The sequence below is a fragment of the Telopea speciosissima genome, chromosome 2, assembly GCF_018873765.1.
Source record: "Telopea speciosissima isolate NSW1024214 ecotype Mountain lineage chromosome 2, Tspe_v1, whole genome shotgun sequence".
Lineage (NCBI taxonomy): Eukaryota > Viridiplantae > Streptophyta > Magnoliopsida > Proteales > Proteaceae > Telopea > Telopea speciosissima.
Window position 1 is genome coordinate 57,599,786 of NC_057917.1, and position 288,358 is coordinate 57,888,143.

The following is a 288,358-nucleotide window of genomic DNA, read 5'->3' on the forward strand; positions in this document are numbered from 1 at the left end:
TATGGATTATGCTTCAATAACATCTTCTTGTTGCAATCCTACTATTGTTTTGCTTATGATAGATAATCAAGGCTAGCTAGGATGGTGTTATATGTATGTATATAGCACTGCTATCCATTGGCATCCTAGAGGATACCCTCTGGTAGGGGTGTCAACCGATCGAACGCATTTGGTTTTAGTTAGATTAATTAGTCCCCACCAATTTAAAGTCTTGCACCATTACTACATCATTTAGTTAATCGGGTCTCATAGGCAAAACATGGACATGTTTATATTCGATCAGCCGGTTATCTACTCATTATCGGGCTATAAATGGGTTTTGTCTATTACCGGGCAAATTGGGTTAATCAACTATAAACGGCCTAATCAAGCCATGAATGGATTGTTCAAGATATAAATATGATCGGTTATCGATCCCAAGCGAGCTATTGCCAAGAGCAAATTCCAATTAAATATTAAATCGTGTTGTTTACTAATTGGTTTGCTCGGTTTCGGGCTTTAATCAATGTATTTCGATCAGAATTACCAATGTGGACCAGCTTTTGACAACCCTACACTCGGGCCTCTTTACCTACTAGGAATGTTACTCTAGCACCCTCTATCTCAATCTCTCTCCTTCTCACATGAAAGGATGATCTTGCTATCCTCCTATTTGCGCACGAGACCATTCCATCGCATCTCATTGATACACTCCTCTATGCCTCTTGCTGAGAAAACCCTCTCCCTTTGATTACTTGTACTTGCCTTTATCCAGTTAAACAGTAGCAGAGTGCTATGCCTAATCTTGAAAACCATTCTATAATTACGCATAGTAAACCGGAAATATTCTATTAAATTCCCAAAAGTTCTGGTATGATTCTAGTCTTACATTACACGCCAAGAATCCAAGGCTACAGTTTAATGTAAAGATATATATATATATATATAAATCACCCAAACGTACAGATAGGTCACACATTCCTTTTGGGAACTGGTACCATTAAAATACATTTGTCTATTAACAGGATGTTTAGATATCAAAAACCATAAAAATTAAGTTCCCTTTTTCAAGCATTTTGGATCCATTAATGCCTGATGACTTGTACATAGGGATGTAAATGAATAGTCAAAATTCATTTTTGTATCCATGTTCGTATCCATTTAGCATTATTCGAATATATCCAAAAGATAAACGGATACGGATTCGGATAGACTATAGCTATCCGAAAGCTATATGTACATGTAAACGGATAAAATATTCGATCCATATCCGTATCCGTATCCGTTTAACATTATCCGAATCCGTCCAAAAGCTAATTGGATGCGGATGCAGATATAACACTATTCGAATTGAATCCGATCCGTTTACATCCCTACTTGTTTAGGGGAATAATCTCACATCGATTAACTCTCAAATCCACTAATTTTGGAATTTTAGATGACTTCATATATCAATTAAGCCTTTTCATTCAACAATCTAAGATTTTAGATTGAACACTTCAAAAAGAGAGAGGTAGAGAGAGAGAGTTGAAACATTTTCGCATTTCCTTGTCACTTTTACGCATGCGTAGAACTTCTTTACTCTTTTTGTTTCCAGGGTAGAGAAATCCATTACAAAAATGCAAATATTGATACCAAGAGGGAATGATTCATAAAAGTAACAAACAGAAGTACTTTTTTGCTCTTACCAAAAAAATAAAAATAAAAAGTACTTTTTGGCCTTTTGTAAGCATTATAGAAAGGAAGCCCATCTTTCTTTGTCTTGCATTCTAAGTTTAGTTAACTTTCGTACAGATCAAGGCATGTTTTTCATCTTGTATTCCTGATCATTACTTCTCCAACTTGTTTTCCATATTTAAGTTCACATTACCTCACACTTTTTTTTGCTAAAGGTCAGCAAAGATATATTGAAAGAAAGATGACTACACATTACCTCACATCGCACCATTTGATTAAAAAATAAAAAAAAGGAAACTATATTTTTAAAGCCCAGCGGAGCAGATATTTAAATTAAGGTATTGGTAAAGGTATCAGTCTCGACCAATATCAATATTGATACAGATCGATCAACTGTTATGAACCGGATCAGAACATTCGAACTTTGGATAAAAATCGATTACCATGGTATTAGGAGGGCAGCAGCTGATTCCATCCCTCTAAATATTACATCTTCGACATAATTGATAACATCATTCCAGACATCCTTGACGATAAGAGATCGGGCTCTAGTTTTATTCCAATCCCATTTAATAACAACATAGAGTGGTTAGGATTTTTTTTTTTCTCGGAAGAGGTAAGGGAAGGGGAAAAATTCTTTGTAGGGCACTGTATCGCCCACACCTAGACATAGGGGGCCAAAATGACCACATTGCCTCCCATGATGCCAACGCATGCTCTCTCATTGGCCCTTGCACGTGCACAGAGATCACTCCCCCATAGAGAATGTCAATCCATAAAAAATTTAAAAACAAGAATTAAATTTTTTTTACATTCCTTATTCAATGGTAGATTACAACTAGATTACAAGTAGGCTTAACGGAATTCCCTATTAAAGGTTTAGCATTTCAAAAACCAAATTTCAGGGTTTCAAATGGGTGGGGGTAGGTAGCTTCGTGACTGTCTATTGACTCACCAATCTCCGGCCTATGGTGGAAGGGCTCCTAACTCCTTCAAAATTATAATTTCTTTCATTTTCCAGCCAATGGTGGGACAACTCCACTCCCAACTCGTTATTCTTAAGTCAACCTAAAATTCTACCCAAAAAAACATTCTTAAATCAACGTAACGTATGTAGCAATTAATATAATTTTGAAATTATTATGGGTTAATCTATATGTCACCATGGTAAGGCAAGGAATATAATGAAATGACAGAAATACCATTTGAAATATCAATTTATAATATAATCACAAGATTTTAATAAAAACAAATGAAATGTCTAATTTGTTTCACATAATTGATCATTATTTATTGGTCTTTTCACCATTTTGTTATATTTATAAATGTAACCCAATCCTTGTTACATGAATAACAATCTTTAAAAAAAATTTTAAAAAAAAACTTACTGAAATCTATTAGGACAAACTTATGTTTACTAGTTGCTAATCTTAAAATGCAATTTTCTGGTTTAATTAACGCAAGAATACACAAACCAGGACTTAAAATAACAAAATGGACTTTTTACATTTTGCTAGATGGTCAGAATATTTTAACTGATGCACGTAGCCTATCATCACAGGACACAATGGAAGCTGAGCTTTTTGGACTAATCCAAGGATGGAAATATGAAATGAAGTCAAATATTAGAATCAAGCAAATTTGGTTTTGTAACAAAAACTTCTGTGACTTTTTGCACCCAACAAACTTTACTCTACTCCCTTGGAATCTTATAAAAAGTTATCTAGAACTAGCATTGATAATTTTACTAATATAGACTTTAAATGGTGTAACTTTGAGAATAATAATCCTCCTATATCCTTGTATCCTTCTTTTGCTTAGTTTTATTTAATTTCCATTGAAAAAAAACAAGAACTTTTGTTTCGATCCAAATATGTATTTCGGTTGGTCTAATTGATCGATCGGATTAGGATAAGGAATTTGTTCAATTTTGATTTAATCCAATTGGTTTCGAACGGTTCAACTGCTTACCTCATTTTTGACACCCCTACATGAGAGGTAGCTTCAGACTCATATCGAAACTGAAAACTACTCTTGCAAACAGTTATTGAATTTTTTTTTTTCCGCCATCTAGCTAACTAAGCTCTATTAAGGGTGTCAATTGGCATAAAAACTAGAATTGAATCGGAACTGGCCTGCAAAAAATCGAAACTGACCCATTGAATAGCTTATTGAGCCGATTTTTTGATCTACTGATAAGTTATTGGTCCAATTCTGAATCTACCGATTAAATTATTGGTCTCCCAACTGTCCCAGAACCGATAGAACAACTAAGAATCATTAAAAGCAAAACTAGTAAAACAAACAAATTCAATCCTAACCCTATATATTATATAATTCTTAAGACGTAGATCATGAGAGTTAAGGTCAAACCTTTTATTTTATTAACTTTTATTATACTATCTAACTAACCAAGCTCTATATATATATATATTTAAAAGACGCCTTAGTTGCTACGACTTCCAAGCTCTATATATATTTAAAGGGCGCATGCCTTTAATGCTATGACTTCCCGGAAAATTATCACCTCCAGTTGGCTGACCGGCCCAGTTCCCCAGTTCCTCTAATAAGGGGATGGTGGACCCCACCCGGGCAGAGTGTTTGGGCATGGGTAGAGAGGTCATTTCAGCCCCCCTTTGTTAGAGGAACTGGGGAACTGAGCCGGACAGCCAACTGGAGGTGATAAAGATCGATGACTTCCCCCGCCCCCAGCCCCCACTCTACCCCATCCCAACCCAATGCTTCCCTCCCTGTTGCTACCTCCTCAACTTCTGTATCTTCTTCAACTTTTATTTCTTCAAGATTACCTCTTTTTTCTTTTCACGTTTTCTCTTATTTAAGAAATCAATAATAAGAGAAAATGTGAAAAGAGAAAAGAAGGTATCTCGTTGATCGAAGCTTTTGGGTATCCGATGATACGGAGGCTTTTAAAAAATCGGTGAATCGGATCAGAGTTGGTATCGGAATTTAAAACCCTGTTGTTAGATTCGTATTTTACCTTCTCTAATCTTCTTCTTCCATTGATTTTCATATAAATCTAAGTGTGGTAATCGGTTCTTTTACTCACACTTTGTTTGCGTTGTCTTTTTTCCTTTCTATATTTTCCTGATTAATGATTAGCTTATTCGTTCTCTTTTTTTTATGTAACTTCTTCATAATGTTAATTAATAGTGAGACTTTATTTAGTTTATAATGGTGTGCTTTGGTTCAATTCCAACATAAGACTTCCAATGTAAAAAAAAAATAAAATAAAAATAAAAAAAAAGGAGAAAACAAAAGACTTTCCATCAACAATAAAAAAAAAATATATGTATATTATTTCTCACAATGCCAATGTGGGAGAGAGGAATATGTATATGCCATACCAATGACGGTGCAGAGAATGATATCATCCACATCAGAACAGCATGATTAGAAGACTCAGAACAATAGAGGGAAAATGATAAAGATTTACATGTGAAAATGAAATAGTACTCTGACGTCAAGTAAATTCTTTTCCCTAAAAAAAAACGAAGAAGAAATGGGCTTTGTGTTACTCTTATCATGGTGCTTAGGAGTACTCTTTTTTTGATGATCTCTTATCCATTGTGAATTTTTACATAACGTGGCTCAATAAATTTCCTCTTCAACTAAGAGTGTCAATCAGTTTGGTTTTGATTTGATTAAAGGATACAATGTTTACAAATTGAAAACCGAATCAATTCAGTTCATATTTGGTTCCATCTTGTTCGTACACGGTCTCAGTAGTTCTGTTTAGGCGGAAATAATATGCTAAAACAAATAAAGTTCGGAAAAAAATTACAACCTCATGAAAGATGTTCCATCAATTTCATATTTGCTACCTTCCAATCCTTTTTACACATCTAAACAAAGAAACTCATGGTAGTTAATTTCTTACGACTCAACAAAGACACTTGATTGTAGAAAGGTATGTCATAGGTTGGTTCGGTTTATACAGTTTGCCCTGACTAAGAGTTAGGCCCATAAATTAGAGACCAAAAATTGGAGTGTACAGACACCCAACCCCTTGTAAGTCCACTTTTTTATGATGTTTATTATGCATTGCATCTCAAGTATGGTCCCAAAGAGGTCCACTTTTTCTTCTCACAATGTCAATCCATCAAATAATATTTCTCAAATCTATAACTCAACTATCCGATCTCAAAAGCCCTAGAATCGATCCTTCAAATGTCACATTTAAAACCCAACGATCTAAGTCTCAAAAACCTTACAGTCAGCCCTACTTTGATGGCTGAAATTGGAATTGGTTGCCACTGAATCTGATTCAAATTGGTTGATTTCAATTGATTTGATTCTCATTTTAATGCATTTGACGTAAACCTAAAAATCTCAATAATCTAAAATTCTTCTTATTATTCCACGGTCAAATTGAAGGGTTAAATCAACATTTCAGTCAATACAAAATTGTCAAATTAATTATTCAGTTACAACTCATATAATGACTACTTGATTACAAAAATGACTTTTTATATTTTTTTTAAAAGAAAAAGACGAAATTGTTCCTTAGTAATAAGTTGAAAGGTGACGATCAGAAAATAAATAAATAATAATAATAATAGGATAGAGCTTCCCTCCACCCATGGTGAATGCCCATTCACCAAGAAGTAAGGCGGGGTGGGAATGAATATCAGAAAGGTATTTTGTAATATACAAAATCTTAAGAGAGGTTTGTGAACCTTAGGATGATTAATGAATCGTCTTCTATGAATGAATGAAAACTTTATCCATAAAATAAAATCAGAAAAACCTTAAAACCTTCACCAAACATCAACAAATAGTAACCCAAAATATCTATCATATCACATTGGGAGGAAAAGACTTTGAACATTTTTCTCTAGTTAGTTATAGAGGATTTATGGTAGATACATCTTTAACTAATGCAAACCCCCCCACTCCAAAGGATCCTTGTCAGCGAAGTCATTACTTTGACTGGACAGATAAATAGAAATTGGGTTGTTGTCCTTCTATTCTACGTAGGTGTAGAATTCAAACCATAGAAGAAAAAAAAAAAAGGTAGGTGTAAAATGGGGAGTGAACCCTCCTGTTTCATGGATGATGGAAAATTTTCCTTATAATAAGTATGGGCAGAGGTTGGGCACGTTGTCCGCTTCAGGTATATGGGTGAATGGACAGTCTTGACCAACGGGTAGGATGAGATGGAAGGGATAGAGTGGTCCTTTCTATGGGGTAGAAGAGAGATAGACATAGGGTGGGTACCCATGCGGTGTGTCCACCCTTTTTTTAATAGGTATATGCATTATCCATTAAAAGGAAGCTTTTGAGGTAAAGGTATCTTTGTAGTACTTCTTTTATTATTTGGCAAAAAATTGTGGACCAAATAATCCATAGACAAAATTGATGGATGATCACAGTTATTTGGTCATATAGAAGAGTACTGATGCGACAATGACGATTGGATATATCAAAAATTGTCTAAACATGTCACATATAAAATTTCAACCTCAATTGAATTATGAGAGAGGGTTCTTTGAACAAGTTGCTTAGAGGAGTCGTGCATATGAGGGTAGTGAATCATTCATGAGAGAGAGAGAGAGAGCGAGAGAGAGAGAGAGAGAGAGAGTGTGTGTGTGTGTGCTTGTGTAGCCTACCCTGGTGGCCCAAAGAACCTTTTCCCTTCAATTATTTATCCTCCGATAGATATACTCCCATGTTTGTCCATGCATACCCCCTCACAACCTGTGCACCCTCTTGGTAGTCATAGATTGATTATCTCATAGTTCATTTTGCTGCATGTTTAATTCTTATTGATCTAAAACTTAACAAGTTAACAGGTGACCTCGGGATCTACCTGTCCTTAAAATTTTAGCCTGACATGATAAGCCACAATCACTCAACCATGGGTTTTACCCATAGACTATCGTCAACCAACACCTCTCTTTATTTATTTTATGAGAAAATATTCTTTGAGCTGCCAAGGCACGATACACTAGCACCTTTGTGTGTGTCTATCTCTTCTTCACATGGAATGATCACACTACCCTCCTATATAGAATATCATTTTATTGTACCTCATTGGTGCGTTCCATTATATCACTTTTTAAAAAAATTTAAAATATTGTATTTGTGAAAGATAGAAAAAACAACCGCATAATTAATGTGGAGAAAAAATAAAGGAGAGAAACTCTGAGAGGTTTCATTCTTATTTTATTCCAATTTTGTGGGATTAAGTTCCAAGAGTGGTATGATTCTAGTCTTACGCTACACTCCAATTATCACAAAGATTTCAATATTTTATTAGAATATTTTTTCAGTTAAGCACTAGGCATCCTAATTCCGAAGCATGTCACATATGAATTTTTTTTTGTATGCGGTTCCTTGATCGGTGCGGTTCCCTAGTGCCTCTCACAAGGGGAGGGTGGACTCCATCTGGGCAGAGTGTTCGGTCAAGTGCCCCGGGTGGGTCTCACCCCCTCTTGTGAGAGGCACTAGGGAACCGCACCGATCAGGAAACCGTAGACGATAACGATTCTGTCACGTATTCATTTGCTCAGGGTTGTCAGTTGGGATCCGGCTCCTCTCCACTCGTCCATGGTACTTTTAAAGCTAAAAATGACTAGTAAATTACATTTTTTTTTGTTGGTTATCGAACCCATTAGGGTTCTATTTTGGAATTATCTATTCAAAAGAGGAATACTTAGGGTTGATTTGGTATGATTTTTATTTTAATTTTATGGGATCATAAATTGAATTGTTGTTCTTTAATTAGTATGTAAGCCAAATTTGGTATGATTTCTATTTCTATTTTGGATTGATTTCATGAAATAGTCAACAAATAGATTTTTGGTCAAGAAATTGTAGTTGTTTTGATTGCATCAAATCGTAAAAGAATAAGACATCTATTTGCTAGTTCAATTTCTTATAATAGATTTTCTATATTTCTTTGGGAGAGGGTTAGGGTGGTGCTGGCGGGGGCTGAGGTGGGGGTGGGATCGGGAGCCAGGAGCCGGGAAGGGGGTGGGGATGGTGGTGGTGGCGGGAGCTAGAGCTAGGGTGGGATGGGACCAAGACCAGGAAGGGGATGGTGACAGTAACGGTGGTGGTGGTGCGGAAAGAGAGGAATCTTGTTGGGAGTGAATATGCAACCACGAGGAAGAAACCAAACAAACAATTATATATCATAAGGAATTTAATGTAGCACCGCAACCTAAGAGAAGTAGAGATTTTCCACTAAACTTGAGAAACTCTTTACACTACTTTCCACCTTACAAAGTGATTTTCTCTTTGCTTGTGTTTAGGTTTTTCTCACAAAGAAGTTATATAAAGAATCCAAAAACCCTAATCCTCACGCAATTACAATTTTACCTCGTACATATAATATACCCCAAATCTGACCAATTACAATACAAACCCAATAATAATTATGTAGACCCGCAAAATATAAAACATATCCAACTCAAACAAACTTTTTTTTCTTTTTAATTAGAAAGAAACACAAGTTGTTAGATTGGGCTTTCTTTGGTATAGATAATTTCCACTTCTATTGGTCATAGAAATTATACTTGAAAGGTAGCACAATAAAGTTGTTTGTTTGTCAATTATTTCCAATCAGGGTTTTTTTTTTAATATTTACCATTTTTTAACACCAAAAAAAATCAGGGTTTTAGTAATACCAATCTGGAATGGTTTGTATCAGTCTGGATCAGTCATATTTTCTTCAAAAAACTTGATTTTTTTTTACCCTTGTACATACTGATCCATTGATACGAGATCGAGGAATTGGTATAGTTCTCCAACGATCTTGATACGAATCAGCCGATCCAATACCGATTCCTCAAACCATGTTTTCAACTCTTCAAGTAAATGTGCAAATCGGTTTAGTTTTGGATTATCAGTTTGATTCTTCCAATCCTAAGGTATCATATCAAAATTGGCTCATTTATCTAATTGGTTTCAAATTTTAGATTCAAAACTATTTATTAATGGATGAGACGCTTCTAATTCCTAATCAATTCCAAACACTATTTGTTTGCTCCTGAAAACCGTCGGTCCAGGTCAGGCTGGGCCAAGGGATCAGGATGGACGGCCAGGCTGCAAGCTGTAGGCGGATGGGTCACTTAAGACACGATCTCATCCCATCGCCCAAAGACTGAGCCACGTGGCAGAGACGCAGAGGGCGCTAACCGAGAGCAACGTTGCTCAAGGAATGTGAGAGCACAGGGCGAAGGTGGACCCCACCATGGTCACAGGCAGTTAGGAGCAATGTAAGCTTGGTGGGACATGTGGCGAATACTGGCTAGGACTGGGAAGTAAGGACCGAGAAAGATGGATTTGGTGGGGAGCAACGGCACGGACTGATAGGCAAAAGGGTTTATCCTATATAAGGAGGTCGGCTGATCCAGAAAAGGACACACAAGCGCACTTGACAAGATCATCAGCCTTATTTTTACTTTATTTTGCATTTTATTTGTCTTTCCTTTATCATTTGTTGGTTTCTGTAGTTTTCTTGGATTGAGAGGATGTACGGTCATGTTCTTGGAGTGACGCGGGTGTACTTGCAAATTCCACGCTCATATCTGGTATGATCGAAATATACATTCATTGTTCAATCTTATTTATCTTTGTTTGTGTTCATTGGTGCAGTTCTCTCTTTTGGCAATCTGTTAGTTCATTCAGTTTGCGACCTACGGTGTCGACTTAACCCAAAAGATCTTAGAGCTACTCAGGCAAGAGGGAGACCGACTTGCCTGGTTCGGAGTCAGATTAGGCTATTTTTCGGCCTCGTTTGAGCCTGCGCAAAGGTTCTGGCACGCTTGCGCTATTTGAACCATGTGCACCTTCCCCTGTGTGTGAGTTGTTATGATTTTTCTCGCCAACACTATTACAATGTCTAAAATTTAAAAAATCTTACTTAAGCATTCAAATAATCAAATATCCATTCCTAAGTATATAAATAATTAAATATTCACATATATAGCATACAAAAAAATATATATATATATATATATATATAAATTAAAATACTTTAAATATCCATTACTAAACATACCAATAAATCCAAAATTTCAAATTCCAATTCATGAACGCCAATTATATGAATGGGGAAAAATGACTCTATCCAGTAGCATGCCACTTACACCTAAGCACAGGGGCAAAATAACCAGATCCAGTTCATGTTTTTTATCCTAAGTTGACAGTTGACACCTTTGTTTGTTCTAGAGAACTTTAAAAAAAAACACACAATTATTTGCATAATTATGTTTAATTTATATTATATATGTGACTAATGGGAGAATGGAAGGCAATAAATCATGGAAGAGATTATACATAAAAAGGAAAAAGGTTTTATGAGCTTCTTTTTTTTTTTTGGTAAATGATGAATTTATTCAATTGAAAAGGATGACAAAGCCAAGGTCTCCAGATTACAAGTCTCTTGAAGCCAAGGAGAGGATAAAGGCCAAGCTGTCCGACATCCCACGGACAGGGCCCTCTGAGCTAAGTTGTCTGCAGCAGAGTTAGACAACCTAGATATGAAAGAGAAAGAACACTCCTCAAAACTATCGGCAAAGTAGAGGATATCCTCGATGATAGGAGATATCGCCACTAGAACTGGGCTGCCTGGGTTAGAGAGTACATTGATGAGCTCTAGGTAGTCTGATTCCACCTGAACTTTGTTGAAACACTCTCCAATGTAGATGAGCAGGCCAGCCCTGATCGCCATTGCTTCCCCTACAAGAACCGAACCAAAAGTGTCTGGCTCGGAGAAAGCAGCAACATACATGCCATGATGATCTCGCACAACCTAACCCAAGCCTCCAACCTTAGAGTCCTTAGCAAGAGAAGCATCGGAGTTAAGCTTCAGCCACCTTACTGCCGGAGGAGACCAAGCTAAACTCTTTGGGGTGTTTGGATTGGACTTCTGAGATCCAGGAGAACCTGTAACCGTGAGGAATTCTCTGTAAGCATCATGAGCAGCTTGAATCACTTCAGCAGGGGGTCAGCATCTACGATTAAACACCAGGTCATTCCTTGCCTTCCACTGACCCCAACATATAAATGATGCCAAGCCACACACACTTCCTTATTCTCCCTTTTAGAACCTGATCGAATGGCCTCCCAGCTTTGAATCCATCTATGGACCTTACCCTCAACGTCCTGCGGGGTGATGTAGGACAGAGCACACCCAAACCAAACGGCCCTCGCAAAATTACACTAGGGAAAAATGTGATCAGAGCTCTCAATTGGATTTCCACACCTCTGGCATGATTGGTCGACAAGGATGTTGCGACAATGGAGCACCTCCCCCGAAGCCAGCCCTTTGCGCAGGCACGCCAAAGCAGATTCCTGACCTTGGGCTGTGTATGGCAACCCCAGATCTTCTTCCACACTCCATCTGGGATCTGATCACGACGATCTTGCTCAAAGATGGGAAGGTCGATCTCTGCTAAATGAGCTTGAATGTTGCACAGGTTATGATATGCCGACTTAACAGAAAAGACCCCGTTCCTCGTTGCACCCCAGATCATGGAATCCTCACCTGGGAAGAAACTCAGCGCAATCTTCTTTATAGCACGAGCATCAGATGGAAGAAAAAAGGTAGAAAGCATATCCTCCTTCCAGGTTTTGGTCTCACTATCAATAAGCTCGTCAACAGTAGTTAGAGAACTCCCGTTTGGCGTTTGGGAATGAGGTTTAAAGCCAGCCAGGGACGGGATCCAATTATCTTCCGAAATTCGAACAGAGCAACCATCTCCAATTTTCCATAACAACCCAGCCATTAAGGCCTTCCTTCCTTCCAACAAACTCCTCCAAGCCCACGAAGGTTGATTGCCAAGAGTGGCTTCCAAGAAAGAGCAATGTGGAAAGTAAATGCCCTTAATAAACCTTGCCCAAAGCAAATTTGGTTGGTCCCAGAGTCTCCAAGCCACTTTCGCAAGAAGAGCCAAGTTATGAGTGGTAGTGTCCCTAAAGCCTAGACCGCCCTTCTCCTTAGATTTACACAACCTTTTCCAAGCCACCCAGTGAATTTTAGACACTCCTTCCGATCTACCCCAATTGAAGTCCGCAACAATTTTTCTCAATGCATTGTGCGTAGCCTTTGGAATTTTGAAGTGAGAAAAAACATAATTAGGCATTGCAAAAGCCACCGACTTAAGAAGCACTTCCCGACCCCCATGAGAGAGTAATTGATGCTTCTAACTCTCAACACGGGTAGCCACTTTTTCACTAACATCTCTGAACACCTGCGCCTTAGAAACACCGAACTCTGTTAGCAAACCCAAGTATTTGGATGGGCCAGCTCCATAGGGAATCTTCAAAATTCTAGAGAACCATCACTGAAATTTGGAGGGGGTATTTGGACTGAAAGTGATGCTCGATTTCTTCAAGTTTCAAACATCTCTGAACACCTGCGCATTAGAAACACCAAACTCTGTTGGCAAACCCAAGTATTTGGATGGGCCAGTTCCATAGGGAATCTTCAAAATTTTAGAGAACCATCGCTGAAATTTGGAGGGGCTATTTGGACTGAAAGTGATCTTCGATTTCTTCAAGTTGATTGATTGACTTGAGGCACGATAATACAGCTCGAGACATGCTTTAAGATTACAAAGCTCTGTTAGCTTGACCACAGAGAACAATAAGCAATCATCCGCAAACATTAGGTGGGAAATTGAAGGAGCACGGCCACGGGCTTGAATCCCTTTGATCAGATTACCCTCTTCAGCTTTAGAAATAATAGATGATAAGGCTTGGGCACACAAAATGAAGAGAGGCGGGGAGAGGGGATCACCTTGACGAATGCCTCTAGATGGGGTAATATTGCCTTGAATAGTCCCATTGATTAGGAGACTATAATTTGCCGATTTGACGCAAGCCATGACCAAAGAAATCCAATGCGCATCAAAGCCCAACTTCTGCAACATGGCCTCAATGAAAGCCCATTCTAAACGATCATACGCTTTCTTCATGTCCAATTTTAGAGCCAAAAAATGCTTCTTCCCCTTCGTGCGCTTCTTGATGTAATGAAAAATTTTATGAGCCACCAAGATATTATCAGAGATAGACCACTCAGGAATATAAGCTGATTGAGTGGGAGACACAACATTGCCTAGGATTTGTTGCAGCCGAGTAGCAATGATCTTGGTGATCGCTTTGAACACCACTCCACATAAGCTAATGGGACGGAATTGCTCAACCATTTCAGGAGATTGGGACTTAGGAAGGAGACAAATCAATGACTTGCTCAATTTCAGAGGAATAATACCTGTGACAAAGAAATCAAGCACAAAAGATACAAGGTCATCACAGACCAAATCCCAGTAGTTCTGAAAGAATGTAGGGGGCAGCCCATCAGGCCCAGGGGATTTGAGGGGGCCCATTGAGAAGATGATAGCTTTAATTTCCTCCATGGTAGGCAGTCTGCAGAACATAGAATTCATATCACTTGTAACCACTGATTGAACCGAATCGAGCACTAAGCCAAGGGCCTCCATATCTATCTCCTCCGAAGTAAAAGTAGTAGCGTAATGCTCCTGAATAAGATTGTGCACTTGGTCTTGAGAAGTAGTCCAAACGCTTGCTCCATTCTTCAACTTTAAGATCCTATTTGCGCCCTACGCTGGAGGGTAGATGAATGAAAAAAGGCCGTATTCGAATCCCCTTCCTTTAGCCATGCATTCCGAGACTTTTGTTTCCACAACAGCTCCTCCCTAGCCAGCTCCTCCGCCAATAGATTACTAACCATGTTAATCCTAGCTTGAGAGTACTCAGATTGCTCTATGCTTTGGAGATACTCCAACTCCTGCTGCAACTTCCTAATCATGGACTGGATGTGATCGAAAACCTCAACATTCCACTTCTTAAAAACCTCCTTACAATTCCCCATTTTCTTTTGTATCTGAAGAGCCACCGATCCCATAGTCGGGACACACCAAGCCTTACTAGCAACGTCCCTACACTGCGGGTGTCTAAGCCAAGCTGCCTCAAATTTGAAGGGACGATTTCCCCAGATTGTGCCCCCATCTGAATCAATGAAAATTGGATTATGGTCTGAACCCACCGTCAGCTTCACAAAAACAGCCTTATCGACGAAGCGGTTTGTCCAAGAAGGATTAGCAAGAGCACGGTCTAGTCTAATGCAGATGCTGGAACTACCATGACGGCGATTACTCCAAGTGAAACGCGGTCCCTTAGCCCCCAGATCCATCAAGACACACCTGTTGATCATTTCCAGAAACTGTTTCGCATCGTGTCCTTTCATAAGAGAACCCCCAGCTTTCTCATGCCACCCCAAGTATGAATTGAAATCTCCTACACATATCCAGTCCTCCCTTCTGTGATCACCAATAGTAATTAACTTGTCCCACACTAATTGTCGTTTCGAACGGACCGGGTCACCATAAACGTACGTTCAGAAGAAGGGGGAATCCTTATTCACTGTGACTGAGCAATCAATTAAATGTTTATCCAAGAACAGAACATCCACAGTAACATGAGCCCGCCAAAGTATGGTCAAGCCCCCTGCAGTACCCACTGGTTCAATAATAAAACAAGAAGGAAAGTTCAAGGCCTTACAAATTTTCCTAATTTTATCAGCGTCGCACTTGGTCACCATGATAAAAACTACATCTGGCTTTTCTCGAGAGGAGAGATACCATAACGAGAAAACTGTCAAGGGCCTCCCCAACCCCTGACAGTTCCAGCTCAATATCCTCATGATCGCCCTTGGGGCTGTTCTCCCCCAGCCACCAGGGGGCCAAAATGTAAAAAATGATCATCGTTCGTTGCTGTAGCCGACATGTCTTGATCAGGTGGAAACACAATGATGAGCACATTTATGTGTGAAATTTTAGAACATAAATTATACATTTTACCACATTGGACAGAGTTACTCGGTGCTTTCTTGTGCTTTTCAGGGTTTAGGTGAATTCTTGTGAAAATGAAGGAGATGATGCTAAGGAGATATTTTAAAGCTTTTTAGAAGTGTAAATGGATGCATAGCCCATCGAGTCAGCTTCGCAATGGTTCAAACGGCACTTAATTCCGAGTTGAAACGAAGAAGTTATGGCCGTTTCCGTAACGACGCGTGAAAATGGTCTGCAGGGGTTTATTTATAATTATTGACAGTCGGATGGGGACAAAGTGAAACGGAAGTTCGGATTTTAGGGGCTTTAATGAAATTATCAGAAGTTACTTTATTGTACCCGAAAGATTCCATTTGGAAGGCTCTGGACAGTCCAACTTCAACTTGAGATATCTTGGGCTCCCCAACTCCGAATTGGATGAAATTTGGGTCTATTTTGTGTGATTTTTCACAAGGAACACAATGGTGAGACCTATATAAGCACCCCATGCTCCACGTTTTCTGAAGGATAGAATGGGTATTTTATTTATTCTTGAAGGAATCCTAGTCATCACCCTTACTCTCTCTCTCTCCTCCAACTTCTCAAGGGCACTTCTGAAATTCTACTTGGGATAGATTTATATTTTCTTATCTATGGAAGGTTGAAAAATCAAAGATGCTTTGATTTTATTGCTTGGAGAAGATATCTACAAAGAAAAGGAAGACTTGTTAAAATTGGAAGTTTATTTTTCTGTAAATAGAAGCTCTATGTAAACAATCTTCTCTTCTTCTTCTTTCTATTTTTTTCTTTTTCTTAGGATTCAAGGCATTGTAAAAGAGGAAAGAGAAGAGAATATTCTCTTTTCTTAGGGAATATTTCTCCTACACTTCCATCTTCTCTCTTCTCCTCTCTTCCACCTATAAATACCCCCTACCTCTCTTGTAAAAATTGGCTCATTCATTTAGTGAAATTTCTTCTCTTCTTCTCCTTCTAATTTGTGATTTTTGGCTTTTCTAAGTTCTAGTTTGCTTTTATAATTTTTAGTTAATGCTTATGATAGGTTTAGTTTATGCTTTAATTTCAATTTAAGTCTTCAATTGGGTTGTAATTTCTTAATTCTAGTTTAGGTTTTAAACCTTCTAGTCTAAGTTCTTAAGTTGATGACAAGACTTGAAGATTTAGAAGAGGAGGCCATGGTAAGTTTATGCAAGTATTCAAGCTTTTCATTTACATTCATGGAAGCACATCCAGGTTTTACTATCTAAACTCTCAATCTCATTCTCCATCTCCTCTATCTCTCTCTATCTTCTTCTTCTTCCCCCTCTATTTTTTTTATTTTAATTTTATATGGTTGTGGTTTATGGATGCATTTTTATTCCCTTATTTCTTTTTATGTGGTTAGTATGTGTGGCTGTATTTTTATTCCTTTCAATTCGCTTTAGTTTGATAGGTTAGATGCTCATGTGTTAGGACGCCGATTTGATCCCTTAATTTTGTTAGATGCTTATGAGTTAGGATGAATTGATTTTCGTTAGTTTAATTAGTTTAATTTAACACTTTAATTTGGTTCATTTTGCATTACTTTTAAGTTAGTTAAATAGAGTGGCATATATCTCCTCGTGTTCGACCTGTAGCTACGATTGACCCGTACGCTTGTGGTTTTATTTTAACTCAAACATGTTTTTGACGCCGTTGTCGGGGAGATTATTGTCCATTTTATTTATCTGATTTTTAAGTAGTTCGAAGTGTTTTAGTTTATTATTTTCTCTTCTTTTTTTTTGAAAAAAAAAAAAAAATCAGTTTTTGAAAACCTCTTCTTGTTTCTCTTCTGTTTTAAATAGTGTGCGCCCAATCTAAAGTCCTTCATATGCTTCAACCCTCCATCTTTTGGTGTCCCTCATAGGATTAAGTTACCTATGACGCTACATCTTGACTTGGTTGGGTGGATTGACATGTGACTTATCTTTGGAGGTGACCACTCTTGATAACAGGAAAGCGACATAGTGAGAGTGTTGGAAACATAAACGTATAGTAGACCTCCATTCTACATTAGAATCCATATTGGAGTCGCACGTAGGTGGCTATAGAAGACTATACGGGTTCCCTTGCTGTCAACCTATATGGCATCCTTACAGCTTTTGAACCATTGGTTCGATTTTTGAGGGATAGAGATGCACTATCTACCTTGGGGTCCCTCTTGTTTCTAGTTTTTTTTTTTTTTTTTAAGTGTTTTATTTTTCTTTAATTTTTCTAAAGGAGACCTCATATCTATTTAGGTGGCTAAGGTGTGGACTTGTGATTCAAGTAATCGTCTTCTTAGAAGACCACCTTCTCTACCACCTTTGACCATGGGTGACCAACAACCCAAGACTCTTAAGGATAGGTTTTACCCCCACCAGGGCTGCACAGCCCTCATACATTAGTCTGCCTGATGTTACAGGGAATAACTATGAACTCAAGACCAACTTCATCAGCATGCTACCCCATTTCCATGGGATGGCTAATGAGGATGCATATCTCTTCCTTAGGGAATTTGAGGAGGTCTGTGTTCTAATTAAGGTCCAGAATTTGACTGATGATGCAGTTAGGCTTAGATTTATACCCTTTGCCCTAAAAGACCAGACCAAGAAGTGGTTCTATGGACTACCAACAAACTCCATTAATACATGGGATGAGTTCACCATTGTCTTTTTGAGAAAATTCTTCCCTCTTCACAAGACCAATAAGCTTAAAAGTGACATCCTCCAGTTCAGGCAGAAACCACATGAGTCCTTTTCTAAATTCATGGAAAGATTCAAGGACCTCCTCTTAGAATGCCCTCACCATGGTTTTGACTTGTGGCAGCTATGCCAAATTATTTATGAGGGTATTGATTATCGACCAAGCAACTTGTAGAGTCTATGTGTCCAGTAGGCTTTACTTCTTTTTCTCGAGGAGAATGATGCATGGACATTCTTAACCAACTTGGCGATAAGACTAGGGAATGGGAATCTTCCCAAGAGGCTTAAAGGACCACTAAGGGGTATCTCATTGAGGGTATGCCAGCCAAGGAGGCCAAACTTGATAGCCTCATAAAACGGTTGGAGTCCATAGTTCTTAAAGAGTCTATACCGATTAATCCGGTCAATCAGTCAACCATGTGTCGGTATGCGTTGGTGCCAAACCCCTGGACACCTTTCCGAGGAATGCCCCAACACCTTGGTGGGCAATTTAAGACGAGAATGTAAGTGCTCTCTACCAAAATAACCCATATAGCAATACTTACAATCCAGGATGGAGAAATCACCCCAATTTCTCATGGAATCAAGGGAACCAAGCAGGCCCATCCAACTTTAACCATCAAGGCCAGGTTGGTGCCCAAAGGACCAACTATGCACCACAAAGCCAAGGAATGTCTCCTAACCCCTTTCCCCCTCGTCCTCATCCAGGACCTTCTATTAATTCTGCTAGGCCTCCTCTCCTTGCACCTTATCGCAACCCCAAGGTTTACCAATATAGAGAGGCAACAAGACCGAATGAGATGGACAACAAGATAGCTCTTCTCATGACAAGCCACAATAACATGGAAAAACAACTCACCCACTTGTCACAATCCCGCATGAGAGGGAAACAGGAAGTTACCTAGCCACTGAGCCAAATCCTAGGCATCAGGTTCATATTCAAAAGGTACCCAAGCTCCTCCAACCAATGTTGCACAAGGCCAAAGCACCAAGGGCCCTCTAGACAGGTAAATGTTGTTTATGCTTTAAGGAGTGGCCGTGAGTATCAACAAGCTAGTGCACCTCAGTCTTTATCATCTCATACTCTGTTGACTCTCCCCTTCGAAGAGACCATTGAAGTGCCTATAGTTTCGTGTTCGTCGATGAACCTAAAGATATACCTGATGATTTGGTTGAGGAAACCAAAGAGGATTCTATTGAGGAAGTTAAAAAGACCAACCACGAAAGAATTTATACCCCACCGCCCCTTTCCCAAATAGGTTGGTTAGCAAGAAGTCTCCTTCTATGGAGAAGATATTGGATGTGTTCAAACAGTTCAGGTGAATATCCCTTGTTGGATGCTATTGCCCGGATCCCCGCTTATGCTAAAGTCCTCAAAGACTTATGCACCCAAAAGCGAACCACCAATGTGCCCAAAAGGCATTCTTGGCTGCTAACATTAGTTCTCTAATTTCACACCCAGATGCGTGCCAAGCATAAGGATCCAGGAAGCCCCACCATCTCTTGCACTACAGTCATACTACTATTGATCATGCCTTATTGGACCTTGGTGCAAGTGTGAACCTCTTACCCTTTCATGTCTACCAACAATCGGGATTGGGAGAACTGAAACCGACCAAAATTACTCTTCAACTTGCAGATCGGTCGGTTAAAGTTCCTAAGGGAATGATTGAGGATGTCCTATTGAAGGTTGGGGAATTTATTTTTCCTGTAGATTTTATTGTTTTAGATACCCAACCCTCGCCAACTTCAAGGACCAAATCCCAATCATATTGGGTAGACCATTCCTAGCTACCAGTAATGCTTTAATCAATTGCAGGAATGGTCTCATGAAATTATCTTTTGGCAATACTTCGTTGACTTCAATGTGTTTAGGTTGGGCAAGCGACGACATGGATGAAGAGGTTCATATGCTTCAAGGATTTTTCGATGATATTGATACGTTCTTTGAGATTGATTTTGATTCGGGATTTCAAGAATGTATGCAAGAATTGGAGGGTGTTGATGATACTCCTTATCCGAGGTCCTGGAGCATCCAACCACCTTTGGAGCCCCTTGGACCCCTATCCACTTCCATTCCCAAATCCTCTATTATTGAGCCCCCCACATTAGAGTTGGAGGCATTCAAGTATGTCTTCTTAGGACATGATCATACTCTTCCTTTTATTATTGCTTCTGATTTGACTTCTATTCAGGAAGAAGAGTTGATTAAGCTTCTAAAGGACAATAAGGAAGCCATAGGTTGGACCATGTCTGACATCAAAGGTATTAGCCCCTCCATTGTTCAACATCATATACATTTGATGGAGAGTTCCACACCTTCTAGGAAACCCCAAAGGAGGGCTAATCCTGTGATAAAAGAGGCAATCAAGAAAGAGATCCTAAAATGCTTGGATCATGACATCATTTATCCTATTTCTGATAGCCAATGGGTGAGTCCTGTGCAGGTTGTGCCTAAGAAAGGAGGAGTCACTGTAGTTGAGAATGCTAATAATGAGTTGATTCCAACCCGTATCCAAACAGGATAGAGAGTGTGCATTGACTATAGGAAATTGAATGCGGCAACTTAGAAGGACTACTTCCCCTTACCTTTTATTGATCAGATGTTAGAGAGACTAGCTGGCCATAAATATTATTGTTTTCTTGATGGTTATGCAGGCTATAACCAAATTCCTATTGCTCTAGAGGACCAACACAAGACCACTTTCACATGCCCTTATGGAACCTTTGCTTACCGGCGTATGCCTTTTGGGCTTTGCAATGCCCCTTCTACATTCCAAAGGTGCATGATGAGTATCTTTTTCGATATGATAGAGCACTTCCTAAAGATGTTTATGAATGATTTTTCTATTCACGGCTCTACTTTTTCTAATTGCTTGCATCATCTCTCTTTGGTTCTTAAAAGATGCATAGAAAAGAACTTGGTCCTGAATTGGGAGAAGTGTCACTTCATGGTAAAGCAAGGTATAGTTCTTGGTCACATTGTGTCCAAAGAAGGGATCAAGGTTGATAGATCTAAGGTGGACCTTATAGCCAATTTACCACCACCCAAGAGCGTGAAAGATATTCGATCTTTTCTTGGCCATGCAGTTTTTATAGAAGATTCATCAAGGACTTTAGCCGATAGCTAGACCTCTCACCTCTCTTTTTGGCAAAGGACTGCCCATTTGATTTCTCTTCGAGTGTCATGATAGTTTTGAGCAATTGAAAAGAGCGTTGACTTCAGCCCCATTATTCAAGCTCCAATTTGGACTTTCATTTGAACTTATGTGTGATGCCTCCGATTTTGCTATAGGGGCTGTTCTTGGGCAAAGAATCAATAAATTACCCCATGTGATTTATTATGCAAGTAGGACTCTTAATGATGCACACTTAATTATACCACCACCGAGAAAGAATTTTTATTGTTGTGTTTGCTTTAGAGAAGTTTAGGCCCTACTTGGTTGGATCACATGTGATTGTTTATACCGACCATGCACTATCAAATATCTTGTGCAGAAGAAAGATGCCAAGGCTCACCTCATTAGGTGGGTCCTTTTGTTACAAGAATTTGATCTTGAAATTAAGGATAAGAAAGGGTGTGAAAATTTGGTTGCGACCATCTATCCGCTGCCTAATTCCTTGATCGTTGATTCTCCAATCAATGAGAATTTTCCCGATGAGTATCTCGATGGCGAGTGTCTAGTGAACCTTGGTTTCTCGACATTGTTAATTATCCGTTACTGGTGTAACACCCGCACATTGGTCCACCCAAGATAAGAATCGTTTCTTTTTACAAGTTAAGTATTTCTTTTGGGATGATCCTTATCTTTTTAAGACCAGGATCAAGTAATCCAGGAGATGTGTCCCGATCATGAGCAACAATCTGTCTTATCTTTTTGCCATGATCAGGCTTGTGGAGGCCATTTTGGGCCTAATAAGATGCGCCAAAGTTTTACAGGTGTGGATTTTATTGGCCTAGTCTGTTTAAAGACGCTTTACTTATTGCAGGCATGTTCTTCATGCCAATCCTTAGGGCGTCTTACTAAGAGAAATATGATGCCCCTCAACCCACTCGGTGGTTGAGGTGTTTGATGTATGGGGTATTGATTTCATGGGGCCTTCCCTAACTCTTTTGGTAACTGTACATATTACTTCTATCGTGGACTATGTGTCCAAATGGATTGAGGCGAGTTGCTTGTAAGACCAATGACCACAAGGTGGTTGTGAAATTCCGAATGAGAACATCTTCTCCCGTTTTGGTACTCCCGGGCTCTCATTAGTGATCGGGGCAAGCATTTTTGTAATCGGCCTTTTGAGGCCCTCATGAAAAAGTATGGTGTCGTCCATAAGTTGGCCACACTCTACCATCCCGCACTGGTGGCCAGGTTGAGGTTTCAAATAGGCGGATCAAGCAAATTCTTGAGAAAACCATCAACCCGAACCACAAGGATTGGTCTAACCGATTGGTAGATCGTTGTGGGCCCATAGGACAGCCTTCAAGACCGATCTTGGTCAATCTCCGCACTGCCGTCGGTGTATGGAAAGGTATGTCACTTACCGTAGAGATTGAGCACAAGGCCTTTGGGCTATCAAGAAGCTTAACTTTGACCCACGCACTACAGTGCCCATAGGAAACTCCAACTATCCGAGTTGGAAGAGCTTAGGAATGAGGCATATGAGAATGCCCGAATTTACAAGGAAAAAACCAAGGCTTTCCATGATAGGCACATTTTGAGAAAATCTTTTGAGGTAGGCCGAATGTTTTGTTGTACAATTCTCGTTTGCATATCTTTCCGTAAGTGCATTCTAGATGGGATGGGCCCTATATTGTTCAAAAAGTTTATCCTCATGGGGTCGTTGAAGTCCTCAATCCAAGTACAGGAGCTACTTTCAAGGTTAATGGCCAAAGATTGAAGCCGTACATAGAGATGCCTACTCAGTTGACGAAGAGGTCATGAATCTCCATGAGCCTCTTTACCTTGACCCTCGATATCCTGGTATGTATCCCCTCCCTTGTCCTTATTCTTTCTTTTCGCATGCATTGAGGACACTTCGCATGAATTAAGTGTGGGGGTGTTGGACTTTAATTGTGAATTTTGTGAATTTTGAATTTTGTGAATTTTGATTGTGGTGATAGTTTTTGGGTATGTGCATAAGTCTCTTCGATTTGCAAAGCGAGAGTGAGAGGGAATTAGGTGCCCTCCTAGCATGCGAAATAATAAAAAATCCCTTTTCAAGGATGGTAGTTGGTTTGTATCCGGTGATGGGGATTGAGTTTGAAAATATGAGTGCTACGTCATGTGATGGTTAGATTCCTCTATGTGTTTATGGACCCCTTTGATCTTTTGGCTAGTAGTTGAGACCAATTTGTTTGTGGCAAGGCAAGGCATGAAAGTGGAAATGAATGAAAAAAAAAAGAAAAAGAAAAAAACAAGGAACGAAAAGAAAGTGGAATTCCTTAGGACTAGACAGACACGTGCCTCATGAAGCGGGTGGCTTGATCGAAATTCCTTGGAAGGAAACTCAAAAAAAAAAACTCTTGCATCAATGTCTCAATGTCTTATGGATATATGCAAAAGCGAAGCTACCAAGTATTTGGGTGTCGGTGTATGCTCCACCATGTCATTCGAGAAACGATAGTAGAGTAGAAATAGAGTTTGTGGTTGAGAAAGAAAAAAACTTTTGCCTTAATGCAAAAAAAAAAAAAAGTATGGTCAACAATACTCAATGCCTAAGTCTTTGGTTCCATCGATGCTATGGGGGTTTACTTGAAGATGAGTAGTGTTGAAAATATGAGGAGATCCCTTGAACTTGATGCATGCTTGTTACATGAATTGATGTGGGGTGATAAAATTCAAGTGTGGGAGAACCTTTGGCTCCTTGATCATTAGTTGAACACTTTTTGGGATTATGTGCCTTGCCCTACTTATGCCATGATTAAAATTTGCAGCATTTATTTATAATTGAATTTTGGGTGTATATTCATCGCAAACACCCACGAGACACAACTCGTCCACTAGGGGTAACCTAGGGGTTTAAAGGCTTGTTGCACATGCTAAGTGCAACCGTGATTCCTACGAAAGTGAGTTAGGATTTTTGCATTCTAGGTTAGTTTTTGTTTTTGCTTTACTTGAGGACAAGTAACGTTCAAGTGTGGGGAATCGATGAGCACATTTATGTGTGAAATTTTAGGGCATAAATTATACATTTTACCACATTGGGAGTTACTCGGTGCTTTCTTGTGCTTTTCAGGGTTTAGGTGAATTCTTGTGAAAATGAAGGAGATGATGCTAAGGAGATGTTTTAAAGCTTTTAGAAGTGTAAATGGATGCATAGCCTATCGAGTCGCTTCGCAATGGTTCAAACAAAGCACTTAATTCCAAGTTGAAACGAAGAAGTTATGGCCGTTTCCGTAACGACGCGTGAAAATGGTCCGTAGGGGTTTATTTATAATTATTGACAGTCGGATGGGGACAAAGTGAAACGGAAGTTCGGATTTTAGGGGCCTTAATGAAATTATCAGAAGTTACTTTACTGTACCCGAAAGATTCCATTTGGAAGGCTCGGACAGTCCAACTTCAACTTGAGATATCTTGGGCTCCCCAACTCCGAATTGGATGAAATTTGGGTCTATTTTGTGTGATTTTTCGCAGGAACACAATGGTGAGACCTATATAAGCACCCCATGCTCCACGTTTTTTGAAGGACAGAATGGGTATTTTATTTATTCTTGAAGGAATCCTAGTCATCACCCTTACTCTCTCTCTCCTCCAACTTCTCAAGGGCACTTCGAAATTCTACTTGGGATAGATTTATATTTTCTCATCTATGGAAGGTTGAAAAATCAAAGATGCTTTGATTTTATTGCTTGGAGAAGATATCTACAAAGAAAAGGAAGACTTGTTAAAATTGGAAGTTTATTTTTCTGTAAATAAGGTCCATGTAAACAATCTTCTCTTCTCCTTCTTTCTATTTTTTTCTTTTTCTTAGGATTGAGGCATTGTAAAGAGGAAAGAGAAGAGAATATTCTCTTTCTTAGGAATATTTCTCCTACACTTCCATCTTCTCTCTTCTCCTCTCTTCCACCTATAAATACCCCCTACCTCTCTTGTAAAAATGGCTCATTCACTTAGTGAAATTTCTTCTCTTCTTCTCCTTCTAATTTGTGATTTTTGGCTTTTCTAAGTTCTAGTTTGCTTTTATAATTTTTAGTTAATGCTTATGATAGGTTTAGTTTATGCTTTAATTTCAATTTAAGTCTTCAATTGGGTTGTAATTTCTTAATTCTAGTTTAGGTTTTAAACCTTCTAGTTCTAAGTTCTTAAGTTGATGACAAGACTTGAAGATTTAGAAGAGGAGGCCAGTAAGTTTATGCAAGTATTCAAGCTTTTCATTTACATTCACAAGCACATCCAGGGTTTTATTATCTAAACTCTCAATCTCATTCTCCATCTCCTCTATATCTCTCTATCTTCTTCTTCTTCTTCCCCTCTATTTCTTTTATTTTAATTTTATATGGTTGTGGTTTATGGATGCATTTTTATTCCCTTATTTCTTTTTATGTGGTTAGTATGTGTGATCGCATTTTTATTCCTTTCAATTCGCTTTAGTTTGATAGGTTGATGCTCATGTGTTAGGGACGCCGATTTAATCCCTTAATTTTGTTAGATGGTTATGAGTTAGGATGCATTGATTTTCGTTAGTTTAATTAGTTTAATTTAACACTTTAATTTGGTTCATTTTGCATTACTTTTAAATTTAGTTAAATAGAGTGGCGTATATCTCCTCGTGTTCAACCCGTAGCTACGATTGACCCGTACGCTTGCGGTTTTATTTTAACTCAAACACACAACTTTTGTTTTCCTAGGTCGCTTCGCCTTCCCCCTGGCTTTCGATGGCTCTGGAGGTGGGAGGTAATTGCTAGCATTTAGGGTGAGTTGGGCATCCATGGCTACGTCTGTGTTGCTGATGTGTATCGAACTGGGAGACGCACCTCTGTTCCTCATGGCCTATGATACCACAGAAAAAACAAAACACCGGCAAACGCTCATATTTAACACTGATAGTGCTCTGTGAACCATCTCTTTTCTTGAGTGTTATGGATCTCTTTAGAGGCTTGAGGATGTCAATGCTCACTCGAACTCTAAGAAAACATATTTGCGCTCCTGCCTGAACTCCTTCGATCAACATCGCTTTGATTGGCTTCCCAATCTTTGCACCAAGGCTCATAGCCCATTTGACATCCTGGACCGCCAGTGGCACCTCGTAAAGCTGCACCCAAAAATCCACCCTATTGAAACTCCAATCCCTGGCAGCTCTCCAACCTTCTAACACCAGTAGATTGCCAACCACCGACCATGGCCCTTTTGCCATGACGTTCACCATATCGAGTTCGTGCTCAAAGTGAAAAAGATAAGTCCCTTCTGTATAAGGATTGACCTCAACCTTGCTCTTAGTATTCCAGGCATTGAGAAGAGCCTCTGTGACCATCTGTGAGTGGTACTTTTTACCTGCTAGGACTTTACCAATCAGTGTACAAGTCCAGGACTAAGTAAGCCTATCTTCTGTTTCATCATTCAGCGTAAACAGATCGTCATCAGAGTCGTAGCTAGGAGGTATCTCACTAGACGAGGATGCTTGGTGTAGGGCTAGGAGAGGAGAGTGATTCAGGTTCATTGCACAGAGGGAGAGAAAGTAGGATAAAGACTGAACGAAACACAGGAAAGGAAGGCTCAAGGGGAGAGGAGCCTGGGGAAGATGAGAGAAACGGACTGAAGCTAAAAGTGGAAGTTCTAGGGAATGATACCCAAAGTTGGGGCAGTAACGACGTAGAAACATATAAGGAAAAGCACTATGTTAGGAAAACCAAGCAGGGGTAAGCAAAAGGGAGGGTAGTAGGTAGATGGTGGGCCAGTAGAGGGACAGCAAAGAAGAGCATAAACTCATCTATGAACATGTCCATTGTGCAACACCAGGAGGAAAGCAAGGATTGGCGAGGTTAGAAAGGGGTGGTGAGGGAGGTTTCACGCCTAGTTATGGCGGAGAGAAGCACGGCAGCACCATCGGAGCATATTTCTCGGACCCAGTGTAATGGTGATGTCAAGCACCACGAGAATACTTTTTTCCTCAAGAATACAAAGAAAAACGATCACAAGTGGTACTTCATTCAGTGCTAGGCAGTTGCTGTTGCAAGTTGGTGTTAGAAAAATTTCTGTTTAAAGAAGGAAATTTCAAACTGCTTTGAACGCGATCTCGCTATCTTAAAGGAGATATTTGTCCCACACGATAAATTCACCTTCAGGAATCAACAAAGCAATAAAAATAAAACACAAAATTTCTTTTAGAGATATTGAATTGCAAGAGAGAGAGATATGGCTAGCAACTTTGCATCTATCTTTATTTCTCATATGAAATGATCTTGCTATCTTTTAAAATAAGATATCATTTTAGCCCATTTCATTGGCGTGTTCTTCTATGCCTCTTGCTTAGAGAACCCCTATCTAACAAAAAAAAAATTAAACAAAAGACAGAAGCAAAGGTTGGGCACGTTACTCGCTCCAAGTATACAAACGACCTTGACCAATGGGGGTAGTAGAAAGAAAAAAAAAAGACAGAAATTAAGATAATATGACACTGTCAAATTATAATTGATGCAATGACAGCATTACACGTATCTACAGAGACGTTTAGGCTGTTACGTGCTTTCACCGTCAAATAAAGCAAATAATCCCAACTGACGATGAACGAGAGAGGTATCCATCAGATTCTTTTAACTCCAGTTACAGATTTCATGCCACGTGTATTCTTTTAAGACCCCTAAAATTTTGGTTAAACTGTCAAATCCTTATCGACGTTCCATGATGTGACGTAAATGTCCTTGACACTAATGCTGACATAGTGACATGGTGGATAGCACCTGACCACGTATACTTATTAAGTCGTTGTCCTCACATTGAAATATAGAATCTAGAAACCATCGATCAGTCGATTCAGTGCCGTTGTTTGTTGGACAGGCAAATTTATTATATAACCAAATTTGAATTTGGAATTTTATTTTAAGGCATATCTGATATTCTGATCACGGTTTTAGGTATTATTTATCGGAATGTCTGTACCGGTCAGATACCGATATCTGATTGATCCTGAATCCTGATAGGTTGATATTGATACAGACATCCATTTTCTGTTAAAAAAAAATAATGTTTTGATACTGTATCGATCCAATATGGTTTAATATAATCGATGTGTATGCATCAATATTGGTATTTTTGAAAAATCTATACCAATGTTGTTACCGTGAACTAAATCCTTGTATTTGATCAGTCTAACTAAATAAATAAAGGAAAAGATTCTCTGAGCAAACGATATGTATAGAGAACACATCAATGCGATGGAACGATTCATACACCAGAGAAAGTGATCAAGTTAGGATTAAGGATTCAGTATCATATTTCTATATCAGTAGTAGTTGACACCTATACCAATACCCAGTATACCAGGTTAGTGACATGATACTAACAAAGGATAAAATAGTCAAAATACCAATCGACAAGTTTTAGTACTAGTTTCAATTTTGATTTTAGAACTGACGAATAATTGATCCAATTTCATGCACCTTAACTAAGTTGATAGCATACCTTCTCCCATGGCTCAGCAAACCTTTTACCAAACTAATTTAGTTGGCCAAAACCCAATTTGTGGATTGCAGTTGAATCTATAGTTTAGAATTTGTAGAATTTACTCATAGACTTGGACTATTATTGGACATGTTGAGCTCCTTAGTTAGCAAGGAGCAGTTCACATTGTGCTAGCAATGGTCATATGGGATTCAAAATACGGAATCGAGATTCAGATCAGTTTGAACAATTTTGATCCAATCATCAAATCGAAATCGACATGAATTGGTGAAGTAACTCAAAAAATAAATTTAAAAATATAGATAAATTTTATTACCAATAATAAAGAACTCAAGAGACAAAAAAGGGTTTGGAAAAATGTTCTGTGGGATTCGCAGGTCATGCCGACACTGGAGGATAAAATAATCACCCCGATCCCACGAAAGACAGAAATTTCATTGCCGAGATGTCAGCGTGTATTCTGATTGACTGTCATGTGCGCTTGGCTCTCCGCTCCCCCATAAGGAACGCTCCCCCAAAGGTCTTTTTACAAAAGAAAAAGACAAAAGGGTCAATTCATCTCAGGAATCGCCTGGGGGCTAACTCACGTCACTTACGACTTTGATGTTTATGATTGTTACAATAGGAGAAATCTCCTCTTCAATTTTGGAGTTTGAGCGATAATGGGTCCCGCAAGTCAAATGCCACGTGTAGCCGCCCGAGGAGAAATATCGTTTTTACGATGATGACTCCTCGTAACACGGACGTAGGGTTATATTGTATTCCCTTACACCGTATACACGTGGAACACTTTTGGATGCTCGTTTTCCTTTACAAGGCAAAGCGACTAGACTAGTACCTTACGCTGCCGTTTCATCTTTCCATCTCATTCCACTTACCCACCCACCCCCTTGCCTATTGAGTTATAACTAAATCCCAAATCTCTATACCCAGAACTCCAGAAGCATCTCCAACATTTGTAAAATGACCGAAATATCCATATCAATTTAGACAAACCGCCCCTCAGCTTTACGCCTATGTTGGACTCCTCTTTTGTTTTGTAGTGTTCTTTGTCTTTCTTGGTTAAAGGATATTTTGGAATTTGTCTTGTTTATCATATTATAAAAAAAAAAGAGAGGTTTTGTGCATGGTTGTGGGATCATGCACACAAGATGGGGTGAGACTGTGAGAGGTGTATCGTAGGTTTTTATTTCTCAGTCAATGGTTGTTTGCATAACTATATATCACTCACATTATGCACAAAACCTTTTGCCTAAAAAAAAGTATGGGAAAAAGGAATTTATTCGGGAGCATGGTTCCTTTGCTTAGACAAATGGTAAAATAACTGTTCCACTCTCATGAAATACAAAAATCTCACCCCTGTTGATACTTCAATACATGTTTCCATTAATCTTTGGACTGACGTAGGGGTGTGCTCCTGAATAGAAAACTCTTCCCTGACCTAAAACAAATAATAATTCAAATAAAGAGCCCCAATCTGCTCATGTATATCAGCCAAATCAAATGCTTGAATCCTGTAACCATTTTGCCGGTTCGGCACAAAGATGGACCGACATCAAATGGGATGGGATGCTCTTTGAAAAGAATGACAAATGAAGTTTTGAAAACTAACTAGGTTCATGTTCGAACCCTACCAAATGGCAATGTTGGGCTAAGATGAAACCCGAAGGATGAGGGAGAGTAGAATCTCCGAGCCAAAGAGCCAAGTGATAGTGATGTATTTTTGAAAATAACAAAGATGAAGTTTTAAAAATGACCGACTAGGTTCATGTTTAAACTCTGTCAAAACTAACATTGGACTTATTAGCAACCCATTGACCGAAGGAGATTAAAATCTCAAAATTGAAAATCAACTCAAAGCCCGACCCACTTCCTATAACTTCTTTGACTAATCGTTTCCCCACTCCCCCCCCCCCCCCCTTCCTTATATTTGTTAGTAAAATAGTAGAAAATGAATGAAACTTACTTCTTATAACTAGATGTACAAGATTTTGAATAAAAAAATTAAAGATCTATGGAGCTGTTTCCTTCTCCTTTATGACTTTATTTTCTAGAGTTTCAACGAATTTCAATCAGATTTGAATCAAAATTGATGGGGATTAATCTTGTGTCCGTTTTTGGATTTATTACCATGCTTAGAATTCAACTTATGGAAAATTTAAGAAGATCTTTTTCATTTGGAAACTTTACCATTGAAAGCACCATAATCTCCAAAAGCTTTAGGGGGTGGGGATCTTCCTAAGACCGGATAAAAATCCTCTGCAGTGCATTGATTTGTCGGTGCACTGCGGTGTAGTTTTGCGAGCTCAACACGTGTACGCGATGACATCCAACGGTGTCAAGCTCGAGAAGAAAAAAAATGAAGTACAATCAAGTTCGCATGATATTACTTCATTGTGATATCAACCATCAAAAAATTATTTCTTAAAAAAAAACAACATAAAATTATACACATAAACAAAAGAAGAAAGTAATTAAGGACAACTTTTAAGCATTTTAAAAGATTCAAAAAGTTATAACAAGTCCAAAAGACACAAGGAAAATATTAAACTCATAGATTCTATGACCCTCATGAGCCATGGAAGGATAGGAGATAGTTAGCCTGATTAAATCACAATAGTTTTGAAGGAAGGGTAGATGGAAACAAGAAGAATAAATAAAAATAAAAGAAACTTCATAAAGAAAGCATTAAACATACCTCTCCATCCATTCAACAACCCATTATAAACAAACAGCTCCATTTGTTTGTATGTAAAGATTCTTTAATAAGAAAATTAATTAATTGTCAATTACTACTTTATGCACCTTATATCATATTGAAATAAAGAATCTTATGGGAAAAATACCCGTCATTAAAATTTTATTTTTCTATCAAAACTTTTTTTTTTTTAAATTAAACACGTGTTAAAACTACATGCAATTTTCTATTAAAAAAGAACAAAAAGATTTTCTATTAAAAAAGAACAAAAAGATTGGAAGTGAGAATCTTGATATATCCAACGAACCTTTAGAAAAACAGTGACGTATCAGTGCAGGAGGCTCCCACCACTGCAAGATTTGGGTAGGAATATGATTAGTTAGTAAGTTCGGGAACGGCAATAATACGGGAATAGATATGTACGGCAGTCAAACGGATTATATAGTAATAATATTTTTTTTAAAAATCCTACAGAATAATACGGTACGATAATAATGCGATACATGTTTAATAAGTGTATAATACAATTGCTATGTAAAAATTCGGGAACAAAAATACGGGCATATGTTCACTATGCAATAGACATGTACACCTAATAAACACAATAATAGCATTTACTGATGTGCCTAAATATATAGTTTGATTGGTTAACAAGCCTTGGAGATCATTGTAGTCAATTGTTAAACCAAAGCAAGAAAGGGACTGCAGGGTTGTGTTTTTCTTAAGGACATGCTTAGAGATATAGAAGCAAGGTTCCAGGTTTCCATAGTTATAGGGAAGGGAAACCTCTTCTGTGTAAACTTAAAGGAGATTCAACATTGTACCAATATATAAAAAGAGAAGCTATAAACAACAAATCTATGCTACTTCACTTAATATTTACGACAGAAAGGAAATATAACAACAGAAACCCTAATACAAACTAATAAAGAGTCTTTTTAGCTTTTATGTACCAAACAAGAAGTAAGGTAACATGGCTTCTCTTCATTCATTGGATTGTGTAGCCTGACCATACGGTTCCATGCTTGATGGTGAAAGTACAAGATTATTAAACTTGGAATCTGAATCAGGATCACGTTCGGTCCGGTTGATTCTGATCCAATTTCATTCCAAATCAATTGAAATCGATTGGGAATTAGTTGGAATCGATTAAATTCTGCCTGAACCCTAGAAATGGAGGATGAGTCAAGGGTTCCAAAATGAGAGAAATCGGGATTAACTTTAACCAATTTTGCCGATCCAATTCCATTTTTTGAAACGTTGGTAAGGATTGAGGAGGTAGATAGGCCATGTCACAGACAAACGCATGGGTTTTCAATCAATCCCATGTACGAAAAGTCATTAGAGAAACCATAGAAAGTGTTCACAAAGAAAGAGTTGAGAACACACGGAGATGGAGAAGAATGGAGGGGAAAAGGTTTCAAAATACCTTAAGGAATTGTCGCTTCAAGTGCACCGCTGCAATCGCCGGCTTGACTAACACAAGAAGCACCACTGCAATCGCCGACAAAACGCAAGAAGAGGAAGAAAAGACAGAGAGAAATGGAGAAGGGGAACCAACTGCTAGAAGCTTGGTTTTCCACTGGAGAAGAATGAGAGTTTGGTAGATTTTAGTTTTTTTTTTTAATTTAATAGTTAGTATTAGAATTGGTTTAACGGTTGAGATAGATTTTAGTTTTTTTTTTTAATATATATATATGTAAAAGTATTATACGCATCTTATTCGAGTATCATACAACGACTCTTAAAATGCGCGTATTTATCCGACTCTAAAGTATTATATGCAATATGGCATTTTTTCCATCCAAACGTTTGGATACGTATATAATACGCATATTTATTAACTATGGGAATATCCAACGTACCTTTACTTCTAAAAAAATCCAATTATATATATCTTCTAATTACTTTATCTATTTGTTTTCTCTTTGTGTGGGCTTAATATTTGCCAAATATTGATAGTTCAAGAAGGGCCAAATTTCGTATGTAAGTAGGACTTGTTACCCCTTGCTTACATGTAAACTCACTCCCGGCCCTAATAGAGTTAGAAGCCAACCTTATTCTTTGCATCAATTTTTACTTCGTTCTATTATCAAAAAAAAAAGAAAAAAAAAAAAAAATGTCTTCATTCCAATCAAATATCCGATTCCATTGCCATTTTCTTCATTTTACTATTTTGTGCATCATTTGGAGGGAAGTAGACTATTACACATCCATTTCACTTCCAATGAGACATGCTCTTGACATGTTTTTTCTTCCTCCAATAACATGATCTATGGATTTAGTTTTTATTCACCGTAAGTGAAGAGATGATCTATTCACCAAATGGTGATTTTTGACTCTAAGATTGGACTCTGGAAAGAGTGAATGTCAATCACTAACTCTTGTCTCTATTGTTTAAGGTCTAAAATATCCTTCTTTTTAAATCCAATCAGAGGGTCAGATCCAATGGATGAAGAAATTTTCTCTCCACCCTAGGTTGTTTAGAGAAATTGAATCCATAATATATAAATAAAAAAGATTCTATACATGACACCATAGAGATTTGTAAAGAATCCCCACGTTGGATGCATGTCGAATATGGCCTACCACATGTTAAACTTTTCCCTTTCATTTTTAAGGTTAAAATTTGGAAAAGTTAATTTAAACATTTCAATTGTTACTCTTCTCCTTAGTAATCTGAACCATAGGATAGATCTAGTGTATCAAATCTTTCTTCATTTGTCAAAATATTGATTAAAATTGACAAATTGATTATGTCATGAGATATAATTTTTTCTTTTCGTGAGAAGAAGCAAAAAAAATTCACTAACAAAAAAATATAGACGTTACCCAAGCAACAATTGGTGAGCATATACATGAAGGAAATTACATTCCCTAGTGGGGTTTTTTTTACAGAAAGTTGCTAGATCCCTAAGGAGGTTATTTGAACGAAATTGATTCCATTGGGATTCACTTGTACACGTGCCAACCAATTGGCCACTTCCCTCTCAACTTGTATATCATGAAGCGGGCCTTGGAAAGTTGTACATAAGCGGAAGGGATTCGTAGATCCTCTAGACATAAGCATGTAGGGTTTTGTATCCAAATACATTATCCACAATCGAAGTAAACATGTTACTAACAGAACCTTCTTCAAAAGGTCATAGTTGCATTTTCTGTGAATCTGTGATGTTTTTAGCCCGCTAAAATGCAAGTCACAACATGAATGGAAAAAAAACTATGAACAATTGCTTGCTCAACTGATCGGTGGCTTGTAAATAAAATGCATACCCCCAAAAGGTCAAGGGACCAACTCTACTGTTTCACATTTGTAGCATAAGGGCAGATGGAATCAAAACAAAATAAAGAAAAGTCAAAGGAAATATATAAAGCAAGCATTGAACACACCTCTCCTTCCATTCAACAACCGAATATATATACAAACAGCTCCATTTGTTTGTATGTAAAGGTTGTTTAAAGAAATTAATTGTTAATGACTACTTTATGTACCTTATATTACTTTTGTTGATAACATAAGAAAAAGAATCTTAATTAAGGGAAGATCCGGTTATTAAAAGTTTTTTTCTAAATTAAAACGTGTTAGAATTGCGTGTGATTTAATATTAAAAATGAAACAAATATATTGTAAGTGAGAATCTTGGTACATCCGACCGTACTTTCAAAAAAATCCCATTATAGATTGTGTGTCAAATCTTTTCTCAATTGTCAAATATTGAATATTGATTAAAACTGAACTATGGATTCCATCATGCGCCCTCTTACAGAATAAGTAGTGGGGTTTATACTGACACTCTCTCTTCTATTTTGATCATATGGGTCTCATGTGGATTGGTCAACTCTAGTATGGATTTGGCCAACCTATGAAATTTTAGTTGTTACGTCAATAGCAGCATTAGATCAGCTATAAGTTGGTATAGAAGAATTGGTACGTCGCAGAAAATCCTTCTCTATACAAGTTCTTGTACGAGGTTTTCGAACTGAACTTTGATAGATGAAATGTGTAGGCTTTCAACTTTCACTTTCCAGTGGTCATTCTTGCTTTTCTTTAGTTGTCATCCCTTATTTGACTTGCTCATGAACATTAGCTTACCATTCTCTGCAATGCCATTGGTATGGCATGCAGATTGCTTCCCATTTTGTCATCGTGAGAAACAACTTCCCATATCTTTTATATGACATATATGAACAACATTATGATTTTTTAAGGGTAAAAAAAGTATCACCCTTTCGCATGATTTTTTTATTATTTTCTCTTTCCTACTCTGATCATATTGGTCCATATAAATTAATATTGTTCTCTATACTGTCATTGGTGTGACATAAGAGATTCCTCTCCCCCCTCCCCCACATTAGCAGTGTGGGAAATCCTTCCCATTTTTTAAATATAACCAAAAAAAAAAAAAAAAACCTATGAACTACCTCACTTTCCACAGCACCAATCCAAGGTGTATGACCTCACTCGTAGCTAGATATGGGGGTCTTGAAAATTTTTTTTTTTTTTTTTTTTTTTTTTGGGAATTAGAGAGTTTTAATAGGGGGAATAGGGGATGGGATCAGGATTGTCTCCAGGAAACCCAGCACCTAGGCTGTTGCCCGGGGCATTCAGCGATTGAGCTGTGTCGCACACATCTCGATGCACGTCTAGAAATGTGTGTGGCACAGTCCAACGGCTGGCAGCACCCTAGGCATGCTGGGCTCCCTAAAGACGAGCTAAATTCTAGGGGATGGGGTCTTGAACTCCAGATTAGCCATGTCATTTCTTCAAGTGTGAAAATGTAGAGAATTGGATCTGGGAAATCTTTCCCTTCTAAGGATGCCCTATGGCCTACGCCTAGTAAACATTATTTTTTCTTTTCTTCTTTGGGATTATGGTTTAAATAAGAATCTCCTTTGTATTGTGAACCTGAATTAAAAGAGTGGCCATGGTTAATTTGGCTCCTAAAAAGAATAATAAATAAATAAAAGAGTGTCGGCGCAGATGAGAAAATCAAAAGGTCAGAAAATACTCTTAGATGTAGCTGTAAAAGTAAGCTTTCCATTGCTTTGGATAGATCTTCTATTACACACCACCGTACCTGATTGGCAAATTGCCTAAACTTATGTTTGCTTAGCAAGAATAGAAAAAAAAAAAATTAATAATTTTTTTTCCCATTCCGTATAGAAGAAATTTGAGTTGGAAAAATCATTTTTACCATTTTCCGACTCAGACAACGACCGCCCACCTTAAGAGATGGAGATATTTATGAGGGAAGCCGTTAAAATGTCCTGCCTAATTTCTTACCCATGTCTTCAAAGTGTACGCTTCGTTTGTTTCAATGTAAAAAGGTGGAAATTAGATTTTTATTGTTTATTTTGATAAAAACTATAAAAGGGAAAAAGAACGCTATCTAGTGTTGTTCTTGGGTGTCTATCTGAACCCAAATACAGTCCAGTACGAAAAGATCGATGCTGCCTTTGATCCTTTCCACCTTTTCAGGGGGCAGTGATGGTGTTTTCCCATTGGATTGTGTCTGAGCACAAGCACGCCCAGGTACAACATCGATTAACGTTCTTTTTCCCAAAATATAAAATACAAACATAACTGTTATTTGATAGAAAAATTTAAAAACAAAACAAACATGATCATAGGAAAAGATTTTTCCAATGTAGAAAAATCATGTAGCAGCAACCAAGAAGGTAAGACTAGAAGAACAATTTATCCATGGGTGAAACAACGCCACCTGGTTGCGCCATACATGCCGCCATATCGTCGTATGATTTGATCATCGCACTTCTGAACCCCAAAAATAATTAGAGATGCGATGATCATTTTATACACCCCTGTGTCAGTGTGTAGATGCAGCGTGCATGGCGCAACCGGGTGGTCTTCTTTATCCTTTTATTAATTGATTCTTAGATATTCTATTTCTTTAGTTAGGTAATAGCCATGAAGTCTAGAAGAAAAATCACGTAGCAGCCAAGAAAGGAAGATTATTGGTTTTTTTTTGTTTTTTTTGGGTGTAGAGCATTTTCCCTATACAAATAATTAGGTAACGGATGACGTGACTATAATGCTCTTAACCAAACGCCACAGTATCCGGCGGAAGAGAGAGTGAGAAAAGGGTCTAATCAATGGCAATTCATGTCGTATTCCTCATTTCTGTAAACAAAAACAGTGGAGAGGTTCTGTAGTCTGTAGAAACCTACAGAACCGAAGTAACTCTCTCTTCTTTTTTGGTAGAACCGTTGAGAAGGCGAGTTTTCGACTGTTGCTTGAAGCCACAGTCTCTCTCTCGATTCTCCCTTTATTTATTTATTTTAATGGATTTTAAAACCCACTTAGTTTTTTGATTTCTCTCGGGAACCCATCTCTCTCGTTGTCTCCCTCTTGTGGCTGTAAAGAAGAAGAAGGAGGGAGGCGATGGAGACAGGGAGTGAGTTTCCCGGTAATGATTCCGGTGTAAATTCCACCAGAGTTCCTTCTATTGTAAAGCAGATTTTAGAGTTTATTCAATCAGATGAGCCAAATTTAAAAATTCAAGCTGCAAGAGAAATCAGACGGCTCACGAAGACGTCTCATAAGCACCGTCGTCACTTCTCCGGCGCAATTGAGTGTCTTGTTGCTATGCTCAGATCTGACTCCCCGGACTGTTACGAAGCTGCCCTTCTCGCGCTCCTTAATCTTGCCGTCAAGGATGAGACGTGAGTTCCTCATGTTGTTTACTCTTCCAATTCGTTTCCGTTTGTTTTATTTGAATTGTTTTTGTTTGCTGATTAATACTCGCTGCATTTGTGAATAAAATTTTATTAGTGTTGTGTTTTTTTGGGTTTTCTCTAATGATGAAAATCGATGTTTTATTGGTTTTGGGTTTTGAGATTTGGAGGTTATTGTTCTTTACTTCAGTTGTTACTCTTCTTTTTCTCCCTTTTTTTTTTTTCAGCCCTTTTGCTTTTTTGCCCTTTTACTTTCTTCTTTTTCTGTGTATTTATCTGGTCTAACTGAATTCTACAGTAGGGGAATTATATTCTAATCTTCCTTTTTTTTTTTTTCTTATCTAATAATCAGTGGCTCATCCTGTTCCATCGAACCATCGGAATGGAAGAATTTTGAATTCATATTTCTCTTGAATTGGGTTATTCACCTATTCTAGTCACTTGTGTTTATCCGAAATATTTCGGATTACAAGAGGGAATAGGAAAGATTTGGCTCTTTGGAACTCAAAGAAAGTAGGCAAGATGAACTGTTATGTAAATTGAGTTACATATGACGATAGTGATCCTTCTCCTTATTTAGATTTCTGGGTAAGCCTTCCCCCAGGGTTGGGAAGGGGGGGACAATGAAAAGAACAGTTGTTATTGCCCTGTTTCTCGTCGAATTGTTGAAGCAACTAATAATTGAATAGCCATAACCAGCTTACTTCATAGGCCATATCTGAATCCAGGTGCATAGGCCTTATCTGAATCCAGGTGCCTGGATCTGTGAATTAATCACTTTCCTTACTTAGATAATGACCTTTTCTTTTTCATTCTTATATAAAGAATGGAGGTTTATTGCAATTGTCTAATATCAAGATTCTGGGGCCAATTTAACTTACTAAAACTAGTACCTTTGTGTTTATTTATCTTGAACCAGTTGATAAATCATATTAAATTTGTGCCAGCTTTTCCTCTTTCAGATGAGTAAGTAATAATTACGTTTCATTGTAGATTTTCTGACCAACACATCAGAATTGAGATGTATTTTTTCATTTCAAATTGAGTGATTAGGCAGTTGATCTTTTCACTCTATATTGGCAAGTTGGTGTATTTTGTAATCGAGTAGAAATTAAGCCGCATCAATGTGTTTGGATGACCTCCACAGGTGATCATCTGCTAAGGAAGTGATTCTGTAGTACAGAGTACATTTCTCACAGAAACAAATGCTGATCCAAACTGCTTTTTTGTGATTGCCATGTAAAATCATCAACTCAAACTGGATTTAGAGTGTTCTAGGTTCTGTACCATCCTTTGCCATATATTAGTTTGGGCTATCACAACTCATGAAAACAGACAACCTTCCAATCCAGTTATTTCATGCATATGCTCATCCTTCTAGTCCTTTTTCTCACGGTGTCTTGCTTAGGTATACATTCAGATGATTAAGATAGTTAATAACGAGGACTTTCATTTTTTTTATGGTGTGTAGGTGAGTTCGGAGTTGGTCCTAACCTTTGGCATTTCTACGCAAAGTGGCCACCCGCAAGACATGTACCCGGGCATTTGCCCTGGTGGCCCGAACCTTTAACTTGTATAACAAAAATGTACACACAAGTGTTTCTATGTGTGAATTCTTGGGAGGGAATTTGACACGAATTTAACAAATAATTGTTTGACTTGGAATGGATTTATTTTTTCAGTTTTTAATTCAAACCAACTTTAAGAACTTAGTAGTCCTGGAATGCACTTCAGCAATTATATGTGTCCTTAGATCTTTGTTGCATTACTTATGATAGCCATTCAGATTAGTAACTATTAGAAACTTATGTTGGGGTATGTTGTTCTCATTACTAATTAATCAGAAATCCATATTGTACTAAAATATGGAGCTTCTGTTATTATTGGCTATATACAATTGCAGTAACATGCTTTAATGGTTTAACATCAATTCCTGTACAGTCTTCACACATTTGAAATGAAAATGCAGCTTGACACGGTGAAACACATGTTCTAACTGAATTAGTTTATAATGTTTGGAATATTTTTCTGATACTAGAAAACCTTTAAACAAGAAACCTGCATCATGGATACATCTTCCATCAGGCCGATGACTTGAGTAATAATAAACCATAGGATGTTTCCATGTAGGAGTGCTGTTCATTCTTCAGTGTTCAGCTTGGTTGTGCTTGTGAAGTTGCTAAAAACTGGTCCCATGTTAACAGCTTGCCATGTGAAAAATTGCTGTGAGGATGTTTTATTCTTAAAATGCATAATTCAAGTTCATGGTTGGAATGTAACATGTTTCTTCTTTCTCTCTTACATTAATTTATACACAGCATTTTTTTGTTTTCATGTCCAAATGATTTTTGTTTAGTTTGAGTTGCTGCTGTTTAGGGCTTTCGTTCCCCTTTTCACCGTGTTAGCTGATTCTCATTGCAGTGAGATGGTAGACTTGATCTCCATTTATATATAAACCTAGCTCTTCAGTTTATCCTTAAAAAAATTGATTTTCTCGTATTTTCAGGAATAAGATTGCAATTGTGGATGCTGGAGCCCTTCAACCTCTCATCTGTTTCCTAAAATCAAACGATTTAAATTTGCGGGAGTATGCCACAGCCGCTATACTAACCCTCTCTGCTTCTGCCATCAACAAGCCAAAAATCAGTGCGTCTGGTGCCATCCCTCTCCTTGTTGAAATCCTTAGAGATGGAAGCCCGCAAGCAAAGGTTGAAGCATTGATGGCACTATACAATCTCTCCACCCAGCCAGAGAATCTCAACATAATTCTTGCTGCAAAAGCCATCTCTCCCCTTGTTAACTTGCTCAAGAGTTGCAAGAAATCTTCAAAAACAGTCGAGAAGTGTAGTGCACTCATAGAATCCTTGTTAAGTTATGATGAGGGGAGAACTGCATTGACATCTGAAGAAGGTGGAGTGCTTGCAGTGGTTGAAGTACTAGAGAGTGGCTCACTACAAAGCCGAGAGCATGCAGTTGGTGCACTTCTGACAATGTGTAAGAGTGATCGATGTAGGTATAGAGAACCAATTCTTAGGGAAGGTGTCATTCCCGGTCTTCTTGAGCTTACAGTCCAGGGGACACCAAAATCTCGGTCAAAAGCACAGACCTTATTGGAGTTACTGAGGGATTCTCCCCACCGTAGAGCTGAATTTGAAGCCGACACACTGGAGAACATTGTCTGCAATATTGTCTCTCAGATTGATGGTGAAGACCGAGGTGGAAAAGCACAGAAGATGCTAGCTGAGATGGTGCAAGTAAGCATGGAACAGAGCTTGAGACATTTGGAGGAGAGGGCTTTAGTGTTTACCTCCAAAGTTTCTTCAAAATGATTGCTTTGGTTGTTGCCTTTGTGCTTTCTCATTGTGTGGGAAATCAAGTTTTCAATAGTGAAGAAATAAGATAAGTGGGGGTGGGGGGGAAGGGAAAGAAAAAAAAAAAGCCAGTCCAGGCCAGGATGGTATCTGGTGACTGGTAATTGTCAATACTTAAAGTGTAAGCATGGTTGTCTTTCCTGATTTGTAGAAAAAGAAATGTTATATTAACTGTTTTTCCAGCAGTTAAATTGTCTTCTTTTTTTCCCCTTTTCTGGTTCCCCAGCCGCCATACCCTGTTCAATTAAACTGGTAAGTCTGAGAGATGGGATTAGGAATGTCAGAAGGAAGACAAAAGAGATGATGTTATCTAGTAACTAAATTAGATGCATAAACCGTCAAAACAAAGATTAGAATTGAAAGAAATTAAAGAGGTCTTTTATGGGAAGTTTAGCTGAATATGTCTGAACCATTCTATAAAGCCAGTTGGTTGTTCCTTTGGTCTCCCTCCCTGTCTTCATTTCTGTTGTAAGTCAGTGGATGAGACAGACTTGTTCAACGTCAAGAAGGGAATTTGAACTCGTTTAGGAAATTGGTACTATTGACCTGCCTAACAAAGCCGAGGTGGTTGTGGTGTCCATTCTATGGGGTTAATCTTCCCCCACCCCACCCAACCACCATGAGAAAGAGGAGTTGTGGGTAGGGAACTGGGCCAAGGTCAATTGAAATTTTGGAACCCACTAGATATGTTGACAAGATAAAACGATGTATTGAAGAATTATATGGTCATGGTTCACAATAATCACAGCCCACAGTTCCTGGGCTATGAATCAGTAGCCTACTAGCCAGCGGAGCATAAGCATACATCTGACACAGGTGTGAGGGCGACATAGACGTCAATCATTCGTCATTGAAAACCGGGGAACGGACTTGCATCAATCACGTCCTAAATACGTCCAATCTCCACGAACCGGGTCACGTTATAATACGGAGGTCTTTAATACGGGTATTTACAGGTCGGTCCAGGCGTCCAGCATCCACCGAAAGGCTCTATCAATACCTAAATCCATGTGATGAACCAAATTGTTATCCACCAATAAGACAGAGATACGTGGCAGAACCAGATCATCCCAAGCCCATCGCCCGATATGATGGTCAAACCGACCACTATAGAAGGACCATCAGATACGACCCAACCCCAAAGGTGAGGCTAGACAGATCAAGATCGGCAAGGAACAATGAAGACTAATCCGACCTTAAGAGTCAGTCACTTGATAAACTTTAGAACTCACCAAGAACGAATCGTAAGGTCGGCCTCTAGGATCATGCTTGACACGGAGAACAAGACAACAGGTCACCTCATAAGGTATACTTCAGAATGTTTAGGCCAACCCTTACAGATCGGTACTGAAACCAATCGGGCCAACCTGATCATCAACTTAACCACCGCTTAATCATACAATGAAGTATCTGAATTGCTAGCTTAGCAAGCCCAATCGCTTGCTCGACAAGTTGGCAGTCAGTGCCGTGTTCTAACTAAGGAAGGTCTCTTCCCAAAGAGAAAACTTTCTCTTAAAAGGAATCCACAGCGGATCTCCTACCATAATCAAAATACCTACTAAACTGGGACTCTCCATGACTACCTCAACCTCGGCTCCAAGTTATCAATTATGCGGCACACCCCAAGTAAAGAGATCCGATTCATTCATTCTCAAGTAACTTATCTATTGTAGTAAAATCTTTAATTAGTCATCAGAGAGTCCCCGTCGATCGAAGCCAGCTCTCCCTTGAAATCAAAAGAGAATTGCCACTGAAGCTTCCACATTTCAAGCTTCAGGTCATATTCGGAAGGACCAAACGACGATTTCAACCTACAACACCATTAATACGAGGGATAAAAATGAATATAGGCAGTTTATGGCTCTATATCCCTCCAAGCAATATATAGTTCCATTGAAATCAAGAGAGAATTGCCACTGAAGCATTCACATGGATAAAGAAACAGAAAGAGATTTTCGTCCACCAATTATTCATATCAACAATGGCTAAAAGGAATCAATTGGGTGATTACATAAAAAAAATGAAATTCAATTCGGGCCAACCCCCAATTTTGTCGTCTAGGTTATGTTTCCAACCGAGTGAGATCTCTCTCTCTCTCTCTCTCTCTCTCTCTCTCCATGGATTCAAAATATGGAATCGAGATCTGAATTGGTCTTGAGCAATTCTATGTGGGTGGCCATAACTTTAAAATAAAAATTTTCAATCCAAAGTGATGGATCAAACCTCACGTAGAATAAGATATTCGAATCAAACAGCGCAATAGGGTTTAGGTTTACCTGCAAAGGACCTCCAACGGTTCACAACACTTGAACACTATTACGACCAATCCACCTAGAGCACCTAATGGTGTGGCAAGTGACATGGAAGGTGGAGTGCCACGTCGTTCATCCAGGGATAAGAGACGACCCACCTTTCTGAATGATTACAGTTGAGGGACCCAGGAATATTCAAGGAGGTATTCTGTTAGAGACAGGTATAGGTGTCAATATATGATTAGATGGATATCATGTGTGAATTGTCAGGGAATCATTCCTTTATAATTTTGCCTATAAGATGTAATGTAATAGAGGGGAATAGTAAGAAGAATTATCATTAACCATCTCTGTCTTTGCTCTCTTCCCTCTTCGTCTCTTTCATCTTCCCCCATTCTTCTCATCTTTTATCTCCTTTCCTCTGTTCTTACTGTGTAACGTAACATCTTGGTTCGACCTGCCGGATCAATGGCTGAAGGAACTCGTCTACGACAGATTGATGAGCTAATTAAGCAGCTAGGAACAACGTCGATGGAACAACACGAGCGCTTGAACGCCCTTCAGGAATCAGTTGCTGAACAGAAGCGAGATATGTCAGAGATGGTTGTTCGTCTTACCACAATGGACGGTAGACTCGAGCAAGCCCTGCGGTTGGGATCACCCTCTGCTGAGGTACGTTCTGGAACCAGTGGGTACGCCGGAGCTTTAACCTCGCATCAGAACAATCTGATCCAGACTAGAACGATTCGCTTGGATTTTCCTCGCTTCGATGGCGTCAATCCCGTCGGTTGGGTATTCAAGGCAGAACGTTTCTTCGATTATCACGAAACTCCGGTTGAACAACGGTTGCTGGTGTCATCGTTCCACATGGATGGCCCAGCCCTCCAGTGGTTCCAGTGGATGCATCGGTCGGCACAGTTCACTACTTGGGCGACCTTCACCCAGACTTTGGTGATCAAATTTGGTCCATCCGAGTTTGACAACCCTCAAGTGTCACTGGCGAAGCTTTCTCAGACCTCGACTGTGGAAGATTACCAATCACGATTCAAATCGTTGGCGAATCGTATTGATAATCTCCCAACAACATTCTTGGTAAGCTACTTTATTTCTAGTTTACGTACTAACATAAAAAATGAGGTCATGGCATTCAGACCTGCGACAATGGCAGACGCGGTTGGGTTGGCTCGACTGCAAGAAACTAAAATCTCTGAAACTCGCCGATCATACCACAAGCCTTTCCATCCATCACCAAAACCACCCCTGCTTCCAAACCCCTATCACTCACCACTACCACTTTCACAGTACCCCCTACTTCCAAGGCACCCTTGCTTCCCTTACCTTCATCATCTTCCATTCCCATTAAGAAACTGATGGCGGCGGAGATGTAGTACCGCTGGGAACATGGCCTCTGCTACAACTGTGATGAGAGATTTGTTCCTGGCCATAGGTGTAAAACACGGCAACTATTTTTACTGGAGTACGATGAAGATGAAGGCATTGTTGAGGCTCCACCGAGTGATTTGACACCACCAGAAACTGATGTTGCTGCTTAGGAAACTCCAATGGTAACTACTAAGCTATCCTACCATTCTATGACCGGTATGATCTCTCCTACTACTCTTTGATTTATTGGTTATATCGCTGGCAAACCGGTTCAAATTTTGGTAGATGGGGGTAGCACCCATAATTTTATACAAAGTCGGGTTGCTCTCCACTTAGGACTGGAGATTGAAGCAGTACCTAACATTACAGTGTTGGTGGGCAGTGGTAACCGTATGGTATGTGAGGGGCTCATGTGACAACTTCCATTGAAGTTAAGGCATTATGACGTATCAGTCGATGCCTACGTATTACCCCTTTTTGGGGCAGATTTAATACTTGGGGTACAATGGTTGGCCCAACTGGGTCCAGTAGTGTTTGATTATAGTAAACTAACCATTGAATTTTAGGATGGAGAACATAAAGTCACACTGATAGGGGATTCCAACCAAGCCCCAGACCAGCTTTAGTATCATGGGCTTCGTAGGGTATTAGAGGCCCAATCCTATGCTGTCTTATTCCGATTAAAATTACAATCTAATGATCCAGTACCCAATTGTGAAGAAGCAGAACTATAGTCCCTCTTAGACACATATGCTGGCCTATTTGATGAGCCCACACAACTTCCACCAAGGTGAGCCCAAGATCATGCTATACACTTGCAAGAAGGAGCGCAGCCGATAAATGTTCAGCCATACCGATACCCACATTTCCAAAAGGGGGAAATAGAGAAACAAGTTGCTGCAATGCTTGCTGTTGGGCTTATATGCCCTAGTACCAGACCATTTTCTTCCCCGGTCCTTCTAGTTAAAAAGAAGGATGGCACATGGCGGTTTTGCGTTGACTACTGCGCGCTCAACACCATCACCGTGAGCGATAGGTTTCCAATACCTACCATTGATGAGTTATTTGATGAGCTTCATGGAGCATGCTACTTCTCTAAGTTGGATTTACGATCCGGATATCACCAAATACGTGTTAGGAATGAGGACATTTCTAAAATGGCATTCCGGACTCATGAAGGGCACTATAAATTCTTGGTGATGCCTTTTGGGCTCACTAATGCCCCATCGACGTTCCAAGCTATGATGAACTCCATTTTTCGACCATTTTTTAGGAAGTTCGTGTTGGTATTCTTTGATGACTTGCTGATTTATAGCCCAACTTGGTCAACCCATTTGCAACACCTTCAATTGGTGCTCCAAACATTGCAGGCCCACAAACTCTATGCCAAACATTCAAAGTGTGCGTTTAGGCAATGGACTATAGATTACTTGGGCCATGTGGTCTCAGCCCATGGATTGGCGGTAGATATAGGAAAAATCTCAGCCATTATGTCATGGCCTAGGCCACAAAACATTAAAGAATTGAGAGGCTTCCTTGGGCTCACAGGGTATTATCGCAGGTTTATAAAAGGCTATGCCCAAAGAGCAGCACCTTTGACGGATTTGCTAAGAAAGGGTGCTTATCAGTGGACAACTAAAGCTACTAAAGCTTTTGTAGAGCTTCAAGATGCATTGGCTGCTACCCCGGTACTTAAATTGCCCAATTTCAACTTACCATTCACTATAGAGACCGATGCCTCGGGGTTGGGCATAGGAGCAATTCTCTCTCAAGAAGGCCACCCAATAGCATATTTTAGCAAGAAAATATCTCCTCAGCTACAGGCCTCTTCCACATACATCAGGGAGATGTTTGCCATCACCCAATCTGTTGCCTGTTGGAGACAATACTTGTTGGGGAGGAAGTTCTACATTAAAACCGACCACAAGAGTTTGAAGGAACTCACAGAACAAATAATTCAGACCCCGGAACAGCAGCAATGGCTATGTAAATTATTGGGGTATGAGTTTGAGATCTCTTACAAATCAGGGCAAGAAAACAAGGCGGCAGATGCTCTCTCACGCATTCTAGAATTAGCTCTTTCATTGCATCTAGTAACAGTAACCACTTTTACATTTTTAAATGAATTAAAATTTGTTGTTGCAACCTCTATCGAACTGCAAAAAATTTGTAAGGGGTTACTAGACACTCCGCAGCAGTTCATTGGGTATGAACTTCGTGAAGGGTTGCTGTTTTGTAATGACAGGTTGGTGATACCATCAAACTCTGAATTATGTGGGAAGTTTCTTTCAGAGTATCACTCTTCTCCTCAAGGTGGTCACTCGGGCTATTTGCGAACTTATAAAAGAATTGCCCATAATCTGTATTGGAAGGGCATGAGGACTGATGTAAAAAATTTTGTAGTTGAATGCTCTGTTTGTCAGCAAGTAAAGTCACTATAATCATCTCCAGCCGGACTCCTGCAACCTTTACCCATCCCTGAGCAAGTATGGGAGGACATATCGATGGATTTTATCACCGGTTTACCAACATCAGCAAGGAAGACTGCCATCATGGTTGTGATTGATCGCCTAACCAAATATGCTCATTTTTGCCCTCTACCGCGCAACTTTACAAGCTATAAAGTCGCTGAAGTGTTTGTAGCAGAGATTGTTAAACTTCACGGTCTTCCACACTCAATTGTGAGTGATAGAGACCCATTATTTCTTAGCTCTTTTTGGAGAGATCTATTCAAGTTGCAAGGCACAACGCTTTCCATGAGCACCTCCTATCACCCACAAACAGATGGCCAAACTGAGGTTCTTAATCGGTGTTTAGAGATGTACTTGAGGAGCTTTGTATTTGATGCACCACTCCAGTGGGTAAAGTACCTTCCCTGGTAGAGTTTTGGTATAATACGGCTCATCACTCAGCTATCAACACCACCCCATTTCAGGCTTTATATGGCCGCCCACCGCCAACATTGCTGCGTTATATACCAGATAGTTCATCCAATTTAGCGATGGATCAATAATTGCAGGCTCGAGATCAGGTTCTCAGAGATCTCAAGCTTAGTTTGGTATACGCCCAAGCGCGAATGAAAGCTCAATCTGATAAATGACGAACGGATCGGGAGTATAATGTTGGGGAGTGGGTCTTTGTTAAATTACACCCTTATCGACAGATTTTTGTTGCCTTGCTCTCCAATCACAAGCTTTCCAAATGCTTCTTCGGACCCTTTCATATCCAAGAACGAGTGGGTAAGGTGGCATATAGGCTAGATCTTCCCTCAACAGCTCAAATCCATCCGGTCTTCCATGTTTCTGTTCTCAAGCCGTGTATTGGAGATCCTAGAAAGCAATACCAAGCCATCCCTCCCATTACAACCACTGAACCACCTACACCCATTCCAATGGCTATTTGCAGTTCCGGCGACTTCAACGACAAGGATCCACTGTGCAACAGTCCAATGGCAAGGATTACCATTAGAGGAGGCTTCTTGGATTGACATCACTACTCTCCAGTAAATGTTTCCAGACTTCAACCTTGAGGACAAGGTTTCTTCTCAAGGGGAGGGTAATGTTACGACCAATCCACCTGGAGCACCTAATGGTGTGGCAAGTGACATGGAAGGTGGAGTGCCAAGTCGTTCATCCAGGGATAAGAGACGACCCACCTTTCTGAATGATTACAGTTGAGGGACCCAGGAATATTCAAGGAGGTATTCTGTTAGAGACAAGTATAGGTATCAATATATGATTAGATGGATATCATGCGTGAATTGTCAAGGAATCATTCCGTTATAATGTAGCCTATAAGATGTAATGCAATAGAGGGGAATAGTAAGAAGAATTATCATTAACCATCTCTGTCTTTGCTCTTCCCTCTTTATCTCTTTCATCTTCCCCCATTCTTCTCATCTCTTATCTCCTTTCCTCTGTTCTTATTGTGTCACGTAACAAACACTGAATCATAGAAGTAAGAATTGTTCTCCACTCAACGCTTTAATGGACTAAGAACGTAGCACAATCATTCCTCGAACGATGATAACCCAACACTTGGAGAGAGAAAGAGAGAGTATGCAATTTTAGGAGAGCTCTCAATCTCTAAAAATCATGAGCTATTATGAGCAATCTCTCTTTCTCTTCTCTTAAGGCAATTAAATAGCCAAATAATATTTCTTTTCTTCTATGGATTATGTGCCAAGTGGAGACCAATGCAACTTAATTAGAATCTCACTATAAAAAACTAATTAAACTTAATTATCTATAAAGACACCTTAGTATAGTAATAACCATAAAATCCTTATTAATAGAAAACATTACGTGTAAATCCCTTAACTTTACAATAGACCTCAGGGCATAGAATTAATTAGAGAAAATTACAAGATTAGGCACAACTAGGTTTGACATTACAAAATTATACACTTACTATTTCAGTTGACAAGTTTACCCAAAATTGAGTTTGAGTTTACAAAACAAACCAAAACAGTGTTCCTTCCTCAGCTAAGTAATTTTTTTTTACTATTTTATCTTCATCCTCCCCTTCCCTGATCACACAACCCCTCCCGCCCCTGCAACCACATCCCGTTCTTGCTACCCTCCTTGCCCCATCCCCTGTTTGCCCGCACAAGCACACCCCACTCCACCCCTTGCTTAACTGCCCTCTTGCCCCTTACAATCCCCCTCACGCTTGTAATAACAGAGACATGTACTCCACTGCAAGGCTGTAACCCCTTTCGCCCCCATGCAAGAACCCCTCCCTTTGAAGATGAAGTACTCATCTCTGCGACCTCTGAATGATCTCCCAGCTTCAGATGCTTCATTGCTGCAGTAACTCCAATCGATGCCCATCGCACTGCAGCATCACCGCAACCCATTGCCAACACCAACCAATTCTTCTTCTTCTTCCTACAATCCACCTCAGTTGCCCCTAACCCTTGCTGAAACCGAACCCAACCCAGGAACTCCACCCGCCCCTTCCTTTGTTTCTTCTTCTTCTTCCTGCAACCCCATCTTTGTTCCTTCCTACTTCCCTATTGAACCACCCACCCCCACCTCCGTATTAGCTCCCTGTGACTTCCTGACTGGTTGGGATAAGTGCATTCCTTTGAGTATACATGCTTTCTCACTAAATGGGGGAACCCCGACCAAGAAAGACTTTTCCATTTTATAAATAGGCCTATAAGCCTTTTTGTCCCTTCTAGTTCGGTAGCAGAAGCGTTGTTAGCTCCCAAAGAAGATGAAGTTACCAAGTTATGAACAAGGAGCTGCTCTTACGAAAAGCCTCGCCAACAAGTTGTATTCACCAAAAATTGGATTAGGTCGTCTCACAACAAGTTTAACTATTACAAGTCTCTTCTCCGTCTCTTCGACACCGTTCTCTTGATCATTGTTAGAAAATTTTGATAAAAAATCAGTTGGATTTTGTTGGATAATTGTATTACAATTTCTTACAAACAATTGAAATAATACAAATTGCAATACAATAGCTTAAGCAGTAGAAACTAGGCTGTTGTTATTTAACATTTGACTGAAATGAGAAGAACAAATCTTGAATTCGATGTTGAGTCACACCCTCAACAACTTGGACAAATTACGAACAGAATTGAGGTTGAGTCACACTTATGGTGCTGCCTTTAAGGTAACTGATGCCCCCTACTACCAATGATTATTCTGCACCACTACCTCCACGACAAAACAACCTTCAATTAGAAGACAATGCAGTTCTTCTAGTCCCTTGAAGGAGCCAAAAGCTTCAGCACAACAAACCTCTAACCTTACACAAACTTACAAAGAAAGAGGGGAAAGGAAAAGAATAAACCTTATATGATTGCAGTGTGTAGGCATAGATGTATATCAAAGGTGTATTTTGCAATGTATTTGGCTGAGTTTATATAGACCCAAAACCAACCCTTACACACCCTTGGAATCCTCAAGAGTAATCACCAACTAATGGCCAATTTAATTGGAGAACAAAACTTATGGACATGAATTGGAAATTAATTCCTAATTCATGGCCATTCCCCACTAAAGACCGTGAAAGGCCTTAGAACCCATAAAGGGAGTAACATAACCTATGACCATGAATTGAAATTAATTTCATAAATGGAATTAATCACAATCGATATTCTTGACCCACCTTGCCATTCATAATAGTGACCATGAATGGACTTTAAGTTACCTATAGGATGTTATAAACCCTTTGGAATTCAACCATTACTTTGATCAAATATTACCTTGATCCCGTGGGTCCCACACCATAACAAAGCAATTAAAACCTTTTTGAAACTTAAAAAATAGAGAACCTTTTAAATCTAACAGATTTCCTGAATCGAATTAGTATTAACCAAACCCCTTTCGACTTCTACCCAATTTGGTGAGGGAAAAAACGAAGAAAAAAAAATCAATGGAGACTAACCCAGTGCCTAAGCGATTGATTCCGTTGAGTACAGACTAATTCCAATCAATGGAGAGTCGGGTATTTTGTCTAGATCAAGTTTGTGTTAGTCGTGGTCAGCCGAATCGAGAGGTTGGAGTGGGGTACGGGAAGGAAGAAGAAGAAGAAGGGATGGGTAGCCTTAAGGCGAGAGGAAGAAGGCAGCCGCCCCTTCACTGACCTTAAGGGTAAAATAGTCCCAAAAAAAAAAAGAAACAACACTGTTGTCTAGTTTTGTAAAACCAAACTTAGTTTCGTATAATTTTTTTAAACCAAACAATACGTGGATAGTTTGGTAAAGAGAAATCCAAAAATATCTAATCTTATAATTTTCCCATTAAATTATTGTCGTCACCCTAGTCTATTGAACAATTAGCGCAGAATATCATGACAACTGATTGGATAACAAGTCTTAAATACTCACTTTTCATTGGTTCTCTCTCTCTCTCCCTTCAGTCTTCATCCAGCCGAGAATTAAGTGTGGGTGAACGTACATCTAAGAGGCAACCACATAGGATTGAGCTCCTCTTCAAGGAGCCCAACGTCCAGAGAGCATCCAGCCGTTGGACTGTGCCACACACACCCTTAGGCGTGCACTGAGATGTGTACGGCACAACCCAACCCTTGGATGTTCCCTGGGCACTCCCTGGGTGCTGAGCTCCGAGGAGAGGAACCGAATCCAACCATATATCCCTTTTGTTTCCATAAATAATCCCCTCCCCTGATAAATGGAGAAAGTGGGGACATGTGGTTGCCTACTTGCCTCTCACATGTACGTGCACCTGTAGAGGATCTGAACTCCATCCAGCCACCCGTCTCTCTCCACAGTTGATCTCCCATATTTGATATTTCCATATCATCTCAATCTCTTTATATCACCTACGTCTGTCTGTCTCTCTACCCTTTATGGTTTATATAGTTGAATTCATCTTTTTGCGTAATAAATACCAACCTTTCTTAATATAGAGATGAGATTAGAGGTCTTTCTTTGCATCCCATGTTCTATTTATTCCTTCTTTTCAATTGGAATTCCCCATATGACCCCTTTAATAATGAAAAGTTACTAAACAACTTTCCCTAAACTACACATACACTCATCCAGCCTTCCCCTTGGTATCTTTTAAGGGAATAACAAAAGCTATCTATTTTCACGTGGCTCATGTGCAAGAGACAGGAGAGCATGAATGGGACTTGGCTCCTGTCCTGCAGTGGTGGGAGCTGGAGCGTCCAACACCTCCCTGCGATCACTCCACGTGGCCCTCTTTGAATCCGACGGCATAATATTGTTTGAACCATTATTTTAATCCAGATCTCCCAGTAACCTCTCACCCGCCCAGATTCCATTAAACCTGACCCGATGTATTTCACTTTTTGAAAACCAAAATCGAGGAGTGGGTCTTTCTCTTCCCTTCTTTTCTTTTGTTCGTTTTGCTTAAACAACGACAAACCCTAGGGAGCTCTCACCTCCATCTCTACTGGTTGAACGGCAAATGGTGAAAAGCGACGAAGGCGAACGGCGACCGACGACGATAGTTCGTGTGACTCTCCTCTCTTCTTCTCTCTCCTTTTCCGAACGCCACATAATTCAGACGACGGTGGCACTGAATCAGCTTTGGATCAGAAAAGCAATTGGAAAAAGAGGCTTGGTTTTGAGGTTTTGCTAGTTTCCGATTTCTTTGAAAAAACAGAAGAAAATAAACCCCAGCGAAAACTTTCATCGAAGCTTCATTTAAATGGGTCCTTCTTCCTCTGTCTACTTCTCTTAGTCAAGAAAGCGGCAAAAAGGTAGAAATTGCTGAAAGTGGCGGTCCTCTTCTTCAATTCTTCGAGTTTTAATCTCTGATTCAGAGTCACATGGGTCCCTCTTCTCTGAGTTTAATCTCTGATTCACATTCTTATGTGACTTCAAAGCTTACACGGTAATCTCCAACAATAATAAATGGAAAAAGCGTGTGTGATATATCGGGTCGAGTTGAATGGGATCTGGGCGGGTGAGAGAGGTTAATGGGAGGTCTGAATTAAAATAATGGTTCAAACAATATTATGTTGTTGGATTCAAAGAGGGCCACGTGGATTGATCGCAGGGGGGTGCTGGATGCTCCAGCTCCCGCCACTGCAAGACAGGAGCCAAGTCCGCATGAATGTACCGCCTTACCCTTTTTGAAATCAAAATCATATCTATGTTGATGCTCTTTCATGCACTCTCATTGGCTGATACCACCAATTTTACCAATAAGTCTGTGTTGATTTGGCATTGATCGTTGATCATGAGTGCGAGAGGAGCATGCACCCGAGCTTGAAGTATCGAGCTCTTGCACAAGGCATGAGTTCGAAAAAAAATAAAAATTTACTGCTACACTTAGAGCAGGACGGTTCTTGCTAACCTCATTGGCAACCAAGGAAATAGAATAATTCACTTCTCATTTGAGTTCATAAATGTGATCGGATCATGTTCTTGTACAAGTACCAACCAAGGCCCTCCTCCCAAAGGGAGAAAGATTCCATGTGAGTGGGCCTGAAAGGTCTTGAATGATGCTTGTACAAGGATATGATCCGCATTCTTCATAAATACCCTCCTAGATTTTGGTATTTTCTAAAATACCCTTTAAGATCCTATTTTCTTTGGTGCCAGCAGGGTAGCAGATCGAAAGTGGAGGGAGTTCATGCCACATTGCCACCTCGCCCAAGCGTAGATATATCCATTAAGCATCAATATGTATACCGGCCATTCCTCGCTGACCTGTTTTAGATTTATGGTTACACACACTCTCCGGATATTCACCTCTCCATCTCTGTATTGCTAATAAAAGAAAGCTTTTTCAAGTCGTGGGTTACGTTCCCAGTTCATCAAATTCTTACGCCGCATTAAACGTTAAACTGCTACGGCCATCCAATTTTTATCCCTAAAAAAAGTTCCAATATCCATGATCCACCACTATAAATATATAGAACCTCATTTATTTCATTTCTTACATTTCTCCACCCCAATCTTTCACACACACAGAAACAGAGTGAAAGAGAGGGTGTGAGAGTGCAAGAGATATATTTCACTGGCTCTCTCTCTATCTATTCAATTTTGAAACAAATCTCATATCAAGGATGGCGGATTACGTTGAGGAATGTGATGTTGAAGGAGGAAATCTATCTAATTGCAATTCCGGGTCATCTTCAACTTCAGCAACTGTAGTTCTTATACAGAAGGTATACGTCTCTATCATTAATCCCTTATATATATAGCTTTATTATCTAAATTAAATATTACAACTGAATCGATCTCTTATTAACATTTGTGTGATCTACGACTCTCAGTTTATTGCAGAAGTGCTCGGAACTTACTTTGTCATTTTCGCCGGATGTGGATCGGTGGCGGTTAATAAGATATACGGGTTAGTGACGTTCCCTGGGATCTGTGTGACATGGGGACTCATAGTCATGGTCATGGTTTACTCCGTCGGTCACATCTCCGGCGCACATTTCAATCCCGCCGTCACCCTAACTTTTGCCATTTTCCGTCACTTTCCTTGGGCTCAGGTCGCTTCTTCTTCCTTTTTCCGATTACACGTTTTGAATCTCCGGTTTGGTCAGATATTATATATGGTATTCACCATCTGCACGACTACAAGTGGTGGAAGAATCAAGATTTGTGGCCTCCTTCGTTTAGTCAAGCCAACCCAATAGGCCTGATCGAAACTGAACCAAAAAAAACCGAAATCAGACCAAATGTTATTTTTTATAGTTCTATTTTTTTTTTGGGGTAAACGGGGATTTTACTGAGGGGGCAACTGTGTACAACCAGTGGTTTTATTTATATAGAGATCATGAAACCATCAAATGGAATACAGTCAAAATGTCACACACATAAGAGACATAGCCTTTCTAGTCAGAACATTTGAAATAGAATTAAGAAATAGAGGCAAAAGAGTGTGGAAGCCTCTGTACATTAGAAACCAGATCCACAACAACTGTTGGAGGGGTTTTGTGACCATCAGTAATAAAATGGGGAAGAGTTCTCTTTGGGAGAGTGTGGGGCCAATGGGAGCGCACGAACGCATCAACAGGGTAAGCATTTTCGTATTTCATGGGGGAGGCAAGGTAGTCATTTTGCCTACTTTTGTGTCTAAGCATAGCCGTTATGCTCTTTCCCCCATGAAAGACAGAAATGCCCACCCTATTAATGCTTCTACGCGAGGTCCCATTAGGGGGGGGGGGGGGTGCACATAAGGCCACACTTCCCCACAAAGAACTCTCAACCTTATAAAAAAAACTTCCACACGCTATTCGGACTACCCTTTCACATGAGTTTCTTTTGTTATTTTTTTTCTCATATTTTTAATATATGGACTCCATGTGTATGATATCTTTTATAAGATAACTATTGGTGGACCATGTAGATTCCTTTTCACATTGACAATGTGGGAAAATCCTTTCACATTTATTGGAAGAAAGTTCTCTATGGGGGAGTGTATTGGGTCTACCGATTACATCTAAAGACAAAGGGGGCAAAATGATTGTCCCACCCCTCATGATGCTAATTAGCACTCTCATTGACCTCCGTGCACACGGGAGCCATACTCTCCCGGAGAGAACACCGATACTTATTTATTTATTTATTCATTGTGGTTGAAGTGTTACATCATCATTAAAAGGAATTTGAGGGGATTTTTTTTTTTTCTTGCAATCTTAATATTTAAAGCTATTATTTATACTTTTCAGGTGCCTATGTATGTAATTGCACAAGTATTGGGATCGGTGTTGGCCAGCGGTACCCTGGCTCTAACTTTCAACGTCAAACTGGAGCATTTCTTTGGTACAACTCCTGCTGGTTCTGATGTTCAGTCTCTAGTCCTTGAGATTATAATCTCCTTCCTTTTAATGTTCGTCATATCCGGGGTTTCTACAGATACCAGAGCGGTTAGCAACTCCTCAACCCTAATCCTACTGTTTTTTTTCTTCTTTTTTTTTTTTAAAAAAATATTTGGTTCGTTCTCTTTTAAGTAGTTAACTCTGAAACATCATTTTGCAGATTGGAGAACTTGCTGGAATTGCAGTTGGAATGACAATAATGCTAAATGTATTCGTTGCTGGGTAATTCTTTCTTCTGTCTTCTTTCTTCTTTCTTCTTCTTCTTCTTCTCTATCTCTTGATCTCTAAATGCCATGTGGCCGGGCATGGAAATTTGCAGGCCGGTGTCTGGAGCGTCTATGAACCCAGCAAGAACTCTTGGTCCTGCAATTGTGATGCACAACTACAAAGGGATTTGGGTTTACATAGTGGGACCAGTCATCGGCACCATTTTTGGAGCTCTATGCTATAACCTAATAAGGTTCACGGACAAACCATTACGGGAGATAACCTCCAGTAAATCATTTCTCAAGAGCATCTCAAGAAAATAATTTATGATCAACCATTAGATAGAAGAGTTACTCCGTAGAGCCAAAATGTTTAAAGTCTGTCAGTGACCAATAATGTTTGTACATCTTTATCTCAACCTTTGTTCAATGTACAACTGAAATCTAAAAAGCTTTGGACTAAAAATCTACGTAGAGCCAAAAATGTTTAAAGTCAGTGAGTGACCAATTATGTTTGTACATCGTTATCTCATCCTTTGTTCAATGTACAAATGAAATTCAGGTGGAACCCACCTGTGAAATGACTATCTTATCCCTATTTTTGTTGTCGTTTAACAGTGCTGCACCTGTGCAGCTCCCACCATGGCTACACAAGATCTTTTTCCGTTTAGGTATGCTTGATTATTAAGAGTGTTACTGATTTTACCACGTGTATGTTAGTTAGATCTCAAAATCTATGGCCAGGTTGTCAATGTTGTGTTACATGCATGGGTTGGTGAATGAAGGTTTCAGTTGGGGTTCTATGAGGTGTTTGGTTTAGTCATCTAATAAGCGATCCTACATGGGTAGGAGTTATACTAAGTAAGGGTGTCAAAACCAAACCGAAAATCGAATCCGAAACTAACCCGAATTAATCAAATCGAATCGAATAAATTTGGTTTGGTTTCGGTTATGATAAATGAGCATTTAATTTGATTTTGTTACAGGTTTAATTAAAAAAACCATTGGTTTGAACCAAAAACGAACCGAATACCACTTAAATCCAAAACCCTATATCAGTTATTCTTTTTATGGCATTGCCTTTCCTTTTGGAACTATAATTTTGATGTGTTTATTTGACTTTATTGATGGGTAAACTGAAAGATAAGATTTGAAAGTGGAGAACTCACTTGGGATTCTTATTTATTTATTAATATTTCTGGTTTCTTTAAGATTTTCTGAGCATTTTATTTATACAAATGGAGTTTATTGAGAACACAGCAATGCAACAACAATTGACAGCTTAGCAGAATGGAACCATATTGGAGAACTGAATTAGACCCGTATTGGAAAACCAAATTAGAATCGTAACCGAACCGAACAGAGCAGGTTCGGATTCGGTTTCCACTTTTCGACTCAATTCTCGGTTCGATTTTGAATCACAACATCAAGGCATGGAACCGAATCGATTGACACCCTTACTAACTATGTATGTTTGGTTATTGTATGTGTGGAGGAGACATGGTAGGAGTAGTAGAAGATAAGAGAACTATAAGCAGTTGTAACGGTTGCCATGCAACCCTATTTACTAGTTACATTTTAATGAGAAAGGCAGCGAGATTATCACCCTACAATTTCTCTAATAAGATAAAGGATTGGTGACCTCCAAATTATGCCAAGACGCACTTGCTTCGTCAGTACACATATGAGTCTATGACGTTGCATTTTAATTGAACCCCAAATTAATTACATTATGTGTAACAATATATGGATCAATCTTGGTAAAGATTTGGTCGGTCAAGGAAAATATTCAATATATTGTGGGCAATATATATGGTCATCTAATCTATCCAACTAGTAGATTAGTCACATTAGCCATGATCAATTGATTGGATAAACTCGTATTTTTACTCCCGGACTTTACAGAGCAACCATATTAAAACACGTATTAAACATATATATTGTATCATTGTTGTATGCATTTTATAACGCTGAATTTTTGAATGCGTATTATTGTCGTACGTATTTGTTCCCATATTATTGTCGTACCCGAACTTACTAACTATGGTCAAGGCTACTATAGTGTCCCGTACAAGGGTACCAACATGTGTTGTAAGAATATTTGTAAGGGTTATCGACAAGTACATTGTGTGCGGTGTGTGTTGCATTTTAAATAAATCCATTTATTAAAATGTGTTATATAAAACATATTATGTATCTAGCCTCTTTCTTTGAGAACTGTAGGTTCTCTCATATTCCAAGAGTTTGCAACGGTGTTGCCGATACTCTTGCCTGGAAAGTCACGTCTGTGATGAGCACGACAGTGTGACTATTGTCCTCTCCTGGGCTTTTAGAGCTTTGTAACTCTGAAGCCTTGGCTTCTTCTCGTCTTTCTCAATAAAAGTTATATAAAATATATTATATATATTCAATACGTGTTCGTCACAGGTTGGAGTTTGGAAATAGCCTCTCTACAAAAGTAGGGGTATGAAAGACTACGTAGATTATGACCCTCCCCAGACCCGCAGCGGGGGAGGATAAGCCTTGTGCACTGGATACGTCTGACTAAAAAACATTTAATATATATAATAATATGAGTATTTTTTCATATCTTTGAAAAGATACAGAAAAGTCGTATCGAAAAATTAAACGATAACCAAACTTGAGTTGTAGTGTAAAAATTCAAAAGCAAACCCTAGTGGATCAAGGAACGGCTAAGCTAGGCGTATACAGCGAGTCCATTTCCCTTACGTACGTAGTTACTTAGAAATCGAAATTAGAAACCTGATAAAAATTAAGTAATAGATTATTGGGTTCTGTTTTATAACGGCAGCCGCATAAAAAAACTCTAACCCTTCCTATCTTATTATGTCAATGTCTCTATTAATCTATCTTAAGGTAGACTGAGAAAGAAAGAGAGAATATTTAAGATAACGCAGAAGCTAAAGCTACCATAAACAATGTCGTCAAGAACTGATGATATCGAAGAAGGAAATCCAGAAGGCAACAAGCGTTCTGGGTTCTGTTCATCTGATAATGTAGGACCCTTGGTACAGAAGGTAGGTAGATTTTGACTGACTTTTAGATGATTTGAGAGAACAAGTACTTTCTGTTTCTTACTTTGTGATGGATCGGTTGTATTTAGTTTATGGCAGAGCTCATTGGAACTTACTTTGTGATATTCGCGGGATGCGGGGCTGTGGCAGTGAACAAGATATATGGGTCAGTCTCATTCCCTGGGGTTTCTGTAACTTGGGGTCTTGCAGTTATGGTGCCCACTTTAATCCGGCAGTCACCATCACTTTTGCTCTCTTCCATCAATTCCCTCGGGCACAGGTCAAGCTTTTTCTTTCTATTTAACTTCTCTTCTGTTTTTTTTTTTTTTTTTGCTTTCATGTGCAAAATATTTTCAGTAACCCTATAATTTTAACAAAAATTAACTAAAAAAACTTTTTTATGGTTCTTACTAAAAATGGTTATGCTTTTTGTATATTGCTAATTAGAAATCCACTGTATATATATGTTGAATATTAGTGAAACCTGGTCTCAGCTTAATCTAGGAAGTAATGATGATTCTTCCCCAATATTGGCGGTGTGATTCTTTCCCGATACGGTGTTAAGAAAACAATTCCCAAAAATGAGAATTGCAGAAGAAAACGAAAATAGAAGAGAAGAATCAAATGCACAAAACACACAACATTGTAGGCTACATCCACGGTTGGCGATAGAACAAGGTTTCACTCCTCTCTCAATGTGATAAGAAGACTTTATAAAGAAGTCCTAACCTAGAAAAGTACAGAAATGCCCCCAGTAATCGAAAACATACCACCGGTCAAGGTTGGACAAGAACTGGACATATGTTGAAATACATATCATTTCGAAGGTCTTGACGAGTTCTACACGACTCATCACCTTTGGCAGTGATGTATCCACTTTTTAGCCCATCGGATGCATTCCCTCCGAAGATTTTCCACCGTACTTTCTAGACTGAGATCAGGCTTCACCAATAACATACGGTCCTGCTGGATTTTTATCCTCTCAAGTGCGGTGAACTCTCCATTAATGCACCACACTTGAGAATATAACCGTCCACCCAACACTGCTCAATCCAACCGTAGAAACATGGGTAGTGTTGGGTGGACGGTTGGATTCTCAAGTGTGGTGCACTGGGGAGTGCACTGCACTTGAGAGGATAAAAATCCAGTCCCGCTTGCCACTGAGTGGGTCGGGGTTGGGGATGGGAGCCCTCCGAGTCAAATTTTTTGGGATTGTTTATACTTGGCAATTTTGTACTTTTGGGGATTAAGGTTTCTCTATATTGTACTGCACAAGATGATGCTTATATAGGGGTTATCTTATAAGGAGGTGTGTATGTGTGAGGGTTTTATAATTTCTTCATCAGAATAGTGAAAGCTTTGGTTATCAATCGGCTGTGGATGTATCCTTCTTGAGTGAATCACGTAAATCTTTGTGTTATTTGTGTGTGTGATTCTCTTTCATTTTACTTGTGCAAATCGTTGTTCTGCATTGTTAATTCTTAATTCTTAACATGTAGTATAAAAGCATTTGTATTGAAATAAGTAGATACATGAATATTATTGTTATGTGACACTGGCTTATTAAATTACTGAAGCTATTGTACATGCAGGTGCCTTTCTACATTGTGGCTCAACTACTAGGGTCAATTTTTGCTAGTGGTACCTTGTGCTTAATGCTTGAAGTCAAAGCTGAGGATTTCTTTGGGACTGTTCCAGTGGGTTCTGATCGTCAATCTCTAGCCATCGAGATTGTTATCTCTTTCCTTTTAATGTTCGTCATTTCTGGTGCTTCCAGAGATAATAGAGCGGTTTGCAATTCTGTCTCTCAAATCCACTAGTTTCTTACCTACTTCAATTGTCAAATTAGTGCTTCATCCATGCAAAGATGGAAATTTTCGATCTGAAACTTCTTTTTTGCAGATTGGAGAACTTGGTGGAATCGCTACTGGAATGACAATACTGTTAAATGTGTTGGTTGCTGGGTAAATTAACTTACATACGTAATACACACTACTTTAAATATGTTTGACTTTTTAAGTGTTTGTTGGCTCATTCTTAATTATTTACATAAAATTGTTGATTTGCAGGCCAGTGTCTGGAGCTTCCATGAACCCTGCTAGGAGTATTGGCCCTGCTGTTACAATGCACATTTATAGAGGAATCTGGGTTTACATACTGGGGCCAATCTTTGGCACCGTACTTGGAGCTTTGGCTTATTATCTTATTAGCTTCACTGACAAACCACACAGGAGATAACTAAGAGCAGCAGTTCATTCCTCAAGAATTTTTTAACAAAACAATGAATTCTTAGGTTCAATCAATTCTTCTCTTTCTCTTAGACCAGTGATCAAGTCCACAACTAATCTGGGAACTAAAACTATAAGCAATTAGTTATTGCTACTTGAAGTTGATGTACTTTTTATTTTCCTTCTTTATTGGATGAGTCTTTTAAATTCTCAGTCAAGAGAAATAGTATCTAAGCTTGCCACTCGACCAAGAGAATGACTTTACTGGGTGACCCAGGGTATCAAACCATTTACTGATATTTAAAACTATGGAGCTATTGACAAGGCATATTAATCTATAGTTAATTTGAGTTCTAAATGGTATCAAATGTATACCAAAAAAAATATGATATCCCATATTAGCTATATCCACGGTGAGTGGGAATACATTCACCTTGAGGCTTCAGATGCCCCAGCCCAACCCTAGGAGTCTTAAAGTTGGTCCAAGCCCAGCCTGACCTTAACAGGGCCTAACAAACCCTTAACCTTTGACCCAGGACCAGCCCTGTCAGGGTTTACCCTAGCTCGGCTTGGCCCTAATTGACCGTAATTGGGCCGGGCCAGATTGGATTGTCCCTGATTGACCCTGAATTGCATGTCGTAGCAATAACTAATATGGAATAATCCCCTTCCCCTTTGGATGCACAAATATCCCCTTAATTTTAAGTATTTTTCAAAATAATATTCTCTGGTATTTCAAGTCGGCACCTATGATTGGGGCACAAAAAGAACATGGTTGTAAGCGGGTAGCAACCAAAATTTTGCCCCTTTTTTGGTGATGGCCTTAGGGGTGTCAATTCCAAGACCGATCGAGAAAACCCGAGACCGGCCCTGCCCGTTTGTTAAACATGTCGAGCTCAAGCCCAATCTAAGTGTTAATCAATCGTTCCCGTTGCAAAGGTCTAGACTGACAATCTCCCGGCCGTCCCGACTGTTTTACAAGCCCGACTCAGCCCAACCTTTCAACAACTATATATTCATATTTTTGCCAATTATTGAATGTACCTAAGTGTAGGTTCTTTCCACAATTATTGATGATTTTTTATATACATTAAACTTCTTGAAGGCAAAAAATTGATTCGGCCATGGTGCTTGATAATATCTAGAATGGGAATTTTTCTCGGTCAAGTAGGGTAGATAGATTGGTGTGTGCACCGGCAAGTGATGGCAAGCTCTCTGTCAAAGCCTTATGAAACGAAATTTGGTCAACTTCACCAGAAAGACCATTTGCGAAATGGATTTGGAATCGGATGTTGCCATCTAAAATTGGTTTTTTTACCTAGCAAGTGCTTTGTGGCTCAATTCCAATGGATGATGTAATTATGGCTATGGGCATTCCCTTTCTTTCCAAATGCTTATGTTGTGGTTCTCCTGTGTGGGAGACGACAACACATTGTTTGGTAGCGGGAGGAACAGCTAGCAAGGTATGGGATTTTTTCTCAAGGCTGGTTGACATAGAATTGGTTCCTACTCAAGATGTGAGATGTAGAATTGTATTCTGGCACGGACATGCTCATGGAAGGTGTCTAGGTGGTATGATCAATGGTTTACTTCCCTCTTTTAATGTTTAGGAGTTGTGGAAAGAGAGGAACAATCGTAGGCATGGGGAAGAGCTTGTTCGGCCAGTCACATTGTGAAGGTGATCTGTAATTGGGTGAGAGAAATTCCTTTTCTTCCTAGTTTTCGTAAGCACCAGAATTTTTGGGACTCTATGGTTCTCTAATTTTTTGGGATTACTCAAAAATTGGTTGTCCGTCGTCCTCCAACCCCCGTGTTCTGGTGCCCTCCTTTCACTGCGGTGAAGCTTAATATTGATGGTGCTTGCAAAGGAAACCCAGGGGAGAGCGTTGGTGGGGGCATAATTAGAGACAAGTATGGTTCTGTCATTGCTGTTTTTGCTAATTACTATGGTGCTTGCACAAACAACATTGCTGAATTGAGAGCTTTGAGGGATGGTTTGAGACTTTGTGTGAACTTGGGGTTAGTGGGGGCCTCTTGTTAACTCGGACTCGGAGGTGGCTCTCAGATGTGTGTCAAAACGAAGGTATAACCTCTGGAAAGGTTGGTATTGGTTCCAGGAGATCATGGACCTCATCGAGTCTACTAGGCCTTTGCTCTCCTTCACCTTTAGAGAGGGGAACAAGACAGCAGACTAGTTGGCCAAGTTAGCTTGTGAAGCGGCTACTGATATTGATTTTAGTGGGGAGATGAATCTCCCTCTGGATTTTCGACGGATTACTAGGGAGGATGCTCTTGGTTTTCCTGTGTTAAGGAATTAGAATATCTTTAACTTGGGGTTGCTTGTAAGGGCTATGAGCTGTCTTTCTAGAGAGTTGAGGGTTTAATATCTTTTCTGCAGGGGTAAGGCGGGTATGTCCCCCCCTTGTATTCTTTCTTATTATTTTTCTGATCTTGAATAAAATCATAGGGGCTGGTCCGGGTCCCAGATAATATTCGGGTTAAAAAAAAAAAAAACTTCTTGAAGTGAGGGTGCACCTTGGTGCAACAGTAAGGTTGCTCCATTGTGATCAAGTGGTCACGGGTTCAAGTCTCTAGAAATAGCCTCTTCGTGAAGCGGGGGGAAGGCTGCGTACATTATGACCCTCCCCAGACCCTGCAGTGGCAGGAGCCTTATGCACTCGGTATGCCCTTATTAAGTCTAAGACAGATTTCGAGTAAAAATTAAGGATCAAGATAAAAAGTAGAAGCTAAAAGGTTCAATAGCCCGTTTAAGTCGATTATTGGAAGCCTGATTGAAGCCCAAAAACCGACCGACCTTTTCACATGAGATATGCTTCATTTTTTTTTTTTCTCAAATCACAGAGTTAGTTTATATTACCTATTGTTTTGTATTAATTAATAAGTAGGAACACCACCAGCCTCATAAGTTAGGATTATGTAAGAAATGTTCTTAAGTTAGCATTCCCAAATGAACTTTTTAAATTTATAGTCTAATATATAAGACAAGTGATACCAGCCAAAATTGAAAGACTAAAAAAATAAAAGGTTTGAACTTAGCTATCGTGACCTTGAATCTTAAGAATTATATATTATATAGGGTTAGGATGTGAATTTGTTCTAGTTCTATCGGTTTCAACGGTTCTTAAATGATAGATCCAAAATCGGACCAATAACTTAGTAGATATGAAACCAACCAATAAGCTAATGGGTGGGTCGGTTCCGGTTCCGGGGCGGTTGACATTCCTAGATGGCCCTGCTGCTATATATGTAATGGGTTTTATCATTTATGCGGCCAAAACCACCAACGAATGCCAGAACAGTGACGGGGACATTTCTGTAAATTTGATCCAACAACGACATAACAGAAGAGGAAATTCGACGGATTTTCCAGCCATGAACAAAGGAATTGACTGAGAATACTTTCTCATAATCAAATTGATCAAAGCATCGACCTTCCCAGTAAAACTTCTGGCATTGTGCTTGCTCCGGCAACTTCAAGTCGGCCTTGTATCAGATTTCCGTCGTTTGGTCGGAAATATTGGTGCACGTGAGTCGATGAACCTCGTCAAGCTTATCCTTTTTCTCTGAAGATCTATCTGTTCGCTGTGACGACGCTATTCGTGATAGAACTCCATATAAACCCTAAATCTTGAATCTGGATTATTATTCAATTCGCTCACTTACAGACCTGTTTGTTGTGAACTCACTATAACTCCGTTAACGAGCTGCAGCAGCATCTCTGACACAGTACTGGTGGTAGAAAACTAGAAATGGGTGACAATTTGGAGAGATTGGGTTCTGAGGTAGCGTCAGGAATGGAATTGTCCATGAAGGAGGATTTGTGTATGGAGATCGATCCGCCTTTCAAAGAGGATGAAGCGACTGCGGAGGATTGGAGGAAGGCCCTGAATAAAGTCGTTCCGGCTGTGGTCGTGCTCAGAACGACTGGTTGTCGAGCATTTGACACCGAAGCTGCTGGTGCGAGCTATGCTACGGGGTTTGTAGTGGACAAGCGTCGGGGAATTATCCTTACAAATCGTCATGTTGTCAAGCCAGGTACTTTATTCGGTTTCTTATACAGAAATTTCAGTATTTCTTTATCATATACATTTTGTTAAGTGATCAAGGGGAGTTCGCCTTATTTATTTGCCATCATTCCTCCAATGCTTCGCAGGGCCTGTTGTTGCAGAAGCTATGTTTGTAAATCGTGAAGAAATCCCGGTGCATCCCATATATAGAGATCCTGTGAGTGTAGTTCGCTCTATGCTCTGTTTTATTGTTTCTTCCCTCTTCCTCCACTTTGTTAGTGTTCTTAGTGATGGAATTTTGTGCCATTGTGAGTCCTTATCATTCTATGTTATCACATAACCATGCTGTTGAGATTTGAGAATTTAGAAGCCATTTCGGCGAAATCACAAGCACCTGAATTATGCATCTAAATGATGTAGAAGAATTATTGGCTGTGACTTCATGAAAGAATATGCCCACTCTTATGACATGGGGACGGTTACCAAAATTAAACCAAAATTAAATGCATACCGTTTCATTGTTTTGCTATGGTATTTTATTTCTATGCTTGTATTTGAAATTCAGAATTTATCGTTAGCTAAACAAGTCTTCCTGGGGCCTGATTAATTTTTTTTGGGCAATTAACTTTGATATGGAAAAAAAAAAGAGATAACTAGGTCAAAAAGATTCAATCTGCAACAGTAATACAACCTTGGGAATTTTCTTCTGTGAACTTTGACATGTGATTGTGGTAGCTAATCCCATTGGTATTCATGAGCAAAATATATCTTGGGTTCTACTTGTTGAGGCATTGTGCATCTTGAAGCAATTCAAGTCCATCAATTTATACTTTGCATTACATGTGTATTACATGGTACAGTATATATGTGTTTTCCTTTTTCTAATAAGCAGTAGTGTAAGATAAACATATTATTAGATCTGAAGGAAAGCTCCTGAAAGCAGGGAAAGAAGGAAAAGGGAAAAGCAAGGGAAAAATAGAAGAAGAGAAAAGGGATGCACTATAAACCACTACGAACAGAAACCAGATAAAGCCATTCTCCTCCTTACAGCCTACAAAACTGAAGTAACCACTAATGCCCTACAACAAAAAGCCCGAAACGGCACCAGCCCCACCATCTCTATAACCCTATCCAAGGACTCAACTTAAAATGTTCTCCCCCTATGTCTAGTTGAAAGGCATCTCTCCTTTTCAAACAATTTAGTGCTTGAGATTCAATGTCTATTTGAGTTGAACAAAGTCTTACTCATACTGACAGTAAATTCACAGATAATTAAATTGATCTGCACTCTGATATTTCTTTGTATCGGCTTGGGTTCTAGCTGTACCTTGAACTCTTAGGCATAGTTGTCAAGGTGTTGCTTAGGCATCTAGGTTCTTTCTTGGGTCTTAGGCAACAGCACACCTTATCGACGCTTAACGAGTTTACGTTGTTTTGTTTTTAGATAAATATGCTTATATTATATCCTATGATTTGTTTATTATATGTTGGTTTTTTCATATTAGGTCATTACTCATTACTAGCGTAATCATATCGTATTGCATTTATATGACTTCTATGTTGCATATAAGCATAATTATATAAAATTATCATTGCTATATTACATATAGTCATATATTGCATATGTAGGGCACCTAGGTGCTCCTCCAACGCCTTGGGTCGCCTAGTCGCCGTGCTGTGACAACTATGCTCTTAGGGTATATCAGAGCATATTTGAAGCATAATGGCCAGATGCTTGATAATGTTAAGATAATTTTGCTTATTGCCTCTCCTTGAAAGGAGCCCTATCATTTGCAATCCAAGCCTAACTCACTTTACCCAACCAACTATGGTTGGGTGATGCAGGCATGAGCAGCAATGCTGCTTACCTTGGGTGGCCTACAACCTACTTGTCTCTGTATACGAGTCTAGTCCCTTTTCTCATTTCGGGAGAGGATGCCATGTTTGATCAGCAATTGCTTTAATTTGGACCATTTCACTTTTGTTTTGTTTGTTTTTTTTTTTTTTTTTTTTAATATTTTATATGGAACTTCTCTTTAAGTGTTAGGGGTAATTGGGTAATATGCTTAATGCATTTGAACCAGCAAGAGTTGTTTCCTTTGTGGTTCCACTGGGACCATCTATGGGTCAACAAATATTTTGAAGCTGAAGGGCAGGTCCAGTTGTTGGGACTGGTGGCTTTACTGTGTTTATTCATTTATTGGTTTTGGTTTTCCTTTTTTGTGTGGATAAATGATGATTTTATTTAGAAAAAGGGAGATACAAAGCAAGTAGGCTAGCTCCACAATTCTTTGTTTTGTTTGATTTTGTCCTCTTTCGTTTTTGCTAGTAGGGGTATTTGGGTAATTTAGGTGAGTTGAGAATTGGGTTTTTTTGTTTAGTTCTTGTTCTATTTTGTGCTTAAGTTCACTTTTGAGTTTCTTTGGGTTACTCTGGGTTCAGCTGTAGCACAAGTTTCATTGCCTATGGCCCATCATTGGTTAAGAGTTTGGAGAGTAGATAATGGGGGACCAGAAAGGAGAAGGGAGAAGTTGGGAAGAAATCAGAATTGCAGGGGGGAAAAAGAGAAGAAGCCGTGAGAAGAAGAAGAAGAATAAGATGGGGGAGGGGTCCACACGCACAAAATCATAAATTCAATTTATTCTTCAATATCCATTATTTGAAAGATGGGGGATTACATCATATATAAAGAAAAATAAAACTCCTAAAAAGAAAACTCACCCTATAATCCTTCTTAAGTGACTGTAACTGCTATAATAAAGAGAATAAAAAAAACTAAAACACATTATTTCTCCAAATAAGATAAATTCCTAAGATGCTACTAGATCCAAGAATTCAAATTGGACCCGGTTCAACTGGGTTTGGGTCGGTCCAAGGTAGTGCACCAATTTGGTCGGCCCGGTCCAAGATTCTCCTGCATCAGATTGTTATCTGATTACCCAGTTCAATCTGGTGACGCTAGGGGAAAAATTTCTCTTTGGTTGCTGTTGCTGTTGCTGTGGGTTCATAAATTTTGATTGATTTTGGTGAATCTAGGTGAATTTGCATGATTGTTGGCTTTTATGTGCATTCGATGTACAATTTAATGCAAACTCGACCTTGAACCAGGGAAGAACCAGTGGGAGATCGATTGCAGCAGGATCAATAAAATAGGGAGAACAAAATTGAATAACTGAATATTTTATTTCTCTTTTCTAATTACATATGAAAGAACATAAAAGGTATGGAAGAAGAAGAAGGGGATATGGAAGGGGGATAGGGGACTCTCTCAGTCCAGGGTCTCTCACCCACGGCCTCTCATCGTTTCTGCATCCCACAGCCACAGCCTCTCACAGCTTCAAGCCATAGCTCTTTATTTTCTTCAATCTTCAACCGTTGGATGCCTCTAAGGGCATTACATTATATAGACTTAAAGGGTTGAGCCCAAAATAGAAAGTGTTTGCTACCAAGTAGCTTACAACCAAAATAGATACTTCCTATATATCTAGCTGCCATAGATGACAACTCCTAAAAACAAAAATAGTAACAAATTGAAATTAGAAGTTTCCTAAATGAAATAAAATATACTTTCTAAAACTGAAAATAGAAACTAAACTATTGTAGCATTAGGATAGAGTCTTTCTCCACTTGATGGGCCCACAAGATCTTCTAAAAGCATCCCCACACAAGGCAAATATGGGCTGTGACACTGTTCATGTCATGTGAACAGTGTTTTTTTTTTCCTTCGTATTTCGATCTACATCTTACTCATATCTAAGTACATACTTTGTTGTTTGTCTATGTAGTATGCTTATCTAGAATATTGTTTGTTTGAATTGTTAATTTATATCAAGTTGTCTATGCATGTGGCTAACAGTGTGACGTACTTTCTTCTAGGTCCACGATTTTGGCTTCTTTCGTTATGATCCTGGTGCAATACAATTTTTGAGCTACGAGGAGATTCCTCTTGCTCCTGAGGCTGCTTGTGTTGGACTAGAAATCAGGGTTGTTGGTAATGATAGTGGAGAAAAGGTATCTAGATTACATTATTGATATCCACTTTGTTATTTGCAGCCTATAGCATTACTTTTGCTGATGTGGTTGACTCTTTTTCATTCTGGTAAACTGTGCCGTATGAAGGGGTTAAAAAAGAATTTGTCTTGTTTGAGTTAAGAGGGAATAAACATAAGCAGTGCGTCTTTAGATATTCTCTTCCCCCCCCTCTCTTTAAATGGGTCTCTGAAATATTTCCTTTTTCTTTGGATAAACAATTAAGTGATTGTTGTATATAAATAAAGTTACATGCTTACATCTATACACCCATAGAGGATGAGGGATCCCTAGAAAGCCCAAAAAATCATAAAATCTTTACAAGATAAGTCGGAAGTCCATTTGTGAATTAAACTTTGGCAGTTGGTATGTGCTGAGTTTTTGCAGGAAATTAATTCCACAAACAGTGATCCTATAGCTGCAGATATCCTTGGAAGTGCCAAAATTTTTCATCTTTTCACCATTTCTGCAAAATTTTCTTTTCGGTAGTTATTCTCTAAATGGCATACTTTTCTAATTACATGCTTTTATTTCCTCTTTTTTTTTTTTTTTTTTTTTTCTGGTGATCAAGCACAGAACGTTAAATGAAAGTTAATGCTTCTTTACTCAATTAGCATTATGAATTTGCAGGTTTCAATTTTGGCTGGCACTCTTGCCCGATTGGATAGAGATGCTCCTCATTATAAGAAGTATGTGGCATCTTCAGTCTTCACTACTTTTATTTATTTATTTTGGGGTGGGGGGAGTTACAGTATTTCACTACTAACCTGTATATTGATTCCTGGCTCTTGTTTATAAAAGTAATACACAAGTTGTAATACATTCCTGTGAAGTGTCACAGGTCGGTAGGTCCTGGGTAGAGGAGATTTAGAGTGGGTCTGCAGCACCCATTTTATGCCTCGTGCTTCATGCCAAGGTGATCAGGTCCCATCAGTTGTCATATCTACCTCAAATATTGCTTCAGCCAGGAACTAGTCAGTTCATACAATAGCTTAAGACAAATGAGAGCACATGCCTCAAAAGGATGGTCCAGGCTACGGTTCCTGTCTCACAGGACCCAATATTTTTGTCTTCTGTAAATGTCTTTTGGTGTCTAATAAGTGTCCAAACTGCACTTTAAGATTATTATCTTACTAGGGTCTGTAAATAATAAAGGAAAAGAAGAAGAAGAGAGGAGAACAGAGAAGAGAGAGAGAGAGAGAGAGAGAGAGAGAGAGCTGTTTTGTGTTGAGACTGCCACTTCATTCAATATTTAATAGGACATAACCATATTAAGGGCATAAAAGTAAATACATCATAAATAATAAAATTACTGTTCATGTGAACAGTGACTGTGAATACTGTTCACGACACTGTTCACATGAACAATGCTGTGAACCCCTTAATCAATAACTTCTAACATTCCCCCTCAAGCTGAATCAAAGATGTTAATCATGCCCAGCTTGTTACAAATATACTCAATTCTACCATTCCCAAGAGACTTAGTAAAAACATCTGCAAGTTGTTCTCTTGTGCGAACATGACTTGTAGAGATAACTCCTTGCTGTTGCTTTTCCCGAACAAAGTGGTAATCGACCTCAATATGTTTCGTTCTCTAATGGAACACTGGATTCGATGCAATATGAATAGCAGCTTGGTTATCACACCATAATTGTATTGGGGACACACTTTCAAACCCACGTTCAGTTTGCAACTGCTTCACCCACATCAATTCACAGGTGACATGTGCCATGGCTCGATACTCAGCCTATGCACTAGATCTAGCCACAACAGTTTGTTTCTTGCTCTTCCAAGACACAAGGTTCCCTCCGACAAAAGTATAGTAACCAGTCATATGGAAGGAAGAGAATATACCTTAGATGAAGATTTATGGAAGGAAGAGAATATACTTGAGACACTAGTCATATGTTCCGAAGCCCCTGAATCAATGATCCAGGGACGAGAAGTAGCAGTCGCAAGACATGCAGTGGCATTACCTATTTGAACAAACGTGGCAGTTGGAGGCTGGGATGACTGAGAAATCTGAAAATATGTAAAGCGAGCATACTCCTCATTAGACATCTTCACGGTCTTACCCTCAGACTGTGGAGATGTAGTAATAACATCCTCAGTAGTGGTAGCAGAATTGGTAAACTGTTACTGTGATGGTTTGCCATGAAGTTTTCAACAAAATCGTTGGATATGTCCTGGGAGACCGCAATGGTGACAAGTCTACACCGAACTAGAATTATCAGAAGCAGCGTTAGCCCCTGAAGTAGGTGGTTTACCAGAACCAGCCCCACGACCATGACCACGGCCACCATTACCATCTCCACTATTAGGCCCACGGTTAGATGGAAAAGAAGCCAAAGCAGACGTATCAACTGAAACAAAATTCTCACGAGAAACACGCAGTACTCAGGAAAAAGTTTCTAAAAGTGTGGCTACCTTGTCACAACTTAAAATTTGAGAATAGACCAAATTAAACTCTTTCCCAAGTCCTCCCAAAAAACGGACCAAATCAAACTCTTTCCCAAGTCCTCCCAAAAATCCTATAACAGCGAGCTCCTTCCGCTGACTTTGCATTTGTTCCACATTAGAAGTGATAGGAAGTAGATAATTCAGCTCCTCATACATACTCTTGAAAACAGCAAAATATTGGGTCAAAGGGCGACCCTTTCGATCAGACCTATAGAACTCCTGGGAGAGATCATAGATGCGAGATAGATAATTCTGTCCAGAATATAAAACATCAAGGTACTCCTACAGCTCCTTGACAATGTCAATGTGAGTCACCAGGTCAACAATTTGGTTCTCCATAGAGTTCAGCATCTGTCCCATAATCCTTGCATCAATAGTATCCCACAATGGGTGGTCCTTAGATTTAGTTCTGAACAAATGATCCTGCTGATCACGTCCGGTCAGAACCAACTTAACAATTTTTCTCCATTGTTGAAAGTTGGTGATCCCCTCCAATTTCTTTTCAATAATACGATTGGATGATGAAGATAGAACTTCAGTCACCACACTCTTTGATTGATCAGACATTGTTTACAACCAATAGAGGGAATAAAGATGCAAATAAAATCCAGAAAAATCGATTCCGAATAAATACTGATCAATATTGATTTTGTCAGAAAACCCTGACAAAAATCGATCCAAAAGGGGAGGAAGCTTCAGCAAGCTCCAAATAGTCTGCAATTCTGTCTTCACAGGGGCTTCCGAAATCTTCAGCAAGCTCCAAAAAGCCAGCTACTTAAAAAAATAAAAAGTTCCAACAGTCCAACAAAAATCGATTCTCACCCTGGGAGAAATCGATCACAAAACCCTGACAGGGTGCTGCCAATATTTTTCTGCCAATCTCAACCCAATCTTCACTCCATCAATCACCCAAAAAACATAAAGACCTAGTTCTTAATTTAGAACATGAACTGGTCTCCTAAATAATCCCAAAACACAGCATTGGGTGCTACACCCCTTCAACCGAAAGAAAAAAAAGAAGATACAAAGCTTCAACAGACCTTGATCTCTTCAATCTCAGTAAAAGGCTTAAGAAAGGAGAAGAAGATGATCAGAAAGAGCTTTAACAGTACCTAAAGCTCTGATGCCATACCAATAATGAATAAAAAAAAAAAGAGAAGAGAAGGAAAAATCGAGAGAGAGAGAGAGAAAGAGAGCAGGTTCTGCAACTTGGGAGTCGCAACTTATGGTGGACCTCCCACAACTCTTCAATAAATAATTAATAACAGGGGCAAAACAGAAAAAATATGTTAGAATTAAAAATAACATAAAAGCACCTATTTTACCCTTTCTCTAATCTCGGCTTGCACTAATACCGAGAACACATATTACTGCCTAACACACACACACACACAAAGCGGGCTATCTATTTGCTACTGGGCTCGTTTAGGAAACCAAATGACCATTCCACTCTCATTCATAACTGTTTTTTTTTTTTTTTTTTTTTAAATTATGAAAAAAAAACTCAAAGGGTTAATCTGTTTGTAACCAAACCGGTTACAACAGACTTTTGTAACCTCTCTCTTTTGTGCTTAGCCACATCAGTTACACCCTTTTTAAATGAGGTTATTTTTGTACTTTCATTGGCTCTCCCCTTCCCTCCCCTCTATTTCTTCATTACCTTGTTTCAGAATTGGGACTCTACTCCACCTCCATCATCGGTCTGCCACTGCCACCACCTCTCTCTTCCACCTTCACCTCCACTAGCAGCTTCAATGTCATTGATATCTAAGCTTGCCAGGGAAGACAGAAACAACTGCAGGTGGAGCAACATTCAGATGTCAATCCTGAAACTGAAGCAATTATATGGCCAAACCTGAAATGGTTTTCTTGTACATTGCGCGCCTCACCGTGTCTTGGCAGCACGGTCCTGCCAGGCAGCTCGGCAATAGAGGATCCAAATTGCTCCCCCCCCCCCCCCCCCCAATTTGGATCCTCTACTGCTGAGCTGCACCATGCTGCCAAGAGAGAGGGGTGAATGTTCACGTACATGAGCGTACCTGAATAACTCACAGCCGTTCAGATGGAACATTCCCACAGAATAGATTCCATCTGAAAGGCTGTGAGTTGTTCACGTATGCTCACGTGTGTGAACAATCCCTGCACTCCCCTGCCAAGACACGCTGAGGCGCGCAATGACCCACTTCAAACTCATATAAATAGAAAGCATCAGTCTCAACAGAGCCTAGATGTGAGTTAGAGCTGGGATTTCTTGAAATAGTGAGCAAATCAATGGATGATCTCAATGAGAAAGAGAGTAGGGAGGAGTTGTTCCATGCTCAAGCCCATTTATGGAATCATACATATATATTGCTTCATAAACTCCATGTCACTTAAATGTGCAGTTCAGCTAGGCATACCAGACATTGTCCACAACCATCAACAACCCATTACCCTCTCTGAGATGGTCACAAAGCTTTCCATCCTAACGGCGAAGACAACTTCTATGTTCTGTCTCATGCGCTTATTAGTACACTCTGGGTCCTTTGCAGTTCGAAAAGTCTGTGAAAATCAACCACAAGAAGAAGGAGGATATGTACCAACTTGAGGGGGAGTGTTGTAAAATGGGGTATAAGGGTATTTATGTCATATTTATGTCTTAGGGGTATTTATGTCTTGTACTCATATTCTGAAAAGTTCTCCTCCTTATTATAAATAAAGCTGGCCTGTGTCCCATTAGACACAAGTCATTCTCATATTTCATCAAGTTCAGATGGAGAAACCGTTCGTGCATCTCTATAATTGTTTTGATTCTGACAGCCAAGATGCTGATCTCATCCCTGCAAGCCGCAATGGGCTGGGGTAGAGGCAGGAAGGCAGAGGGAGATGAGGGGGTGGGGACGGTTTGCAGCGAGGGGCGCACACGGGAAGGGTTGGGGCGGGAAATTTGTAGAGGATGAGAATGGGGGCAGAGCCGCGAGTTGCAACTTGCAGGAGGCAGGAGGTGTTGCACAAGGGTGGCGGAGGGGAGGGAAGGGAGTGAGTATGGGGAAAATTACATCATTAGCCCTCTGATTATATTGCCATGTAAGTGTATTGAGGGCAGAAAAGCACGGTCACAAAATCTGTTTGTAACCTGCTTGGTTACAAACAGATGCACCCAAAAACAAAATGGCTTATTTTTTAAGCAATATTTTACCTTGGTTTTCAAATGAACAGAAAGCTGTTTATTTGTTCTCAAAATAACAAAAAATGCAGCACGAAACACTATTTTTCGGTGTTAAAACCCTTTTTCCCAGATACAAAATCAGAAAAACAAAGAAAAAGGATGTATCAAATTCCCCCTCCACTGATGTTGAACTTTTAGTTGTCATTGGATTAGTTCTTCTTATTATCCCCGCTTTCTCAAATTTAGTGGAATGGTTTTCTTCTTAAAATTTCCAAGTTTATTGCCCATCTCACAGTCTTTAACTTGTAATGCCTATCAGGCTATCACCTCCTTTAACTTGACAATCTTTATCACCCCTTCAACTATTCTTGGTGTATCCTTGTATATTCTATTATTCCTTCCACCCATATTGTTCATACCTACAGAAGAGTTTCTCCGTATGCCAAAACAGAATGGCAATTGCAACACCAAGCCCAAAGAACAGCATCAATATCAACTGGAAAACCCAGCAGACACCAAAAAGGCAAAGTAAATGGTTTCAAGCTCCACTTGCAAACTCACAATGGATGAACAAGTGATAAACAGATTCACCCACTAACTCACTAAGCACTAGTTTTGATTGATTATTGAAACTAAATGTTTCAAAGTATGCAGTGTAAATTTTATTATTTTTAGATATTTGTTACTGTCTTATTTGGTGCTTTTGACTAACAATCATTTGATATACTTACTAATGCTTGAGTTTATTGGGACACTTCATGGTAACTTATATGTAATTTTTAAGAAGTTATTACTTGTTAATATATTGACAGTTATACTTTATTATTTCTTTTTTTGCTTATGTTAGCAGAACCGAGAATGGGAGAATGGCTTGAACGATCAATGAGATCAGTCAAGCTCTCTATTTATAATAATAAAAGAGATTACAAGGGGAAACACTCTCACGACATTGTTCACGTACTGTTCACGTGAACAGTGTCACAACCCTAATTACATTTCTACCCTTGCTCAAAAATACATAAATAAAAAATAAATAAAACACCCAAAAGATCAGAATACCCCCATGGTATTCTGGTGTACATATTCCAACACTCCCCCTCAAGCTAGAGCATACAAATAAGTAAAGAAGCTCCAGCTTGAACTAATAAGAAAAAAAAATGCTAACACTCCAACATTCTAACACGCCCCCTTAAGTTGGAGCATATACGGCACTAATGCCCAACTTGAACAAAATAGGGAGTAACAGAGTTGTAGCAAATTCCATTCCAGCTTGACACACAGACGGATGAATGAAGCTCCCAAATAAACCTTCAAGAACTTGAAATAATTGATCTTCAAAACCTGGGCAGACTTGATCAACAAAGTTTTCACCAATCTTCAATAGCTGTCCAGTGATGAATCTCAGAGTGTCATAGTGATGTAAAATCTTGAAGTGAAAAACTAGGGCAGCAAGCAGCGGAAACAACTGAATCAACCCAACTATAAATCCTCAAATAGGCACTGTAATCCTCAAATAGGCAGGCAACAACCAAATACCTTCAATACTCTCAATACTTTAATCTCCCCCTTACGGCAAACTCAACCCAATAACAAAGAATACCCAATGGCAATGGTGGAGAAACACTGATCTTCTATGTTTTGCACCAATGTTCCTACAAGTTCTGCGTTTTGCAATGTCTACAGGTGTATTTTACATAATCCCCCCCTTACGTGTAGTAGTACACGTGGACAAATACCAAAGATGATGTAAGAAATAGGGCAAAAGTATGATGTTCCAGAATTTTTCCAAAGGTGCTATGGGTAATTGAAAAAGAAGGAATGGCAAATTAGAGTATACCATAAACTTTCAAAGTGGTTATAGGTAAATGCCAAAGGTATGATATGGGAGATGGGTAAGTGAAAAAGGCAGTGGGATAAAGAATCATGGAGAAAAAACAATGCAACATAGCAATTTTCAACCTTCTTCAATCGATCAAACAAACTCCTTGGATGGAAACTCCTGCATGGGAGAAACACCAAACTCCAATTTGCAGATCTAATAAGAAAACAGATCTGATTTGAAGCAAGGAAAGGCTCCAATCTTCAAGGCTTGAACAATCTTCAAACAGGGAAGAACCAGTGTGCAAAACTCCAATCTATAAACTCCCATATGCTGAATAGAACTGATGAAGATATCTGGGCAGAATTGATGTAATAAGCTTCTAGAAAAACTTGGACCAGATCTGAATTAGAGAACAATGCTCGGATCAAGTTCTCAAAGTAAGTTGGATATGAACCAGTAGAAAAGCTTCACACAACTGAATAGATTCGTAGTTGCAACCAATAACCATGAACACACTGTTGTTATCCCAAATAAACTGATCTCCAAGGTAGTAGATTCAACTCTTCAACAATGTAAAAGAACTTCGATCTCCAATAGTAGAATACTCAGTCTCAAAACCAGGGCAGCAACAGTCCTTATAAAGGCAGTAGTAACAAGTTAACCAGTCATGCTTACAGAAGCCAATCAACAGAACCAGTAAGGGGTGTAGTAAAGCTCAATAGAACCAGCAAGTAGAAGACAATAACTCAGCAGAACCAATAGGAATTGATGCAGCCAGTCACAGAGGAACCAAATAAATATAGGTTAATAGTTGGAGAAATCAATCATAAGAAAGAAACCTGAATTTGTTCAAAAAATACTCCAAGGATAATGCTGAAATTTGGGTCGAACACTCCTCCGGTATGTATAAGACTCCCTTAAAAAAATCAGCTTGATAGGACAGCCCTAACCCTAAGGAGGGTTTTGGAAAACCCTGAAAGTGAGATTGATATAGGGAAAGGGGGCTTCAATTGCTGATGTAGACTTGCAATAGATGCTGATTAGTACTGCTTGAATGGGACCTCCAATGCGAACAACCAATCTCCAGTTAGAATGAGACTTGGTCTTCAAGAGGGAGAGACACCAAAAAATTTGCAGAAAAGTAGGGCAGCAGCTATCGCAGTAAATAGACCTTCTTCAAGCCATGAATTGATGAAGTAGAGTGTCTCTTTTAATGTTAGAACCACCTCCAAAGCACTATAGCAGCTCATCCCTATCCCAAAAAATCGTTTGTGTCAGGGTTTTGGAAAACCCTGAAAAGTAGAGATCGGTTGGGGTAGGGGTCTCCAAAAAAACTTGAAAAAGGCGCAATATTGAGGTCCAGTGGTCCTTGTATTGGAGGAAAACTACCCACAAAAAATCAGCATCAACCGGAAGGAGGAATCCTAAAATCGATTGGAGTCACGGTTTTGAAAAACCCTAAAAAGGTGAGATCGATTGGGTGAACCAAGCTGGAAAAGAAAAGAGAGTGTAGTAGATAGGTGCTGGAAAAGAAAGTAGAGGGAGCTTCAACAATGGAGGATCAGCCTTCATGTGAGGAATCTGATCTTCAAAATTCTGGAAAGCTCCAATATCGCAGGTATGGTTCTAGCAGTATCGATTAGAATTTAGGTTATGAAAAAAAAAAAAAACAGATTGGGAGGAGGGCAGCAACTAAATCATTGGATTAGGTTTTTCCTCATTAGTGCTGCCCCCTTACAAGGATGAGAAGAAGAAAAAACAGAAGAAGGAGAAGCCGAGAGAGAGAGAGAGAGAGAGAGAGAAAGGTGGGAGAAGGTGATGGAAGAAAAGAAGGTTTTTTTCTAACCTAGATCAGAGAATTGGCTTTGATGCCATGTTAGCAGAACTGAGAATGGGAGAATGGCTTGAATGATCAATGAGATCAGTCAAGCTCTCTATTTATAATAATAATAGAGATTACAAGGGGAAACACTATTCATGACACTGTTCACGTGCTGTCACAACCCTAATTACATTTCTACCCTTGCTCATAAATACATAAATAAAGAATAAATAAAACGCCCAAAAGACCAGAATACCCCCATGGTATTTTGGTGTACATATTCCAACAGCTTATAACCTTATAATTGGTAGATTATGGAAGTTTCTGGGTTTATAGTCAGAGGAACATTCTGACTCTCACACACACTCTCTCTCTCTCTCACACACACTCACACACAAAACTGTTCTCCTAGAGTCAAATTTCCATTCTATGATGGCTCTTGTTCAGTATCTTGGTAATGAATGCTCTATTTTGTGCAGGGATGGTTACAATGATTTCAACACTTTCTATATGCAAGTAAGTATATACTTAATACATAGTCTTAAAATTACCACAACTAATGACTAATAAATTCAACTCCAGTGGATTTATTTCGAGTGGTTAGGTTGTCAGTTTCATACTTTCATTATGTTGGTGGCTATTGCAAATGATTGCAGCCTGGTAATCTGGTGTGCTTTAGTGCTTTTTATTAAAACTTCTGAGTGGTGCTCAAAGTTTTGCTGGCAATTGCAAATGATTGTGTAAATAACTTTCTTGTAGTCTTACATGTAGACCTTTGTTGGATTCAACTCCTACTAATATTAGGAAAAATCCTATTATAGATTCTAAGAAATTGTAAATAATAATCGAGCAAGTAATGAAAAATCCATTCCATTACCAAGAAAAAAATATGTAATGAAATTTATTACAAAAACCAACCTGTCAACCCTTGCTTGGGAACAGAAGGAAAATCCGAACAAACCCCTTGACCAGTATTATTATAAATCTGTTACTGAACTGCATGTTCAGGAATCTTTAGAAGAAGCTAATACACACACATGAACGCAAACCGATACAATGGGATATTAGAAGTGGATCCCACAAGCAGAAATAGTAGACTAAGTAGTCTGCACTTTTTTTTTTTAAAGGTAAGTATAGAAGGTTTGCACTTATGTGCTTGAAATTGTGCTCCAGTGCATATCTCTTCTTTTCTTTTCTAGCCCTTGACCTCCCATCAACACCATTCTTTTTTAGCTTTATGCTTTAGTTCTGTCATCTATGTGAATTGAAGTTAAAAGAGAGGAAAAAAATCCCTTAATAATAATAGTACCTGGTGAAATTTGTTGCTCGTACCTGTCATGGAAAGACTTATTGACGAACCATATTATTCATAAGTTATGTCTTGTATGTAAAGGTTAATTAATTGTATTGGGCTGAGACTTTGTTTCTTGGTTTTATTTTTCCTTGCTTTTGTATTTCTCCTCTACCAGGCTGCATCTGGGACTAAAGGAGGTTCAAGCGGTTCCCCTGTCATTGATTGGCAAGGAAGGGCAGTGGCCTTGAATGCTGGAAGTAAATCCTCAAGTGCATCTGCATTTTTCCTTCCTCTAGAACGAGTGAGTGTCTATTTATGGCCTGAACTTAAATTGTATGATGGATTTGTTTTCACTTATTAATGCTGATTTCCTCTTGTTGTCTGATGTATGTGAGCTTGCCCTTATCCATGCTTTAGGTTGTGCCATCAAAATCTTCATTATTGTCACAACTATGTATCTTTTTTTCTTGCTTGCCTAGAATTCTACTTCATGAATTGCAGCTATTCTTGTTGCTGTCATACAGGATTTTCTTTTTTGCAAGTCAGCCTGGTACTAATTCAGTATGTAATAGGTGACAAGAATATATTGCAAAATTGACCAGTGATAGAAATTGTTGTTTTGGAGCATCTTGTGATCATCAATATTAAGCACGTCCCTGAACAGTTTGCATCCTATGACTCCTTTTTTTTGGCGTGTCTACTCTTTTTTTTAGAAAAAAAAAATATACTGAAAAGTATAAAAACAACTGCAACAGAAGGCCAAAGGCCTGGCCAATTGTGAGGAAAACATCTAAAAAACAGTAACAACAGAAGACCAAAGGCCAAACCAACAGCTGCAGTGCTGGATAAGGACCAATGTATAAGGATTGTCTACCTGTCTTCAAAGTAGGCAACTCATCAGCAATTGAGTTGGAACCATTCAATCTCCAGGAAAAAGAAAAATGACCTTACACCGCAAGGGCCCTAGCCTTTTTAATGAGGTGAAGATAGTGCCAAGGTCCCTCTACATGATCCTTGAGCCAATTAATAGCCAAGGAGTTCCGTTCCACCATAGCAGCGTCCCATTCATTTGCCAATGCTGTCTCATTCCCTTATGTATTGCCTTCAGCTCTTCCTTGATACAATCAGCTATGCCAGTGGGGCCAGAGAATGCTAGTAACACCAAGCCATCATGGTTTCTAAACACCCCTTCAATACGTGCCTGCCCAGGATTGTCAATGGATCTTTCATCTGTGTTTAGTTTGATGGCATTAGTAGGAGGGAACAAGGGGTAGTGATCTCTCTAAAAAAAGGTTCAGATTCTGGGCTTGCTTGATCCCCAAACGATCTTGGAAGTATTGATGAAATGTATAAAACTCCTGGAAGAATCATAGACACGAATAGCTAATGTTCGCAAGATAGCGACCAATTACGTTTGATACATAAGGAAAATGTACTGAAGTGTATTCAGCCATCATCATAGACTCATAGGTTGGACGCAAAGACAAATGGATTGGCCTATGCACTTTTCGCACTCTGTTAGGCACACAGGCTATGTTGTTTCAAAGTGAATACCTCATACGAATGGATGCCAAGATGGCAAGATCAGCTAATGATGTAGCCGACAACATAGCTAAGCAGGGAGCGATCCATCCTAGTGTATTATGGAGTTTATTTCTATGTGAAGTTGTCTTGTATTTGCTCTTCTTGATTTCTGTTCTTTTGTTGTTGTGGGTGGATTGATGGTCGGTCCTTTGTACACTCCATATTCTTTTCAAATAAGATCGTTACATATCCTCATTTCCCCCCTCCCCCCCCAAAAAAAAAAAAAAAAAACTATACAGGTTAAATCTGCACAATCTGTTCATTGTAAGTGAGGAAACTCTTTAAAATTAGATTTACAAAAACTGATTGAGTACCTTGTCTTCGATACTACTCTGTATGCCAGCTCAGAGTTGTTGGTCACTGTTGATGTAAACATTGATGCTGCCCTTCCCTCCTACTAGTTCGATAATGTAGTCCTAGGTAGGAGTAATCCCACTAGGAACCAAGGTAATGGGGTCACACACAAAGGCTGGCCGATTGGGTTAGGGTTTAGTAATTTAGGGCAAAACTAGGATTTGGGGGTTTATAGGGTATTAATGGGCAAGTCTAGAGGGCTATTATGGTATCAAAAGGTTAGGGTTTGGATGAGTTTTGAAATTCTGCAATTTTGGGTAGAATTGAATTTTAGGTCAAAATTAGGGTTAAGTTAGGTTTAGGTTAGGGTTGTCTTATATGGTAATGAGAGGCAGGTGTAGGGAAGTCTAATGGTATAGGTTTTATGATGTTTGAGTGAATGGAAGTAGGTTAGATGAGTTGGACAGCAAGATAAGGTTATTGGAGACAATTCCTAATGGAGGTAGGAGTAGGGGATTCTAGGGTTTAGGGTGGTGGGGGTTTGATGAAACTTGGATCGAGTGTCAATAATGATGTAAGGGATGTATGCTGAAAGTTTGGTTTGAAACTAATGGACCGATTTGAAGTTATGGAGGAATCCTAATTAGGGTAGGAGTGAGAAGAAGAAGGTTTAAACAAAGTTTAGATTCAAACTTACTGGATTTGAAGAGATCTTCAATGGTAGCAGCTTTGAAGATGAACAATGGGGTCTCCCGATCGTCACGATGCAAGGAGTCGATTGGAGATCCACCAATCCCTTCCACCTTGATAAACCCACAAGGATGCAACATTCTCAAGGAGCAATAAAGGCAGCATGCATAAAGCTGAGTTTTTATTAATCAAATTCGTATTCAATGTTGGCCTCCCTTACAAACTTATATAGAAGACTCAAAAATAGACTTAGACACTAAAAAGGAATGGCCTAACCCAATTCTTAACCTATTAGCTAACTTAAATTGACTAGGAAACTGAAATAGACTCAAAATAGAGTCTTAATCTAGCCCAACTAAACAACTAAAAGAAAAACTAATAAAATCACTTAAATTGAACCATTGGTTGAACCAGTTCAATTTAAAACACCAAATAAAAAGCTAAGTATGGAAATAAAACTAAGTATGGGAGCTAATCCCGTATGCAACCTATTTACCCATATTTTAGGCTCATAAAAGTGTGGCCTATTACATTAGAAACCCATGGGATCAAAGGCCCAACATGTATGTAACCCAACCCTAGACTTATTCCTAAAGAAATAAGCCCATTTCGATGATGAATCTGCATCATTCGAGCTCTTAGGTGAAGTGGTAGCGAACATGGTATCAGAGCAGGGAGGTCAAGTATTCGACTCCTGGGAAGTGTATCAGAAGAGTTTTTCTTGACATATCTTCTCCCTCGGTGCCTCGTGAAGGAAATGCCACGTGAGCTCCACGTGCAATGACCATGGGATCTTGGCCTGCACATGTGTGGGAGTGTTGATGTGTACATTGATGCTGCACTTCCCTAACAGTTCGAGCTTTTAGGTGAAATGGTTGCGAACAGTCACTTACCAAAAGCCCCCAAGTTCATTGCCTCCGATACTACATATGTTAGCTTAGTTAAGTTGCCAATTAACCAAGGCCTACAGCTCCTAGCTAGCTACAGGCTCCGCAGAATGGTATCAATTTTCAGTATGATGACCAAATTCATTTGCTCTTGTGATCAATTCCAGAAATATGTCAGCCAGACCCAAGAGGCAGTGAAAGACCAAACCTTAAAAACTCGGTACATACCTCCAAAGCTGAAAACCAAATGAATAGTGGGTGAAAATATGTACAGGTTTGTTGTCAATTCAATACATGTAGAAATGTAGAATGGTGGGAGTTGTAACCCTTTGAGATGAGATGGTTAATGGTAAGGAGGAGAACCATACTCTTTTCACCTGCGCTGTTTACGTCGAAAAGAAGAGGAAGATTCAATTCAGGGCTTAATTGGAAACATACCCAAGGTTTTTTTTTTGGGATGAATAAAATAATTCAATACCAAGAGACCCCAAAAAGGAGAAAGAGAATACAAGAGGAAAAGAAGAAAAAACCAGCAGCACCCAACTGAAGAGGGAGGGATAGACAGCCGCAAAATAGACAAGGGAAGACCTCAGGAGACAACAATGAGCCTGTTCCTTGGGGTATCCAATACAATACAATGGGGCAATAAGTAAATTTTGGAGCTAACATCAGAGGAGATGGAATTCCAAATCTTATCAAAAGAGTGGGAGTTGGATGTCCATCTTCGGAGATTGTGCCATCCAAATGTGGTTAATTGTAGCACCGAAGGTAAGCTTGCCGGTACATATCGAGTTCTCAGCGAGTCATATCCATCCATATCCACTCTCTAGCAAGAGGGAGAATTCTTTTGTTGCGGCGCCAGCACATACACAAAACTCTCTTCCAAATAGCAGAGGAGAAAGGGCAAGAGAAGAAAAAGTAGTCAACATCTTCCACGCCATTCCAACATCGAACACAAGCTGTGGGCACAGTGAAATGGCGATAAAGGAGGAAGGACTGGGTAGGGAGACAATACGACAGAGCTCGCCAAATGGTGAAACTGTGACCAGGGCAGGAATATGGCCAAGCAATCTTATGCCAAGAGGAAAGGGAACCACGAGATCTGACATGGTTCCAAGCTGAAAGGGAACTGAAAGATCTGTTAGAGGAATGAAGTAAAACAACTGAATCTCCTCCAGAATGCGAACCAAGAGGGAGGAGGGCAGGGTATTCCAAATAGTGGCAAGAACCGGGGAGGGAGAGACCAAACACCTTGGGATATGATGGAGGCAATATGGGAGATCTTACAGATACCCGTATAGATTTAATGGTCCCCAACAATAGAGTGAAGGACACCCATTGGGTGCCAGTTATCAAGCCAAAGGGAGGTGGACTCTCCATCTACAATCTTGGAAGAAATGGTCTCGATAGCAAATGGGCGGAGGCTAAGGATTTTGCGCCAAATCCAAGAAGAATAAGAGTGAAATGGAACCATCCAAATGGAATCTGTTAGTAAATCAGATTCTAGTAATCAGATCAGAGCATGGATGAAAAGAAGAAGAGAAGACAGAAAAAGAGAAGAGAAAGGAGATGTCGCAAGTTCCAAGAGAGGAGAGAACCTGCGGACATAATTAGTGAATCTATCGTAGGTCTGCTCCCTTATATAAATATAATAGAATGAAAAAGACACATAAAAGGACAAGTATGCCCTTACATGGTCAACCCTACTAAGGATTGAAATAAACATACTAAACAAAGACAGTTTTGCCCATATAATAACAAAACTCAACACTCCCCCTCAAGCTGGAGCATATGATCATCCATTCCCAACTTGCTACAACATGACCGAAACCTAGAGCAAACAAGGGCTTGGTGAACACATCAACAACCTGATCAGATGAGGAGACAAAAGGAGTCTCAACAAGCTTCTTCAAGACAATGCTCCGAACAAAGTGACAATCCACCTCTATATGCTTGGTCCTCTCATGAAAGACCGGATTACTAGTAATATAGATGGCTGCCTGGTTGTCACAAAACATCTTCATAGGGGTTGGAACAGGAAACCCCATCTCAAGAAGGAGAGACCTAATCCACATCAACTTTGCAGTAGTATGAGCCATGGCCCTATACTCCGCTTCAGCACTGGACCTAGCAATAGTGGTCTGTTTCTTGCTTCGCCATGTAACCAGGTTTCCTCCAACAAAGGTACAATACCCTGTAGTAGACCGACGGTCACTAGCCGAACTTGCCCAATCTGCATCGGAATAGGCAACAAGCTCCATATGTCTATTTGGCCGATAAATTAGTCCCTTCCTAGGGGCTCCCTTCAAGTACTGAAGAACCCAAACTGCTACATCCCAATGAGACTTACATGGGGATTGCATAAACTGGCTGAGAACCCCAACAGAATAGAATATATCTGGCCTAGTGACTGTCAAATATAGCACTTTCCAATCAGATTTCGGTAGGCATGTACATCCTTAAGACACTCACTATCATCAGAGCCAAACTTGTGACTAGGATCCATAGGAATGTCCACTGGCTTTGCAGCAAGCATACCAGTTTTAGTCAGGAGATCTAAAACATATTTCCTTTGGGACAAGTTGATTCCCTTTTTACTTCGTATAACTTCAATCCCAAGGAAATAGTGAAGCTGACCCAAATCTTTAGTTTAAAAGTGCTGCTGTAAGTAACTTTTCACCTCCTTGATCCCACTCTCATCATTTCCTGACACAATGATATCATTAATATAAACCACTAGAACCACCAACTTCTCTCCTTGGTGGCGAACAAACACAGAATGGTCTGAGAAGCACTGAGTAAAACCACAATCAGTCACAACAGAACTAAACTTTTCGAACCATGCTCAGGGGAACTGTTTCAGCCCATAAATAGCCTTGTGTAAGCTGCACACACGTCTGCTATCCTCCCCCTGAGCAACATATTCTAGAGATTGCTCCATATAGACCTCTTCTAGCAGGTCACCCTAAAGGAAAACATTTTTGATGTTCAACTGGTATAAAGGCCAATCAAAATTCACCGCCAGTGAGATAATAAGACGAACAGAGTTCAGTCTAGCCACAGGAGAGAAGGTTTCAAAGTAGTCAACACCATAGGTCTGGGTGTACCCCTTAGCAACCATACAGGCTTTAAGCCTCTCAATAGACCCATCAGAATGATACTTAATAGTGTACACCCTCCGACACTTAACCAGATCTTTACCAGGAGGTAAATCAACTAACTCCCATGTATGTCGAGTTAGCAAGGCATCCATTTCCACATCCATGGCATTCTTCCTAGTAGGGATAGTAAGAGCCTCAGTGTGAGTGCGAGGCACAGTAGAAGAAGATAAGGCAGTAGCAAGACTATGAGAACAAGCTGGAAGATGGGACAAGGAGACAAATTCCTCAATTGGATAGGCAACTAAAGACTTTTGAGTACATGAACGTTTACCTTTCCGAGTAGCAATTGGTCATCAGGATCTGGATTAGCTGGAAGGGTAGGAGAAGTAGGTAAGGGTAGATCTCCACCAAAGGTTGAGGAAGGTACAGGAAGCAATGCAGACGGGCCAGGCTGGTCTAAATGGAGCTGCTCAAAGTGCCTCTTGCGCCGGTACACCTGTAGTGGAGAAGACAGAGGAACAATGGCGGGAATAGGAGGAGGGTTAGACACAGCTAATGGGCCACTAGACACGGTAGGCTGATCCGAAAAAATAGGAGGTACCTTCAAAGAAGGTGACATCAGCACTAACAAATTGTTTCCTAGTAAGAGGATCATAACACCTATATCCCTTCTAGGTCGTAGAATAACCCAAGAAGATACACTTGGTTGACCGACGGTCCAATTTATCACCATGGAGATGGTGATTATGAACAAAACAAACACACCCAAAAACACGAAGTGGCAAAGTAAAACTCGAAACATCTGGAAACAACACAGGGAAAGGTGACCTGCCACCAAGAACAGATAATGGCATTCGGTTAATAAAAAAATAAGCAGTAAGAACTGCATCACACAAAAAATGTTTGGGCACTTGCATAGGCAACATAAGGGCCCGGGCAACTTCAAGTAAGTGCCTATTTTTTCTCTCCGCTACCCCTATTTTGTTGAAGAGTATAGGAGCAACTAGTTTGATGAATTATTCCATTAGTAACACAAAAAGAGGATACCTCAGATTGAACAAATTCCAAAGCATTATCAGACCGAAAGACCTTTATAGAAGCATTAAACTGATTTTTTATTTCATTGCAAAAATTTGGAAACACAGTTAAAAATTCCGATCTATCCTTTAAAAGGTACAACCAAGTAGTTCTGGAATAATCATCCACAAAAGTCACAAAATAACGAAAGCCATGTCTATTAATTGCCCGACAAAGACCCCATACATCTGAATGGACTAATGAAAATAGAGAAGTACAATGGGGCAAAGGACGAGAGGGATAAGTAGCACGATGATGCTTACCCAACTCACAGCCCTCATACTCTAATTTATTTTTAAAATCTTAAACTGAGGAAAAACAATCGTTAACCCAGATAAAGATAAATGGCCTAGTCTACAATGCCATCTAAAAGGGGACTCTCCACCAACAGTAGTAGCCGCAGTTGAAGCTGAAGGGGCTGCACCACTCAGATAATATAGCCCATCTCATTCACACCCTCCATCAATCCTCTTCCTTGTGTGAAGGCCCTGAAACACACGGTAAGAAGGGAAGAATGTCACAGAACAATTCAGATTCTTAGTAAGTTGACTCACAGAAAGAAGGCTTAAAGGAAATTGGGGAATATGTAACATAGAGGAAAGGGAAATATTAGAATTAAGACAAACAGTACCATGACCAGTAACGGGTGTGGAAGAACCGTTGGCCACAATAACAGGAGGGGTATGAGAGTCAAATGAAATAGAGCTAAAAATTGATGATTTACCAGTCATATGAGCGGAAGCCCCTGAGTCAATGATCCAGGGTGTGGAAGTGGAAAAGAAAGCAGCAGGTGTAACTGTGTGAGCCAGTGTGGCAGTGGTAGTGGATGCCCCAGTTGTGGAAGTGGATGTCTCTAGACTCTTGATACGACGCATGAGGTGTTGCATCTCATCACGGAGGTTGGTAGAAGAATTTCCCACGATCCCAGCCTTAGCATTAGGAGTAACAAAATCAGTACCATCTTCTGGAGCTGCATGATTGGCCAAGTTTTGAGCCCATTCAGGTTTCCCATGCTTGGACCAGCAAGTATCAACAGTGTGATTTGTCTTCCCACAATAAGAACATAACCGGACTGCTTTATCACTATGCTGCCCACCAGAATCTTGACCACCAAAACCACGTCCTCCCCCTGAACCACGACCTCTACCACGACCTCTAGTAGTAGTAGTAAAAGCTGAATTCTCCTTAGGGTTGGTTTCAGGTTTGGAACTAGGAGATATGATGTGTTGGAGTCGAGAGAAGGTGTCATTCAATGTGGGGACAGATTCACCAGCAAGAAGATGTCCCTTTACAGCCTTGAGGCTAGGATTCAATCCAGCCAGAAATTTAGAGACAAAATTCATTCCTTTGGGCCTTCAACTTCTCAATATCAGTGGTAAGTGGCTGGAACACATTGAGTTCTTCAACCATGCCCTTAAAAGCACTGTAATAATCTTGAAGGGATTTGTCTGATTGCTGAAACTGAAATAACTTTTCATAAAGCTCGAAAATCCGGGTCATACTCTTCTCTTGAGAGTATGATTCCTTGAGGTCATCCCACACCCCCTTAGCCGTGGTGTGGAACATTACATTGGCAGCAATATCCGGCTCCATGCTGTTCCATAACCAAATAAGTATGATAGCATTCTCCTTATTCTAGGTGCTGTAATCCTTTGAATCAGGTTCTGGAGGAGGAGAGGTAATGTAGCTAAGCTTGTCTTAGCTATAATGTAAACCCAAACAGCTATTCCCCTTAAACTTGATAGAGGTAATCTGAACATTGACATTGTCAAAAGTCTTCGAATCAGCCATAGTAAGTATCCTTCACAAATCGAGAAGGGCAAGCACCCAGGGCAGCAACCGATTGTGAAGTAGGTAGAAGATAAGAAACCAGAAGCAACAACCAACACCAGATAGAGGAAGATATATATTCTTCAATGAGGGAAGTAGCACCAATCAGTAGCAAGTTCACACCAGAGACACCAAGCCCAAAAAAAATCGATGCCAAGGTTTTTGAAGAAATCGATCTCAGGTTCCTAGAGAAGAATATAAAAACCTTTAATGACGTAACAAAAGCATCCAATCCAGAGTGCAAAGACCACACACAACAACAAAATTGATGAGAAAGCAGGTCATATTCGCAGAACTCCAAGAAACCAGCTTCCCAATGAAAATCGATAGTTGTCAGAGTTTTGTCTCTGACATCGATTTCTGTATTCTTCAATAATGATTGATGTAAAACTCCAAACAGCCTTGTACAGTAGATAATTAGAACAAAAAATCACTCCATTAATTGTCAAAAGGAGTGGATTTAGTCCATAGGTAGAACAGCTATAGGTGGCTGCACACCAAAAAACAAAAATCGCAAAAGAGAGATCAGAAGAGATACTTGGGCAGTACTCTAATCTGATTAAAAGAGCTCTGGAATCTATTAGTAAATCAGATTCTAGTAATCAGATCAGAGCATGGATGAAAGGAAGAAGAGAAGACAGAAAAAGAGAAGAGAAAGGAGACGTCGCAGGTTCCAAGAGAGGAGAGAACTTGCGCACAGAATTAGTGAATCTGCCGCAGGTCTGCTCCCTTATATAAATATAATAGAATGAAAAAGACACATAAAAGGACAAGTATGCCCTTACATGGTCGACCCTACTAAGGACAGAAATAAACATACTAAACAAAGACAGTTTTGCCCCTATATTAACAAAACTCAACAGAATCCTTACGGAGAAGGCTGGAGTATACCCAGTTGACCCATATGCTGTCTTGTTTTACCACAAGCTTCCAGAGCAGCTTAAGTATACCTGCATTGTTGGCGTCTTTGATCCTTCTCATTCCAAGGCCCCCCTTATGTTTGGGGAGGTAAACTGTTGCCCAACTAATTGGATGAAGGAATCTCAAGGAATCAGTCCTTTTCCAAAGGAAAGTGCACATAATGATTTTAATAGCCTGGATTGTTGACCGAGGGAGACCAAAAACACCGCTCCGATAGATGTAAGAGGACTGAAGGACTGATCTGATCCATTCTAGCCGCCCAGCGGCCTCAGCATAAGATTACCCAAGGTCATTTTGATTAGCTTGGACAAGATAGATTTCATCTTGTTGCATGAAAAGATGTATATATTGCTGGTATGATTCTCAGGTATTGGGGTGACAGTTTTGCCTTGGTTGTAACAATTGCATACAAATGTTATGAGGACATTTCTGGAAGGCACATCTGTTGGAATTGGTTGATGTGAGATTCTGCGAAGAAGGCCCATGGTCTCTCCCCCCTCTTCTGCAAACCCCAAATTTTAACACAGAATGAAGTTTCAATTGAAAAGACGGGTAAAGCATACAAAAGCAGAACAGCAGCATGGAGAGATTTTTACAGATTCTACTTGCTACAATATGTTGACCCAACCAGAATCCATATCCCCCTGATATTGAGGGGATTGGATCACTTCCTGCTTGTGACAGGATTGTTGGATTACTGCCATGATGGTGGATAGTGGATACTTTTCAATACCTTTATGATGCAGCTCCAAGTAGGAAGAAGAAGAAGAAGAAGTCCTGAACTTAGGGCTTGATTAGGGAGCCGTAGAGTAGGTTTATTTGCTAGTATTCTCCATACTTAGCTTTATTTTTCTGTTTTTAAATTGAATCGGTTTGGAATTGGTTGTATCCAATTGGTTCAAGTGGTCCAATTTAAGTTAATTAGTTAATTAGTTCTTAACTTAAGTTAGTAGGGGTATCTTAGTCAATTTACTGTTTTTAATTAGTTAAGTTAGATTTAAACCTCTCCCTTCCACGATTTTGTGAAGGAGAAGACTTTAATTTGTAGTAGGACTTGGCATTAGCCATATTATAAATATAATAAATCGTGGAGGCTCCCCCATAATTGAATTTTTGAAAACAAAAGACTGTTTGCTGCTGCTGCTCCAGCCCCTTGGAGTGTTGCCTTGTGGATCTATCAAGGAAGAAGGACAGGTGGATCTCCTGTGACTCCTTACGCCGTGACGGCTGGGAGGTTCTCTCTTTGAAGGTGGCTCTATCCTTCATTGTTCAAGCTGCTGCCGGTGGAATCCTGTGGTAAGTTTGAATTTAAATTCTGTTTTCCATTCCTTCTCCTTCCCCATTCAATCCCCCTTTAATTTCTGTTTTAATCATCTAGACCCTAACTCCCTTCATTCCCCACAAAACCCTAAAATAGTCTAAAATCCCCACAGCCTGATGTCACCATCAGAATCAGCCCATATTTGGATCGAACCTTCCCCTCCCTGTTTAGTAAACTCGATCCCAATCCCAGTCCTCACAGCCCTCCTGAAACCCTAGTTTTGGTAATTTTTCCTAATTTCTAAAACCCGAAACCCTAACCCTAATTCTGTAGGTATTTTAAACTCATCCAAATCCCAATATTTTTATATCAAAATAATCCCCTAGATCTGCTGATCATTACCATATATCACATTCCCCCCTAACCCTAGCCTAAACCCTAAATTTGCCCTAAACAGCCCCAAACTGCCCAATCAAACCAGCAACCCTTTTTTAATCCTATTGCTTGGCCTCTAGTGGGATTTTTCTCCTATCTAGAGCTACATTACTTTACCTTATTGGGAAGGGCCAAGATTTACCAGCAAGTTGATGCATTAAAGCAAGTCTTAATAAGGTGTGGTGAAGAACAGTTTGGTGATTTAGGCAAGGGTAAAGTAGAATTAATGAAGGAAGTTAAGAATCTGAATGCAGAAGAGATCATAGTTGTCAAGGCGTTGCCTAGGTGGCAAAGCGCTCCCTGATGCTCATGATCTGAGGTTGCCTTGTCATTCGAGGAACCTTGGGCGTTGAAAACAAGAGAGTAGAAGAACGGAGGCCGAGAAGTGGAAAAATAGAGGAGGTGGAGAAAGAACGAGACAATGCAAGAAGGGAGAGGAGTAGAAGAGAAAAAATGTACCTGGTCACACAGCTGCAAGTCCCTGATGCCAGCTGCTCCCCTTGCAAGACTCAAACTGGCAGAAACCCTACTTGGGCTCTTCTTTTGGGTGTCTTAGATAGTTAGATTTATGATGTTTCTATACTATATCCTTAAGTTTTGTATTATTTGCATTCTAACAAACTGTAATACATAAACTTTACCCATATTTTCATGAGTATTTACACTGGAACTCCTCATTTAAGAGCCTCAATACATAATCTTGTTTCCCGTACTTGTACACTAATACCCCTCATTTAAAAAACTTGGCACTTGCCTTGACACCTCAGCTCCACCTTGGCGATGTGAGCCAAGGCACCAACTGTGGAATAGAGACAGACCTTATCCAAATAGAATTGCAGAGGGGAGAACAGTTTGAGAAGGAACGTGCTTTGTTGAATTAAGAAAAATGAATAGTCTCGTGCTGAAATCAAAGAGCAACTTGGTTCAAACTTGTAACAATAATACATGGTTTTGGGATGACTTTCTAATGGAAATAGGGATGGACCAAATCTACCGGCTCAAGTTGGATGGCGCCTTGTATGTGGAAGAAAACAGTGTTGCAATGGCTAATTCCATTAGAGACTACATCAGTTAGTTGGTTGCATGGTTCAAAATCTCGCGATATTTCGCCGAAATATCGCTTAATTTCGTATATCTCGAGCTTACCGAGATGCGAAATCAGGTCGAAATGAAAAAATACCATATTTCGTCGATATCTCGTGAGATATCGTGAGATATCGACGATATCTCGTGAAATATCGACGATATCTCGATATCTCGTGAGATATCGCGAAATATGGTATTTTGGCTTAAAGTGTCACGTGAAGGGGGCTTTAATACAATATTTCGCAGATTTCGGTCCATATTTCGACCAAGAGCTGCATTTGCTAAGGAATTTCAGTCTTTTGCCTATTCTTCCACTCTTCCAAGCTCTCATCCAACACTCTAGCCATTGTTCAAGCACATTGTTGTCGGATTTTCGCGGTAAACTCATCGGAGGGTCATCTAAGCTCATCATCCAAGCCTTTTTCCACTATTTAAGGTAAATTCTATTCCTCTAAAACTATTTTTTTGAAAAGACTATGTACAAATTTTGTTGGATGGTGATGATATTAATATATGTTAGACACGGAGGCCGATCTATATCCTCACGGTGTTGAAATTTTTTTCCATATGTATTTTTTTTTTAATTTTCTGGTTTTAAAAATTCATTTTCCTACAATTAAAATAGGAAATAATTAGGGGTAATATGACTTAGATGGTAATGAATTAAATATATGTTAGACACCAATGGCCGATCTACGGCTTCACGGTGTCGGATTTATTTTTCTGCTCTTAAATAATTATTTTAATTTTTGCACATACCACTCCATTGGCATCGGATTATGGTGCATCACAACCTTACGGTGGATATGGATATGGATCATCATCATATGGGCAGTTTAGTGGGGTAGGGGACTATGACTACGTCCCAGTCCCAGGGACATCTTGGATCATCTTTTATAGATAACATCTTTGCATACCCTAGCGGACCTAGCTACCAACCTCACCAGCCATACATGCAGCCAATGCCATCGCAACATCATATCACAGTGGATCATCTTCTTCACGGATGGATCAATTGGTAACCCTAGTTTATATCCTAGGATAGGTTACCTACGTATGTTGATGATTCCATTTACGTGACACTTGTGGATGACTACACTCGTTTCTTCTCCGATTCTATACCGTGGTCCACATATGTCCTTCAAAAGAGAGCAATGGACGTCGACTCGAGGCGAGGCATGAGTGGGATTGATCCAGGGAGGCACAACAACTACTATTAGCAGTTTAGCACTTGTAATTTGTAACTTAAGTTGTAATTTCATTGATCTATGAACTTGTGAGTTGTGACTTGCGAGTTGCGAGTCTTGTGACTTACTAACTTTGACACTTAGTGTATTGCCTTTAAGGCTTTAAGCGAGTTATTGAATATTATGGAGTTTATGAGAATCATGGCACTCATCAATGTGCATTGGCTTTAACTTGATATGTGATGAAGTTAAATACTATTATTAAATATTAACTCGCCTAATCTATGTGTATTTAACTATTTATACATTAGGGTCGGCGATCGTATGTCAATCAAGGGTGCAAGCCCAAAACACCAATTTGAATTCACATTTTTACAATTTTATGGTTTAAATGTGTTTATTAAGCTTAAATAAGGCTGTCCATGAAGTTTCGAGGCCTAGATATGGCCAAATACCCCGAGATGGACCCCCGAAATATTGCAGAAAAAATGCAATATTTCGGTCATATTTCGCGATATCTCGGATATTTCGGATATCTCGGTAGGCCCGAGATACCGATATATCGCGAGATATAGTACTATGGTTGGTTGTGAAAGGCAATCTAATGTAGTATTGATTTAAAAAATTTAAACAGTTTACATTGAGTGTTATCAGAGATTCAGAGCTATGGCAGAGGACAGTTCAAGGACTCCAGGACAACCTCCTGATCCTTGCAGTAGGATTGTTGAGATGTTACAACAGTTAGCTTCAGATCAGAAGAATATGAATGATTGAATGAGTGATCGAATGACAGCATTGGAAAACCGACTTGCTGCCCCTATACAAGGCAGTTTTGCACTTTTTGAAGGTGAGGCGAGGCATCTGAACAGTCTACAACTAACAATCATAACTCAAGGTTCATGGATAGAGGCCCATAGATAGTTTACACACCCCATACGACCTTTGAAGACCACATTTGAACATACTTTAATAATGGTAATTGTGTACCCTAATGACGCTTTGACGACTCAAAGAAGGTCAAGTTCAAACTGAATGAATATAGTGGGAAACGTGATGCACAGATATTTTATGACTGGTTGGCAAGCATGGATGACTATGATTGGTTCGAACTCTCTGAAATAAGAAAGATGAAGTTATTTGAACTAAATTGATTGGTGCAACACGTGAATGGTGGAGGATTTATGAAAGGGAACTTGAGAACCATGGCAGAGCACCCACTCTGTGTGATCAGATGAAAGAACAACTGACGGAAAAGTACTTACCATTGACATTCAAGGCTCGATTGCAAGATCAGCTAAACTCTCTTCGCCAAGAGAATCTATTAGTAGTTGAATACATGGAGAAATTTGATTCGCTTTCTGCTCGTACAGGCATTGAAGAAGATGACATCCAGTAACTGACTCGGTTTAGATTTAGATTGAATCCTGATATCTACTAGGCAATTCACATCATAGATGTTTACAATCCCCAGGATTGCTTGGAGAAGGCTATTGTGCAGAAGAACTACTGACATCCTCTGTGAGAAGATTTTGGGTTTCAAGCTGGGGAGAACCGGAGAAATTTTCCAGCATCTAGACCCACAATTAAGGGTCTTACACGTTCCACAACTCCTGCACATTTTTACAATAAAAGAAAGGCACCTATGACCAAAAATAACAATACTCAATGTTTTTATTGTTAGGAATTTGGACACCATGCAAAAGCTTGTCCATTTCGTAAGAAAGTGAATGCGGTTGCTAATGTGGAGGAAGACGCTGATGATGATGATTTATTTCCATATCCATTTGATGATGAAGACAATATGGGTGATGTTAAAGAAGAGGATGATGCAAATGAGGAGGAATCTTATGGTGTTCATGTGGTTAGCCGCATCCTAGTGGCTGAAACCGAGGGCGAGGATTGACGACATCACTGAATCTTCTATACTCGTATGTGTTCGGGAAGCAAGCCAGTGCAGGTTATTGTCAACAGTGGCAGCTGTGTAAATGTGACTTCTAAGACTTTTGTGGAGAAAGCAAAATTACAAATTGAAAAGCACCGACAACCCTATATGGTCTCTCTTCTAAATGGTAATATGTTGGAGGTAAATCAACCTATCAACGGTGTTCAGTACCCCTAAAGCTCTGTCAGTATGAGGAAGACATGTGGTGCTATGCTGTGCCCCTATGAACATAGTTGTAAAGGCGTCACCTAGGCATCCCTTAGCTAACTGTCTTGGCATCCAGGCCCCTTGACAACTAATGTCTCGTTGGTCTCCTAGGCGGTAGTTTTGGTTGACTTGGTTGCCTTGTTGGTGTTGTCTTGCATCCAAGGTTTAAAATCTCGTTTTGTTTCGGTATTTCAGTCAGACTGAAATATCCGAAATATCTATTTGGATATTTCGTTCAAAATATTGTATTTTTTATGGTAGATTTTTGTAGGTCATTTCGGTGGGTTTTAGGCCAAATTAAGGCCCGAAACTTCATGAAAATCCTATTTTAGGCTATATAAACACCTGTATATGTTCAAATTGTAAAAATAGTCACCCAAAGTGGTGTTTTGGATTTGCACCCTTGATTGACAGTATACGGTCGAATACTCATGTAAAACTTAGTCAATTACAAATACACATTGTTTAAGACTTTAAGTACTAGAAGACATAATAAATTAATAATTAATAAGCAATTTAAACAAGTAAATTCACTTGGAAACATAAAGTCAATGACTCATAACTTAAGTCATAATATTAAGTACAATAAGTCAATAACAGGATGACATCAATATCCCAAATTCCCAATACAAGTCAAGTAGTCATCAAGTGACTCAACTGTGTACTAATAATAATTACTCCGCTGTTCAGGATCGACCCCACTCATAGTCCGATGGGGCCGATGTGCATTGTTCTCCTACTGTAGGACATATGAATGCCACGTCATAGTCTACGAGAAGAACTGAGTGTAGTCATCCATAGTTTCCATGTAAACATCATCATCAACATGCTGAAGGTAACCTATCCTAGGATATGGGTCACCAAAGTGTGAAGAACCACGACTACCCACTGATCCACTATGATATGACGGCCCTGGGAGCCTGTACGGGTATGACTGGTGGGTTGGGTAGGAGAAGTTGTCATCCACAAAAGACGATCCACTACATCCCCATCAGGTTGTGGATCGGCCTCTGGTGTCTGACATATATTAATTTCATCACAAACAAACATGTATTGATCATGTTTTTTTTCAAAAAAACACTTTTGGAGAAAATGGTTTTACATGAAATACTGGAAAGGCTTCACAGATGTGCTAAAAGGTTCAATCATGTGTTCTCCAAGTGCTTCTGGCATGGATGCATCGAAGATTCGAAGACAAACCAAAAATCACCAAAAATGAGTAAAGAATGAAGAAATAGAACCAAGACCGAGAGAGAGAGATGTTTGTAGATTTTCTCGAGTTCTTTCTCTTTTTGTCATGTAACCTTTGCTTTCTCCGGCCTCCATGACTGGCCCCTCAGGCTAGGTCTCTTTCTCCTCTCCACCCCTCTCCCCTTCCCTCCCTCTGAACCCATCCAACACCCCTTCTACCTCCCCTCTTCGCCCCGCTTTGGAAGTCCCTTTTCGGTCTAGTTCCCTCTTCTTCTTCAGAGGGTCTCCCTCTGCATTTTGTCTCCCCTTCCTTTGTCGATGGCTCCAAGATTGCTCTCTGCCCTTCAAGTCTCCTTGATGGTAAAGCCTCCTTGTGGGAAAATGCTATCGTTGGTCATTTCATTGATAATCGCCCTCCATTCCACATTGTAAAGCTCTCTCTTTCCAAACAATGGAGACCTCTAGGGTCTTTTGAAACTTTCCTGTTGGGGAATGGTTTGTTCATTTTCCAGTTCTCTGACTCTATGGATAAGAATTGTGTCCTGGAAGGAGGGCCTTGGCTGGTGGGTCGAAAATCAATTTTTTTTGCACCAATGGACTTGCCATATCCAGCTCCAGCGTGTTGACCTCTCCTCTATCCCACTCTGGATCTCCTTCCCTAGGCTACCCTTCCATTATTGGTGCTCCAAGGCCTAAGTTTGGTCGGGTTTGTCCTGGGTACCCCCCTGCATTCAGATGCCAGACCCAGTAGGAAGGATAGGCTTGCTTTCGCTCGTATTTGCGTTGAAGTTTCTGCAGATGAAGCTCTCCCTTCAACCATCACCGTTGTTGAAGAAGATGGTCACTCTTTTGTGCAAAATGTTGCCTACGATTGGTCTCCGCCCCACTCTCTGATTTGCAAAACTTTCAGCCATGCCTCCTCTCTCTACCAACCAAAGGCCTTTGCTGTAGGGGATGAAGCCACCATTAAAGGTACTGCTGTATCGGAAGTCTCTCTTGCTCAGAATCGGCAGCTTCCCAGCCGGAGAACTCACTCCCTTTTGATCCCTGAAGAAACCACTGCCATTAATAACATCCTTGTTTCTGGCGGTGATTTGGCGACCCATCCAGCCATTGCCAAAGACCAAAGCACCATTCCGGCGCATAGACTTCCCTCCCGTGGAAGAACCAGAACTAGATCTCGCCAGAATTGCTATTGGTCGAGAGATTCTCCGTCTTCGACTTCTCCGATTGGTTTTTCCACTGGGCAAAACCCAAACTCAGATTTGCATCTTGAACGAAACATCTTTGCAGCTTTAGCCACAAGCTCTGACGGTGACACTGATCCCTCCGCTTCCCTAGTTTCTCCTTCTGATCGATGTGCCTTGTCCAATAGCGATCTGGGGGAGAACCCTGCTGTCGATCTTGAAAAGAAGACCTCTGCTTCAGGATTTCCTTCTCTGGCCATTGATATTACCCTACCCCAAAAGCCTGTAACCTTTCTGCAGTCTGGGGACTCACTCCCTCTCCTTGACGTCTCTCTCCCAATTGCCATCCTTCGTCGTTTTCCCCCAGGCATGACCCTTTGAGCCTGGGGATTACTCCCTTCCTTAAAAGGCTTGTCAAACCCTTTTTAATCCCTCGATCCACTGTGGTCCCTACCCCTTCTTTAGCCTAGCCCACCACTCTCTCCTCTTTGGCTGATCCTGCAGATCTTAATGGGCCTGGCCAGCTCTTTCTTGCAATTTGACCCATTGCTCTAACCCTTGTGTCCCGGCTCACCCTCATTTGGGCCTAATCTCCAATACTGGGTCCCCCCACCCTGTGCCTGAATCTATTACCCTTAGTTAGTAAGTACGCGTATAATACGTGTATTATACGCGTATCTGAACATTTGAATGAAAAATACTTTCGTCCCCGTACTTTCCCGTATTTTTACAAAAATACCCGTTTTTTAAACGCCCGAGTATTATACTCGTATAGTTCGGGTATCATACGGTTTAATACTTTTTATTTTTAACCCTAATGTTTAAAAAAAAAAAAACAAAAAAACCCCAAAGAGAAATACGTTTCCCTTTCTCCATTCTGATTTGTGAACTGCCGAAGAGTCGAAGACCGAAGTCGAACCCTAGCAGCTGCCCCCCCCAATCTCCAATCATCCTCACCATCTCCGTTCAACAGCCACCGGCGATCGTTAAATCCTCGACGGCGACGGTAACGGCAACGGCGACGCTTTGAAGGCCTCACGGACCTCACTGTTCTCCTCTGTGGTTAGTCCATTACTATCCCTTTCTTTCTTTCTTTCTTCTCAATCATTTCAGTTTCTGTTTCTTCTTCCTTAAAATCTCCTTTGGGTAAAAATTGATCTTGAATTCTGGGCAGCTTTTACCCATTTAAGTTGTGATTTGCGAAACATTTCATCTTTTTTTCATCTTTAAGAGCTTTTCTGTTGTTTACTTACACTAATCGGTAAAAGAGATCTCCCATCTCTGCTGATTTCTCTGTTTTCTTCCTGAAAAGCACAACTGAAGAATTAACCAGAGAAAGAGATTTTATAATAATGAAACCTATTTAATTTTATCACATACCCTTAACTGTTCAACTGCTCTTGTTATTAGAAGATAGATATGTATTCTTAATACCTACCATAACCTGGTGTTAATCCACTGCACCTCTGTTCTGCAACTCTATTGAAATCTGTGATTATTTGGCTGATTCCCTTTAAGCTAGTGTAGAAAATCGTGGGTGATGATTTATGTCTATCACCAAACCCAACAGAAATACTTATGCATGTGAGCGATTGTTGGTCTAGAGGAATGACCCTGGCCCGTTGATGAAGTGAGGATGGGAGAGATTTGTTTTTATTAGAGACTATTTTATGGGGTTTTCATGGTTCTAGAACACATTATGTCTTACATTTTTTTTATGTTTGATGAGATGTAATAGACTATTTTATTGATATTTTATGGTTTAGAGATTATTTTATTGTTATTTTGATATGTTAAATGATAATCTTAGAGATGTAATATAGGATATAATATTATTGTGTTTATTTTAGTTCATAAAATCATGATATTATTTTGTTTATTAGGTGGTGAATGTATGTTACATAATGAATATATGCCCGTTTTTTTAAAAGTATTATTGCCGTCTATGCCGTATTAAACACATATTAAACGCGTATCATATTATTTCCGTATGCGTTTTATTACGCCGGATTTTTGAAAAGTATTATTACCGTCTAGTCCGTTTCATTGCCGTACTTATCCGTTCCCGTTCAATTGCCGTTCCCGAACTTACTAACTAAGCTATTACCCCCCAATCCCTTAGAGTTTTCGCCGTTGTAACCCTAGCTCCCCTCTTTTTCCTAAGAATCGTCCCTACATTGCCTATTCCTTGGCCTGCCCGGAGAGGATTACGCCTCTAAGCTCGGTTATCGGGGATCATGCTCTCTGTTTTGAGCCAATGGATCCTGGATAGTTCTTCGTTTTGGTTGGCTTTGGATCATTTCGTTCTAGTTTCTCCCCTTTCTTTAGTGCGCTTTCTTTGTTGGGTTCTTCCCCTTCTGTTTGTCCTTGTCTTGACTCTTGATTAGGTAAGGCTTTGGCTTTGGCTTGTGCTTGTATTTCCCTCCCTCCACCTTTTTCTTTCCTTTGGTTAATGAATTTTTTATTCATCTAAAAAAAAAAAGGAACCAAAAACTCGAAAAACAGCAGTCTTGTGAGCTCTCGGTCGAAATTTCAACAGAGAGTCACGAAACTTGGTCTTTTTATAAGGTGGGTTTGTAACATCTTGCCAATATTTTGGCGAGATGTTACAAAAGCTCAAAATCTCGGTCGAAATATTGCATTTTTTCGTATCGAACTAGCATTTCATTTCAAGAAGGTCAAGATACTTGAAATTCTCGAAATCTCGATCGAGATATAACGAGTTTTTGTACTATGCTTGCATCTAGGTCCCCTCCAATGCATTGGTTTGCCTAGACTCCGTGACAGCTATGCCTATCAAGCTGACAAATGTCTTACTCGGAAAGCCATGGTTATATGATAACAATGTGATGATGGGCGGCAGGAAGAATCAATGTGTGTTTTAATTCGAAGGGAAGTGTACTGTTTTTCTCCCTATTAATGTCTCAGTTAAAGACGTCAAGCACAAGAGGACTAACTAGAAAGACGTTGATGTTAAAAAGAAGCTGTTAACTATCACCGGAAAGGAGCTCGTCAAGTCTAGTAAGGATTCAAGACTTATTCTTGCTCTTGTTACTAGGGAAGTGATTCCTCAATCTGAGGTCAAGCCTTCCAAGCCAATTAAGGATCTGATTTTCAATTTTTCAGACTTGAGTGCCAGAAGAGCTACCGGATTTGTTGCCACCTAAGCATTGACATACAGCACGCTATTGATTTGGTATCTGGGTCAATGTTACAAAACTTACCAGCTTACCGTCTCAGCCCTATGGAGCATGCAGAGTTAAAAGCGACAAGTTGATGAGTTGACATGAAAAAGGTTCACTTAGGAAAGCTTAAGCCTGTGTGCCATACCAGCCTTGCTTACAGTTAAGAAGGATGGCTCGTGTATCTTCACTCTTAAAAGTTGATTGGCAACCGACATGTCAAGTAGGTGGCTTATCTACAAGAATTCATTTTTGCATTGAAGTACATGGCTGGAAAGGAGAGTACTGTTGCTGACACACTTAGCCGCAAAGTGTTGACACTTAACACCTTTTCAGTTCATGTAGTTAACAATGATTAGATATGGGAATAGTATACATCTGACCAAGATTTCGCCCAGATTCATCAGGAGTTACAGCGGGGTGGACAACACCCAAAATATTCCATCCATGATGGGCACTTGTTCGTGGGAACTCAGCTTTGTATCCGTCTCATCCCTATGTCCTCACATATTCACATTATTCAGGAGTAACATGGGGGGAGGTCACTTCGGAAAGGACAAAACTCTTATTTTGGTCACTGATCATTATTATTGGCAACATACATCAAAAGACTTCGATCATTTGATTAAAAGATGTGCATGGCAGCTTGCTAAAGAAACTAAGCAAATTATGGGTTTATACTCACTATTACCTGTTCCTCACGCACTCTGGTTGGACATAAGCATGGATTTCGTGCTCAGACTACCTACTACTCATGAGAGAGATGATTCTATTATGGTGCGGTGGTAGTGATCATCTCTCAAAGACGGCCCATTTTCTGCCTTGTTACAAGAATTTTGATGCTTACACATTGGTAAAATATTCTTCAAAGAAGTTGTGCGACTACATGGGCTACCAGAAACTGTTGTCTCTGATTGTGACATCAGGTTTATGAGCTACTTTTGGAGAACACTGTGGCTGAAGACTAGCACCAAACTGCAGTTTTCAACCGGATTTCACCCACAAACTGACCGGATTTCACCCACAAACTGACGGATATACAAAGGTAGTAAACAAAAGCTTGGGAAACTTGTTGAGTAATCTGATTCGAGATTATGAGAAGACATGGTCAGCCATCTTCGACATTGCTGAATTTGCATACAATAGCTTAGTGAACAGGACAGCTGGACTTACTCCATTTGACATACTTCTCGGAATTCAGCCTCAACTACCTATTGATCTTGTTCCACTTCCATCCCAAGATCAAATCAGCCTTGAAATTGATGAGCTCATGCGCTGTATTACTGAGGTGCGTGTAGACATTCAATGATAGATAGCTTTGAGCAATGATGTGTATAAGGCTACAGCTGATTGTCGTCGACGCAATGGGGAGTTCAAACCTGGAGACATGATGATGGTTCGTGTTAATCCCGAGCGGTTTCAACTTGGTGTTAATACTAAACTCCACCCAAGGAAGTTGGGTCCCTACAAAGTGTTAAAATGGATGGGACCAAATGCTTATGTGCTTGAGTTGCCTGATAATATGGCCATAAGAAATATTTTCAACGTGGCTGATCTACGCCTATATGTGGGATATCACTTAGACGAAGATGACACATAACATATGCTGAGGCTGGCCCAATTTACAGCTGCCTGTTGATGAAGAAATTGAAGAGGTCTTGGATACACTTACAAAACGACGTGACGTGGAACTGATTATCATGCTTTCATTGTCAACTGGAAAGGATGTCCAAGACACGAATGCACTTGGATCCACGTGGATGACTTCAAACATCTTGGAAACTATTTATATGAGCGCTAAATGTCATTCACCCATTCGTCGGAGACGAATTATTTCAAGCTGAGGAGAGCTGATGTAGTATTGAAGACTCATCATAGCAGGAGGACCAAGAAAGCTGCTGCCTAGCATGGCCCAGCTTATTTCAAGGCTTGGGACCACTTTATTTCTGGTTTTAAGTTGTTTTGGGTCAGTTCCAGTTGAACCGGTTGTTTGTTTGGTCCAATTTAAGTTATAGTTATTTTTATTGTCTTTAAGATTTTTAAGTTGGCTCCACCTCCTTTAAAGGCGGCCATGTAGACTTTTAAAAAGAGTGGCCAAGCAATGTAAGAGTCAGGTAGGGGGTTTGCCAGTGCAACTCTAACTCTGGTTTATAACTTTCCATAGAAATAGAAAGCGTGGAAGGGGGGGGGTGTCTTCATTCACTACTTGTTTAGAAAAAGGCTGCTGCTTCCTTCTTCCTTGTGTGGGATCAAGGTGTGACTGGTGTGTGATCCAGCCAACAACTTGTGGCAGGAAGCCCAGGTGCCATTGCTCTTACTGTTCCTTGATTAAGGTACTACAACAACAACAACAACAACAACCACCATAACCTTATCCCAACTAAATGGGGTCGGCTACATGGATCCGAAGAGGTCATGACAGTAATAAAAATAAGAGAAGTAGAAGGGAGTAAAAAAGTAAAAAGGAGTAAAAGGAAGTAAAAAAGATAAAATAAAATTACTAAAGGAAAAAGTCTAAGCAGTAGTCAAAGCAGAATCCCAGGAACATCCCCCTACAAGGGGTTGACTACATGAGTCCTTGTCCTCCAAACAATTGTATCCACGGTCATACTAGGATCGAGCCTTACCACATGCATATCCTTTCTTACCACTTCTCGAATAGTCATTTTTGGCCTGCCCCTACCTCTTTTAGCTCCTTTAAACTGAATTTGGTCACTCTTCCTTACTGGTGCATCCATGGGTCTCCATTGGACATGACCATGCCACCTCAAGCGGCTCTCACGGAGCTTGTCCTAGATTGGTGCAACTCCTAATTCGGTTCTAATACAATCATTCCTTACTCTATCTCCTGGTCTTGCCGCACATCCTCCTCAACATCCTCATCTCCACCATACTCATCTTATTTATATTACTCTTCTTAACAACCCAACGTTCCGCCTCATAAATCATTGTTGGTCTTATTACTGTCCTGTAGAATTTCCCCTTAAGCTTAATAAGCATGTGTTTGTCACATTAAACTCCTGATGCACCTCTCCATTTCATCCATCCTACTTTAATTCTGTGGGAAACATCTTCTTCACCCTCTTTGTTAATGGTTGACCCCTAGTACCTAAAGCATTCACTATGTGGTAGCTCTCGCTCCTCGAGTTTCACCACTTCATTACCTCTCCTGGTTTGACAGAAGCTACACATCATATATTCTGTCTTTGTTCTACTTGTACTTAACTTAAAACCTCTTGATTCCAAGCAAGATCTCCATAACTCTAGCTTTGCATTAATCCCTTCCACTGTCTCGTCTATCAAAACAAGATCATCAGCGAAAAGCATACACCAAGGGACCTCATCTTGGATGTGCCTGGCTAAATCATCTATGATGAGTGCAAACAAATAAGGGTTTAGAACTGATCCTTGGTGTAACCCAAATGAGATTCACTACTTCGGCCCTCTGCAGTTCTGACATTTGTCACCACACCCTCATATATGTCCTTAATTATATCCACATAGTTACTTGAGCTCCTTTGATTAAGGTACTGTTCTCTGTTATTTACTGTTCTGCAATTCTGGCCATTAAAGTTACTACATTTGTTCCAATCCTATCTTAACTAGGGCTGTTACTTTGAAGGTGAGTTTCTACTCTGATTTAGGTTCAGATTTCAGAATCCTGTATTCGAGTTTTCTGTCTATCGTAATTTAAGTTTTTCAATCTGCTGTTTATTTCCTCAAGTCCTATTTCAAGTGGGATTCTAAATAAAGACTTGAAACTGGAATTTGATATTGTCTGATTTGTGATCTGTTGAATCAGAAATTTATAGCGATTCAATTAGCCAATAATATTCTGTGATCTGATCATCGACCTGAATTCTATTTTGACAGTTTTGCCCCTGTCCTAGTAGTACTTGGAGTCCTCCATAAAATTAGATCCACCCGTTGGATCAATCTGAGTTTTTCAGCATAGTTCATATCCCCTAAGAGAAATAGATGATCTACATCCTCAATCCCATTCCAGCAAAGAATACAACGGGGAGACATGGGTATGTGCCTACTAATATGGAAAGCCTGCATAGGAAGAAAAAATGATAAGCACACCAAAGGGTGAAGCTATGATGAGGGATGCAGCTTGGGAACCAAACTACCTTGCTCCAAATGACTACTTCACCACTAGATCTGATAAGGTTCCATGTAGACTTCAAATTGAATATGCCTGAAGGGGAGGCAGCCCAAAGCACCCTGCCTCCCCTACCTGGAGTAGACTTGGGAATACTCGACAGAGCTGACCAGATGAGATCCAGAGGGGTGGGGACCCTGGAGGATGAGAGAGACTGTGGCCAATGTGTCAAAACCCATATTGTAAATAGCTCTGTCGCCTATTGAATTGAGAAGTATACTGGGGTGCCAGTTATCCAACCAAAGCCTGGTAGAGGCACCATCATCAATCGAGGAAGTAATAGATCCAAGAGCTAAGTGTCTGAGTTTCACAATCTTTCTCCAAACCCATGAAGCATCTGAGGGGATAGGGACAGTCTAAATAGTCATTCCGAAGATATCTTGTATGTACCCAATCAACCCAGATACTCTTCGTCTTGGAGGCAATCTTCCGGATCAATTTCAGGATACCTGTTGCATTGGTGTCCTTTATGTGTCTAAGCCCCAAATCTCCCTCAGGTTTAGGAAGACAAACTGAGGCCCAAGAGGTAGGATGAAGGAATCCAGAGGATTCTGAACCTTTCCAAAGGAACGAGCACATGAGAACTTCCAACTTTGAGATGACCAACAGAGGGATACCAAATATACCTGACCCATAGAGATAGGTAGACTGGAGAACTGATCTGATCAGCTCTTAAATCAGTATTACATTACCTTTTCTTGTGGTTCTCAGATTCTGAAGGCTTGTTAAAGAGATGAGTGCAATTCTCGAAAGTTGCTCCATTGTGACGAAGTGGTAATGGGTTTGAGTCTGAAAACAGTCTCTCTGCAAATGCAGGGGTAAGAATGCGTACATTATGACCCTCCCCAGACCCTGCAGTGGCGGGAGCCTTGTGCACTGGGTACGCCCTTTTTAGTGCAATTCTCGAAAGTACTTTTGAACAGGGGGTGAGGAAAGCTTTAAGTCTCTCAATTGGAAAAAATCTTAAGATTTAAGTCTCAATTTGATTGTCGACGAAGTTCGTCCGGATGTGGTGAATATTGTCCTCATGGTGGTATTCTGGAAGTTCCTTCACAGGGGGTGTTGGAACATTGGATAAGATACAACTTATTTGTTTTTTGGCTTTTATTTTGTGCTGTCACCTAGTGTTTCACTGATGTACTTCTGGTGTCCTGTTAGTGATCTCCACACTGAGTTATTTGAAGATGCGGACTCTTTAACCATTTTTTGAGTTTTACATATGGCAGGTGGTGAGGGCGCTTAGTTTTCTGCAGAAGGGATGGGATTCATTTGGAAGCAAATGGAAGGCTGTCACTATTCTTCGTGGTACACTTCAGGTTTGTTAATTCTTATTCTCTCTTTTGTTTTTTCACATTGTTGATCTCTGGATTGTCTTCATAGTTGCTTTCTTTCTACGATGCTCTTTGGGAAAATACACCACTCTTGCAATAAAAGAGTCCTTTGCCAGGTATGCAATTAGTTTTCTGTGAGCTTTTAAAATCATCTCTGTTTACCTCCGTGTCAAATTTTGGACATTCTTATGCTAATTTGTTCTTTAACTTGTTGAACTTGATGTCTAAAGTAAGTTTTGTTTGTGAAGTTGAAATGTTGAGAGACGGAAGGGTCTGTACTTTGAAGTTTGAAGCTATTCTCTCTGTATTGTTTTTGCAGCTGAAGCTATTATAGTTTCTTACCCTTGCATTTCTTATTTACTCTGTTTTCTGATTTTGTTAGATATTCTTTATGTTTGCTTGAACTTTTGTACTTAGCTGGAGCTACAAAGCTACAAAGCAGAACCAGATCTTCCTTTTCCATATTTTGTGGACTTGTATATGTTGTTTTCTCGGAGAAGTGGTGAGGAAAGACATGCATTGTTTAGGTCTTGTTTCAAGTATGACGTCGAATAGAGCTGATTGGAGGGCAAGGATACAAGTAGCCGACCCCAAATGACCTTTTTTTCCTTCTCATTGTGTGTTTCAGGATCTGGTGATAGGGGCAATGATTGGCTCTGGTAGGGTGCATAATGGTCTGTATTTGCTTGATGAAAACTCTTCTCTGGTCTTTGGTCAGGCTCTTCAAACCGTGTCTCCCGTTGATTCAGACTTACTTCAGTGGCATAGGCGTTTGGTTCATACTCCTTTGGGAACCTTAGCTTGTATTTTTCCTTCTTTCAAGTATTGCAAATCGAGTGATTTTTTCTGTGAGACTTGTGTTTAGGCCAAACAAACTCGATCAGTTTTTTCTAGTTCAAATAATAAAAGTGCCACTTCTTATTCCTTAATACACTATGATACTTGGGGTCATTCTCGTTGTACTTCTATTGTTGGCTTCCGTTGGTTTGTTACTTTTATTGATTGTCACTTTAGAACTACTTGGATTTATTTGATCTAGACCAAAGGCAAAGTTTTTTCTTGCTTGCAACACTTCCATCGTATGGTCCAGACTTAGTTCATTGCCACGATTAAGGTGCTTCACAGTGACAATGACCGTGAATACATGGAGGGCTCCTATTAGTCATACCTTGCTGCCCATGGAATCCTACATCAAACCAGTTGTGTTGACATACCTGCTCAGAGTGGAGTTGCAGAAAGAAAGAATCTGCATCTTTTAGAGGTTGCTCGCTCCGTTATGTTCGAAATGCATGTCCCTTCACAATATTGGAGTGATGCAGTAATGATAGCAGCATTCCTCATTAATTGCATGCCATCTCATGTGCTTGATTTTCGTTTCCCTATTGATGTTCTCCAAGGGTCTTTTACATTTCCCATACCTGCCAAGGTCTTTGGCTGCTTCTGCTATGCTCATAATCATCATTCTCATGGGAAACTTGATCCTCGTGGTCTCCGTTGCATTTTTTTTGGGATACTCTACTACCCAGAAGGGCTACAAGTGTTTCCATCCTCCTAGTCGACGCTGGTTTGTGACAATGGATGGGATCTTTCATCCTTTCATGAGTCCGTGGCAAACTACTCTACGACTTCTCTTTAGGGGGAGTTTTCTATTTGTCTGGAAGATGAGTTGCCTCTGCCTTTGCTGCCACCATTAGTTCTAGATCCTTACACACAAGGGGAGATTGCTCCAGAGGACACTATAACCTAGACCAGAGATGCGTGTCTATGTACAAAAGCAGCAGAAACAGCCCATTGCACCTGCCCTACCTAGTCAACCGCCCCCCATGATCCTGATCCTGGTCTTACTCCGGAAGGTAATTCTTCTCCCTCTCCTGTTGACCTGTTGTTGACTCTTTGGTTGATCCCACACTTGATTTACCTATTGCTGTCTGTAAAGGTACTCGGTCTTGCACTATTCACTCCATTGCTCAAATTGTATTTTATGATTCCCTTTCTCCTTCCTACTTCACATTTGTGTCTTCCCTATTTCTATTCCCAAGAACTGGCAAGATGCTTTTAAGGAGTCACAGTGGAAGTTAGCTATAGTGGAAGAGATGCAACCTCTAAAGAAAAATGATACGTGGAACCTTATTAGCATAAGAAGACTTTTGGTTGTGAGTGGGTCTCATAGTGAAGCATAAGGTTGATGGTACAGTTGACCGGTATAAGGTGAGACTTGTTGCCAAGGGCTTCACTTAGACATATGGGATAGATTACTAGAAGACCTTTGCTCCAGTGGCTAAGCTCAATACTATCCGTGTTCTTCTATCCATAGGTGTTAATGTGGGCTGGGACTTGCAACAATTAGATGTAAAAAATGCCTTTTTTTTTTGGTGAATAAGTATATATTACCAAACCCCAAAAGGGGGCCGAAAGGAGAAAAAAGGGGGGGGGGGGAATGTACAAAGAGAGGAGGGGGGGAGAAAGAAGAAAGACTAGGGTCAAGTCCTCCTTAAACTAAAAGGGGACTGCAACATACTGCTATCTAGACCCCAGGTAACAACAATGTTCCTGTTCCTTAGGGTATCCATGCGGGACCGATGAGGAATGGTGCTGATCTTAGCGGAAACTTCGAAGGAGATGTCTTTCCAAATCAAGTTGAAAGATCTAGATTTGGAAGTCCATCTCCTAAGATTCCTCTCCATCCAAATATGATGGACAACAGAGCCAAAAACAAGCTTCCCAATACTGTCACAGATGGTGCTGCCTTTAAAGGCTTTGGTCAACCAGATGCATTCTCGGTCAAAAGGAAGGTGTCTCCTGCTTCGGTACCAGATGGAAGAGAGGCCTTTTTTCAAGATTGTAGAAGAAAAGGGGTAAGCAAAGAAGAGATGGGCAGTGTCCTCAAAACCGTTCCAGCAAAAGGTGCAAGAGGGGTGGACATGGATGTGGCGGTGCAGTAAAAAGGCTTGGGTAGGAAGGCAAAGGTGAAGTGATCTCTAGGTTGTAAGGCTATGGCGGGGGATGGTGCCTTTGAACCAGACTAGGTTGTGCCAGGGAACGGGGGCGGAAGGCTTGCGGACAAAGTTCCAAGCTGATCTAGTAGTGAAACTGCCAGAGGGGGAGGGAAGCCAAATTGCCTTATCCACAAGGGTAGGAGAGGGAGGGTGAATGGGGGGGAGGGTAGGCCAGATCTGGGGTAGGACAGGGGGAAGGGGAGAAGGAGGGGACAAGGAACCAAGGGAGATGATGAGAGACAGGGGGGCAGATTTGGGGATAGCAGAAGAGTAGATAGCTCTAGGGCTAAAGACATTGTAAAGAATGCCTAAGGGATGCCAGGGGTCAAGCCAAAGGGAGGTAGAGGAGCCATTAGCAATGGCGGTGGAGGTGGCAGTAAGGGCAAGAGGCCGGAGAAGGAGGATCTTACGCCAAACCCAAGACGCGTCAGGGCGAAAAGGAGTAGTCCAAATGGAATCATTCTTGAGAAGGTAGGAGTAGACCCAGTTGACCCAGATGGAATCATGCTTGGAAAAGATTTTCCAGATGAGCTTGAGGATTCCGGCTTTGTTAGAGTCATGAATGCGGCGAATGCCTAAGCCTCCTTCAGCCTTGAGAAGACAAACGGATTTCCAGCTGATTGGATGCAGGAATTTTGAGGTTTCTTTCCCTTTCCAAAGGAAAGCACAGAAAAGGTTTGCAATGGCTTTGATGGTGGCTTTAGGGATGGCGAAGATGCCACACCAATAAATGTATGAAGATTGGAGGACCGATCTGATACATTCAAGCCTACCCACATAGGATAATAGTCTGCTTTTCCAGAGCTGAAGGCGCTTGCGGATATTATCAAGCATGGGGGTGCAATGATGGCTAGACAGCCTGGCGGGGATGAGAGGCAGGCCTAGGTATTTGACAGGGAGGGAGCCTAGAGAAAAGCCAGTGAGACGGAGGAGGGAATCTTTGTCAGACTCAGGGATCCCAGCGAGGAAGAGTTTGGATTTAAGAAGGTTTATTCGAAGCCCAGATAGGTCTTCAAACTGGCGGAGGGAGGACATGATGGTAGCAATAGGGGAGGGGGAGGCCTTGGAAAAGATCATTAAGTCATCAGCGAAGGCCAGGTGGGTAAGGTTGATGTGCTTGCATTTGGGGATGGGGGAAATGAGATGGAGATCGGTTTTGGATTGGAGGCTCTTGGAGAGGACTTCATGGGCCAGGGAGAAAAGGAAGGGGGATAGGGGGCAACCTTGGCGGATACCAACCGAAGACTTGAAGAATCCAGCAGGGGAGCCATTAACAAGAACAGAGTAGGAGGGGATGCAGGTGTAAAAAATGCCTTTCTTCATGGGGAAATTGAAGAAAAGGTATATATGGATGTCACCCAGGTTTTGATTCTCCTAAAACTCAAGGAAAGGTGTGCAAGCTGAAACGTGCCCTATATGGATTGAAGCAGTCACCTCGGGCTTGGTTTGGGTGATTTTCTGTTGGTTACTCTCGAAGCAATGCTGACCAAACATTGTTCATTAAGCAATCTGCTGGTAAGATTGCTATTTTAATTGTTTATATTGATGATATTGTCGTCACCAGTGATGATGTTGATGAGATTGCTCGCCTCAAGGGTTACTTGGGTACTGAATTTAAAATTAAAGACTTGAGATAGCTTCGTTATTTTCTTGGCATTGAGGTGGTAAGGTCTACCCGCGGTATCTTCTTGTCTCAAAGGAAGTACACTCTTGATTTTTTGTTCGAGATAGGACTTTTGGGCTGCAAACCGACTGACACTCCTGTCAATGCAAATGTTCATCTCCTGAGCACAGAAGGTAAGCCTGTGGATAAAGGAAGATATCAACGTTTGGTTGGCCAGTTAATTTACCTTGCTCATGCTCGTTCAGACATTGCTTATGCTGTCAGCTTGGTCAGTCAGTATATGCATGATCCATATTCCACACATATGGAAGCAGTTCATCATATTCTCCGGTACTTGAAGTCTACTCTAGGCCATGGGATCCTTTTCTCTCCTCATCATCATCTTCGAGTTAAGGCTTTTATTGATGCTGATTGGGCCAGCTCTCCTGATGATCGTCGGTCTACCACAGGTTATGACACCTTTGTAGGGTGGTACTTTGGTCACTTGGAGAAGCAAAAAGCAGGCAGTTGTTGTTCGTTCTAGGGCTGAAGCAGAGTTTCGTGCTATGGCACATGAAATTTGTGAGCTGTTATGGCTTTGTGGGCTTCTGCTTGATCTGGCTGTCCTTGTTACTCTTCTTATGATGCCCTACTGCGATAGTAAATCCAACATCAACATTGCCCATAATCTAGTTCAACATGATAGGACTAAACATGTGGAGATTGACCGCCACTTCATAAAGGAGAAGCTAGAGCCTGGTCTCATTTGTGTTCCCTTTGTCCCTTCTCATGATCAGTTGGCTGATGTATTTACTAAGGGACTAGGTGGTAGGATTCTTCATTCTATTGTTTCCAAGTTGGGCATGCATGATATCCATGCACCAACTTGAGGGGGAGTGTTGTAAATAGGTACAAGGGTAGAATTGTCGTATTGTCTTATAGGGGTAATTTGATCTTGCATTCATTCTAAAATGTTCTCCTCCATATTATAAATAAAGAGGGTCTGTGTCTCATTAGACACAAGTCATATTTTTCCCAATCTCGAACACAAAGATCAATGGAGCGAAATTGCAAAAGCTTGATACCTACTTGTGGGAGAGAATTATGGAATCAAACTCGAGAATGAGTTCTTCTCAAGAGGGGAGAGAACGGAGATTGGTGCAACCCACATTTAGGCCAAGCCCATGGATATGCCTCTCCGACGTTCAAAAGAAACTCACAGAATTTCCCTCCTCCAATGGTACATAGCAATTAATGCTCCTCTAATGTCTCTTACTTTCTCTTCTTTTTTTTTTTTTTTTGGGTCATTTCTTTCTTCTTCTATATATATTTATGTCATTTTATAGTGAAGGTAGCTTTTGAACTCCATTATTGTCCATGAACCGTAAGTTTCCTTTAAGAGTTCAGCGAATCCTCTCATGTTGGATGAGTGAACCCCCAACCCTTGGGTGAGTGAGTCCCCAAGTTATCCATCTACCTTGTATGTTTCTTACTTAATGAAATTCCTCAAATTTCCTTTTTCTATTCCTATTTTTTTTACCCTTTGAGCTTGGCCTGCATCACTCATCAATCTCGATTGAAGTGTTTACTTCTTCAACTTGATCTTCAACCATTGGATCATATTGTTGATCTTCTGGGATTGGTTGAGAATTGTTATCATAGGCGACAAGGTCTTCTTTGATTTCCTGCTGCCTTTTAGCATATTTTGCTTCAATTTCCCTTTGCCCCTCTTGAGGCCGTTTCATACTTTCTGCCAAGTAGTTTTGCAACTCTTCCACCAAGTCGATCACATGTTGGATCTGTTGCTTTTCCATGATGAATAGAAGAACTGGGATTTGGCTCTGATACTAAATAATGTAGTTCAAGGTTCTAAAACAGATATCTAGAAGAATGATCAACAACCAGGATCACTATTTTCAAAATATAGTCAGAAACTTGAGATAATATAGGAAGTATGGATGATCAGATTTGAGTAGCTTTTTAGATATGAAGTAAAGTGTCCAATAATCAGATTTTATTTCTTAGAAATAATATCCAATAAGAAATGACCACAATTATGAAATTGATTTTGGTAAAACAGAGAAGACAAAAAAATATGATAAGATCAAGAGAAGAAGAAGAGGACTAAGAAGCATAGTGGAGAGATTTCATCTGGCTGTAGAAGAACCAGAACTAGAAGAAGGATAGAAGAAGAAAGCAGTAGACTAGGAGAAGAGCCTTCAACCACGTTTGCAGAGCTCAACAACTCAAAAACTCTTGGAAAGACTTCAATTCTATTAATTAAATCATGTCTAATTAATGTGTGTGTGTGTGGGAGGGGGGAATAGTCCCACATCAGATATGAATGGGGAATGTGGGGGTTTATAGGTACTTGGGCACCCTCTTCTTAATGACTAGCTTTTGAGGATGAGTTCTACCCAAGTCCCTAACAAGTGGTATCATAGCCAAGGTTGTGGCAGGGCCAGGGCGTGGGCACCCGATGTGATCTCAGATGCTCCCGTGTGGAGGGGGTGATAGAGAAGATCTTGGTAGCTCCTGCGTGGAGGGGGAGGTTGTTGGGGTTCCATGCGGAAGGCGAGAAAAATAGTCCCACATCGGATGTAAATGGGGAATGTGGAGGTTTATAGGTACTTGGGCACCCTCTCCATAATGGCTAGCTTTTGAGGATGCTCTCTTTCTCTCTCGGTTCTGATCCTCTCTCTAAATCTCTCTCATCTCTCTCTTTACTTCTCCATCTTCATTAATATTCTTCCCTGTATTCCTATCATAGTTTTCACTTTGATGATACTGTCAATTTTTTTTGGTGAATAAAAAATTCATTACCAAAACCCCAAAGGTGAAGAGAAAGAAGGGGGGGGGGGAGAATACATAGGGAAGGAGGGAGGGGGGAATATACAAAGCCTCAAGCCCTAGGAGGAGCTAGAGGCTGCACAAAAAAAAAAATCTAGACCCTAGGAAACACCAATATGCCTGTTCCTTGGGGAATCAAGGGTAAGTGAAGAAAAGGTGATCAACGTCCTCTTCTATGCCTTTCCAAAATGGGTACATGAAGGGGAGACTTGGATGTGATGGTGAAGGAGAAATGATTGGGTGAGGAGGCAGAGGTTAAGGGATCTCCATACATTGAAGCATAGTTGGCAAGGCGTCGCCTTAACTAGCGTGAGATATGGCCTTTGGACCAAACGAGTTTATGCCGGGGACACTATGGCCATGGTGCTTGACAAAGTCCTAAGCCGAGATGGAACTGAAGAGACCATTATGGGGAAGGGATCCAATTGACCTTGTTTGAGTTGGAGTGATGGCGAAGGGGAGGGAGCGAGGCCCAGACCTGGGTGAGGCAAGGGGAGAAAGGGGAGGGGGGGGGGACCAAGAGCCGTGGGATATGATGGTGGAGAGTGGGGCAAGTTTAGGAGTGCCGATAGAGTAGACTGAGTGGGCACCTAAGGCTGTGTATAGGACTCCTAAGGGGTGCCAAGGATCGAGCCAAAGGGAGGTGGAGGTCCCATCGGCGATCACAGAGGAGGTAGCTCTGAGGGCTAAGGGGCGGAGAAGGAGGATTTTGCGCTAGACCCAAGATGGGTCAGTAGGAGGGGTTGCTGTCTAAATGGAGCCCTTTTTTGAGAAGGTTGGAGCAAGGTTTAAGGTATCGGTATCGGGTATTATATCAGAAGGGTGATTTCGAGAGACGTATCGTATCGTATCGAAGAGGCGCAAGATACACATGGAAATGTTTAGGATACATGCGAAATGCAATTTTGAAGCATAAAACAGTATAAATAAGTACTATGTAAAATATAGTTTATAAAAGATGTATCAAGTGTATGTGTATCGATCAGTATCAAGCATATTGGGTCACGTATCAACCCTATATAGTTGATACTTTTTTTAGGTCTTGTATTATGCCGTAGCGTATCGGTACCCTAAAAATAAGGTACTTTTCAATTAGTATCAGCGGATACGTTAAGAGACTTAAAACCATGGGTAGGAGTATACCTAATTGACCCAGATGGAATCATGCTTAGAAGAGATTATCTGAATTAGCTTGAGGATTCCCACGATGTTATAAGTGCGGATCCTACGAAGATCAAGACCTTCAGATTTGGGCAGGCAGATGGTTACCCAATTGATCGGGTGGGGGAATTTGGAAGATTCTCTTCCTTTCCAAAGAAAGGCGTAGAAAAGGGATTCCATGGATTTAATGATGGGTTTAGGGAGCCCGTAGATGCCACACTAGTAGATGTAAGAGGATTGGAGAACAGATCTAATCAGTTCAATCCTGCCAGCATAGGAAAGGAGTTTGCCTTTCTAGAGTTGAAGCATTTTACGGATAAGGTCCAACATAGGGGTGAAATGATAACCAGTAAACCTTGTAGAAATGATAGGAAGGCCAAGGTATTTGACAGGTAGGGAACTTAGGGAGAATCCCTTCAGGAAAAGTATTTTAAGGTCCAACATAGGGGTGCAATGATGACCAGTAAACCTGGTAGGAATGAGAGGAAGGCCAAGGTATTTGACAGGTAGGGAACTTAGGGAGAATCCCGTCAGGCGAAGTAGAGTGTCCTTATCAGCTTCAGAGACGCCTGAAAGGAAGGTATGGGATTTCAAAAGGTTGATACGAAGACCTGAGAGTCTTTTGAAAAGCTGAAGAGAGGACATAATGGAGAAAATAGACAAAGGGGAGGCCTTAGAGAAGATCATGAGATCATCAGCAAAGGCAAGATGGGTAAGCTTGAGGGTCTTACACTTGGGGATGAGGGAGATGAGGAGTTGATCAGTTTTTGACTGGATACTCCTAGAGAGGACCTCAAGGGCAATGGAGAAGAGGAAAGGGGATAGAGGGCATCCTTGGCGGATCCCAACTTTGGAAGGGAAGAACTCAACAGGGGAGCCATTAAGGATGACCGAGAAGAAAGTGGAGGAGATGCAGGTGTGGATCCAATGGACAAAGAGAGGGGGGGAGGACATTTGAGTCATGACATCACAAATGAAGTCCAATCACAGGGAGTCAAATGCTTTGTAGATGTCAATTTTCAAGAGGGCAGCAGGGGAGTGAGATTTACAATCAAAGCCTCTGATAATTTCCTAGCAAAGGAGGATATTATAAGCTTCTACCGATTTTTCTCTAGTAATAAATCTGGTTTTCAGCAATGAGTTACTGACGTAAGGAAGAAGACCAATCTTCCTACCTCATGATTCCTTCTCCCTGGTATTTATTGCTCTTTTGCCAAATATATCCTTTCCATTACCTTTTATTCCCCCATGTCCCATAACTTATATTTGCTTCCAAGTTTGTCCTTAGTTAATGTAATCCCCTTTGCATCCCTTCTTTACTTTCCTAACACCCCCTTAGAAAATTCTGATCATTATGAAATTGCCATTCCCTTCTATTGCTTGACTTTTGTTCAATCGGGTGGGCCCATAAGCAATTCAAACGGTTACCGAACCCCAGATCCGCATCATGGGGTGTATACATACATACAGACATACATATATATACTCTAGTAAAGTTGCATGTGCAAATGCACGTGTTTGCTTCGCTTTTTTTCATGGATGAATCACTGAAATGAACACCCAACATTTTAGATGAGAAAACTAAGTAGTGAAACGAATGGTACCTTAATTTTTATAAAAGAATAATTAATGCAACATTGAGGGGGGGTTTATCATGGATAATATTGTTATATTTTTTTTATTTTTTTCTTAAGATAAGATGTTATTAATGGAGGAAGAATTGAATTTAGCTGAAAATTATAACAATTAATTGAGGGGGGGGGTGTATTGATTGTTCAAGGAATAATGGATAATATTGTAAATTTTTTTTGTGGTAAGATAAGATGGGATTATATAATACATTGGAAAGTGGGGTTTTATAGATTGTTCAACGCAAAATGGGATTATTTTACTCTCTCTTTATAATTTCTAATTTCTAATTAATAATTAATAATAATTATCTCTTATTGAATTTATCTGAAAAAACGTGAGAAAACTGAGTAGGGAAACGATTGGTCCATTAATTTTTATAAAAGAATAATTAATGTAACATTGAGGGGGGTTTATTAATGGAGGAAGAATTTAATTTAGCTGAAAATTATAACAATTAATAATTAATAATTAATGAAGGGTATTTTTTGGGCTTATTGGTATTGTTGAAGGGTATTTTTGGTATGAAAAGATTTGCCATGACTTTTGAGTTTCTACATTTATAATATAGTATGATATATATATATATATTTATATAAACCTTTTAAATTTCCTAAACTGACTCATTAAAGGACTTCTAATCATACACTGACTTAATAGACTCAAATCAGAACTCCTAAAAGTTATTTAGTATCCTAAATAAACTTAAACACTTAACTACTAATCTCGTGTACTAACTTCAGCCCCACTTTATGGGCTTATAACTTAGACCTATGACAATAAAACCCAAGAAAATAAAAGGCCCAACTTATAATTTAACTACCTGAAGGTTGTTTTCAGCCCATTGGACTGCCACCAGCACCTTGTGGGCCTCCCAAGCTTGCACCTAGGCTTCCATATGGGATCATATTGATCTAACCAGTCTAATGCTAGTCAAAGTTTCCGTATTTTATTGTGATTTATCCTAAATTTCTTATGATTTTAATGACTTTTTTTTATAATTATCCAACACCTGTGTGGATTGTTTCATGCTAACTAAAATATAATTATATGACATATTAATGTAAAATCCTAGAAAATTCAATGCCCCTCACATGTTGATGCACATAGTTTGTTGCTTATCCAAATTCCAGAGATAGAGAAGGCTATTTAATCTCCTCTATTTTGATGAATGCTTTAGTTACTGTGTTTATGATCTGAATTTCACCAAATAATATGTTGGACTTGGATTAACGTGTAATGAGTATCTTATTATTTATTATACGGTAGTAAGTCTTGGTTAAAATTTAGAGGATTTTTCTTGTTTCGTGTGGCATTATTATGTCCACATTGTAGGTGACATTTCTTCATAAAGGATTTGATGAGACACGTCGTCTTGGTCTCCGGAGTGAAATAGAACAGGTACCGAGTTTCTCTTAAGATTCTTTTGTTCTTCATTTCCTTTATAATTGTTTCTTCAACTCTATTTGCTTTGTTATTTTTCTTTTTTTGAGGAAACTAAACAAAGATTTAATTTGCGTGGGCTTGTTGCTTGAGCAGTTGGTCAGGCATGCATCTCCTATTGATGAGACTGGAATGCTTGTTGTTGATTCTGTGGTGAGTGCACTGCCGTTTGATTATTTAACAATTTTTTTTGGAGAATTAAAGGTGATTTGCATTCTCTGAGAAAATAATGAAGCTATTCAGGATGCATTGTTGGTATGGTTTAAGTTGTGTAGCCTCAGTTTTTTGTTCCTTGCAATCATTCAAATGTAGGGCCCCTGCGGAGGGTTCCTTCCAAGACCCATCATGATGGGAGGAGTTACAACTGTCCTACGTGTAATAACACTATGTTGGATTGGGATGAAATCAGCGAGGGCACTGTTTATTACTTTAAATTGGACGCTTTTGCCCCCTTCTAATTTTTTCCTCTTCTGTCCTAGTGCCGCCATGATACCCGCCTTTTACTTTGCTTCCTTTTATGCCACGGTATCTTAGGTCCTTATGCGATATACCAGGGTCAATATGGTGATGCCTGCATGAGCATCTAGGTGCCCCTAGGCACCTGGCCATCACCTAGGCTCTCTGTGGCTACCATATCAACCATTAAGAATGTATATCATGTTACTTAATTCACTGTATAATCTATTTATTCACTTGTCAAATTCCCCAGCATAACATATGTTATTGCAGGTGCCAGGTGGCCCAGCTCATAAGCATTTGGAGCCAGGTGATGTGCTTGTTCGGGTGAATGGAGAGGTAAGTGATATGCAATGGATTTCCCTATTTTGATAATCCATAGCTTGAAGTAGTTGTATCATAATATTTTAAAGCAATTTTATGCTATGTTTATGCTATATATTATTGCATTTTCTTAGAAGTTTACTCTATACAAGGTGGTGAAGGGTTTTTTTTGGTGATATATCCATCTGATCTATTTGGCTTAACTGAGTGAACGCCTGATCTGGGTGACTCACTTGCAATCGTTGCACAGTTTTGGGTCTACTTGATCTTCTTCCAACTGGGGCTGGTAACACTCAGTTCATTGGAAATCAAGATTTGGATGCTGATTCTGTTTCTGATCAGGTTTCTCCTTCCCACCAGGATCTCTCCTGAGACTCTGAATCTGGTAGCTCGGCACCCCAACACCTTTTATTGAATCTCTATGTGATTCCTTGCTTGATAAAGTTTGGATTGTAGATACTTCTTGTGCAAGGGGTTATAGCGGTGTGGCGTTATCCGTTCGAGTGTTTGCTGCTCGTTTTGGTTGCGTGTCCCCCGGCTTGTCGAGTTTGGCTTCTTGCTGTTTTCTATGAATCGGTTTTAATTAGTTATTTCAAAATTGTAGTGTTCTTTGATTTGTCTTTTCTTTTGCTCATATAATTAAGGTTCTTGTCCTTTTTCTTTGTGACCTATTAGTACATCGTTTTCCCTGACTTCTCTGTTATGATCGGCCTTTGCAGGGGTTTCATTGGGCTTATTTTATCATGGCTCTTTGCTTTTGAATCACCTGTCCCATATCAAGGTTTTAAGTATCAGTTGAGTAACAAGAAGAAGAGAATGATTTGGCTTATCGAATAGACAGAGGCCACTGTTTTGTTTATAATCTTAGATCATTACAGATATGGATATAATTCCTAACATAATCAACATGTGCAACATGTGAATAAACTCCATAGCAGGCAAAAACAACAGATAGAGACCCTAGTTAATCAATATATCACCATGAACTAGGGTCTGATCTTCATAAAAAGCAGCATAGGTTGCTGCACACCTTCAACTAGGAACTTCTTGGAGTCTCATAGCCCGTATTAATGGAGAACTGGATATCATCTCTCTCTCTCTCGGTGTGCATCCCTTCTCTGTGCTGGTTATCTGAGCTTTGTATTCTCTGAAGTTGCAATACTAAATAATGTCTAGCATAGTTGTCAAGGCACATAGGTGAACCAAAGCGATCGAGAGGGGTGGGTGGGTTAAAAACCAAGGTGGCACCAACAAGGCGACAAGATGTCATCTAGGCGACCAAGGCCACACCAGAAATCAAGGCGAGAGAAAGGTGACTGGATGCCTGGGCGACGCCTTGACAACTATGATGTCTAGAAAAAGAGGGAAAATAAAAAACCACACTTGGGTGCCTTGTCGCCTAAGCACTTAGGCACCCCTCCACCTTGACCTAGAAAAAGCCTACGATAGAGTCCCTACATATCTAGTCTGGCATATTCTTGAGAAGAGAAGGGTTTCAAGTAAATATGTAGACATAATTAAAGATAAGTATGAAGATGTGGTGGCTAGTGTAAGAATGGTGGGGGGTCAAGGTAGTGAATTCCCAATTACAATGGAGTTACATCAAGGATCAGCCTGAGCCCTTACCAGTTTGTGTTTGTCATGGATGATTGAACCAGAGACATCCAATATGAGGTTCCTTGATGCATTCTTTTCGTTGATGATATTGTGTTGCTGGACGAGACAAAAACAGGGATTAACTCCTAGTTGGAGCTATGGAGATCAACCTTGGAATCAAAAGGTTTTAAAATAAGTAAAACAAAGATGGAGTATATGGCTTGTAACTTTATCCACACAGGGATGGGTAATGAGGTGGTGAATATTGAAGAGAGGGAGATTCCCCAAAGTGATTACTTTAGATATATGGGGTCACAATAAACGAAGAAGGTGACATAGAGGATGATGTTTCATAGAGAGCTAAAGTGGGATGGATGAAGTGGATAGGTGTGTCCGGAGTGTTATGTGATCGACGTATTCCTTTAAAGCTTAAAGGAAAATCCTGTAGGATTGTCGTATGACTGACTATGTTGTGTGGGGCAGAATGTTGGGCAGTTGAGAAGCGTTAAATAGATAAACTAAGTGTTGCAAAGATGAGGATGTTGAGATGGATGTGCAGCAAAAGTAGGAAAGATAAGGAATGACCATATTAGAGCTGATTTGGGAGCTGCCCCGATACAGGATAAGCTCTGTGAAAGTCGTTTTAGGTGGCATGGCCATGTTCATTGGAGGCCTTGGGATGCACCGGTACGGAGGAGTGATATGATTCAGATTGAAGGATCTAAAAGAGCTAGGGGCAGGCCTAAATGATCCTAGGAGAGGTATTGAGAAAAGAATGCATAGTTTAGGCCTTGTCTCAAGTATGACATTGAATAGAGCTGGTTGGAGTGCGAGGATCCATGTAGCCAGCCCCATTTAGGTAGGATACTGCTAAGTTGTTGCCGATGTTGTTGTGCCCTTTTCTCTTTACTATTATTTTTATTATTTTTGTCTTTGTGAGGATCCATGTAGCCGACCCCATTTATTTTGGATAAGGCTGAGTTACTGTTGTTGTTTATGTTATTCATCTCTCTTTTTTTTTTTTTTTTTGTTGTAATTAATATTTATTCACATGGATGAGTCTTCCTTACCTGTTGTTTTTTAGCCTACACAATCTTTGTTTTACATTTTTCTTCTAGAACTTTCTTTATAGTGAAGATTCAGTTCTGGCATTTTGATGTTCAAGATGCCATATCTTAATCTAAACTACTCAAAAAGAATTTTTGAATAATTAGATTTCAAATTGGTTTCAGGTTGATTTTAACTAAATTCGAAACACAAAAATTCAATGCTCATAAAATCCTCAAAAAAAATATTCCATAGGTAATGTCCAATAAGAGTAGAATTATTTTATAATTAGAGATCTTCTAAAATATTTATGAAGGGAATTTATCGGGGAAAAAATGGGGAAATTATATTTATTTTCCTGTCTTATTCTTTACATAAGGAAAATGTGTACAAGTAGGTATAGGATCCATTAATGAATATATACAGTTAATGAATGCAGTGTGGTGTGGTGCCTGGTATATCTAGTGTAATGTGAAGTCATTCTTTTCATTGAACTAGTATTTGACTGGACCCACCCACTCCTTTTTGTTTCATATTTTATTTATTTTTTCCTTTTCTCGATTAATTTTAGCTACTCAGTCCCATTAAAAATAAAAGAACAATGAATTCAAATGATGTTGGTCTCTGTATTTGTCAAGACTTTTGATTTTTGTCTTGGGGTTTATAATTTGGTCGTTTAAGTATATGATCTGTTTTGGGTTTGTGGCATTCTACTGCAGGTCCTTACTCAGTTTCTGAAACTAGAGACTTTACTTGATGATAGTGTTGACAAGAGGATTAATTTGCAGATTGAAAGAGGTGGCACTTCCTTAACTGTAGAGTTAGTGGTAATATTTATTTTTTGATATTCAACTTCTTTGATTGATTGATAATTTTTGATTGATTGATAATTTTGAGTTGCTTATTTTGCTTTAACGTTTAACTGCCACTGATTTAGCGATTTTTTATGTGTATCAATGATGCCTCAGGTTCAAGATTTGCACTCCATAACTCCTAATTATTTCTTAGAAGTAAGCGGTGCAGTGATCCACCCTCTTTCTTACCAACAGGTTGATAATCCTTCTATAGTTTTTTTGGAATAGTAATTGAGGTAGCATTGTATTATGTTTCATGTGTCTTTTGTAAGCAGAAAAACACTTACATACATAAAAACATGTGTGGGTCATATCATTCCCTTTTTTCATTGGAAACCGTTAACAAAAATCCTTTTTGTCTGGTGTTAAAGTATATTGGGTCCAGGGGGAGAAGAGGAAATCTTGATTCACGAGATTCCTCCCCTCCTCCTGTGACTCCTAGTTTGAATATGTATCAGTCAGTCCTATTTCTAATTTGAGTTATTAGTCCTAGTTGTTAGTCCTAGTTCTACTTTGAATTGTTAGTCTTAGTTTTATTGTTATTTTCTTTTTGTAACTTGGAATCCTATCATGATTAGGAATTCCTAATCTGAATAGGAGTTCCCCTTTCTATTGTAATTTCAAGTTATAAAAACAAGCATTGTGAGGGAGACTGTTATATCCGACTGTTCTCTTCTCTTCCCATCTTCTTCTCTCCATCTCTTCTTTCTCCTCTGCTCGGTTTTGGTATTCTTTAAGTGTATTTAGTAACATGGTATCAGAGCACAACCATTAGGTTGTCTGTGATCTGCGACACTGGCTTGAGAGTCTCCTAACAAGTTTTTTTTTAAAGGGTGCAGCACCCTATGCTGCATATTCTGAGAATCATACCCTAGATGAAGTTTTCAAGAGAAAACTAGGGTTCTAATGCTACTACCTGAAGCAAAGGATTGACTGGAGCTTCAATTTATATTACCTACTCGAAAGTTCTCCTGTTGCTTGCGATTCACTTCTGGAATTTTGCTGCTACTTGCGATTCCACAGTGAAGACTTTTTATTTACTCTTCTGGGTTCTGCTGCTGCTTGCGATCCACAGTGAAGTTTTTTTGTTTGCTCCAATCGATTCATCTCATCTATTTTCAGTTGATTACTGGTGGTCAGTTTCCTTGCATCCAGTAGGGTTTTGCATCAGAAGTCAATCCTTGAAGTTCCAGCTTGGTTGGGTTCCAATTGATTGACTTCCATCAATTGAAGCTGCTTCTATTACTGCTGGTTTCTGCTTCTCGCATTGGCTGGAGGTAGAAGACAACCCCCTTTCCCACGATTCTTCTTTCTTTACTTTCATTTTGATTCTTTATTTTTCTTTCCATATAACTACCCCTCCCTCTCTTATTAATTGCATCCTGCCATTAAGATTTTCCCCTTCCACATATACCCTTTACCTATCAAACGTGCTATCCCACTTTCTGGTTTATTTTCTTTATTAAATTGATTTTCATTAATTACAGTTCTGCCACTCCTTCTTTACAACTTCAGATTTATTTCAATTCTGCCATTGCTCTTTATAAATCTTGATTTATCTACTAGTTTGCCATTGCTCCTTATAAATTACACCTATGGCTGATCCTAAACCACCAACGGATACTGTTCAAGTTCAGATTACCACTATTAAACTCTTTGGAGTTTCAAACTATTTATTATGGGCCCAGATCAAGCTTACATACATGCTAAGGGCAAACTGAAATACATTACAGATGATCCTCCTGATCGTGATCCTAAAGATCCTACCACATTCACAGTTCATGAGGAGTGGATGCGTGAAAATTCTATTGTCAAGATATGGCTGTGGAACAGTGTTGAGCTTGCTATTGCCTCAAATGTTATGTTTCATTCCCCTACTAAGGATGTCTGGAATGATTTACGTGAAAGCTTTTCTCAAGAAAGGAACATCTCCCGTATGTATGATCTCTATGAGAATTTATTTAACTTTCAACAAGGAGATAAAACCTTAAATGAGTATTTTGCCAGTTATAAGGGCATGGTTGAAGAACTACAGATACATCAGCCTCTAATCACTAATTGATCATAGTTATCAAGGCGGCAAGGCGACCATGGCATTTGAGGGCCTTCCTAAGCGCCTTGGCGATAGGGCCGCCGCAAGGCATCGCCTTGGCGAACAAGGCGTTCTAGTGTTATTGTTTTTTATATAACCATTTTATAGGCACAAATAGGATATTAATTTTTATAGAATGCTACTGATATACTAAATAAATATGAAAGAATTGAAGTACATAATCAAGGAATTGCAAAATAGCATAATCACAGAATTACAAAATCAGTGAATCACATAATTACAAAATCAATGAATCACATAATTACTTACTCACATAATGACAGAATTACAGACTCGCATAATCACAGAATAAATAGTTACGTAATCACAGATTGCATAACTTATAATAACAGATGCATTTCATAAATTATACTAAGAAATGCTCAATTTACATTGAGTCACAGAAATTACAGCAGCAGCCACTCTGGCAGCAGCCAAAGCCACCTGCCACCACTAGCAGAAGCCAGCCATAGAAGAAGATGGTGGAGGAGAAGAAGAAGCTTTAGACGTTCAGGCAGAAAGAGGGTTTCAGACAAAAGAGGGTTTTCTTGTCCGAAGAAAAAGAAAAGATGAAGAGATGATTTCAAGGAGGAGTGCCGGGGTGCCATTAGATGGAGCCACTCAAGTATCCGAAGAAGCAATAAAAGGAAAAAAAAAAAAAAAAAAAAAAGAAACGAAAAAAAAACCCAGGAACCAGAAGGAGAAGAAGAGGAGGACACCGGAAAAAGAAAAAAGGGGGAACAACTAAATATGAGGAGGCCGGAAGAAGAAGAAGAAAAAAAGAAACAAAAAAATAAAAGCCAGAAACAGAGGAGGAGGAGAAGCAGACGAAGAAGAAGGAAAAAAAAAAAGAGGCGGAGGCAGAAACATACCTGAAAGAATCTACCTGGAGGTTGGAGATGTCACCGCCTCGCCGGACGCTGGTAGAGGTTGAAAATGTCGCCGGTGGAGGTTGAGGCTGGACCGCTAGAGATGGAGATGTCGATGGAGAGTGGAGAGGTTAGAAAGGGTTTAGGTTTAGAAGGAAAAAAGAACAAAAAAAAAGCACAATACTTACTAGGCTGGAGATGTCGCCGTGTCGTCGGACGTCGGTGGAACCTTTTGCGACTGAGAGGGACTGAGGAGTGAGGTCTGAGGAAGTTGCGACGGTCGTGAGTCGCCGCTGCTTCTCTCTCCTTTTCTCATTGACAAATTCTCTTTTTTTTTTTTTTTCTTCTTTTTGGTCAAATGGGTTATGGGTGAGACGGTGAGTCATGAGTGAAATCGATTTAGGTTTTGTTTTGTTTGTTTTTTTAACATATGATTCCATGCTTCTCAGAGCATGGAACCAAAGCCATAAAACCAATAAAATTATGTCAATTAGAATAACTTAAACAACATAAAAGAATTTAAAAAATAGAAATAAAAAAAAGAGCCTAAGGCGATCGCCTAGAAGACTAGGCGTCCTAAGGCGCACAAGGCGACGCCTAGGCGACACCTTAGAGACCAAAGCGCTCGCCTTTGTGACGTAACATAAGGCGTCCAATCGCCTTGACCTTATAATACTGCTTGGACGCCATGGCGTCGCCTAGGCGACACCTTGATAATTATGATCTTGATTAGTTAAGCAACAAAGTGCTGAGTTCCATGTTGTAAAATTTCTTGTTGGATTACACCTTGACTACCAGTTTGTGAAGAGTCAGCTACTCATAGGAGAGAGGGTTCCTTTTCTCAATAAAGTGTTTTCCCGTATTAATCGTCTAGCTAATCCGTCCAAACTTGCCAATGCTCCCAAAGACAACTCAGCCTTTGTTGCCAATCGTGGACGAGGACATGGTCGTGGCCAATTTAGAGGCCGTGGCCGTGGTTCTAATGGATGAGGTACAGGTCCTCAATATGTTGACAAATCTGCCCACCAGTGCACTTATTGTGGCAAACTAAATCATACAGTTGACACTTGTTGGGCCAAGCATGGAAAACCTGATTGGGCGAATGAACTAGCCAATACTACCACCACTGACACTGCTACTGAGAAACCTAACAGTGACATGAACCAGAGTTCAACAACTTCATCGTCTATGTCTCGTGATGATTACAACCAGCTAGTCAAACGCTTCCAACAACTTGAAGCTACATGTGTGTCTTCCTCTACTACCACTCTAGCCATTAAAGGTAATGTTGCATTTTCCCCTTCTTCTACTTCATGGCTTTTTGATTCAGGTGCTTCATGCCACATGACTGGTAAGTTAAGTTTATTTTCTTCCTTTAATTCTGTTCAAACCTCTTCCAATGTTATTCTTGCTGATGGATCCTCTACTACGCATAGTACAAAAACTCGTGAAATCTTGATCGAGATCTCAACCAGGGCGAAACGAAATGATACTTCGATATGAAAAAATACTAAAGCTCGATCGAGATTTCGATATTCTCGTGATATCTCGAGATATTGTTATATCTCGCGAGATATCGAGATTCCCCTTTCAAATCACTTAATATAAAAGACAGAAACACGTTACTCTCGGTAGAAATTCCGACCGAGACTCACAAGGCTGCTCTTTTGTGGTTTTTTCTTCTGTGTTCTTCATTCTTCACCTTCTCTTTGCTGATTTGTTTACCTGCCTTCGAATCTTCGCCGCATCTATGCTGGAAGCACTTGGAGAACACAGTACTTCCTTGCTAATAACTCCAACAATGATTACCTTCAGCATGTTGATGATGCAATTTACATGGCAACTGTGGATGATTATACTCGTTTCTTCTCCCAGACTCTGACGTGGCATTCATATGTCCTACAGTCAGAGAACAATGCACGTCGTCCATCGAACTATGAGTAGGGTCGATCCTAGATGGCGGAGTACTTATTATTAGAATATTTGTAAACATTTGAGTCACTTGATGACTACATGACTTGTATTGGGAATTTGGGATATTGATATCATCTTGTTAAGTTATTGTTATTGACTTATTGTACTTAATATTATAACTTAAGTTATGACTTATGAGTCATTGAATTTATATTTCCAAGTGAATTTACTTGTTTAAATTGCTTATTAGTTATTATGTGACTTATTTCCTCTAGTACTTAAAGTATTAAACAATGTGTATGTGTAATTAACTAAGTTATACATTAGGATTCGACCGTATACTGCCAATTAATGGTGCAAATCCAAAACACTATTTTGGGTGACTATTTCTGCAATTTGGACATTTACATGTGTTTATATAGCCTAAAATAGGGTTTCCATGAAGTTTCAGGCCTTAGCTTGGCCTAAAACCCATCAAAATGACCTATCGAAACCTTGCTGAAAAAGTATAATATTTAGACCGAAATATCCAAAATTTCGGATATTTCGGTCAGCCCGAAATACCAAAACGAAACGAATTTTCGAACTATGCTACTAAGATTACTGGTCATGGTACTGTTTCGCCACCATCATCCATGACTTTCTATCCTGTTCTTCATGTTCCTAAATTACCCTTAAATCTTGTTTCTGTTAGTCAACTTACTAAATCCCTTAACTGCTCTGTAATCTTTTATCCTTCTTATTGTGTTTTTTAGGACCTTCAAACAAGGAAGAAGATTGGTGGAGGGCTTGAGCACAATGGACTATATTATCTAGATGGCACCAGACCTTCTACTGCTGCTACATCTACTACAATACCATCTACCATGCAATGGCATCTACGACTTGGTCACCCATCCTTACCTAAACTTCAATTAATGGTTCCTATTTGCAAGTCCACATCTCACCTTGAATGTGAGGCTTGTGAACTAGGCAAACATCATCGTTCATCCTTTCTTGCCCGTACATTACCTAGAAGTTCATCATTGTTCTCTTTGGTTCATTCTGATATTTGGGGTGCGTCTTGAATTCGTAATAGATTACGATTTTCTTATTTTTTAGTTTTGTGGACGATTATTCTCGGTCCACTTGGGTTTATTTGTTAAAGGATCAGACTCAATTTCTTACTGTCAACTCAATTTGCCACATCCATTCAAATTTTTCGTTCAGATAATGCTTTGGAGTACACTCAATCGGCGATTTCTGATTTTTGCCTCACCCATGGTATTATTCACCAAAGTAGCTGTTCATACACTCCACAACAAAATGGGGTGGCTGAATGCAAAAATCGGCACTTACTCAAAGTTGCCCGTTCTATTATGATCCACATGAATGTCCCCAAACGTTTTTGGTGTGATGCTATTCTTACGGCCTGTTATCTTATTAATCGTATGCCTTCTTCCGTTTTACAAAATAAAATTCCTTTCCTATTCTTCATCCTGATCGTCCTTTGTTTTCTTCTCCACTGCTATATTTTTGGTTGTGTTTGTTTCGTTCACATTCTTCATCCCACCATTGATAAACTATTTCCTCGGTCTATTCAATGTCTTTTTCTTGGTTATTCTCGCACTCATTGAGGGTATAAATGTTTTGATCCCATTTCCAACAAACAATTTATTAGTGCAGATGTCACACTTTTTGAGAATACTCCTTATTTTCCTCCTTCTACTGCCCCATCTATAGTGGACAATGAAGAACCTGTTCCTGTTCCTATTCCTTCATCAATTCAGGTCTATCACCGTCGTCGACGTCACCCACCAACCTTACCTACCACCACTATCCTATACCTACTACCACGGTTCCGCCGCCTATACCCGCTTCTGATACATTACCCCCAACACCTATTCCTACTGCTCCGGTCTTACCTAGTGATACAGCGGATGCCGTTCAGCCCGACACTCAATCTGACTCCAAAGCTGAAGGCTCCATCGACTTACCCATTGCTGTTCGTAAACGTACTTACTCTTATACTGACAAACCTGTTTATCCTATTGAGCAATATGTAACCATTTCTCAACTTCCTTCTCATTATCACCCACTTGCTTCAGCATTATCTACGGACTTTATCCCTCACAACCACCATGTGACATTCTCTCACCCTGGTTGGAAATCTGACATGGACACCGAGATGGATGCATTGTTATCTCGCAGTACCTGGACTCTAGTTTCTTTACTTGCTGGGAAGGATCTTGTTAAGTTTCGGTGGGTTTATACTATCAAATACAATCCCGATGGTTCTGTTGAAAGGCTGAAGGCTCTCCTGGTTGCTAAAGGCTATACTCAAATCTATGGTGTGGATTACTTTGAGACTTTTTCTCTAGTTGCTCGTCTGAACTGTGTTCGGATCCTTATTTCTTTGGCTGTTAATTTTGATTGGCCATTATATCAAATAGATATAAAAAATGCTTTTCTCTACGGTGATCTTCAAAAGGAGGTTTATATGGAGCAACCTCCAGGGTACGTTGCTCAGGGGGAGTCTTCTACCAAAGTTTGGAAACTTCGCAAGGCAATTTATGGATTGAAACAATCTGCAAGAGCATGGTTTGATAAGTTCAGCTCCATTGTTACTAAGGTAGGATTCTCATGATGTTACTCTGACCATTTGTTTTTGTTCGCCGTCAGAATTCTAAAATGGTGGTGATTGTCATCTATGTGGATGACATTATTATATCTGGTAATGATGCTTCTAGCATTGCCCAAGTTAAAGCATATCTTCATCATCATTTTCGGATGAAGGACTTGGGTGTTCTCAAGTATTTTCTTGGTATTGAGGTTTTGCGAAGCAAGAACGGTATTAGCTTGTCTCAGAGGAAATATGTTCTTGACCTTCTGACTGACACTAGAATGCTTGCTTCCAAACCCGCAAATACTCCCATGGATCCTCATCAGGAACTTGGATCCGTTGAGGGTGAGGATTTTTTCAGATGTTCATTGATATAGAAGATTAGTTGGCAAACTTATTTATCTTACAGTTATTCACCCGGATATATCCTTTGCTGTTGAGGTTATTACTTATTAGTCAATTTATGCAGTGTCCAAAGGAAATTCATTGGGATGTTACTTGCCGTGTGTTGCGCTATCTGAAGAGTGCTCCTGATAAAGGTCTTATTTATCGACCTAATCGGAATGCTAATCTGGTTGGGTTCTCCGATGCTGATTGGGCTGGTGCTGATGGTGATAGACGGTCTACCTCTGGTTATTGTACATTTGTGGGTGGAAACTTGTTACTTGGAAAAGCAAGAAACAAACTCCCGTTTCTCGATCCAGTGCTGAAGCCAAATATCGAGCGATGGCACATAGTACTGCTGAGTTGATTGGGTCAAATCCTTACTCCAGGAATTAGGGTTTCCCATCAACTAGCCTATGCAAATGTTTTGTGATAATCAAGCCGCTATTTATATTGCAAGTAATCCTGTTTTCATGAAAGGACAAAGCACATTGAGGTTGATTATCACTTTGTTCGGGATGCTATTATGAAGAAGTTGGTTGTTACTCCTTTTGTCTCTACTACCAATCAACTTGATGATATGTTTACAAAGGCACTGTTTGGATCTGCTTTCCATTGAAGTTGTTTCTAGCTGGGTCTAGGTGATTTATACGCTCCAGCTGGAAGGGGAGTGTTAAAGTATATCAGGTCCAGGGGGAGAAGAGGAAATCTCAATTTCCCGAGATTCCTCCCCTCCTCTTGTGACTCCTAGTTTGAATATGAATTAGTCAGTCCTATTTCTAATTTGAGTTATTAGTCCTAGTTCTACTTTGAATTGTTAGTCTCGGTTTTATTGTTATTTTCCTTTTGTAACTTGGAATCCTATCATGATTAGGAATTCCTAATCTGAATAGGAGTTCCCCTTTCTATTGTAATTTCAAGTTATAAATACAAGCATTGTGAGGGAGACTATTATATCCGACAGTTCTCTCGTCTTCCCATCTTCTTCTCCTCTTCTCGGTTTTGGTATTCTTCAAGTGTATTTAGTAACATTCGGAAAATAAATAAACTTCTTTTTTTCTTTTGTTTTCATAAGCAAATTGGTTTTTAGTTTCACATGGGCTAAAGAAGGGAGAGGGGGGGGTGTAAAATGGTCATTGACTATACAAAATGAATAAACATAGACAGGGAGGAAAGGAATAGGGATACCGGATACGGCACTAATCTCTCCAAAAAGTCAGAACTTGAGAGGTAAACCATCCCTTCTCCTCTCTCTCTCGTTTCCTGTCCTCATTTTCCATGGGATGCCCAAATTAGGTGGTGGTTCTGCAACTAAGACTTTGAGAGAGGGAACCCATCCCCTTTCTCCTTTCCCTCCCTTATCCTCTTCCATCTAACTTCCTTTCTCTTCTATCTCCCATTTCCCATTTGCATTGTAATACGCAAATCGGGAACAGGTCTTGCAATGTAGAGATAAGTTCCCTGTACTCTCCTCCCTTCTCTAATCTTCCTCTTGTCTTCTGTAGTTGTTAAGGTGTTGCTTAGGTGGCAAAGAGGTTTTTGAGTTCCAAGTTGACCGGTCACCAAATTCTTTAGATGCCAAGATTTGAAACCCCAAGGTGGCAATTGGAGAAAAAAATGGAGGGATTTGAAAAAAAGAGAAGGAAATCCAGGGAGAAAAAAAGGGGGGGGGGGAAGGAGGGAGACAGGAGAGGTGAAGGAGAAAGAGAAAGAAAAGGGGGAATAGAAGAAGAGGAATAAGCTCCCTCAGCAGCAATCAGTGCTTCCACCAGTGAGGATAGCAGCGGTGCCGCTGTCATTGCCGCTAACGAATGGTGTAGAAAAAAATGACAATGCAGCTGTGAAAAAGGGGGAAAATAGCAGTAAGCTAGCAACAGCTGCCACCACTGCTGTTGCGGCTACAGTAGCAGCCATAGTACTAAATCTCGTGAAATCTCGGTCGAGATTTCGGAAATTTTGAAAAACTCAACCAGGGCGAAACGAAACAGGACTTCGAATAAAAAAAAGTCAAAATCTCGATCGAGATTGCGACCGTCTCGCGATATCTCGAGATAAAAGCTAAATCTCGCGAGATATCGAGATAAAGGCTAAATCTGCTTTACATAAAAGACCAAAACTCGTCAGTCTCGGTTGAAATTTCAACCAAGACTACACAAGCTCTTCATTTTGTGGTTTTTGCTCATTTCTTCTTCATCCTTTCACTTCTCATTCGAATCTTCGCCGCATCTACGCCGGAACCACTTGGAGAGCACAAGATTCAAACTTCTTAGTACATCTGTGAAGCCTTTCCACTAGTCCAGGTAAAACCATATTCTCAAATTTTTTTTTTTTTTGGAAAATGCATGATCAATACATGTTTGTTTGTAATAAAATTAATATATGTTAGACACCGGAGGTTGATCTACAACTTCACGGTGTCGAATTTTTTTTTTGGTATATATATTATTTTTTTTATTTTTCTACTTCAAAATTTTGATTTTCTTACAACAAAAATCTAAAAATAATAGGGGTTATGTATATTGTATGGTGATCAATTAAATATATGTTAGACACCATTGGCCGATCTACGGCCTCACGGTGTCGAAAATATTTTTCTGCCAATAATTAATTATTTTAATTTTCGGAAATTATAAAAAATATTTAAAAAATAGGAAAAAATGGGAAAAAATATGAGGTTTTTGTTTTAAAACTAATGAAAAATATAAAAGTAAATTGTACATATTTTTTAATTGCTGCCCATTTGCATATCATTTCGGTTTTGTTGTGTTAGGGCAATAATTATTTGAAAACTATTTTAAAAAATGAGAAAAATATGAGGGTTAGGGGAAAATTACTAAATAGCTATAAGTAAATTCTGCATGCTTTTTATTGCTGCCCATTTGCATATAATTTTGGTTTTGTTGTGCTAGACCAATATTTATTTGAAAAATATTTTAAAAAATTGTTTTTAAATATGAGAAAAATATGAGGGTTAGGGGAAAAATACTAAATAGTTATGTACTTGTGTTAGTGTTCTTAAACTAAAAGAATTGATGTGCTTCAGTGATTAATGAATTTTCTTTTATTCATGCAACAGTAAACTAGTCCGATTATGGCGGACCGTGGTAAACGACAGAGCTAGAGGCAGGAGGGGTAGAGGTAGCCGGCCCGGGCCCAGGGGGAGGAGAGAACACCCAGGCGCACTACGGGTGACATTGCATGGTTGCACGACACTCCAATTGATGGGGATAAAAGAAAAACACAATGCAATTACTGTCGCCAGAAGTTTTTGGGAGGTGGTGCCACTAGACTCAAACAAGACCTAGCTTGGAATTCTCCTGAAATGGTCTCATGCCATATGGTCCTTGTTGAGGTATCTAGGGCTGTCATTGAGTACATGAAGGGTGGGAGTAAGAGGAAGGCTCAGAGGGAGAAGGCAAGGGTAGAACTTGAGGATGCAGTGAGGTGTACAACGGGAGGCTATGATGATGATGTTGATCATGGTGATGATGATGATGATGACAGTGATGATCCTGTCTATGTTCCTGATGATATAGAGATTGAGCGAGAGGCTAGGGATTGGAGACGAGCACAGATGATGAGCTGAGCCACTTATCATGAGGATCAGGAGAGATAGAGAGTAGGTGGTAGTGGAGGAGCTGGTACCTCTAGAGTTGGTGCTAGTGGTAGTGGAGGAGCAAGTACATCTAGAGCAGGTGGTAGGCAGCCTGGGTTGCCTAATCCCTTTAGGAGATCACAGAGTACGAGGGTAGCTCTGCCTCCACCACCTCCAGTAGTACCACCACGAGATGACCCAGTACTTCACCAAGCACCTGGTGTTTATAGAAAGAAAGACAACAAGCAACCAAAAATCAAGGGAGCATGGAAAAATCTGAAGGGGATGGTGAAGGAATCTATAGCTAAGTGGATGTTATACAATTCCATCCCAGCAAACACAGCACAAGGCCCCTTTTATCAGACTATGATAGATTCCATTGCTGAGGCTGGCCCAGGATATAAGGGGCCCACCCCACATGAGATCATGAATGTGTATTTGCCCCAACAGAAGAGAGAGCTTCAAGAATATATCAATGAAATGAGGGGGATGTGGGAGAGCTATGGGGTGACCATAATGTATGATGGTTGGACTGGTCCCACAAGAAAGTCCATCATCAACTTTATGGTGTATTGTGATCGGAGGACAGTCTTTCTGAAGTCTGTTGATGCATCCAAGGAGAAAAAAGATGCAAAGTATATCTACAAACTGTTGACGGAAGTGGTAGATGATGTAGAAGTGGGGAACGTTGTCCAAATTGTAATGGACAACGGAAGCAACTACAAGAGTGCCGGTGAGAAATTGTTGCAAAACAGTAAGTACCGGTTGTTTTGGACTCCATGTGCTGCCCATTGTATAGACCTCATGTTGAAGGATATGGGAAAGATCAAATTGGTACAATATGTTGTGGAAAAGGCAAGGCAAATGACCAACTTTGTCTACAACCATGGGTTTGCATTAAACCTCTTGAGGGAGAAGTGTGGGGGTGACTTAGTGAGGCCAGGCATAACTAGATTCGCCACCAACTACATTGCACTCAAGAGTATAGAGACCAAGAAGTCTAGACTTGTATCTATGTTTCCTTTTGACGACTGGTTCAACTAGAATGGGCCTACTACCCATGGTGGTAGGGAAGCACAGGCTACCATTTCATCAAATGACTTTTGGTTAAAGTTGCATAAAGTGGTACAACTTTTGGACCCAGTGGTCAAGGTTTTGCATATAGTTGATTCTGCTCTCAAGTGACCAACCATGCCACATCTATATGCTGCCATAGACTTAATGAATGAAGGTGTTTACAATGTGAATCCACAAGGTAACAAACACTTTCTCAAAATTATCAAGGAGCGCTGGGAAAATCAACTTATGCATCCATTGCATTAGGCTGGTGAGTGTAGTAAGTTAATTTGAAAGATATATTACTAACTATTAAAGCATTGACAATATGTAATGTCAATTTCAGCATATTATTTGAACCCCAAATACCAATACAATCATAGATTTGGGTTGAATAGTAGTCTTATTGAAGCAGTAAAAGAAGTAGTTGCCAAGTTGGAGCCGAATAGTAAATTACAAGCTATATGCAACAATGAGGTGAGTCTTATAAGTTATAATTCATTTGGAATTACTCAATTCAATACTAAATAGTAATGAGTCACTACTAATTTTAAATATTTTCCAAATGATTATAGTTGAAGACTTTTAGGGATGCATTGGGAAGTTTTGGAACCGATGCTGCAGAGCAAGGCCGGACACGTGATGCCGGTACTCATTAGTCATTACTCAATTCAATATCTTATTTTTTAAATTATGTATGTATTGAAACTTTTGAAATGAATATAACATGTCTCTTTTGTTGTAATGCAGCTGAATGGTGGGTGTTGTATGGGGGTTCGGCAGCCAATTTAAGAAAATAGCAATCAAGGTTCTCTCCCAGACATGTTCCGCATCTGGCTGTGAACAGAATTGGAGTATTTTTTCTCTCATCCACTACAAGAGGAGAAATAGATTGGGTTCTGAACATCTATCTGACTTGGTGTATGTGCATTACAATTTAAGGTTGAAGATGCAACACATACGCATGGGACAAGAGGGTATCAGGGAAAATATCGATCTCACCGACATATTCCAGGTGGAGTCAGATGATGAAGATCCTATTGTGGATTGGGTGAGGGATAGAGGTAAGCCAGTGTTAGATCAGCCTGGAGGTAGGCCTGACCCCATGATAGCCGAACATATAGAAGCTGATGTGGATGAGTTCATGGCTGCAGAGGGTGAGGTACACGCACGGGACGCGTCACCCATACCGTTTCAGCCTATTGGTGGCAATGTTGATGAGGAGGAAGAAGATTGGTCCGTGTCCTCTGGTGGCGGTGGTGGGACTCGGACTCAAACTCAGACTCAGACTCAAACTCGTAGAGATGATGATGGTGTTGATGGTAATGGTAATGGTGGAGATGGTAATGATGGAGGTGATGATGGTGGTGATGGTGGTCAAGCATATGAGGGAACTTGAGTCCCGTATGTGGTAGAAGAGCGGTAAGAGGCACTCCGATTCACCGAAGAAACACAGTTTGATCATGCCACACAAGATACAGACCACGGTGCACGTGCCCCCAAACCGGCCACCTCGACCTACTCGAGACAGCGTCGTGGACAGTCCCGTCCTCGTGGTACTAGTAGGCAGGCTGATCTTATGGACATTGATACCTTATCTGGCTCTGTTGGTGGATTGAGTATTGGCGATAGGGACAGTAGATCGAGTGGGCATTTTTGTGCCCCATCTTTTCATATAGAGAGCAGCCATCTCCAGCACAATTAGAGTATAGTTCATCTTATTCACATCCATATGGCGAAGGGCAGTTGACTTGGGGGCCGGGAGCCTATATCTTCTCCATCCATTCCCAGTTTTGAGTATGACTCCCACTCACAGGGATGTAGTGGATCGTCTTTTGTGGATGGCATCTTGTCCTACCCAACCCACCAGCCGTACAGCCCATACTCGTACATGCTCCCAGAAGCGTCATATCATAGTGTATCAGTGGGTAGTACTTCTTCATAGTTTGGTGACCCATATCCCAGGATAGGTTACCTTCAACATGTTGATGATGCAGTTTACATGGCCACTGTGGATGACTACACTCGTTTCTTCTCCCAGACTATGACGTGGCATTCATTTGTCCTATAGTCGGAGAACAATACACGTCGCCTCCATCGGACTATGAGTGGGGTTGATCCTAGACGGCGGAGTAGTTATTATTAGAAAATTTGTAAACATTTGAGTCATTTGATGACTACTTGACTTGTGTTGCACTATTGGGGTTATTGTCATTTTGATATCATCTTCTTAAGTTGTTAACTTGTTATTGACTTAATGTATTTCATATTATGACTTAAGTTATGACTTATGAGTCATTCACTTTATGTTTCCAACTTGCAAGTCAATTTACTTGTTTAAATTGCTTATTAATCATTAATTTATTATGTCCTCTAGTAGTTAAAGTCTTAAACAATTTGTATGTGTAATTAACTAAGTTATTCATTAGGGTTCGACCGTACATTGCCAATCAATGGTGTAAATCCAAAACACTACTTTGGGTGACAATTTTTGCAATTTGAACATTTAAATGTGTTTATATAGCCTAAAATAGGGTTTCCATGAAGTTTCAGGCCTTAACTTGGCCTAAAACCCACCGAAATGACCTACCCAAACATACTAGAAAAAATGCAAAATTTCGACTGAGGGATATTTCGGTCAGCCTGAAACACCGAAACAAAACGAGTTTTCGAACCATGGTAGCAGCAACTGGCGGTGAAAGAGGAGGGGAGAGGAGCAGAAGAAACAAGAAAATGTACCTGTTTTTGGTTCTCTATCTTCGATTTAGATCTTCCATCCATGGTTTGAGTAATCAGAATCAGGACTGGAATTAGTCGCCGCTGATTCCGATCCAAATCGGGAAGAATCAGCCATATTATGCAAAGATTCGGAAGTAATCGGCAAGAAAGGCCTAAAACCACTGGATCGTATAGGTCTGAATCGGGATCGGTGGTGGCCGATTCCGATCCAAATTGAGAGAATGAACCGGGCTTGTCTGTGGCTGATTCCGTTCCAAATTGGCCGATTCAGCCAATCCGATCCTGATTCCTTGAACCTGCCTTCCATCTTCTGTCATATTCTTAGTCTTTTGTGATTGACATTGATGTTTGCATGCGACCCAGAGAGGGAGAGAGGGTAGAGATCTAGAAAAGAGGAAGAGAGAAGGGAGGTGAAAATGTGAGAGAATGAATTAAGGACCATGGCTTAAACCATAGACACTAACTAAAAACCATCCATATAGACTCATTATAAATACAAGACCTTCTTTGAAAATATATATTATATATATATTTTTTATTTTACACATTAGTCTTTTCACATTTGTAAGTAAAAGGACCAGACTTCGTATCTAACACAAAATGCCCTCTTTGAATTTAGAACTATTAATTTGAAAATCTATTATTTTACACTTAAATCCTCTTTTTATATGCAACGCCTAGGTGATCAGGTGAGCCTGGCCACCGTGTAGGCTTGCCGGCTGCCATGGCAAAATCTTGAATGTCAATTAATTTGGTACCTCTCAGCCGTAGTCTCTTATGAACTGACCCATTTAAGACATGGAATTCTTCTTTTTTATTTTTATCTATATCGTTATTTTGTAATTTCTATTCTTGATGTTGTATACCATGGAATGGGGCTGTACATGTGTATATTTTCAAGACTTATTTATTTATTTGACTAATTAGCCTAATCCATTGGATATCAAGTCCAATATTAGCATCTAGGCTTGTGTTGTCAATCTTGATTTATATATACACATACGTAATTATACATGTATACATGTATATATTGCAAGCAGGGGTTTGGTGGAATGTAGCAGGCATCCTTGAGGTGAGTTTAGGATATCTTGATCAATACAAAATACTATGACGGGTTCTAAAAGGACTAGAAATGATGTTTTTGTCAAGTGAAACATACACCAAACAATCAAAACATTATTCGCTTTTATATTTTTCTAGCAAACACCACTGAGATATAGTATGGAGTTTGGGCTGTTGCGACCACTGGCAATGTTGTAGCAGACATGGATGATTAAAATGAAACTGCAGTGCCATTTTCGGATTTGCTTTGAGAACTGTCCTATTAGAATATTTTCTTGTGCGTATGACTAACAAAACTAATAGTATATAGACAGATTATAGATTATGTGGAAGGGAAACAGTTCGATTGGAATCTCTTATTGCATTGGATAAGATATTTTGTCCCTTATTGTGATTCATATTAATTTCTAATATTATTTGACTCACTTTTTTGCTAAAGGTCAGAAAAAGAATATATTAGAATACAAGATGTACAGGATTAACATCTAGGCGTACCTAGACGGAACAAAAAAGAAATTGACTTGCACCCCACCTTCGACATGGCCATTAGCAGAGCACAAGACAACCGATTTGACTAAGGGACCCACCTTTGGCAATGCCATCAGCAGAGAAATTTCTAGCCAAATAAGCTAAGAAAGACAACTAAAATAAAGATTACATAATTAAGAGATGAAACGATATCTCAGTCTTCCTAAAGAATCGCATACAATATCCTGCCTGACAAAATGAGGGTGAACATCCCAAAAGAAAGAAGATTGCAAAGAAGTTCCTTTCTTCGCTAACGAATCTTCGACAAAGTTCTCCCGATAACAATGAGTGATCTTCCAAGTGATGGAATCCAAATAATACTGAAAATTTAACCATTTCTGTTGGAATTGCCATGGAATCGATTTGTTGGTGACGGAGATAACCACAACCGAAGAATCATTTTCAATCTACAAAGAATGAAATCCTTTTTCCTTAGCCAACGACAGCCCATAATATAGAGCCATAAATTCAGCTTGAGAGTTTGTTTTGACACCCAAAAATTGACAAAACTTCCTGTAGAACTTCCAACCGAATTCTGAAAAATACCTGCAGCACATGTGGGACCCGGATTTCCATATGAACATCAGTCTATGTTGAGCTTTATCCAACCATTTTGGGGCTTGCACCATTTAACTTCAATAATTCTTGAACTAGGAGGATTAGATAAAAAAAAACTCTCAATTGTCTGGACAAAATCAGCGCCTCCACTGATTTGATATAACCAGATGAGAGGACTACACTCCTTGATCTCCCTTTTCATTGCTGCAAATACATGGTTTGCACGACTGCACTTGTCTTCAAATATGCGCCTATTACGTTCAGCCCATATGAAAAACAGAATCAATAATTCTTGAACTAGGAGGATTAGATAAAGAAACTCCCAAACATTGTTTTTTTTTTTGTCTTTCAAAAAATTGTCTAATTTTGGATATGTTATTGTGTTTCCATTTTTCTATGCATAAAGAACACATGTAAAAACATATGACAGTGCTGCCAGAAGTTTGCAGAGACATGCCTTTGGTAGTAACTACTACTATGAAACATTCCAACCTCAAACACAACTTTGTTTCCCTTAAGTTGAAAATGGGTCTCTCAATTAAAAGCACAAGTACTTTTTGCATGTAGCATGTTGTCAGGTAAAAAAGTGTTTTCGATATAGCTTGGATATCTTTGATGTTTGGTTTTGTCTGTGGTATGTGTTTTTATTACTGAAATCCAAATTATGTATAGTTTCATTTCATGGTCTCATACTCTCATATATACGAAACAAAATCATGACCAAGTCAATTACAGATTTGTAGCCCTTCTTACCTATTAAGCGCAACAAACATATTCATTTTGTTGTTATAATCATAACCATTTCCTGAAGAATCATTTTTTGTCATGTGAATTACCTATGTTTTTTTTCCTTTCCATTATTGGCACAGGCTAGAAATTTCCGTTTCAACTGTGGTCTTGTTTATGTTGCAGAACCTGGGTGAGTATATTCTAGTTTATTTTTACAACCTACTGATGTTACTTGGATTTTCTTTTCTAGATCCTATATGAATACATATCTTCCATGTATTGCTAATTGGTTTAAGTTCCAAGTTGCAGATTTATTGTATGTCATAAAATGTAAGCATGAAATTGTTAGTTGTTAGAAGAACCACATTGTTGTTAATTGCTCTCTTGAGGTGAGAGTTAGACCTGAAACAATTTGTAGTCTTTTATCAGAGAACGGTTAAATTCTATTAAAGTTTTTAAATGCCAAATAATAACCATTCGTATTTACTGTAGATAAGGTTACTTTAATAGTGTTAGATCATGTGTATAGATGAAAAAAGGGAGAACCCATAAGAGAAATAAAAGGAATTACTCTGTTTCTGGATTTTCGGGCGTTTCTGTGTCGGAATTACTTTTTTGATATACGAACCTTGCACCCAGATCACATTATTTATGATTATGACCAGCTTTCAGAGAAAGGGAAAAAGGAAAGAATACAGGAAAAGAAGTTCCAATTGGGGCATGTTACAATATGTCAGCCAAAATATGCTGGCATGTTTCTATTTTGATACATGAGTTGTACTGGAATCTAGTTGTTGGTATTTTGAACATGGCGACTGAATTATCAGTTTGGCCGTATAAAATGTTTATTAGTTCAGCCCACAACCTGCCAACCTATTCTAAACAGTGTCACATCATCCTGCTTGATTTTTCTTGGATATTAAATATGTGAAAAGGTGGGTTAGCCTTGGTGCAATGGTAAAGTTGTGCTATTGCAACCTGTTGGTTGTGGCTTTGAAACTTGGAAACAGCCTCTCCTGCGAAGCAGGGGGTAAGTCTGCGTACGTTTGCCCCTCCCAGACCCTGCAGTAGTGGGACCTCTCTTTATTAAATATGTGAAAACTATAGGCCATATGCTAACAGATTTTCCCTATGTTGTGTACTTTTTAAATTTTTAGTTGAGGATATTTAATAAATACAAAAGATTTCGACAAACAGTAGAGATAGTGTACTTTTGTTGTATTTTCTCATGTGGTACTCTATTTTGTGATAATTTTATTTATTTTAAAATATCCTAGTAGTGCTAAATATGTGCGAGATTGTGCATAGTCACTAGGTGTTGGCCTATTAAGCCATTTTAGGTGGATCCCTAGAGTGATATCCCAAATGTTCCCAATCATAGCTACATTGCATCCTTTAAGTATTGAAATATTGGAGATTGGACCAAATGTCGGAGGAAATTGTAGATGTCAGATGGGAGGATTTGTGTAACGCCCCAAAACCCATGTAGGGTATTAGACACTGCCCTCACGAGCGCTGACCCTTTAAGGTCACATACTAACATATAAAGTAACAACAGAGCCCCAGATCACATACATACAAAGCGGAACCATATTAAATATAAAACATTTATATACTGGTGGCTATATGATTAACAGTCCTGTACAAAACTATTGCTCATATACATAGCTTTTCAAAACATGACAAATGTACAAGAGTTAATGCATTAACCCTCAAAATGGCTGCACCGTCTTTATAAACATTGTCCTCAAAACATCATTCAAAGATTTCAGATTTTGTCTCAGGGCTCTCCACCAACAAACTCACAAGTTGTATACACCTTCTCTTTTGCCTCTTCATCTGAAAAACATCAACTCATATGGAGTGAGCTTTTGCTCAGTGAGGTACCCATGAATCTACACACTCAAGCATCCAAACACAAGATATAAAATAAAGACATAAATAATAAATCATCTCATTTCATTCTTTAATTGATTAGGTTAGGTCTTGGGTATTAGTGAACTTCCATAATGCACAAACTGCTGAGGGTGGTAGTCGATCTCGTATCACTATTCTACTCGAGTCCCAGGCACTGCAGCCCTGGGAAGGATGATACAGTGAGCATTATAGATGTGCTCTATTCCCATGTATCCAGGAACCGGAGCCCTAGGGGAGGACCCCTCATCTATTTAAGTAACATACTAGACTTGTCTACTCCTGTGTATCCAAGCACCGAAGCCCTGGGGGAGGACAAGCTCTGGATCATAACAATCTACTAGTCTTGCCTTTTCCTTGTTCCAGGCACCGGAGCCCTGGGGAGGGTAAGCACTAGTTACTTCTGTACGTCACATCTACACCTTATTCCAAGCACCAGAGCCCTGGGATGGACATGAACCTACTCATTATTAAGCCCTCATCCAGTACATAATCCCCTGCTGGAAAGGGAACGGTAGCCACAGGGATGTTAAACATGAATACCACAATTAATATGCACCTGCTTTACATTCTTTCACATACTTCACTTCTTCTTTTCTTACTCTTTCATTGCATTTACATTCTTACTTTTACATGGCATAATATATAAAATCATACCATCACATTACACATTCCATATATGATTCCACATTCATTAACCATATACATCATCACATTTCAAACAAGCACTTCATATCACTTATCAATCATTATCCAAGTACTGATGTATTAAGTATTAAAATACATATAAACTTGATCACAATTAATCAATCTTACTACAGCCATACACTGCCATCATATTGCACACACACACTGATCATAAAAGAATTTCATGATTCCCTCACCTTTTCTCAATAAAGTACATGTCCATATTTAACAGCACATGTATGGAAGCTCTCCTATAATCATACAAACCTCATTAGATACATCACAATAGGTATAATCCAAGATAATATGGTTTTAAGTCCCAAAACCCCTATATGTCAAATCTGTCTCTGTCCGAAGACAGTTTTTCCTCTATTCAGCAGGGTTTTCAATGGGATTGGACACCTGTTCCATCAATTCATTCAATTAGGTCTTAAACCTGATATAGATCAAAGCATGAAGAAAAGGGCAGAAAATACTGTGCACGCGACACTGTTCATGTGAACAGTGATTTGGGGCAGATATGGACAAACTGGTGGAGATTGAATGCAACTTTGAAGACTTTTAGAAGACTTTTCAATTTATTTAGTTTCTATTTGATGGCTTTGGAAATTGTGACTTGTGTCAGAGAGACAGACCACTGTTTATTTATAATAATATGATATGGAGTACAATAACATTACAGCCCTTAGGAAAACACAAGATAAAACCTTATGGACTATTATACCCTTGAACTCTATTGCAACACTCCCCCTCAAGTTGGCGCATGAATATCACACATGCCCAACTCTCATACAAAAGGTCCAAAATATTTACTACTAAGACTCTTGGTGAAACATCAGCCAACTAATCTCCAGAATTGACAAAAGGAGTACAAATCAGACCCTGTTCTAGCTTTTCTTTAGTAAAATGGCGATCAATTTCCACATGCTTGGTTCTGTCGTGCTACACTGGATTATGGGCAATGCTGATCGCAGACTTGTTGTCACAGTAAAGCATCATAGGTAAAGATGTAGTAAGACCCAAGTCTTTCAACAACCCTTGGAGCCACATCAATTCACAGATGCCATGGGACATGGCACAAAACTCAGCTTCAGCACTTGATCAGGCAACAACTATTTGTTTTTTGCTTTGCCAAGTAAGTAGGTTACCTCCAACAAATGTATAGTAACCAGTAGTCAGAATCGGTAAAGGCTTCTACTTGCAAATGATCATGTGGAGAAAATAAAACACCTTTGCCTGGGGCAGCCTTCAAGTATCACAAAATGCGGATCACGACATCCTTATGGGAAGAATAAGGGTCATGCATGTATTGATTGACCAAGCTAATTGTAAAAGCTATATCCGGTCGTGTATGGGAGTGATAGATTTTTTTTTTTTTGGATGAATAAAGATTTAATTACGAAGAAAAAGGGGGAATATACAAGCCCAAGGGTAGCAAGCCGAAACTAGGGACTAGTTAGGGCGCAAAATGGATGTAGGGAGGTCCCAGGAGACAACAATGAGCCTGTTCCTTGGGGAATCCTTCACATCACGGAGGGGGAGGGATCTAACTTTAGATGAAATATAAAAAAAGATGGCCTTCCAAATCGTGTCGAAAGAGCGAGAGTTGGATGCCCATCTTCTAAGGTTGCGTTCCATCCAAATGTGAGAGATAATGGCACAAAAGGCAATCTTGCCAACCGAGTCGCAGATCAACTTCCCTCCAAATGTCATGTCAATCCAAATCCATTCCCTGCTGAGAGGAAGAGGAGTGCGCCAACCGGGCCAACAATGGCGGAGAACACGGGTTCAGATGGAGGCAGCAAAGGGGCAAGTAAAGAAAAGGTGATCGACATCTTCAGTCCCATTCCAACAGAGACAACAGTTGGGAGGGACCTGAATATGCCGATAAATAAGGAAGGCTTGGGTAGGAAGGCAGCTAGCAAGGGCGCGCCAAGCGGTGAGGCTATGGCGAGGTATGTGACCACGAAACCAAACAACTGTATACCAAGGACAAGGGGTCCCTCTATGTCTAACCAAATCCCAAGTGGAGTGAGAGCTGAATCTGCCCGATTGGGAGGGAAGCCATAAGATGGTGTCACCTCTACTTCGATGCCTTGGGGGGATGGGGGGAAGGGAGCTCCAAAGGTCAGCGAGGGGGGCAGGGGAGGTGGGAGGGGACCAAGAGCCTCTGGTGATGATAGCAGCAACATGGGCGAATCTGTCCAATTCGGAGGAGTAGATATCTCTGGGACTCACAATAGAAGAGAGGACACCAGAAGGGTGCCACTTGTCCAGCCAAAGCAAGGTGGACATACCAGCATCTATCGTGTACGAAATGGCGTCCTTGGCTAAATGTCTCATTTGCAGAATTCTGCGCCAAACCCAGGAGGAGTCAGTCCCTGGACTAATAGACCAAATGGAATCTCTACGGAGGGGCCCACCAAGAAGTCCAGATGGAGGTTCTGTTGGTTGGGATCTTCCAAATAAGTTTGATGGACCCAGCAATGTTGACATCTTTTATTCTCCTTAGCCCAAGGCCGCCTTCAGATTTGGGGACACAAAAGGAGGCCTAGCTCATAGGATGGAGGAACCTGGCAGAGTCCACACCTTTCCAAAGGAAGGCACACATAATAGATCCAGCCGCCTGGATGGTAGCCTTTGGGAGGCCAAAAACTCCACTCCAATAAATGTAGCAAGACTGGAGCACCGATCTGATAAGCTCGAGGCGACCTGCATAAGATAAAAGCTTGGCTTTCCAAAGCTGCAACCTCTTGCGAAGGTCCAGGATGGGGGAGCAGTGGTGGGCTGAAAGTTTGGCAGGGATGAGGGGTAGGCCTAGGTAGCGGACTGGGAGGGTGCCAATGGTAAAGCCGGTGAGGGAGGAGAGGGTGGCTGTGGTGGTGTCCGAAACTCCGGCAAGGAATATCTGGGACTTTAACAGGTTAATGCGGAGACCAGAAAGGCCCTGAAAAAGGTTGAGGGAGGACATGATGGATGCAATGGAGAGAGGGTCAGCCTTAGAGAAGATCATGAGATCATCCGCGAAGGCTAGGTGGGTCAGGTTGGTAGGCTTACACTTAGGGATAGGGGAGATGAGGTGGAGGTTGGTTTTGGACTGGATGCTGCGAGAGAGAACCTCAAGGGACAAGCAAAAGAGAAAAGGAGAGAGGGGGCAGCCTTGGCGAATACCAACCGAGGAGGGGAAAAAACCAGCAGGATTGCCATTCAGGAGAATAGAGAAGCGGGGAGTGGAGATGCAGGAGGGGATCCAGTTGACAAAAATGGGGGGGGGGGGGGAAGGACATCTTGAGGAGGACTTGGGAGATGAAATCCCATCTGATGGAGTCAAAAGCCTTGTGGATGTCGATCTTTAGAAGAGCAGCAGGAGAGTGGGACTTACGGTCGAAGCCTTGGACAATTTCCTGGCAGAGGATGATGTTGTCTGAGATGCTTCTCCCAGCAATGAAGGCAGATTGGTTGGGACTGACAAGGGAATCAATGACAAGGCTGAGCCGGTTGGCAAGGATTTTCTACAATGAACTTGTAGAGGAGATTACAAAGGGAGATGGGTCTGAAGTCGGACATGGAAGAAGCTCCAGAGGAAGGTATGGTTGATATTTTGGATCTGCTGAGGGTTGAAGAAGAAGCTCTTAATGGCACTGTTAAGCTAGACATCGATGATGTCCCAGCAAGTGGTGAAAAATCCCATGCTGAACCCATCGGGGCCAGGAGCTTTACTAGCCTTGTGGGAGCGCACAGCGGAGGTGATTTAGAGTCGGAGGGGATGGAGCTGAGGGAGTTAAGGAGGTGGGGGGGAGGAATTTGTTGATAAGGTCTGCAGGGAGGGGGGTATGGGAGGAGGGGGGCAAAAGATACCAGTGAAGTAGCTCACAGCTTCGGCTTTGATGGCATCCACAGAGGAGAGGACAGTGCCATCAGAGGAAGTAAGAGAGAGGATGGAGTTGGAGTTGGAGTTGGAGTGGGCTTTGAGAGAGCGGTGGAATAAGGCGGTGTTTGAGTCACCGAGCTCAAGCCATTTGATTCTGGATTTCTGTTTAAGGAAGCTTTCCTCAAGGGAGAGAGAGATGAGGAAAGGTCAGAAGCACCAAGGATCTCCTCTTCAACGAGGGAGGAGTTGAGGGGGTCAGCCTGAAGGCGGAGTTGCATGGAGGAGAGGGTGTCCCGACAAGAGGAGACACGAGAAGAAATGTTGCCGAAAGTGGAGGAATTCCAGACTTTAAGAGCCACCTTGACATTCTTGAGCTTTTTGGAGAAGGCAAGCAGAGGGGAGGAGAAGGAATGAACTAGGATGTTCCAAGCCGCTTGGACAATGGGCAAAAAACCAGAGTGGGAGGACCACATGTCAAAGTACTTGAAGGGTTTTGGGCCAAAAGAAAGGTAAGGACAAAAAGAGATATGGGGGAATGGTCGGAGAGGCCAGGAAGGTCAAAGAAGGCATAAGAGGAGGGAAGGGAGTAAAGCCAAGGATCATTTACAAGGACTCTGCCTAGCTTGCAGGCAACTTTGTCAGAGCTAGAGCGCTTGTTGTGCCAAGAGAGATCAGCACCCGACCATCTGAGGTCGTTTAGCCCAGAGTCCTCCAGACAAGAGTTAAAGGCTGCAACTGCTTGGTGGTCGATAGGAGAACCACCCAATTTTTCATGACAAAAGCGAACGACATTGAAGTCACCTCCAATGCCCCAGGGGGAGGAACCAACAAAAGAAGAGATGGAGTGGATATTGTCCCAGAGAGGGATCCTATCGGGATGGCGGTTGAAGGCATAGACCATGGTGAAGAAGAAGAGAAGGTTATGGAAGTGATCAGAAATGCTGAGATGGAGAAATTGGGAGTGATAGATTAAGTTGCCCACTAACCTTTGGTATTGCCCTTTATCAAATATCAATAGGGTTACCAGTTTTGCTGGAAAGATGACCATTTGCATCAAGAGGAGTATCGGATGGTTTGCAGCCCAACATACTTGTCTGGATAATAAGTCCAAGGTATATTTTCTCTGAGAGAGAAAGACCCCCTTGGTAGAGTGGGCAACCTCAATTCCAAGAAAGTACCGTAATAGGCCAAGGCCCTTGATTTCAAATTCTTTCCCAGGATATTCCTTTAGTCGAGAGATCTCCTCCTTGTCACTGCCCGTAACCACAATATCATCTACATAGACAATAAGAATAGCAATCTTGGTTTCAGTTCTCTTGATAAAAAGAGTTTGGTCAGCATTGCTTTGAGTGTAGCCAAATGAGACCATTGCACCATGAAATCTGCCGAACCATGCCTGTGGGGACTGCTTTAATCCATATAAGGCACGCTTCAGTTTGCAGACCTTCCCATGATTCTCCTGAGTGGCAAAACCAGGAGGAATATGAAGATAAACTTCTTCCTCTAATTCCCCATGTAAGAAAGCATTTTTTACATCTAATTGTTGCAACTCCCATCCAAGGTTAACTGCACAGGACAATATAACACGTATTGTGTTCATTTTCGCAACATGGGCAAATATTTCTTGGTAATCGAGACCATAGGTTTGTGCGAACCTTCTAGCAACCACCCGGGCCTTGTACCTATCAATAGTCTCATCTATGCTTAACAACAAACAGCCATTTGCAGCTAACTGTTTTCTTCTGAGGAGGAAGAAGGACTAGATCCCAAGTGCCATTTTTCTCCAGAGCATGCATTTCTTCCAACATGGCTGCCTTCCACTTTGGATCATAAAGAGCTTTCTGCCAATTTTTTGGAAGAGAAACAAAGGCCAAAGAGGAAACAAAGGCACGGTATGAAGGGGGAAAGAGACTCATACGAAACAACTTGCGAGATAGGATGTTGTATACAAGTTCTAACCCCTTTACGAAGAGAAATAGGTAAATCCAAAGAAGGTAAAAAAACAATAGGTAAAGGTGAGGTGAAGAAGAAATACCTAAAGATGGTGGATCCAATATAGGAGGAGCTCTGGAGCAACTACAATGGTGTCTCTTTGCCGATGATATGTATGAACAATAGGAGGTTTAGGTAACAGTAGGTGGTGTTGTCTCCCCCTGGACAGGAGGGCTAGGATCAACACCACCAGAAGGTGGTATAGGAATGGGCATGTCAAGCATATCAGGCATCTTGGCACCAACCAAATCACCCCCTTATGAGAGGCCGGAGAAAAATATGGGACAACTTCATTAAAAACCACATCCATAGTGACTAACATCCGATGAGTGGGAGGATGGGGAATAACAAAAAAAAATGCACTTCAATCCTTGAGGCTCCAATTTACCAGGGTGTTGCTGATTTTGGGCATAACATATGCTACCAAAAACCTTCGCTGGAACAATGAAGGCATTGTTTCCTTGGAGAACCTTCACGGATGAGCTGAAATTTAACACATGGGTAAGCATGCAGTTGATCAAGTATGCAGCGGTCAAAACAGCCTCACTCCAAAAATGAGGAGGAACATTCATTTCAAACATCAGTGCACGAGCCACTTCTAGTAAATGCCTGTTCTTATGTTCAGCCACCCCATTCTGAGCCGGTGTATCAGCACAATTGGTCTGATGGAGGATGCCATGAGATGCAAGATATAATGCCCCATCGGTGTACTCTTTACCATTATCATAGTTGTCACGGCGGTTAGGCAATCTAAGGCGTTGGAGAGGGCAAAAAATCAAGGCGACACCAATTAGGCGACCAAGGTGTCCAAGGCGTCCGCCTAGGCGACCAAGGTGCCCAAGTCGACCAAAGCAGACTCCTAGGCGACGCCTTGACAAATATGACCATTATCACTACGGAAAATTTTTATTTGGGCATTAAACTGGGTACGCACAAAATTATGAAAGGGCTGAAAACAATGGAAAACATCACTTTTATGGTGTAGTAAATAAAGCCTAAGTGCACTGAGTATGACAATCTATAAAAGAAACAAACCACTTATAACCAGAAATTGAAGAACATCAGGCAGGGCCCCACACATCAAAATGAATTAACATAAAAGAAGTACACCAAGAATTTGAACTAGAATAAGAAGTACATGTTTGCTTGGCTAAAATGCAAGCATCACAAAACCATCCTTGGGAGTACAGTTACAAAATAAATTAGGAAAAGCTTTAACCAAAGTACCCATAGGAGGGTGTCCTTAACGTCTATTCCAAAGTAACAAGTCAGGAGGGACAGCAGGATCAGCAACAGTAGGATGAGCATGACTGAGAGGAGGGACAGTAGCATCAAGCAAATAGAGACCATTGTATGCTTTACCAGAGCCAGTCGTTTCCCTCGTTACCAAATCCTGAAAGAGACAATGAGAAGAGAAAAAAAGTCACTTTCCAATTAAGGTCGGAAGGGAGACGACTAATAGAAAGGATATTTGTAGTAAAGTTTGGAACTTGCAAAACCGAGTTTAGGGTCAGAGTAGGAGAGCATGTGATGGACCCCTTCCCAGAAATTGAGAAAAGAGAACCATCAGCAATGCACACCTTATCCTTACTAGAACAAGGGGAATATTTGGAGAAAAAATTAGCCTTACCGATCATATGGTCTGAGGCACAAGAGTCGAGAATCCATGATTGATTGATTGGGAAATAGTGGATCCACAAATACCAACAAAAGAAATACCTGAATTGGCAGAATCCGAAGGTACCAAGGTGGAAGAGGAAACGGAAACAGAACTGGTAGGGCCAGCAGAGTCCAGCTTGGTTACCAAATGATGGAGAAGCTTGGTAAGTTCATCCTGAGAAGTGGAAGGTGCAGCACCAGGTGGAGTATCAACTGTGGTGGTCTCAGTATGATTTGCAAAAGGTTTCCCACGTCCACGACCTTGGTGGAAGAGGCAGAAGGGCGCCCATGATGCTTCCAACAAAATTCCTTCTTGTGTCTCTCTTTCCCACAATGCTCACATTTCAGAGGTTTACGTTCAGAACGATCACTGGGGCAAGAAGAACCACCTTTTGATTGCCCAGGAGGGGCAGATAGAAATATCGATCGGTCCTGGGAAGAAGGAGGTAGCATGGCAGTACGGCTAATATCCTCGAGTTGAATCAAGGAATAGGCCTGCTCTAGAGTGGGAAAAGGATCTCTACTAAGAACCTGTGCACGGAGTTGATCATACTCCATATTGAGACCAGCAAGAAAATCATACACCCTGAATTTATCTTCGGGTTTCTTGAACTTGATTGCATCTTCAGGGGTAGAAGCCTAGAAAGTATCATAAAAGTCCAATTCCTGCCACAAGCTATGTAACTTAGAATAGTATTGGTTCAAGCTGAGTTCCTTCTGCTTTGTCTCATGAAGTTGCTTATGCAACTCAAAGACCTGGGCATCGTTCCCAATCTGGGAATAAGTCTCTTGAGCAGCCTTCCAAATTTTTGCAGTTGTATCTAACAGGAGATAGCCACGAGCAAGTTGAGGCGTCATGCTTGTGAGAAGGTAGGACATCACCAGGGAGTTAGAAGAACTCCATTTATCTTGTTCAGGACCTCGAGTGGAGAGTTTCTCTTTTGCACAAGTGAGATAACCCAAATATCTGCTGGAATTGATGTTGAGATAACAAGACCTTGACCAGATAAGAAAGTTGCTATTGTCCAATCGAACAAAGCAAACAGGGAATGTAGGTAAGCCGTCAGAGGTGCGAACTCTCCCTTTGATTCCAGAGGTGGCTAAGGAATCATCCGACATCTACACAAAAAGAGGAATAACAACTCACAGATCCAGAAAAAAAATAAAATTAGATCTTCAATATCTAAATAACCTTCACGAAAAGAGGAGATTCTGCCCTTCTTAATGCATGAGAAAGGCGGATCAAACAAAGGGCAAAAAAAAGGCCCTCAACGGTGGAGAAAAGCACCACCAAGGGTGGCGGAAAAGAGAGGCAGAACTCCCTCTCTCGGTAGCGCTAGAAAGAAAGCCGAGAGAGAGGGGTGCAGGCGGTGGCGGTGGTAGTTAGGTGGTGGCAGTGCTCACGAAAACCGAGAAAAGAGAGAGAGGGAGAGGAGAGATGGCGGCGGCGAGAATCCCTAGGTTGATTTCTTTCCCTAGAGCTCTGATACCATGATGGCTTTGGAAATTGGGACTTGTGTCAAAAGAGACACAGACCACTCTTTATTTATAATAATAAGATATGGAGTACAATGACATTACAGCCCCTAGGGCAACATAAGATAAAACCCTATGGACAATTATACCTTAAACCCCATATTACAACACTATTTTAGTGTCCTTCCTTTTGTTTTAGAAGGCTGATATATAAAGCCTCAGTAGTTTCTAATTCTAGTTAGTCTCTATTTTCAATAAGTTGCCATATTGACTAGTTGCTAGGTTTAGTAGTTTCTATTTCGTACTTTCTATTGTAAGTTAGTTTCTATTTTCTAACTTTTATTTTGTAAGCTTGCTTAAGCTATTAATAGGACCCCTATTGTAAGGAAGGATCAGATTTTGGAGAATAGAATTTTCAGGCCATGTTGCCATAGGTTATGGGAGAAATTCCATGTTTCAATAGCTTGGACAGCAGTGGGTGAGAGAGCCATTCCCCTACCCCCCCCCCCCCTTTTCTCTTCTATCTCCTTTCTTCTTATCCTTTTTTTTTTTAATGTTAAAAAAAAAAACAGCAATAAAAAAAGAGAGTTTTAGTTATTTAATTTGTTCCTTATCGTGTTGATCCTGGCTGCACTCGATCTCCCGCTGGTTTCCTGGTTCGAGGTCGACTTCTGCATTAAAATCCCATTCCACAGTCCTCACTAATAGTTCATTTGAAGTACCAATTGAACCCAACAATCCATATTTTGAATTAAATAACTCACCTTAAAAGATTTCAGACCAAACTCTAAAATCCCTTCAATGCTTAACTGTTCTTTCAATTCCTTCTTCAAATCAGAATTGCAGCAATCTAATCCTTTAATTCCCTATATAAAATAGTGAATAACTCAATCAAATACCCTATCAAAGGCTCGTCTTACATAGGTTCAAAAACCAAAAAGGCTAAACTAGAGATGAACAGGTAGCTGGACTTACCTTTGTCAAACCAGACTTCATATGACCCCAACTGAGTTAACTAGAAGCAGCTCTATCCTCTTCATCTCTTTCTAACTCTTTTTAGTTAAGCAACAAAACTTATCCCAAAAAATGATTTGAGTCCATGAGTCAGCCAACAATTCCAAAGGGGGAGATTGTGGAGCTATGGTTGTCATTGTTGTCAACAGTGTTTGTTGAGGTATAGTCTGAATTCCAGCAATCCAATCCTTTAATCCCCTAGATAAAATAGTGAATAACTCAATCAAATACTCTATCAAAGGCTCATCTTACATCAAGGTTCAGAAACCAAAATGGCTAAACTAGAGATGAACATGTAGCTGGACTTACCTTTGTCAAACCAGACTTTCTATGACCCCAACTGAGTTAACCAGCAGCAGCTCTATCCTCTTCATCTCTTTCTAGCTCTTTTTAGTTAAGCAACAAAACTTCATCCCAAAAAATGATTTGAGTCCATGAATCAGCCAACAATTCCAAAGGGGGAGATTGTTGAGCTATGGTTGTCATTGTTGTCAACACTGTTTGTTGAGGTGTTGTGATGACTGAGAGTAGTAGAGAAATGAGCAACAGAAAAGCTAACATGTGTGTCGGATTTTGACAGGAGCTGATACGAAGAAGGTTTTGTCTGGCTCAAAATGGAGTTTAGCCAGCACTAGATTACAGCTAGCCGACGTTGGACTCTAGTACTACCGGCATCAGTTGATAATGAAGGTTATATGCTCTCGGGTCTGAAAAACGCCGGCTTGTAGAAGCCTCTGTCCGGTGTGAAGTAGAGTTAAGCCAACGCCGTTGTTAGTTCTACCAGCATCGTCAGATGGCCAGCCAGAACCGTTGATTGTGTCTATGACAGAATCTGGACAGCAAGCCAGAGTTGTTTTATTGCTCTATAAATGATTTTTGGAGCACCATTTAGGCTAAATCAGGGGAAGCTCAAAACATGTGAGTTGAAGAACTTGGAAGCTTCTTTCATATGCCTTAAGAATCGGCTCAAACTGAGCTCGATCGAAGATGCTATGATCTTGAATGTGAAGACAGCTTAGAGTGACCACTAACCAGTATGCTCTGTTTGCACATACAGCAGTTTGTGGTGCATTTTTTGAGGTCCTCTACTCTACCTGGGTTTAAGGCTTTAAGCTCTTTTCATCAAACCTGTTGATTTTGAGTCTTCTTTCCATACCATCGGAATCAAGTCAATCCGACACCGGATGAGTGCAATATGGCCGTTTTTCCGACGATGGGCAGAATACGGTTGAACCACAGATGGTTCAACCTTGTCCATTTCTTGCCGCGGGTTAAGGCTCTTTAAATCGTTTTTTGAGTGTTGTTAACACTTGAACTTATAAGAAAAAAGAGAAAAAGAGAGAGAGAGAGAGAGATTAGGGTTCCATGCTTAAATCCATTCTACCTACCACTCTTGAGTGATTCATTACATTATTGAAGACTAGGAGATTTGGTAGTTGAGCTTTTATGTAAAGAAGAGGTTTTTTGCAAAAGGAAGAAGAGAAAGGGGTCCCACAAGCAAAGGTCTACTTGAAGATTCAAGTTCCTCTCACCAAGGAATTAGTTGAAGACACCAGTGGCCATTAAAGCAATGGTTGGCGACTCAGAGTCTTCCCAAAGTACCAATAATTGAAACAGAGCAATGGTTGTAAGGGTTTCCACATTGTAGGTTGTTTCTTTTGTATTTGAGTACTCATTATGGACCAGACCTAGGTTGTGTTTTGTTGAATACCCAGACTAGCTTGTGCTTTTATTGTAGAGCAAAGTTATAAGCCCATTTGTTATTGTACTGGGCTGTTTGGTGAGTGTTGGACACAGGGGTTGTAGTTCCCTGGTAGTTGTAGCTGCCTAAAACTTGGCATTATAGCGCCGTCCTAGTTGATGCTGGGTAAATCAGATGTAGTAGCTCTTTGTCAGTTGTAGGCTTGTAGCTGACTAAAACAGTAGTGTATTGAGCATATATGGAGCCCATTTGAGGCATTGCTCTGTGGATGTAGTCATGTGCTGACCTCATAAATATTTGGTGTTGTGGGTGTGCTTTTTGGTGGGTATCTGTGGTTTACTTTCCATCTGCATTTACTTTCCCAAGGTGGTTGTTCTTTACTTCTTGCATATATATTATTGTGCCACCTTGAAGGGGCTGGTCACTGGTCTGGTAACCCAGTGATTGCGAGCCGTGGCAGTGTGTTTGCAGGATGGTTTGTAGTTGAGTGAGTGCCAGGGCTGAACCATTAAGTTAGCCATGCTAAAAGGAAAAAGTTTTTATATCTCTGATTCACCCCACTCTCAGTGACAGTCATTGTTCAACAGATTTTTGGTCTTCTGTTCTTTCAGGAAAGATGGTTTGTACATGTGTCTGGGGTTCTTCTATTGTTAATTTGTCCCTGGGTGTCACCACTTGGTTTGACTTACATCTGTACTTTCTATTTCTTTTTAATAAAATCTTTATTGTTCCTTGTCAGAATCAATACATAAATGAATATGGGTGAGGTGTACGGTGAACCACTTAGAGTAGAAACTTCCACTTGGCTGCTCTTAAGTCAATAATGTGCTGATTCTGGAATCTAGATAACTTTTGAGGGAAGTTGACTTGGCAAATAGATGAATTATCTGCGGAAAGTAAGAGGTAAGTGTAAGAATTTTGGCATTCTTTAAGATGATATCTGTGTGGCTCGGTTATCCAATGGAAAGTTAAAGTTGTCTTGAATCTTTGGTCATCTCTTTCTTGCATGATACTAGGGGAGTTCCCGGGGGGGGGGGAGGGGGCGGGGGGGTTGGATTCCAAGGACATTTTTATTTTTTTGGTAGTAATATCTGCTATTAGGAAACACAGGAAGAATAGAATCTTCGATGACAAGTAGAAGAATATACATTTGCTAGATCTGCGTATAATATTTATTATGTAGGTAGTGAAAAGGAATTTTAATGTGATGAATGTTTCCTTCATGGTCCATTAAGATAAGCTTATCTATATGGCCCTAAATGTCTGCCTCTTTGTAGCCTGATTGCATTCCAAATTGGCCTAAAATATCTGGCAATCTTGCTTGGTTGTTATCTTTCCTTGATTTGCTCTCGTGTTGTCTATATATCAAGAGTAAAAATTGGCGTTTTTGTTGAACACTGAAATACATTGATTTAATTCCATTTCTCAAGGCTCTATTAATTTGCCTACTTGCATTACCTGAAAATTTTGTATTAATGGTTTAGATGAACGTCAAATTGCAGATATATGCTCTATAGAGCAGGAGTTCCTCGGCATGCCATAATAAAGAAGTTGGCAGGAGAAGAGATATCAACACTTGATGGGCTGATCTTGGTTTTAAGTAAGCTGTCTAGGGGTGCTCGAGTGCCTATGGAATATATAAGCTACATGGATCGGCATCGGAGCAAGGTATGTGGTGATTTACATAGGAACAAATGACATTTATGTCCTAATTATTCTTTGTTATGAAATAATGATTTAATATTTTTTGGAGAAGGGGATATTCACTTCGAGAGTAAAACTCTATTCCAGTTGGCTTCTTTTTTCCTCTTATTATTTTCTCTTTGAATTATGTAACATGTATGGGATAGTTCAACTACCATCTTGTGGACATTTTTCATCTCTTTTATTGATTTCCAATACATTAGAAAGTAAAAGGGTTCATGTAACGAATATGAATGACCTTGTTTTAAAACAAAATGACTTTAAATAGAGTTGAACGGTGAAACAGGATTTGTGTAGCGAACCCATTTAGTTGGGATAAGGCTTAGTTTTGTTGTGTTGAGTATCAAAAAGAAAAAAGGTGGAGGGGGGAGGGGACTTCAATATTGTTGTATTATTTATGTTAGTGTCATGTCCTTCAATCTCTCTCTCTCTCTCTCTCTCTGCACTTTCCCTGGTACCAGTTTGCATAGCCCATTTGATGTCAACATGTTACTCAATTCTTAAAGCTTTTATGTTCTACGATGGTTGCAGTCTGTCCTGGTTACAGTTGATCGGCATGAATGGTATGCTGCTCCACAAATCTACACTCGTGATGATAGTTCTGGATTATGGACAGCAAGACCTGCTTTGGCTCCTGGGTCGCTACTTTTATCTTCAAGTATCAATGGTGAAAGATTAGCCAGTGGGACAGTTGCATCAACAGCAGCTGAAGCAGTTGTGGTAGAACAGATGCATCAAAACAACAAGAAGGAGTGTGCTGATGGCTTCAATAGTATGGATACTAGTTATGAATCTGCAGAGGTGACACATTCTCGGGACGAATCAAATGTTGAAACTAAGAAACGGAGAGTAGAAGAAAATTCATCTGTGGATGGTGCTATTACATCTGATTGTTCAATGCAAGAACCTACAGAAGAAAAGTTGGAGGACCCAAGAACCTTGGAAAACATTGGCTTCAGAGAGGATCAAGCAGCAGTAGCTGCTAATGCATCTGTAGCTGAGCGAGTGATAGAGCCTACTCTTGTAATGTTTGAGGTGGGATTGTTATCTTCTATAGTATGTGGAGTATTTACCATTTTCTTAATCTGCATTGCTGCTTTCACTGTATATTTTATTTCTGTTAAATCATTTCTTTTCCGAAACTTGTTAAATAACTTAAGATATATGGGAAAATCTTGGGTCCTGGTACCCAGACTTTTATATGGGTTTCATGCGCTTGTCACTTTTTCTTGGTGATAGGATTAGGACTTGCTGTTAAGTGGGTCCCATCTAAGAAATTAACTGAAATAAATATCAGCGTAATCGGATTTTCAAACTGTGGGTCTTTGGTGATTTATATGGATTCTCTATAAGAGTGAAAAGAGTTTTAACATTTTGGTGTGTACTTAGAAATCATCTGTTCATGCTGATTTTTAAGTATGCATGATCTTAAAACTTAAAGAAATTTTTATACAACAGTCATATGACCAACTATGATGTATGGTGCAAAATGTTGGGCAGTTAGGAAGCATCATATAGATAACCTCAGTGTACCGGAGATGAGGATGTTGAAATGAATGAATGGCAAAACTAGGAAGGGTAAATCTGGGAATGATCATAATAGAGCTGATTTGGGAGTAGTTCTGATACATGATAGTTACGAGAAAGTCATTTGAGGTGGCATGACCATGTTCAACGGAGGCTTTTGGATGCCCCGATACGGAGGAGTGATTTGATTCAGATTGAAGGAACTAAAAGAGCCAGAGGCAGACCTAAAATGACCCTAGGAGAAGTAGTGAGGAAATACATGCATAGCTTAGGCCTTGTATCGAGTACATAGTTGTCACGGCGTCTTGGTGACCCAAGGCATTGGAGAGGGTCCAAAACCAAGGCGACACCGATTAGGCGACCAAGCCTTCCAAGCTGCCCGCCTAGGCGACCAAGGCTCCCAAGTCGACCAAGACGCTTGGACGCCTAGGCCTCACCTAGGTGACGCCTTGACAACTACTCAAATGTGACCTCAAATAGAACTGATTGGAGGGCAGGATCCATGTCGACGACCCTATTTAATTGGGATAAGGCTGAGTTGTGGTGTTGTTGGCCGTCCTTAAAAGAATTAATCAACATGTTTCAATGGGCCATTCTGCACAGGATAGGTGGTCTTAAGAAGCATCCAGTTCCAACCAAATGTTGCAGCATTGTGGCACTACCTACCTATTTACAGATGCTTCAGTTTGGAACCATTATTTCCTCCCTTAATTTTGGTTGATCAACTGAATACTTGCACCTTTTGAAGAACCAAGACCCTCACAAAAGCTTTTGCCCTTAGACGAATAGTTAAGGTGAAAGTTTTCCATCACCTCCTGAATGAGTGTAAGTAATATCATTGAGATTCATGCACTTGACCCATTGTTGGCATATTTGAAGCAAGCCTTTGTTGAACATTGCGTTTTTAGGTGGTGTCAAGGTGTATTAGATGAAGATTGCATAGGCAAGCCACAATCGGTCCAAGCACCCTGAAGACAATAAACAGGTCATCCCGATCTACAAGATGCAAGGAGTCGATTGGAGATCCACCAATCCCCTATAACAGATCCTCCTGGTCTACAAGACGCAAGGAGTCAACTGGAGATCCACCAGTCCCTTCACCTTAATATGACTCACAAGGCAACACCCAACAGAGCAGAGCAGAGCAGCAGCTATGGTAGCAAGCAAAAGCTTTTTTATTAATCAAATTCGTGTTCAATGTTTGCCCCCCTTACAACCTTATATAAAAGATTCACAAATGGACTCCTACACTAAAAAAGAAAGGCTTAAACCAATCCTTAATCAATTAGGTAACTTAAACTGATTAGGAAACTAAAATACTGAAAGAAATAGACTCAGAACATGGCTGGACTTATAGAGTCCTAATCCAGCCCAACTTAGATCACATGACCACTTAAGTTGTCACATGACCACTTAACAAGTCACATGATCACTTAAATGATCACATGACTACTAATTACATAAAAATAAAAACTAAGGAATTAAAACAGTTAATCCCGTATGCAACCTAATTACCCATATTTTTGGCCCATAAAAGTGGCCTATTACATAGAAAACCCATGGGACCAAAGGCCCAACATGTATATAACAACCCTAGACTTATTCCTAATAAAATAAGCCCATTTCGGTGATGAATCTGTGTCAACCCCCCAAAATCTCTCTCATGCATTATAGTGTGTTCTCACCAAGAAATCATCGAAACTTCTTGTAGCACCTTTTGAAGACATATCTTATGACTAGTATTCAATTCCTTTGGGTCGCAGTGGTTTACATTAATCCTGTTCTACGAAAGGCTGTATTTTTATGCTAATTTTTTCCTGAGTATGATCAAATAGATGAAAACGAAAAAATAAATAGCTTATACTCAAATCTCAAACTTATGATGAGGATGCTATCTCAGAGCACACACCTGATGGGGCGGACATTGGGCCATGAACCACGTGTGCATCAAATTCTGAACTATCAAGCCAAGGAGGATTTATCCCCTGCCCAAAGGTTTTTCAAGAGGTTGGCATGCCCAACCTAAAACACTTACTCGAACTCATATGGTACATTTTGTCACTACCATGTTGAAGTTTCACTTGGTGTCTTTCTTTAACATTGTTCATAACAGTTACAAATTATTAACCTTTCATTGTTATGTTGTCAAAGATTTCAAGTTGTCTTAAGATTGTCATGATTTGTATTTAGCTGGTTGCCACCATCAATTTACGCTCATACAAGTTATGGTAAAAATTGCAGGTGCATGTGCCATCATCGTGTATGGTTGATGGTGTGCACTCACAGCATTTTTTCGGGACTGGTGTTATTATATATCATTCTCAGCACATGGGATTGGTTGCAGTTGACAAGAACACTGTAGCCATTTCTGTTTCTGATGTGATGCTGTCATTTGCTGCATTTCCGGTGGAAATTCCTGGGGAGGTAAATGATGAATCTTTTTGGTAAATATCAACCTAGTTGGGGATAATTTCATAAAAAAAGTAATAATAATAATAAATCTTAGTTGGGGATAAGGCTTAGTTGAGTTGAGTAGTTTGGTAATAATGTAATATCGTCCAATATTTAGCTCACGTATAATTTGGCATTGCAGGTGGTTTTTCTTCACCCTGTTCACAATTATGCTCTTGTTGCATATGATCCTTCTGCACTTGGAGCTTCTGGTGCCTCAGTTGTACGTGCTGCAGAACTTCTTCCTGGTGAGTTTGAACTCTTACAAATTGAAATCCCAATTTATATGGTACTCTGCATTTTTCTCTAGTTCTAGAATATGCTTCTCTCTTTAATATAGCATGAGCTTGTCTCTCAAACTCAAACTTAATGGGTGGGAAGTTTTTTTTTTTTGGTTTGTAGTTGATGATTTGTACTTCAGCATATGTGATTTATCATCAGTCTTTCTAGTTTCTACTGCTATTATGTTACCTTTCTGGGTAGGTGGTTGTTTTATGAATTTATGCTGCTATTTCTTTCTAATTTTTCTGGTTTAATGGTGAAGAAAGAGTGATTATAACAATAGGATGTGAAAGGACAAGAAACTCCTAAGAGCACACATAATTTGATAATGGTAAATTTTTTGTAACTGAGCACATAAACTTAATTTACAGTGGGCCATATTCTCTCAACTTTATCTTGGCCATGTGTTTTGCTTTGGCTCTGCCCCCTTCTCCCGGCAGGTAAATCCATGATTTGTGACTCTTTCTAAGAGTGAGGGTGTCAGGTTGGTGCTGGAGGTGGTGTCTTGTGATGCAGTTCAAAAGAGCAAGACAACCAGCAGCAAACCAGGCCATCAAACTGGACCAAGAATGGATTAATAGGCTTAATTTGAGTTCCTAATGGGGCTTTCTTGGTTAGATGAATTTGACTTGTGTCGAATGGGACACAGATCGATTTTATTTATAATACGAAGGAGAACAATCTAGAATGTGTACAAGACTAAAATACCCCTAATGACAATTCTACCCTGTACCCATATTACAACACTCCTCAAGTTGGTGCATATATATCACACATGCCCAACTTGCAAACAATAAGATGAAAAAGCTTTCCACTATGACCTTTGGTAAAGATATCAGCCAATTGTTCACTGCTAGAAACAAAAGGCACACAAATAAGATCCGAGTCCAGTTTCTCTTTGATGAAGTGACGATTGATCTCCACATGTTTCGTCCATTCATTCTGGACAGGGTTGTGAGTAATGCTGATGGTAGATTTTCTCTCACAATAAAGCTTCATAGGAAGTGTAACAAGGACAACCAAATTGGTGACAAGACCCTGAAGCCATAGAAGTTCACAGATGCCGTGAGCCATTGCATGGAACTCTGCTTCAGCACTAGACCGAGCCACAACAGCTTGCTTCTTACTCCTCTATGTGACAAGATTGCCACCAACGAAGGTACCATAACCTGTAGTAGACCACCGATCACCGGGAGAACCGGCCTAGTTAGCATCCAGAAAGCCTCAACTTGGAGATGATCATAAGGAGAAAAAAGAATGTCAGGACCTGGGGTAGACTTCAAGTAACGGAGGATGCGCATCACTTCTTCCATGTGAGTAGAGTAAGGATCATGCATGTACTGGCTAACCAAACTGACTGCATAAGCAATGTCAGGACGAGGATGTGAGAGGTAAATCAATCGCCCCTTGTAACATCCCTTATCAACAGGATCCCCTTCCTTGCTAACTAGGTGATAGTTAGCATCAATAGGAGTATCAATTGGCTTGCATCCCAACATAGTAGTTTATGCTAGAAGATCAAGCACATACTTCTGCTGAGACAGGTAGATGCCACGAGAGGACATGGCAACTTCAATGCCAAGGAAGTATCGAAGCTATACAAGATCCTTAATCTCAAATTCCTTGCCCACATATTGTTTGAGGTGAGAAATATCTTCAACATCATCACCAGTGACGACTGACGACAATATCATCAACGTATACAATCAAAACTGCCATCTTTTTACCAGACCGTTTGATGGACAAAGTATGGTCTGCATTGCTTTGAGAGTAACCTGTAGTGACCATAGATTTGTGGAAACGCCCAAACCAGGCACAAGGTGACTGCTTCAGCCCATATAAAGCATGCTTCAACTTGCACACCTTTCCTTCTGTTTTTGAGCATGTAAAAGCAAGAAGATTGTCCATGCACACCTCCTCCTCAAGTTCCCCATTAAGGAATGCATTTTTCACATCCAGTTGTTGTAAGTCCCAGCCTAAATTAGCCACACAGGATAATATAACACGGATGGTGTTCATCTTGGCTACTGGAGCAAACATCTCCTGATAATCAATCCCATAGGTCTAGGTAAAGCCCTTGGCTACCAGCCTAGCCTTATAACAATACACTGTACCATCAGCCTTCTGCTTGATTGTGAATACCCACTTGCAACCAACTGTCTTCTTTTGTGGAGGAAGACAAACCAAATCTCATGTGTCATTTTCCCTCAATGTCTGCATCTCTTCAACCATAATTGCATGCCGTTGTGAGTCTGCAATAGCTTCCTACTAGTTATGGGGAATAGAAGCAGAGGACAAGGAGGACACAAAACTAAAATAGGAGGGAGAAAGTGAGTCATAACCATGGTACTAAATCTCGTTCGTTTTGGTGTTTCGGTTTGACCGAAATTTCCGAGATACCGAAATTTCGTCGAAATATGGTATTTTTTTGTGGGTGTAAAATGCCAAAAATGACCGAGATTTCCGAAATTTTCGAAACGAGATTACCAAAATTACCGAGATTTCCGAAACGAGATGACCGAAAATTCCGAAATTTCATCGAAATTTGCGAAATATTCGAAATATTGCATTATTTCATATCGGACTTGCGTTTCGCTTCGGTCAAGTCGAGATACTCGAAATATTCGATATCTCGACTGAAATTTCGCGAGTTTTAGTACTATCATAACAACCTAGTAGTAGGATGTAATGTACGAGACCTAACACCTTTGCGAACTACAATAGATAGATCAAGAGAGAGATCAACAAGAGAATCAACATCTACGTTAGAAATGGGAGGAACATTATGAGAATCCATGGGAGCTGGATCAGGATCAAGAGGTGACAATTGGCGCGGTAGAGTGGGTGCAGTAGTGGTCTGATTCTGCTAGCGTTTGCGAACATACACACGTGTCTTTGGTATGTGCTGCTGAACCGAAGTAACAATGTCAACCTCAATCTACCCCTGAACAGGAACCGGAGGTTGCAGAGCATCCAGTGGACGAAGCGGCACATCTTCAACTGAAGAAGGCTCCCCCTGAAGAGGTACCACAGTATAGTAGGCAGCAAACTCATGAAAAATGACATCCATAGTTGTAAACCAACATCTGGATGGAGGGTAATAATACCGGTAGCCCTTCTAAGTGGCTGAGTAACCTAAAAAAATACACCGAAGACCACGAGGGTCAAATTTTCCATGGGAATAATGATCTTGAGCATAACACACACAACCAAAATATTTTGGAGGAACTGGAAATGCAGCAGAACCCTGGAGAACATCCAGAGGAGAGCGGAAGCCAAGGACCCGAGAGGGTATGTGGTTGATCAAAAAAGTTGTAGTAAGAACCGCACCACTCCAGTATTGGGGAGGAACGTGCATCTCAAACATGAGAGAGCGAGCAACCTCAAGCAGATAGCGATTCTTCCCTTCAGCAACTCCATTTTGAGCAGGAGTATTCACACAACTAGTTTGATCAAGAATCCCATGAGAAGTAAGGTAAGACTGAAAGGATCCCTCGAAGTATTCACGACCATTGTCACTCTGAAGAATCTTCACAGTAGCCAAAAATTGAGTATGTACCATATGATGGAAGTGCTGAAAACAACCTCCCCCTTGGTATGCATCATATATACCCAAGTGGTACGAGAGTAGCAGTTGATGAAAGTTACAAACCAGTAAAAGCCAGTCACAGAAATACAGTTTGACGGAACCCAAACGTCAGAATGAATTAAAGAAACAAGAGTACTTTTATTATCAGAAACAAAATAACGAGTTCAAGTTTGCTTGGCCAAAACACACGCCTCACAAAAAATATTTATTCGAATTACATTGTTGAAAAGAAGGAAAATCCTAGCTAAAGTCCCTAATGGTGGATGTCCCAAACGGTGGTGCCACTACAATAACTCAGAAACGGGAGGTGCAGAAGATGCTTGAAGAGTCTGACCAGAGACCAAAGAAGAGCCATCATCAAGCAGATACAAACCATTGCACACTCTACCAGAGCCAATCATTGCCACTGTCACCAATCCTGAAAACCACAATGAGAAGGGAAAAAAGTATCTTTGCAATTCAGATTGGAAGTAAGACTATTAATGGACAATAAATTAGTAGGAAAAGAGGGAACATGTAGAACTAAAGAAAGGGACAAAGTAGGTGAACACCGAACAGGCCCTTTCGCAAAAATGGTGGAATATGTCCCATTGGATAAACGAACCCTACCTTTACCAGAGCAGGGGGTGTACTGAACAAAAAAGTTGGAAGAACCGGTCATGTGATCTGATGCTCCAAAGTCAATAATCCACAGGGATGTGGAGATAGATGTACTATGACAACAAGAAGTGATACCTGAACTGGCAAGGTTGGAGTCGGTAGTATAATGGAGGCAGAAGTGGCGGAAGCAGGTCTAGGGGGCTCCATCTGAGTCAAAAGATGGCGAAAGGCAAGGAGTTCAGCTGAAAATAGTGTAGAGCTAGTTGGTGTGTTGTCAGAGACCTTAGTATTGTTGGCCTGGTTGGACTGGTTGGAATTGCCACAACCTCTACCTGTACCACGGCCATGACCAGAGGCATCAGAAGGATGCCAATGAAGTTTCCGGCAGTAATCTTTGGTACGATGCTCAGTACAATATTCACATTTCACAGGGGCCTTGGTAGAGGAGCTGCCAGACCGTGGGGTATCACTACGGGGCTGTGAGCTAGAAACAAGGGCTGACTGCTCAGGAGGAGCTGGGACAGGTTGTGGTAACCATAGTTCAAAATCTCGCGAAATTTCGGCGATATTTCGCCAAATTTCGTATATCTCGAGCTGTCCGAGATACGATACCAATCCGAAATGGAAAAATACCATATTTCGACGATATCTCGTGAGATATCGACGAAATATCGTGGACTCACGATATATCGCGAGATATTGAAAAAGTCACGTGCAATATTTCGAATATTTCAGAAATTTCGATCATCTTGTTTCTGAAATTTCGGAAATCTCGGTAATTTCGGTAATCTCGTTTCGAAAATTTCGGAAATCTCGGTCATTTTGGTATTTTACACCCACAGAAAAATACCATATTTCGACGAAATTTCGTAGAAGTTTCGGTATCTCGGAAATTTCGGTCAGATCGAAACACCGAAACGAAACGAGATTTAGTACCATGGTAGTAACATAGTGGTATGACAACTGTCTTCAAGCTGAATCATGGAATAGGCCTGCTCCAGAGTAGAGAAGGGGTCAGGACTCAAAAGGTGAGCACGGAGCTGATCATAGTCAACATTCAAGCCTGCCAAGAAGTCGTAAACCCTGATTTTATCCTCCCGTTTTTTAAAACCAGCAACATCAGTAGCGGTAGTGGGCTGAAACTCATAAAAATCCAACTCCTGCCACTGGGAGCGTAGCTCAGAATAATACTGTGACTGAGTCAACTCTTTTTGCTTCAGTTCATGAACCTTCTTGCGGAGTTCAACAACAGATAACCACGTGCAATCTAGTGTTGCATAGAATTGATAAGAAATGCCATAACGAGAGAGTTTTCACATTCCCATTTATCAACAACAGTATCTGCAGTAGTAGGCCTAGCATTATTGCCAGTAAGGTACCCGTAATGACCACGAGACTTGATAGAGATAGAGCAAGAGCGCGACCACATCAGATAACTGCTATCGTCAAGCTTTTGACTGAACAAGGCGGGAAAGAAGTAAAATTCCCCTGAATCAATGCTTCAGTCCCAGTGGAGGCAGTAGAAATTCCGAGGATCCAGGCATGGTGCAAGGCGCAAGAGAGAACCACAGAAAAAATCAGTCGGCAAAAAAATAGATTTCTGGGGTATGGACTCTGTAAAATCGATGAAGTAGGGTTGGCCCTGAGTGGAGATGACAACCAGTAATGGCTCTGTGATAAACCAATGACATGGAGGCACCTCGAAACAAAAAACGTAAGGCAGGGCTGGTCCCTGGAGAAAATCGGTAACAAGGTTGGCCCTTAAAAATCGATATTCAGCCTTGAAGAAGGAAAAGCAGGGATTGGCCTTGAAAAATCGACATACAGGGTTGGCTCTGTAGATCGAAAAAAAGTACAGGAAAACTTGTGGAAGGACAAATCAATAAAACCTCTCAAATCATGGGAAAAAAAATCCCAAGTGTTTAGATCTTGCGAAGCATCGCCAAAAGAGAGAGAGAAGGCTCTTGATGGACTAGGGGAGACCCACCAAGAGCAGTTAGGAGGATTATGGTGGTGGGAGATGCAAACCGAGAAGAGAGGGGGACTCGGCTGTGGGTGGTGGAGTTGCGAAAATCGAGAAAGGGAGGAGCTGCGGTTGGTTTTCAGATCAGAATTTCTGCTTTGATACCATGCTGGTTTGAAGAATATGACTTGTGTCGAATGGGACATAGGCCAACTTTATTTATAATACTGTCCCTTGGCCCGTAGGTCCTGACACAAGGTTAGAATTCTAGCTCTTCCATAGTGGTATCTCACCGATGGCTCGGGCCCCCCGGAAGGAGACCTCCTTCGCCCTCCTCCTTAGCTGCGCAGGAAAGGCCCAAAGCCAATCCTAGGGAACAGTTTAGCTTCATAGGGTCTTTATTTTCGGGAAATTTCCAAACAAACAATTTCAATGAAATCTTTCAATTTCTTATTTTACTATGTTCAACTCTTTGTATTCCTCTATCCGTAGAGTACATTGAATGTGTACAGGACTAAAATAATTCTACCCCTGTACCTATATTACAACAGGCTTTATATTTTTTGGGTATATTATTGTAATGGGCCAATTCTATAAGCCCAAATATTAGGGATTTAAGTCATATACTGGATTAAGTAGTTGGTTTCTATTTTGTAATGTTCTAGAATAGCTTCTATTGTGATTTGTGAAGAGAGACCTAAGTTGTAAGGGATTCTCTGTACCATACATAGAAGTTTCCTATTTTGTTTATTTCATTGAAGTTATAAAGGAAGAGTGGGGGATCATACCCGCTACCATTGTTTTGAGAGAGAATTTAGCCTTTAGCTTGTGAGTTCTATGAGAGACGGAGCATGGTTTTAATGGATTCAAAACTGCTCTATTGTGCGATGTAGTAGGGAAACATGGGTGAGATTCTTTCTCCACAGTTAGGTGAGAGGCCTAACATGTCTATCTTCTTCCTTGATTCTTCTTTCTATTTTATATCCTTTTGTTCTTTTCTTCTTCCTTGTTGGTTGAGGTACTGAGTAGTTTTTCTGTTGAGGCCTGCGGCAATCTTCTATTGTTTGTTGCTAATTTCCTTTGCTGTTACAAATTTGAATCATTCATTAGACTGCATACACCTCTCATCGATCAGTTTAATATTTCAGTTCTTGCTGGTTTGGTTCGTAGCAGGCTGCAGGTCACGAGAGTGAGACAAGAAAGAAGGAAAAAGAAGTTGCGGGAGAATAGAAGTGATGCAATCAATTCCTTCTCCATAACGTTATTAATAGAATTAAACTAATGTCCCCAAAATGCCCTCACTCACAAATATATTCTCCCATAAGACCCTCATAAATGCAATTGCATATGTACCCTTACACACCCTTACAAACATGGTTCGAAATCTCGTTTTGTTTCGTTTCGCTGTTTCTGTCAGACCAAGATGAGCGAAATACAGAAATTTCGGCAAATTTTTGCTAAAACAATGTATATTTACCCATGAGCTTGGCCATTTTCATGGGGCAAACGGCTAAAATGAGCAAAATACCGAAACCAAATTACCGAGATTTTGACGAAACAGTGCATTTTTTAGACCAGAATTTTGACGAAATGAGCAAAATTTTGGCGAAACAGTGCTTATTTCGTTTCACCTCCTGTTTCGTCTCTAACATGTCAAAATTAGCAAAATTTCACCTGCTTAAAAATAACCATTTGAACACTCCCCCTCAAGCTGGGGAATATATGTCTTGCATGCCTAGCTTGCCTAAAAGAGTATGAAATGATTCAGAATTGATTCCTTTTGTTAGCACATCTGCTAGTTGATCCCCAGTCTTTACAAATGAAATATAGATACAGCCGGAGTCCATCTTCTCCTTTATGAAGTGGCGGTCAATTGTGATTGTGTTTTGTATGGTCATGTTGAACTGAATTATGAGCTATACTTATAGCAGCTTTGTTCTCACAGAGTCACAGTATAGTCTCATAGAGCCATCAATCGTAAATCCCAGCTCTTGTACTAGTCGATTCAACCACAGAAGCTCACAAACTCCATGTGCCATGGCCCTTAACTTACCGTCAACACTTGGTCTTGTCACCACTGAATGCTTTTAACTTTCCAAATGACTAAGTTCTCAACCACAATTGTGCAGTATCCTGATGTAGATCTTCTATCACTCATAGACCCAACCCAATCTGCATCAGTGTAAGCTTCAATCCTCCAGTGGCTATGTTTGGTGAACAACCCCTTTTCCAGGATTGGACTTCAGATGTTTGAGGATACAGAACACTGGTTTTATATGTCCTGTTTTGGGAGCATGCTTAAACTTTCTAACCACACCAACTGCATATGCAATGTCAGGATGCGTGAGAAAGAGATAAATCAATTTCCCCACAAGTCTTTGATACCTCCCTACATCAATTCGAGGAAGGCCCTCATCTTCCCCTAACACTTGTGATTCTGATCAATTGGAGAGTCAGCAGGTTTACTATCTAACATTCTTGTCTCCTTTAACAAATTCCAGAACACATTTTTTTTCTAACAGATGTGAATTCCTTTCTTGGATCTTGCCACCAAGGTTTAAAGTATCGGTATCATGTATCATATCGGTTGAGTGATTTTAAGAGATGTATCGTATCGTATTGGATATATGTAGCAAACACTATAGATATGCTTGGAAATGGTCAAAATACACATTGAAATGCACTTTTGGAACAAAAAACAATATAAATAAGCTATTTATAACAAGTACCATGCATAAACACTAAAATGGAAAATAATGTATAACCAGACAAGGGCATTAAATTGAAATTGTTATAATGATGAGGTTTCTTACATGTTGTAATAGTCTATAGCCATGAAGAGTGTTGGATGATACAAAGGATGTTGTTGTAGCACTCCTTGATTTGTTTTAGTGTTGATTAGAAGCCCCAACTCCAAAATTGTGAAAAACCAAGATTAAATGCTCAAACTCTCGGTTGAGAGTTTTCCTACATTTTTCCGCTAGAACTGCTATTGCATCGGGTTTGTGACTGAAAAGGGTTTTTTTATAGAATGCATAGTTATCAAGGCGTTGCCTAGGCGGTCGCCTTGCCGCCTTGGCGATGCTTCCTTGATTTTGACCCCTCTAAAACGCCATGGTTGCCTTGCCACCTTGATAACTACGATGGAATGTATTGACCATATCGATGGTATCAAGATGTATTGAGCCGTATTGGCCAATACATATCAATATGTTAACAAGATCAGAATTAGAGCTGAATGCTTGGATAGTCTAAGACAGACCCCAAGCTATATATTTATAATAGAGTAAAAAAATACATGGACAGAATTGTCCCTAACATAGCCGACATGGCTGTACACAAAATAAAAGAAGTAAAAAGTCCAGAATACCCCCATTGTATTCTGGCCCATATAATCTAACACTCCCCCCCTCAAGTTGACTAAAATAGGATGAAATACTTTGCCACTTAGCCCCTTAGTGAAAACATCGGCTAACTGATTAGTAGACTTCACAAAGGGAACACAGATGAGTCCGGCTTCGAGCTTCTCCTTGATGAAATGTTGGTCAACCTCCAAATGCTTAGTGCAATCATGCTGGCAAGGTTATGAGCAATGTTAATAGCCGCTTTATTATCACAATATAGCATCATGGGAAGATGGACAACACCACCAATATCCTGCAACAATCCTCTAAGTCACAAAAGTTAACAGATTCCTTGTGCCATCGCACGGATCTCTGCTTTAGCACTGGATCTTGCCACAACATTCTGCTTCTTGCTACACCATGTGACAAAGTTTCCACCCACAAAAGAACAATATCCAGAAATGGATTTTCTGTCAGTAGAGCCAGCCCAATCGGCATCAATATAAGCTTCAACTTTTACATGACCATTGGGAGATAAAAGTATTCCTTTTCCTGGAGCAGACTTCAAATATCTCAAAATGCGAAGAACTGCCTAGAGGAATAAGTATCATGCATAAACTGGCTTACCAAACTCACGGCAATGGCTATGCCTGGTCGTGTATGGGAGAGGTAGATCAGTTTGCCCACCAATCGTTGATAACGACCTTTGTCAATAGGTTCACTGTCTTTCTCCTTGAGTCTTATAGTAGCCTCCATGGGAGTATCTAAAGGATGACACCCTAACAGCCCAGTCTCAGACAATAGATCTAGGATATATTTTCTTTGAGAGAGAAAGATGCCCTTTGAAGATCGAGTAACCCCTATCCCTAGAAAATATTGTAGAGTTCCCATATCCTTTATTTCAAACTCATGGCCAAGGAAGAGCTTCAATTTGTTGATCTCATCACCATCATTTCCGGTCACTACAATATCATCAACATAGCCTATGAGGATGGTTAGGGTTACCTTATCACCAACTCGTTTGATGAACAAGGTATGATCAACATTGCTTTGCTTGTATCCCACAGAAACCATAGCCTTGTGCAATCTACCAAACCAAGCTCTAGGTGACTGCTTCAACCCATAGAGAGCACGCTTCAATTTACAAACCTTGTTCCTGGTGGTACCATCAGAGAAACCCGGTGGAATGTTCATATACACCTCTTCCTCTAGTTCTCCATGGGGGAAGGCATTCTTCACATCCAACTGCTGAAGATCCCATCCAAGATTCACTGCACAAGATAACAATACTCTTACAGTGTTGAGTTTTGCTACTGGTGCGAAGGTCTCCTAGTAGTCAACTCCATATGTCTGAGTAAAGCCCTTTGCAACCAGACGTGCTTTGTGTCGATCCACTGTTTCATCTGCCTTCTGTTTGACCACAAACACCCATTTACATCCCACTAGCTTTTCCCCTGAAGGAAGAGCCACAAGATCCCACGTATTATTTTTTTTCAATGCTCTCATTTCTTTCAACATTGTTGCCTTCCACTTTCCATCTGTAGATGCTTCCTGCCAATTTTTAGGAATGGAAACAGAAGAAAGGGAGAGACAGATGCACGGAAAGAAGGAGAAAGAGAACTATAAGAAATAAACCGAGATATGGGATGCTGAGTACAAGTCCTAGTACCTTTGCGATGAGCAATAGGTAGGTCGGAAGAAGAGGTTTTACCAGGAGGAGAAGGATCTGGATCTTGAGTAGGCAACTGGATGGGTATTGGTGCTACAGTGGATTGAAGCTGCCCTTTTTTGGAACATCCTTTTTGATAGATGATAATTTTGGAGTTGTGTATTCTCTTTTGGAATTCACCAATGGTTCTCTGGACTAGAGTCAGCTCCCCTTGAATAGGTACATCACCACTACTAATTTCCATGGTCTCCCCCTGTAAAGAATTCCCCTCGGATGAAGGGGCAGCAGCCAAAGGGGGCTGGGTAGCAGCCAAAGGGGGCTGGGTAGCAGCCAAAGGAGGCTGGGCAGCAATCAAAGGGGGGTGGACAGCAGCCAAGGGAGGTTGGGCAGCTGTCAAAGGGGATAAAAGAGGAGGACCCTCAAAGGTCAACACATCTTCACTAGAACTCTCCCCCTGAAGAGGTGGTGAAGAATAATATGAAAGGCTCTCATGAAAAATAACATCCATACTGACCAAAGTACGATGGTAAGGGGGATGGTAACACTTATAACCTTTCTGGGTTGAAGAATAACCCAAAAAAATACACCGTAACCCCCGAGGTTCAAGTTTGCCAGGAGATTTATTATCTCTAGCATAACACACACAACCAAACACTTTGGGGGAAACCATAAAGGAGGAATCCCCAAGTAAAATTTACAGCCAGACTACGGGAGTCAAGAACTCGAGAAGGCAACCTATTAATAAGATAGGCTGCAGTGAGAACAGCATCCCCCTAATATTGGGAGGGAATATGACGAGCAAACATCAAAGCTTTGGCCACTTCTAATAAGTGGCAGTTTTTCCTTTCAGCCACACCATTCTGGGTTGGGGTATCCACACAACTAATTTGGTGAATAATGCCATGATCAGCCATGTATTTTTGAAATTGAGATTCTTTATACTCGGTTCTATTATCACTTCACAAAATTTTGAGAGTAGTTTGGAACTGAGTTTGGACCATTTTATGAAAATGCTGAAAACATGAAAAAACCTGATTTTTGTGTGCATAAGATATACCCATGTGTATCCAACAAAAAAAAAAAAAAAGATATACCCATGTGTTCCTAGAGTGACAATCAATAAAAGAAACAAACCAACGATGACCAGAAAGAGAAGTTTTACGTCTAGGGCCCCAAACATCAGAATGCACCAAATGAAAACATGAAGAACTCCTTTTATTTGAAATAGAATAAGTTGAACGTGTCTGTTTGGCCAGAACACAAGCCTCACAAAAAAAATCAGGTTTATAACAACCTTTTACTAAAGCAAGAAATAAATAGGATAATGTGCCTAATGGGGGTGACCTAATCTAGAGTGCCATTGGTAAAGTCCGAAGAGACGAAGGAGTTCTGGTAGAGTGGAGGAGGTGCTGTTGGTTGAGAAAGACAACCATCATCAAGTAGGTACAATCCACCTTGCAATTTACCACATCCAATCATCTTTCCTGGTCACCAAATCATGAAAAACACAGTGGGAAGGAAAAAAAGTTACTTTGCAATTATGATCACGAGTAAGACTACTAATAGAAAGGAGGTTAGTAGCAAAATTAGGAATGTATAAAATAGAAGACAAAGTAAGAGAGGAAGTGCAGTTAATGATTCCCTTGCCAGAGATGGAGCAACGGGAACCATCAGCTACCTTGACTTTGTCTTTGCCAGAAGTGGGAGAATAGCGATGGAGAAGGCTAGAGGAACCAGTCATGTGATATGTAGCTTCAGAATCTATGATCCAAGGATGGGAAGCTACTGAAGCACAATGACCACCAAATGAAATACCTCACCTGACAAAGTTTGAACCTGAAGGAGCAGAAGAATTGGCAGTAGCGGATGTAGTAGAGGCAACAGCAGCGGAAGACCTTAGCACACATAGGAATGCCTGTAGATCATCCTGGAATAGACCAAAATTAGTAGCAGAGGCTGTAGTAACAGATTCAGAGTGATTTGTCTTGTTTTTTGTCTTCTCCTTAGCAGCCTGTTTAGCTTCAAAGTCAAAGGTTTCTCATGAAGTTTCCAACATTTGTCTTTGGTGTGGTAAGGTTTGTGACAGTGCTCACAAGTAACAGTTCCTGGAGTAGAATTACCAAGAGAGAGATTTCCAACAGGTGTAGTAGGAGCAAGGGCAGCAATCTGTAGGGCTGATCTTTCAGTAAAAGGAGGGTGTAGCATAGCAGCCCTACAGTTTTCCTCAGAGGAGACTAAGGCATAGGACTATTCAAGTGTGGGAAAAGGAGAATGGCCCAACACTTGAACACGAATCTGGTCATACTCCACATTCAACCCTGCCAAGAAGTCATAGACCCTGATCTTGTCCGCATGTTTCTTATAGGCAGCAATGTCAGCAGCTATAGTAGGGTGGAAATCAGAAAAGTGGTCCAATTGTTGCCAGAGGCTGCGCAGAGTAGCATAGTATATAGAGACTGATAATTCTCCCTGAGTAGTATGAAGGAGTTTCTTCTTAAGTTCATAAACTTGGGCATCATTGCCAAGCTGCCCGTATGTTTCCTTGCAAGCAGACCAAATCTGAAAAGCTGTATCAAGGAGAAGAAACCCATGTGCAAGGTCTGAAGTCATGGAACCAATCAGGTATGACATGAGAACCCCATTGTTGGCAAGCCACCTAGTTTGAAAAGGACCAGGTTCAGCCGGCATAACAGTGGTGCCATCAATATGGCCAGTAAGGCCACGGCCAGCAATGGCAAAGGAGGCAGACCGAGACCACAGTAGGTAGTTTGAGCCATCTAGTTTGATGGGATTAGGAGGAAAAGTGTGATATTCTGTTTTGCCTTGGCCATCATGATCAGAAGTAGCAGTGGAAGTAGTAGAGTCACCCATAATTGCAGCAAAGAAGTCCAAATCGCAGAGAGGGACTTTGGTGATGAGAAACCCACTAAATACTCCAATATAATGTCCAGAAAGAGGAGGAGAGACTCTTTGAAAGATAATCAGATGTGCCTCCAAAAATCAGCAGCAACAGACATGTAAATCCCTGAGATCGATTTTTTCAGGGTTTTGAGAAAACCTGATGGTGTTGAGATCGACTTGGGGAAAAAGGCTGTCAAAAAAACACTTGATGAAGCTGAAATTGGGATCGATTGGGCCTATAGGACTGCTGAATCACCCTTTCATAAATCAGCACCAACAGAAAGCAGTATCCCCAAGATCAATATTTGCAGGGTTATGGGAAAACGTGAAAAAAACTCGATCGAGGTGGAGGTCTTCAGAATTGTTGGCTGGAGATAGAAGCTTGGCTAATAAACTGCCACTGGTCTTGATCTTCAAAAAGGTGGAGAGATTCCTTGTAATGGAGTTTGAATCAATCTAAAATATGAAGTCTTCAACTTTCGCATGCAAAGAGCAAGCCCTTATCGATCAAAATTGTTATAGCATGGAATGAGGTGATGGAGGGCAGCAACTGGATCTATGGATAACCTCATCAGTGCGGCCCTATGAAATAATAAGGAACAAAATAGAAAAAAAGGAGAGGAAAGTGAGATCGAGAATGGAGCAAGGTTTAATATTTCGCGATATCTCGGTATCTCGGGCCTACCGAGATATCCGAGATACCCGAAATATCGCGAAATATGACCGAAATATTGCATTTTTTCTGCAATATTTCGGGGGTCCATCTCGGGGGGTATTTGGCCATATCTAGGTCTGAAACTTCATGGACAGCCTTATTTAAGCTTAATAGACACATTTAAACCATAAAATTGTAAAAATGTGAATTCAAATTGATGTTTTAGGCTTGCACCCTTGATTGACATACGGTCGCCGACCCTAATGTATAAATAGTTAAATACACATAGATTAGGCAATTAATATTTAATAATAGTATTTAACTTCATCACATATCAAGTTAAAGCCAATACACATTAATGAGTACCATGATTCTCATAAACTCCATAATATTCAATAACTCGCTTAAAGCCTTAAAGGCAATACACTAAGTGTCAAAGTCAGTAAGTCACAAGACTCGCAACTCGCAAGTCACAACTCACAAGTTCATAGATCAATGAAATCACAACTTAAGTTACAAATTACAAGTGCTAAATGCTAATAGTAGTTCTTGTGCCTCCCTGGATCAATCCCACTCATGCCTCGGAGTCGACGTCCATTGCTCTGTTTGAAGGACATATGTAGACCACAAGATAGAATCGGAGAAGAAACGAGTGTAGTCATCCACAAGTGTCACGTAAATGGAATCATCAACATATCGTAGGTAAACCTATGATCCATGATCCATGTGATATGATGTTGGCGCGCGCAAGAGGCGATGGCATTGGCTGCATGTATGGCTAGTGAGGTTGGTAGCTAGGTCCGCTAGGGTATGCAAAGATGTTATCTACAAAAGATGATCCAGTATGTCCCTGGGACTGGGACTGGTAGTTATAGTCCCCTACCCCACTCTGCCCATATGATGATGATCCATATCCATATCCACCATAAGGTTGTGATGCACCATAATCCGATGCCAATGAAGTGGTATGTGCGTCAAAAGATGGGGCACGCCAATGTCTAGTCGGTCCTCCCTCCCTATCACCCATACTCAAACCACCAACAGAGCTAGATAAGTTATCAATGTCCATGTGATCAGGTTGCAATTGTGTTTGTCGACCCCTGCGCTTCCTGTTGTATGTATGTAGGGGGCCTCTTGAGGGTGGGGGTGCGGGGGCACGTGCTCCGTGGTCCGTATCTTGTGTGGCATGATCAAACTGTCTCTCCAGTGAATCGGAGTGGCTCTACAGGTGCCGTATCCTGGGCCTCCTGGCCTACCACATAACGCTCTCGCATGCAGTCAAATTCTTCACCAGCATCACCACCACCAACATCACCACTACCAGCATTACCACCACCAGCATCACCATCACCATCATCATCATTTGAGGACTTAGACCAGTCTTCATCATCAGCAACATTGCCACCAGTGGGCTGGAATGGTATGGGTGAGGCTTCCCTTACATGTATCTGACCCTCGTCAGCCATATACTCGTCTACATCAGCACCAATCTCAGAAGCTATCATGGGGTCGGGCCTACCTCCCTCCTCATCCAACACTAGCTCACCTCTATCCCTCACCCAATCCATAATAGGGTCCTCATCGTCTGAGTCAACTTGAAAGCTGTCAGCTAGATCAATGGTGCCCCTCTGTCCCTCATGTCCCATGCGTATGTGTTGCAGTTTTAGCCTCAAGTTGTAGTGCACATACACCCATGTCAGATAAACGTTGAGACCCCAATCTGTTGCCCCTCTTAGAGTGGATGAGTGCAAAGGTATTCCAGTTCCTCTCACAACCAAATGCAGAACATGTTTGGGCAAGGACTTTAATTGCTACTCTTCTTAAGTTTTCAGCCGATTCCCCATACAACACCCACCATTCAGCTGCATTACAAGTTTACAACAAAAAAGACGTGTCAAATGTTGTTTCAACTTTCAAATTTCAATACATATGTAATTTAAAACTTAAAAGAATTACCAGCATCACCACGTGCTCTGCCCTTGTATCGCAGCCTCAGTTCCAAAACTTCCCAATGCATCCCTAAATACCTTGATCTACACCCATGTGGAAAATTAGTAAGTACTTCTTCACTACTTATTTGAAAGCATCAATAAGTTGAGTTTCCAAATGAACTCACCTCATTGTTGCAAATTGCTTGTAGTGCACCATCTGGCTCCAACTTCTTCACTACTTGTTTCACAACATCAATAAGTTGAGTTTCCAACCCAAGTCTATTGTTATATTGATACTTAGGGTTCAAGTAGTATGCTGAAATATGACATATAGAATAGAGGTATTGTCAAATGCATAGGTAATTAGTAAATAATAATACTATGAATTAGTAAACATAAAACGAATTTACTCACCAGCCTTATGCAATGGATGCATAAGTTGATTCTCCCAGCGAGCATTTATGATATCTAAGAAGTGTTTGCTACTGCGAGGAGCCACACTATAGACACTATCTTTCATCAAGTCTATTGCAGCATATAGGACTGGCATGGTTGGACCCTTCAGAGCGGAGTCAGCAATATGTAGAACTTTAACTACTGGCTCCAAAACTTTCACCACTTTGCTTAGTTTGGTCCAAAAGTCCTCAGATGACATTGTTGCTTATGCTTCCCTTCCATTTGCAGTCTTGGAACCCTTCCATTCAAACCACTCCTCAGAAGCAAACATGCTTCTCAGCCCGGCCTTCTTTGTCTCAATGCTTTTGAGGGCAATGTAGTTGGTGGCAAATCTTGTGATACCAGGCCTAATCAAGTCACCCCCACATTTTTCCCTTAATAGATTGAGTGCATAGGAGTGGTTGTATACAAAGTTGGTGACTTGTCTTGCACTTTCAACCACAATCTTCACCAACTTTAACTTTCCCATATCTTTTAGCATTAAGTCAATGCAATGGGTTGCACAAGGAGTCCAGAAGAGCCAACTTACTATTGTTCATCATCTTCTCACCGGCCAGCTTGAAGTTACTTCCATTATCCGTTACAATCTGGACAATATTCTCAATACCCACATCTTTTTCCACTACTTCCTTTAACAATCTGTAAATATACTTTGTATCCTTTATCCCTTTGGATGCATCCATAGATTTGAGGAACACTGTCCTCCCATCACAAGAAACCATGAAATTGATGATGGACTTTCTTGTAGGCCCAGTCCATCCATCTGCCATTATAGTCACCCCATATGTCTCCCACGTATTCCTCATCTTACTAATGTACTCATCAATCTCACTCTTTTGTTAAGGTAGATAAACATTCATTACCTCATATAGGGTTGGGCCCTTGATTCCTGGGCCAGCCTCTGCAATGGTATCTATCATGGTATCATAATGGGGGTCTTGTGCAGTGTTTGCTGGGATGGTATGGTATAGCATCCACTTAGCTATTGATTCTTTAACCAATCCCTTCATCCCCTTCCATGCTCCTTTGATTCTAGGTTGACTGCTTCCTTTCTTCTTATGCAATTTAGGATCAGATGTTGATGGTGGTACTGGTACTAGTAGAGGTGTTGGGGCTGCCCTCACACTTTGTGATCTTCTAAAAGGCTGCAAAGATCTAGGACCTCCAGAACTGCCAGCTCCTCCACTACCCCCTACTCTTTGTCTCTGCTGATCATCTTGAAAACTTACTCTACTCCTTGAAACAGTCCGCCTAAAATCCCTAGCCTCCTCTGTTGTTTGTATGTCATCAGGTACTGCAATGTCCTCATCATCAGAGGAGGAGGAGGAGGAGGAGGAGGAGTCATTGTATTGTCTTCCTCCTCCCATCGAACTCCTCACTGTATCCTCAAGTTGTTCTCTTATCCTTTGCTTGTTAGTCTTCCTCTTCTTCTTTCCCCTCAAACTATCACCAATCTCCCTGGCTACTTCAGTCCCAGTAGGGACCATATGACAAACTACAACATCTTTAGATCCTCCAGTCAGATGTTGTTTAAGTCTACTGGACCCACCTCCCACAAATTGCATGTGACAATAGTTACATATAGATTTTCTCTTATCCCCATCAATGGGAGTGCCATGTAACCATGCAATGTCACCCCTATGCTGGCTGGCTGGTCTCTCCTGTTCCCTCTGTTCTTTGTGTTCCCTCCGCCCCCCTTTATTGACTACTTTCCCCCACCTTTTGCTTGCCCTTCGCACGTTGTCTATCACGATCCGCCATAATGATACTTGTTTACTACAATGTAAGTAACACAAATAATTAAAAAACTTAATGTAGATGCACTTCAATTGACACTTTTAGATTATTAATACACTTGTATAGTTATTTAATATTTTTCCCCTAACCCTTATATTTTTCACATAATTAAAACCAATTTTTTATATATAATGTTAATATAAGTATTGACCTAACACAACAAAACCAAAAATTAGTAAACATAATATACATGTAATGCATTTCAAAACATATAGAAATAACTTTCATATTTTTTCATTATTTTTTAAACTTAAAACTCATATTTTTCTTTATTTATTTCTGGTTTTTTTTTTTTATTTTTTTTTTCTTAATTTTCAAAAATTAAAATAATTATTTAAGAGCAGAAAAATAAATCCGACACCGTGAAGCCGTAGATCGGCCATTGGTGTCTAACATATATTTAATTCATTACCATCTAAGTCATATTACCCCTAATTATTTCCTATTTTAATTGTAGGAAAATGAATTTTTAAAACCAAAAAATTAAAAAAAAAAAATACAAATGGAAAAACAATTTCGACACCGTGAGGCTATAGATCGGCCTCCGGTGTCTAACATATATTAATATCATCACCATCCAACAAAATTTGTACATAGTCTTTTCAAAAAAATAGTTTTAGAGAAATAGAATTTACCTTAAATAGTGGAAAAAGGCTTGGATGATGAGCTTAGATGACCCTCTGATGAGTTTACCGGCAAAAATCCGACAACAATGTGCTTGAACAATGGCTAGAGTGTTGGATGAGAGCTTGGAAGAGTGGAAGAATAGGCAAAAGACTGAAATTCCTTAGCAAATGCAGCTCTCGGTCGAAATATGGACCGAAGTCTGCGAAATATTGTATTAAAGCCCCCCTTCACGTGACACTTTAAGCCAAAATACCATATTTCGTCGATATCTCGTGAGATATCGAGATATCGTCGATATCCGAGATATCGACGAAATATGATGTTTTTTCATTTCGACCTGATTTCGCATCTCGGTAAGCTCGAGATATATGAAATTAAGCGATATTTCGCCAAAATATTTTGAACCATGGAATGGAGGAGAGGAGAGCCCTAATTCAAAACCTGCTCTGATACCATGTTAATAGGATCAGAATTAGAGCTGAATGCTTGGATAGTCTAAGACAGACCCCAAGCTATGTATTTATAATAAAAAGTCAAAAAATACATTGACAAAATTGTCCCTAACATAGCCGACATGGCTGTACACAAAATAAAAGAAGTAAAAAGTCCAGAATACCCCCACGGTATTCTGGCCCATACAATCCAACACGATACGTATTAATGCACCCACGAATCCATTTATTGATGATATCGATGTATATTGATCATATCGGCCCGTATTGGCCGATGCAATTCGATACGATTCGATGCAATATATTTAAAAAAAGAAAAAGAGGAATGCATTGGTCTGTACTCTATTGATACCAACCGATACTGAGGTGTATCATATTATAAACTCTGCCTTGCCACTTCAATTCCCAGAAGTACTTTAGGGTGCCAAGGTCTTTGATCTCGAATTGTGGTGCCAAATAAGTTTTTAAGTCTCTTCACCTCTTGTTCATTTCCTGTCACAACAATGTCAACTTCATAGACAATCAGGACCGTGATTTTGCTCGTCATGTTTGATGAACAGTGTATGATCAGCCTAACTTTGAATGTACTTATTTTTCAGCATAGCTCGTCTCTGTCAAATTATGCCTTTGGTTGCTGTTTTAGACCATAGAGAGCCTTCTTGAATCTACACACTTGCAATTGTGGAGAGCTTGAAACTAGGTGGTGTTTGCATGTACACCTCTTCTTCTGGGTCACCTTGAAGAAAAGTATTCTTCACATAAAATTGATATAGATACTAGTCTTGATTCACTGCTAGGGATAAAAGCACTCTGATTGAGTTTAGCTTTGTAACTGGAGCAAGCGTCTCTAGATAATAAACTCCATACACTTGGCTATATCCCTTAGCCACAAGTCTAGCCTTGTACTTATCTATTGTGTCATCAGAGTGATGCTTAACTGAGAGAATACCCATTTGCAATCTACTGGGTGCCTCTGTTTCTACAAGTTCCCACGTATCTCTCCTTTCAAGAGCCCTCATCTCTTCACACATAGTTGCCAATTTTTTGTGATTAACCATTGTTTCAGCAACATTTTGACGACTGGTGATTGAGGATAAGGCAATTGAATAGGCACAACCTGTAGGAGAGAAAGAGTCATAGGATACAAACTTGGCTATAGGGTTGGTACAAGCCAGTTTTCCTTCTCACAGCAGTTGGAAGATCTAACTCAGAGGAATAGGTTGGAATATTACATGAATTAGGCTGAGGATCAAAAGAGGATTCTTGGCAGCTCTTCTTTTCCCTCTGTTTGTCTACAAGTAACTCTTTCCTCTCAGTTCCTCCAATGTTCTCTAGTTTTCTTGAGTCTCCATCCAATGCATCTCCCCCTGCCTCACATTCCCGTGTAGTCCTAACTTCTTTCATAGCTCCTACATCTGTAGGCTTACCAATGTCAAAAGAGAAGGATGGAACAGGTCAATATTGGATCTTTGCTTCCCTTCGACTCTCCCCTTGAAGAGGTTTCACAGATGAGGAAAAGAAAGGAACAGATTCAAAGGAGACATCCATAGAGACAAGTATTTTGTGGGAGGGAGGATGACATTCTTTTTCAGTTGGAGAATAACCTAAGTAAATATATTCGAGGGCTCAGGGGTCAAGTTTTCTACACTCATATTTACAAACGAACGTTCCAGACACACCCAAAGCACTTTTGGAGGTATAGGAAAGGCAGATGAGTGAGAGTAAAACTTCTAATGGAGAGCAGAACCCAAGAATAGGAGTACGTTTGATGAGAAAGGTAGTTGTTAATAAGGCTTCCATCCGAAAGGTTTTAGGGACATGCATACTAAACAATAAACTCCTAGTGATTTCAAGCAAGTGTCTATTCTTCCTTTCAGCTACCCCATTTTGTTGGGGGGTGTCAACTGTCAACACAAGCAAGCTAATGGATAATGCGATGATCACTAAAGAATTTTTGCAATCCTCCAAACATGTATTCACCCTCTTATCAGATCAGACAATTTTTACCTTCGTTTCAAACTGAGTGGATACCATATGATAGAAGGTCATGAAAGCAGCACACACATCACTTTTGTGTATTAAGAGATAACATAGGTAGTACGAGAACAGTCATCAACAAATGTAACAGAATAAGTATATCCGAATAGAGAAGTAGTGGGATCAAGTCCCCATACATCAGAATGGACAATATGGAATAGAGTAGTAGGTTTATTACCATGAGAAGGATAGTGAGCTACAATGTTTCGCAAATTGACAGGACTCATAAGAAATGGGTACTAGAAATACCATGAAATAAATGTGGTAATTATGTCATCACAACAAAAGATGGGTGTACCAAACGTTGATGCCATATCTTGACATTGGCAACGGAGCTACTTTCACTGCTTCCACACACAATAGATTATTCTTCCTTTACACCCTGTAGATAGGCTGATGTAGAGTCAAACAGATTAAGACTCTTCTCTTCACGTCCACTGCTAATGACTCTCCTCGTTACAGATCCTGAAACAAGCAATATGAAGGAAAGAAGGTATCACTACAGTTCAAGGACGTTGTTAGGTGACTAACAAAGAGGAGGTTAGTAGTAAAATTTGGAACATGAAGGACAGAATCAAGCGGTATGGTAGATGTGACATGCACACTACCTTTACCAGAGATGGAAGAAAGAGACCCATTGACAATTCTAACCTTTTCTCTATTCGAACTGATGGATTAGGAGTCATAACACTGAGACGTACCACCGAATTTCGATCAAAATTCTGCATATTTCGGTGGTTGGTTTCTTTTTACCATTTTGGTGGTCAAATGGCCCCTATTTAGGCCTGAAACTTCATGGAGACCCTAATAAAGCATCCGTAAACACCATGGAGCCTTTAGATTGTTAAAAACCACACTCAAAATGGTAGTTTGGTTTCGTACCCCAGGTTGGCAGTGTTCGACGTACCATGGCTGTATATTTCTCAAATATAGCCTATGCTACACATAATTTAGTACTATAACATATAAAATAAATAAATAACAACTAAAATATGCAATTGCAATTTACAAATGTGAGAAAAATCATTTAACATTATTAAATCTCAAAATGTTAAAACTTACAACCATAAATACACCATATACGACTTACAAAGTGTTAAACCTTACAATTTGGCCATGTGTCAAATTCTAGATTCAAATTCAAACAAACATCCCATATGTATGTCATGCATCCATGCGTCTTTCGCCCGTCCATGTATCGGCATGGATCCTCTTGTCGACCTTCTGTATCCTTTGATTTTTAAAGCTTTATTTTGCCACTTAGCCAGCTCCATTGAATGGAGACTTGGCATGTGGGCATGAAACCTTGGTGTCTACCTGTCCAAAAAATTTGGGCCCCCCATCCGACACACCTTGTGGCAGATATTCATATTCCAAGAGGGCCAACCAGATACGCTTCTCATGGTGGGTCAACAAGGAAACATTAACACTCCCTATACAGAAATAACGATTGGTTTGGACTAAATAAAACATAAAATCATGAATACATGTCATTTTTAACATAAATATATTGGTCTGGAATTGGGGAAGCCTTGAAATGGGCTTCAAAGTGAAAATGGTAAAGGTTAGTTATAAATGGGATATTTCATTTGGGAAACCAACAGGAAAACAAAACATGATTCTCATTCATTTCGGATGGAACAGGTGAAATACACTGAAAAGACTGAAACAGGCTGACGTGGGACAAAATTACTGTAACGTTAAATAACAAAATCCAGTGAAACAGGTGTTTTCTTTTGGTCACTGAAATTAAATATTTCAGATTTGTTGGCCAAAATGAATCGAAATCTACAATTAAGATTTTCATACATTCTAAGGTTACATGTCCAAGTCATGCCCTAAACCTAGAAAGTACTTATGATGGATGTGCTTTGTTTTCTGCCATACTGATTCCTTCATGTAGTAAGAATTTCTAATGTTCTTTTTTCATTTTTATTTATATACTTATTGGTATGGCAGAACCTGCTTTGCGTCGAGGAGATTCAGTCTATCTTGTGGGTTTAAGTAGAAGCCTGCAAGCTACATCAAGGAAATCCATTGTTACCAATCCCTCCGCAGCCCTCAATATTGGCTCAGCTGATTGCCCACGTTACAGAGCAACCAATATGGAAGTCATTGAGCTAGATACTGGTAATCCAGAATTTATGGAATTTATGTCCCAGTTGTGTAAATTAAGCTTCCTGTTCATGTAATTTGTGTTGTCTCCTCTTACTGTTGTATTACTGTCTCCAGATTTTGGCAGTACATTTTCTGGTGTGCTCACTGATGAGCGTGGAAGGGTTCAAGCAATTTGGGGGAGCTTTTCCACTCAAGTTTGTCCCTGTCTATTTCTTTTCCATTCAGGTTTGTTGTTGTTGTTTGTAATGTTCTGACGCTAACATTCCCTGTGCAGCTGAAATATGGTTGTAATGCATCTGAAGATCATCAATTTGTTAGAGGTCTTCCAATTTATGCAATCAGTCAAGTCCTTGACAAGATCATTAATGGTACCAAGGGACCACTGCTGCTGATAAATGGTGTTAAAAGGCCGATGCCTCTTGTTAGAATGTTAGAGGCAGAACTGTACCCAACTTTGCTATCCAAGGCTCGGAGTTTTGGACTGAGTGATGAGTGGGTCCAAGTATGATTTCTTCTCCAGGATACCCTTCCCCGCCCCCCTGTCTAAGCTTTCTCTCATCTCTGCATGAAATATGAATGTATGTAATCCTGCTTTATTCTTCATATCTGTTGCTTTGATCATATCTGCTCTTAGGATTGCTCTTTTCCATGAAATTTTTTATTTCTGTACAAACCTTTGACCTGTTGGCTGGGTGAACTGGTTGACAGGGATCTAATCTTTGAACACTTTGGTCTGCATATACATGGGTGAACAAATTTGTTAGAAAAAGCTGGTAACTTCTCTGTGCAGTGCTCAAAAGGCAACAAAAAGAGACAAGCAAACAAGGTTTAAAGTATTGGTATCGGGTATCATACCGGAGGGTTATTTTAAGAAATGTATCGTATCAGAGAGATGTAAAATATGCTTAAGATTCGTATGGAAATGGTCAAGAAACATATGGAAATGCTTAGGATATATGCAAAATATAGTTTTGAAGCATAAAACACTATAGATAAGTAATATGTAAAATATATCATGTATAAAAAGAACGGAAAAGGATTTGATCAAGGTTCTAAAACTCGGGTTTCGACCAGCCAGAAACCGAGATATGGTCTAAACCTGTGATTTTTTCCCAGCCAACTCGAGCTGGTGGTTTCGAGGCTCAGAAATGCTTTTTTTTGTCTGATTTTTTGTTTACAGCCTACTCTTGACATTCTAAACACTATCCATGAACTGTTTTCACCAAAAAAAAAATGGTACTTGTGGTTTTTTACCCAAGTTTACTAGTGTATGCACAATGTACTGAGAATCATAGTTGTCCAGACAAACACAATGCATGAACTGTTTTCACCAAAAAAAAAAAAAAATGGTATTTATGGTTTTTTACCCAAATTTACTAGTGTATGCACAGTGTACTGAGAATCATAGTTGTCCAGACAGACACAGACACTTATTTCGGCCGAGTTCGCTTTCCATGGATTTGATAAGGGTATAATAAAGTATTGAGTTAGAATATTAGTAACTACATACTGTTGAGGTCTTGTACAGAGGATGTGGGATTTAAGTTGATGCAACTGAAAAACTCTTCTGCGAAAAAAAATATTTGTCCAGTCTCATGAGATTGCATTAGAGGAGGTTCATCTTCATTTAGACAATGTTTGGATGCTAAGAAAAGAAAAAATTCAAAAAATATTTCTCCATCAAAATCTGTCTTCTTTCTCCTTGTTAAGAGCTTGTTTTGTAGGGGTATTCATGTAATACTCTTACTTATTAGTGTCTTACGTGTGGTACATTAGGTGTAATTCTGATATATTTTTCATTTTAAATACATACTTTTATTACCAATTGGAGTTAACACAATTCTCTCCAATCGGTAGCAATCTCCTTTGCTGCTTTCTATTTCTTCTCTCCTCTCTCTTGGTTTTACTTCATTATTGTTGGTTGTTATAGGTCGGAAACTGTTACACTTCTTTCCTCTTTGCGACAGTTTGTCTGCCTCAATCAAGCTTCTCTATATCTTTACATGGATGGATGTTTTATACTGAACCAAGAATATGACATTCTTTTGATCAACTCAACAAATTGGTTGGAAGTTGTTCTATATGGTGATTGATAGCAGAGTTGAAAAATCTCGAAACAATAATAGTATAGTGGGTACTTACTTGTGTTTTCAGCAAACTGCAATGTGCCACCACTTAGAGCAATGTATATTAGTGCATATACTTTTAATCTATTACATGATAGTTACACATGGTCAGAGTTGCTCCCCACCTCCAATTTTTATGCTCTTTAACCGCTCACATATGATGGTTATATTAAAAACAAGGGAGAGCGTTCTCTGTGGGGGAGCGCAGGGGCCACGCGCGTGCGGCAGCCAATGAGAGCGTGCACGCTGGCATCTCAGGGGCGGGGAGGTCATTTCGTCCCCCACTGTCTGCGCGTGGCCTCCCCCCCCCCCCCCACAGAGACCCTAAAAACAATTTGGGTGCTTGAGAATTTTAAAGTACCTTGCTTCCTGAAAGAACTTTTGTGACATTATATTGATGTAATGTTGTTTTTTATGAGTTTATTTGTTTCCATCATTGTTGTGACTAATTGTCTTAAGTATTCATTAACAAGTAATCTTTCGCAGGCTCTAGTCAAGAAAGATCCAATAAGGCGTCAAGTTTTACGTGTTAAAGGTTGCTTGGCTGGATCAAAAGCTGAGCAAGTGCTAGAACAAAGTGACATGCTTCTAGCAATCAACAAAGAGCCTATAACATGCTTCCGTGACATAGAATGTGCTTGTGAAGAGTTTGATAAATATAGTGACAATGAAGGGGGACTTAATATGACTATTTTTCGGCAGGTACAGCAAAGTAGTTCCTTCCCCCCCCCCCCTTCTCCCAACACATCCCTGCGATATAAAGGGGGGAAAAGGATTTTCTTCCCCTGTAACCCTCTTGATATGTACTGGAGCTTTCCTAGTTCTCTTGATGTGCTCCTTATGCATTAGAGAGCAGCAAGTACTGTTCATGGAATTATCCTTCATTTTCTTTTTGTTGCATGCTCTGGCAGGGAAGAGAAATCCAACTTGTTGTCGGAACAGATATCAGGGATGGCAACGGTACTACAAGAATGGTGAATTGGTGTGGATGTATTATTCAAGATCCACACTCACCAGTGCGTGCACTAGGGTTTCTTCCTGAGGAGGGGCATGGTGTGTATGTGGCAAGGTGAGAATCTTTCTTCCTTTTTCAGATCTCATGTACTAATAATTTAACGAAGACTTAACAGCCAATCATTACAATGGAAGCAATGATGGAACAGAATTTTGTTTATTAGAAGGATGCACAATCAATACCATCAACAAGCCAGTCATGCCTCATTCAGTCATTTGCATAGCTTGAACTTCAACTGGGTTTATTATCTACTGGAGCCAGACTCAATTATTTTGTATTTATTCCCTAGGATTTGTGGGTTTGGTTGAGCTGAGTCCAAACTGCGCAATAGACTCGTCAGTAGCCTGATCTATGATGAAGGTTCATAAATTTGACTCATCTATCCACCCAAAAAAAAGGTTTATAAATCTGCCTTGAATAGGGTAGTGCTCAGTTCAGTGACAGATGTAAGTGGTTTTTCTCTTGGGAAAATGTGATGAATCTTCTTGAACTCATTTAAAATTATTCTTTTTTCTTTTCTGCATAATGCACATTTACCTTGCATTTTAGAAGAGACTAGATATGTAATGTATGTAATGACAGTTCAAATTCATTGACATTAGCCTGAACCTCTCCAGCTTGCAATTTCTTTTTCATGAATAGTAACTGTTAAAGTATGAGTATCATGTTTCTTTAAAGCAGAGACAAGTATAGCCAGGACAATAATTTTTTTATATTTCCAGAACATGAATTTATTGTCCTATGAACTCCATAGATAGAAAAAATGGTGATGGTTTATCTTATCTACAGATGGTGTCATGGGAGTCCAGTACATAGATATGGTTTATACGCTCTACAGTGGATAGTTGAAGTCAATGGGAAACTTACTCCTGATTTGGAAGCCTTTGTTGATGCAGTAAAGGTATGTATACCCTTGTGTTTTTTTTTTTTTTGGATAAAATATTCTAACCGTTTGGTTTCTTTGACTCTTTGGATGGTGTTAAATATTGCTTTATGATCTGTAATTTAGAGTTTTAACCTCGTGGGTTAACCAGTTCCTTGGCACCAGAGAGAAAATATCAAATTTGACTCAAACACCTTTTAGAATATTGGCAGCATTTGGTATTGATCCATAGTGATGCTAATTGCAAGCTTGATCTGTCAGGGTTTTTGGGTGGGGAGTGGGGGAAGTTAGCAACAGTATGAGGCTTAGCACATCATAGCTATCTCTTTATGACTTTCTGCATAGCATATCTATATGATTACATCTTTAAGTTATATTCTCTATGCCATCCGTACATACAAAAACCATGCCCACATTGATGACCTAAGCAGCAAATATGACTTAAAAGATATTGTGATGGCTTGTCAATTGACAGAGGCCCAGGCTTTATTTACAATAGAATAGAATAGGTACAATTACAATACTGCCCCTAGGAAAATTCTACCTTTATACCCATATTACAACACTCCCCCTCAAATTGGTGCATAGATATCAAACATGACCAACTTGCATACAATTGGATGAAAAACCCTACTACTAAGACACCCTACTACTAAGAGCCTTAGTAAAAACATCAGCTTAACAAAAGGAACACAAATAATACCCTGCTCTAACTTTTCTTTGATAAAATGACTATCAATCTCTACATGTTTCGTCCGATCATGCTGAACAGGGATCTGAGCTATCCTGATGTCTGATTTACAATCACAATATAGCATCATAGGGAGGTGAATTGCAACACTGAAATCCTAGAGAAGACTCTGAAGCCACATCAACTCACAAATACCGTGGGCCATAACACGAAACTCTACCTCAACACTAGATCGAGCAACTACAGCTTGCTTCTTGCTACGCCAAATAACAAAGTTACCACCAACAAAGGTACAATAACCAGATGTGAACCGCTGATCATCAGGAGAACCAGCTTTATCATCATTAGTAAAAGCCTCTACATGCATGTGACCATGGGAAGAAAAAATCACACCTTTCCCTAGGCTGATTTCAGATAACGAATGATCCAAAACACAGCCTCTCAATGTGTAGAATAGGGATCATGCATATATAGGCTGACCAAGCTTACTGCGTAATCAATGTCTGGATGAGTATGTGAAAGATAGATTAATCTCTTAACCAATCTCTGATATTGGCCTTTATCAACCGGCACTCCATTCTTACTCTTGAGATGAGCATTAGCCTCAAGAGGTGTATCTATAGGTTTGCAACCTAACATCCCGGTCTCTGATAAAAGATCAAGGGTATACTTTCTTGCTTTGCCTGTATCCACTAAATTGATGGCCTTGTGGTAGAAAAACCAAAAGGAATCTCCATATAGACTTCTTCCCATAGTGGTCAAGGCGTCCAGGCGCCTTGGTCGACTTGGACGCCTAATTGGTGTCACCTTGAATTTGGACCCTCTCCAATGCCTTGGGTCAGCTAGACGCCGTGACAACTATGCTTCCTCCTCAAACTTACCATTGAGGAACACATTCTTTACATCCAATTGTTGCAGTTCCCATCCAAAGTTGACTACACAGGAGAAGATAACTCTAATAGTATTCATCTTCGCAACTAGAGCAAAAGTCTCCAGGTAATCTATCCCATAAATTTGGGTAAAGCCTTTGGCAACCAGCCTGGCTTTATATCTGTCCATTGTTCCATCCACTTTCTGTTTAATGGTAAATACCCACTTGCACCCCACAGGTTTCTTTGTTGGAGGAAGAGAAACCAGCTCCCAAGTGTCATACTTCCCAACTGCCCTCATCTCTTAAAGCATAGCATTTTTCCTACAAGAATCTGCTAATGCTTCTTGCCAGTTCTGAGGAAGGGAAATAGAAGACAAGGAAGAGACAAAAGCATAGTAGGAAGGCAAAAGAAATTTATATGAAACAACATTGCAAATAGGATGTTAAGTAGCTGTTGGCAGTCATTCCCAAGGTAGTTTCGGACATTGAGAATTCAGCCCTTATGGTTCCTCCTTCTCTGGAAGAAGTGAAGGGGGCTGTTTTCGCCTTATCGTGCGATAGTGTGCCGGGCCCCGATGGTTTCTCGGGCTATTTCTACACGGCCTGTTGGGAGGTGGTCAGTCAGGATGTTTGGGCTGCGGTGGTGGATTTCTTTGAAGGCGGGGTGCTACCTAGAAGCTACACCTCGGCTAACCTGGTGCTCATTCCCAAGAAGGATAACCCTGAGGTGATGGCTGATCTCTGGCCAATAAGCCTTTGCAATTTTTCTTACAAGGTGATTGCCAAGATTGTTGTTTCCAAGTTGGCAGGTCTCCTACCTTCCTTAGTAGCAGAGGAGCAAGGCGCTTTTGTGCAGGGCAGGTGTATACATGCTAATGTCTCCATTGTCCAGGAAGTAGCGCATGAGTTGAACAGGAAAGCCCGTGGGGGTAATGTGATTCTCAAGCTGGATATGGCTAAAGCCTATGATCGGCTAGAGTGGAAGTTTCTTTGGTTAGTTCTCTCCAGGTTTGGCTTTTGTGAAGCCTGGATTGCCTTAGTCTGGCTTCTTCAATTCTACCAGAGGGGTCAGGCAGGGAGACCCTTTGTCTCCTGCCCTTTTCATCTTGGCGAAGGAGGTGATTAGCAGGGGCATCAAGAATCTCTTTCAGGAGGGGCATGCTTCCTACTACAAGCTTCCAAGGGGGTGCTCGGGAATAACACATTGCCTTTTCGCAGTCGACACCATTATCTTTACAAGAGGCCTGAAGAGCTCGCCCAAGCAAATAATGGGATTTATTGGCAGGTATGAAGGATTCTCGGGGCAACTGGTCAACAAGGAGAAGAGCTGCTTTAACTTGGGGGACAAGGTCTCCATGGCTAGGGTCCACATGGTTGGGGTAGTGATTGGGTTTGCAAGGAAATTGCTACCAATCACCTACCTAGGGGCTCTCCTGCACTCTGGAAGACTTAAAATTTGCTTCTTTGATGGGCTTGTGGAAAAGATAAGGAAAAAAGTAGCTGGCTGGAAGGGAAGACTCTTATCATCGGGGGGACGTGTAACTCTCCTAAAACATGTCCTTTCCTCTATTCCCATACATGTCCTTGCCACGCTGGACCCGCCGAAGGCAGTCATTCGAAGGATTTACAGGATCTTTGCTGATTTCCTGTGGGGTTGCTCGGAATGGGGCAATCGGAAGCACTGGGTAAGCTAGGAAAAAGTTTGCAGGCCATTGTCTGAAGGGGGGCTGGGGATCAGGCTACTGGAAGATGTGGGTCTCGCTCTCAAGCTTAAGGGGCTTTGGAGGGTTCTTTCTAATCAGTCTCTTTAGAGTGCGTTTTTCAAGGCCAAGTTCTTCAGGAATCTCCATGTCTCGTTGGCAGAGCGGCATGGTGTAGGCTCAAAATCTTGGCGTAATACTCTGGCTTTCAAGGGGTTCTTGCTAGAGAGAACTCGGTGGCTGCTTGGCTCTGGCAAGATCACGTTTTGGCTTGACAACTGGACGGGAGCTGGGCCTCTAATTGATTATGTTGACAATGGCCTTAATGTAGACACAGAGTTGTGCGTTAAGGATGTGTTGGGAGAGAATGGGGTTTGGCGACAAGAAATTATAGAGCACATTGATATGGCTGCAATTCGAGATCGCATTGTTCAGGGAGGCTTTACCTTGTTAGAGAGTGAGGATGTCCTGGTATGGACACCCTCTAGCGATGGATGCTTTTCCACGAAATCAGCCTGGAATGAGACTCGGAGTGCTTCCCCTGTGATTTCTTATGAGAAGTGGACTTGGAATCAATCTGTACCATTGAAGGTGCCATTCTTTTCTTGGCAGCTGCTAAATGGAAAGATCCCCACTGATGAGGCATTGATGTCGATCGGCATTCCCCTGGCTTCTAAGTGCAATTATTGTGGGAGGCCCTAGCTGGAAACGACGAACCATTGCTTGTTACTTGGCGGTACAGCCGCTAAAGTATGGGGCTACTTTTCCAAGCTCTTTGACATCACTCATGTTCCCTTTCAGAATATCAGAAGTCGAATACTGTTGTGGCAAAGCTTGGCAAGCAATAAAAGCCTGTGTGCTTTCATCGCAGGTATCCTTCCTTCTCTGATTGTCTGGCAACTCTGGAAAGAGAGGAATAATAGAAGGCATGGGGAGAACAAGCGCACAGCAGGGTTAATTGTGGAGAAAATAAAAGCTTGGGTGAAGGAAATTCATCTCCCCCCCAAGATAGGGTGCTCAGGGTCCTTAAGGGATAGACTTATTTTCCAATGGTTGGGCATAACTCCACTGGCTCCCCCTCTGAGGCATCCTATTCCTGTGTACTGGTGCCCACATTTTGCCTCTATCAAACTGAACGTGGATGGAGCGTGTAGGGGAAACCCAGGGCTTGGAGGGGGAGGGGGAGTTGTTAGGAACCAGAATGGTGAGGTTCTAGCGGCCTTTGCTAACTTTTATGGTGACTGCACCAATTCGGTTGCTGAGCTTCGGGCATTAAGGGATGGCTTGCTCTTGTGCCAGGGGATAGGTTTTCTGGATGTAGTAGTTAACTCAGATTCTGCTTCCACGGTCAGAATGGTTAATCAGGGGAAGTGTAACTTATGGCAAGGCTGGTATTGGTTCCGTGAGATTGTGGCTTTGATTTCAGCTCTGCGGGCTTCTGTAACGTTTGCCTATCGGGAAAGTAATAGAGTGGCAGACTGGTTAGCCAATTTGGCCTGTGATGTAGGAGAGTCCGCCTTTTTTTCAGCAGGGAGGAATTCCAGAAGGAGAGATCCAGACTATTCTCCGTGAGGACAAGGCAGGTATGCCCGTCCTCAGAAGTTAAGTCCCCTTGGTTTCAAGGTTTAGCTTTTGTGAGTTCTTGAATGCTTCAGCATGTTGGGTTTGGGGTAAGGCGGAATGTCCCCCCCATGTATTCTTTTATTCTTTGAGAAGTCTAGTAAAGTTTTAGGGGCTGCCCCGGGTCCCAGATAAGTTCGGGTTAAAAAAAAAAAAAAAAAAAGGATGTTGAGTATAAGACCCTGATTCCTTTTCGAACAGAAGTAGGTAAGTCAAGAGAAGAACCACTATCACTATGAAAAAGGGGACTACCAGAAGGTGGAGTAAAACCTGGGTAAGAGGTTGACAGTTGGCGTGACATAGTGGTGGTGGTATCTACTTGCTTCCTAGGTGAACGAACTTATACCTGTAGAGGTCTAGTCTCTCCTTGAACAGGAAGATTCTCCTTCTCAACCATAGTATCTTTTTCAACACCAGCAATATCGTCAGACTTATCTTCTGTCTGTAATATTGGAATATCAAGAGGAACAACATCAAGAGGGGCAACAAGCGGGGCACATCTTCCCCATGGAGGACACTCTCCCCCTGAAGAGGTGCCGATAAAGAATAAAAGGCTTTAGACTCGTTAAAAACAACATCCATGGTTACCAAAACATGACGAGAAGGAGGGATGGTAACACTCATAACCTTTTTTGTAGCATAATAGCCAATGAAAATACACTTGAAACCCCGGGGATCAAGTTTCCAACGAAGATGATGATTAAGGGCAAAGAAAACACAGCCAAAGGTTCTTGAAGGAACAATGAAAGAGGAGGAGCCTAAAAGAACATCAAGGGAACAGCAAAAATCCAAAACGCGGGTACATTCATAGCAAACATAAGGGACCTTGCCACTTCTAGCAAGTGCCGATTTTTGCGTTTAGCAGCATTATTCTGAGCAGGGGTATCAGCAGAGCTGGTTTGATGAAGGATGTTGAGGTTTTGGTGTCTTGACTTCTGATGATGGACTGCTGTGTGGAGCCTCCGTGGGTGTTTCGGTAAATTTCCTGTATAGGGTTTTTCACTAAAAATCTATAGCGAGAGTTCTTTTCCCAATATTGGAAAAATCTGAGAGAGGTGTGAGGAACGAGCGACTGTAACCCTATTCTCCATTGATAGTGAAACAGATCTCATCTCACTGTGGACGTAGGCAACCTTGCCGAACCACGTAAATCTTTGTGCACATTGTGTGATTGTGTTTGCGATTTCCATTATTCTCTGCATCGTGTTAGGTTTCATAGAAGGAAACAAGGTATGATTGGAAGGGACCTTCCATAATTTCCTTGCCATTATCAGTGCAAAGGATTTTATTCTTTGCATCAAATTGGGTCTGAACCATGCAGTGAAACAACAAAAAGTTCATTTTTATGGTGTAATAAATAGACCCAAGTTGTGCGAGTGTTGGCGGTCAATAAAAGTGACAAACCTACTATAACCAGAAATAGAAACACAACAAGCAAGGCCCCACACATCTGAATGTATTAAATGAAAAGGAGTTAAACTTTTATTATCAGAAATAGGGTAAACATGATGAGTTTGCTTGGCAAAAACACAAGCATCACAAAAGAAACTATTGTGATTACAACGGTGAACTAAACTAGGAAAGACTCTAACTAATGTACAAAGAGGAGGATGACCAAGACGCCTATGCCAAAGATGCAACTCGGACAAAACGAAGGAGGAGGAATCAAATTGATGAGCCTATGTGCTGATGATGGAAGTGGAAGGAGTACCATTGTTGAGCAAGTATAAGCCAACATACACTTTACCATTGCCAATCGTTTTCCCCATCTCCAAGTCTTGAAAGACACAGTGAGAAGGAAAAGGTTTTCTTACAAGTCAAAACACGAGTAAGACTTCTAATAGAAAGAAGATTAGTAGAGAAATTGGGAACATGTAACACGGAAGATAAGGATAACAGAGAAGAGCACTGGATGAAGCCCTTTCCACAGACAATGGAGAGAGTACCATCAGCAACCCTAACTCTGTCTTTACCTGAACTCGGAGAGTAGGAAGAAAATTTATTGGAAGACCCAGTCATATGGTCTGTGGCTCTGAGTCATTTATCCAAGGGATGGATACAACTGAAGCGGAATGACCACTGGAAGAAATACCTGAGTGAAAAATTGGAGTCGGATGTTACTGGCACAGTGGTAGCAAAGAGGCAGAAGATGGTAAAGTTAAGGAAGAGGGCTTTAACTTGGTCATTAGACGCCTGAGAAGCTGCAACTCGTCTTGTGATAAAGAAGCACCCATGGGGGTAGCATCAGATGTCTCTGTATGGAGTGCATGGGACTGGTTGAATCGACCCCTACCACGACCATGGGAAGAATTATTGGGACAACCATGAAGTTTCCAGCAATGTTCCCTGGTGTAGCACTCTTTACCATAATAATCACACTTCACAGAGTCCTTGTCAGTGGAAGAATGATCACTAGAACATGTGAAACCACCTCGAGACTGTTATTCAGAGCTTGAAAATAGAGCTGATAGGTCCTGGGATATGGGTTGAAGCATTGCAGTATGGCGGCCATCTTCTAACTGAACTATAGCATGTGATTGCTCCAGAGAAGGAAAAGGATCACGACTGAGAATATGAGCACATATCTGATCGTACTCCACATTGAGATCTGCCAAGAAATCATAAACACGAAGTTTGTCTTCGCGCTTCTTGAAACTGGTAGCATCTGCAGAACAAGTGGCTTGAAAGTCTTCATAGAAATCCAACTCCTGCCATATACCATGTAACTCGGAGTAGTATTGAGATAACGAAATCTCCTTTTTGTTTGGTTTCATGTATTTTCTTTCTCAATTCATAAACCTGGGCGTCATTCCCAACTTGAGAGTATGTGTCCTTGGCAGCCTCCCAAATCTTTGCAGTGGTATCCTATAACTTGCAATATTAGGTTGCATTGAATTGATAAGGAAGGACATTACCAGAGAATTATCAGAACTCCACTTTTTCAAAGGCGAACCAGCAGTATTAGGCTTCTCATATTCACCTGTCAAATACCTGGAAAAACCAGGAGTCAATAGACAAGAAGCAGGATCGAGACCACATCAAGTAATTGCTCCCTTCCAACTCAATAGAACTAACAAGGAACGAAGGAAAGTCACTAAGACCCATTCCATCAGTTCGATTGGATGCAATTGTGATGTCAGACATGGCTGCAGATCTCAAATCTATCAAAACTTCAAAAAAAAAAAAAAATGGAGAACTTCTAACACATGCTACAGTAAGGGCAGCAACCTGAACAAACTCGGATGGCCTAAAGAAGAGGATGATGGTAGAGCCAGAGGAATATTTAGATGAATTATGGCCAAGTAGCAGCAGCTTCAAGAGCAGTTGAAGTTTTTTTTTGGGTGAATAAAAAATTCATTACCAAAGGAAAGAAAAGGGGGGGGGGGGGAGAGAATACAAACAAGCACGAACCAAATTACAAAGCTCTACCAAAAAATGGAAGAACTTGCAAAAAAAAGGGCAAAAACCCAACAAAAAGCAACAAGCTAAAGGATGGGCAGACTCCGGACTGCAAAAGGCACCCAGACCAGCCTCGACAAACTCACACTAACCCGGGTCCAAAGACTCGGGGCAAAGAGCATGATCTCTGATGTCCAAACTCAAAGGCAAAACCTTCTCCGGACAGGAAAGGGAGTAGGCAAGGTAGGGGCGAAGCTTAGGGAAAGGAGGGGAGCTTGGGCTGCGCCGACAAAAGACACGAATTGGAAGGGGGGCGATAGGTTGGGGCATAAAGGGAAGCGAACCAGCATTGGAGGTAAGGTCCAAACTAAGGTGGGCCTCAAGGGGAGTAAAAACAGGCCCATTAAGCCCAGCGGGAATAGCCAAAGCGGAGATGGGCTTGGGCAAAGAGGGTAAGGGAAGAGGAGTGGGGGCCACAGAGGGGTCCACGCAAGGGGAAGAAGGGAAAGAGGTATGAGGGATCAGAAAGGGCTTCTTAAGAGCTTTGAGGAGATTCGAGATCCCCAGGTTCAAATGGGCTGGACTAGGAGGGGACATGACGGTGATGGAAGGAGTCAGAGCCAGCGTCTCAGAAGGGAGAGCAGAGATGGCAAAAGCAACAGAGGGATCAGGCGAAGAGACCAGAAGAAGGAAATGGCTGTGACCAGTGGTCCTTGGGCCAGCAGGGACCAACGGACAGGAGGGAGATGAAGGGGACGAGGAGGCGGAGACAAGGAAGCTGAGCCACGACGACGAGTAGGGTTTCAAGTCCGTCGTCGGCGATGACTTCGAGAGGGAGAAGAAAATGGGGCACCTTCTCCACGAGGGGAGGAAACGAAGGGAGGGGGTAAAGGGATGGAAGGGCCTTATGAGAGGCCAAGCTAGGGATACCAGGGGAGGCGAAAGGGCTAATGGCAAGGGTAAGAGGATTTGGAGGAGCGATGGGGTCACAGTGATCGACAGAGGGATGGGGGTTGATTTCAGAACCTAGAGAAATGGAAGGAGAAGTCAGGGACGGACATTTTCCAAGCAAGTGACCAAAGACTTTGTAGGTAGCGCAATGGGGAGGAGCCCAATCGAAAATCACAGATTGCTGGAAGGAAAATCCTTCGCTATCGGTGGGGGTGATAGAGGACGGTAAAGGGACATCGGCGGCAACTTCGACATAGATTCTAGCGAAAGCGAGCCTATCTTGTTTCTTTGTTCTTCCATCTGAGAAGAGAGGCTTCCCAAGTACAGAGCCCACCACGTTGAGGCCATCCTCACACCAGAAGTGAAGCGGAAGCCCTAGTAGAGAAACCCAGAGAGGGATAGAGCTGAGGTCGAGTTGTTGAGTTGCAGGTATCGATCCCATTTCCTGAGGAAGATAGGTTTCCTACCAACATTCCAGGGGCTACCTTCAATAACACGAGATTTGTCGAGCTCCTCAGAAAATTTGAAGATAAGGAACCCGTTATCAAGCAAGTAAGTCTCGACTGAACCCATAAGTTTCCATGACTTGGAGAGGGAGGTTTTGACTATGGGGAAGGGAGGACGGCTGCCAATAAATGCCCAACAAGGCATGCTTCCCATTTGCAAGCTTCATTGCCCAAGAGGAGAGAATCGTACTGGGCAATCTTGGTGGAACCGATAAGGGTGGGGGGAACAAAATGTAGTCGATGGCCATCTCCCGAAGAAGACTTAGAGTTGCCGAAGAGGGAGGACCAAGACAGGTCGGGGGTAGGGGGGACCAGCAGAGGGATGGCGGGAGGTAGGAGAAGATGGGAGAGAAAGAGGGAGAGGGTCCTCAGGTGGCGACGGCGCCACCCCAGGAAGGTCGGACATGGGATGCTCCAAAGGTGTTTAATCGATTGGAGAAATGCAAGGAGGAGAAGTCAAGGAGTTCAAAACTTACTTGGTATCACTCGAGCAGTTGAAGTTAGTAAGGTCTTTAGGCTAATTTTCTCTTGGGAGGGGGGTGTTATGACTGTGCTAATAACTTCAAAGCCCTGGGCCCCTGGCTGTCTTTTGGTGTAGAACGTTTTATTTTCTTTTACCTTCTTAATTGGCATGGAGTTTGTCTTGGTAGGGATGGAAAAGTTTCTTGTGCTTAGGGTTAGTTTTGAGGAGGGATTTAGGGAAGGGGGGAGAGGGGGGGCTGGCTGGCTAGCCATGCAGTTCTGATGTGGTGGGTGGGCTTTTTGTTTTGTATCCTGTCTACCTGCTCTGGGTTTCTATCTTTCTCATCTTAATAAATTTCTTGGCTGTTGGCAGAGAGAGAGAGAGAGAGAGAGAGCTTGAACTCTCGTTTGCTTATGTTGGAATGGGTAATTAGTTTTTTCATGGCCTCTTGAAGAAAGGCTTCTCTCTCCATGGTCCATCCATTTTGAGTCACGTGGAGAGTTCTTGCTGACCATTGATTGGAAACAACCATTTGTTAATCTCAGGTCCCATCTCAATCATTGTATGACCTCCCATGTTATGACTTCTATTGGCACTTAGAAGCATGGTTGCACATGGGTGTTGTCCACTTTCTTAGTGTCAAGCAACAGATTGATCACTCCTGAAATGCAATCGTGGGTTTACGTGAAATCACTGCTATTTTCGACCGCGACAAGATCAACAATTCCATGAGCTTGGGCTTTTCTGTTGCTGACATAAAAATATCCCTTTTCCTTGTCGTCGGATACAACCCATAAGGGCTTTCCCGTTCTTTGTACATAAACCCTTGTGAGGGTTTCACGGAGTTTAAGTAGCCCTTCGGTTTGCAGGACAAATTCTCCTGTTTGTGCCTCATAAAAGAACTAGCAGATTGGTGTATCGCACCCCCAATTCTCAATTCAATTCTTAGACAATCGGGAATCCCCTTTCATTAGAAACTGTTTAGAAAATTGCAGATTTCCCATTGTCAGGACAGTTGAGAGGTATTCATTTGACAATTGAATCAAATGAAGAGTGGGAAGATGGATATGAGATCTCAATGAAATGGAGAGGGTTCAGTGGTGCAGAAGGATAAGGACACTTGGTGTCCTACATTAGTACAATTTATAGCACTAAACAACATATCGCTACATACAGCTGTCAAGCAACTCAAATGGAGAGTGGGAAGATGAAAAGAGAGATCTCACTGAAATGGTGAAGGTTTAGTGGTGCTGAGGATAGTGCGGTAGGGATAATTGTCAGTGACTCAGCTGAGTTGACTCAACTTTCCGGTAGCATGTCAGCTTCTTATGTGTCACCTCAGCCAATTCACCTCAGTGAGTTCAATGAGTTTGCATCAAGAATAAAATTGCACTGTACTTTGAGCTGGCAATAATGCAATATTGCCAACAGTACCTACATTATGGGCCTTCTTTTGCATGTGGCAACTAAGGTTGTGAGTCAAATGTTTGCCATGTTCTCCAACACTTCAAGTTAAGAGAGAAATGAGATTTTCATATTAGAAATGGTTCAAATAGCTGACAAACTTCAAATCTATGTGAAAAAGTAGTTCTCTAGAACAAAAGGGCAGAGTCCCTTTTATTGTTTCATAGGGGTGATTCATGTCAAGTGCAAATAAAACAGGTGCAACAGCAATTCTGTAATTACTAATTGCCGATGGAAATATTTATTGGTATATATCAATCATAGTATTTCCACTACACTTTTCAATTGGCCTCTTAGTTGTGGGAACCATTTACAAGTTCTTTCCCTGGCTGTCGGTCAGATACATAGAGTTGCTAATGGATGGCATTCTTTACAACCGTCACATGATCTTGTGTCATTCGAGTATTTTAACCTGGGTTATTGCTTTATTTCTTCTTCATACATTCAGATGTCCTCGTTTTAAATCTTCCAAATCAATTGACAGGGATTGGAACATGGGGAATTTGTCCGCATAAAAACAGTCCACTTGAATGGGAAGCCTCGAGTGCTAACTTTGAAGCAGGATCTGCATTACTGGCCTACGTGGGAGCTGAGTTTTGACCCAGACACGGCCATGTGGCGTCGCAGAACAATCAAAGCCTTGGACAGCATTCTAGCATGAATGAACCCATTATGAAGTTGCCAAGAGCGTTTCCATTGGAAAGCACCGTTTTTACCACAAATGGTTACCTTGAGCTGGTCCCTGCTGATCCATTTGACGAGAGGGACCTCCAATTGTGGTGTCCATTGGCGCCATGTCAGGCTCAGCTGAAACATCAACAGCCATGGTTAGAACTAGACGTAACTGAGTAAAGTCGACTGCTAGTTGCATTGTAAATGAATACAAATTGTATGAATAGATTACCTCCAGCCCCCCAACTCAAAATAAAAAAGAAATTGTATGGATGACTATAAATCAGGTATGGATTTTGGAAAAAAGAAAGAAAATTGTATGTACGGAACTTAATTTCGAGGCAAAGAGAATTTTCAGTAATTATTAACATGAGTATTGTTTCTTTTGGTTGGACCTTTAGTATGTTATTTATGGCCTGTCCGTTGGTCTGTTGGAACTCTCACCACACTAGCGAATTGGAAGCAGATGAGGGCATTGCTTAGCACTAATATAGGCTTTTTTTTATGGTGCAAAAAATATGGGCTGTGTTTGGTATGGCATTTCTCATGGAAAGTGATTTATGCATATTTTTTGTTTTTTAAATCTTTTTCAGAATTTTGATTTGTTTATTAGTGGTTGTTTGGTGAGTGTATTATAAACAGTACTATTTTGAGAGTATTTTGGACCTACTAAAATTTCATTTAGTCATAACGTCCTTGTACCATTTTGAAGCACATGCAAAGATGCAAAACAAAATGACCTTTTTTTGGTTCCTTTTAGATGTCACTATGTGTAGTGAAGTATAACACTTCACTATTTTGCCACTTGGCATTATGCTAGCGGTATGCCGTAAGCTAGCAACTTATGTGTCCATCTCTCTCTTTTTTTTTTTTTTTTAGGGATAAGAGAGTCATTTTAAATAGAGAAAAGAGAAACACATAGGGTGCCAGCTTATGGCATACCGCTAACAGATCCATCCCAGCTTAAAAGTTTTTTCTTTCTAAATGTTAGCTGTCAACCAGAAGGCCAGAAGGGAAAGGATCCCTCCAAGGAAGTTTTTAAAAATCTTTTTGTCAAAACCGTAAGCTTATGCTTTGAGTGGTTACAATGGTTTTTTTTTTTTTTTTTGTTTTTTATTTTTTGGTTGAATGTTGTTACAAATTACAATGTATTAGAAACAGGAAAATCTTCAATGTGCTGGCTAGTCCAGCCGATGAGGACCTTTGTTGGATGTAGTTGGGATCAAATTCCACTTTTAGTTGATAGTATTTTTTGAGTACAGGAAGTACACGTCAGTCTCTCTCTCTCTCACTCATACATTCCTTCTTTCTCTCTCCCCATGAATAATTATGTTTAGGTTGCAGCTAATATATCTTTTGGGAAAAGAAATTTCCTCTCATGGTCTATGTTCTCTCTCCCTTCTTTCTCCTAATAAAATATAGGGTTAAATACGTGTACCCCTTGTAATGCATCTAATATTCTTCATACCCCTTAAGCTTCTGATAAGTCCACGTATTATCCCTGCTTTACCCCTAATGCTATTTAAGTCCACACCAGGTATTAAATGCTAAAAAATGACCAAACTATCTTTTCTTTTATCTTTTCTAAAATTTGAAAAGGCTTAATTACCCTAACCTATTTGCTAAAATTTGAAAAGACTAAAATACCATCATCTTTCCCAAATTATCATTTTCTTTTACATACTCAATACCACCACCACCACTATTGCCGCCACCCACCATTAACACCATCACCACCGTGAAGTCCCACCTCCAGCACCACCTCCAACGACGCCCACGATGGTGATTATGGCCAGGACAGCGATAAATGGACCTATTGATCCGTGACTCGAGTGGGTACTGTAAGTTTCTTGATTTGTAATCACCGATGGTGTTTGGGTCCTATTGGCATTGACATCTTTACTAGAGCGAAGAAAAGCAACCCCACCCAGAGAGCTACACACTCTTTTGTCTTCTTCTTTTCCCTTGAAACAGAAACCCACAAAGGCTTAAGTCTTTCTTCTGCCGCTTCAGTCGGAAGAGATTTGAAGTTCTTACCTAAGAAACATTGGAAGCATACGGGGACTGACAGTGCAAAGAGTGAGCAGAAAAGGGAAGTTAAAAGGCACAAATCTGAGAAGAGAGAAAGTTGAGATTTGAACTCTTCCCACTTCTCGAAGATCAGATTTCCAGAAACGGAAAAGCTAACTTCAACACTCTCAGTGATTCCATGTCTTTCAATTTCGAATTTCGTTTGATTTGCAATAAGAATCCATCCGTTACGAAGGTCGGATCGGATGGACCGACACATATCGGGAAATGGCTGTTCTTCCAGCTTGCTCCTTTAATTACATTTGGCTTGGATTTTTTTTCTTCTAAGGTTCCCACACCCATACGGTTGTGAGGTTTTCTTTAAAGATGTTTGACACGTTTCAGAGAGAAATCCAAGGGTTGATTTTTCAAACGATTGATTCTCTCTCTCCTCTCTCCACTTTTTCCTCAAAACCACTTCTTCTCTCTCCTCTCTCCTCTCTCCAATCTATCCTCAAAACCACTCTGTTCTCTTTCCTCTCTCCGCGTTTGCAGTTTCTCAATGAAACAGCAACATTGACGTCTCCTCTCTCTTGTCTCTTTCCTCTCTCTATACTATTTCCAAAGAAAAAACGAAGAGCGCGCCTTGGAGAAACTCCGGTGAAGTCGATGGCTGTTATCCTTCGATCTTTCTCCATCCATCCGTCCTTAGTGGTTTCATAAACTTTATATTACAGATAGATTAATAATGTAAAAGATATTCTTGCTGCGACTACAGAAAAAAAAAAAAATTTGACAAATTGATGGCTACACAGATAGATAGATTAATAATGTAAAGCAAACAATGCATGCAACCTTTTGTTTTGTTTGAAGGAAATTTAAGCCCAAGTCCTCATTCAACATTCATTAAGTCAAGGTAAAAATGTCAAATAATTTAAACAAAGAAAGAAAAGACACTATACGTAATGGATACTTTTGTAAATCTAAACTCATTGTTGTATAATTTTGATAACTAAAACATATAGTGAATAGTTTTGTTTAAGGAAACTCAAAAGTAAATAATCCTGTAATTTTCTCTTAATTTATTGATACGTAGATCTGAAATTTGGAACCATTTAGGAAATGAGATGGGTCTCCTATTTCCTAATAGGGAGCCTTTGGAAGCAACCGGAACCTGCACTACCAAGACTCGTTTGGTGATTTGGATTAATCTTGACTTATACCCTTGTTTCCTAGCCAATGCACTTAGACACTGGCCAGCCACGCAAAATGGCTGTTGTAATCGTATGAAAAGATGAAAATACCCGAAGATACAATGATCATTTTGAACAACCCTGTGTCTGGAATTCTAGTTGCAGGATTGCCTCGCATGCGACCAGGTAATTATTTTGAATAGGTAGAACCCAATTAGTGTGAAATGCTGATGCTTGGCAATTGAGCTACCCTTGGATTATAATCAATAATTCTTTGTAGACGTCACTGGTGTTTTCCAAAGTAGATGATCAGTACAGGAAGTCAAACTACAAATGCAGTGAAAAACTGAAATGGGTTCACACTTCAATACACACTCCTTATATATTATAAAAGAGATTAAGAAAACAATTAAGGGCAGTGTTCACCATCACTCATTCTTCTGTTTCAGGGCTCTAGCTCCCTTCACTTCTTGTGACAAATGAATAGAATTATTTTAAGTAAACAGTCCCTGAGTTTGATTAGTTGATTTTATATAAATAATAAAACTCAATATCTCTCTCTCTCTCAAAAATAGGTCACCAGTCATATCTGCAACACATGGAATCACATGAGTGAGATATCTAACCAGTGAATTAGCTGTCACATGGTGGCAATGAGAAACAGTCAAGATGAGACGAGCCGGAACCAACGTAGATATATTCATGTCCACATCTGATCCCACCTATATTAATTAGGTCAAGACTCAAGAGAGGTCCCACCCTCCCTCACATCTACATTTTCATCTCTCTCTCTCTCACTCATTGTAGTGGTTTCAGGTTTCAAGTTTCAAGCTCACCACATACCAATGAGTTCCCATTGGATCGTAAAGGAACCAACCACTCTTCTAAGTCTTGAGTCTTTGATTGACTTAGATCTTGTTTTGTAGTGAATGGGGGAGCCTCTGCACAGTGCTCACATGCATAGCCGCAGCGTACGACTTCGTTCTTTGGCAACTATTAATTTTTCTTTCACCGTGCGCGCGGACTGTGCTTCTCTCTCTCTCTCTCTCTCTGTGTGTGTGGAACCCTGCCCCAATTCCCAAAAACAAAGGAAAACTACAAGGTAAGGAGGAATAGATATATAGCAAATCACATTCTTGACAAGGTCTCTCACATGGCAGACTCATGGGTGCACCGCATACTTCGCCACTTTTTCTTTTACTTCTTTTGGAGCTTAAGCTTGAAATGGGTGTTGATTAGACTTTTTTAAGTTTGAGATACTCACATCATATCAGTTGCACCTTATAATATTAGGGAGAATGTTTTTTGGACCATACCCCGTGTACAATTGAGACCAGAATGACAGTCATACCCCCATATATGGTAGAAATTCCATCCCCTTTGCCACCGTGTGTGCTCTCATTGGTTAGCGCATGGCGTGGCCCTTGAGTCCCACCAAGAAAACAACACCCCATAATATTATTACTAACAAGGACTGTTGGCTGCCCATTATGTGCTCACCTGCCTCTCCGTGTCATCTTCTTTCCACTTGGCCCACCCTAGAAAAAATATGTATATATATGTCTATCTATTTATATATAGATATTTAGCCACTGAGAGAATTTTCCAAATTAAATCTCATGAGGTTTTATTTGTTGGCAGACAATATAAATTGGTCCCAATGGAAGTTTCTTGTTCACTGAGTCTGCTATCACTTTCTTACAACTGAGCAAGTGGCATAAAGGGGCGTACCAATGAAAAGCAAAGAAACAGTTCGATACATAAGAGATAGAGAAATCATTTTCGTTTACCCTTCATCATTGGCTCTAAGAATCTTTTTCTTTATATTTTACATTCTTTCGACTCACTTCTCCCCTTCTAGTATTCACCATGTCAATTTAATTATCACCTAAGATGAGAAATTCTAGCCAAGCACGGATAGGATTGTTATTAATTGCAATGGATTTTGCTAATTAACCTCAAATAAACAACCTCACATGTCTCTCACATAGAATTGTGGGCATTGATTTTAAAAAAAAATACAAATTATTTCTTAGAGATATGATTAGATTGCAAGGCTCACAAAGGTAGTCTTAATCGACCTATTTATTTCCAAGTCGTTAATTTGGTACATTATTAATAAAGCATTAATGAATAGATAGATATGATATATATGAAGAAAGTATTTTTTAATAATTAGGAATTACTAAAATATGTGGATGTATAATACTAAACAATTCATGTCTTATACATGTTTAAAATGTCTAAGTATGGAACATTAAGACCCCATTTGGTTAGAAATGAAATAAAACAATATTTATTGATTTTCCTTCACCTTATAACTCAATCCATAAATAACCAAAGGGAAGAAGGAACTTGGGTTCTTTATAAATATTAATAGGGAAAAAGTTCTCTGTCCAGGAGTATGGCCTACGCCAGCACTCCCATGAGTCTATCTCTCTCCTCCCCATGTGAAAAGACATCTCTACCCCCTTGTTTTAAGGAGGAGAGAGATAGACACATGGGAGTGCTGGTGCAGGCCGGCCACACTCCCGTACAGAAAACTGCTTCCCATATTAATAAGTACGTCTTTATGTGAATTTACATTAACAAGAGAAACCTTACTATGCTGCACTATTGTCCAATCTCCTTCATTGTTCAAATTGTCTATTATGGTCATTGGTGAAAGAATCCCTCCTTTTTTTTTTTTTTTTTGATAACAAAAGAATCCCTCCTTATCACTCATAACAGCTTTCCATCTTGGCACTTACCATCTTGGCTCTTACCATCTTGGCTCTTACCATCATTACATGCAATCCCATACAATCCCATGCAATCCTATCTTACCATTAGCTAGCTTTCTATTATTACATGCAATCTCTCTCAATCTCAATATTCTTTCAATCACATCTCTCTCTATATGGTAAAGGTGATTGAGTTTCCAATCTTGTGGATTCCTCTCACCTCTCCTATATATATGTACACTCTTGTAATCTTTGAAGGTTAAGGCAATAATATCATTTCTCCATTCCAATATGGTATCATGAGCATTAAGCTCCAAAGAGCAAAATTTGATCCTCCCTCCCTCTCCAACGAAATTTTTTAGCCATAGCCTCTCCTCCCTCCTCTCCCACTCACAAGCCTTCCCTCAGTCAAGTCCTCACTCATAAGTTAACTCCCAAAAACTATGTCTATTGGAAGACTCAAATAGTTCCTTACCTCAAAGGCCAACGATTCTATGGCCATGTTGATGGCTCTAATCCATGTCCTTCCGATGCAACCAAAATTGATGCCTGGCGTGGAAAGGATGCCTCCATAATGAGTATTATCATCTCCTCCCTCTCTGATGATGTGATGCCTCTAGCCGTCGGGCGTGAAACTAGTAAGGAAATATGGGATGCTCTTCATGCAGCATTCAGCTCTGCTTCTACCACCCGCATTCTTTCTCTTAATGTGGCCCTCCAGAACCTTGTGCAAAAACCTGAGGAGAATGTCACTCAGTTTCTCCATCGGGCCAAGGCCCCCTCTGATGAACTCAGTGCTGCAGGAAAGCCCCTCCCCACGGAGGATTTAAACATACACATATTTCGTGCTCTTCATCCTGAGTTTAATTTGTGGTCTCTACAGTGATGGATCGCAGAGAACCAATCTCATACATTGAACTTCATGGGCTACTCCTCAGTCGTGAGTATCTTATTGCTTCTCTCCAAGCCGTGACAGATCTGACTGCCAATGCTACTACCAACATTGCATCTCAACAGTCTCGTGGCCCTCCCTCTCACTCTTACGGCCGTGGCTCTCCCACTGGTCGTGGTAGGGGAGGCTGTGGTGCTTCAACTGGCCCTAGTGGGTTTGGGCGTTCCAACGCTTACGCTCACAATCCTTGTATAATCTTTGGTCGGACCAATCACTAAGCCCCAACGTGCTATTATCGCAACAAACCACTTGGCCAACCCACACAACCTATTTTTCCCTCTACGAATCAGTCATATACCCACCCTTCCTCCTATCTGACTGCAAATCAACCACCATTACTACCCAATCCACCCATGCCATACCCTTACCAACCAAATCAGCCCCATTACCCTCCACCGAATCAGTCTCCTTACCCTCAACCGACCCACCCTCCTTACCACCAACCCCCACCGCCACCTACCCCAACCGGCCTTCACCATTGGCTTCCCGATACTGGTGCTACACATCATGCAACACCTGATCTGCAATCTCTGTCCTCTTATGCTCCGTACAGTGGTAAGAATAGTCTTATGGTTGGTGATGGTAATTATGTCCTATCTCACATGTTGGGTCTTCTTCTCTCCCTTCCCAGTCTCGTTCTTTAGTTCTTTCTAATATTTTGCATGTTCCATCTCTCACTATTGGCTTCCCGATACTGGTGCTACACATCATGCAACACCTGATCTGCAATCTCTGTCCTCTTATGCTCCGTACAGTGATAAGAATAGTCTTATGGTTGGTGATGGTAATTATGTTCTATCTCACATGTTGGGTCTTCTTCTCTCCCTTTCCAGTCTCGTTCTTTAGTTCTTTCTAATATTTTGCATGTTTCATCTCTCACTACTTCTTTGCTTTCTGTCAATAAATTTGCTTCTGACAATAATGTGTTTTTTGAATTTCATGCCTCTTATTTCCATGTGAAGGATTCGACGTCCAATCAAATTCTGCTTACGGGACCTAGTCACAATGGTCTCTACTACTTGCCGTCGATCCAGCCCCCTCCTCTGTCAATCCATCTTGCATCTTATGATCGTTGGCATCAATAGCTTGGCCATCCCAATGATCGTTCTCTTCGACTCATGCTTCGTGCCATCAAGCTTCCTTCATCACCTCCCTTGTGCTTCGCCTGCCAGATTGGCAAATCTTGCCATTTAAGTCTTCGTGAAACAAATAACCGTAGCAGTTTTCCTCTTGATTTGATATTTAGTGACATTTGGGGACCATCCCCTACCATTTCTTCTCTTGGACATCGCTATTTTATTATTTTTGTGGATGATTTTACTAGGTTTATTTGGTTTTATCCGTTGAAAGTTAAATCTGACGCGTTTCCTATTTTCAAGCAATTTCAAGCCCTTGTTGAGCGGCAATTTTCTCAAAAAATAAAAAATATCCAAACTGATTGGGGAGTGGAGTACCGCTCCCTCACCTCCTATTTTGCCTCTCTTGGCATCCATCATCGTATATCTTGCCCTCATACTCATGAACAACAGGGCACTATCGAAAGGCGCAATCACCATATTGCTGAAACTGGGCTCACTCTCTTGGCCCAAGGTTCGGTCCCCCAAGCTTATTGGGATTATGCCTTTAAAACGGCAGTGTACCTCATCAATCGGATGCCTTCTCCTACCATTGGCAATGTTTCCCCTTTTCAATTAGTCTCAAATCATACACCTGATTACAATTTTCTTAAGGTTTTTGGGTGTCTCTGTTTCCCATTTCTTCGACCCTACAATAGTCATAAAATGGATCCAAGGTCTGCTCCTTGTGTCTTCCTAAGGTATAGTTACCATCACCATGGTTACCGTTGTATGCATATTCAGTCAAGGCGAATTTACATTGCTCGCCATGTCAGGTTTGATGAATCACGCTTTTCCTTTCGGGAAGCAGCCAGCACACCATCCCCCTCCCCATCTTCACCCTCATCTTGGGTTTCCCTTCCCCTCACCATTTTTTCAGACCAACCCGCTCCCACTCCCCTACCACCACCCATCACACCATTACCACGTCCTACCCCTCCCCCACCATCCAACGTGGCCTCCCCATCTCCCTCACCTAGCCCGTCCTCATCACCAACTTCAACCCCTCCAACCACCCCCCCACACCGTACACGCCTTCTAAGTGAAATTTATAATGACCCCTCCACTGCCTTACACACCCTTATTCCCCCAAACCCAACCTCACCACCTCCCCTTAATGAACCCACTTGTTATACTCAGGCTGCTAAGGAGCATGAGTGGAGATTGGCCATGTCTGAAGAGTTTGCGGCCCTATTACGGAATGACACTTGGTCTTTAGTCCCACCTCCTACTAATGTCAATGTGGTTGGTTGTAAATGGGTGTACAAGATCAAATGGTTGGTTGTAAATGGGTGTACAAGATCAAACGGAAGGCGGATGGCAAGATTGAGCGGCGTAAGGCCCGACTTGTTGCTAAGGGGTTTCACCAGCAGCAGGGCCTCGATTATGATGAAACCTTTAGCCCAGTTATAAAGCCCACAACAATTCGGACCGTTCTCACAATGGCTATTTCCAATGGTTGGGCTGTTAGTCAACTAGATGTTCAAAATGCCTTTCTACGTGGCATTCTTAATGAAGAAGTCTATATGACACAGCCCCAGGGTTTTGAAGATTCCAATCGGCCTCACCATGTCTGCAAGTTGCACAAGTCTTTATATGGGCTTAAGCAGGCCCCCCGGGCTTGATTCAGCCGTCTTTCTCAGTTTTTAATTGGGACTGGTTTTCGGGCATCCCACACTGATCCATCTTTGTTCATATACAGACAGGGCCACATGGTAACTTATTTCTTGGTTTATGTAGATGACATACTGGTTATAGGGAACCAGCCTGCCCACATCATTGCTCTACTCCAGCAGCTTGCTTCGGAGTTCTCCATCAAGGATCTTGGTCCCTTGAATTTCTTTTTGGGTATTGAGGCCACATATCAGCCAAATGGGGTTATTCTGTCTCAAACCCGTTACATTACTAATCTATTACAGCGAGGCTGGCATGGCTGACTGCAAACTAGTTCTCACACCTATGGCCACCACCATTATAGCCTCCTCTACACGGGGTGTCGCGCACTCAGATCCGACTCAGTATAGGTCTATCGTTGGCGTACTTCAGTATATTACCCTCACTTGTCCTAATGTAGCCTTCTCAGTGAACCGGGTGTGTCAATTCATGCACGATCCAATTAACTGAAGACCATTGGTCCATGGTCAAAAGGATTCTACGATATCTCAAGCACACTATTAAATATGGCCTTCGCATCACAAAATCTTCTTCTCAGAATCTTCAGGTGTTTACTGATGCTGATTAGGCGGGTGACGGTGATGATCGAAAATCTACAGGTGAATATGCAATCTACATGGGCCCGAATCTGATCTCTTGGGCCTCGAAGAAACAGAAGACAGTTGCCCGGTCATCCACTAAGTCCGAATATAAAGCACTTGCCGATGCCTGTGCCGAGCTGACTTGGCTCCAGTCTCTGTTTGGCGAGCTCGGTCTATCCACGACCTAGGCCCCGGTGTTATGGTGTGACAACATCGGGGCCACTTATCTCTCCGCCAATCCGGTCTTTCATGCCCGCACCAAGCACATCGAGATCGACTTCCATTTTGTGCATGATAAAGTTGCCAAAAAGGAACTCCAGGTTCGATTTATTTCCACAAAAGACCAGATTCTGGACATTATGACTAAAGGGCTAGGAACGACATGTTTTTCTTTCCTTCGGGACAAGCTGAAGATTAGATCTCTCGAATCTTCATCTTGAAGGGGTGTATCAGTCATAACAGCTTTCCATCTTGGGACTTACCATCTTGGCTCTTACCATTATTACATGCAATCCCATACAATCCCATGCAATCTCATGCAATCCTATCTTACCATTAGCTAGCTTTCTATTATTGCATGCAATCTCTCTCAATCCCAATATTCTTTCAATCACATCTCTCTCAATATGGTAAAGGTGATTGAGTTTCCAATCTTGTGGATTCCTCTCACCTCTCCTATATATATGTACACTCTTGTAATCTTTGAAGGTTAAGGCAATAATATCATATCTCCATTCCAATACTCCTTCACTGTGTCTTGAGGAAAACTCAATCCTTTCTTTGTTAGAATAGACATGGAATCCATAACTCATACTCTTGCTAATGGAGGGAAGTTTATCTATGGTGTCTCTTCTTTTGTGCTTTTTTTGTTGTTTTTTTTGGGAGGAGCAGGGTGTGGGGGTATGGTGGACCCGGATCCTTTGTAGCATGACAGGGCGTCCAGCACACATCGAACAGCCCTGCTGTCCTAGGCACGGAGCCCCATACACCGCCTTGTGTTGGGCTGTATGCTTGAGGCAGCAGGGCCATCCGATGTGTGTGCCAGACGGTCTGCCGCGCCACTGAGGAATCCTGTCCAAGGATTGTGGGTTTTGGAGTCTATTGTTTCCTCCTTGTCTATTAAACTATATTATTTAATTTCTATTAACTAATGATTTTCCTTGTAGAGAGAGAGAGAGAGAGAGAGACTTGCTTCCTTGCTTCCTTGCTTCTTGCTTTCATGCTTTGGGTTTGGAAAAAGAATGAGAAGCTTGAAGTACCTGCAGCTTTGAAAAACTGAAAGCTGCATGGCATATGTGAAAGCTATATGGCATGTGCAGATGATCGTAATAAAGGTGGCAAGAGAATTAAGAAATATTAAAACAATGACAAAATTAAAGCAAGAGACTTTTACAAGCTCCGAAAAGAACTTCACAACTGAAAGATGGAGATGGCAATGAGGCAGGTGCAACGGATCTTAATCCGCCCGCCCAGCTGCCTACGCCAGTCACCCACTTATAATGGGTTTGTATATATGTATGGTTCACAAGCCGGTTTAGTTACAAATCTGCTGATCGGATTTGGAATTTAAGAGCTCTGATGACCTCTCGGTTGGCTCATAGGTTGTTTCACTTGTAAGTTATACCCAAAAAACAAATAATTTTTGATTGATGCATGCCTGATGGTGATATTCTTCTAACATTCTTAAATGGACTCTGGCCATGGTCAGGCTTGTCTTCATCTGTTTGGAATTTGCACTTCACATGCTCTGACGAATTAGAGAATAAACTGGGAACCTACATTTTGGTATTCAATGACACTGCCAATTACTCTTTTTCCTGTCTTCTTTATTTTTGTTGGGAGATATAGTTATATAATCTTACGTCAGTTTGTTTTAAGTCTTTACTCCCTTCGGGCTATGCTTTAAGGTTTTGGGTTGAACCTTTCAATATGTTAATTCGTGTTACATTTTCATATGTATGGTGAAGCATCATTCCACACCTATAAGTGGGGGGGCGTTGGAAGTATAGACTTATAGTTTCACATAGGTTTGTTCAGATCTTTAGTGTTTTCATATTTGAAGAGTTCTCTCCACCTAATGCCTTAAGTTTTTGAGTTTGATTCTTCAATAATTCCTAATATTTTCTTTATTTATTCACCAAAAAAAAAAATTTTGTTCAAGATTTGATTGCAATGAGACAGGGCTGGTGGCTCAATTGCCATTACATCCAAAGAGGCAAAATTTGTGATCAAATCTTATTCAGATTCCCATTTGTTGAAAATTACTATCCCAGATTTGATAGCTTGAGTATTAAATGTAGAATTTCTTCTTTCTTCTTACAAGTTTTTCTAATCTCTACTATATTGCTTCATGCCTTTAGTGGATCTGATAATAAGGGATTCATGGTTTAGCTATTAGGGTTCTCTAGTTTTGTTGAGATGTTGGGAGTCATAGAGTTACAATCATACATCGATTTATTCTGGTATTTGGTGCTTTCATATACTTGATGAGCTCTCTCTACCTATTGTCTAAAGGTTTTAGGTTGGACCTTCCAAAATGGTATCAAAAAACGTACACCAGTCCTTTTGTTATTATCCTTAAGTTGTTTGTCCACGTGTAAAGCTAGGTTATACATGAGGGATAGTGTTGAGATATCAGGAGTTATAGGTTATCCTGCATCGGTTTGTTTTAGTCTTTAATTACCTTAACATATTTCAGGACTTCTCTCCACCTAATGCCATAAGGTTTTTTGTTGAATCCTACAATACATTCTAATCCAGTTTCTTCGAGATATTTATTTTTTAGTCCTTAAACCAGTTCATTGAAAGCTGACATTATAATCTTTCATAAATAGGCATCCTTCCTCAACCCTCTTTAGTTGCAATCTTCTAATCTGAATTCCCACGTTTCTATCTAAACATTCTCAGTTCTATAATTTTCTATATTTCGTTAGTTCCCATTAAATTTATTTTAGTAGATAATTACTCACTAATATCTCCTTAGTTGTGTTTCACAATTAATTATAACACTTCAACACTGACTACACACTTTTAATATACTTTAGAGAAAGGGAGGAAAAACCATATTTTCAATACAAAAATAAATAAATCATCCCAATTTGGGGTTCTTATTGAATTTAAGGGAAAAAGTTTTTTGAGTCGCTCGAATGAGGTAGTTAGCACCTTTGTGCCTATATCTCTTCTCCTCGCATGAAGTGACCTTACTACCCTCAAACGTATAATACTATGTTGTCCCACCTTATTGATGCACTCCTCTATACCACTTGCTCAAAGAAACCCTCTCCCTTATTTTAAATTTATAGAGACGACAACTTACAAATTGCCTAATCAACTACAATTTATTATTTAACAACCCAAAAAAGAGGGGGAGGTGGGATTGCTAAGAAAACACACTACACCATTATTGGAAAGATAGTAGATAAAAACAAAAGGTATTGGGCCCGGTTATGGGTTATTCTGTTCACTTATTCAAATCTGGTAATCAGTTCTGGGTTTTGAAAAAGGAAATAGATAAGAGTGGCCCTTTAAGGACACAAACATTAAAGTCATGTATAACACAAACTACCACAAAATGATGAACTCTAAAGAGCATTTACCTTTTGGCTTTTGGGCCACATTATTTAGTTCTCAATGTACCAAAAGGTTAAATAAGTTATAAACACGCTTTCCATCCCCAACAACCACACGGGCTTACCAAGGAGTGGCCCACTTAGGAGATCACATTTGGGCCACATATCAGATTGATTTTAATCATTTTGTGTCCATCAAAACTTCTAACTTTACCTTTTTCGATTAATCCAATCATCTTACTTTCTTTCATGGATTTAGTTAGTGATTCATTTGCTATAGATTGATAGATGATTAGAAGAAGTTAATAAAAAAATTTATTTCCATAAACTCTGCACCAAAATGGAGCTATCCATTTTAGTTGGGTTTGGATCCTAAAAATTGATCCTACGTGTAATTCGGCTCGAATTAGGCTAATTTGTCCGTTTACAAATCTCTTTTCTTCTAAAATTAAGGGTGTTAATTTGGGACTAGAATCAGAACTGAACCCTCTAAAACCTGAAATCAACCTGTCTTGTTGGTAAATGGGACAGTTATGGGAGTTGATTTTGGAACCAATTATTGAATGTGATTGGTTTCCCAAATAATCTAGAACCCGTCTTAGAACCGAAAGGCAATAAGGAACCAGGTGGAACTTGAACTGTGGACCCGTTACCTATTTAGGGTTAGTTAATACTTAATAGTTATTACTTTGGCGTAGTTATAAGTTATAACTAACCGTCCTAGTCCCATTAATAATATTTTTGGATCTAATAATTGGTAAAAATTGGAATATCCTTTTCATTAATTCTATTTTTTCACCATCAATTGTTTAGAAAATCATTAATGTTCCTCAAGCTACTTCTCAACCTGATGATTTTCATTTTTTTCTAAACCAAAATGATAATTTTATGACTAAAGTAGTTGTTAAGTTTCTCTCTTGAGACTCATTGTGTCGAGAATTCTCATAGTTCTTAGGTGATGGTATAGGGCAATGGGAAGAATATTTGATCTTTTTTATGGAAGACTAAGAATATGTGCTTTAGTTGCTGCTTTTGACAAAAAATTTGTTGGTGCATTCTTGAATTTTGGATATACATAAAACACACAAGAGACAAAGACAAGGGGAATGCTTGAAGGTCTTCAAAAAATCAAACAATTAGAAACCACTTCCGTCGTCGTTTGGACTTATTGTCAAAATTTGATGAAGTTGTTGAGCCAGGGTTTGGGGAATTGGCCTTGGGAGATGATATACTTTCCTATTTGATATTACAAATGTAAATAAAAAATTTTGAATTTGTAGATGTTTTAAAACATGATCAATGTCTTATATAATTAGTCCATAGATTAGCTTAAAGAGCAAGAAGTGAAAAAATAGTATGACATTAGCTGATGATGGAGTTTCCTTTATCTTTTGTTTAATAGATTTTCTTATTATCCCAAAAAATTACATAATAGTTATAATTAATAGGTCAGGGGATCACTGCCATGTCGTGTGGCCCCAACATCCAGACACAGAGAGAAGGGAGGAAGGGTGAAATGACCACCCCACCCCGTGAATCCACCTTTGTTGGACGAGTGTGCATGCGCTTCCATTGGCTCCGCAGTGGCACAAGGGCCACACCACCAATCTTTTTCCCCAACCAATATAAGGGTTATCTCATAATTACAATTTACATAGAAAAACTAAGCACACTTATATTTGAATATTTGAGACTTTGAGGGCCCTGAAGTATTTAGGAACCAAACATGATTATGTTGTAATTACAATTTACAAATAAATACATTTGAGCCCAATCCCAGCCAAGCTCTTTTACATAAAATCCCCTCGGTATGGAACCATCTCGTCCGTACCGTAATGTTAATGCCTTTCCCTTGGCGCCACGTTTAGCCTCCGCTTCTCTCTCACTCAAAGTCAAAAAGTAGTAAGTTAGTGATGTGAGTCAAGAAGGGACACGTGGTATTCGTAACACACCATAGGATCCGATACTAAACGTTTGTCCCAGACGATTTCCGTTAGTTTGCCGCCATATCAATTCATATTAACGGTGACTTGATGCACAGTATAAGATCTGCACCGATCGACTACAAAACCGTGCAGTGATCTGATCACCAGGCTTAACGGTGAGTTGACGATCTTTGACGGAGGATACAAATCTGGTTTAAATGTTTAATGAGTTAAAAAAGATTTTTATTTTATTTTAATTTTGGCTTAGCTTGTTTAATTAGAAGACGACAAAAGGAGACAGCATGGACCATGGAGCGACGAAGCAAGGCGACCTTTTAAGCATCTCCTCAGATTATATCAGATCATTGAGGTGTTCCTAAGCTCGTGAGCTAGTCAGGACTCAGGAGAAGGAGAGAGAGAGAGAGAGAGAGAGAGAGAGAGAGAGAGAGATCAGCTTTTAGTTCTCAGATCTAAATCTCTTCTTCAAAGAAATATATCCCTGAAAAGGCGAAAAGAAAGGAGTTCTAGTTCTGAAGTTCACTCCAACACGCAGGCTCAGGATTCTTATTTGATTGAGACATTTCTATGGATTGATTAGTAAAGCTTCTGAAGCTTTTGTAGATCGAACCGACTGCGGAGCTCTAAAACTTCAAACCTGTTTCATTGGATTTTGTGAGCTCTGAAGTGAGTTTTGTGGGTTATATTATTATAAATGTTAATGGATTGCCGCGTAGAATAAATGGGTCTGTCATGAAGACTAACATCTTCGACTGCATTTGAAGGTATGTATCGATTTATTAATTTTTTTTTTCCTTTTTGTTGTAATTTTGGTTGATCTGCGCATATTTTGGGTCTAAAGATATGTAATTGGCAACACTAGGTGTTATAAATTCTGTTCTTTTTGAAGTTTTCTTTAAATGGGTTTGTTGATAGTTTCTTGTTCATCAATATATTTAGTGAATCTGTACGATCTGTTTCAAGCACTCGTTCCGGAGGATCAGTAAGAGAGGTTTCTATTTTGTATTTGCGGGTGCTTCGGAAAGTGATGATAGACTTGGGTTCTCATGGATGGAGAGATGGAAGAACCCCTTAGCTTTCAGGTTTGATTTCAACTTCACTGAAACAGCATTGCACGTCTATTTGTTATATTCATCATCATGGGATTTTTTTTTTATTGGGTAGTATATCATCTTAAATTGGTTGTTATTTTCTTATCCGCAGAACTTTTCTTAAATTGGTTGTCGTCTTTGAAAGAACTGCTTAGCTCTTGAAACATGCTTCAATTGGATAATTTGATTTGATTTCACTGAAAAGATTCATATCCCAAAGTAATGTACAGTTATGGCTCTCTATGAACCTTAATGTTCCCAACTCGGAATCCGATCCACACTAGAAAGTTCATACCCACCCCCTTCCCCCAAACAAAGATTGTTTAGGTCACCTCTGAAAAAGAAAAAATCCAAGCCTTTTTGGCGCACCTATGGCTAGCCATGTTTCATGTCTCTTTTTTGTTGAGTCTTCTCATTGTGCATCTCTCTCTCTCTCTCTCTCAGTATCCTCTTTGTTGAGGGAGAGAAACTTATTGGAGAGAGCAGACAAAGGAGGTTCAACCTGTAAAAGGAAAATGCGTTCTATATTGTACTAGGCCCAGATACAGAATAGCTACACAAAGAATTCTTCCACTTAGTCTGTATCTCTCTTTCAGCTCATGACTCAAAACTCTTTAGGATTGGGGGCCCAAAAAATTGCTAATTCTATTGCTTTAGCTGCCATCTCATGGGCAAGAAGAATATAATCCTCAAAATCCCTGTAGCTACAACTCAACAAATGCTCCCTTTTATGCTTGTACTGCTTTATCTCTGAAAGTGTCAACAGATCTGCTGCTGCTGCTCATTCTTATACTTAAATTGACATGTTATACGCTTTTTATATGTTTTAATTCTTTTTAAGCACTGGTAAAACATATAGTGTAGGCGATTGGACCTTGGAAATTTCTTACATGATATAAATTTATGGGAGACTTTACTAGACCATAAAAGACATACATTTCTCTGTCCGCTCATGCCTACTTGTTCATTTACTCTCAATGTTCTTTTTTGCAAAATTTGCAGGCAGACTCTATACACTCTGGTTCTATATCGTTTGGAAGGTTTGAAACTGAACCCTTGTCTTGGGAAAGGAGGTCATCCTTCTCGCACAATAGATATCTTGAAGAGGTTGAGAAATACTCAACACCAGGTTCAGTTACTCAAAAGAAAGCTTATTTTGAAGCTCATTTTAAGAAGAAGGCTCTTCTTCATCAGGCTTCTTCTGGGGACCAAAATGGTATGGAATGCCAAACTAGTGAAAATGGCAACCTCGAATATATGAACAGTGAAGAATTTGAGCATGCTAATATAGGAAGTCATTCAATTCACTATGATGAGAGCCCTCATGATTCAGATTGTAACGAAAATTTAGCTTCAAAATTTCACATAGATGCTACACCCACTTTCACTAATGATGATCCAGGATTCGATGGTGATCTTCAAGATTATGCACATGCTCTCACTGATGATGATGTAGAGTTGGATGGTGATCATCAAGTTGATGCACCTCCTCTCACCAGTGATGATGAAGTGTTGAATGGTGATGTTCAAGATGATGTGCTTCCTCTCACTAATGATGATGCAGTTTTGGATGGTGATCTTCAAGATGTAGAGCCTGGTGAAATCTACCAAACTCCGTTTGAGTCCAACATGCTACCATTAGTTAAGGATGAACAAGAAATCGAAGTAAAAGACAAGCTTGCTGATGAAACAGAAAATGTAGAGACATTACAAAAAACAAGTTCAACCCCAAAGAAGCACATGGCTATGACTGATGATAATCCTATCATGAGAAAACCTCAGAAACAAACTCTAAAGGTGAGACTTATGATTCATTGATGTTATATAATTTTATTTATTAGCTCCTGTGGAGTATCCATACTCTTGTTGTTTTAGTAAATGCCTTGTCTTGTTCCTTTTATCTATATGGTGGTACAATCTATAGAAACTTCATTAGAGGAACATTGTCTCTTTTAGTTGGTGGTTTTTGTGCATGGCCGTTTAAGGGGGTGGACTACAATGCTTTAAATAGGGGGGTTTGTTCATTTCAACCCCCTATTATCCCCATTCCCACGGTCCGTGCCTGACCATGCATGGTGAATGGAACCTTTTGCGTTATTTTATTTTCAGCTTACATAATTTACTACTTTGATTTCTAGGTAAAGGCCGCAACAGAAAGTAAAACAGACAAATCCAAATTGAGGGCTCAGGTTCCTAGAAAGATTTCAAGTGAAGCATCTAAAGATTCCACAAAGAATCCAAGGAAGGAGAGTCAACTGAGGACTAAAGCAGAGAAACCATTGCCACTGAAGGCATTACCAACTGGCTCTTCTCCAGCAAGAACTTCAAAACCAGAGGTAGGCATATGATCTCTAAGGAATATATTTGATATCATTAATTATGTATTATGCTACCCATCTATATTTAGTCAAAGAAACAATCAGTGTTTGACTGCAAACACACCAAACCTGAGAACCAGAGTTGAAGTTTATACGTTGGCTTTTATTCTTTGGTAGAAAGAGTTGAAGTTTGCTGATGGATTTAATGCATTTAGATAAGTGTTATGCAAATAAGCATATGATAGTGTCAAAATACCGAATTAATGATGAGACAAACTATGGTATTGTCTTGTTTGATTTCAACACATCTAACCATGTAATATTATTTACTCTGACATGTTTGCAAGTAAGTAATTTTCTTTGTTATAACATTCTTATTTTCTGTTTTTTATTGGTGATTGGTATTCTGTGCAGGATCCTGAATATTTGAAGGCAAAACTCAGTCAAGATAATAGAAGGTATTCACTTCATGCCTGAACTGCCGACGCATATCCTAGTTTCCTCAGTTTACACCTTAAAATTACTTTCTTTATTCTTGTATCAGTGAGAAAGATCTAAAGGCAAAGAAAGCAGGCTCTAAATCTCAACCTTCTACCTTAGAGAGGAGTGAACCCAAAATGAGCCAATCTGTGAACAGGTTTGTAAGCAACTTTATAGATAATTCTATCTTTATTTGTTGGTATTGACTTTCTAATCACGAATGAGATGGTGTAGGCCTAAGAGAACTGTTAATATAACGAAGTCGGATATAAGGCCAAGCTCTGCTGTCTTCCATTTCAAGAGTGATGAAAGAGCTGAAAAGAGAAGAGAGGCAAGCCGTCGTCTAGTTCTTTTCACTTAAAATTTTTTTCATCTACAAGGCATTGGACCTGAAAGGCTTACTTTTTGCTGCCCTTTCTTTTCAGTTCTTTATGAAGTTAGAGGAAAAAATGCATGCTAAAGAGGCTGAGATGAACCATATCCAGACAAAAACACAGGTCTGTAGACTGATCTATCGGGATGTAGACTTATTTTTCATTATGTAACTCATCACGTTACATTATCTTCCTTTCCTTGCTCCTGTTTCTATTCTTTTCAATTATTAGGAGCCTTATTCGATGAAACTTGGCCCTCCCATAGACTAGTTGGAATAGGTAGTCAAAACATTTTCACTCTTTAACTCCGGCATAAAATCCAACATTTTATTTCATCTCTTGTTTTAAACTTTAATCATATCTATTCAGACATACTTCTTATGTTGTACACCATTATTTAAATGAATTACAAAGGCTCACCTTGATGAACTAAAATACTCCATGTTCATCTCAAGATGCAATAAAAACTCTAAAAATCAATACTCTGTATGCAAATAGCCTTTTATGTCTAACCGTATAACTAAATATAATATCTTTGCCCTATGATTATTAGTTATATGAGATCCTACTGTATGTAAACAATCTAACATGCCTGCCTTCTAGGTTTTCTCTGTTTTCCATGTAGTCTGTTTCATAGATTAATATAATGAAGGAATTTACTTTTAGTAATTACTACGTTTCTTGTAATGATCATGGATCTTGTTGTCTTGAATTACTTTATCTGTAGGAAGAGACAGAAGCTGAGATTAAACAACTTCGCAAAAGTTTAAAGTTCAAGGCTACACCTATGCCTTCTTTTTATCACGAACCTGCTCCACGAGGCTCAGATGGAAAAAAGGTATGCAGCACGGTACTCATTCTTGATGTTCTCAATAACCAGATAGATTGAAAATCCAAACAAATCTAGTCAGAAACTTCATTTTCTTAGAAAAAGTTTGATGAGTTAGATACTCATATTGGACACATGCATGCATTAGAAACATGACTACATTCTTGATGGGATAAATCTTAATTTATCTATGTACTTTGTCTAAATATTACAACCCTGCCTGTGCTTTTGTGCTGCCAATCCCAAGCCCGGATGGACAGTGGTGGGTGTCAAGTTGGTGCCCTGCATTCATAAAACATTTAGCCAAGCCTTTTGGCTTTGTTTAGCCGTTATAAAGATCGAGTGCTTATCTCTTATTTCTACAATCATACATCTAGTAACTTCCATTGTCAAATGCACATTTGCATTGCCAAATCTAATTTACTTGGGTCTTCGTAATTGACAAAATGCTTTGAATCCATTTTTGACAGCAATCCTACTTCTTTGACCTCTTTAGTTTTGGCTTATACCCTGAACAACACTACCAAAGTGGTTCTTTGGGATGGAAGTTACAACCTGAACCTAGATCTGGTTGGTTTTTGTAGAAAGCCTTAGATAACCAACCAGATCCTCTGGGGCAATGGGGCATTTCTACATTTATTGTGTATAATACAGGTTAAAATTACATGTGAGTATATGACAATGTATGGATAAAGTTTTGCTTTTAATCTTTTTCTGAGCCTAATGCAACCTAACCACACTTTACTCTGGTTGATGTGAGAAAAGCTTGTCTCATTACACTTGAGAGAAAGATGCCAGGGCTCCATTTTTATTTAGTTCTTTCTCCAGAAAATTGCAAGTAATTACTGCTGATATACCTTGTCACATCTTTGAGGATAAGCTCTTAGTTGATGAGTAGTACCATTATGTTCCTTGTTTACAGAAACTGACATGTTATTCCAAAATTTATGTCATATATTTCATTCTCACTTCTATCTGGAATTTTTTTGTTTCTTATTTTTCTGTTGTCTGTAGAAGTGTCATGTGTATCCAACTACTGAGATACTATTGACAAAAAGAACATGAATTTGACATTCTGACTGATTAACCATCCTATTGGAAGAGCCAGTTTCATCTGAGCATCATTAAGGCAGATATATTATGTACAACACATGGTGTCCTCTTCCTGTGGCATTCCTGGTTATTGTGTAATCTTCATGAGTTTATCTTTTTGAACTTTGGTCTTTGATGCATGATAACAACATTGGGAACAAAAATCAAGGGCCAAGGTCTATTTTAATTGTTGGAGTGGAAGCCAATATAATATATGTATTTTGACTCCTCCCTGTGATGAGTTAGTTATATCTGGTTGGGTAGCGTTCTTTTTGACTTGGAGACAGAAATAAGCACCCACCCACCATTTTTCTTGTGCTTGCTTTCTTATTATGTCATACCAACAAAAGGTTGTCATTCCAAATGGAGTAGTTTTGGTATTTCTTTCCAATGTGTATCTTAGCTAAGGAGAAAACCAAGCAATCCAGCTGATATTGGTTGCATTCGTCTCCCGCAGGTTGTATCAAGTCATGTGAAATCAAAATCGCAAAGCAAATCACCAAATCGAGTGTGTACTGCTGCGGGTAGATCCCCACCATCTTTGAAGGTTGGAAGTCAGCAAGGTCCATCTGCCAGTGAACCTCAAAATACAGTTTCTCAGCAACAAGCCTCAGAAGCAACTGATTGTCCACCAACATTAACATCTGAAATGGGTGAAAGCACTCCCAGTGCATCAACCAATAAAAGTGGCACTGCAAAAGTCGCAAAGAAAAGTGATTCAATGGGGAAGAAAGACATAGAGAAGGCTAAGGATGCTAAACAGCAAGGATCAGAGGGTAGTAAGTTGAGGAAAGAGAGAATTGAGGGGAGACGGGCAGTTGGAACTGTTGGAAGGAGTAGTGGTGAAATGGTGAGGAAGGCGATGAAGGGAGTTGGTGGAATAGGTGTCGATGGAGGTTCTGGAATGGGTAATCTAACTGTCGGTGTTGCCTCCTAAATAAATCCCTTGCTGGCATCCATCCACTTGATATTGTATTTGCATTCTCCATTTTTGTCCAAGCAGTATCTAATGTGCATGTAGTTGGAATATAAAATCATGGTAACTCTTTATATGAGGTCTTGCAACTAGTTTCTCCCTTGCAGCTCTTCTGTCATATGTGCAAGCTTCCTTTAGTCATTGAAAAGCATTGAATAATTTGCCAGGACATCTGTAAGGCAGTATCTTTATCCCTTGGTGGGTATGGTTCACAGTGGTTCATCAATTGGACACCTTACCACGTTTAGGTTAGCAACTGAATTTGTGTATCATAAACTTTGTACAACTGAGAATAATAAATGAGGTTATTTATTTGTATTATTATTATTATTTTTTCTTTGAATCATCCCCAGTGAGGGAGTTTTTTATTTTGTAAGCAACTGTCTTCAGATGATTTGATAGATGGTGGTTATACACAGCACTACATTTGTTAATGGTTAGCATTCCTGCCTGTGAATCCAGGGCCTTTGCGGTTTGCTTAAGCCGCAACAGCAATAACCCATCTCTCCTCACATCCTTCCTTCCAACCCCTATACCCAGAAGAAAATGAAATACAAGGTGGGTCATAAGATTGAATTTGATCCTCAACTTCGACACTTGATCAGAAGATGTCATCGCATAACCATCCAACAATTCTAGTTTAAAGAGTAGGGGGAAATGTGTAATCCAAAGTGGGGGATTGAATTAGCACCTGAAGGTGCAAGCTAGTGCAGCAGTAAAGTCTTTAGTTTGTCATAGTTGAGACTTTGGATCAAAGTATGCTTTCATCTCATGCACACCTTTATCCTAGGTGCACTATGCCACCTATAATGAACAAAACAATTTCATTTGGTTAAGAAAAGAAAGAAAATGTTTGCAAGCCATGTTGCAGAAACTGAATTACATCTTTTTTTTTTTGAGTAGAACATTTTCCTATAAATAGTTAATCCATAAGAAATCTGAAATCCTATATGCCACGGTTCAAATATAATTTGATCCATGGTTTAATTAAAAGAAAAGAAAATTTATTCAAAACCCAAAGTTGCTGATTTGCGGATTGACATGGTCTTGTCACGGTTAATCCATGTAAAATCAAATTTAAGAACAAAAATAAAAATGAAAACAAGGTTTAAACGGCTGGTTTTTGCAGGTTTTGATAAGTAGTTCACAATTTTGGCATATAAACTGAACCAAATTAAGTCTTCAAACGTCCATACATTGTTCATTTGTAATCTTACCTCATAAACTTCTTCATCAACAGTTTAATGCACAATCTTTGAATGTTTAACCCTATACATGAGCACCTTTTTCCTTATGATCCGAATCCCAAACCCATAGTCCTTTATCCTTTAATTGACCCAACTTTTCTAACAAACAGAGTCTCAAGCTGTGTCTAGTGTGCATTTTTTTAATAGATTCTGGGTCTAAAACACAATCTGAATCCGATTCTTCTTTACTATTTTGCTTTAGAGTGCGTTTTAAATCCAGAATCTATTCCAAGAATGCATATCAAACACAGCCTCAGTATCAAAGCAGTCCCAACCCAGAAATCCTAGTCATCTCATTTGGCTTAGTATTAGATCCTAGAAGTGTTTCTCACCCATAGGAAAATTCATTGGGGACAACGGCCGGTTTCATGGCATGTAGCAAGCAATGACATAAAAAGATTGACCCTTTTCTTGATGCTTTCCAATCAGGCAAACGGGTGGGTTCATGGGTTATGGATGCCTCTGATCATGCCATTTTTTTTTTTTTTAATTTTTTCTTACCTAATAAGCAAGCAATAACATGCAGGATCAGTGACAAACATTAGACGCCTCAACATTAGACATCTTGCCTCCCTTCAACTGCTCTGCTATCGCTATGAATTATGATCCATCTTTGAAAATCATGATCCAAATCAAAGACATATCTAAGAGTAATTCAGACTTGAATGTAGGGATGAAAATGAATAGCCGAAATCCATTTCCGTTTCTGTGTCTGAATCCGTTTAGTACTATCTGAATCCATCCGAAAGCTAAACGGATACGGTTAGGCTATAGCAATCCGAAAAGCTTTATTTATATGCAAACGGATTAAATATCCGATCCGTATCCGTGTCCATATTTGTTTAACACTATCCAAATCCGTCCGAAAACTAATCGTATGCGAATGCGGATATAGCACTATCTGAGCCGAATCTAATCCGTTTACATCCCTACTTGAATGGAGCCATTGGATCACTTTGGGCCTCTGGAAACCCATCATTTGAGGAGCTAACTCGTCCAATAATTCATTTATTCAATGGCCCTGTAAGTGTGAGACCTAATTTGCTTCTCAGCCCGGCCCACATTGAGAGCCTTCACACTGCTCAAATTTCTGCCACGTGAAAGATCAAATGAAGTTTGAAATTTGTGGACAGGTAATCTCAAGGTCATGTTGACATGACAAAATTTGGCCCAAATGGAGTCTACGTAGCATGATAGAGCTTTGGACAATCTAGGTGTTGGATTACTGAGGTAAAGGTTGTCATTGTTGGCAACTAGGCATCTGTACAGGTGACTGATGATGTACAGGTCAGACACTGCGCAGGCACTATTGTGGAAGACCGAAACAGATGCTATAGCTTCGGGACATGTTCAACAGTGTTTTGAGGTGTTTTACAGTGGTTTATGAAGTGTGGCAGCTTGTGGAAGTTTCAGGTGATGTTTCGGAAAAATGTTGAAAAAGTGCATCACAGGTCACTGTGAAAAGGTCGTCTTTGAAGTTATTTTTGAAGGGCTTATGAGTAGATTTGAAAGAAGTGTTAAATAAGAAATTTGAAGCTCATCGAGTCTTCTTTCAAACGCAACTAGTTCTGTTCGATTTCAATCTGAAACGAAGAAATTGTAGAAGTTTTCGTACAGGATGTCAAAAATGGAGTGAATCTAGAGGTCGACAAAAAGAGCTTACACAGGTGTTATTGGACTTATTGGCAACTTGTGGCAGAAATTAATAATAATAATAATAATCGTCACATGGCTGCCCATGCCACCTAAGCAGCCTAAGCCACCACATGGCATGTACACATGCAAAGGAGGACACACAAGCATGCCAATGTGGATAGCACACTTGGCATCATAGGCCCCAACAGGGAGCAGCCATGCCGAGAAAGCCTTGGTTCAAGGGTAAAGAGGACATAGCTCTATTTTTTTTTTGGTAGAGGACATAGCTCTATTGGGACATTTGTCAAACACATGAGGTGAAGTTCTATTCAATTTTTTGTCTTAAAATAACGTTGCATACTGTGAACAGTCGATTCCCATAAGATTGCTACAATTCCAGAGTGTTCCATATCGTTGGATTGGCATTAATCGGACGAGATTCCATTTGGGGCGCATGGAATGTCCAAGTCGAATCTGATTCTTGCGCAAGCTCCTTGATTGATCGCCCTATCGACGCACGATACGTTACAGTGTGTCGTGTCCTTGGTGGCACTAATGCTCTAATGATTCCATTTTATTAGCATATAGTGATTGAGCATACAATGCACACTACTGACAAGGAGCATCCTTGTTGCAGCTTTTCTTCGAAGACACGTTATAGGCATTACGGGTTGCCAGATTGAGGAAGACTTGCATCGTTCGAGCCTCCACGAAGCGTCCAAGATGTTGGAAACTGAGGATTGTTGTGATTCTCAGGCTAGGGTTACGTTTTAAGGTAATCCTGTGTCAGATCCTTATTTTATATTCTAGGTTATAGTTGAATGTTTATTGACCTAGATTGAACCTTGTAATGAGGGGTTTGTATTTTGATTACATTATTACATTGTAAGGTCTATCGAGTGGGTGCTTGACAGGTTTGTAATTTGGGGTGGTTGTCATCATTCTTGTACGACCAAGGACTGAAGCAGGAAACTCATCTTGAGCCGTTGTAGCACTTAAAAGAGTGGAGTATTGAGCAATATACACAAACCTTGATACAGGTATTGCTCTGTGGACGTAGGCACATTGCTGAACAATGTAAGACTGATGTTGTGGATTGTGTTTGAATATATTGAAGCGTATTTGTTTGCAAAGTGGGTATGCACATCCTGGTAGGCCTGGCCAATCTTGGTTGCGAGGCGGAAGTGCATACGACTGTGTTACAGTATGATACCGTTAGAATTAAAAAGGAAAAATATTAATAAACACTGATTCACACCCCCTCCCCCCACCCCCTCCTCTCAATGTTGAAGCCAATTCAACACTAGGATCATGGTAGAGTGCATAATAGTGATTAGAATACCATAGGCGTGCATTGCCATGAATAGGGGGATGCATGAACATATTGGGAGGTATTTGGTTGAATTTGAATATGAAAAATTGACACGTGCCTAATCTTGATCAACTCTCTCCATCCAAATTATCGAAATAACCACGTCATCTATCCATATGACATAACAAGGATGGGCCCCTATTGAATGAATTTATCTTCCAACCTCTAATTGGCGCAATTTCCACTATGGCATCATCGGAATGCCCAAATGTAAATTATAAAGGGCCTTCACTATTCACATATTTGTCCATTACAAATATGGGAGAAGAATCTATATATTGCCTATTATGATGGCATTTTACATGCCAAGACAATAGCAAAGAACAAAACTTATCCAAAAAACAATAACAAAGAGCAAAACAATATATTAAATGAGAGAGGGCCAACATCTTTAATGAGGAGGGAGAGGGAAGAGGGCCCGTGAGAGAGAAGTGCACACTGACTGATAAGATACACACAATGACCTTGTCCTTACGATAATTTACCTAAGAGAAAAGGTTTTTGAGCTAACAGGGCAGGGTATACTACCACCCCTATGTCTATGTCTCCTCTTCATATGAAATTACCTCTTTGCTCTCCGATGTACAATACTAATTTGTCACTCCTCATTGACACGTTCCCCCTATGCCGCTTGCTCAAAAAACCCTGTCTTTTTACCAAAATACATTAAAGTAGTAACTTCCCAAGGGAAAAAAAAGAATTAAGAACTTGTGATGGAATTAGTAGAATCGATAGCAACACCGATCTTCTTCAGGATAGCTTGCAAAATTCAAGCTAAGGTGGAGATTGTTGGGGTTAGGTGTGTCTTGAATTCTTTGGGTGCACATAATTAATATTTGGTCTGTATTTGTAATCGGATTAGGTTTTGGATCCATTACCAGTGGGGGGGATTGTAATTGTGTAGGGATTAGGATTTTTTGAGTTCCCTATATATTGTTTCCGTGGGAAAAACCTAAACACAAGCAAAGGTGAGATTACTTTGTGAGGTGGAGAATGATGTAGAGAGTTATTCTTGCTTAGTGAAAAATATTTGGATCTCTCGAGTAGATATAGGCATTCATGCTGAACCATGTTAAATTCTTTGTTTTGTGTTTGATTGTTTGGTTTTTTCCTCATGATTGCGCATTCATCCCCAACACAATCAACCATATGGCAGGACTTGCAACAGTGCCATCTTCATAGCAAAGGAGGAATCTCTTTGTGTCTCTCTCGTAAAAGGATAAGATGGAGAAGAAAAATTGTCTAAATACGTAGACCACAAGTCATTGCATAGTTTGGCAATTTAGCTCTCTAAAGGGCATGTAAACATCATACAAATTTTGAAGATACCTGGAATTATAGTAGTTCTCGAATTGCATTGTTTGGTAATCAAATGCTTCGAAGTGTATAGTTATTCAAGTATTCAAATTAAGTAAAGGAGTCATTTTGCAAAGTCGGTTAATTTGTAATTTTCTTTTTCCCTCACTCCATTTGTTTCGGCATAAAATTTTACCTGGAAATTTTTCATTGATACATTTTACTTCTTAAATGTAAACTTTTATATGTTAAAAATTTTTTCAATGTTTTTTTATTGGAACATTTTTCAATAAGTAAAATTTTACATTTCAAAATTTTGAAGTGATTTTCCGGGTAAAATTTTATGCCAAAACAAACAGAGCCATAATAAATTTATCAATGATTTCAGCAGGACTTGGGGATTAGCTTCTGGGCAGATCATCCATGGAAGATGGAAGACCTTCAACAAATAGAAATCTCAAACCAGTTCAACGCATATATATTTGTCAAGGGAGATTGCACTGGACATTGGCTGAGGAGGGAGATCAATGTTCAATCTTTATTAGAAAAACTTTTCCCTCTCCGAAACTACTATTGACTTGTGATGCTTTATTGCCTCAGCCGTCAGCCTTGGCCTTCTACAACAAATGCAACCAGAGTGATGAACCCTAGCACCCCAACCAGGGTTTAAAAAGCCAGCATCAAGACTCGGATCGGTCTGGTTGATTCCAATTCAATCTAGGATCGGATCAGGATGAGTCAAGACAGGTGAAAAATTGGCCGGAATTGCCCAAAACATGTCCTAACCTTAATTTCCATACAAGGATCAGAAGAACCAGATCAGCCGGCCTGGCATCCGGATTCTTGAAACGCTGACCCCAACCTCATAATAGTTGCATTCACATCCACATTCTCCAGGACACTGGCCTGATGTGCACTCCAAAGGGTAGTCAAGTGCTACTGTTCAAAGAGGCCCTCGTCTGAGAACCGCCATTCATGCACGAAACAAGAGAACCTAAACAAAAATGCAGAACAGTAAGGGTCCAGGCTCTCCTCTCTTTTTTAACCAACAGTCAACACCATCAGCAGATTCCATTGGAGTCTGACTGCACACATGAAAGCCAATTCCCCAATATTGGCATAAAGATTTTCAATATATAGAGTAGATAGAACCGTATGTCCTTTTCGAAGTATCAAGGATGGCATCTATGCCATTTTACCACAATGCTCATCTATTTCAAATTACATAAAAACGTGCCCTTCTGGACATTACACTTGCTTTGAAGGGGAATCCATTACTAAGTATGAAGTTTCACAGCTTGTCCATCGTTGTTAATCTCGCCTCTAGAAAATAGAAGGGAATAAAAAGATAAGTGAATCTGACAAAGTTCACGGGCCATTGTGAATCTTACAAGATCGAGAAACGAAAATAAATAAATAATACTGCAGTATGCACTATACACAGAACTGTCTTGAAAACTGCTTCACTATATATCATCAGTCTGGACACATGAAAAATTAAAGATCGGAACCATAAATTCCATAAACAAAACTTTATGAACTTTACCTAAATATCTTGCAGTGTATTAAAAGAATCGATAGGGTTCCCATACATCAAGACTTGAAATACATGATAGCCAATCCTGGCTCCAAATAAGAGAATAATATACAAGTAAAACTAAACGCCAGGAACGTATCTCAGAGGCACTCCTTTTCTTCCTGTTATCTTAACCCGGTCCTGTTCACTCAACTGAAAAAATAAAGCAAGAGTTAGCAGTAAAAAAAAATGTTGAGAATAAAAGTAATCATTGTTCTCCACTAAGCTGACTAGCTAGCTAGCAAGCAAAAAGGTAAAATTTCAACCTTTCTGCATGTCATCAATAGCACTAGTCAAGTTGTCTGCAGTCCCAGTCGGCTTGATCTTCTCTGAATAAGCACCATAAAGACCCAAGTTATTTAATAGATAACGAATCAGGGTGCCTTGTTCTATTAAACATGACTGATGAACCCATTCTTCCCAACCCAGCATGGAACTGATATTTGGGGAAAGACCCTTCTCCAGAATGCCAAAAAAAAAAACACAAACACACACACAGAGGGCAAGGTTCCAAATACAAAGAAGAAATAGACCAGGAAACATATCAATAAAGGAGGAACAAGGAATATTTTCAAACGGGTCTTGATTCCCAGGACCTTAATTCCAGCTCTCATTTCCTAATCGATTTGCTCATATGTACTTCAGAAATCGATGTCAACATCATATGCTTGAGCAGCCCTCAAGTTTGGCCATGAACTATCCGTGTGAAACTCTTGGGACTACCTACTTTTGGGCTTAGATGAGCCTCAGATAAGAGAAAAATTAACCAAGATTAAAGCTTGAACCATATATTTCACTGTTCAGTCCCACCCCCACCCACCCCCAACAGGGAAAAAAAAAGAATCTATGCAGTTGGAGATGTTCAATTTAAACAGGCTACCATTGTTCAAAAGCTAGGATACCTCTTGGATTAGTCAGACATGAAGAACAACACTAATTGTATGATCTTAGCCCATCCATTTTAGATAGGATCACAGACTTCAAATATTTGTCATTACTGCTCTAAAGTGTCAGTATATAAATAGTTTGAACTTTTAGTTTATGCCAGACAGGTAAAGGAACATGTGCAACCTTGCAGATTATGGGTCCAGTATGCAACCCTTTGACAGACCAAGACTTGCACATGGGGAGAATTTATGGTTTGGTAAGGTAAAAATACCATAGGGCCAGTTTTGTGAGGAAGAAGCGAAAAGAAATGTATTGAGTGGAGTAAAATTGGAAAATGCAAGCACCTAACAAAAGAGCCAAAAGAAACTTGAATTGGTGACTCAATAAGACCTGATGTAAACTGAGATCAGGTTGTGGAAACCTAGTTTAGTGTAAACAATAAAGAGACGGGTTCTGGAACAGGGAACTTAATTGTTAAAATTCTTGGTCAGCAAGAGAACTATTTAGTAATAAGAATCTCAATGAAAATTATAAACAGTACTCAAAATATTATAACAGATTCAGATTATTGGTGCCCTCAAAACAGATTGAGAGCAGTTTTGAGAAATAGAAATATCAGAACTAGTAAGGATGCAATGAAGGAAAAATCAAAACAGACAACTGTTGAATAATCTGACCTGCAAATATGAAGAAGCATATTACAGCAGTTCAGAACGAGAAATCACTAGAACAGTAACAATGCAGAAGCAGCAGCGTCAATCAGATAGGAAGCCATGATTTAACATTTCCAATGTCAAAGAAAAACTTCCTAAACTGTTAAAATAGACTTACAAATTACAAAGCTAAGTAAAAGTAAGGATCAGAATCGGACAATAAATCTTAAAATGTGGGAAACACTTCTACTAAGACTTGATTAACTTAATGACTTGATAAATTTCGCTCCATTAAAAGCAAGGATCAAAATTAGACAATCTCTTAAAATGTGGGAGAACTCTTCCAAGGACTTGATTAATTGCATAACTTAAAAATAAATTGCATATACAGAATAACTATAAACTAATCCTTGTGCTTGTAATTGAAGGCATACTTGCATTGTCATCAAGGTGACGGCCAACCACAATGGCGCTAGGCGACACCTAAGTGGCACCAAGATGCTTTGGGTTAATGAAGATCAAAATACAAAACATAACAGAGGTAAAAAGGATACTGCAGAAACTGAGCTCAATTACTGTTTTAGGAACTATTTACCTGCTCAAAATGTCAACATTGCAATCGACAAAGAATACGCAGAGAAATGATCCATAACACTTTTTCCGAAGCATGAAAATTAAGTATTTTGCTTACTTCTCTAGGCACAAGAGAATAAAATAAAACATGACTGCTGGGAACCTTGTTAGTGCCACTCTTTCATGGAAAAGCACTTCTCAAATGTCTATTTTCACAACACCTCAGCCTTATCCCAACTAAATGGGGTCAGCTACGTGGATCATTGCACTCCAATCAGCTCTATTCTAAGTCATATTTGATACAAGGCCTAAGCTATGCATGTCTTTCTTCACCACTTCTCCTACGGTCATTTTAGGTCTGCCACTGGCTCTTTTAGTTCCTTCAATCTGAATCAAATCATTCCTCCATACTAGAGCATCCAAAGGCCTCTGTTGAACATGGCCATGCCACCTCCAATGACTTTCTCATAGCTTATCATGTATTGGAGCCACTCCCAAATCAGCTCTAACATGATCATTCTTTACTTTATCCTTCCTAGTTTCCATCTCAACATCCTCATCTTTGCTACACTGAGTTTTATCTATATGATGCTTCTTAACTACCCAACATTCTGCACCATACATCATAGTTGGTTGTATGACTGTCCTATAAAATTTTAGTTTTAAGTTTTAAAAGAACATGTCGATCACACAACACTCTAGGCACACCTCTCCACTTCATCCATCCTATTTTAATTCTCTGTGAAACATCATCCTCTATATACAACAATAAACTCAGCTTTATCCCAACTTAATGGGGTCGGCTACATGGATTCAAACAAAACAAAGTAGGGAAAACTACTGTCTAAAAAAAAGGCGGGCGATGAAGAGAAGGGAAGGGGGAATGGGAAATGAGATGAGAAATGAAAAGTGGAAGATGACAAAAGAAAAAATGAAAATAGATAGAGAAAAGAAAGATAAAAAGATGAAAGTAAGAGGAAAGAAGCACAACCCAGCAACTCAGGAGACTCTCAACTAAATGAGGTCTGCTACATGGATCCTTGCCCTCCAATAGGCTCTAGCTGAGATCATACTAGGTACAAGACCTAGACTAAGCATGTCCTTCCTCACAACTTCTCCTATGGTCATTTTAGGCCTGCCCCTAGCTTTTTTAGCTCCTTCAATTGGAATCATATCGCTCCTCCTTACTGAGGCGTCCTTAGGCCTCCGTTGACCATACCACCTCAAATGACTCTCTCGGAACTTGTCATTAATCAGGGCAACTCCCAAATCAGCTCTAATACGCTCATTCCATACTTTATCCTTCTTAGTTTTTCTGCATATCCATCTTAACATCCTCATCTCTGCTACACATAGCTTCTCGATATGACACTTCTTGACCGCCAAACATTCTGCCCCATGCACCATAGTAGGTCGAACCATAGTCCTATAGAATTTTCCTTTAAGTTTTAAGGGAATACGTCGGTCACACAACACTCCGGACGCACCCCTCCACTTCATCCATTCCACTTTGATTCTCTGTGAAACATCATGTTCTATGTCACCATCTTTATTTATGATTGACCCCAGATATCTACAATAGTCGCGTTGTGGTATCTCTCTTTCCTCAATTCGCATCATGTCAACATCTCTCATAGTGTGACTAAAATTACACATCATATACCTCATCTTCGTTCTACTAATCTTAAAGCCTCTTGTTTCCAAGGTTGATCTACAAAGCTCTAACTTAGCGCTAATCCCTTCTTTTGTCTCATCCACCAAAACGATATCATCGGCATAGAGCATACACCACATGACCTCATCTTGGATGCTCATGGTTAGGTCGTTCATGATAAGCACAAATAGATAAGGACTTAAAGCTGATCCCTAATGTAACCCAATCGTAATTGGGAATTCCTTGCCCTGACCTCCCACAAATCTCACACTAGTCACCACACCCTCATACATATCATAGTTATCAAGGTGGGAAGGCGACCATGGCGTTTTAGAGGGCCAAAAATCAAGGCGACACCGCCATGGTGGCAAGGTGCCCACCTAGGCGACCAAGGTGCCTGGGCGCCAGGCGACGCCTTGATAACTATGATATATATCTTTAATTACATCCATATATTTATGCGACACCCCTTTCTTCAGTAGAACATGCCGGATTAAATCTCTAGGGACTCAGTCATAGGCTTTTTCCAGGTCAATAATGACCATATGTAGGTCCTTGCAATCTCTATATCTTTCCATTAGTGTCCTCAATAAGTATATAGCTTCTGTCGTGGATCTACCTGAGAAAAAGCCAAATTGGTTCATTGAAATATGAGTCTCTCTTCTCAAGCGGGCTTCAATAACCCTGTCCCAAAGTTTAATAGTGTGGCTCATAAGCTTTAGGCTTCTATAGTTATTGCAACTTTGGATATCACCTTTATTTTTGTAGATCGGGACTACAATGCTTCTCCTCCATTCATTTGGCATCTTCCTAGTGTCCATAATCCTGTTAAACAAATTGGTTAGCCAATATACCCCACAGCCTCCTAGGATTTTCCATACTTCTATTGGAATCTCATATGGACCTGGTATCTTGTCTGCTTTCATCTTTCTTAAGGCTTCTTTAACTTCCGCCACACTAACCTTTCTTATATCACCAACTTTATCATCCTCTATATCACCAACTTTATTTATAATTGAACCCAAATACATAAAATAATCACTTTGTGGAATCTCCCTCTCATCAATTTTTACCACCTCATTACCTGTCGCAGTGTAACTAAAGTTACACACTATATACTCCATCTTCGTTCTACTTATCTTAAAACTTTTTGATTTCAAGGTTGATATCCATAACTCCAACTTGATGTTAATCCTTGCTTTTGTCTCATCCACCAAAACAATAACATCAAGAAAAAGCATACACCAAAGAACCTCATGTTGAATGTCTTTGGTTAAATCATCCATGATAAGTGCAAACAACAACTCAGCCTTATCCCAACTAAATGGGATTGGCTAATGATAAGTGCAAACAAATAAGGGATTAATGTTGATCCTTGATGTAACCCAATTGTAAATTGTAATTGAGAATTCACTATGGCAAATAAGCACACCTTTCTTACGATTCTAGTGAGGCACATATCCATGACCGCTAATCTATATTGTGTGCTTAGGCTCTCCCTTGCTATAACCTTACAGTCCTTACATAACAATCTATCGGACCTTCTAGTTAGGAAGAAATCTCTATCGGACCTCCTCACTCCTCTCTCTAAAACCATATCCTCCATGTACACCTTCATAGCCTCTGTAATCCATCCAAGTGTTCCCAAAATTGTAACTTACTACTTTCCTCCAATCCTACTTGGGGTACGTAAGCGTAAATTATATTGACAACCTTTTCTTTAACACAAGCTTGATGGATATAATCTTATCTCCAAATCTTTTAACATCCACCACGTCATTGTTTAAACCTTTATCCACTACCATACACTATGCCCACTCCACTTCTATTACTTGTATCCCCTGTATACCAAAGTTTAAAGTCGTCCAATTCCTTATCTTTTTACCCTTTCCATCTAGTCTCTTGATGCAGGCTATGTTAATCCTTCTCCTCATTACATCTATCAATTCACACTTTATTTTCATAAATTGATTTTATGTTATTACTTGTATTTATCATTAGCTGTTTGATACATGCCAAAAAGAAGTCGTACAAGTACAGGCAGTATTTTATTTAGAAAGTTCATATGGATATTGCTGTACATACATTAAAATTTTTCCTCGACAGTAAATAAAATTTTCCCTCTGAAACCAAACAAAAAAAGGGCGCACCCAGTGCATGAGGTTCCAGCCACTGCAGGATCTGGGGAGGGTCATAACGTACGCAGCCTTACCCCTGATTTCACAGAGAGGCTGTTTCCAAATTTGAACCCGTGACGACTTGGGCACAATGGAGCAACCTTATCGTTGCACCAAGGCCCACCCTCTCTCTGAAACAACCCAAAAAAAAAAAAAAAAATCATCCAGCTATGTTCTGTTTTCGCTTCTTTTTCTTTTTTTAATGAAAAAGCTGTCTTTTACTGATTTACCAAATGACACCCATAAAGGAAAATGAGAGAGTGGAAAAGCAATTTTAAGTGTGTTTTCTGAACACAACCTGAGAATGTACCTGGTTTCTCCTTATTCTTCTGAGAGTTCTTTCTAGATTTTTTGGGTTGCCCCCTCCATGTATCAGTGAATAGGTGGTTGTATTTCTCCAATATTCTCTTTTTTTCTTCTGGTAAACCCAGCAACTCATATGCATCTGCCACTTTTTGCACAATTGATTTCTCTGGAGGTTTCCGGTCAAATGCTTCAAGGCCCTTGAAGAGCTAGCAAATCCAAATGAAATAGCAATACGAACAGAGGTCAGTACAAGATGTGGAAGTTGGCATGCTAGATTTTAGGAAACAAGCTCAGTACAAGAACCAGAAGCAATCAAAATAGTAATATCTTTTTCCCCACAAGAGTGAGGACACTAAATTAGAGAACAAAATAGAAAACTAGAACACCACAGCAGTGGTCATCAACCAAGCGGAAAACACCCATCCCAAAAAGAAAAACTAAACCATGGTCCTCAACCAAGGGAAAGCACCCATCCCAAAAAAAAAATCTAAACCAATCTCAAAAGCAAAAGAAGCCACAATATGGGCTATAAAAACAAAGGAACAACTAACACAAAAAGGGCGTACCCAGTGTATGAGGCTCTAGCCACTGCAGGGTATTGTGAGGGTCATAATGTACGCAACTTTACCCCTGCTTCGCAGAGAGGCTGTTTCTTGATTCGAACCAGAGACCACTAGGTCACAATGGAGCAACCTTACCGTTGCACTGCCTCTCAAGGAACTACTAATACAATAGATAGAAAAGAAAGAGGAAAAAGAAGAAACATTTAAGAGCCAATAATCAGATTTCTTATCTTCCAAGCACTCCTATTTTGACCATAGAAATCAACAACCACATCCATCGCATCTAAACAGACCCTAATCTAGCTCCTTTGCCTTCAAACCAACCCTCATCAATGCAAACTGCTGACCTGATAATTATGCCAAATATTTTCAAAACAACACTAATATATCAGAGGAGACTCCACAAACAAGCTCAAGAATATCTCTTATATGGGCAGCATTTCCCTAAATCATGAGGTATTTCCAATGCTTTTTAACCTTGGCCTCAAGGCCCTCAACAGGAAATTTTAGCCCAAAAGGGATGGGGAGAGAGCAAGACTTGGAGGATCTAGAAATATTGCAAGACCCCACATATTATGACAAACCTTGTACAAAATCTCTAAATTTTAATCACACTGATGGTTTGACAATAGATTCATTTCTACAAAAGAAAAAATGAAAAGAAGAAAAATAAAAAAAGACCGAGTTTATCGTTCTAAGACTAAAATTTTACTAACAGAATAATTACTAGTCATTACACTTTTAAATTTGACATTTCACATAAGGTAAAGTTTCTTGTGGCCAGTCCACCCATGGGAACTTTCATGCACAGGCTGCCTAATGTGCCAAATGGAAGGATGATTTAGCAAATCCAATCGTTGAATTGGACCTAAAGTGTCAAATGGAAGGTAAACGCCTAATGTTCCAAACGGAAGGCAAAACGCATTAACCAGATACAAAAAATTATTCATGAAAATAAAGAATCTTGCAAACTATGATCAACTATTCAAGGCAAAAAGAAATGTACCATCAACTGATAAAAACAGGAAAATGGTTACCTTTACAAGTCTCTCCAGCATATTGTTTCGATAATATAGAGAAATCATAAGTTTGCATAACTGCCAAGGCACTGAATGCAGGTCATTACCAATTTTCTTTACCCAAAACTTATGTGCTTCTTCTGCTCTGTGGTCCATATCTAGCGCACATATTAGTTGCCCATACGTTCCCATTGTAGTCCCTTGCCCCTTGCTTAAAATCCATTTTATAACCTGGAAACAAATCCCAGATAAAGATGAAGGAAGTGTAAACAAAAATAAATTCAAAGGTAAAACAGAACATCCAGACTAATCAAAAGTATTAGAACTCAGTTTCTAGTCCTTTGCTTAGTACAAGTGAGCTTCCTAAACTTTTAAATTGTATGCCTTATTGGCAGTACAAGTGTTTAAGAAGTCAACAGTTGGAAGTTTCCGATAACAGGGCACTTTGGAAAAACCCAGATCTTAGACTATAATCAAAACTTTCGAGCTTAAACTACTGGATCAGATCAAACTTCTGGTGAAATTTCTTTTACAGTTAACATATGTCACTTCCAAGTGCTCTAAGTTGATGCTCTCTCTTTCTCCCCCCTACCCCTCCGCCCAAGGCAGTGGCTTGGAAAGAGAAAATCTCTGTATACTTCCCTCATAAATGAACCTGGGTCTGGATGAAGTTGAGATGAATTTCTGCTGATCATGTTCTCAAACATTATGTTTATCTATAGAAGATTGTGTTGTCTAAAAAATATCCAAGGAAAAAGACAGATTCTAAAAGTACAAGTTTCATTGATATGCGTGAGTGACAGATTATGCAAAATCCACAAATATGGATACACAGACTCAGCCACATATTGAAATAAAATATTAGAAAAGTATTAATTGACTATTTCTGAAAACCAATAAGTATTATTTCCGGTCAAAGTGATATGTTGTTGTTGAGCACAGCATGCATTGCGTTGTTGCTGTCATTGTTGTCAACACAGTCAGCCAGGAAGATCCTTTAGGCAGTGAGCTTGTGTTTGTATTCTTGATGGTCAACACACTCACTCAGTTGGAAGGGTTGTCTATGGTCAGACTGAACAGCTGATAGATGCATGGGCTGGTAGCTAGGGATGTAAACGGAACGGATTTGGCTCGGATAGTGCTATATCTGCATCCGCATCCGATTAGCTTTTGGACGGATTCGGATAGTGCTAAACGGATACGGATCGGATATTTTATCCGTTTACATGTAAATATAGCTTTTCGGATAGCTATAGCCTATCCGTATCCGCATCCGTTTAGCTTGCGGACGGATTCGGATAGTGCTAAATGGGTATGGACACGAATACGGAAACGGATTTCGGCTATTCATTTACACCCCTACTGGTAGCAAGGGTTGAAGGTATAGCACAATAGCTTGCAGTTGCACTTTGCATGAGCAGTACCTTCAGGAGAGTTTTGAGCAGAAGGTATGGCAGTAGACAGTATCAAGGCAGTGGCAGTGGCAGTGTCCCAGAGATGTCTCAATTGGCATAGCCGGAGAATTGGTTGAAAACCATGATTGAGCTGGTACAGTCATCAGAATCATGTACAGTTGTCAGTGTCAATGAGATGGATGGCTTAGTTGGCAATTGGCAGTTTGGCTTATACGGTTGGCATCATCATGAGTTGGCAGTTGAGAGATGTGCTGGCATGATGAGAATGCAGGTTCAAGTTGAATGCAATTGATGTGCATGGTACCCAAAATCCTATTTTTGCACAAAACGTCACTTTATGAGAGTTTCGAGCTAACTCCACTTGGAATTTGTGGAAGTTCAATACACAAAGGTTATAGTCCTTCAAGTCTTCTTTCAATTAGCTTTGGAATCATGCCAATCGAAATTCATATGAGGGAGATATGTATTGAACACTATCTGTTGTGCAGAATTTCCAGAATTCCTATTTTGCATGTGGCGGACTTTAAAAGCAATTTTCGGGTGGCTTAACGGCAGATTCTAGAATATCTCAAAGAATGAAAGATGTAGATCTTCGAGTCCTCTTAATGTAGGACCAGATTAGAGTTAACCTAGCCCCAAAAATACCCACAACACAAAATTAGAAAGTAGACTGAAAATAGAAGGTAAGTGATTCTAAGCAAACCAGCCAAGAGAACTTCACCAAACTTAGGTCGAGTGGAGAACATGTTGAAAGGATCCTAAGCTCCAAAAATCAGCCAATTCTAAGGGCTGAATGTGAAGTTATGAAGGTAACTCAAAAATAGAAAGTTAGGTTATATCTTGCAAACCAGCCACAGTCAGGAGACCAAACAAGGATCGAGTGTAAGCCTTAGCAGAAGGGGAAGGACCTCCAAATCTCAGCCAATTCTGACTAAGGGTTGCTGAGTTGTCCTTCTCAAATTGCAGCAGGGATTTGGTGGAGAAGCTGTTAGAGTTTATGTAATAAGGGTACTTTAGGAACTATTTCATTGTCTAGTTGTCTTATATTGTAATTTCTCTTTTTTACCTATTACCTCCAGGTGTATGTAATTCCTTTCATCTTATTAGTTTAGTAATATAGGTGTGGTAGAGATAATTCTCTAACACACAACATTGCACCATCATGTTCTTCTTCTACTTTCATCTTTCTCCTTGTTCTCTTACGTTCTTTTTTTTTTTTTTTTTTTTGGTGAATAAATATATTACCGAACCCCAGGAGGGGGTAGGGAGAAAAAAGGGAGGAGGGACAATACAAGAGAAACAAAAGAAAGGGGGAAAGAGAGAGGGGGGGAAGAACAGACTGCCCAACCTACGCAGAGGTGGGAGACTGCAAAAGAGACAAATCAAGACCCCAGAAAACAACAATATGCCTATTCCTTGGGGTATCCAAAAATTGCCTATGACGCATGCAATTGAGCTTGGAGGACACGTCAAAGAAGATGGCTTTCCAAATCAAATCAAATGATCGGGATTTGGAAGTCCATCCCCTGAGGTTCCTTTCTATCCAAATATGATAAATAGCGGCGCCAAACACAAGCTTCCCAATAGTGTCACATATAGAGGTCCCAGACAAAGTCATGTCTAACCAGAGCCATTCCCGTTCGAAGGCAAGGATTCTTTGCTGCGAGGCCAGATCGAGGAGAGGGCTCTTTTCCAGATGGGAGAGGTAAAAGGGCAATCAAAGAAGAGGTGGAGGATGTCTTTGTGGCCATTCCAACAAAGGATACAAGAAGGGGTAATAGGGATACTGCGGTGGATGAGGAAAGCTTGGATGGGCAGGCATAATCGAAGGGTTCTCCAAACAGTGAAGCTGTGGCGAGGGATGTGGCCTTTGAATCAGATTAACTTGTGCCAGGGGACGATGGGGCTAGGGTCTCTAACAAAATTCCAAGCAAAGCTGGAGGTAAAGAGGCCATTGGGGGTAGGGAGCCAGATAACCTTATCCGCATGAGGGGAAGAGGATGAAGGATGAAGAGGAGGGAGGGAGGACCAGATTTGGGAGAGGATAGTGGGATTGAGAGAAGGGGGGTCCAAGAGCCAAGAGAATTAAGGGAGGAAAGAGGGGTGGCTTTTGGTAGACCAGAGGAGTAGATCGATCTGGGGCCAAAGGTATTGTAGAGGACACCTAAAGGGTACCAAGGGTCAAGCCAAAGAGAGATGGTGGAACCATCGACAATAGAGGTCGAGATACCACGGAGGGCAAGGGGACAGAGCGAGAGGATCTTGCGCCAAATCCAAGAGGAGTCAGATGGAATAGAGACAGACCAGATGGAGTCCGTCTTAAGGAGGTGGGAGTAAACCCAATTGACCCATATGAATCGTGGTGAGAGGAGATTTTCCAAATAAGCTTGAGGATGCCCGCAGTATTGGAGTCAAGAATGCAACGAATGCCGAGGCCTCCCTTAGCTTTTGGAAGACAGATGGACTTCCAACTGACCGGGTGGAGGAATTTAGAGGTATCTGTCCCTTTCCAGAGAAAAGCACAGAAGATGCCAGCCTTGATGGTGGCTTTAGGGATAGTCTTTGTTTGGGTAGAGTGTGTACTCCCCAGATGTTCTCTTACATTCTTTAGCATCCAACTTTGTATCAGAACAGACTTTGTTGGTTTGAGAGTAGAGTTACGTTCTTGTTCCTTTTATTTCCTCTCTTTGGGACCCTAGGTTACAAAGGGGTTCCAAGGAAGGGACTATTATATGAAATGCTTGATGAAATCTTGCAAGGAACATGAATGACGACCATGGAGACACCAAAAGAGGATTTTATTTAAAGAAATAGGCACATGGAGCTCAAACCAAGCAAACCCAGGTAAGCACCAAGTGACCACCAGCTGTTTTGGTTTTTTCTCTCTCTCTTCCTCATTCGGCTAGTATTGGAGCTGGAGTTCAGCCCTTTTGGATCGCCCTAGGGTGTATTTTAACCCCCTAGTCTCGTTCCATGTATCTAAGAGTTGTTGCTCCACAATTCTTCTCTCCCTTGGATTATAAGGTACCGCCAGACTTTGTTTCTCTCTCTTTTGTCCACAAAAATGGTCTATGATACTTCCATCTTCTTGGTGTTGGTGAGCTGTATTTTTTGAGTCTCTCATGTTGCTGTATGATGCCATTATACCTTGAAGCATGTGGTGGAGTTGAATTTGATTGAGTTATTTGCCTACTTTGCTTGCTAGACTGTGTTTACCAGTGTTTGAAAGTTTTTTTTTTAGGTTGACCAGCAACTCCCTATTTTACTTTGGTTGTTTATCCATATCTCTTGTAAATGTGTTTCTTCAGGCTGCCTGGGATGTGTTTCTTCAGCCTATCTGGGATCAGTGAATCGACAGAGGTAGTTTGGAGAAGTCCTACCTGAAAAGAATAGTTGTTTGGGTAGAGTGTGTACTCCCCATTTGGTTTGGGTATCATCCCCACTTTTTACGTGTATTCCTACATTATGTTAGTTGTTGGAAGAAGAGGGCAAGTTCATAGTTATCAAGGCGTTGCCAAGGCATCGCCATGGCGGTGTAACCTTGATTTTTTACCCTCTAAAACGCCATGGCCGCCTTCCCGCCTTGATAACTATGGCCAAGTTCCATCCCAAGGGAATGACAGAGATAGATTCAGATGTGATCACTGTACGAAATCTGGGCACACCAAAGAGAGATGTTGGGTGCCCCGTGGCTGTCCACCTAGCATGCATGGCAGTAGGAGCGGGGGAGCTAGAGCACACACAATGACGATTAAGGTTGAACCTATGGGATCTCCATCTAGACTACAGACAGACTCCAATTCCCTCACTCAGGATGATATTGCAGCATTTCGCAAGGTTATGTCCTATCTAGGCAGCTCTTCCTCTACACCAACAGTGCCAATCTTCAGCTTCCGCCTTGCAGACCTCTACATCTGCTCCTTCCACTACCTCTTCTTGGGTCATTGACACTGAAGCTACTGACCGTATGACTAGTATGTCTCAGTGTTACGATTCGTACTATGTCTGTTCTGGTAAGAATAAGGTTAGGGTTGTTCATGGTTTCCTTTCTTCTATTTCTAGTAAGGGCAATGTCCATGTTCTTCTATTTCCCTTGACTCTGTCCTTCATATTCCTCAGTTTAACACTAACCTTTTATCTGTGAGCCATCTAACCAAATACTTAAATTGTTGATTCACATTTTTTTCCATCCCATTATATTTTTCAAGATTTGGTGACAAAGAGAATTATTGGCAGTGGACGTGAGGAAAAGGGGCTCTATCCATGGTTTAAAGTATCAATCGATACGATACGTATCGGTATTGGTTGATATCGATACGTATCGGTATCGGTTGATACTGATACGATATGTCTCCCTTTTTTAATTTTTTTTTTTAAATGAACTGTCTCGAATTGTATCGAAATGTATCGACCGATACAATAAGATACGACCAATACGTATCGATACCATCGATACATCCAGTAAAGGGTTCTGTGGGTGATTTAATACGTATCGATACACATATCAATACGTATCGATCGATACATCTCGATACATAGCGATACATTACCGATACGTACCAATACATACCGACACGTACCGATACATACCAACACGTACCAATACCATTGATACATTCCATAAAAAAGCCATTTTCACTCATAGACTCGATAAAACTCCTAATCTAACGAAAAAATGAAGGAAAACTCTCAACCAATAGTCTAAAATCTTGCATTTAATCTTGGTTTTTCATACTTTTAAACTAAAAAAACGAATCAAAGAATGCTACAACATCATCCAATACTCTTCATGGCTATAGACGATTACAACATGTAAGAAACCTCATCTTTTATAACAATTTCAATTTAATGCACTTGTTTGGCTATACATTATTCACCATTTTAGGTTTTATGTTTGGCACTTATTATATATTGCTTATTTATATTGTTTTTTGTTCCAAAAGTGTATTTCCATGTGTATTTTGATCATTTTTATGCATATCTGTATTGTTCGATACGTATCTCTTCGATATGCATCTCCGAAACGATACGATACGATACGATACGTCTCTTAAAATCACCCGACCGATACGATATCCGATACCGACTTGATCTAGGAACATCCGTTTTGCTTGTTGCTCAGTATTATGCGTGTGGGCATAGTACTGTTGACTCCACGATATTGTGGCAGCAAACGTTTGGGTCACCCCTCTTTTAGTGTTATGAAAAAACAATTACCACACTTGTTTTCTTCTATTCCTTCCTCCCATATCTTTCAGTGTGAACCCTGTTTGTTTGCTAAACATTTTTCGTTCTCCTTATCCTTACCGTGGCAATAGATCCACAGCTCCTTTTCATATTGTGCACACTAATGCTTGGGGTCCTTCTCTCACAACCTCTTTGTTTGGATATCGTTATTTCATATTCTTTGTTGATGACTGTTCCCGCACTACATGGACCTTTTTTATGAAACATAAAAGTGAGGTCTATGATACTTTCAAAAATTTCTATCCAATGATTTGTACTTAATTTAATACTAAAATTAAGATTGTTCATTCTGATTAAGGAGGGGAGTACATGTATGGGGGACTCCAAAACTTTTTTACCAATAATGGCATTATCCACCAACTCGCTTGTCTTGACACACCCCAACAAAATGGAGTAGCTAAGAGGAAAATCGTCATTTATTGGAAGTCACTAGGAGTTTACTATTTGGCATGCATGTTCTTAAGACTTTGTTGGCAGATGCTCCTTCTTACTTTTACCTTTTTGATCAACCACATGCCTGCTAAACTTCTTGGCTCCAAATCCCCTTTGGAAACATTGTCTCCTCGGTCATCTGCTTTCTCTCTTCCTCCCAAGGTATTTGGGTATGTCTGCTACATCCCTATCAATAAATCTACTAGGACTAAGCTTGACCCCAAGTCACTCAAATGTCTTTTCCTTGGATATTCCTCCTTTACCAAGGGGTATAAGTGCTACCATCCCTCTTCCCGAAGGCAACTGCTCTCCATTGATGTAACCTTCTTTGAATCTATACCTTTCTTCACTACTTCTCAACATTCTCTTCAAGGGAGAATAATGGGAGTGAAGAGGTTGGTTTTTTTTTTTTTTTTTTGGGTGAAATGGTGAATAATAAATTCAATACCAAAAGAAAGAAGAACAGCAGCCCTTAAATAGGAGGGAAAAAGAAGAAAAACAAAACAGGGAGCAAAAGCCAAAAGACTCAAACAGAAGAGCCCACAGCTAGGAGGGAAATAGAGGGAAGGACCCAGGAGACAACAATGAGCCTGTTCCTTGGGGTGTCCTTACAAGAGGAGGGAGCAACCGAACTGAGTTTGGTTTTAATTTCAAAGGAGATGGAGTTCCAAATCTGATTTAGAGTTCGGGATTTGGTAGTCCATTTCCGTAAATTTCGCTCCATCCAAATATGATTGATCGCAGCACAAAAAGCCATCTTTCCGACCACATTACAAAGAGAAGAACCTCCAAAAGTCATATCAACCCAAAGCTACTCTCTATCAAAAGGAAGAATCCGGCGATTTCTTGGCCAGCATTTAGCACGAATACCTTTCCAGATGGAACGAGAGAAGGGGCAGTCAAAAAAAAGATGTTGGAATCCTCGACCCCATTCCAACATAGACCACAAGAAGGGGGGACAATGATGTGACGATGCCGAAGGAAGGACTGCATTGGAAGGCAGTTAGAGAAGACTCACCAAACTGTGAAGTAGTGCCGGGGAATATGATGTTTGAACCAAACAAGCTTCCTCCAGGGAACAAGAGGTTGACGCGTCCGAATGAGATCCCAAGCAGCTTTGGAGCTGAAAGAACCCGAAGTATTTGGCAGCCACGTGACACGGTCACCCCTAACCAAGGGTCTTGTTTGAATAGTGGGCAAAAGGTTCCAGATAGTGGTAAGCTCAGGGTTAGAGGAAGGTGGGGGGGCCCAGCCATTAGCATCAATGATATCAGCCACCAAAGCATTTCTAGGTAACCAAGAGCCATAGATAGTTCTTGAGGTGACTTGATGAAGGAAAATTCCCATGGGGTGCCAATGATCCAGCCACAAGGAAGTGGAGTTTCCATCACCAATGAGAGAGTGAATAGATCCGAGGACAAGGGGGCGAGAAGCCAGAATATTGCGCCAAACCCAAGAAGCATCCGAGGAGATGGAGACTGTCCAAATGGAATCCGATCAGAGCAGCCCCGAATAAATCCAATCCACCCAAATACTTTTCTTTCTAGAAGCAATCTTCCAAATCAACTTGATGATGCCAGCTGAATTCACCTCCTTGATCCTTCTAATACCCAAACCACCTTCCGCAAGTGGAAGACAAACAGAGGCCCAACTAGTTGGACGGAGAAATCTTGAGGAATCAGAGCCTTTCCAGAGGAAAGAAGACATAAGAGATTCCAGGGATTTGATGATGGAGTGAGGCAGCCCATATATTCCAGACCAGTAGATATAGGAAGCTTGTAACACAGACTTGATAAGAACCAGGCGACCCGCATAAGAGAGAAGCTTGCCTTTCCACGGTTGAAGACGTTTCCTGATAAGATCCAACAAGGGAGTGCAATGATGGGCCGATAATCTGGCTGGAATTAATGGGAGGCCTAAATATTTAACTGGAAGCTGGCTAAGAGGAAAACCACAAATAGCCTTCAAAGAGGCTTTGTCCAACTCAGAGACCCCGGCCAAGAAGAGAAGGGACTTAGAAGGGTTGATCTGGAGGCCCGAAAGGTCTTGGAAGTGCTGCAAGCAGTGCATAATGGACTCAAAGGAGCTAATAGAAGCCTTGGAGAAAATCATGAGGTCATTCGCAAACGCTAGGTGAGACAGCTTGAGGGCTTTCCATTTAGGAATGGGGGTGATGAGCTGCTGGTCGGTACATAATTGGATCTCCCGGGATAGAATTTCTATAGCCAGGGTGAAGATATAAGGGGAGAGAGGGCACCCTTGACGAACACCCACTGTAGAAGCAAAATAACCAGCCGGGCTGCCATTAACAAGCACTGAAAATCTCGGAGTAGAAATACAGCAATAGATCCAGTGGATAAAAGCCGGAGGAAAACCCATCTTGGTCAGCACCTTATCAATGAAGTCCCATCTCAGAGAATCAAAAGCCTTATGGATGTCAATCTTCATAAGAGCAGCTAGGGAATGGTTCTTTCTTTTAAAGCCTCTAACAATCTCATGGCACAGAAGGATGTTATCTGAGATGTTCCTACCGGGGATGAAGGCAGACTGATTTTCACTAACAAGGAGATCCACCACAGTTTTGAGCCTGAAAGCCAAGATTTTGGCAATGAACTTGTAAATCAGATTGCATAGGGCAATGGGCCTAAAATCCGACATAGCTGAAGCTCCCTCCTTCTTTGGAATGAGACAAAGAAAAGTATGGTTCACCCCTTTGATTTGGCTTGGATTGAAGAAAAAACTTCTAATAGCTTTAATGAGATCATCCTTAATGATATTCCAAGAGGCTAAGAAGAATCCCATACTGAACCCATCCGGCCTAGGAGCCCTGTTCAGCTTGAGAGAGTGAATAGCAGTAGTGACTTCCTCCTCCAAAGGAATGGCACCAAGGGACTGAATAAGATCAGTAGGAACAAATTTATTGAGCAAGTTATTGGGAATAGGATCAGCATCACCCCGGGGGCCATTAAAAAGATCCTTAAAGTAGGTCACAGCCATGTCTTTGATGTCTTTCACAGTAGTAACAGGAGAACCATCAGGGGCAGCCAACTGTAATATGGAATTGAAGTTGGTTCTAGATTTCAAAGATCTGTGGAAGTAGGCTGAGTTAGAGTCCCCTAGCTCCAGCCATTTAATCCTAGCCTTCTGCCTTAAGAAACTTTCCACTTGAGAGAGAAGCACAGATAGGTCGAGAGAGGCAACCTTTTCATCGGCAGCAAGTTGACAATTCAGGATATCCGATTGCAGTTTAGCTGAATGGTAGAGAGCTTAACCTTGCAATCCTGGACCTGCTGGGATATATTACCAAAAGTATTGGTGTTCCAATCTTTGAGAGCAGCTTTCACATTCCTGAGCTTCCTAGCAAAAGCAATAAGGGGGGAAGAAAATGCTTGGACAGGCTTGTCCCAGGCATCCTTGACTGTTACAAGAAAAGTGGGGTGAGAGGACCACATGTCAAAGTATTTGAAAGGTTTAGGACCAAAGGAGTTGTAAGGCTGTATAGATAGGGAAATAGGACTATGGTCAGAAATTCCGGGGGTGTCAAAGGTAGCAAAGGAAGAGGGAAAGAAAGCAAGCCAATTATAATTGACAATAACTCGATCAAGCTTACAATCAATACGGTTGCTCCCAGCCCTTTTATTGCTCCAAGAGAATGTAGGACCAGTCCAACGAAGATCATCCATGCCCAAGTCATCAATGCAGTCATTGAAAGCAGCCATAGAATCGAGATCCAAAGAATCACCTCCCTGTTTTTCATTCCCGAATCTGATCACATTGAAATCTCCACCAATACCCCAAGGGGAAGGCCCAATAAGGCTAGCAATACTGCAGAGATCATCCCATAAAGATAACCTCTGTAAAGAGAAATTAGAAGCATATACAGCAGTGAAAAAGAAAGTGAAATGGTTGAGGCAGTCCGAGAAACTTAAATGGAGATACTGGGCTGAAGAGGAGATCAAGGAAACCTTAATTTTAGAAGAATCCCATAAAATCCAGATACGGTCATCAGGGTGATGCTTATAATTGGATAAGAAAGACCAACCTGGAGCAATCGAGCACAAAATTTTGGCAGCATTGGGCTCTTTAACATGGGTTTCCAGCAAGCAACAGAAGGTGGAATGGTGAAGCCGGATACGGGCTCTAACAGCAGCTTGTTTGCTCAGGGAATTGAGACCCCGAGTGTTCCACACTACTCCGTGATTCATTTGGGCAAGGAAGGAGGTTGCAACTGACTCCCCAGAATCCGGGACATAACACTTCAAGATGAGGAGCTCCGGTGACGCCGGTTGTAACCAGCAGTAGGGGAGAAACAGGGGATATTGGATAGGGGAAGAGGATCGGGTAAAGGGGATGAAGGAGCCTTATTGGATACCTCAGTTTCCCCATCCAAAAGACCCGACCCAGGTGGTTCAGAAGGACTTAATGGGTCAAAAGCAGAGACCACAGGTGTTGACGACTTCTTGAATTTTTTTTTCTTATGGGTTTTTGTTTTTTTTTTTGTGGAGGGCTTTTTAGGGATTTGGGTCACAGGGGATAGAGATGGGGAAGAAAGCAAAGTAGCTGAAGGCCCCACAGAAGGGACAGCCAGGGGAGAAATATCGGGAGAAGCAATGTGAGAGGGAGTCACAAGGTCTTTCGCAAAAGAGGAAATAGTGAGATCACTCGCAGAAGCTGTCACCAGGTCTTTCGCAGAAGAAGAAACAGCGAGATCAGTCGCCGAAGCAGTCACAGGTTCCAACGGGAGAGCATGGAACAGAGAAGGAGGAGTCAACAACAACGCCTGAGAGACAGAGGCTTGGTCACCAGTGGTGTCAGGCAGATCTTCAGCCAGCGGCAATGCCATGCGCGATCAGATACGAGGAGCAGCAGAGTCTAGGGACTTCTCGATGCAAGTACCAAGATCAGACTCCAAAAGTCCACCGTCAAATAAAGCAGCAAATGGATTTTGCCCAATGGATAAAGCAGGGTTACCCAAGATACTGTCTTGGGGAACAGCCGGAGCACGGCTAAGAGGCCGGCGGCGAACTCTGGACCTAGCTCTGCCTCTGGATTGGGAAACAAACCTTGGTGGAGCTTCAGAGGGCGAAATGTGATTCTCGGGTAGAGGAACAGGCGCCGAAGGAGAGCAGAGAGCAGAATCATGCCCAAACTTCTTGCAAATCAGGCATTGAGGAGGCTTCCACTCGTAATGGACTTCCTGTTCAAAAGAAAAATCTTCCCCTTCATTTACAGTGATGAAAGAAGGCAAAGGTTTATCGGCCGGCACTTCCATGCAGATACGAGCAAAAGCCAGTCGTAACTTCCGCATTGTGCGCACATCAGAGAACAATGGCTTCCCCAACACAGAGCCCACAGTGCTAAGACCATCGACGCACCAGTAGTGGAGAGGAAGTGCCGGAAGAGAGACCCAGAGAGGGATGGTCGAGCGACCCTGCAGAGCTGCAGATGACGGTGCCACTGTCGGAGAAAAATGGGTTTCTTCCCAACTTGCCAAGGGTCACCTTCGAGCACTCGATTCTTATCGAGATCATCCGAGAACTTGAAGATGAAGAAGCCATTATCAAGGAGGTGAGTGTCGAGAGTGCCACTGATTCTCCATTGTTTAGTAAGGGACGCTTTGACAATGTGAAAAGGAGGTTTGAAGCCCAGAAAGTAGCCAACTAGACAGGATTCCCAGAGCTGTGTTTAGACATCGAGAGTACCAGAGGAGCAGACGGCTACCTTAGTAGTCCCAACAACAAATGGAGCAACAAAATGAAAGGGGAGACCAGCGGACGAGAGGGAGGGGTGGTGGGAGGAATTGAAGAGAGTGTTCCATTTGGGTTGGCCGGAAGAGAGAGGGGAGAGAGGGATGGCAGAGCCGGTAGGAGAACCAAGTGGTATATTCAATCTAATTCATTTGCGTCAACAAAAAATTGAATTCCTGACCAAACAAATGCATGATGAGGAAGCTTACCATGATGCTTTCTTTTGTAGGCAGAGGTTAACTACTATGAGGTTAACCTTTGCCTACTTCTCCATTTCTGTTTGATATTAGGAAACACAAAAAAGGGATATCACCGTGAAGAGGTTGTTGATATCCCTTTCCTCCCACCTTTGCCTACTTCTCCATTTTTGTTTGATATTAGGAAACACAAAAAAGGGGTGGTTGTTGATATTGATGATAATTCAGGTGGTGGTTCTGGTAATGAGAAGGAGCTAATTATGTAAAAGAGAAAGAATAACAAGACCTGCCAAGAGTCCTCTTTGGATCCACATCCTGAGATACATCCTCCTCAGTCTGGTGACATCCCTTCTCTTCCTTCTAATTTAGACCTTCCTATTGCTGTTAGAAAAGGAGAGAGAGCTTGCACTAATCCTATAGCCCAATTTGTTTCCTATGATGCTCTTTCCCCTACAGGTGTTTCCTTCACTGTTGCCCTCTCTTCTGTTTCCATTCCCAAGAATGTTACTGAGGCTATGTCTGACAAAAAATGGAAGCAAGCCATGTCTGAGGAAATGATGACTCTTGAGAAAAATAGTACTTGGAATTTAGTAGATCTCCCCAGGGGAAGAGTTCCAGTTGGATGCAAGTGGGTCTACACAATCAAGTATCGGTCGGATGGTACGATTGAGAGGTACAACGCAAGGTTGGTGGCCAAAGGGTACAATCAAGTGTATGGGATTGACTATCAGGAGACATTTGCTCATGTGGCTAAGCACAATTCTATAAGGGTTCTCTTATCATTGGTAGCCAATAGAAATTGGCCACTATATCAGTTAGATGTGAAGAATGCCTTCCTCCATAGTGACTTAGGAAGAGGAAGTGTACATGCAAACTCCTCCCACCTTCAAGCGTCCTTCAGCTAAAGGGAAAGTGTGTTCTCTCAAGAAGGCATTATATGGTCTCCAACAATCCCCTAAGGTATGGTTTGAGTGGTTCAAGTAGGCTATTCTAAAGAATGGGTATTACCAGAGTCAAGCTGATCACACACTATTTACTAGGCACAGTAATGTCACCATTATAGCCCTAATTGTCTATATTGATGACATTATTGTGACTAGAGATGATGGAGCTGAGACAGCTAAGTTGAAGACCTATCTAGCCCAACAGTTTGAAATCAAGGATCTGGAACTCCTGAAGTATTTATTGGGAATTGAAGTATCAAGGTCCAAGAAGGGAATCAACTTAAGTCAAAGGAAGTTTGTTCTCAATTTGTTGAAAGAAACAGGGATGTTGGGCTGTAAACCAGCAAGTTCTCCTATTGAGTAGAACCACAAGCTAGGAGAAGACTGTGGTCCCTCTCTTGTTGATGCAAGGAAATACCAGAGGCTAGTGGGGAAGCTCATCTATTTGTCTATGACTCGCCCGGATTTTTCTTATGCAGTGGGAGTGGGACGCCAATTTATGCATGCTCCTAAGAGTGGGCACTTGGATGTTGTATACCGCATTCTCAGATACTTGAAGTCCTCTCCAAATAAAGGACTATTATTGTATGTCAGGCACAATCACTTGAGAGTAGAAGGTTTCACAGATGCCGATTGGGCTGGATCCATTTCAAATAGAAGGTCTACATCTGGTTATTGCACATTTGTAGGTGGTAATTGGTCACATGGAGAAGCAAAAAATAGCCTATTGTAGCTAGATCAAGTGCAGAGGGAATTTAGGGCTATGGCTCATGGAGTTTGTAAACTCATATGGTTGAGACGATTGGTCCAGGAATTGGGGTTCAATACTAAAGGACCTATGTGGCTCTATTGTGATAACAAGGTAGCTATAAGCATTGCTCACAATCCAGTGCAACATGACAGAACAAAGCACATCAAAGGGAACCGACACTTCATTAAGGAGAATATAGAATTTGGCTGCATTTGCACTCCTTTCGTGAAGAATGGTGATCAATCGGCGGACATCTTCACCAAAGGCCTCACTTCTCACCAGTCCGGTACCCTATTATGCAAGCTAGGAATGCATGACATTTATTCTCTAACTTGAGGGGGGGAGTGTTAGAGTTTATGTAATAAGGGCACTTTAAGAACTAGTTCATTGTCTAATTGTTTTATATTGTAATTTCTCTTTTTTACCTTTTACCTCCCTAGGTAGTTGTATGTAATTCCTTTCATCTTATTAGTGAAGTATTATAGGTGTGGTAGAGATATTTCTCTAACACACAATATTGCACCATCATCCCTCTTTCTTCTTCTTCTTCTTCTTCACCTCCAAGCTTCTACTTTCATCTTTCTCCTTGTTCTATTACATTCTTTAACTTTCAACTAAAGCTGGATCGTAGGGGCAGATATCCTTCAATGGATGAAGTTCACAGCAGCAGCAGCAGCACTAGGAGTTGTTTGTGGATCAAATCAAGTCTTCAAGAGTGTATCAGCAGCAGCTAATTGGACTCTCACAGTATCATTCACAATAAAGGATCAAGTAGGGGTGAAGACGAAGATAGAAGAAGAAGATAAAGAGGGATAGGGGTTTCGGCTCTCTCAGTTAGGCTCTCACCAGCCCTTCATCCTCTCACCAGGACAAGAATTCTTGCACAAAAGCAATAGTCTCAATCATCATTAAATCATGGGGGTGGCTTCTAAAAGCCTTACATATAAATAGGGAGTAATATCTTGCCCCTCAAGTTACAAGAAATTAAAAACTTAATTGACTATGTTCTAAAATTAAAAACTGAGATAGAAATTAGGATTCATAAAATTAGAAACTAAATAAAGTCTTCTAGAAGTCTTCAAAGTCTTCCAACCGAATCTTGCTACTTGTGGACCCCACTTCTTAAATTACTTAAGTGACGGCTCTCTTTGCTTGTGGTCCCCACCTTTTTAAACAGCTCCATTGTCCCAGCATGTAGACTTTAAAAGACTTAAACCAGAGACAATTATGCCCCCACGATATTGGGTTTGAGAGACCCAACAAACTCCCAACCCAAGTGGGCTGGTTGGCCCTATGGCCCAATGGGTTAGTCCACCACTTGGCTAAGTGAACCAGCCCTCTTCTTATGCTTACTTCTAGCATAATGCTTGCCAAACATCAGCTTGTCTACATCAGCTCCCCCCCCCCCCCTCTCTTAGAATCATTCGACTCCAACGAATGGAGGAAGGGCATGTAGCGTTCATACAACTTTGGGTCAAGGCATTTGAAGTCATTGGCACTTATCCATGTGCTGTCCTTGACTGGTCGACCTTTCCACTTGACTAGGAAAGAGTAATATCCATTACCACCCCTCATCATGGTGAACTTTTCATCAAGCACTTCTTCGATCACATCTTCAGTTGGAGTGGCAAATTAGGGAAGCCAAAGAGCATGTGTTGTGTCTCCTTCGTCTGAATGGCGTCTAAGATAGATGGTAAGGTCAGCCACATTAAACACATTACTTATTTCATGTCCGGCAGAAGCTCCAACATATACGCATTAGTTCCAATGCATTTCAGCACCCTAAAAGTGCCTATCTTTTAGGGTTCTAGCAAAATCAAGGAAAATCTGATATTCCACATCAAACGAACATGATCAGACCATAAAAAATATTCACAATGATGTTTGCGACTTACCAAAGGAGGGGAATAACCAGCACCATCAAACAAAACCAGTAGAGAGTCAAACCTCTATGCGTATGGAGAGAAAACCCTATATGCACACAAAACAGCAAACCCTAGCCGAGATAGGGGTGTCTTCAGATAAAAAGTATTCCCCCTCCAATAACTTCAGTAATAATAATGATGAAACCCTAGTCTTGCATATTCAAAAAATTAGGGTTCTAACAAACAGAAAACAGCATAGGTAGCTGTACACCAAAAGGTAGGGGAAAACCCAAACCACACTTAAAACAGGAACCAAGGACTCCCAGGTACTGAAATCAATGCTCTGGTACCATGTCACACACCCCAGAACCGACTTAAGAACTTAAGAATATAATAAATAAAGATAATGACAATACTACCCTTAACTTAAAGAACCAACACACACACAACCCCATTAGTTCATAATACATCACTTAACATAAAAAAGAAAAATACTTCATACCTGAACAACTCTATGCCACTGTTGCTCCTTCTCAAGAGCAAATAATGCCTGCTTCAAGGATGCTATAGGAAAATTCTGCTCCCATGCAACCCAAGCATCAAGTGCACCATAAACAGCTTCTTTAGATTCCTTGAGGTCAGAAAGCTGTAATATTTTTGGAATTTCATAAAGGAAGACAATTAAGAAGACATACAGAAAAATTAACTCTGGAAAAGACTAACTCTGAAAACAGAAACTGCACAAAGATATAGGCTAAAAACCTTCAGCAACCTCAAAATAAAAGAAAATCATATAATATACAAGAATATTGAGATTCACAATACAATGACGAAAATATTATGGATTCCAAATACAATTTACACTTAACTGTATTAACAAGAAAGTTTATTTTGTCCTTCCTTGAGACATTCTCCCCAATTTGATGCTTGCGTACACCTCCAGTATCACTCCCTGACTGCTGGCATGTATCTTTATTGTCATACTGAACCTGGAATATAATTATGAATTACAATTTACTTCCTAACTAGGAAACTCCATGAGTAATTTTTATATATATCTGAAACAAATTCTACAAACATTTCATCTGACAAACAAATAAATAGGTCATTTCATTTTGATAGTTGATACTACTGCAGAAGAGTTCATTTTCAGTTCTTATGCTTCCTATTGACTCAAAAAGAACATATTAATGAGGCAGCTAGTAGAATGATCATGAGGAGGATGCTACCTTCCACTATTTACCTGAGTTATGGAAGGAAAGGAACAGTCATATTTCAATAAGAGCTTACCAAAAGATAGTGCTATTCAAATCTGGTTTCCCCACTGCATTTGTGGGGTTCAGTTATTATATATTTTGAGGGCATGTCTTTCTTGATTTTTTGTTCATTTTATAAAAAATCACTCTGATTATTGGCCTTGTTTGGTGCTTTATTCCTTTAGAATAAAAGAACAAAGTTCCAAGTTCCCCCCAGAAGGGTGATTTCAAACCTTGGCTAAAATGGAAATGTGCTTCCCTAACCATGAAAAGCCTTCAAATCATTGTAATTTAGATTTCTTCATCAGGTTTTTAATTCTTGGGATTCTTCTCCAAGATTTGTTCATGATGACATCCTCTGGGACTTGGAAGAAAGGCCGCGACATAGATTTGTGTATTGATTGTCTGGGAAACTGCTCTTTGTTGTGTTGTCCTTGGGCTCCTGCTGATGGCTTTGCCATAGGTGGGTCCTAGTGTCAACTTTGGGTAGTCTATCGTTCTGCTGATGGCCCTGCCGAAGGTGGAATATATAGTTAATCTTGTATTTCCCCATCTAAGTATGCCTAGACATTGACCATCAGTACATCCTTTTATCTTATTATTAATTATAAATTATTAATTCAATTATGCTGACTCCTTCAGCATAAAAAAAATAGTTTTAATTATCAACAAAAGATTAATGCATGATACCAACACACATCTTTGTAACCAAAAGTTTAAGAGACATCATTAAATATATAGCATTATGGATGTGCAATAGAGCAAAAACAATGTCGCCACAACTTTGGATGACCTCAGATGTTTTTGTGCTCTATGACCACAAACAGTATGCATTAAAGCCCATACCATCGTACTATAACTGGAATTTGCTAACCAAGCTCTGATCATTCCAGGTTGAGCATTCAAACCGACCTGCATAAGGGGAAAGAGGGAGCGAAAGATTTAGGAAAACTCATGCAATAGAAAGAATCTTCAAGTTAAACCATAGTCTAAAAATCATTCATTCATTCAAGCTCAAATCTCACAAGAGCTGACTCAAGTCACTCAACGCAAATTTAGTCACAGATAAAAGTCAATAAAAGAAACTTGCTTTAGATGAAAGGCCAACTGAGACATAATCTGACAGAAAAACAATTAATCCAATTAAACTCAAGGTAACGTGTTTTCAGTCTTTCAAAAATTTTCCAAATGAACTTTTTAGTCTTGTTAAGATTTTAAACCTCAATTCTGAGGACAGAAGAATTTCTTTCAATTCTACAAAACCTATTATTCACATGCTCAACCATTGAAGCAACAGTCAACAGATTCACCCTTGGATGTCCCAAATTCATTGAGGATAGAAGAATTTCTTTCAAAGAGATTCAATTTAGTGGGTCAATGAACAATTTCGTGGTTTGGAAAGATCATGAGGCTCTGACATGATTCCCCCCCTCCCCCCACCTGCTCCCCCTCCTCCCCTGCCTCCGGCAATCCCCTCTCTGCCTCACTCCCACCCTTCTCCCTTGACTCCGGTGACCTCCTCAGCTGCCACTTCCAAAGCTCCCCCCCCCCCCTTCCTCCACTGCCACTGGATCCAAACCTTGGACATCCCTCTTCCCGCATACCTCTTCCTCCCCCTCCACTGCCGGCTCTACCCTCCATTTTGTCGCACCTTCTTCTGATAATTGTCTTCCCTTTGCCCACTGTCCTGACTCCCTCCTCTCCCCTGAAATCCCCAAATGGAGTTCCTGTCTGGTAGGTCACTTCCTTGGTCCCAGACCACCTTTCAACCTAGTCAAAGCCTCTTTCTCGAAACAATGGAAATCTGCAGGTTCTTTGGATACCTTTCTCCTTGACACTGGGGTCTTTGTATTTCGATTCTTCTCAGATGAGACTAAGGCACGTGTCCTCGATGGCGCTCCCTGGATGGTTGGCTCCAAACCTATTTTCCTCCTCCAATGGACCCCCCATCTCCTCCTCCACAAGGTCGACCTCAGCACTATTCCCTTGTGGATCACTCTCCCTGGCCTTCCTCTTCACTACTGGTCTCAAGACTGCCTCAGCCGTCTAGGCTCGGTCATCGGTTACCCGCTGCACACTGATGCTCGCACTCTCAAGATGGACCGCCTTTCCTATGCTAGGATATGCGTGGATGTCTCTGCCGACTCTGCCCCTCCCTCATCCATCACTGTGCTGGAAGACGATGGCTTCAGCTTTGTCCAACCTGTCAAGTTTTTACTGGTTGCCTCCTCGTTGCAGCCATCGCAAAATTTTTGGACACTTACAACTGAGTGTGCTACCGCTGTCCCTTTATCCCTTGCGGCGTTTGGGATCTCTCAGGAATCTTCTCCGAATAAAACTCCGACGTCCCCTTCGACTTTGCCTTTGTCGCAGACTCTAGTCACTACTGCTGTTCCCCCGGTTGATCAAGTTCCTGCTGCGGAATCTCTTCTTCGCACACTATTGGCCCCCCAGGGTCACCGAGACGTGGAAGATCTCGCCCTCCCGCAGCCACCGCCTCGGTCACCACCGCCTTCACTACAACCATCAACATCATCGTTGTCGTCGCCGTTCAGATCGTTCCGCCGCCAGGCCTCCGCCGCCTGCGGTGGAGCCCTCGTCATCTGCTCTCAAGATCTCTGCTGCCTCTGAAGCTCTGTACACTACCTCACCTTACCCCCAGTCGTCTGACCTTGGCCTCACCATTGGTCAAAGCTCTGGCCTGTCTAATCAACCTGTCGATGCTCGTACAATGCTGCCTGCTATCTTAGACCAGTCGTTGTTGTCGTCCCTGCAAATAAGCAAAGAAGGGTGCTTTAGGCTTGGAATCACCATCGATTCTCCAACTTCGCCTGATTTGGAACTGTGCAGGTTGTCTGCAACCTCCCCAATCGCTGCCCCTGTGAGAGCCCTGGAAAGCGTGAGAGCCCCTTGCCATTTGCGTGTTAATCTCTCGGACTCTGCGCTAATGTTCGATCCCCCTCCCCCTTTGTCGGTTTATACCCCCAATTCCCTGTTCTTTCACCTTTTCCCTCTTTACCCCCCCTTCTACCTACCCCCCTCCCCCCACGTGGCCTCCCACACGTGATCCAAACAGTTGAAACTCAAAGGTAGATCGAATCTGGTAAGAGAAGAGTTTACAGCAAGAAGAAGAAGAAGAAGGAGAGAAGAGATGAGAAGAAGAGAAGAGAATGGAAGAATCGATTGTGTGTGTTGAGAGTGATTCTCAACACACATATTAGCTTCATTCATTAAGTCTTCCAAATTACACAAGCCTCCCTAGGGAGGTAAGGAGAAATAAGACAATAAAGTAAAAATACAACTTAGTCATGTCTTATAACTAGACAATGACAGAACTACCCATATACATGATATTCTAGCAACTCTAACACTCCCCCTCAAGCTGGAGAATAAATGTCATACATTCCCAGCTTGCACAATAGAGTACTAAATAGACTAGAAGAGAGACCCTTGGTGAAGATATACGCTACTTGATCTTGTTTTCACAAAGGGAGTACAAATGCACCTGAATCCAACTTCTCTTTGATGAAGTGACGATCGACCTCAATATGCTTGGTTCGATCATGTTGAACCGGATTATGGGCAATGCTTATGGCAGCTTTGTTGTCACAATAAAGTCTCATTGGCCCTTCAGTTTCAAAGCTCAAATCGTGAAGAAGTCGTTTTAGCCATATAAGCTCACATACCCATGGGCTATGGCCCTAAACTCGCCTCAAGATTAGATCGAGCAACAATGGTTGTTTCTTGCTCCTCCAGGTAACTAGATTACCACCCAAGAAGGTACAATACCTGAAGTAGATCTCTGTCAAAGATCGAACCAGCCCAATCAGCATCTTGTAGCCTTCAATCGTAAATGGTCATGCTGGCAAATAAAAGGCCCTTTCCTGGACAGGATTTCAAGTATTTGATGATGCGATATCTCGCATCCGATGTCCACCCCGGAGCATGCATGAACTGACTCACCACTCCAACCGCATAAGAGATGTCCGGTCGAGTTAGGGAGAGATAGATTAGTTTCCCAACTAACCTCTGGTACTTGCTTGCATCTATAAGAGGAGAACCACATTCATCACCAAGTTTATGATTCGGATCAATGGGGGAAGTAGCTGGTTTGCACCCCATCATCCCTGTCTCTTTCAGAAGATCCAAGACAAATTTCCTTTGGCAAATGTTGATCCCTTTCCTTGATCTAGATACCTCAATACCCAAGAAGTATTTTAAGATTCCAAGGTCTTTGATCTCAAACTGTTAGCGAGATAAGACTTCAATCTATCTATCTCAAGCAACATCATTCCCAATCCACAATGTCATCAACATAGACAATGAGAGTAATGCGTCCATTACCTCTCCCGATAAACAAGGTGTGGTCAGCTTGACTCTGGGAATACCCATTCTTCGAATGGCTTGTCTAAATCTCTCAAACCAGGCCTTAGGAGACTGCTTTAGGCCATAAAGAGCTTTCTTCAACAAACACACTTTCCCTTCAGCTGAGGGACACTTAAAACCAGGTGGAGGCTGCATGTACACAACCGCTAAATCTCCATGAAGAAATGCATTCTACACATCTAATTGGTACATAGGCCAATTTTTATTGGCTGCTCTTGAAAGAAGAACCGATGGAGTTATGCTTGGCTACAGGGGCAAAAGTCTCCTGGTAGTCAATGCCATACACCTGACTATACCCTTTAGCAACCAGCCGAGCTTTGTACCTTTCCACTGTACCATCGGATCTATACTTAATTGTATAAACCCATCTACATCCAATCGAGTTCTCCTTGGGAAGATCAACAAGTGTCCAAGTATTGTTCTTCTCTAGAGCCACCATTTCCTCAGTCATTGCTTGCATCCATTTTGGATTGGATAAGGCCTCTGTGACATTTTTGGGAATAGAAGAAGACTCAAGAGCAGTGGAAAAAGCAACACTGTAGGAGAAATGGAGTTATAGGAAACAAATCTGGCTATGGGATTAGTAGGTTCTCTTCCCTTTCTAATAGCAATGGGAAGATCTAATTGACGGAGGAATTACCTGATCAAGAGGATGAGGCTCGAGGATGTGGATCCAAAGAGGGGTTTTGGCAGTGGTCGCTTGTACCATGGTTGCTTCCCTTTTTCCTTCAACAAGCATTCACTCTTGTGAATACACCATCTCCTTTAAATCTTATCCCCTTGTATTCCTTTTGTCTCGCTAGCATCACCATCACCAATACCATCAACATCAGCATCATCCACAACATCCACTTCTTTGTACTTTCCAATATCAAATAGAAATGGGGAAGTGGAGGTAGGTAAAGGAGATAGGAAGGGAATGACATCCGCATTCTGTTCACTGCTAATACTCTCCCCCTGAACAGAATGGCGAGGGGAAGAAGAAAAAAAAGGAATAGACTCAAAGAAGGTGACATCTTTGGAGAGAAATCGCCTTCGGGAAGAAGGATGGTAGCCCTTATACCCTTTAGTGGAATCAGAGTAGCCTAAGAAGATGCACTTGAGAGCTTTGGGATCAAGCTTGGTGCGGGCTGATTTGTTGACATGTACATAACAAACACAACCAAAGACGCGTGGAGACAAGGAAAAACGAGGATTGAGGAGAAAGAAGAGCGAGGGGATTTGGAGCGGAGTGGACTTGGCATCCGGTTAATAAGAAAGGCAGCGGTAAGAAGGGCATCGGACGGAAGGTCTTGGCACGTGCATACCAAAGAGAAGACCCCTAGTGATTTCCAGCAAATGGCGTTTTTGCGTTCACCACCCCATTTTCTTTGTGGGGTGTCAACACAAGCCGATTGATGGATGATGCCCTTATCGTAAAAGAATTGTTGGAGCCCCATACATGTACTCACCCCCTTATCGATCTAACAATTTTGATGTAGTACCAAATCGAGTTCGATAAAGTGATAAAACTCCTTAAAAGCATCACAAACATCACTCTTTTGTTTTAACAAAACAGTCCAAGTAGACCGAGAATAGTCATCCACAAATGAAACAAAATAACGAAAACCAGATAAGGAAGTAGTAGGAGAAGGCCCCCAAACATCAGTATGAACAAGGGAAAAAGGTGCAGTAGATCTATTACCACGATAAGGATAAGATGTGCGACAATGTTTAGCAAAAATACAAGATTCACACTTGAAAAACATAAGATGCAGGAAAGGAAGTAAACAAGTGGGGTAAGTGTCTCCTCATAACAACAAAAGAGGGATGACCTAAACGTTGATGCCAAAGCATAATGGACTCAAAGCACTCGGTCATGCCGACCACAAACATAAGCTGCGGCGATAGATGAGCGGTGCATCGTGGCTCAAGAAGATAGAGTCCTCCTTTCGGCCCCACGCAATAACCCTCTTTGTCTCCAAATCTGAAAGACACAATAAGAAGGAAAGAAAGTGACACAACAATGTAAGGATTTGATTAGGTGACTCACTGATAATAGGTTAGTAGCAAAGTCGGGAACATGAAGGACAGACTCGAGGAAATAGAAGGAGTAACCCGCACATTACCCTTACCAGAGACAGAGGAAAGGGAACCATCAAGAACCCTTACCTTGTCCGGCCGAACAAATGGAATAGGAATCATAGAACTGGGACATACCGGTCATGTGATCGAAGCTCCGCAGTCAATGATCCAAGTGGATGCGGTAGGGGTAGCAGATGAGACTGCAGAGCGAGGCGAAGTAGTCAACCCTCCGGAGCTAGAACCGATGGCGACCCTCCAAGGTGAGACATCAACCGACGTAGGGCTGCAATATCATCCTGTGAGAGGGAATCGGGAGCAGTGCGGTCCAGGTGGCTCGGACTCGATGTCGCAGAATGAGCCTTAGCTCCCCTCGCTTGCCTCCACGGGCATGAGATGAACTACCACGCATACCGGGGGCTGCCCATGAAGATCCCAAGACCGGTCCTTGGTATGTCCAAGCTTGCCACAATGGTCACATTTGTACCTCTCACGGCCTTTCCCCACTTTTCCGGTCTTTTTGGGAACCGAAACAAGAGCGACTCTCTATTGATGGTGCAATATCCATAGTGGTCCTCCGGGTTTCCTCACTTTGCAAATAACTGCACACATCATCCAGAGATGGAAATGGAGACCTCGCTAAGATTTGCTGGCGAAGGGGCTCATATTCAAAGTTAAGACCACCAAGCAAAATAAGGATCCTTTCCTTTTCTTGGCTCCTGTAGACTTTTTGCCTGATCCTCGGCATTGGACAACTGGAGATTGGTATAATGATCATACTCCTCCCACAAGCTAATAACATGAGTTGTAGTACTCGGATATACTCCTATCACCTTGTTTCATATTAATGATTTTTGGAGAATTTGATACACTTTCGTGGAATCTCCAACTCTATCAAAAATTCTGGATACACCATCCCAAATATCTTTAGCAGTCTCCTTACTCATAAATCTCCGACCTATCTCGGTTTCATGGAAAAGATCAGCCAAGTCATACGGTGGAGTGTTCGGTCTCCCACTTGAGATAGCCTCGCATCAGTAGTAGCGGAGCGTGATAGACCAAATGTACCCCAACTTCCCCTACTACGTAGAGACAACTTCACGGAACGGACCAATCCAAATAGTTGGTATTGTCCAACTTCACAACCGAGATCCGGGTGTTGCGGTTATCAAAGGAAGCCATGGTTGGGAAACCACCACTGGGCTGCCGGCTGTAATGGTCCATCGACCTCGGAATCTTGTCGCATAAGTGGACATAATAGGCAAATACTTCAACAATCAATATAAATTGTTTGCGCAAGTGGGGAGTATACTCAACCCAAAACAAGGAGACAGACTCAATACAAAATATGGTCCCAAATCAACCAAACCACAAGGTGAGGCCAAGCCTAAAAAACAAGAAGCATATGAAGAGCAAAACTTGTATAACTCAAACCAAATTCTCGCTAGTAGCCAAGAACCTTTAGTCCATAACACCCAATAAGTGTATCAAGATGTAATACTATCACATTCAGCCATCCAATACAGCAGACCTCGGAGAAGACAAAAAACAGAGCACCGATACCTGTAGCAAGAGAAAAAAAAGAGCAGTCCTCGACCCTCCACCTTCAAGAGCAGGCTCTTAGGGCTTCAAAAAGCACTCCCACGCGACACAAATGGGACAAGTTCCAAGGTCATCCAAGCTGCCAAAGGCAGAATCGAAACGAGACACTCCTAGGTCTGGCGGAAAAAGAGCCTGGTTTCAAGTCTTCAAAAACATCTAGCAGAAGGCAGCATTTCTTTTTCAACAAACAAGAGCTTGGGGTCTGAAACAACACCCCTAGGCGATGCAACTCCAATAGGTCTCATGCCAAGATGTGGAGAAGAGAAGGAGAACCAAGAAGAAGCTTCACAAGCGGGCGGTAACTTGCCGATCTTCCTCCATTGCTTCAAGTCACCTTCCAGCTCGAAACTCTCTCCAACTTAGGGAATACCACTCCCAAGACTGTAAGGAGTATAGGTTTCACATATACAGCCTCCAATGGAACCCCCTTTACATTTATAGGGTTCCAAAGAGAGGAGAAGATGAGGACTGAGCTCAGCCGACTCTCAAACCAGAGATGTTGGCTCTGATACCAAGTTGAAACTCAAAGGTAGATCGAATCTGGTAAGAGAAGAGTTTACAGCAAGAAGAAGAAGAAGGAGAGAAGAGATGAGAAGAAGAGAAGAGAATGGGAGAATCGATTGTGTGTGTTGAGAGTGATTCTCAACACACATATTAGCTTCATTCATTAAGTCTTCCAAATTACAAAAGCCTCCCTAGGGAGGTAAGGAGAAATAAGACAATAAAGTAAAAATACAACTTAGTCATGTCTTATACCTAGACAATGACAGAACTACCCATATACAAGATATTCTAACAACTCTAACAAACCCCTTTCATTCACACCCTTCTGGGCCCTCCCTAGTTCCTTCGTTACCCCTCCATGGCCCATCACCTCCCTCTCCCCCCCTCCCACTCCCTCCCCTCCCCTCCCCCTCTCTCTCTGAGCCCACTACCTCAGCCCATCTTCGTCCTAACACCCAACCCAAATCCTTTCTCACTTATAACCTCCCCATTATCCAACCCCTAGCCCATCTATACCAAAAATCTTATCCCAATCCCGTTCCACCAACCTACCCTCCCCCCTTCACCATCTCTACTACCCTTTCCTAATCCACTTCTGAACCTCTCATCCCTTCCCTTACCCCCCTGGTCCCCTCCTTGACCCCCTCCCCCCTCCCCTGGCCAGCTCTCCTTATCCACTAAATTTCATCCCTTCCTTCCCGGTGTGGCTTTGCCCCTCCCCTCTCATCGCCCCTTTGTTAGCAGCCCGGCTATCGCTTATGCCTGTCGGCGATACAAGAGCACCCCTCCTAGGACTTTGTTGCCCCCATCTCCTTAGTTCCCATGTTGGCTGGATTCATCTGGAATGTCCGTGGCCTAAATTCCTTGGCCAAGCATCATAAACTTAGATCTTTCTTTAAATCCTCTCAATCCTCCTTTTGTGCTCTCCTTGAGACTCGGGTTCTTCAGGAACATGCGACCCACATTGCTGCATCCATAGCCCCCTCCTGGTCCTTCCTTTCCAATTATAACCACTCCCCTTCAGGCCGGTTCTGGATCCTCTGGGATCCCTCAAAACTCCACATCTCTATATCTCACTCTTCCTCCCAATTCCTCCATCTCTGCTTCTCCTTCCACAACTCTCCCTCCCCCTTCTTTGTTTCCGTGGTTTATGCTTGTAACCAGGCCACCGACCAATTGTCCCTTTGGGCTGACCTCTCCCTCCTTAAATCTGGTATGGACTCCCTCCCTTGGGGAGTCGGTGGGACTTCAATGTTGTTCGTTCCCAACTCGAGAAATTAGGTGGCAGGCCCATTGATCTCTCGGCTGTCAACCCCTTCAATGACTGCATCGAGGATCTCGGCCTTGACAACCTCCATTGTCCGGGCTCCCCCCTCACTTGGCACAATTGTCGAGTGGGCCCGGAACATATTGCTTGCAAGCTTGATAGATTTCTCATCAACAAAGCGTGGCTCTCCTCCCTTCCCCATTCTCATGCCTCTTTTCTCCTCCAAGGCCTCTCTGATCACTGCCCTTGCCATATCCTCCTTCAACCATATTCCTCTTTTGGCCCCAAACCATTCAAATTCTTCAACATATGGACCTCCCACTCCCTATATCTCCCCACCATTAAGAAAGCTTGGTGCATCCCAGTCTCTTCCCCTTCTCTCCCTCTTGTTGCCCTGGCTAGAAAGCTTCGCAACACCAAATCTTCCCTTCGAAGTTGGAATCTTTCCACTTTTGGCAATCTCCCCTCCAGGCTATCTTCTTGCCGGTCGAACCTCTCCCTTATCCAATTCAAGCTCCAGTCTGACCCCCTCGACCCTGCATTCGCCACCGATGAGAAGAGACTCTCCGAAGAGTTATCCTCTCTCTCTCTCTCCAAGAGGAGAGCTTCTTGCGCCAGAAATCTCGCACCAAGTGGTTTGAGCTAGGAGATTCGAATTCTGCCTACTTCCATCGCTCCATCAAAGCCAGGCAGAATTCCAACTCCATCACCTTACTTCACGCTCTTGATGGGACCTCTCTCTCCTCTCCGACTGATATCAAATCGGCAACCTCCTCCTTCTTCTCCTCTCTCTTCAACCCCTCCCTCCCCCCCTCCCCTATCCCCTCTGATCTCATTGATAAGTTCATTCCTCCTCTCTTAGTTGATTCCCTTATTGCCATCCCCTCTGATGAGGAAATCTCCAAGGCTATCCTCTCCCATAAAGCCAACAAAGCCCCTGGCCCTGATGGCTTCAGTATGGGGTTCTTCCTTAGCTGCTGGGACTCTATCAAAGGCGAGGTCTTCAAAGCCATTCGCAACTTCTTTTTCAAGCCCAGTCAGCTTGCTCAGATCAATCAGACTTTCATCTGCCTCATCCCTAAAAAGGAAGGGGCTACTTCTTTGTCTGATTTTAGACCCATTTCCCTCTGTAATCTCATCTACAAGTCCATTGCCAAGATCCTTGCCAATCGGATCAAGGCGGTCATCCCCTCCCTCGTTAGTCTCAACCAATCGGCCTTCATCTCCGGCTGTAGCATTGCAGACAACATCATTCTCTGCTCTGAAATCATAAGAGGTTTTGACCGCAAATCGCACTCCCCGGCGGCCCTCTTAAAAATCGATCTCCACAAAGCTTTTGACTCCCTTCGCTGGGACTTCATTTATGATGTGCTTTCCTTAATGGGCTTTCCCCCTATCTTTGTTCACTGGACCCCCTCTTTCTCTGTCCTTGTCAATGGCTCCCCCGCCGGTTTCTTCCACTCCAAAGTTGGCATTCGCCAAGGCTGTCCCCTCTCCCCTTTTCTCTTCTCCCTAGCCCTGGAAGTCCTTTCTAGGAGCCTTCAATCAAAAACTGATCTCCACATTATCTCCCCTATTCCCAAATGCAAGCACATCAATCTCACCCATCTGGCCTTTGCTGATGACCTGATGATTTTCTCTAAGGCCTCCCACTCCTCTATCTCTGCCATTATGGACTTGCTCCATCTCTTTGAATCCCTCTCTGGTCTCCGCATCAATCTACTCAAATCCAAAATCTTTCTCTCTGGCATCTCGAACTCTGATAAAGAGACCCTCCGTCATCTGACTGGATTCTCCATCGGTTCTCTTCCTGTTAATTACCTTGACCTCCCCTTATTCCTGCTAGGCTTTCGAGCCACCACTGCACTCCCATGCTTGACAACATTCGTAAGCGTCTCCAGCTTTGGAAAGGAAAGCTTCTATCCTATGTTGAAAGACTTGAATGTATCCGCTCGGTCCTCCAAGCTTCCTACATCTACTGGACTGGTATCTTTTGTATCCCCAATACCACCATCAAGGCTATAGAACGTATCTTCTGTGCTTTCCTATGAAAAGGGACTGATACTTCTAAATTCCTTCACCCTGCCAGCTGGAAGTCTATCTGTCTCCCTAAATCTGAGGGAGGTCTCGGCATCCGCCGTATTCAGGACTCTAACACGGCGGGCATTCTCAAGCTTCTCTGGAAAATTTCATCCCGCCAGGAATCCATCTGGGTCTCCTGGGTCCATTCCCATCTCCTTAAATCTGACTCCATCTGGACTGTCTCTATTCCTGCTAATTCCTCTTGGATCTAGCGTACAATCCTCTCCCTTCGCCCCCTTGCCCTTCGTGGGATTTCCTCTTCCATTGCTGATGGCACCACCACTTCTCTCTGGCTTGACCCTTGGCACCCTTTGGAGGTCCCCTTTAATCTCCTCGGCCCCAGAGCGATTTACTCCTCTGGCCTCCCTAAGGCAGCCCCTCTCTCATCCCTCATCTCCTCTGGATCTTGGACCCCCCACCCCTCCTGCAACCCTGCCATCATCTCTCAAATCTGGGCAACCCTCCCCCCTCTACAGCCCCCCCTCCCCTTGTGCGGATAAGGTTATTTGGCTTCCCTCCCCAATGGTATCTTCACCTCCTCTTCAGCCTGGAACCTCAACAAAGACCCTAGCCCCTCTGTCCCTTGGCACAACCTTGTCTAGTTCAAAGGCCATATCCCTCGCCATAGCCTCACTATTTAGAGAGCCCTCAGACTTTGCCTACCTACCCAAGCCTTCCTCATTCACCGTAATATCCCTGCCCCCCCCTTCTTGTAACCTTTGCTAGATCGGCCGTGAATCTCTTCATCACCTTTTCTTCGCCTGCCCTTTCACCTCCTCCATCTGGAAAAAAACCCTGTCCTCGATCCAGCCTCGTAGCAGAAGGTCCTGGTTTTCGACCGTGAATGGCTCTGGCTGCTCAAGACTTTCCCTGAAAACTCCATTTGTAACACTATTGGGAAGCTTGTTTTTGGCGCTGCTATCCACCATATTTGGCTGGAAAGGAACTTCAGGAGATGGACTTCCAACTCTAGATCTTATAATGTGATTTGGAAAGCCATCTCATTCGATGTGTCCTCCAAGCTCAGTTGCATCCGTCAAAGACATTTTTTGGACACCCCTAGGAACAGGCATAATATGATTTCTTGGGGTCTTGATTTCACCTTTTGCGGCCTTCCACCTCTGCGTAGGTTCGGTTGGTCCCCCCCCCCCCCTTTCTTTTTTTCTTTTCTTTTCCTTCGTGTATATTGGCTCTCTTTTCCCTGTCCCCTCCTGGGGTTCGATAATATATTTATTTACCAAAAAAAAGATTTTAAACCTCGTGTATTAATAGTATCTGTTAAATATTGTACCGTGAAGGGGAGTCTATTTCCTTTGTTATGTCGGAATTGGTTTAGTAGTGTTCGATTGTATTTAGTCTAGCAGAGTCTTATTAGTCTTGTCTTTGGTTTTAATTGTAATTGATTCTGAGTAGGAATCTATGGTTAAAGGTTACTAGAAATTATTGGCCTAGGCCACAATATGGGGATTTTGAATCCTATCGTGGCTCTAAGAATGTCTCTCTCTCCCTCCCTTGGTATCAGAAGAATATATATATATATATATATATATATATATATATATATATATATGAAACCCTAGTTAATCAAGAGTTGAAAACAAAAAAGGATATCCTGTGAAGTTCTACTGTTCTGATTTTCTTCTTGCGCATGAAGACTTGCTCAATCTGGATCTGTGATTACAAAACTGTGGCTGATTGTGCTGCATTTGGCGGTCAATCTACTTCACATCTATGATTTGAATGCTTTTGTCCCCTTGTTGAATCACAAAAAATCTGCTGGTTCCGCCTGCTTGGTATAGATTTCTTCATTCTATGATGTCTGGGACTTATTACAACCAGTATACAGTGAGATTTTCTTAGTTGTTCTTGCTTGCTTGAATACCAGGTTAGGTTGCAAGGAAATTTGCTGGCATTGATCCTGATCCATGGATCTGTACCTAGTGAGGGTTGAATGAGTGAAGGATTTCGCACCTGCCCTTTAGATTTCCCGTGAGTCGGAGCTTTGGCTGGGAGGTTCTCTTGATCGATACCCAGCTAAGTGCTGCTGGTTGTGTTTGCGAGAGGTTGAAGACAACCTCTTGTATTGCTTTTAATCCCCATTTACTACCCCTCCCATTTATTCTTTATTCTATTTCGTCTTATATTTTGTTTTGCTTCCAAATTTATCCCTACTCAACTAATTAAGAATCCCATTGGTGTCGTTACCCCTTTTTATATACCAAGTGACTCCACTCATATTTGGTTAATTACAATTCTGCCACTCCTCCCTTGCACACTCGGTTTATTTACAATTCTGTCATTACATTTGTTCTCTTGGCTACCCCAACTATTTATGTGCATGTGCTTTATATGAAGATCCAGCCGTCGGATTACCACCAATTTTTTGCAGTCATAGTTGTTTGACGCATCTCGCAGTGCCTCGGAGTTCATATTACAACGATTGAAAAAACCTGGTGGTCCTTACGTTGGCAAGGTATCGGTGGTGAGACCTTTAGTCTGCCCGGCTCTCCGGAAGCAAGGACCTGCCCTTTCTACACCCACACACCGAACATTCAAAAGAATTCTTTTCTTTTCCAGTCTTCTTCACACTGAAAAGAGCCTGATCACTACACTAGGTCAGAAGATCTGCCTAATGTAGTTCTAGATTGGTAGAGGACCAACTAGAAGCCAAATAACCAGGATCTGCTATGAACAGTAATTCGGGTAGGTCAAAAATAGGTGTTCTGGTCAAATTAGGGTTAGGGTTTAATGAAATCTAGGGTTTGATGGTAGGGTCAGGGCAAGTTGATGTAGGGGAGTCTTCCAGTGAAGGTCTCATTAAACTTAACTCTAGGATGGGTAATCAGAATCGGCAGCAGGTTTTGGGGTTAGGGTTTGGGTTTTTGAAAAGAGGAAAGTGATGATTTCTAGGGTTTGAATGGGTGGAACACCACAAAAGTTGGATCGAGCTTCCCAGTGGGTGAGAGGGTGACTCGATCTCAATATGGGACAGTTTTGATGGTCAGTTAGAGCTGGGTGATGTTTAGGGTTTTGGGGGAATTAATGGAGATGGAATTTTCTAGGGTTTGAGTGGGACGCTTGGGCTGCAACTTGGGTCGAGTTCTCCAATGAAGCAGAGGAGCATTCGAACCAAAGGTGGGCTTATTTCGATGGCTGGAACGGTCTGGGTAGTAATTGGGTTATGGGACCAAGGTGTCAATTGGATCAAACACCAATCCCATCAGCCTTGATCAGACACAAGACACTCTTCAGCTGTGAAGACAAGGTTGCAGAGCAACTAGAGGAAATTCTCAAAATTCAGAGGTGAGAATCCCCTCCCCGCTCTATTACATCACCACTAAAGGTCAAGTGACTAACTTAAGTTGGTCACATGACACTTAAATAAAAGACTTATTAAATTGAACCACTGGTTCAACCAGTTTTGGTCCGGTTCAACTTATTACATCAAAATAAAACTAAGTATGGAAACTAAATAGCTAACTACTAACACTAACACTACTTGGACAGCTTGGACTTCATCTTCTTCTTTCTAAAGTAAGTCTTTGTATCTGCATCACTGCCAGATCAGATTAGTTTTTCTTGAGTTTCTTGGTAACCTGCTAATTGGGTGAGCGTGCTACATATATTGCAAATCAGCTGTTGGATCAACTCAATATTTTGGGGATTATTGTTATTCTCTGCTAAGAGTATTTAACCAGAATTTGGGAGACTGGGTTCTACTTTCTACAACTGGGTTTCTGCCCTGCTCTGTGATTTGGTTCCTTGTGGCTGGGATTTCAGATTTTATTATGAAATTTGTCTTGCAGTTGGAGTTCTTTGTCTACTTTGATCTGATCTATTGCTGCTGCTCTTGATTATGGGATTATGTGTTGCTCATCTTTCGTGATGCCGTTTATTACCACCATATGACCATATGAAGATGGATTATCCTTTGATATTTGCCCCTGCATTATTTGTCCAAGTGTAGTGTGCTACACGTGAGGAGGAGATTGGAGTTATCATCTAATTTTTGAAGAGCATTACTATTGTTTGTTCGTGTCATCTGCTCTAGTCATCATCAACATATTTTCGGATAAGATGGTTACTTGTGGATTTCAGCAACAAGATTCTTATATGTGGTTGCCAGCAATCTTATGTTGTGTTATGTGGTTCACAGCAACCAATGTTGCACTTTTACCAGTGGTTCGTAGCAATCTATGCTGCACTTTTATCAGTGGTTCGCAACGCTATGCTGCACTTTTATCAGTGGTTCGCAACGACCTATGCTGCACTTTTTCCAGTGGTTCGCAACGACCTATGCTGCACTTTACCAGTAATTCACAACGACCTATGCTTCACTTTTATCCGTCTTCTTAGTGAAGATTACTACTTGCCTTCCTTGAGAGGCGTTTATGATGTTATTGTTGCTTATATGATATTTTGGGTTGCGGTTGGTATTCTCTGCCTGCTTATCTGAAGCGTATTGTTTGCTTCTTGTTGTTTCAATTTATTCGACACAAAAATTTTCTCTACTGTAATGCTGATGGCTGATATGGTTATGATTGTGTTGCGACTGGCAGATGGTGGTGCTGACCACTACTGGCTTTTACATATATTTATTTGTTCAAGTTGGCTTCTGTTGGTTATGTACTTATGTCTATCTTTGTTGTTCCAACTTCCAACCAGGAGTCTAGGATATCTATATACTCCACCTTAAGGGGGAGTGTTAAATATTGTACCATGAGGGGGAGTCTATTTCCTTTGTTATGTCGATATTAGTTTAGTAAAGTTTGACTGTATTTAGTCTAGCAGAGTCTTATTAGTCTTGTCTTTGGTTTTATTTGTAATTGGTTCTAAGTAGGACTCTTTGGTTAAAGGTCAATATAACTATACAAGTTATTGGCCTAAAAGTTTAAAACACGATAAGGGGATTCTGAATCTTATAGTGTCTCTTTCTCTCAGTTCTTTTCTCTTCTTCTTCACAGGCAGTGGTTGTTAAGATCAGGTTTTGTCACAGTATCAATGTTCTAAATGATAAAGGCAGGATTGAGTCATTGAGAAAATTAATAGTTTTTCAAACTCTTGATCAGGAGCTTCCCTAACTTGAAAACCTGACTCATTTCCAAGTTAAGGATACACAACCTTGAATCCAAATAGATTTGCCATATAACAGTAAGGCACCAGAAAGTATCTCAGAAAATAAAAGGACAGGCAATGAAGCAGAAAGTTACCTCCGCTCTTGTCCTAGACTTCCTGAAAAGAACCAAAAAAATAAGAATTAGATGCAGAAAATAGATATTAGTAAGTGTATATGATTATAGGTAACTATTCCCCCATCAATTCACTGAAGGCAAACGGTAAGCCAAACAAAATGGCAGCCTTGATCATAGAGCAGAGTTGTTTTATGACACTAAAAATTTAAGGACCTATGAATAAGTTTCTCTTGAATCTAAGTTGGTGATGTGGTAATCCCACAATCATCAGGGCATGGACGCCTATAAACACATGCTCCTTTTAGGAATGTGAAACTCTTATAAAATAAGAATGTGCACATAGTAATGATGTAATCCCCTTTAAGAAGCAGATTTTTTGTAGGTGCTTCTTCAATAAAGTGGCCTGTTTATAAGGTGTCACCACCATGAGCATCATATGAGCACTGACAATGAGGTAGTGCATTCAAATCAGCATCCTATACTATGTAGTGACAGTATTAGAACTTGATATCAATACCTATTCATGAAGAAAGGGAGACGAGAGAAGGTGAAGATTGAAGAGGATATAGAAAGAAGAACAGAAAGCAAAGAGAAACCATCCCACGGTTTCAGAGAAAACAGAATACCTCAAAAAGTGGATAGGGAGAGAAGTTACATTGATAGGTCTATGACAAGTCTATAGCATGTCTATAACTTAAGTGTAACTTACATATAAGGACAGAATCATAACAGAAAAGTTCAAAACACCCCTGCTGACACTATAACCTCCAAACACTCCCCCTCAAGCTAGAGCATAAACATCGCCCATGCCCCAGCTTGGAACACCCTTGGAGGAATAAACTTCAAAACAAGGCCTTGGTAAACAAGTCTCCAAGTTGATTACCAAAAAACTAACAAACGGAATAGAAATAAATTTTTTTCATCACTGCATCATGAAGAAAATGACAATCCACTTCAATATGTTTGGTCCTCTCATGAAAAACTGTATTACTAGCAATATAAAAGTAGTTTGATTATCATAGAACATTTCCATAGGCTTACTAACTAGAAAATTAAACTCTTGAATAAAGGATTAAAGCCATATCAATTCAGCTGCAGAATGAGCCAAAGCTTTATACTCAGCTTCAGCACTAAACTGAAGTAGTGTAATTTGCTCAGTCAAGTATTTGCTAGTCTTTCTGTTATTTTGAAAGTAGTTGCTGCAGCTTCACCCACTCGAATTTTCGATACTCTTTTTCATTTTGCATCAAACGAATGGCATCTTCTTCTGGAAACGTCATCAAAAGCTCCAAGATCTACAAGAGGGTCCATGGGAGTATCTACAAGCTTACAGCCGAACATCCCCATCTCACGCAAAAGGAAAAGAACATACTTCCTCTGAGACAAACTAATTCCTTTCTTGCAGTGAACGACCTTAATACCAAGAAAATATCTAAGAACCCCCAATCTTTCATCTAGAAGTGCTGCTCAAAGTAAGACTTAACCTATTCAATTCCAGACAAGTCATTACCAGAGACAATGACCAACACAATCACTTTAGATTCTTGATGATGAACAAGCACTGAATGGTCTGAGTAACAATTAGAAAAGCAATAGCCAGCAACAACTTTGCCAAACCAGGCTCTTAGTGACTATTTCATCCCATAAATAGCTTTCTTCAGCCTACAAACTTACTGGGCATTCTCCCCATGAGCAAACATACCCAAGAGGTTACTCCATAAAGACCTCATGCAAACTGCCATACAGAAAAACATTCTTGATGTCTAACTGAAAAAGAGACCACTCAAGGTTAACAGCCAAAGAGATCAAAACTTTCAGAGAGTTCAGGTAGACAACGGAAAAGAAAATTCAAAATAATCCATAGGTCTGAGTATAGTCTTTAGCCAAACAAGCTTTCAGTCACTCACTAGATCCATCACGGCTATACTTAATGATATACAACTAATGACACCACACAAAGTCCTTACTTGGAGGTAGGTCTATCGGATTCCAAGTCTTGCAAGAAAGTAAGGCATCCGTTTCTACATCCATGGCTGACTTCGACTTAGGATGAAATAAAGCATCTTGATATTTGGTAGGCATAGAGTAGGAAGGACAGGAAGATTGGAAATAAAAACATAGTTAGTAATAGGATAGGAAACCAAGGACTTCTGAATACAGGAACGAGTACCTTTCCATAGAGCAATGGGCAAGTCATCAGTAGAAGAAAAACCTCCAGGCAAAGAATCGGATTGGGAGAGGTAAGGAGTGGCTGCAATTAGCAGTGATTGCTTGGGACGACGGTTGTATACTTGTAATAGTAATCCTGTGGATTTGGAAGCAGAATCTTCAAGAGGAATTAATTGAGGGACACGTGGAGGACTAGGAGAGACAGGTCCTGAATCAAGAACAACAATACCAAAGTAGGGAATATTTTCAAAAAAAGGTAACATAAACACTAACAAACTGCTGACAAGTTACAGGATCATAACAACGATATCCATTTTAGGTATTTTAGGTAGGAGAATACCAAAGGATAACACGCTTTATAGCACGTGGATACAATATATCAATGCCATGACAAAGATTATGAACAGTAGATGTGACAACCTAAAGGTTCATTTCAGAAGCACTATTAAACTGGCCAGTACGCTAACCACAAAGAAAAGGCAATAAATTAACAATCACCATTTCCCGTAAAGCATTCCTATTTTTACTTTAAAGAGGGTGCACTTCCAAGCAGCATAAAAAATTTTTAAGTATTGATGAATCTAGCCATGGCAATGAAACCATTAGAAAATTTTTGCTTTGTTGTCATTACACGCTATCTAATGTGCCCTATGACTTATCTTTTTCTTTTTCTTACCTCACTGACCTTCCCTTGCCCTTCAAGAGGCTTCAATTTCAAAAAACATTCCAATTGATGCAATCATAGGCCTTTGCTGCACACAACCAAACAATCTTATTCAACTTCCTCATATCTCACCTACTGGGGCTACCCTAAGATCCCTCAAGCACATTAGTTCCAGATTTCATTTTCCCTTCTAGACTTGACACTTATCCACTTCTGTTACACTCAATCTATGTCTAGGAGTCCACAATCTTTATATTCAACACTCCGCCTCACCCCCCCCTCCCCAAAAAAAAAGGGGGTCAGAATCTTTCACCAGCTTGTATGAAATGCTAGTGTCAGGATTGAATTTTTTTCTAGTCAATCAATTTTGAGGAGGTTCCATTGAGATGAGATTCCACAAGTAGGTTGCATGAGGCAAATAAACAGAGGTCATGCTCTACAATGAAAATTGTATCAAATGCATATCTCAGTTTCCTCTTTCTTTCATTTAACATCAGTTTCCTCTTCCTTCCAATTTATCTAAGGAAATCCTTCACTTATGAACAAATTTGATTAAATTAATTCAGAATGTATTTGAAACATCTGCATCAAGTGACAATGTTCATGTCTTAGACACACGCACACACACAAATACACAAAATACGAGAGAGAGAGAGAGAGAGATTCAAAGGGGAAGGGTAAGAGTAAACAAAATCCACAAGGGAGAATTTATTAACAGCAGCCGAAAATACAACAAATTATAACTGAATAACTATTTGGTTGTTCCAGGGGCGGTGGAGCAAGAAGAAGCATTAGGTTAGATAAGGAACATACCTTGAAGAGTTCAGTATAGAAGTTAAGGCAGAGCCAGAGGAGTTCAAAGCAAGCTGAAACCATTTTGACCTTGAAGTCATATAGAGGGAGAGGGCGCCCACCGATCGCTGCATTTCTTTTCCTGTACTATATCTTCCTCTGCCTTTTCTTCTACTATGTGCACATGTACGCAGCTGGAAAAATGTTCTTCAGCATACTGATGACAGTTATTTGGCTGGTGGCAGCAGCTGCGTCATTCAAGAGTCATTGGGTGATGCCATAGTAAACTATCCTTTTCAAGTAGATAGGCCCCACAAACATGCAAGCATACTGTGCTTTAGTTCATGCAAATAGTATATGCACAAGGAAAGATTGAGAATCTACTTCTACCTAACATTTGTTAACTGTGAAATGATCCAGAAAACTAGGATCTTATAACAACGGCTTATTCACAACAGGAAGAACCTTGAAAGACATAATTGAAAGTCGCATCAGGGACAAATCCAAAAATGTAAATATGACAAAATAAGCAAAAACACCAAATTTCATCCTTTTCTCTATTTTATCTTTTCCTTGGGAGGGATAGGCAAGAACAGAAGGGCTTTCAGTAATAAGAATCAAAACAGTACAATATATCTTATACACACATATTTCAGTAAATACATAATGATCATCATAATCAGCTACTAAGATTGGATGAAAAATCATTTCCGAAGTCTTCCCTGGACAACTCAGAAAAGCTTATCATGATCATTAACCAATCAAACATGAAAACAAATATGGCAGACATAATCTTAAGAGTTGCTATCCTTGACAGAAATCACTCTGTTTATCTAGTTCCAAACACCTAATACACTAAGAGGTAATATTAAAGTATCAAAAGCAGAACTATCCAATGTAGCTTCCTCTGCACACAAATGCAAAAAAATAGATTGAGGTATTCCCAATTAAATGAAGATCACCACAATAGCATTGAGCCAGTTCCTTAAATCCTTTCAAGTCCATAGCTACCCAATCCTTTTGTCTGGGATACAAGTTCTAATTAAATCTGATTCCACATTGCTGCAAGGTTTTGTGTGGACTAGATTTCTAGTGATTTTATTAGTGATACTCAAAGTAGAACTACCAGTAGTGTCATTAAGATTGATTGTTAACATGGGCCCTATAGCCACGCAATTTAATTTTCATTTACAACTTGTCCTACATCACCCTGTTTAGAAAATCATAAAATTGGATAGTTAGACGGGGCAACGAAACTATCAGATCACATCATACAATAACTCAATTAAGACAAATTCATAGGGACGTTTTAGAAAGGCTAAACTTAAAAACCTCCTAGTAGGTAGGAAGAAACCTTAGCAATAGCCTGACATCGTACTTGAAGCTAAAGATTACACAAATTTTATATAAATTCATTTTCAGATTGCCCGAATTCTTAATGATTTTTTTTAGCAAGGGTTGGACTCCTAAACATCCTAGTAAGTAGGAATAGACACTACCAATAGCCAGAAATCTCACTTGAAGTCAAAGTTTACCAATATATCTTATATTAATTTTTGCACCCAACCGGATGGAAATCGTTCAAATATCTACATATCTATGAAGATTGGTACATTTCAACTCAAATTAATGAAACTAAGGCATTCTACGAGTTTAAACCAGAAATGAGGCATTCATAACTTTGCCTTTAATAAACCAGTAATTGACTTTAAGCTGACATACACAATCGCTCAAGAAGAGGAAACGGATAGCAAAGAATCACGATACACACCTTTTCTAGCATTTGTTTGCACTTTGCAGCCTTGCAGAAAGGTTACCAGGTGCCTGAGAGACAACGGCCGAGGAAGTGGTTCTGTTGCTTCTCGTCCTTTCTCCTCTTTTGAAGGTAAAGCTTCCAGTACAGGAACTAAACATACATAACAGGTGCTCGGCTGGAGAGGTAGAGGGGCACTGAGACGGTGAGAATAGCATCACAGGCTACAGAATTGCCCGGTTGCGGCGGTCCATTGCTTCAAAGGAAATACAAATATTTTCCTGAGAAGTTGAAATCTATTTTAGAGAAAAAAATCATTTTTCATGTTTGATAGCAATTGAATTGTAAATATTTTCTTAACGAAGTGAAATATATTTTACGAAAAATGCAATCACTTCCCTTCCCCATAGTTGGAAAATCAGGTTTTATGACTTGACTCGCCTCTTAAGAAACCTGGTGGCTTGGCCTGGTCAAATCTAATCAAGGCGAATCACTTTTTTTATTTTTTTAAATAGGAGAATATTCTCTGTGCCGCAGCGCAGGCTACGCCCAGGCACATGGGCTATCACTCAAGGGGGCAGGGTGGTCATTGTGCCCACCCGCATATGCCTGGGCACAGGCTACGCTGCTACACAGAGAACAGTGCCCCTTTTTAAATATAATGAGAAAACTTTGGTTTGTGGAACAGGGATAGGGAGAAGCAACGGTTCCCCTGTTTGGCCATTCACTTCAACTTCGAGTGAGAGCGAGAACGAGAGCAACAGAGTGGGAAGAGGGGTGAAGAGAGTGAGGAGCAACGGTTTCGAAGCTATACCTGGACAATCGGACGCCTAGTTCAGAAAGTCGATTGAGTTGCAGAGAGACAGAGATGAGCTTCAGCTTTGCGGGCGTACGTTCACTCGAGTAGTAGAGAGTTCCAGAAGGTTGATTTGCCTTGCAATGGAGTCGATGTAGTAGAGAGTTGCAGAAGGTTGATTTGTCATGCAATGGAGTCAATTTGCGCTTTGAGTTGCAGAGGAGTTGAAGATATGCGCCAAGAGCTTAGAGAAGGGTTTACTTGAGAGAGCCGAGTTTGTGTTTTATCGGGAATGCTTGGGTATTGTCAACCCTTGTTCTTTTCAACTAAGTTGAAGAACATAAAAAACACCAAATTACAAACAAAGAACACTCTTCCAGACTACGAACAAAAAAACAAAAAAAAAAACGTTTTTGAGAAAAAACACTCGTTCTTGTCGAAGAACATTACCAAATATAGCCTTAAAAGGAGTAATTAAAAGCTCTGAGAATCATAAAAGGATGTTGAAAGACATCCTTGTTGTGAGTAAACTGAATTGGATGAAGATGGAGATTAGTACCATCTCATGTAATTTTTAACTAGCTGATTTTGGTTGTATTGACAATTTCCATAAGTAACTTATGAAAATGGCTATTGTACGTTCATTTATGTAATTTTTTTTTTAACAATATGATGGGAATGATACCTCTATAACTTTGATAATCAAAAAGATGTTTTTACTACACTTTTAGACTTATTTGGCCGAATTTGGAGGTTAATGGGATTTATGTAAATATTAGCAATAGTTATATCAGACTATTCCTTAACAGGAATATTAAACGCCATTGATGTTCTTTTTTCTATTCTGGAACAAGTTTATTTAAGGGTTTCATTTTTTTCTCACCAGTTTTTACCCTGATCAAGTCTAGTCTACGTGACTCTTGACCAAGTTTTCCAAAATTTGACTCGACTCAAGTGATTTGACTGAGTAAAAACCTGGTTATGCCCATCCATGTACTTCTCTATTCCCATTTTCTTTGCAATCAAACGAGAGCCCAAGAATAGTGGACCTGGCGGTCTTAAATATGCATGTGGGCTGGGTGTAAACCCAGTCCATTTATTTTGAATATGGTCACAGCCCAATATTGTTAGAATTTGAGCCCTAATTTATCATGGGCCAAGGCAAGTTGCACCACCATCCCGCCAGTGATGGGTTGAGTTCATAGTTTTAGGCCTGATTTAGTATGATTTTCTATTTCAAGATTGATTTCATGAAATAGTAAACAGACAGACTTTTGGTTAAAATATTGAAATTGTTTTGGTTTGTATCAATATGAAATATTTCAAGAATGAAAAATTCCATTTGGTAGTTCAATTTATGAGAATAGATTCTCTATATTTCTTTGGGAATGATGGTGGTGGTGGCGATGGCAATGGTGGTGTGCGGTGGTGATGTGGTGGCAGGCTTGTCAAACGGTACGGTTTCGGTAATACAGTACGGTTTCGGTACGGTACCAAAAATAGGTACCCAATACCGATACCGTACCGTACCATTTAAGAACCCTGTTTTCAATACTGCAACCGTACCGCTATGGTACGGTTTCGGTACGGTATGAAAATGGTATATATACGGTATGGTTTTGGTACGGTATGAAAATGGTATATGTATAGTACAAAAAATGGTATAAATTTGATTTTTATAAACGGTATATATACGGTATAAAAATGGTATGCATATAGTACGAAAACGGTACGGTTTCATTTTTACATGTTTACACCCCAAAACGGTACGATTACGGTAAAATGGTACGATTTTGGTACATACCAACGGTATGACTGTAAAAACCGTTACCGTACCGTACCGTACCGTGGTCAATACCGTTTGACCATACCGTACCGTACCATTTTTACAATGGTGCGGTTTTACACGGGCGGTTTCGGTTTCGGTATACGGTTACAGTTCCAGATTGACACCCTTATGTGGTGGTGGTGGTGGTGGCAGTGGCAATGGTGGTGGCGTATGTGGAACAGTAAGGGTGTCAATTTGGGACCAGAACCAGGAACTATCCCAGAACCGTCCCGCTAAAATCGGGTACCGGATCGTCCCATTAATAAATGGGATGGTATTGGGATTTGATTTTGGTACTGAATAATAAATGGGACGGGACGGTTCTGGGATGGGATTCCCAATGGTACCAATGCCGAAATACCGGTTAGGTACTGGAGCTATGAGTACCCTTTCAAATGGTATATTTCATGTTATTGTGTGAAGTTTTATGGCTGTAATTTGATGTATTTTAGTGGTATTTTCTCTTATAGAGATTTTGGCTAATGGACCTTTAGTTCTATTTCTACAAACTTGTTTTGTGATGGCACTAAAACCATGTATGGGTTTGTTTATTTCTTCGTCATTAATTCTTAAACGTCATTTTGAAAAGATTACATATGATCTTAGGGAGGACATTAAAGAAGTAAATCCATGAAATATATCATAGTTTCGTATTCTAAGTTGCTTTCAAATAATGGAACCATCTTGGAACCATTAAACTTCTTCTCCCTTTTTTATCGAGCCTAGAACTGTTTAGAAATCAGTATAGTCCCATCCCATTAATAATAGGGATTGGGACCTAGGTTTGGTCCCGTTTACTAAATGGGACGGTACTGGGATTGGCACCTTTTGTACCGATATCGGTATAGACCCGTCCCAAATACCGGGAACCGTCCCAATTGACACCCTTACGTGGAAGTGGTGGTGGTGGTGGTGGTGAGGTGGTGACCATTAGGAGAAGGGTGGTGTTTTATTTTTAAGATGAAATTACTACTTTACCCATCAAATTAATCATGTGCTCATTAAAGAAGAGGATTGAAATTAAATGAAATAGAAATTCTAAAACAGCTCCTCACAGTTGTTTCAGAATTTATATTTCACTTGATTTCTATTTCACTGAAATAATGTGCAAAAATTAAAACAAACAATTCCTGAAATAGAAATCACCTCCTGAAATTGAAATAGAAATCATACTGTTACGTCAAGAAATGGTCGAGCGGTCCTGCGAGTGCCGTCACCTGCAAGTGGACCAAGGGGTCAACAGAGAGAACCGGTGTGGTTCCGGCTTAGGGCTCTCTGATGCCAAAGTTAGATCTCCTGAGCAAATAGATGAATAGTGATTATTCAATATGAGTTTTCATGTCCCCCAATGGGGTTGTGTACCTTGCCTTTTATAGTAGTGTATGGCGGTGTGGAGAGTCCCAGTTTGATGGCGATTGTGCCGTTGAGTGGATAGAGGCCCTGGGTAACGGGGCTCTATTCTGATTGGCCATCTCCCCGCGGGAGGGAGTATCCTGGTGGTATCAAGATCCTTGGTGGATAAATACCCACGTGTGGTGATAACGTCATTGGTGCTTGAATCCGTCTGGGTGACGTGACTTCTAAGCGATGGCCTAGAGTCTTGGTGGTGACATGAGTCTGTAGTGACATGATTGGGTCATAGACAAGTAACCCCGGTGTCCATGTACATCACGTCTACGTCCAAGATGTCGTGCCTGGGTGAGAGGCCGCGCCTGGGTGAGAGGCCGAGCCTGGGTGCAGGCCGCGCCTGGGTGTAGGCCGTGCCTGGGTGTGGCCGCGCCTGGGTGAGGCCACACCTGGTGCAGGCCGCGCCTGGGTGTGGCAGCCTGGGTGAGGCTGCGCCCGGGTGGGACCCCCGATTGGTTCTCCTTGGTTCTGGAGTGGGTCGTTCTGTGACGCGTGGCAGCCGCTGATTGGTCCGGTGAATCTTGGATGTATCATTTGCCCCCCACTCTCTTGAGATAGGATGTCCAAGAGAGTAGATGCCTTTACATAGTGAGGGGTCCACTGCAAATAAGCTTTCTTTGCGAGGCTTGCCTGTAAATCTATTAGTGAGGTAGGAGAGGTTGGGGGTTCAAACCTTTCCTCCTACGTTTTTTCTTCTTTTGTTGTTTGTAGATATATGTTCCTCTCCTTCACTTTCTCTTTTTTCACTTCTCATTTCTCTTTCTTACTTTTTGTCTCCCCTTTTGCTCTTCTTGAATTTCTCTTTTGCATTGCACTTTTGTCTTTTGTTCCCTTTTTGGTGCCCACCATGTGCTTGTCTTTGGGTCACCTAGACTAGTATCCATTTTGCTTAATTTTGGGTCCTTGTGTTTGCTTTGTGCTCACTTGATGCCTTGTTTACTTGGAGGGCTTGAGTGGTGCTTGGCTTGAGTGCCTTGCCTCTGGTGGTCTCTGTCACTTGATCGTGCCAGTGGAGTGGCTGCGTCGTCGTGTGCCTGCTTCCCCGTGCGATCGGCTTCCCCCTGAGGTAAGTTTGACCTCTTCTCTTTCCTTTTCTTTCTTTTTATTTTTATTTTTTATTATTATGTAGGGCTGCGCCTAGGTGAGGTCACGCCTGGGTGGCCGCCGCCTGTGGGTATGAGGCCGCGCCTATGGTGGCCGCGGCGTGGGTGTGATGGACCCCCATGCTTCTCCACTTTTCTTCTTCTTGTCTGTGATGGATCTGTTGTTTATACTTTGTAGATGGCCTTCATTTCATTTTTCTTGCTAGCTTCCTGTCTGGGAGGTCACTTTCTCGAGTAAGTAGTCCATTCCTCTCTTGTCGTTCATGTCGTTTCCGGGTGACCTTGGCCCTGCTTCAATCGGGGTTGGATCTTCAGAGGAGCGTTCCCCAGGAGCACCTTCTTCTGTGGGTACTCCATCCTTTATACCCTCCCCAAGTGCCATTGATGGGGGTGTGGGACCTTCTAGTGTCTCTGGTCCCAATAGAGATCGTAGGCCTTCTGGGATGGCGTCCTTAGTCGCCGGTCTTGCTGATAGGTTGGGTCATGTTGCTAGCATCTTGTCCCCTTCTGACTTGGTCTCCCTCCGTGAGGAGTTTCATATTCCCGCTGAGGTCGTGTTACGTACTCCTAGACCTGACGAGTATGCCTTCTCTCACTGTGCGGATGAGATCTGTCTCTACCGTTCCTTTTTTCTCCAGGGCCTTCGCCTTCCTATCCCTCGCTTTGTCGAGTTGGTGTTAGAGCATTGGCACCTCACCCCTGGGCAGGTGTTGCTCAATTCTTGGAGGGTGATCTTGGGTTTCTATGTCTTTTTTGCCCGCCTGGGGCGTACCGCCACTGTTCCCCTGTTCTCCCACTTTTATCTGTTGAAGAAAGGGAATCATGGATGTTATCACTTTGCTCGCCGCGTGCTCAAGGGGCCCTATGCCTCTGTGGAGCTTCTCAAGGAGATCACTAGCAACGTGAAGTATTGGAGGGCTCGCTTCTTTTTTTCCATGGTCCCCCGATGCCCACTATGGACTGTTAGGGAAGTCATTGACCTCAAGAGAGTCAACCAGGGGCTTGAGCTGAGTGATTTTGAGGGTGACTCCCTCAAGCTGTGCTTGGGTCGCGATCCGTTCCACGTCCAGGAGTTGGACTCGGAGGCCTTCCTGTCCCTCTGGAAGCTGAGTCCTGGTAAGAGCACTGTCTTTTGTACTTGATTGGCATGTTTGTATTTGAATATATATGTCATCTGATTGGTTGGGCGGTCTATGCAGTGGATATATGTCCGGACTTCAGTTTGCTCCGTGGCAATCTACGGAGGAAGGCCACTTCTCAGGCTGGTCCATCTGCTGGAGTGACAGATGTTGGTGGTCCTTCTGCGCCTGTGGCTGTTGGGGCGAAGCGAAAGGGTGGTCCAGGACATGCCCATGTGATGAGCTCTGGTGTGCGTGTCCTCCTTCCTCGTACTTCTCTTGATGATGATGGTGTTTTGGGCTCTGTGCCTCTGCCTCCATCTGTCACCCCTTCCGGGTCTTCTGCATTGCCCCTCTCCAAGGGAAAAGGGGTGAGTTTCTTCGGTGGTACTGCCACTGATCTTCCCGCGATGGATGAGTCCCTGGTGATTACCTTGGGCGTGCCAGAGGGCTCGACCTTGGTTGGAGCCGACGTGTCGTGGGAATGGGTGGACAGGGGTAGTCTCCCTACCGTGAGGGTGGCCTTGCAGAGGCTTAGCGATTCGTGTCTGGCCCAGACTGTTATACCCGTACCCCGGGATATAATTAAATATCATTTCTTCTCGTGACGTGTAGATACCGCTGCCATGTATCTTGTGACTGTTCTCCATGATGGTCAAACCTAGCTACAAAATCGTTGACCACAAGACGGGTTTGCCTGTGGAGGAAAGATTCCTCAACCGCCGTGGGAAAGTTCGTTGTGGCGACTTGTCGACTACCCTCCAAGTACCAGCCCGGAAGCGAGGAGTTCGGGAGAGAGCATCCTGGACCGTCACCTCTTGGATATTTCGTTCGGTGATGAGCTTAGCGTTGCCGTGGCGAAGCTGTTCGGGGTCATGGGTAATAAACCATGACGGGGGAAAAGTAA

General features: G+C 40.6%; 5 protein-coding genes, 1 long non-coding RNA gene and 1 pseudogene across 7 annotated transcripts; 5 read left to right on the forward strand and 2 right to left on the reverse strand.

Moving 5' to 3' along the window:
- Window positions 1–37,798: 37,798 nt before the first annotated feature.
- On the forward strand, window positions 37,799–41,774 carry LOC122653072 (U-box domain-containing protein 4-like). Its single transcript, XM_043847006.1, has 2 exons — window positions 37,799–38,200; window positions 40,719–41,774. Exons 1-2 carry the CDS (start codon window positions 37,920–37,922, stop codon window positions 41,539–41,541), a joined length of 1,104 nt encoding a protein of 367 aa, XP_043702941.1. The 5' UTR covers window positions 37,799–37,919; the 3' UTR covers window positions 41,542–41,774.
- Window positions 41,775–54,734: 12,960 nt separating this feature from the next.
- Window positions 54,735–57,028, forward strand: LOC122650917 (probable aquaporin NIP-type). Its single transcript, XM_043844279.1, has 5 exons — window positions 54,735–54,836; window positions 54,945–55,166; window positions 56,349–56,546; window positions 56,659–56,720; window positions 56,818–57,028. Exons 1-5 carry the CDS (start codon window positions 54,735–54,737, stop codon window positions 57,026–57,028), a joined length of 795 nt encoding a protein of 264 aa, XP_043700214.1.
- Window positions 57,029–59,643: 2,615 nt separating this feature from the next.
- LOC122650918 lies at window positions 59,644–62,024 on the forward strand (annotated as a pseudogene).
- Window positions 62,025–65,469: 3,445 nt separating this feature from the next.
- LOC122653134 (protease Do-like 7) lies at window positions 65,470–203,387 on the forward strand. 2 transcript variants are annotated; one of them, XM_043847076.1, is made up of 24 exons: window positions 65,470–66,023; window positions 66,142–66,212; window positions 69,872–70,006; window positions 70,655–70,713; window positions 79,756–79,792; window positions 80,746–80,871; window positions 108,024–108,113; window positions 119,703–119,768; window positions 119,907–119,963; window positions 120,540–120,605; window positions 123,953–124,060; window positions 124,202–124,282; window positions 142,356–142,405; window positions 158,033–158,198; window positions 158,766–159,269; window positions 162,003–162,185; window positions 162,355–162,460; window positions 186,475–186,645; window positions 186,748–186,827; window positions 186,908–187,135; window positions 189,246–189,466; window positions 189,676–189,828; window positions 190,564–190,675; window positions 202,807–203,387. In XM_043847076.1, the coding sequence occupies exons 1-24, from the start codon at window positions 65,738–65,740 to the stop codon at window positions 202,981–202,983; spliced, it is 3,333 nt and encodes a 1,110-aa protein (XP_043703011.1). In that variant the 5' UTR covers window positions 65,470–65,737; the 3' UTR covers window positions 202,984–203,387. The 2 variants fall into 2 exon arrangements, with proteins under 2 accessions (XP_043703011.1, XP_043703010.1); XM_043847075.1 differs by having other exon boundaries at window positions 189,246–189,461; window positions 189,671–189,828.
- Window positions 176,154–191,289, reverse strand: LOC122653136. The gene is made up of 3 exons (XR_006331716.1): window positions 191,202–191,289; window positions 178,754–178,756; window positions 176,154–176,166 (listed from the first exon to the last, which is right to left on the reverse strand). It is a non-coding gene; the product is annotated as an uncharacterized LOC122653136 (long non-coding RNA).
- Window positions 203,388–219,238: 15,851 nt separating the features above from the next.
- On the forward strand, window positions 219,239–226,005 carry LOC122653135 (protein WVD2-like 7). Its single transcript, XM_043847078.1, has 10 exons — window positions 219,239–219,518; window positions 219,730–219,836; window positions 220,848–221,642; window positions 221,984–222,181; window positions 222,566–222,621; window positions 222,708–222,800; window positions 222,878–222,974; window positions 223,069–223,140; window positions 223,745–223,855; window positions 225,396–226,005. The coding sequence occupies exons 2-10, from the start codon at window positions 219,801–219,803 to the stop codon at window positions 225,873–225,875; spliced, it is 1,938 nt and encodes a 645-aa protein (XP_043703013.1). The 5' UTR covers window positions 219,239–219,518; window positions 219,730–219,800; the 3' UTR covers window positions 225,876–226,005.
- A 6,972-nt stretch (window positions 226,006–232,977) lies between these two features.
- LOC122652744 (pentatricopeptide repeat-containing protein At4g18975, chloroplastic) lies at window positions 232,978–279,756 on the reverse strand. Its single transcript, XM_043846570.1, has 9 exons — window positions 279,468–279,756; window positions 275,840–275,861; window positions 259,574–259,639; window positions 258,341–258,460; window positions 257,974–258,117; window positions 240,892–241,104; window positions 239,296–239,497; window positions 233,307–233,369; window positions 232,978–233,193 (listed from the first exon to the last, which is right to left on the reverse strand). Exons 1-9 carry the CDS (start codon window positions 279,578–279,580, stop codon window positions 233,186–233,188), a joined length of 951 nt encoding a protein of 316 aa, XP_043702505.1. The 5' UTR covers window positions 279,581–279,756; the 3' UTR covers window positions 232,978–233,185.
- Between the last annotated feature and the right edge of the window lie 8,602 nt (window positions 279,757–288,358).

Bases quoted from the DNA above. Each gene is read 5' to 3' on its own strand.
- LOC122653072 (XM_043847006.1), top strand. From the start codon at position 37,920: ATGGAGACAGGGAGTGAGTTTCCCGGTAATGATTCCGGTGTAAATTCC. The intron at 38,201-40,718 runs GTGAGTTCCTCA...TCGTATTTTCAG, and splicing joins CTTGCCGTCAAGGATGAGAC to GAATAAGATTGCAATTGTGG.
- LOC122650917 (XM_043844279.1), top strand. From the start codon at position 54,735: ATGGCGGATTACGTTGAGGAATGTGATGTTGAAGGAGGAAATCTATCT. The intron at 54,837-54,944 runs GTATACGTCTCT...TACGACTCTCAG, and splicing joins CTGTAGTTCTTATACAGAAG to TTTATTGCAGAAGTGCTCGG. The intron at 56,547-56,658 runs GTTAGCAACTCC...ATCATTTTGCAG, and splicing joins TTTCTACAGATACCAGAGCG to ATTGGAGAACTTGCTGGAAT.
- LOC122653134 (XM_043847076.1), top strand. From the start codon at position 65,738: ATGGGTGACAATTTGGAGAGATTGGGTTCTGAGGTAGCGTCAGGAATG. The intron at 70,007-70,654 runs GTATCTAGATTA...ATGAATTTGCAG, and splicing joins GTAATGATAGTGGAGAAAAG to GTTTCAATTTTGGCTGGCAC. The intron at 189,467-189,675 runs GCAAAGTAGTTC...CTGGCAGGGAAG, and splicing joins ACTATTTTTCGGCAGGTACA to AGAAATCCAACTTGTTGTCG.
- LOC122653135 (XM_043847078.1), top strand. From the start codon at position 219,801: ATGGATGGAGAGATGGAAGAACCCCTTAGCTTTCAG. The intron at 219,837-220,847 runs GTTTGATTTCAA...CAAAATTTGCAG, and splicing joins AAGAACCCCTTAGCTTTCAG to GCAGACTCTATACACTCTGG. The intron at 222,622-222,707 runs GTATTCACTTCA...TTCTTGTATCAG, and splicing joins CTCAGTCAAGATAATAGAAG to TGAGAAAGATCTAAAGGCAA.
- LOC122652744 (XM_043846570.1), bottom strand. From the start codon at position 279,580: ATGCAGCGATCGGTGGGCGCCCTCTCCCTCTATATGACTTCAAGGTCA. The intron at 259,640-275,839 runs GTAACTTTCTGC...CCCCTTATGCAG, and splicing joins AGTCTAGGACAAGAGCGGAG to GTCGGTTTGAATGCTCAACC. The intron at 241,105-257,973 runs GTATGAAGTATT...ATTTGTTTCCAG, and splicing joins AGTGGCATAGAGTTGTTCAG to GTTATAAAATGGATTTTAAG.